Consider the following 286,554-nt stretch of genomic DNA (forward strand, 5'->3'; position numbering starts at 1 on the left):
TTATTTCAATAATGGCTGAAAACTCTCCTAACCTGGGAAAGGAAATAGACACCCACGTCCAGGAAGCAGAGAGGGTTCCAAACAAGACGAACCCAAAGAGACCCACAGCAAGACGCAAGTCAGAGAGACATTCTTGAAGGGAGCACAAGAAACCGAGTTACATACACAGGAAACCCTGTAAGACCATCATCTGATTTCTCATCAGCAGCTTTACAGGCCAGAAGGGACTGGCAGGACCTCTTTGAAGAATTCTTCCCTTTGTTGAATGGACTCTGCTAACTCTCCCTTGGGGCAGACTCCAGAAGAGCCAGGTGTGTGGTAAGTTGAAGAACCCCAGCTGCCCCAGGGCTTATACTGGAAAACAAAAGTCTATTTCCTGATATTTGGGCCATACTCTGGAAAATCCCGAGAAGTCTCCCCGCCTCAGGATCATCTTGCCAAGATGGAAGAGAGCCCAGTTCCAGGCACACTGGACCAATAATTGGAAAAGGAGAACTACAGCAAAAACTCTATGAGCAGACACTGTTTTCATACAACAGCAAAGTTCTTGACCTATTTTTAAAAAGAGAGATCATAAAAAGTACTGAGGAAGCTTGCAACCTAGAATAATTTACCCAGCAAGGAATTAGAGGAGAAATAGTTTCCCAGACAAGAAAAACTAAAGGACTGCATCACCACCATTAAGCCAGCTTTTTAAGAAACATTAAAGGGTCTTCTTTAACTAGAAAAGGAAAAGTCATAACCAGAAATAAGAAAATATGAAAAAGATAAAAACCTCCCACATAAAGCCAAATATTCAATAAATACAGCAAGTCACACATTAAGAAGCTACTACAAAGTTTAAAAGAAAACAGTATCAAACTCAACTCAAACTACAATAAGTACTTAGGAGATATAAAACACAAAGAGATATAAAATACGACATCAATAACATTAAGCATGTATGGGAGAGTAAAAATGTAGTCCTTAGAGAATATATTTGAACTTAAGTGTCAATCAGCTTAAAATAGAGTGCTATAAAGAATGATACATGTAAACCTCATGATAACCACAAACCAGTAATTAGCAGTTTTTGACACAACTGGTTTTCTATTCTTTGGAGATACCCCAAGATTCTCCTAAAGCAGTGAGGGTTCAATATTTACTAAGCAAAGAGGCAGCTCTCAGGAAATGATTTAGATGAGCCTAAGAATGTATACAGAATAATAGCTTGTCTCCCCGCCCCCCAAGGGCCATTTCATTTCTCAGCTTTTTCTCTAAACCACCAGGTCCAGGCATTTCCCACCAGGCCCCACGTCCCCCTCCAGCCTTGTGCCCCCCTCCATCTCGAAAACATCTAAACCGATGCACATATGGTTCACGCTGAAGGGTTTTTGTTGTTGTTTTGTTTGTTTTATTTAAAAGCCTGTAGTGTTGAAGCTCCAAAATTTGGAAGGTCATTCTCCATTGCTTCCGCCAGGCCTGGCGGTGAGCACCTGGCAGCCTGAGCCGCTCTTCACGTGTAAGGCAGAGGAACCAGCTTTTCCACAGATCATTCTGTGGCATTTGTGGAAAAGGCAAGTGTGAGCGGCAGTTCCAGTTCAAAGGTTCAGAGGGCGCACAGCTGCTAGGTGGCCGGTTCCATTTAGTCATGAGTCTGGCCCATGAAGTCACTGCGGTGGGGAGAGATAAAGCAGCCCCACCTCTCTGGCAAACGGGGCAGAAAAAAGAAAAAGGAAAGTCCACAAAGGAAGTGAAATCAGGAAGAAGCAGGCATGCCTTGTGCGGTCCATACAGCGAGTGCTCTTCTCATAGTGGTCTCCCCAGGGGCCCCCTCTTTCCTGCAGAGGCCAATGTGCCTTCCTTATAGGCCAGGGCCACAGAGCACCATGCCCAGGGGGCCTCGGGCACCAGGGGACCCTGCAGCTCTGGCAGACCTTCTCAGGAAACTGAAGAATCTGAAAAAGGGGTGAGCTGAGAAAGGCTAAAGTTTACATCCAAATCAATGGTGCAGACAATTAACAGGCAAATACACAAACCCTGCAGAAAGCTAGAAAAGAAGAGATTTTTTTTTTAAATGTACAAAACACCTTTCCAGAGAGAACAGAGTCCCAGGGCCCCAAAGGCACTGCCAGTTGATTTTAGCAAAAGCATCCACCCTGGGGAAACAGTGCAACGGGAGCCTCTATCAACCTGAGAAGTCGACCCAAGTCCTTGCTTCCAGAAGCCACTCAAACCCCTGACCCATACCTGGGGTACCTCCTGGGTTCAGTGGGTTTCTAGTCCAGCCTGGCCGAGACCAAGTTCAAATACAGTCCCTGACAGTGAGCTTTTTCACCCAACCTAATCACTATTCATTTAAATTACCACAGTGATATTTTAAAATTAGATTTCTAAGACCAACAATGTAAGAACCATGACAGGGCAGAGAAACACACGGAGGATGTTACTAACCAAAGGCTGCCTTTTTCCTTCAGAGATGTTATTTTATATGTACCTACATACACACATAGATTTTTCCCTGATAGTCAAAAGCCTCTGTGAACTAGCCATGCCTAATTCTCTTGAACCCTTTTTTAAAAAAGAAAAGGAACCACAAATGTGTGCACTTCTGCTATGGCTGACCAGCTCTGAGCATTTTCACTTTGAACTTTCACACAGCCATTCCCATCACAAGGCCAGACCGACCAATCCCAAAAGACTACCAAAGGGTTACACATCTAGAATGCCATAGATCCAGGAGAGCAGAATGTTGGAAATCCTAGATACGCAGATAATTATCCTTCAGGCTCTTTGGGGTTCTTGATAACTTCTGATCTCTTTACTTTTGTCAATAGTTGCTTCCAAATTAATATTTTTTCATTCAATATGTTTCTACCCTTTGCTCCTTAGCAGGGCAAAAGCCCTCGTGAGGAGGAAGAAAAGGTAACTTTTTCAAGGGGTGTCCAGAGGGTGGTAGAGATGATTCTGCGGTGATATTCTGAGCAGTCGTTCAACACACACAAATGTGCCAGAGTTTCATAAATAATGTTTGTTTTGGCTTCAACACCTCAGACAAAATGCTTCCAGATCCTTCACACCCAGGCACAGCTGACCAACTTTCCACAGGATGCCAACACACTGGAAAACAGGTTTTACCTAAAAGAAAAGGAAGAGTAAGTTCAGTGCCTTCCTGCAGAGCCCCAGACCCATTCTGAGCCCTTCCTAGCAGTCTCCATCCTTCAGATCACACTCCCCAACCACAGGACCTTTGAATGTGCTGCTGTCTGGAAGGTGAGCTCCACTCCCCCAGGTAAGTACTTCCCTTCCCTCAGATCCCAGCTCAGGATCCTTTCTTAGTTCCCCCCACACACCCCCTAGACCACAGCCTCTTTTCTTCTTGTATCCCTCCTTCCTAGTACTTCTACAGGTGTTTACACCAGAGCTCAGCAAAAGATGTAAAAATCCACAGAATAAATATTTTTTACTCAACCCACTGCTGTGAGGCAAAAACAGCCACAGACAGCATTGGGTGTGGCTGTGTTTCAATAAAACTTTACTCTATAGACACTGAAATTTGAATTGCATATCATTTTTACATGTTGTGAAATGTTATTCTTCTTTTGAATCTTTTTCAACCATCAAAAATATAAAAATCCTTCTTGGTTTGTGAGCAGGCTGTGAGCTGGATTTGGCCCCCCAAGCTGCAGTTTGCTGACCCCTGATTTATGTAATTACCTGATTCATGTCTGTCTCTTGCTTAGTCTAGAAGCTCCTTGCAGGCAAGACCCTTGTCTGAGCTCACTCATCTTTAAAATCTAATCAAGTCATGGCCGGTGTGGCTCAGTGGTTGAGCGCCATCCCGTGCACCAAAAGGTTGCCGGTTCGATTCCCAGTCAAGGCACATGCCCAGGTTGCGGGCTTGATCCTCAGTGGGAGATATGTAGGAGGCAGCCAATCAATGTTTCTATCACTCACTCCCTCTCTCTCTAAAATCAATAAAAACATATTTTTAAAAAATCTAATCCATGAGGAGCAGTCAATCTGGGCACCTGCGAATGCCCATGGAGGTCACTGGCTCTTAGGGCTCTCCACAAGGATGTGACCCCATCCCAAGTCTGAGTGGGGTGGCTGGCTGCCCTTCAGACCCTCTGGTGTGACTGACTCAGGGAGTTCCTGGGACTGTGGACACAGGGACAGGTGAGGAGGCTGGCTGTAAAGTCCCAGGTCTCTTCATTGCATCTGTCTCCCTGCGGTTCTTCCCTGAGGAAGGTCCTGGGGTGCAGAGATGCACAACTGCAGCTCGCCTGTTGATACCTACTTTCGCTCAAACCCACTTCTTCCTGCAATACTCTCACTCCTTCCGGCACCCTAACCCATTCTGAGCTGGCTTCCTGGGCCTTTCAAACCTACCACAGGCATCACCTCCTCTGGGAAGAGCTTCCTGCCCTGGAGAGGTGCCCCTCCCGGCTGCTCACAGCACCCTGTTCTTTCCTCCCTGCGGCACTTACCAGGTCTTCCTATAGGTGTCAGTGCTCCTGGCTGTCTCCCTGTCAACAGCACAAGCTCCTGGAGGGCAGAGCCAGGCTCACCCATCCTGCGCTCACAGTGAATGGAGTTTGCAGGCTCAAGAGCTAGACACATGACGAAGGTAACAAGCAGAGATTTCTAAGAGGATGCTCTCAGCCCCTGTGTCTCCCCTGTGTCTCCCCTGTGTCAACAGCCAAACTGCTGGTGACACTCCTGCATCATCATTAAGGGAAACCAGCAAGAATGTCAATGCTGCCACTGTCCCTGCCCTCCCTGGAAACCCCGTGGGAAGTGAAGGCATGCTTAGATGCCATGCCCATGCTTCTGCCTTTCAGATTTCGAACTGTCTTGTACAATGACAACAGGTTATCACCATCCCAGAGAAGGAGAGGGACATGTCCCAACCTGTCCCTGTCCTTTTCTATAAGAAGCTAGTCTGTTGGTAGAAAGTCCTCAGCATGAGAGCCCCTGTCTCAGCCCCTGTCCAGCGCCCTGGCAGCTGACCTCGTGGTGCGACAGGCAAGGATGTGGCCTGAAGAGGGCACAGGGACCACGGGAATAAGTGACGAGAAGCTGAGAGAGGAAACAAGGCCCCGGCTGTGAGTGCCCCTGAGATGGACAGACGTGAGGACCACACGCACTATAGGAGCCCTCCGCAGTCCCACTGTATTCACCCAGGACACCAAATGTGGGGGAAAAACTGAAAAATGCAGCTGGCTTCTACAACAGCACTGCCAGTTAGGATTATTTGTGCTGGTTTTTCCTCTCTCTTTTCTTGACAGATTCTTAGGCAGCACTATAAACTGCGTGTGTATCGGCAACAACCTGACTAAGTCAGATTCACTTCATAGTAAATTTTCATTACCACACAAACTTCCTGTTCTCACAGGCTCACTCCTTACAGACATGAAACTCAAATAGTTTTAAGATGCACGATACCAAAGCTGAGACCTGCCCCCCAAGTGCCAACATTGCTTTTCAAAGGAACAAAAATGTCTTATGCGATGCCGCTTTTAACACATGAGCTCAGCATTCTGCAAGAAAGAGGCCTGGCAGAGCTCTATTCAGACTGGTTTGGGGGTGCCCCTGATGCTGTTTCCGGCCCAGGTCCAGTGCTCTAGCATCTGTGGGGAGCCTACGGGTCACCATGCACCCTCTGCTTCCTTCCAGGCCTTAGAAGCTCACAGCATCCATTGCCTCTACACCGCCCACATGCTGATCCTCCAAAGAGCTTCGTTCCCCATCCCCAGAAGATGAGGAAGCATGGGGTGGGCACAGGGGCCCAGCCACTCAAAAGTCCCTGCCCTAAATGTGCTTAGCAGCTGACTTCGGGTGTTCCTGGGGACCCTGAGCTCCAGGCCTCAGTCTAGCAATAAGCAAGTCAGGTTTTTTTTCTCCTACTTCCAGCTTAATCTCCAGGGTCCCCTGCTGCAAATAGCCACCAAGTGCCCTTTGTTCCAAAGACAAGATGCCAGGCACAGCCTCCGGTGTTGCAACAGAAATCTTATCAGTTTCTAATTAAATTCCCACAGGCAGCTCTATCCATAAGAGGGTGGGAGGCAGGCAATTCTAGAACACAAACCGGCACCCCCACAGGCCACATTTTTTTCCAAACCTAAGAAGCAAAGAACAGGGGGCTCCCTCTTGGGGAAGGCAGGGCTGGCAGGAGTAGAGTGTTCTCCAAGCACCATACCTTGGGGCAACGTTTGTCACAGCTGCCGGTGCCACCTACCAAATGGGAGGGAGAGCGGCATCTGCCTTGCCTTAGGGGATGCCCAGAGGGTGTCACAAAGTCTCCTATAATAAACCAGGCATGCAGATAGACCCGAAACATCAGCCACAACTGCATGGGAGGCCAAGCAAGCTCAAAACACATGCAACCAGGATTCAATCACCTTTTGAAACATGGAACCATTTCAAAGCCCCAGGGTTCTCTGTACTCCATTTAGCCACCATTTCCTCTCTTTTAATTCTACTTTTTAGGTACAGAGTTGGAATCACATTTCTACAGCCTGCCCCCCCCCCCAGCACACACACACACACCTGGCCCTACACATTGGAGGTCTTATCTCATGGATTATAACAGCCTAGGGGATGGGAGCCCTACACATTGGAGGTCTTATCTCATGGATTATAACAGCTCAGGTGATGGGAGCCCTACACATTGGAGGTCTTATCTCATGGATTATAACAGCCCGGGAGATGGGAGCTTAAACAGCCTCGCCCTGCCTGCCTTTTCTCCATTTCCTGCCTGGCTGAGGCGAGCCGGATCTAAGTCACGAGATGTTGTCAGAACTACACATGTGTAACAGTAAGAGCCAAGTTACTGCCTGACTGCCCTGGCACCAAAAACATGCTTTTACTCTTTGCACTCACTCATGAAATGACCCAAGGTTACGATCCAGCCACATCCGATTTAAATGTACTGTTTCCTAGAGAAAAAGACAAAGACTTATGAACAGATTATCACGTGTAGACGAGAAGTTCTCAAAAACACTAAACCAAACATAAAATTGCCCCTAAAATTCTTGTTCTTTTCAAACGTATTGACCCGAAAAGTTGTTTGTGAGACACCGTTCAGGTGAAAAATGTTCCAAAACAGCCTGTGATACAAGGTCCTATTTCTGTAAAAAGGAAAATTCCACATAAGTACTCACACACACTCTAGTGGTTACTGTGAGCAGTGAGAATATAGGTGATTTCACATCCCCGTCGTCTAATCTGTAACTTCTAAACCACACACTACACCTGTAGTCAAGAAAGCCTCTAAACGGTCCCTCTAAATGTTCAGTTGTCTTTGAGCCTGAGGACTAGAGCAGTCTTGTGTCTTCAAGATTCACTCCAAGTTCACTCCCATTCCAATATTATTTCAACCACGAACAGCAAAAAACTTCTAATGGGAGCTACTTGAAGTCCAGTTCTGTTCAACAAACAGGGAGGCAGGCTGGTGCCCGGATGCTAAGGAAAGCCTGCGGGAGGCAGCTGAGGTAGATCAAGTTACAGAACAAACACCCCAGGAAAGAAGGCTGAAAATGTATGAGCTGAATATTCAATAGAAGTTAGACAAAAAGAAAACACACCCAAAGAAAGCTTAAGGAAGAGAAGAAATCAATTGAAAATGGCAATATAATAGAGAGGATCAAAGAAGCCAAAGTTTGGTCTTTGTACAGACGAATAAAATCAAACTCCCAGCAAGCTGGGTCAAGAAAAAGGGGAGAGGGCAAACAAAATCAATATTGAGGATAAAAGGGGCCATGTTGAGAACAAGATAATGTTTAGGACACTGTATTTGAAAACTTAGATGAAATGAACAAAATCCCAGAAAAATACAACCCATCAAAACTGACCCAAGAAAAAATAAAGACTAAATAGTCCTATAACTGTTCAAAGAACTGAGCATCGATAGTTTTTTAAATCTTTGCACAACAAAAGTATCAGGCTATTCCTAGCCAGTTTGGGCAAAATGTACTAAACATTCAGGAAACAAATCATTCTAATCTGATACAGACTATTTCAGAGAAAAGTAAAATAACTTGCACATTTCCAACTTGCTTCACGAGGTTAATCAAACTTCTACCAAAGCCTGACAAGGATATTACCAAGTAGGAAAATGACAAACCAATCTCAGTGACTAAGAGAAACAAGAAGGTCCTAATCAAAACATCAGCAACCTGAATACTGCTTTCATTTAGCAGACTGTAGACTCTAATAAAAAATATAAGTTGTGGCCCGGCCAGGCGTGGCTCAGTGGTTGAGCGCTGACCTAGGATCCAGGAGATTGCGGTTCGATTCCCGGTCAGGGCACATGCCTGGGTTGCGGGCTAGCAGCCAATCAATGATGACTCTCTCATAATTGATGTTTCAACTCACTCTATCCCTCTCCCTTCCTCTTTCTGAAATCAATAAAGATATATTAAAATACATATATATAAGTTGTGAAATATAAAAAATAACTGCAAAGTGAATGCAGCAATGCATAAAATGATAGCATGGCCATGACCACACTCATTTTATCTCAGGAATGCAAAGCTAGTTTAATATTACAAAAATGAATAAATATAATTTCACCACCTGAACAGAGTAAAGGAAAAAGTATGATCTTCTCATAGAGCTAGAAAAGGCAATTAACAAAATCTGACATTAGCAAACTGGGAATACAGGGGAACTTCCTGATTAAAAAAAAAAATTCCACAAAACCCTATAGCAAACATGACTCTTCATGGTCAATACTGAAAGCATACCCTATAAGATCAGGAATGGGACAGCATGCCTATTATCACCACTTCCATTTAACAATAACTTAAAGGCCAAAAAATGAGTACAGAAAAAGAGAGAGAGAGACAGAGACAGAGACAGAGAGAGACAGAGAGAAAGAAAATGTTGAAGGACTTGGAGGGGGGTGGTTCTCTTACTAGTTTCAGATGATATATCTACACCGAGTACCAAAAAAATTCCCATTTATAGTACTAGAATTAATAAGAATTTAGTGAAGTTGCTGGATTTTTATTTTAAGAAATCAACTGCATTGTTAGACATCATGAGCAAAAGGTTAGAAAATGGTGTGGTTTTTTTTTTAATATAACTTTATTGACTTCAGAGAGAGGAAGGGAGAGGGAGAGAGAGAGAAACATCAATGATGAGAGAGTCATGGATCGGCTGCCTCCTGCATGCCCCCGAGTGGGGATCGAGCCCACAACCAGGCATGTGCCCTGACCGGGAATCGAACCCCGATCGCCTGGATCCTAGGTCGATGCTCAACCACTGAGCCACGTCCAGCTGGGCAGAAAATGGTATTTTTTCAAAAGATATCAAACACAAGCCTCGGGTCATGTGACAAGGGCTTACAGAGGAAACTGTCTTTGAAGCTCTCCTCAAAGTAACAGCAGAGAGAAGTTGGCAGCCTTGGAAGCAGAAATCCAGGCGTGGAAACTGATCCTGCAGGACACAGGGGTTCATGATGACGGATAACCCGGGGCTGAAGACGAATACTGGTGATTTTGCTGGGTCCTGGGTTTCTGCCCAGAATGGTGCCTCTGTGACTAAGTGCCGCATGTGGGAGACCCTGCCCTACTGTGTCACAGAGACGGAGTGCCTGCTGCAATGAGGGTGCTGCAGAGGTGCTGAGGCCTGTGCGACTGAGCAGCGAGCAGAGCTGCTCTTTCGGAATCGGAAGCATCGCCTGTCCCCTCCCCGCCCCCCAGGCAGTCAGTCCCCTCCCCGGCCTCTGGAGGTGAGGTCACTACCTGTACTTGATGTCGAACACTGTGGAGTCCTCGTCCTCGTCGTCCTCCTCATTCAACGGTGCCATTTCCACCCGCTCGGCCGGGGTGGTAATGATGTCATACTTGCGGGTCTTCTTCAGCCTCCTTCCCGACCTGCAAGAGAAGCACATTCCTGAGAGCTCCACAGTCACCCTGCAGGAAGCCACACCGCGTCCCCGGCTGGGCCCGGGGAGCCTGGCCAACACCCGGCCCCTGTGCTTGCAGCCCTGGGGCCTGGGGCACACCCCCGACCTCGGGGACCCTTGCGGTCCTCACCCACGAGACAGATGGTGACGTCGGCCCTGAGCACCGTGAAACCCAGTAACCAAGATAAATAATAATACCCAAATTTAATATTTTTAAAAGGCAAACTTAATGCAAAGAAAATTCATGATGAACAAAAGATCAAAATGTTCAATGATGCCGGGCCGGCGGGGCTCAGCGGCTGAGCACCGACCTGGGAACCAGGAGGTCGAGGTTCGATTCCCGGTCAGGGCACAGGCCCGGGTTGCAGGCTCCATCCCAAAGAAGGCAGCCGATCACTGACTCTCATCATTGATGTTTCTCTCTCCCTCTCCCTCTGGAATCAATAAAGACTTTTTTTTTTAAATGTTCAATGAGGAGAGGATCCAGCCCTGCACTTGCATGGGCATGACGCACCCTTGTCCCCTCCTCCCCCTTCCCCTCCCCTGTCTTGTTGTGTTGAATGGTCACTGCTCCAAGCACAGCTGGCACAGTTGGCATTAAGAACACTGCCCTATCGGCCAACCAGATAGGATTTGGGTCAGAGTCTGGCCACTTTTTACCTGCGTGGTCATGGGCAAGTGAGTTAGTCTCCCTAAGCCTCACTCTCCTCATAAATAAAATGGGGTAAGAATAACATTTGTCCCTCACAGGCGAGGGGGGATTAAATGAGATGATGCATGTAACAAGCCTATACACGGGAGGCTCTCAGCACAACCGGCTGTGAGTAAATATAATACACAAATAGAAGTGTTATAGCGTCTCTTGTATGACCAGGACTTGTAAAAATGAGTCAATATTGTATCCATCATGAGGATTTACGAGGATACTGAGTTATAACACTAAGCTTTTGCCTCTGAAGTAATAGAGGACCACGGTGGGCCCAGGGAAAGTGCTGACAAGGCCTTCTGTCTCTAGCGTCAGTCTCTGCGCGAAGGATGCAACATTTATCAGGCAACGGCTGAACGCTCACGAGGCCACTGGGAACACTGCTATTATTATGACTACTGGTGCTCTTTGCATTTATTTCTCCACTATTCTGAACTCTTTCCCAGATGTCTGTCTTCTCTGGTGTCCCTCCTTTTTAAGTATATTTGCTCCTGTCTATGAGAAACCAGCCAACCCCCCAAAATCACAAATGGGGCCCTGAAGAATCAGGTTCTCAAAACATTCTTCCTGCAGTAAGCCGCTCCCGATGGAGGCCACGCCAAAGACACATGTGACAGCTCTGTCCTCGGCACACAGAAACTCTGTAAGTTCGCCAAACAATGAAAACACAAGTTCACTTTCAAAGTTTCCTAGCAACATCACCTTGCTCATCTTACCTGCCGAGTATGATTTTCCAAAAATACAACTTAAGGAAATTTTATTTACAGATACTGACACTGGGAGATAGGAAGAAACCAGCTACAGAGCCTGACGGTCCCTAAGTCTCATCACAGAACAACCTGTCCTCCCTGCTTTGATCACGGGGGCGGGGGGGGGGGGGTAGACTGCTTGGATTTTGAACATGGGATGAAGCACGATGCCAGTGCCAAGCCTGGTGGCAGGAGATAAGAGGGCACAGCCAGTCGCCTCCCCAGTGGCCCTGGGACAATGGTATTTTGGAAGCAGGCTTTGTGCAGGGCTGGAATTGGTCCCACATTCTCACCATCAACAGATTCTTGGTTTTTCTATACCTCCCCACAAAGGAAAAAAATAAATCTTTGCATCCTGCCATAGATGACTTAAAATCTCCAACCAATTCCATCTCCAATCCTGGATGGGGGACATTTAAACCCAGAAATGACTCCAAATGTCACAGGCAGCCCCAGACAAAGCCATAAGGAAAACCACCCATCCCTGTGACCTCGAGACTGGGGTCAAGCTCCCCATCTACACAGACCTACACACCACACCTTTCTCAGGAAAACAGCCTGTATCTCCACCCAGATGATCCGTGGCTGCTCTGAGGGAGCACCTGGCTTTGCAAAGGGGCCCGACTTGCCCTTCTGCTGACCATGCTATGTGCCTGAACAATCGTGAGATCTGAACAATCGTGTCAGAAAAGATGGCCCATGAAACCAAGGACTTAAAAAGCCCCTTGTGGACACCCAAAGAGAGAGAGAAGCCAAGTTTCAAATCCCCTATGAAGCCAGCCCTCCCTGATAACTACCAAGCCACTCTTTTCTTACCAGAGCCAGTCTGGGCCGGGTTTTCTGTCACACGCAACCTAAAGAAACCTAACTAAGGCAGACACAGCATGAGCTGGAGCCACCGCGGTAACAATAAACACCATCTTGGGCCTTTTCCACATTTTATTAGTAAACCTCCACATATAAGCATAATTTTCCCATTTCCTCAGACCCTCTAAAACCCTCAAACTCTCCCTTGCTCTAGAAACAAAGAAGCATACTTAAAAATGCCTCAGTGACAATATAAACATTTTTGCTTAGGACTGCCTGGGAACAGGTTTTTCCAAGAAGACAAACATCTTGGTGGCTCCCTTCACAGGGCTGCTTATGAACACAGTGAACACACCAGCCTGAGGAAATGGCAAAGGCTACACGGCTATCTGAGTCTCTCCGGGGGACAGAGTCAGCCTTGTGGACAGAGCCCTCACCTCCCTCAGAGATGCACCTCAAGGAAGAAGCACCTGGTTCTAGAAAGAGCCCAGGTGTAAAGTCCGACTTGGGTTCCAAACCCAGTGTTTCTACACACAGGCCTGTTTCCTCAGCTGTACATGGGTGTGGGTGGTGGGGCGACTGAGGAGGAGAGCAGCTTTCAAAACCTAGTGGGCATAATTCCTGTAGAAGAAATAGGAGACTCAGGAAACAAAGAAGGGATAAGTCGCTGCTGGCCCATTCTCAAGAGCATGACCCCCTTGCCACAATTTTCCTTTCCTGGAACAAGGGCTCATTGAACCAGGGGCCTCAACAAGGTAATGGCAAGTGGTGGTTTAAGTGTCTGAGCTGCCCTTCACAGGAACAGGCAAGACCAGGGAGGGACGTTCTAGAAGACACAAAGGATCCTTCCAAACTGGAGCCAAAACACGCATTTCTAACAAGACAGAGAAGTTCAAAATTCTTTTACTCTGAAATGCAATCTTCAAGCCAGGGGTGTTGTTTACTCAAAGGCCCTTTCAGCAGCTGGCCAGCAGCGGGTTCCCAGTGAACACTGGCAGGCAGGGTTTATGCAAACAGAGGCGAGGGAGCGGCACTCAGCTGAGCAACTTGGAGAGGCCTTCCTTCCTTTCCCTCCCCACAAACAGAAACAAAGCAAAACAAGCGCATGGGGTTAGTTTGTGGCTGGAAGGTCAATTCGGGGGTGTGGTGGTCAGATTCAAAGATTGGGGTTCAGATCTCAACCCTGCAATTCCTTTGTCTCAGTTTTTCTGGGCAACTCACCCACCCCCTCCCCCTACCTAACAGGGCTCCAGACAAGCTTTCCTTAGAACAGGTGTTTGAGAGCCTTGCAGATGCACCCAGCAGGGTTACCACACCTTACCCCTGTCCTGGGGCTGTCCCCTCCCCACCATGCTGGGGCCCCTCTGTTCCAGTATCAGCCCCAGTCAAGTGAAATGATTCAAAGCACAAAGTCAAAAGCTCCAATGGCCCAGAGCCCCATAAGCACACAGAACCAGTGGAGTAGGCCTGCTATGACAGTAACATTAGAACAAACACGGTGACTGTTTGGCCACTTGGCAGCCAAACTCTGTCTCTGAGTCAGGGAGATACAGAGAGTGGTGCTCACAAAGCCAAAGGTGGGACAGCAGCTCCACAGCTTCCACACATTACTGTCACGTGGAACAGAGGCCCAGCGTTTCCAGATCTTTCCACTTGTCAAGAGAAGCTGGAGAGTCCCAATTACTAAGCATTCTCAGCTACCTCAGTTGTTAAAATCACTGTGCGGATCAAAACAAAATAATAAAAACTTATCTGTGGGCCATCACTTTGCAACCTCTGACTCAGTTTCCTGGCCATGGTGTTATCTGTCGTAAGTGCCAAGCACGAGTGACACTGACTATTCGGCTAAAAGCCATGAGCCCAGATCAATGGAATGATGCATAAGTTCAGCCAAGGTCTTCCTTGTATCTGTTCTCCAGCAGTTTGGTCACAGTTACAAGGTACCTGCCACTATTTATACAACCTACGTGCTTCTCTCCCTTCTTGGGCACTGTTCCTTCAGGATTAGCAAAGTGGTACCATGTTGATTGACCTCAACACCTGTGTCCAGCACACAGCACACAGTGTGTCCAGTGCGGCTGAGGCTTCATATAGGATCACACAACATGGGCCAGGCAACCGCAAAAAGCTCAGTTCTAATTTTCAGGGCTTTTCTCCATAACACTACAGTGTTTCGCCTCCACCTGCTCCCCACCCTTGTTTCTGTGTCCCTCTCAATGCCTGAGGAACAGACCCAACTCTCATTCTTCTAGGATAAAATAATCACACCCCAGGTCTGACCTGTTTGAGGAGCCACATAAAATATGGCAACAGCAATGCCCCAAGACCTGTTCCTCCAGCTCTCAAGTGTGTTTGCAAAGGGCTAGGTCCACTTTGGTTTTATGTGAGGTGCCAGCTGAGGATAGCGAGACTTGGAGCGAGGAAGGCAGCCTCTAGGGGCAGCTCCATTGGTTCAAGGGCAGCAGGCAGATGGCCAAGAAGGACTCTATGGTAGACCCTGGGGACCCAACACAGCCTGGAAGCATGTGCTCTAATTAGTGATGGAAAACAACATCCAGAAAGGTGCAGTGGCCCTGGCCAGTTTGGCTCAGTGGTTAGAGCGTCAGCCTATGGACTGAAGGGTCCCCGGTTCTTATTACAAATGTCAATACACAGACAACGGAAAATCTGGGGATTCCAGGCTAAGCAGGAAAGTTTTCATTCCTTTCAAAGACCTGGCTAAGTAAAATAACTGGGCTTCCGTGCTTCCAACATCTGCAGGACATGGTGCCATGCATCTTTGCCACTGATACACATGCAACAGCTGGGCAGTGTCAGATCAGCTAGAATTCGTCTTCCTCTCCATCCCCCAGGAAGCACCAAAACAAACCCTCCTTTCAGATCAGAGCTTTTGAAATAAGAGGTGGCTGGGCATACAGCCAACAGAGATCTGGGAGAAATGTGGCCTGAGCAGGAGAGCTGGGAGACTCGCCAAGACGGGGAAAGGTTCCCCAAGAGGAAAGGAAAGTTGTGGTTTCAGGTGGTAGTTTCTGACTTGTCTCCACCTTCTTTGTATGACACCAGAAAGTAAAGTTCAGTCCCCTCAGAGCTCAGTGGGCTAAGTCAGACCTAAGGGAGCACACAGGGCCAAAGGTGCTGAGAACAGCGACCACTGGCCTATGTGTTATCCCTGAATCCATGCTACCCCGCAGACGCCCCAACACCAAAAATTGGAGGAATCGAAGTTTTCTACTTTCTAGACACAGCCTCTTGGTTGATTCCCTTCCAGCTCTCAGAAACATGTCACAAACGACATGTGGGGTGAGGGGATGGCTTCACTGTGAACTGGGCAGAGCTGCACGTACAGAACACACACATACGCACATGCACTCTCACCAGAGGGCACTCTGCCTTCAAACTGCTGTCCCCTCCTTTCAATTTTGTCTCATCTTAAAACACTTTCCTTAATGATTAAAACACATGAAAAAGTTATAAATTGTTCTGCAGATGGGGAAATCCTATGGATTAATTCATATGGGAAGAGAAGAGACGGCTACCCAACCTCAATAAAAAATGGGGAAACACAAAACAAAGCAATGAAATACCAAATCATACTCATTTGGTTTGAAAACTTTAGCAAGCCTGATAATACTAAGAAGTGTTGGATATGATAGGAGGACCTGAGAACCCACAGGTACTGCAGATGGGAGGCTAAACTGGTATATACTCAAGGGTATCAAGTATGTGTACCCCGGGACCTAGAAATCCCACTCGTAGGAGTACCCCCCCCAGATGCTCTTATACAGGTCCTCAGGAAGACACATCCAAGGACGCAGCAAGGAGCTGAGTGTACAGAGAGAGAGAAATAACGAATACATGTCCATTTTAAGGAAATTCAGACAATGTAGAAATATATCATGCATAATAAAGATGTAATAAATAATCTACACATTCACATGTACACATACATACACACAGATTTCTTTGCCCATTCACATATATAATTTATTTAAACGAGCTCATACTAAACGTGTTTTATAACCTGTTCCACTTGGCAATATACAGCAACACCATCATTTTTAACAGGTATACAGTAGTCCAGTGTAAGGATTACCATAATTTCTTTAACCAGTGCCCAGTTGTTGGATACTTAGGTTATTTAAATCTTCTGCCATCAAACACAACTGCTCTGAATTTCACGGCCCATGCATCTTGGCTTCTTCTCCTATTTAATAAATTTAGAAGCAAAGACTATGTATCACAGTTAACAATGTGTGTGCCTTAGGAATGGAATTGCCTGGTTAAAGATGTTTTTTCCACTGCAATAAACACTCTTTGCTTCTAATTTTAACAGTTTCCTTGGATCTACATTATTTTCTGTTGTCTGGCCAAGTGACTCCTTCAGGGAAAACAGACAAATGGGCTAGGATTGCCACTTCATAAACGATGATACTATACTCTTCCTCCCTTATCTACATTGTTAAGAAAATGAAGGGCCCCCATTCAAACCAATTCCTACCTCACAGGTTTGGGACATGAGCCATGCATCTAGTCAAGGAGGACATTTTGAGAAGCATCGGCAATGTAAACTACTTAGAAGCTCAACATTCATTTGCTAAAAATATCTTTATTAGATGCCAGCCTGTGCCTGGAGCAACAGTAGGTGTTAGAGAGACACAAATGATTAAAGTCCTGCCCTGCTCTTGGAAGCCCTCAGCCTCTTATGGAAAAGGGACATGTTCAGGGACACTCTTGATTCCACGTAGGAAAATCCAAAACTCCAGTGTCTCTGGGAGCAATGGGGGGGCCCTGGCAGGAGACACTTCTCCCAGGAGGTAATGCAGGAGGGCAAAGAGCAAGGAAATGGCAGTGTGGTAAAGGGAACTCCAGGCAGAGGGGCAGATGGGGCAGAACATGCAGGTCCCAGGCTACAGGCCACCTCTGGAGAACCTGGAAGTCCAGAAGGGCTGGGACAGCGGACAGAGCCCAAAACCAGGACTCAAGAGGGAGGCAAGGCCCTGGTCATGAAGAGTCAGCTTGCCCACATGCTAAGAAGAGGGGGATGGCAGGAGCAGGGACAAGGTTGGAAGGAGAAGCACCAGCCTGAAGGCAATTGCTGCTTCTGTCTTTGTTCAGAGACAAAGTAGGGGTTCAGGGCAGCCAGAAGCGCCGGCAGGTAGAGAAGCTTCTGTGGGTGAAAGGACTGTGGGCACAGGTGAGAGCATCAGAGTGACCGGGGACGGAAAGGCAGGAGTGTCACTGCCTGCCTAGAAGCCGAGAGAGGCAGCAGGTGAGAAAGATGCCGGGCCAAGGCAGCAGGCCTTTGGGAACCCAGGGGACTGAGCCTGCAGAGGGCCGTGGGAAGGGGGAAAGGTCACAGTGCAGACCACCCAGCAGTGGGACGGGGCACTGGCGCTGCCTCGCCCACAGGCTTGTAGAGTGTTCTGAATCGAACAGATGGCTCACTCCGTACCCTGAGATACAACTTTCTCCTCTGCCAAGGAGCACATGGGGACTGTGTGCCACCAGGCCCTTCCCTGCTGTAAATGCCGTAAGTTCCTGTCCACATCAGACAGCGGGGTGGCAGCTGTCCGCCTGGAAACTCACCCCAAGACCGCCTTCCCAGGAAGAGAAGGCAGGTCACGTCCATAACTGCTTCTCTATGAAGTCAGAACCTTCTCTCAACACTCTGAACCCAAGCCTATGAGGACTCCTCCCTGCTGGGCCTGAGTGCTGCGCTCCCCGTCAAATCCGTGGCTCGGGGCCCCCACATCTGGTCGCATGCTGCTTGCTTTTCTCCCCCACCCCTGTAATAAGGAGCAGACTGGCAAATAGTTCAAATACCTTCTTTAAAAGCGCACCGCCTTATGGGCTCGGCTGCCTATTTTGAGCTAAATGTCTCTAGGCATCAACGTTCACTCCAACTAAACAATCGGGGAACCAGTAAAGGGTAATGGAGGGTCGCTGAATGCCAGGCCAGGGAGGAGCATGGAGACAGCGGGCCTTCTCTGCATATGGGGGCTGGACACTAAGCCCAGCCGCCCCGCACAGCATGAGAAGGGTGTATGGAAGCTGAACAAGGCTGGGGCTGCGGGAGGCCAGAAATGAAGGCCATGGCCTCACTTGGACGCCCAGGAAACCTCCACAGAGGAAGAAGCCTGGGAGCTGGGCCAGTGGCTGCGTGCAGCGTTGGCAGGTGTGAAGCAGGAATGGCCCGCCCGGGAGTGGAAAAGCACGAGCCGGCGTGGTGGAGTGTAAGGAAAGGAGCAAGCGACGGAGACGAGGCCCGGGAGGGCTGATAGCCGCAAGGTGCGCTGGCGTCAGCTGGTAGGGCCCCGGATGCCATGCCCGGTAATGGCTAGAGGGAGCCACTGAGGCTTGTCGGCAGAGAGGCATGGGCAGTGGGAAGGCCGGAGTGAAGAAGGGGACAATTCAGTTTCCACATGAAGGGGACCAGCACCGTGGGGTACAACATGGCCTGAGCCAGGGCACAGGATGGTGGGGTGGGTGGGGGACCACAGTTCCCCCTTCTCCGTTTTCTTAGGTGCACTGGCATTTAATCCTACAGACCCAAAGTCACACCACAACAGCAAACCTACAAATAACTCCCCACCCTGCCCTTCCAGGTCTGGTTTCTGCTCCTGCGGGTGAAAATGTTTCCCTGGGAAGAGCAAGCCCCTGGCCCCAAACCTCCAACAGCTGATCAAACACCGAAGCACACTGTGTACACTTGGAAGGGGAGGGAATGGCAGTGAGTAATGACACATGCACACACACACACCCCGACATTACCCAGCAACCCGCCTGAGTAACAACACATTTGGTTCCTTTCCTACAAAGACAGGATTTCGCAGGCATCAGGGGGAAATATCCAGCTTGCATCCATGCAGCCCTCTCCATCTCCCTACTCCAGGGACCCGGGCATCCTTCCCAATTTCCCAGACACTTTCTCGCTGAACTGGAGCAACCTACAAAAGCTTCTCCAAGACCCCTTATTCCCCTGGAATCTTCACTGGGCCAACTCAGTCAAGCAGGAGAATACCAGTAGAATTATCTCTGTCCCCACACTAACAGGAAGTACTGAGGCCACCAGGAGTCACCGAGCATCCTGGTCACAAAGCCCCCCACCAACCGGAGTCCTGCGGACATTCCCACATGCTGGACACTGCTGCTTTTGGAAGCACAAGGAAGCAAAAGAAAAAAGGCAGGCTGGGGATTAGGGGCCTCAGAGGACGGGAGGGAGGGCAACAAGCTAGGTGAGGCTGAAGTCAGATGGGCCCAGGTTCAAATTCTACCTCCACCGCTGAGTTTACTTGGATAAGCCACTGTGCCTAAGGGAAAATTTTTTCATCTGTGAAATGGGTATAAAAATAAATCCCGGATAAGGTTATCAAAATTCGGAGCGCTACGGTTTAATGTTAGGCATTCACAGAGAGTTGAAAGGAATTCAGTATTTATTTTATATGAACATAGTTAAAAGGGGAGGAAATTCCTAGAACGTTACCAGGAAAACCAGGCGAGCGCACGGCCGCGGGCAGCGTAGGGAGCGGGCGGACGGAGCGCACGGAGGCGCCGGTGCGGCCCTGGCGAGGGGGCCGCGCACTCGGGGCACCTGCGCGCGGGGGGCGCGCGGGGGGCGCGCGGTAACGGCCGGCGGGCGGTGCCGGTGGGCCCGCGGGGGAAGGGAAGGGAAGGGGCGAGCGCACCCACCTGAAGACGCGCAGCAGCAGGCAGGCGATGAGCAAGGCGGTGAAGGCGCACGTCACGATCACGGCCGCCTTCAGCGTGGGCAGGTCGCGAAGCAGGCTGGAGATGCGGGTCACCAGGGCGCTGCCGCTGCTGTTGGAGCTGCCGCCGCCGCCCGCCGCCTCCGCAGCCCCGGGCCGGGTGGTGTTCGCAGGCCCCGGGCCGGGCGGCGGGCGCTCGGGCGGCGCCGCGGCGGGCTGGGCACGGCTGGCGCGGGCGGCCGGCGCGGCCAGGAGCGCGAGCAGCAGCAGCAGCAGCGGCAGCGGCGGCGCGGCGCGCATGGTGCGGGCGGCGCGGGGGGCAGGGCGCGCGGCTGAGCCCGTCCCGCACCCGCGCCAGGCCTGCACCGCGGCTCCCGCGGAGGACACGGCTGCGCGCTGATTGGCAGGAAACTGCGGCGCCCGGAAGAGCCCGCCGCCGCCACCACCACGTTGCACCGAGTCATTCGACGGGCCGCGGCGCCACGGGGGCGGGGCAGGCCACCGGCGGACTGCGTGCGGGCTGCGCCCCGCTCACCCGCGGCCGAAGCCACCCCGAGGGCCTAGGACCCCTTGAAGGAGAGTAACGGCCAGGCTCATCCGTGTGCAGCCCTGTGCGGCAGTGTCCGTTTTATTTCATTTAATCCTACAACTGTTTCAGGAGACAAGTATTTCTATTTTTCTCATTTATTAGTTGACTTAGGACCCAGAGAGCCAGCTCACAGCAACCCAGATGGTGCCGGACTAAGAATCCAAGACTGTGGGACCTGGAGGTAACCCCCCAGCTCACAGATGGGAAAACTGAAGCCTCTGGAGTGAATTGGGTTGCGCCATGGCCTGTGCACTGCATGTATTTCAGTATCTTCCCAATTGCCCTCTTTCTGTCAAAAAGAGTTTCTTATCTCATGGCTTCAATTATTCATCTTGCACCTCTGCTTATGAACCAGACTGGGATGTGCATTGCCGCATTCATAACTTCGCTGTGGACAGCAGTTGGGGGATTAATAGTCTCCCTCCCTGGCTCAACTTTCAGACCCCAGGAAATAACTGGTATCCTGACTCTGACTTGCAAGCTAAATGATGCTTAAGTGAAGGTCCTAGTGTGAGGCCCAAAGGTGGGATCTGACAGAGAGCACCGAGTGCTGTCTGGATCACTAGAAATTATGTTCACTGAGGACCTCAGGTTCCACCTTTCACCCTGGGGATGGGTTGACAGGAAACTCTCCAGTGGTGGGTAAACAGGTAAACACACATGACAAGGACTCTGTGACCTTAAACAGCTGGCTCCTGGATCTGCTAGAGAAAGAGACAGATAAAGATAGTAGGGTGTAATGGTTGGCTATAACTGCCTAATAAATTACCCCAAAATGTCACAGCTCAAAACAGCATACATATATTATCTCACAGTGTTTGGGTCAGCCATCTGAGCATAGCTTAGCTGTGCCCTCTGCTTTAGGGTCTCTCATAAGAGTGCAATCAAGGTGCCAACTGGGGCTGGGGTCTCACCTGAAGATGAGTGGGAACTGAGTGGGGAAGGACCTGCTACCAAGCCCAATAGGTTGTTGGTTGTTGGTCAGATTCAGCTGTCCACACGCTGTTGGACTGGGGGCCTCAGTTCCCCACCCGCTGTTGCCTACAGGCCGCCCTCAGTTCCTTACCATCTATGTTTTTCTGACATGGCAGCTTGCCTCATCTGAAGGCAAAAGAGAGTCTGCTAGCAAGACAGAAGTCATTATCTTATGAAACCCAATCACAGAAGTGACATTCCAACACCTTTGCTATACAAATGTCCCCCAAAAATGTATACATACTTTAACAGCTGACAGCTCAATTTGATGTTTCTTTCTTTCCAGATTTACTCCATTTGAATTAATAATTATTCAAAGTGTGTATATATTTTGGGGGGACACCCTGTATATTCTTTTGTTTAGAAATAAGTCACAGATCTTGTCCATACTCAAGGGGAGGGATTTCAAAAGGGTGTGAATATCAGGAAGAGGGGATTCTTCGGGCCATCTAAGAAGGATGGTGGCTACTATATGTGCAACATCTTAATTTCATGAAATGGACAATAGGGTATCAGAAGTCATCACCCAGGAAGTGCTACCTGAAATGCACGTTCACTATTCGCACATGCTCCAGTGGTGAGAAATTTGGACAGATCACATGAAAATACCACTTCATGGCATGTCAGAAGGGTTGCTTTGGTACAGAGCCAGCATTATCATGTCATCATGATAGAATTTATAAAAGAAATTCCTAATGAACCACCTCTGAAGTCCATGATTATGAGGACTGGCCTCTAAGGAGTAAATCTGTCATATCGCAGGTTCATATTTTTGTCCTTACCAGAAATTCTTATGTGGTAGAGCAAAGAGGTACTAGTTTGAGTGCCATTCAGTCAAGATGAGAGGTCTGACCACTGAGTGGCCTTGGCCAAGGCTTAACCACCAAACTCAAGTTGTTTTTTAATGTCTAAAGTGAGGACAGTCATACTTAGCTCAGAAAGGTCACTGGAAGCAGCCATAAGAAGGGAGAAAATATTAGTACCCTAACCCTTCTTTTGCTACAATTCATGGATCAACATAGATTTGTTTGACTATGTAACAATGACTTAACATCATGAACATAGAAAGCACGAAGGTTAAATATTTTTAGAAAAGTGAAACTTCAGAATCTTTCATTTTGCCTGATTATCTGCTCTGCAAATCATCACAACAAAGGACTTACTTACAAAAGGCCCTTAAATTAGAGTTCCTTAAACATTTTGATTCAATCAACCATAAACATGACATTTTTAAACATGGAACATGGATGACAAACAGACAACGCTGGCTGATTTCAGAAAAAGAGAGTTTATTGGAAGCATGTTGGGTTGCTCCTAGAATCAACTGTCAGTTCTAAAAGTGTGGCCTGTGGGCTCCTGGGGTCCCTGAGACCCTTTCAGGAAACCTGCAAAGTCAAAACTAATTCCATAATAACACTGAGATGTGATTTAACATTTTCACTGAGTTAACATTTGCACTGATGTTGCTAAAGCTATGGTGATGAAACCTGATGGTCCCCTAGCAGAAACCAGGACAAGCGATACTCAGAGTAATTGGATTCTTCACAACCATGCGCTATAGGGAAGAAAGAAAAAAAAAAAAGCCAGTTTTACTTTAGAATGTCATCGATCTATCCATGAAATTATTTAAATCTTGACCCTTGAGAACAGATCATTTTAATATTTTATGTGATGAAATGTAAGTATGAATAAATCACTTCTGCTGCACACTGAAGCATGATGATTGTCTCAAGAAAAAGCATGTGGGAAAACTGAACTTGCCACTCTCTTCCTGGAACACCATTTTTAATCAGAAGAGTGCCTGACAAACTTCAGACCTGGTCTTTGGCAGCCATTTTCTTAAAAATGAACAAGATGAGCCTGTCATTTCAACGATAACAACTAACGGTACTGGAGCCAATGATAAAAATTCAAACCTTCAGGTGAAAATTTGAATTTTTAGACAACTTGTCAATGATGCTTTCTGCCATGAGCTGGACTACTTCCCAATACTTCACGACTTTTCTGATGAGCTTGGTGGTGTTACTAAAAAGTGTGGGGTTTGGCTGTTGTATAATGAAATATGTCAAAATTTGGAAGAGCTACATAAATCAACAAACCAATTTCCCCAAATGGCCAATGCACAATGTGACAAAATCATTCAAAGTGCAAGATAAACCCATGGATTTAGATGGAATAGAGTAGAAAAATTCATTGGTATGGTTCCAGATTTCACACTGCAACTAATCTTTAAGAAACTACTACTTTAGAGGACATACAGGTGGCCAAGAAACATATGGAAAAATGCTCAATTATCAGAGAGATGCAAATTAAAAAGACAATGAGGTCATTTTACCTCATTACCTGCCAGAATGGCTACCATCAATAAGCCAACAAACGACAAGTGCTGGCAAGGGTGTGCAGAAAAGGGAACCCTCGAGCACTGTTGGTGGGAATGCAGACTGGTGCAGCCACTATGGAAAGCAATATGGAGTTTACTCAAAAAATTAAAAGTGGAACTGCCATTTGACCCAGTGATCCCATTTCTAGGAATATATCCTAAGGAACCCGAAACACCAATCAGAAAGAATATATGCACCCCTATGTTCATGGCAGCACAATTTACAGTAACTAAGATCTGGAAGCAGCCCAAGTGCCCATCAGTAGATGAGTGGATAAAAAGCTGTGGCACATTTACACTGTGGAATACTATGCAGCTGTAAAAAAGAAGGACTTCTTACGGTTTGGGACAGCATGGAGGGACCTGTAAAGTATTGTGCTAAGCAAAATAAGCCAGTCACAGAAATACAAGTATCACATGATGTCATTATACATGGAATCTAATGAACAAAATAAAATGACAAACAAAATAGATCCAGAGACATTGAAGCATACAACAGATTGATGTATTTCAGAGGGAAGGTGGGGATGGGTGGGAAGGTGGGGAGAGATTAACCAAAGAACTTGTTTGCATATATGCATAACCCAGGGACACAGACAACAGGGGAAGGCCTGGGGAGGGGTGGGAACGGGGCAAGGGCTCAAAGGGAGAAGGGGAAGGGGACCCTTGTAATTCTTTCAACAATAAAGATAATTTTTAAAAAAAAGAAACTACTACTTTAAAGTTTTGGTGAGGCATCAAAGAAGAATGCCCATATTATGTGAAAAGGCTCTTAAAATCTCCTCCCTCTTGTAACTGCATATCTGGGTGAGGCTGGACTTTTTTCACATTCTTCAACCAAAACAACAAATCGACACGAATTTAATGCAAAGGCAGACGTCCTCACATCCAGCTGTCTTCTACTAACCCAGACATTAAACAGATTTGCAAAAACTGTTAAACAGTGCCACTCCTCTCTCATTTTTTGAAAAAAACGTAGTTTTTAATAGTATGTCATTGATGTTAACATGTTAATGTGTCTATTATTTTGTTTTTAAATGAATTAAATATTTTAAAGATTTCTGCATTTTAAATTTCTAGGGCAGTAAACATCAATTAGGTATAACACACATAAATGAAAGCTCTCTGAGGTTCTTCTTCCAACCATGGAATAAAAACCACCTCTTACTCTGACTGGTCCATCTTGAGTGACAGCCCACCAGGGGAATGTCATGCATGGATTTGACTGGGCCCACCTTGGAGCTAGGGTTTGGGCAGCCCCCTGAAGAAAATTAAAGTAGAGGGAAGGATCTGTTATAGAAAAGAAGAATTGGGTGTTGCATTGGCTACAATTCCCATTCCAACAAGCAAGAAAAAGGCAGCTGAGTCTGGCTAGGCTTCTAGAACCAAAGCCAAAATGAGACCCAGGAAGGACCCAACTTGGAAGCTATTAACCAGCAGCACTGTCCAGCAGACATTCTGCTGGCCCCACCATCACCACTGCCTCCTGTCACTGCACTGCAGGTGCCACTGCCATCACCTGTTGGAAGAGTGAACTTCTAAACCACCCTTGAATTGCATAACTTGCTTGAAACTCAGTCTCCAGCTGAGAAGAGAGGGAGAATTAAAGGGGCAAAGTCACCCCAACCTAACTTGGGAGAGTGACCAGCCCTCCAATGTGCCTGAGTTGAGAGGGTTCCCAGGATGCAGGACTTTCTGAAAACAAGGCTTGTCCCAGGCACACCAGGAAGAGTGGGTCCCCTTGCCAAGCCATCCGTGCTCAGCTGGGTAGCCTCCGGCTCCTGTCCGTCCTCAGCCTGCATGCACCCCTCTCCCATGCGTCCCAGCTGCTAGGCTTTCATAACTGCTAGTGTCTATGGCTTGCTCATGCACTTGTCTCATTTAACCCTCCACACAGGCCCATGGAGAAAACGGAAGTAGCACCATGAAGACACTGAGGCTTAGAGATGTTAAGTATCTTGCATACAAACACTTCCATAAAACCAGCCCAAACTTCGAATTTATGAAGGGTCTCCCTACACTGCTTTCTGAAGTCTGCCAGAGAGAGGGGAGGGAGCAAGGGAGGGAGGAGCGGAGGGAGGGAGGGAGGGAGGGCATGAGTGAGAGGGGAGACTTGAGCATCCTTCAAGAACATCCTGCATCTCAGCATCAGCCCCTTCCAAAGGATGCAGCCCCACCTCAGCATCAGCCCCTTCCAAAGGATGCACCCCATCTCAGCATCAGCCCCTTCCAAAGGATGCACCCCATCTCAGCATCAGCCCCTTCCAAAGGATGCACCCCATCTCAGCATCAGCCCCTTCCAAAGGATGCAGCCCCATCTCAGCATCAGCCCCTTCCAACGGATGCAGCCCCACCTCAGCATCAGCCCCTTCCAACGGATGCAGCCCCACCTCAGCATCAGCCCCTTCTAAAGGATGCAGCCCCACCTCAGCATCAGCCCCTTCCAAAGGATGCAGCCCCATCTCAGCATCAGCCCCTTCTAAAGGATGCAGCCCCACCTCAGCATCAGCCCCTTCTAAAGGATGCAGCCCCATCTCAGCATCAGCCCCTTCTAAAGGATGCAGCCCCATCTCAGCATCAGCCCCTTCTAAAGGATGCAGCCCCATCTCAGCATCAGCCCCTTCTAAAGGATGCAGCCCCATCTCAGCATCAGCCCCTTCTAAAGGATGCAGCCCCACCTCAGCATCAGCCCCTTCCAAAGGATGTACCCCATCTCAGCATCAGCCCCTTCCAAAGGATGCAGCCCCACCTCAGCATCAGCCCCTTCCAAAGGATGCACCCCATCTCAGCATCAGCCCCTTCCAAAGGATGCAGCCCCACCTCAGCATCAGCCCCTTCCAAAGGATGCACCCCATCTCAGCATCAGCCCCTTCCAAAGGATGCACCCCATCTCAGCATCAGCCCCTTCCAAAGGATGCAGCCCCACCTCAGCATCAGCCCCTTCCAAAGGATGCAGCCCCATCTCAGCATCAGCCCCTTCCAAAGGATGCAGCCCCATCTCAGCATCAGCCCCTTCCAAAGGATGCACCCCATCTCAGCATCAGCCCCTTCCAAAGGATGCACCCCATCTCAGCATCAGCCCCTTCTAAAGGATGCAGCCCCACCTCAGCATCAGGCCCTTCTAAAGGATGCAGCCCCACCTCAGCATCAGCCCCTTCCAAAGGATGCACCCCATCTCAGCATCAGCCCCTTCCAAAGGATGCACCCCATCTCAGCATCAGCCCCTTCCAAAGGATGCACCCCATCTCAGCATCAGCCCCTTCCAAAGGATGCAGCCCCACCTCAGCATCAGCCCCTTCCAAAGAATGCAGCCCCATCTCAGCATCAGCCCCTTCCAACGGATGCAGCCCCACCTCAGTATCAGCCCCTTCCAAAGGATGCAGCCCCATCTCAGCATCAGCCCCTTCCAAAGGATGCAGCACCATCTCAGCATCAGCCCCTTCCAACGGATGCACCCCACCTCAGCATCAGCCCCTTCCAAAGGATGCACCCCATCTCAGCATCAGCCCCTTCTAAAGGATGCAGCCCCATCCTCAACTTGCTCCCATCAGGGTTCCTGGGGAGCTGACAGAGTACCAGCTGCAGCTCATTTTACTCCCTGCTAAAAATTCGGGTATTGTCATATGATATTCATGCCTATTTTTATAAATAATTCATCTTTCTTTGCACAGGAGTAAAATAGCCTGAAGCTAGAACATTTAAAAGGAACGTTGGTGCCTGATTCATAAAATAATAATGTGCCGGTTTGCCAGGCAATTTGTGAAAGTCCCAGAGCTAAAATACACCGAGTTCTAGGTCTATTTTTAGCCTGGAAAAGGCCTCTCAATGTCTTTCTCAGTTCACACTTGATAAAGGGCAGTGTTATGCTTTCTCTGAAACTGGGCTTTCCCAAATCAGTTACATTCACACAGGGAACTCTAAAAGATAACTTGGCAAATGAGCGTATTTACGAAATCCAGGCCCCTAGTACACAAATGCTTTTTTTAACTCGACAAAAATAAATGATAAACAAAAGAATGATGGAGTCTGCTCAAGCACGGCTGTGGGAAACAGGCCCACAGATTGTTAACGTTCATGTGACACTTCCCCAAGCCTGGCAGCGAGGTTTCTTTTACAGAAGGACAGCAATTCAGGAGATGGAAAGGCTTAAAAACAATTGTTAGCCCAGCCGGCCTGGCTCAGTGGTTGAGTATCAATCGATAAACTAGGAGGTCCCAGTGCGATTCCCGGTCAGGGCACATGCCCAGGTTGCAGGCTCCTCGATCCCCAGCAGCGGGTATGCAGGAGGCAGCCCATCAATGACTCTCACCATTGATGTTTCTCTCTCTCTCTCCTTCTCCCTTCCTCTCTCTGAAATCCATAAAAACATTTTTTTAAAAAAATTTTAAAACAATTGTTAGACAATAAGATTTGGGCCTTGGTGTTATTATGGATCCCCCGTCCCCCCAATATCACGCAATACTCTTTTTGAAATCTTTATTTCATCACCTGTGATGATTTTTAAGGTATTCTGATTGCTCTTGTGAGCTTATCTCCAAAAGGATGCACAGCAAACTCATAACATTGGGTCCACATAACACAGGGGACCAACCAATCTGCTAGGGACTGTTTTTCCCAGGTCATGGGCCTTTTAGGTCTAAACCGGAAAGTCCCATGGAAACCAGGACCCACTGGTCACCGTAGCTATAGGGAGGGACTCGGATTTCTGGGGTGAGGCAGGGGCAGAGGATACTGACTAGACCCTTTCACATATTTGAATATTGAACCATGTGAATTTATTACCTTCTCAAAAAATTAGGTTAAAAATGTTCTGCCAATATGAGATGAGAAGACCACTTACATTAGTAGGTCCCTAAGGATGGCAAACAATAGTTTATTCGACCTGAACAAAAATAACGTCATTACATTTAAGTTCTGCTGTGTTTATCATTCCATTTGTTCCTGAAATATATCCTCCAAGCACCTTGACAACTATTTAACAAAAGAACTAAAAATTTTGCCAAGTTCTTTAACACTCATTCTCACAACACTGGAAGGTAACTGGGGCTCAGGCTGTTGGTGCAGATCAACAAGTGAGAAAAAGGAGACCTTATGAGGTTATCCGACCTGCCCAGGGTTGGACGTGCGTGTGTGACGGGCCTTCCCCTGGCCGGGCCTCCCCCCTGGCCGGGCCTCTCTGTTGCTGGCCGCCATCACATCTGGTTAGTATTGTCCACTCATGGAAACAGCGGGCTGTTGCCAAAGAGAAACATTTCTATCAAGTTTCTCAAATGTCCCCTAGGAGAGCCCACCAACAATGAGGGCTGATACAATAGTGACTGACGGAGCCCTCCCAGCCTATCACACAGCAGCAGAAAGTGCCACCCACGGAGCAAATTTTGGGGGCTTTTCATAGGACACAAAGTCCTCCAGTGCATCACGGGAGGAGGGCCCCCACCTCTGAGCTAAGGGTGGCCCATCTGTCGAGTTCCTTTTTGTCTAATACCCATCAAAGTCACAGTCATTCTTTTTCTTCTCAAATGAAGACTTTGAGAGGCCAAGGCCAGCTGGGCAGAACTAAACAGGCTACAGACTTCTTTCTCCAGCAAAGCCAAGGGAGAGGATGGGGGCAGTTCACCCTCCGATGGCTGTTTGTAAAATAAATAGCAACTGAGGCAGACTCCAGCCTTCCTGATGAAAACACACCAGCTGTCATCCCTGAGTGTTTCCATGGGGGTCTGCAGTGCCAAGAGGAGTCATCCCAAGTCCCAAGACATCCCCTCCCTGCCTGTCCCACCGTGATTCCCACAATTGGTGTCAGCAGCCTCTCAGAAAAGACCTGAGTTAGATTTTGCATTTGCACAAATTCACGTGTGAATTCCCAGGCAGAGCTTTTTGAAGGACTGAGACAGGGATAAGTTCTGAGATGGCCGCAGGTGACACCTTCTCTCCCTTCCCCAGCGTGAATTCCAAACCTCCTGCCTCTGTGGATGCCTGCTGACCCCACTCCAGACCCTTCTATGTCTACATCCCTCCCTAGTCCCCCTTCCTTGCTCTGCTTCGGTCTCAGGGATGTTCCTGGCACATATCAAGTAATCAGTGGGCCTCACATCTTACTGGTGGTGTCATCCTTCTTTCCCGGCCTCAGGTCTCACCTGTATGTGATAACATCCTCCCAGCTGTCCCCTTAGACTCCATCCAGACTCCTCCCCTCAGGAAAATCCCCACCCCGCTATCCTAACCAGAGTGCTCTTTTCACCCCAGCCCACGGCAGCTGTCCCAGTTCACCCAGAACTGAGGAGTTGCTCAAAATGAGGGACAACTTTTACTGCTGAAACCAGAGCATCCTGGGCACCAGGGGTACTTGGTCACCTAACGGCACTGGGCACATTGTTTTGGAATTAACTGTCTTGCTGGCAAGACTGCAAAGCAGAAATTTTGCCTTGCTCATGTTCACATTCCCAACCTCTAACTTTCAATAAGTATTTGCTACATGTGTTCACTGAGATAGCTATTAATTGGGGCAGTGGAAGAGCTAAAGGCCCTGGTTCAAAAGCCGTTCCCCTTCCTGCAAGACCTTGGGCAAATTATCACTTTCATTTACATATTTATTTGTTTGCCTCCGAATGATTTCAGGCAAATTTCTTGGTTTTGCCCAAGCCTCTGTTTCCTCATTTGTAAACTGGAGATAATAGTATCCACTTCATAGAGATGTTGTGAAAATTAAGTGGATGTAAAGTAGTTACCATAACACCTGGCATATAACAAGCTTTCCATGAAGGTTAGATGCTAATATTACTTGCTATTATTATTTAAAGAGCACAGTGCATTCAATAAGGATTTGTTCCCTTCCCCCATAAAATAAATTACTACTGGTGGCCTTAGATGTAGTTATACCATAGAGAAAGCTTCCCTTAAAGCAGTGGTCGGCCACCTTGGCTACATATTAGAATCCCCAAGGGAACTTTTACAAAGACTGATATCCAGACCCTGATCAATTAATTCAAACCTCCAGAGATGGGTCATGCACCGGCTCCTTAAAGAGCTCCCCTGGTGATTCTAATAGGCAACCTGGGCGAGAACCTCTGCCTTAGGGCACTGGCTTAGCTGCTCTTCAACTCTCAATTGCTGCACGGAGTCTTTCCAAACAGTGAACCCTAATTTAGCTACTGTCAACATCAGGGGCTTCATTTCCTTTGTCCCTCTTCCTCCCTTTGTCTTCAGGGCAACTGGAGAATTCTAAACCCTTGCAGGCTGGTACTCTCCCTCCTAAAGCCCTTGCTGCTCCCTTCCCTTCAGGATCTTCATGGCCTGATGCTCTCACAGGAACTTGGAGAAATGAAAAACAGGTCACTCCCCTCCTCTGTGTCTTCCCTAAGGGGGCAGATGGTTTCATTTTCCAGACGTTTCTCAAACTGGGCAAAAAGGAAAACTTTTTGTGTGTTCAATTTGCTGGTCACCTGACTAGTATACATTATTTGGTCACGCCTTTATGAGAGACCTACTGCAAGGTTTGGGCGCCTAGGGTTGTGTTTCGTGACATAAAGGCAGCGCATATATACAGATTTTTGAAGTAGTCTGAATAAAGGGACCTCGGGGGAAAGTGAGTCCTCTCACGGCCCAAGGCAGTAGAAGCAAAACAGACCCCAAGAGACCAGCAAGTAACCATCAGATTTCAATTAACTGCAGAAACAGATGCAGCGTGTAGATCCTGTCTTAGAATAGTTTGCAACAGTTCATCGGCAGCAAACTGTAAGACGCAGGACATGAAGATACAAATTTTTCAACTGCAAACAACCCATAAGGTTTCATTTTTCTCATGTATCCAGAGGTGGGTGATGGCTGGCACTGGTTCAGCAGCTCTAGGGTGTTAGGGGCTGAGGTCTCTAGTTGGGGGGTGGGGACCTCCTGTAGTCCCAAGATGGCCACTGCTGTTGACTAGCCGTCGGGCTCAAATTCCTGGCTGGAAGTAGGAGGAAGGGGGCGGGGGGGCCGGGGCAATAGGACAAGCCTCACATCCAGTCATCTGCCCCCTCAAGGCACATAGCAGAAGCCCCTCGATGTCTGCATCTCCTTCCTCCCCACTCTCCTGATCCTCTACATGGCTCTGGCCCATCTACACTCTTTCTAAGCTTAGTCATGACTCCACTTGCTAAATTTAACAGGCATTTTTCATTCCTCGTCTTCCCTGACCTCTGTCTCTCAGTGGAGCGAGATTCCCTTCTTGAAATACATTCTTCCCATGGCCTCCATTTACAGGAGAGACAGAAGGCAGAGAAACATGTTAACACCATAGGATCCAATCAGTGAAATCCAAACTGGAAAACTCTGTGACGATAATGATCTGATCTTCAAAGAATAAATTCTAGGAATGGAGGACAGGCCCATAGGTGAAAAGAGATTTAGAAGCCATACCAACCAATCCCAGAGTATGTCTTATTTAAATCTCAATTCAAACAAATAAAAAATTATGAGACAATTTGGTAAATTTGAACACTGAATAGTTGATGATATTAAGTGATTACTCCTAATTTTTCAGGATTAAAATAGAATATGATTATATATTTAAAATTTTTTAATGTTTTTATTGATTTTAGAGAGGAAGAGAGAGAAACAGGCATGTCCCCTAACCTGTAATCAAACCAGCTACCTTCTGGTGCATGGGATGCCACTCAACCAACTGAGCCACACTGGCCGGGCCGATTATGTATTTTAAATGAAGAGTACTTATATTTTAGATGTGCCTACTAAAATAGTTATTGATGAAATAGTATGATGCGAGGACTTATCCCAAAGTAATCTGTGAAGAGTAGGAATGGGTGGAGGCATAGATTAAATGAAATTGACCTTCCCTCTACATTAGACTTAAAGCGATGGGTACCTTAGAGCTCATGATACTATTGCACTTTTAAAATGTTCCAAATTTTGGCATAATTTTGTGAGTGAAAAAAAAGAATGAAACAGGATATCTATCATGCTATTTATGTAAATTTAAAATATAAACACACAAAAATACAAATAAGAGAACACACATCAAATATAATAGAATGGTTGCCATTAGGAAGATTGGGAAATAGACATAGAGAATTAGATAATGGGGTATAAAAATAAGTGAAACAAGAAAGGGACATTTCACTGACCAACAATGAGGTGTTATAAACTCAGTCCTCTGCCTCTGAGGTCAAAACAACATCCTTTCACACAGCTGTGAAAATCAAATATGTCGGCACTATTCCTGGCACAGCATAGGGTTTTTTGTGTTTTTTTTAAATATGTTTTTACTGATTTCAGAGAGAGGAAGGGAGAAGAGAGAGACATAGAAATATCAATGATGAGAGTCACTGATCGGCTGCCTCCTGCATGCCCCTGACTGGGAATCAAATCATGACCTCCTAGATCCTAGGTCAATGCTCAACCGCTGAGCCACGCCGGCGGGGCAGCATAGGTTCTTTGTAAATGTTCATTTCCCTCCATTCCCTTAACGTCCCACCATATCCCGGCCCTGCTAAGAAATAAAAGTGATCTAACAAGTCAATTCACTTTAAGACACTAAGAACTGATAACTTCATCCTCTTGTCTCCTCAGCAGAGGCTATCCAGAGGGGGCAAGTCTTCAAAAATGAGTCTCTAATAAGTGAAATTTCTGAATTCTGGGAGAATTTTTATTACCTTAGTGCAGAGCCCTAAAGCAACAGGGCCAACAGGGTGCATTGCAAGGTGACTGCTGGAGGGCTCGGACCTGCCGCCAGCCCACAGCTCTTCAAGGTGGCGTTCTGAGTTTGTTTCCGTCTCCCTTCTTCTAAATTGAACATATCAACACTAAAAAGCACACCACCTGCTAGCTCAGCCCCACAATTAAAAGAGCTCCCGGTTTCAGCTTGATCTTAAATGAGCATCAAAGTGAAATATTTATGTTCTGAGCTTGGCTCTCCCAGCTAGCTGGAAAGATTTCCACTCCATGCCCAGCACCACCACCGGCGGGAGCCAACCTCTACCGCTGCCCCCTCTCAGCCTCTATGGCCCTAGCTGCCATGTTCCGTCCAAGCAACACATGCACTTTTAATTCAAAATCACGTTCTGGGTGACTGGCTCACTGGGAAACATTCGGAGGTTGCCAATGACTCACCCAATAAATTTGAGGCCCCGCAATTGACTTTAAGTCAGTGGCGCCTGACAGCTGCTCAGTGGCTGAAGGTGAAAAGCAGCAGAATTTGGCGTTGGTTTCTAACAGCGAAAAGCTCCTGGGCCATCTCATAGGAGCTGTTGGAGCGAGAAGCAATCAATTAGCAGTATTTCTGGCTGCAGCCTGGCTCCAAAAGGTCAAAGTTAAGATCAACTGTAAGCAGAGGGAAGGACATTTCACCATCTGAATACAGAAAAGCCCAGGCAATCATGTCCACACCCTTATCTAGCGTAGTCTACATGTCCATCACCATGCTGGAAGACGCGAGAGTCGCGCTAAGACTTCTACCTTCAAATTTTAATAATCTTGTGAGAAATATAGAAAATGATACAAAACAATTTGAGACAGTATGACTAAGTAGCCATATAACTAGCTGGCATTCATCTCTGTCTGGAATAACTTTTCCTGCAACTTTTCATAGGCCTAAATTCTACATGTGCTCAAATGCCACTACCCACAAGGATCCTTCTCTGGCAACTTATCTTGGTACTCACTTTTCTGTCTGACCCCTCCAAGGTAGCAGCCTGGGACCCCCTGGCCTCCTGCTCAGGGACAGGAGCCAGGCCTACTCTCCACTGATCCCTCCTATGTTAGACAAGATGAGAGAGGAGTCAAGAGATGAGGGTGCCTCCATGCTGGGATGGGAGCTGGGTAAAATCCTCTCTCCAGCTCGATTCTTGAATCCAGTGCTGTTTTGAGCAGATGCCCTGTGCACATCATCAGGAGCAAGTGCCTAACAAAATCATCCGGGGTCAAAGGCAAGAAGCTTCGCCTTCTGCTGCCAGACGCAGGCTACACCCCAAGTCGTTAATCCCCATTCCAGAATGGTAGGATCAGACTGCTGCATACGGACTGCTCAGCCACATCTGTATCCTGGGAACAATGTCGAAACTTGGCCGCTCAGAGGTCTGATATCTGTCACAAACCTTCCCTGGCTCACTCTTCTCTCCCCTCGTCCCAGGCCTTCCGAGCAAGCAAATGAGGGCTTTCAGCTGTAAATGACTGAGTTAGCTAACCAAATGACCAGAAAAGGGTGGAAGCAAACAAAACCAAAGCTAAAATTTGAATTTAGCTGCAAGAATTGTACAGCAGGGAATGTAGGTAGATGAGAAGAAAATTAAAGCAGACATTTTTCCTGTATATCAGGTTCTGTGTTAGCTAAAAAGGAGGCTTACACTCTTGGGTGTGGCATTGTCTCTAGAGACAGGAAATGCTGAGAGTCAAGACAGCCCAGCGCGGATGCATGACACAGACCAGCCCGGGGAGTTGAGTGCGGGAGGCAAATCTGGGGAAGAATCTAAGAAGGATATTAGAACCATACCCCACTGCTCCAGAAAGCTTAATCCAGAAAAATACTGCAGTGGCAGCTGGTTGCCAGCTCTTTTACATCAGAGATGGCAAACTCAGATGCCTCCAGAGTTCGAGACCCGATAAAACAACCGGTAGCGAGATGGGAAGGGCTGGCGAGCCCCTTGTAACTCATTGGCTCCATCTGGTTTAACAACAGCGCATGTGCTCAGCACCTCCCGATTTTCTGGATTATTCCTTGAAATTTCCCATTGTTTCACTGTTGGCTGAAGTTTAGGGGGGGAAAAAACCTGTGAGGGCCAAACAAAACACAGCAGCAGGCCAGGTACAGCCTGCAATCTACCAATCTGTGGCCTTGATTTTGTGATTCGCTCTTAGGAGGTGGGGTGTGAAGAGAGGAGGCTGGGAGGGGTGTTTATTTGTTTGTTTGTTTGCTTGGTCTGACTTTTTCCTATTTGGAAAGATCAAGCTCTGAAAATGTTTCTTTTTCACAGCCCCCAGGGTCTAGAGACTTCAAAACAAAGAAACCGCCACATTGGGCATTCCGGCTCTTTCTCCACCCTGCCCCAGGATCCAGCAGATACGAAGCTAAGTCCTAATATTTGAAGAGGCTGGGTTTCTCCTTTCCCCTTCAGGTTGCTGCCAACTCACTGTCCTGTCTTCAGTTTTCGAAACACTCTGGTGATTTTGTTTACTGCCATTTCCATATGTCTGAGCTACATTGGGTGGGAGGAGGGGGAGTAAATACTGAGGCTTCATTTTACTGTGAAAAGATGTTACCCTGTGTCAGGAAACAAGATGAAAACCAAACACGCCTAGAGATTCCTGAAAAGAAAGCAGATTCCTTTCAGCCTCAGAGCCCAGGCAGTGCTGTGCAGAGTTCCTGCTGTCTTCAGAGTTGGTCTGCCATGGCCACCTGTTCAAGCGCCAGGGAGCCAGCCCAGGGTAGCTGCGCCTTCTCAAGGAGACACTTCAAACAGGCACCATATTCTGCAGGGATCGCCTGGCACTAATGAGCCAGCTCCCACAGCACCCGGACTCCCAGGGGCAAGAGAACTTCCCAGTAGCACCCTGAAGCATGATGACTGCATTGCCATCCTTGAGATGAAAAGAGCTCAGCTCAGAAGGGCGAGGGCAGCAGGCAGTTGCTGCATCCCCTGACCAGTCAGAGAGGGGTGGACACTCAGAAACTCAGGGGCTAAGAATAAAAACGCTGACAGGTCGGCCATCAGAATGCAGAAGGATGCTGAGAAAATGTCCTCAAAGCCTCTCTCCCAGTGCACTTTGATCAGCTCAGCCAAGATCCCCATGGATCCAGCCCCACTTCCTAAGGAGCTGTGCCGAGCACTCAGGCCCCAATTGTCTATCTCTTTTGTGGGTCTCCATCAAGGCCACTCAAGCCACAATTTTCAGTAAGCTTACAGCAAAAGTGTCTCTCTTCACAGTAGCTCAAACAGAAAGCAGAGGGTTTTCCAGGCGTCCTGCTGCTCTCCAGGACTCCTGTGCCAGTTTCCTCTCCCCCAGGTCCACGGAGCAAGAGACTGAATAGGCGCTGGGGCTATAACAAACCCCAACCAAGCTGTACCCAGGGGAAATGAGAAGGGCAGGGCCTCATAGGAAAGGCCATCAGGGAGTTAAGGGGTTTCTTTCAGGGACTCTGGGGCTTTGAGAAAGGAAAGAACAAGAGATTCCCACCTACAACCCCTGCCCAATCACCTGGGGGCTGACTGTCCCCTAAATTAGAAAGCCTTGCTCCTGGGATGATCTCCAGAAAAATAAGACAGCCCTTCAGAGGATGAGTTACCTTAATACTCCAGGAAAGGAAGACATCAAAGAGGAAACAAGCAAAGTATCCTACTCTTCTATAGGTCTTCCCAAATTCTGGAAGTTTTGCCAGAATCGTAGAGATGAGTGTTTATAATGAGAAAAGTATCAAAGTCATGACAAGTAATCATACCTCACATTTATAGAGTGTCCAGTGCTGTTCTAAGTCCTTTAGATGTCTGAGCTCTTTGTATACCTGCAGCATCCTACGTGGTAGGTACTTCCACGGCTCCCAAATTGCTAATGAGGAAACTGGAGCACAGAGAGGTTAAGTGACTTGCCCATGGTCACACAGCTAATAAGTGGCAGAGCTGGGATTTGAACCTAGACTATCCAAGCCTGTACGTACCGCTGCCTCTTGCAACTCGATGCTATAAATAATAATAACAAAGACATATTTTTGTTTAGCACCCATCAAACGCAGGTCCCAGACATAGAGTGGTGAGCAAGTGACACCCAGAACCTGATCTCACAGTTCTTTCCTCCAGCAGCAGACAGATCAAGTGAACTGCTCCTAAAATTAAATCTGTAAGGGCAGTGGTAAATGCTATAAACAAAGAGGCACAGAGGTCATCACTCTCTGAAATAAATATTACTTCCTTCATTTTACAAATAAGAAAACTGAGATTTCAGAGTAAAATGCAATATAGCAAAAAGAATACACAGAACTTAACATTTTATTTACTTTTGAGTAGCTACTCAATATATCTGTATCATTTGACATTCAAAAGATACTAAAGGGTATATGGAAAATGTGTCCTTCACCCCCCTTGACCCCAGCCCCCCAGCTCCCCTCTCAGAGGCAATCAATGTGGGGTCTCCTATTTCTTGGGTTTCCTGCCAGAGACATGCATGTCATCCAATACACACGCATTTTCTTTCCGTACACAAGTTACGGCACAATGAACAAACGCACTGTTCTGCTCCTTGGGTTTTTTTCTCTAACAAATCAGTTCACACAGCTTCCTCACCTTCTCAGGCCTGCACAGCATTTCATGGAAGGGATGTCGAACTCCTTTGTGAGCCACTCTCCTACTGATGGTCATTTAGGCCATTTCCAAACTAGCACGAACAGTGACGCAGGGACCCACTAAGTAGCCAGGCCATTTCTCACACATGCGAGTGTGTCTGCATAACCTCCCAGAAGTGAAATTACTGGGTGCGTGGCCTTGTGCATTTGTAATTTTGACAGATAATAACCATACTGTCCACCCCTGGGATGTCCCCAATTTGCACTCACCCAGCAGTGAGTGGGCGTGCCTGTTTCACCAAACCCCAGCACAGGGAAAACATGTTGCTTAGAGAATCAAATGACCCAGGGCCCCTCCATCCCTCACCCACTGTGGGCCAACCGCAGGCCTCTCAACCTCTGATCCCCATGGACCTCATGGGAAAAGTGGGCTTAGTAGTGCCCCCCCCACATGTGTTCCTGAGGCATCCAACACACAGTCCTTTGGAGCCAAGGTGGGAGGTACTGGAGCTGCCGAGGAGAGCCTAACAAGAGATGTCCCCAAGGTCAACACCAAAGAAGGCCACCTGCACAGAGCCAGGGGCTACACAGGATACCTCACAGCAGACACCAGTAAAACAGCTCAGCCTCTGCAGCCAGACAGCCCACTGCACAAGCTGCGTGACCTCAGGCAAGCTGCTTACTTTCTTCTAGGGAACACCTAGGAGTCCACTGTTTAAAGTATCGATGCAATCTGCTTCCAGACTCCATCCTGGTGGGGGACAGAATATGCAAGATCCTCAGCAACCAGTTTTGCATCCTAGCTCATTTCTGCAAGAAATTTAAAGAAGATCACTGTCACAGCCAGGGTGTGGTGGCACCCAAGACAAATTCAGGGAAGTTATAGAGCTTGGGACAGAATCTCAGTTGACAGCTGGTGGCTGGAAATGGGTCGAAAGTTTGTAAAACAAACTTAAACACCAAGGCAGAATGTAAGAGAGAGGTGAGAGGAAAAGAGTAGTGCCAATGACGTGGTGTCCACTGACCGTGCCTTGCCTGTAACTGTGGACTCGAGCTCTGGCTGGCTGCCAACTGCCAGTGTCATCTGTGCTGGGGGGCTCTCTCAGAGCTGCAGGCACTCGAGGAATCAGTGCCCACCAGCTTTCTACCAACCACTGACAATTGTAGAAAAAATACCCCAGCTCCCTCACCCCTTGGGTAAGATAATTCTCTATCATAGCCCACACTTCCCAGGGGATCAAGCTCCAGCTGCCCAGGGGGGAGCTGGCTTTGTAACACCCCCTGCCCGTGTCTTATTTCCCCCAGCTCCTTACAGTATGTCTCAGGATCTGTTTCTGGGGAAACCCAAACTAAACAACTAGGCACCTCTGTGTGCCAGGCCCTGAGCTAGAGGCTTTACATACACTGTGCATATCTGGGATGGCATCTATCAAGAAAGGACTGCCCACGCACACGGGGAAAGGCCAGGCCTCTGTTTCAACACAAAGGTTCATGATGACAAAGGGAACCATGAGCCAACTCTGAGGCCCAGGCAGGTGAGCAGAATGCGACTGAGCAGATCTTTTCAGGTCATGCATTCTCCGCCAAGGAAACAAGGCCAATGGAGGGAGAACCAGGTCTCCAAGCCTGCAAGTGGAGGCCCATTGTCTGGGGCCATGAGCCCTTGCAGAGGACACGCCCCCTGAAGAAATCATTTGCCTGCAGTGGATGGTGCTTAGTCTGCCCCACTTTTGCAACTCTGCCCCTTGCTCCATGGTTGGCCTGAATTCACCACCACAGGTCAGGGAAGGAAAAAGGAAAAGAGGCCTCTTCACCTCTTTCAGGAAAGGCAGGAGTGAACTCTAGGTAAGTTCAGAAGCTGGATCTTGAGCATTGCAAGCACAGAGAAGGCACAGAAAAGCACTGCCTGAGCCCCGAGCTACAATTGCTGCTGTCCTGCTAAGCAGCAGGAAAGCAGGCCATGCTGTGTGGCTTCTTTCAACAAAGCCCCCATGCCCCAGTGAGGTTTATTTCATTTAGGGCAGTAGGAAATTTTTGGGTTATTATTAACCGCAAATGAAGGTTTGTGTTTCATTTAACTGCCCCACTTAACAAAAGACGCTCTGCTTTTGTAAATTAAAGAATTATTTTTAAGTGTTAGAGGTCACTGGGTAACCTTGAGTAAGGCCTTAAACGTGCTCAGGTTTTGGTGACCAATCTGTAAACTTAATAGGCTTGGTTTTTGTTTTGTTTTTATCCTAATCTGAGGATATTTCTTCCATTGCTTTTCAGAGAGAGAGGAAGGGGCGGGGAGAGACATGGATTCATTGCCTCCCATACTCACCCTGATCGGGGCCGGGGATCGAGCCTGCAACCGAGGTACATGCCCTTGGCCAGAATCAAACCCAAGACCCTTCCATCCAGGGGCCGACGCTCTAACCACTGAGCCACACCGGCCAGGGCAACTTAACAGACTTGGGCAAATAACCCCGAAGGCTTTATCTATCTTAGCAGTCTGATTCAGTTCACCTCGTTCCCTTCCCTCCACAGGGTTTCTTCAAAATTCACATCTCCCAAATACATTACGTGGAAAAAGCAAGATATAAAACAGTATTATAAAATACTGTCTTTAGTTTTAAAAACAAGGTGGGCATAGGAATGTGTCTCTGACTTTGTATATGCATCAGAAACTAGAACTGGGTCTTAGAAAGTACTTACCTGTGGGAGGAGGGGACAGGTACCGAGCAGGTGGGGTAACTTTTAGTTGCATATTTGTCCACATAGTGACTGTGTTATCTATTCAAATAATTAAACCAAAAGAAAATGAAACAAATCAAAAGAATCCACATCTTTATTTTATCTGTTCTTTCTAACCTTCAGGGTCTTTGGATATTGTAGGGGAGCCAACTCAGGATCCCCTCAAGTAGCCCACAGAGGATCCCATCCATAGACTAAGTAAAGTTCAAAAAGGACAGCAAAATCTTCTCTCTGCCATCCATGAAAAAACATCCCCTCTATCAGTTCCATATGCTAGGGCCTCGGGCATCATCCAAGGTCTTCTCCTGGCTGAGGTAACACCAGTCATCACCTAGGAGGAAGTTCGTGGGTACTGGCCATGGTCAGCCTGGCATTATGAAGGCTTTAAAAAGCATACTCAAAAAATGTGATAGGAAAATTCATCCTTGAGGTTTATGGACAACAAAATCTGCAGTCTCTTTTATGGATGCTTTTCATGTTCTCTGCTGAGTGGTGAACAGCTGACCCGGGGAAAAGGTGGGGTTGAGCATCTTCCTGAATGGAAAGAAGAGCTGGTCACACTATCTCCCCAGAAGGGGTCTCCCAGGCCCACTCCTGGGCCCCTCTGAATGGTTGAGGAACCTTCTACTGCAGCTCTCACCCCCGAGAAGAATTTCTTTGCAGCCTCACCACTTCTGGCAGTTCCTGGTACCATCCAAGCTCTCATCATCAGCCCCGGCCTCTGCCCTTCCTGCTGGGCCAGCCGGGCCCTTCCCTTCCGTGTTCCTGCCCCGTCAGCTCAAGCCTCCTCAGCGAGCCGGCCTGTTTCTGCTGCTCTCTGATTGCCCTGCGCAGATACTATCTCTTCCTTTAGGGACTGTTCCTGCACAGTAAACAAATCTCGTGCCAAAGATCCAAAAGCAATCATCCTGCAAAGTTATCACCGGCTCCTTGAAAGGAAAAGCGGCCCACGTCCTGCCCTGGCCCCTCTGTCCTCCCAAGCTTCCTGGCTTCTCGGTGAACTTGTAGCACTACTTCAAAATGCTTCTTGCTTGGTTCAAATTGCAAAGGATGAACACATTTTTTTTATTTACTTTTATTTCATTTATTGTTGACAGTATTACAGATGTCCCCCATCCTCCCCCCTTTGCCCCTCTCCACCCAGCCCCAAGGAAGAACACATTTAATGAAGTTCAAGACGACCGGTTTCCTCCAGGCATCGCTCCATGTTTTCAGTAACAATGACACTTTGCCTCTTTATGAAGCCCAAGGGCACCAGTCTTTCAAAGAGGAAGCTGAGCTGGGCAGATGGACAGTCCGAGTATCATCCATGTGTCCTAATCAGAGTTTCCTAACAGGCAGGACCCTGGCATGTCTGTCACCCTCTGGAAGAATGGGTGTGGGCCAAGAGCCTTGAATGATTCCCAAGGACCCAGAGTAATGCTGGTGACACTCGTCTGTTCTGACTGACACTTGGGTTATCAGCTGAGTGAACTCCTAAGACAGTCTTAGACTCTGGCATATCAACCTAAGCACCTCCCTGGTTAAACTGCTTTATGCACTGGGCTTTGTGCATGGCTACTGGTTTTGAGCATTCGCTGCATGCCAACAACTATGCTGAGAGCTTTATAGGTCTACCTTGAGGATTCCTCCAACCACCCTACATGAAGGAGTTATCCCACTGGGGGCTCAGGGTGGCTGTGACTCACCATGGCCAGCACATGAAAGTGCTGTGACTCTCACTCAGGCTGCACACACTAGACCCCAAACCCCTAATCACCAGGTCATGCTGTACAAGCTGTCAACAGACTATTTACTCTATGGCTTAAAAAATAAGTAAAAACCAATTGTTCAAGGAAATGCAAATCAAAACCACAATAAGAGACCATGTCACTCCCATTAGGATAGCTATTGAAAAAAGAAAAAAATAACAGAAAATAAAAGGTACTTTGAGGATGTGCAGAAATAGGGGCCCGCGTGCACTGCTTCAGAGAACGGAAAAGGCCATCCTTTCCACTAGACACAAATCCGTCTCCACTTTGGCTCTCTGACGCCATCTTGTGTTACTTTTGAAGCAGCCACATTATTTTGGGGCTTTGTTTTGTTTTTTACCTCTTATAAACATTATTTTCTTTTAAGAACTTTTTTATTTTACAGAGAAAGAAAGAGGGAAAGAGAGAGAAACATCGACTTGTTGTTCCACTCATTCATGCATTGGCTAGCTGACTCCTGTATGTGCCCTGACCAGATATCAAACCCGAAACCCTGGCGTGGGACAACGGGATGACACTCCAACCAACTGAGCTCCTCGGCCAGGGCCTGATAACATTCTTATTTTTTTAAATGTTTTCATTGATTCTGAGAGAGAGAGGACGGGAGAGGGAGAGAGAGAGAGAAACATCAATAAGAGAGAAACAGCAGGGATCGAGCCTGCAACCTGGGCAATTGGCCTGACTGGGAATTTAACCGGTGACCTCCTGGTACACGGGTCAACGCTCAACCACTGCGACACACCAGCCGGGCTATTTTTTAAGGAACAAAACGGTTTTCAAAGTTTTACTGTAGAAGAATTTCTACAAAATGCTATACTAATATAATAAGAATATTCTACAAGAAAAGCAACTTAACCCATTGTTCTAGCAGCCAGGGGCCTTGGCTTTTTCCTGAACATATTCATAAATATTCCAAAAATAACCTGAAGTGTCAAAGTTGGTTTTATACATCTTGCCTTTAGCACTGCCTTTGACAGAGAAACTATCTGTGAGATAAAAAAGGAAGATATGTTTCGTGTTTAAAGTTTTATCAGACTCAGAAGAGGAACAGTGCACGTAAAGTATGTTAAAAGCCAGTCTTTACCTGCTGTCTTAACACGTCGCAAGCGGGCATGACATAAACAGTTCCAAAGAGAACTGCCTTGTTAATACAAATGTAAATGCAGTCCAGCGACACCCCATATTGCTAATGACTGAATCTATGCCTATAGATCTACTGCTCTATGGGGGTGGCTTATGTTGCTAAAGCCAAAATTATCTCAAAAGGGAAGAAGAGGGAATAAATTACCCGTAATTGTGAAGGGCAATCAATCATCTCGTTCGTCTAGTAAATCTAGTATCAGGATTCTAAGCACCAGCACCTCAGACATTTTCATCAAACCTTTCTTGTTCTTATGAAATTGCAAACAAATCTTTCCTCACTCCTCACAGAAATAAAGAAATGGAAGCTGCTTCTGGAAAATTATACCTCAGGTTATGCGTGTCATTGAAAGGGCTTTAAAATATCTGCTCTACTCACAGGAGGCCTTGAACTGAAGGGAGACTTGCAGGATTCAGACTCGGGCATTGTTCTGGAAATCCAGTCCCTTTTTCCACTGACCAACTCCACGTAGAGCCTGCGGGAGTACAGACAAAACAGAAGAGGACCTTGGGAAAGGAAAGGAAGCTGGGCCTTTCACATCTGCAGCCAATGTCTATGTCAAAGGATTAATTTTAAATGGCAATCCTTACAGCTCGAAGTAGAAAAAGTCTCAGAAGTAAAACATAACACTTACCTAGTGAGAAGCAAAGCAAATGAAGGCCTCATTTTTTTAAAAATTTTTTTCTTTAAATATGTATCACGTTTCCCCCAAATACACATGGTGTCATTTCTGAAGTAAAGGAGTCAGGCTTCGAGGTCAGAGAGCCTAGAGTGTAAAGCCTGCCTGTGTCGCTGCCTGTGTGATTTGAACAGCTTCAGCAGCAACTCTGGGCTCCTAGGCCCTCATTGAGGTTAATGATACCTGCCTCAGGGGATTGAAATGAGTACATGTGATGCACCCTAAGACAGAGCCTGGCCCAATCAGGTGTTCAGTAAATGGCGGGTGCCATCTTCATGATGATGATGATGACAACGACAATCCTACTGTTACACTCCTAAACCACTATCCTCCCAGACACAAACCTGCCCCCTCTTCTAACCGGCAGTCACATTCACTAATAACAATAGCTAACATCCAGTGAGCACTTACTACGTGCCAGGTACGCACATTAAGTTATCTTACTTAATTCACTGTACCTGTGAATTAAGTAAAATAATTTCCTTTCCTGTAAAGAAAGGAAAGGTTCAGAGAGGTTGGGTAATGTACTAGTCAGGGTAAGCTAACTGCTATCACAAATAACACTAAAACCTCAGTGACTCAACACAGTGAAGGCCTACCTGTCCTCCATGCCCTTGATGGTCACTAAACCCCACTGACCTCTGTGTGACCTTGTCCCTTAACTTTGCCAGGAAAATGAGACTCCTCAGTTCATATGGTGAAGCTGGTGGCCCTGCAGATCCCAGAGGCTCTTAATGACTGTTCCAGAAAGGAGCAAGCTGTTGCCTGGCCACCACCCCCGACTGTCCTCTTTGAAGCACAGCTAACTTCTGCACTAATAAGAGAAGATGAGCAGGGACCTGGGTCTGTTATAAGGTTCCAGGGTTGGCTGAGCCCTACATGCACACACAGAAATATCACTAGGAAAGGGGTAGGAATTATGGGGAAAATAGGCCCTAGAGACAACTTGTGGAAGTGACCAAAGAGATCAGGAGACCAACCATCCCTTACAGACAAGATGACCATGGCCTGCACAGGTCTGACTCACTGGCGATGGAAATGAAAGTGCATTGGGCAGCGTCATCAGGGAGTTCTCAACAGACTGCTGAATGTTCTGCATGTCTCTCCATGTCAGTAAAGGATTGAGGAGGACATTGAACTATTAGCCACAGCACAGAACATCAGAATTACTTTCAAGGATGCCTCCACCAGGGCCTCCCTGCAGTGGGATCAAAGACCCATTGATTATCAGCAATAAATGTAGTACTGCAAATGGTTCCCAAACCTGGCTGCTTGACTATGAGTGCATGAAACCCAAGCATACAAACATTGTTTCCTATCGTATATTTTTTAATGAAAATATATAGATGTTCAATTCAATCTCCCCATAGGTTAGTTATTTGGGGCTAGCCCAAGTATTGATATGTTGAAATGCTGCCCAAATCCTAAAATCTGATTACATAAATGAACAATCCCTTTCTTAGGTTTCATATGCTTACACTCTAGTACTAGTTTTTCAACCTTTATTTTTGAAGCACTAAACTAACTATATTATCAAGGAAGAGGTTAGCAGTATCCCAAATTGAAGAAAATTTGAAACAGTGGAGCTTCTGTGGCTGGACGTGATGAGGCTGGAGGCCAGCCTGTGCAGCGTCCTCCTTCCCTGCAGGTATCCTCGGGGGACTCAGGGCTCCACCGGACACAGTATGCTCAAAATTAATGTGCATTTTCAAGATCCAACACCAGAGGGCCCAAGGCTGAGCCTTGGCTGAACGCTAGGTTAATTTTTCTCTATGTGCCCAGGATGACAAAGATTCCTGTTGCAAACTACATTTTTAAAGAGCCCAAGAGCCCATTTGCAGATCACAATGTTTAACTCTTTTGAAAATGTAGGCCTTCATTAGCGCAAAAGCTGCAATGTGTCCTGGGAAATTTAGGAACGCCATACTTCAGTCAGATCAGGCTTCTGCAAACCTCACACCAGAAAACAGCTAAAAAAATGTTCCATAAGAAGGTCATACACTTGGGCCTTAATGAGAGACAAAGCATAAATAAGCTTAGAAAACAATAAAAAACATAATACAATAATTATATTACATCTTTAAACAATGAAACCATCTCATCAAGCCTAAATTAATTTAAAGGTCAACAAAGCATAATTTATGGAGGCTCATAAAACTGCATTATGTAAATAATGATTACATCAATATCCCCTTCCCTTTTTCTCTATCTCTACCTATTAACTCTATTAACACTAGAACATCGTGTAGTTTATGTAACAAGTTTAAAAGGTCCCATGCTCTCCTGAGGCTGTATCTCTGATAAAAATAACCCAAACCCACAGGCCCCTAATTCACCAACATGTTACCAGACTCTGCAGTGTTGTGTCCTAGGATATCAGCACGGCAAGAGAGGAATGATGGGAAAGACTCTACGGGAATCAAGAGAAAGAGCCCGAGGTAAAATACACCCGTTTCCGAGTATGGCTGGGAACTGCCCTGGACATACGTTTTCAGTACTAGGGAGCTGAGCAATATGAGTCCCTAGGGAGAAAGGGACCCTGATTCATTAAGCGTCACCTATTCCAGGGCCTGGAATATAGATGTGAGCAAACACACACAAATTCCTGCCTTCATAAAACTTCTTGTGAGGGAAGACAGTCAATTAACAAGTTGGTTGTGAGCAGTATGGAGATCAAGTACATCAGCAGAGATGGAAAGAGACTGTAAGAGTAGGTAGGGGTGTAAGAATTTATGAGTTTAAATAGGATGGGGAAGCCTGTTCCAGGAAGAGAGAAGGGAAGGGGGAAAGGCCCAGAGGCAAAAGCAAAGATTAGGAAGAGGGTCAGTTTGGCGAGAACAGAGAGATGAAAATGGAAAATAATTGGACACCATGTCAGAGAGAAAAGATAAGAGTGGAGGTGGGCACACTGGAGGGCAACACAGATGGCTGCAAGGATGTGGGCTTTTATTCTGAGGGAGATGGGCTGCCAGTGGCTTGTAAGGAAAGAAGAGCATCATTAGACTTCATAGGATTACTCTCGCTACCAGCTTGAGACTAGGCTGAAGGAGACAAGGGTACAGGAAAGCATATTATAGCCCTGGCCCAGCGTCTCAGTTGGATGGAGCGTCATCCCATAGCCAAAAGGCTGTGGGTTCAATTCCCGGTCAGGGCAGATATCTGGGTTGCGGGTATGTTCCCTGGTCAGGGCTCATACAGGAGGCAGCCAATGGATGTTTCTCTCTCACATCGATGTTTCTCTCTCTCTCTCTCCCTTTCCTCTCTCTCTAAAATCATTAAAAAAAAAAAAAAAAAAAAAGGTACGTTACAAAAATACAGCCAAGAAATAATATTAGCTTGGTAATAGCACAACTTTTATCAGTCTATTCCTCTCGATGAGCACAATGATAATTTCACGATTTTTTATAAAATACAGCTGTTTGAAGACACTATAGAGTGACCAGAAGCAGACAGAAAAAGAAGAGGCATGAAGCAATGTCTATTACATTTTGAGCAAAAATGTTGTAATCAAATATTTTAAAATCTAGTCAAAAGGTTTTTCATGTGTAAAGGCAACAGAAAATTATTCTCAGATGTCCAAGGACTGGAAAACATATCCTGCACATTGCTTTTAGAAAAAATTACTTGAAGACATACTAAGGCCAAATGAAAGAAAAGTCAAAATTAAGAACTCAGAAACAGGGAATTTGTAGTATAAGAGGATTTGTGTAATGCTTCAACTTGGGCAAGGGAAGACATATACATTAGAATTTCATTTCTTTTAATTTATAGTTGACCAACACTATGAGAGACTGTGGTATGCATCCCACCCATAGCCCACTCCTAGGGTGGGAGGGGAGAGTAGAAGGCATAGAATCTCTACAGAGATAGAGGGATTGAAGAAACTGTCCATGTTACTTGGGTACTGGACTCAAAGGTCTTTCCTGCCTCTATTGGGCACCAAACTCACTGATCCCATTGGATTGTGTCCTATCTGATGGAATCTGGAGCTTTGGGCAAGGCTTGGCCCTGCATCTTATACTGATCTGTTCCTATTCTGTAGCTGCTCCTTCCCATTGTTCCGTGCTTCACCCTGCAACACATACAAATCTCCCACATTTGATTAACTTAAAACAGTATCTATGTTGTCCTGCCCCAACACTTTCTAACAATAGCTAAACTTTTTACAAAGAGTCACTGAAATCGAGTTGTGATGAGGAATCATGCAATGGCCAATTTTATTACAAAATAACTTGGAAATTTATGTTCTTGTTGAGGGAAGAAAAAATTGTGCTTCAATATATGGCAGACAATCAACAATAATTACCTGGTGGGCATGTATTACATTTATAACAGGAGAAAAAAAACTGTACTAGGAAAGAGGCTGAGGATGTGAAAATGTAGTTTGGGGAAGAGCCAGGCCACATCCAAAGTTAGCATCCCTCTCTGATAACCAGATCCTGCAAAGGGACACCAGACCAAGGGCAGGGGCCACTCGGCTTCTCCACACCCATTTTACAGATGGAGGAACCAAGGCCCAGAGAAATTCAATTTGACTCAATTCACTTCCACATCCTTTTTTTTTTAATGGGTCTACCATGAATAAAGAAATCGAGGAGAGGAGGTAAAGTGCTTGTTATGTATCGACAGAAGGTCAACAGCAGTCTAGTGCTAGGTCACAGTGCCTATGTCATTCACCTGGCTTCATCTCATCCTGAAGGCCTCTATCATCTCACAGCGTCACAAGAAGGGTGGGTACCATGCAGTGAGATATTTTGAGAGAGAAGAGACTATAGTCACATAACTTTTATTACATATATTATTATAATCATTCTATTTTATTATTATTGTTAATCTCTTATTGTGCCTAATTTATAAATTAAAATTTCTCATAGGTATGTATGTATGTATAGGAAAACAAACAGTATATGTAGAGTTGAGTACCATACAAGATTTCAGGCATCTACCGCGGGGGTCTCAGAATGTATCCCCCAAGACCACTCTAATAGGTATCAAATATAGAATTTACTATATTCTATATAAAGCATTATTATGAACACTTAAAATATATTAAGCTTCTAATCTACACAAAAGCCAAAGGAGATTAGTACTATTATGCCCATTTTAGAGACAAGGAAAATAAAGCACAGAGAAGCAAATTCCCAAAGTCACACAAGCTATTGGCAGAGCTGGAATTTGAATGTAGACAGTCTGGCTCCAGAGCCTTTGCTCTTATCCATTATGCTATACTGTCAAATTTAAAGATAAATGACAAAGTGGAAGAAAAAAATATTTAAAACTCCTATCACACAGTGCTAATCTCCCTACTATTTTAAGAGCTCCCCCTAAGAAAAAGGCGAACAACCCAATAGAAAAATAGGCAAAGCATATGAAAAGCTAGTTCACTACAATTAAATACGTATAAGAAAAATGCAGGTTTAGTCCCAGCGAGATACCATGTCTCACCTATCAGGTTGGCAAAAGCCCAAAAGTTGGGGAAACAGCCTCACATACATTCCTGGGGGAATACAATAAATATGAGATCTATGGACAGCAATTTAAAATGACAAATCCATATACCCAGTAATTCTATCTAGAAATCATCCTACAGATAACTCACATGTGCAAAACGGCATGAATGTAAGGCTAGTCAATGCCACCTTTGTGACAGCAAAGTCCTGAAACAAGCTTAAAGGCCATCAGTAGGGACTGTTTGAACACATTTGGCACATCCATATAAGGGAGGCTCTGCACTTTTAAAAGACTGAGAAAGCGCTTTATGGGTTGATACAATTTCAAGATATATTAAGGAAAAAAGAAAGGTGCATAGTGTGTATTATAAATTATTCTTTTGTGTATGTCATATATTCTTTTGTGTGAAAAAAAAGGAAAGGAATATATCTTGTATCAACTTGAACAGGCATACAAAATACCTTTGGGGCAAGACAGCAAGTGGGTAGATGGCGGGTAGGACAGGAAGAAGAACTTCCCCAAAGAGCTTTTGCATTTTTGAGGCTGAACCACATATTTCTATAACTTATTTCTAAATTTTAACAAATAATTTTTAAAGGAAAGGGAAAAAGAAAGACCTTTTAGAGGAGGGGTTAATTTAGGACTCTCTGGCTCCAAGATGACAACAGTAATGAGATAGACTCTCCATGAACCCATCAGGGCTAAGAATACAAAAGGGATGTCAGATATCCCCAAGGGCACTAGGATTCTTTCATTCAGACCCAGTCATACAGTTCCCATTGCCTTTCCCCATTATGCTCCTGAGGCTCATTCAGAGCTAAGATTCATGCACCAGTGACATCTGGTAACATAGGTAACCGTGGGCAACCGGGCTTCTCACATGGTTGTCATAGCAACTGTGATGTTCCTACAATTGGGTTTTCATCCTGAAGTAATTATCAGGCCTTGTGGTGGGCTCCTCCACATTTGCAGTTATTTACATCGGTGACAATTATGAATGAGCCTAAATTAGATGCAATTTCAAGTGAACTATTAAAGAGAGGCTGTGAATTAAGTCAGATTTACATATCCTTCCATCAAGACTGGCAAATCTCTTGAGTTGTATGCCTGGTGCAGTTCAGGGATGGTGTGACACCTGCACTGCAGCCATCAAAAGCCACTGGATGGCCAAAAACCTGCCAAAAAACCAAGATGGGCAGTCCCTTCTCTACCCGCCTTACATCCCTCTCCTACCATAAGTAGTGGGAGCAGACGCAGCAGGATCTTGGTTTCAACCCAAGAGGTCCTCAAATAAGGTCATTTCATTCAACGCCATTTCATTATATCATTGATAAGATGCTGTAGGAACTTAACTCGTTTATATCAATTAGCCTTGGGAAAATTGATTTCTCTATCGTATATCATCCTGCTTAAAGTCGCAGAAACTATAGACAATGTTAAGTGAGCACTTACTGTATATAGAATAAAGCTTTCTGACTTATCAGCACTTTGTAAAGCCCATAGTCATACATAATTAGTCCCACTTTACACTGGAGAAACCTCAAGCTGCCCAGAGTATCTCCACTGGAAAGTGATGGCACCAGGATTCATAACCACGTCTCAGAGCTTCTTCCCCTTCTGCCACCTCACTCGAGGACCGAGGATGAAATTTTTCTTTGTGTTTGGAAAATGACACTGAGATTCATGAAGTCCATGTGCCTTCATGTCAGGACATTAGAAAGGACTTGTAGGATTTGGGTTTGTTAGTTGCTTTTAGGGAGAATTCAAGGAAGCAGGGCTTTGCTCTGGATTAGATGCTGTCAGGAAGCCTGCACTTGAACAGCCTCTGAGAAGAACAATGTATAAAGTCCAGGCTTTGTACTTAAATTCATTTGAGTGGGGCTTTCTCAGGTCACTCTCTGAGTACTGTACAGATCTGATAACTATACTGCTGCTAAGATTAGGTTATTAAAAAATCCCAGGGTGGTCAAAGAATTAGACCCATGGTTAACGTTTACTGAGAGTCAAGAGAATTAACCAACCAAGTAAGTTAACTTAGGTATTCCTTACTCATGGATTGATTCCCTTCTGTGCCAGGAGCATAATGAGAGATCTTGCTAACTAAAGACCCTCAGTGAGAATGGGCCCATGGGTATAATAACTTCAGTCACCGCTAGATGGCAATAACGGCGCTAAGTAATTGGTTATTAAGATGGGTCCTTCTCAGAACTGAGCACCATTTCTGTTACACAGTCCCCGTCCGTGGACCTCATGGTCTAGGTAATGAAATGGACAGACACATACCAATAAAATATCATGTCTTAGTAAGTTCTTTGAGCGTGCACAAGGGAGGATCCATCTGCTGGGGAGAGGGAAAGTCCTGAGAAAGAGATGAGCAAAATATGAAGGATCCAAGGTCCAAGAATAAAAAGGAGTTGGGAGGTGATGGGTGGGAAAGGAGAGCTCAGAGGGAAGAGCCTGTTGAAGGCTCCAGGTGAATGGGAGGCAAGTGTCTGGAGCCCAAAGAGTAGGGACCAGCAGCCTCAGGAGCCTTGTTCATTTGGTGGTTTGGGTCTATACCTAAAGCCCAATAGGGGGTCACTGAGGGGCTTTTACCCTTCCAGGGGAGAGAGCTGGTAGCTAGGTTTGATTTGCATTGATAAGGCCAGATTTACATTTTGAGAGTCAAATGGGTCTCCTCTGGGGATCCACTGAAGAGAGCCAAGTGGAGGCAGGGAGACCAGTTAGAGAACTATCACTGGAATCAATGGAGGAAGAATGTGTCTAGGATCAGGGCAGGGACAATGGAGATGAAGGGAAAAGACTGAGCAAAAGGGGAAAAAAAGTACCAGTACTCACTGGCTAGGGGGTGACACAGGCAAGGGGAGTGCCCCAGAGGGCTCCCAAGTATCTGCTCAGCCAGGACAGCAGATGGAAGGGAAACTGAAGGGGAAGAGGGACCTTAAATGGTGATTGGGTAGCTGAGAAAGTCATGAACTGTTTTTTACACAAGCTCGCTTTGAAGGGTTTTGAGATCTCCAGGTGGAAATGCCCAGAAGGTAGAGGGACATTTGAGTCTACAGCTTGAACACATAAGCATGTCTGTCGGCTGGGCAGGGGTGAGACCAGCAGTCCGCGAGGACGGGAGAGAGAAGCAAGGCCACCCGGAGGGGGGGGGGGTAGCCTGGGCCCCGGAATTCAGCAACTGATGACCTCCAGACGCCTAAAGAGGCCTTAGGAATCTAACCAGGGACAGAGGTCACGGGAGATAGAGACAAAGCAAGGTTTCCAGAGAATCAAAGCATCAAAAGAACAAAAACTGGGAGATAATAGGATTAGAAGAAACCACTGAATCCGTTCCCTTCCTGCCAATTGCCCTCCCTTCTCTCACGGCTGCCTTCCGTGCCCCCATCGCTTCACCCGCCTTGTAAACACTCCGGCCCAGAAACCTGGGCGCCAGCGTTCCTGGCACCTTATCACCCAACTGCCTCTGACTTGGATCTTTTGCAGAGAGGAACGTGGCGTCGTAGGTCAGCTGCTCTGAAGGAGGATTTTTGACATTTCAGACATTCCCCTTGTCCATTCCCGTTTCAGTAAAGGCAAATTCAACTTGACTCCTCTTTTTTTCTTTTAATGGAGGTAACAGACCTGGGTCCTGGGTCCCAATCCCAGCCCCCACCTGTATAGACTGAGAGCCTTGGGCAATTATTTACCTCTCTAAACTCTGGCTTCCCTAACTTTAAAATAGGGTTGCTCTGCAACTCTCATATAAATAGAGAAAAAAAGATAAAAGCAAATGTGATCAAATGTTAACGGGGGGCTCTAAGGCGTGTGCATTTCCAAGGGCCCCGGCTGCTGCACATGTGCAGGGTCACTTGAGGCCTAGTGGGAGCCCCGACGCCCGAGATTCCGCGTAGGCTCTGCCACCGGAGCAGATCCCTCTCTGGGCTTTTAATAAACGCAACTTGCACCTCACAGGCTGCTGTGCAGGCTTAAGACGATAAGCCACGTGCACGGGCAGCCGGCCCAGCGCCGGGGCCGCAGTCCCCTGACTGAAACGCAGGCCTGACACAGCGACACCACGTACCAACAGCCCGCGCAGCGAGCGCGAGGCGGCCCACGTTGAAACTGCGCGGAGAGATACGGCGACTCACACTGAGCACAGCGGCCAACGCTGGCGCGCGGGGCGGCGCGCGGCGGGGCGGGCCGAGCACGGCGCCGGCGACCAACAGCGGGGCGGGGACGGCAGCGGGGCGCCGACGTGCGGCCGGCCGGGAGGGAAATGGCGGAAGGGCGGGCGGGGCCGGAAGCGACCGGCCGCCAGGGGGCAGCCGCGCGTCTGCAGGCCGCGGCCGGCTGGAACCGGTCTGGCCGGAAGTTGGGGCGGGGCCTGGGCTTCCGCAGCGACGCGTCACGTGGCAGGCCGGGAGGAAAACAACAAGATGGCGGCGCAGCGGCCAGGGTGCGGTTCGCCCGGCGCCCCTGGGGCCGGGGGTCGCTTAAAGGGCGGCGACCGGGGGCAGGGCGGGACGAGCCGGATGGCGCGTTGGAGACGTGCTAGGCCGTCTCACACGCTAGGCTGTCTGTTGGAAGCCACGCGGCTGGTCCTGGGTCGAGAAGCAGACAGCCGCACGTGCCAGGCGGACCGGGCCCTGGGCACCCCCGAGGGTCCCCCAGAAGCCGCTGGCCTGCTCCTCGGTGCCCATTGTTTGCTGCGCCTCGCTCACTATAAGCAGGACGGCAGAAACGCCTTTCTCTGGGCGTTTTCTTGCTGAGGGAGAGAGACGGTGCTGCAGATCTTGCAGGGCGCAGCCTAGTTGGATTCAACTGCATTCTCCTCTTTTCGCAGCAATTTTGCTTACCGTTTCCTGCCTCTGTCCAGAGGGTTAGAACATCCTCCCTCCCTGGTGGGGAACGACCCTGAGTGAGCTCTAGGCCTTCCAGGAGCTTCCCCGCCCTGCCCAGTGTTGCTGGAACTGGTTTGTGCACAGGAGCTGCTCTGGGGACAAAGGAGGTGTGACAGAGCCCGAAGTTCTGTTATTTTATAGCACCACCTGGGCTGGCTTTTCAGAAAAGAAAATGTAGATGTTGGTGGCTGTGTATTCTGTAACGTAGTGCGTTAGTGTGCAGGGCACTTAGATGGAGGCCCGAGGCTTCCCCTTCGAGTCCGTGCGCCCAGCCCTTCAGTCTCCGCCCGGTTAATTTTCATTCCTCATCGCCGTTTTACTTTTAGTGAGTTTGGGACGTAAAAGAGCCAGTGTGGGTAAAAATAGCACATGCCATTCGGCTTGCGATGGTATATTTAGCATAAAGGAGACATTTGTCCTTGGTTTTATTTATAAGTTTGTCCACTTAGAGTTGGGATCCAGATTCTCATTGTGAGACTACTGGAAAGGCTCTGACATGATGTGCCTTGGTTCGTTTATTCTTGTAATAAAACTTGCTTCCCAAAGGTTTGTGAGGTTTAATTAATAAAAATTTCAGAATTTAATAATGGCCCCGAATAACTATGTCCTACAGGAAAGATTACTTTCTTTATGAAGGAGGGATTCCTTATGGTTTCCTCAGTCGGCTAGGGATTTTAACATTTGTACTCTAACCAAAACTGCATTGCTATTGACAGGTTAGAAAGGGTATGATGTGATCAGGAGGTGGGGGAAAGGGTCAAGGCTTTCACTTTAAGGCCCAAGCAGAGGTCTGAGAGAATTTCCCTTCAGCCACTCCATTTTGTATCCACCCCCTCAGAGGTTTCACTTCAAACGCCATCATTTGGCAAAGAAAGACTGGACTAAATTTAAAAGGATCCCTTAACCTGGAGGATAAGAACCCCTTCCCTCAGCCTGGGAAAAGAATGCAGCATGCTGCTTAGCAATTCCTCAAAAGGAGGCTGCTTCATAGTGTCCCTATATTTTGCAGGATTACCCCCCTTTTTGTCTCCTTTTGTGCACAGGATTCAGATAGAAAATTGGGCATTTATTTTTTGCAAATGCAATAAAGAGACAAGCACAAGAATTAGAAAGCATCCTCAGACCTTAGGTTGTGGTTGTTTGCCTCCAGTTTCATTATCACTGCCTTTTGATAAAAGAAAATGTAGTTTAAATTTTCAAATATTTTATTATAGCAAATTTGATTTCTTGAACTAGAAAAACAGTAAAGAAAGGTAAAATGACTTATAATTCAGGTACTGCCCTTGCAGGCATAGATTTCAGTTTGTTTTGGGGGAGACTGTGGTGTGTACAATTTGGTACCTTCCTTACTGACCTTTTAAAAATACATTGTTTTAGTTCCTATTATGTAAAGCAAATTATGCTCAACAGAAAACATAAATACAAGAAAAAAGTCACCCAGAATGCCACTACCAAGAAATAACCAATATTTAACAAATTGTGTTTGTCTTAAAATAATACTATATCTAGTTTTGCAACACAATTTATATTTAGCCACATATAATGTACATTTTCTTATGTCAAATAAGAGTACTTCTGTGTGAAAAGCTTTTTGCATATTTTTGTAAAATAAGGTTATAATGAATCTGACTATTTTAAGGTTCATTGATACATATTTGACTCCCCAAATTGTTGGGTTAATGGCGTTCCCTCCAGAGTCTTCTAATTACTGTGCGTCAGCATTCCACCTGAATTCAAATCCCACCTCTTCTATATTGATTATCCCCACTCATCTACACTTACTCTTTTAAGTTATAAATCATATATTGCTTGTGTGCTGTTTTTGATAAGGGTATGTGTCTAATAAGTACCACACATGAATGTCTAACTTCAAGTAAAATATTTAAAAGGAATTATTTTACTGTCAACCTATTACAATATAGAATCTGCTTTTCCTTTTAATTAGTTCATTTCTTTGTAAAGATGTCATTCAAAAGAAACAAATTGCTGAAGTTTTTTTCCAATGTGCAGCAAATACACAAACTTTGAAGTTCCCCCAAAGTATCTAATGTGAATGAATGTTATTTATTTAGGCTAAAGACCTCTAAACACATATTAACGTGCTGTCATTTTATTAGCTATTTTCAATTGTTTTACTGTGGATACACTACTAGATCCTTTACAGTGACAGGAAAGACAGCTCTGTTCAAAGCAAGGTGGCCAAGTAGTTCTGAGTTTTCTCTATATTAGTGTAATGATGCTTGGATACTCCTTACCAGGAAACCATTGCACAGTCTGATCTAAAATTAAACTCTCTTTCCCACAATCCTTCCTTTGCTGTCTAAAAATGATTTAGTTCTACCAAAAAGCAAAGAGGGATAAAACAAATTCATGAATAATGGGAAATACTTAGAATAAGATACATTCGACGAGAAAGAACACAGTTCAAAAACATTTATTTGAGAGGATTTGATGCATTAAAAGCTACCATATATGGCAATCATTTTTCTCTAATAGGTCTTCCTTTTGGTCACAAACCCCAGCGCAGAGGCTTATCTCTGGGAGTATAGTGTTTGATGCCAGTTATGAAACAGTTTAAATCTACAGATGCACAGCAATACACAACACACAATTTTTTTATTAGCTATGTCAGCACTGTGCATCTGAGATTAAAATCAGTTACCAGAGATTGAATGATTCACTGTGAGCCTTTGGAGACAGCTCTAGATTTGTTTTGTCGTTTAGATTTCAGAGCTGATACGCAAGACATCAAGTGAATGGATATTTTAAATTTAGTTCTTTTAAGGGTCAATTGACTTTGATCAGCTTTTGGAAGCTATATAGCTCTTAGAAACCTGTCTCCTAGAAGCTAAAGTGTAAAATCTGCTACTGATATAAATGAAGGGGGGGAGCATGGCAGGAGGAGGAAGACAAATTTTTTCTCAATATTTAAAAATTAATTGAAAGGAAAAGATCTTGTAAATTTGCCCCTTAACTCAGCTCTGCCAGAAATAAACGGGCAATCTTGGTCACTTCATGTCCTAGACAATAGGCCCCAGAGTCTTGGCTGCTATTTTTGCAAGCTGGAAGCACCTTCCAGTAGGGCCAGGGCTCTCCAGGCCTGTGCCTCACTATCTTCTAGTCTCCCCCCACTTTCCCTCTCTCCCCGAATCAAATAGCCCCGAAGGCCTGCTCCCCATCCTTTCAAGGCTCCATGGAGCAGAGGTTAAGAACTGGGGCACAGGACTCAGAGGAAGCCAGACTAGGGTTCCAGATCCATCATTTACAAACTGTGTGACCCTCGGGCAGGTCAACATCTTTGGGCCTCAGTTTCCATTCCCCAAATTGGGGATATTTCTTAGGATAGATTGATGGACACTACATACTGTCTGTAATAGCAAAAGATTGTAAAATCCTACATGTCCAATAGAACACTAGTATAAAAATGTTTGATTGATCCCTACAATGAAATGCTATGGAACTATTAAAAAGAAATGAGTAGCCCAGCTGGTATGGCTCAGCGGCTGAGCATCAATCTAGGATCCAGGAGATCACGGTTTGATTCCCAGTCAGGGCACGTGCCCAGGGGTTTGGGCTCAATCCCCAGTCGGGGGCGTGCAAGAGGCAGCCACTCAATGACTCATTGGTGTTTCTCTCTCCCCCCCCCTCTCTTCCTCTCTCTGAAATAAAGATGAATTAAGAAAAAAAGAAAGAAATGAGCAGCTCTCTAGTGATTTCCAAAATATATTACGTTGAAAAGTCAAGATAAGAAAAGCTGAGTAGATGATGCCTTCATTTGTGTGAAAAGAGAAAGGAATAATATATTTATATTATGTTAGTGCAATGGTGGTGGTTGCCAAAGGTCTGGGTGAGAAGGCATTTCCTTTTCACCGTGTACTTTTCTGTTCTGTTGGGAAAATGTCTAACCACTTGCATAAAGTATTAAATTTCTTTAAATTAACAACAGGACCCCACCTTAATTCCAGAATCTCTTCATTTGGGAAGCCTGAGCTGGCCCTTTGCCTCCCTTCCCAGGGAGTTTCACCCTCCTCAGACTCCCTGATTCACCACAGTGTTTACCTCTGTTACTTTGTACTTTACAGCACTCATCCCACTGTATCGAATGTAGCTGTCCCCATAACTGGTTTCCCTAGAAAAGCACCTAGAAGATAGGATCAGTATTGTGTTCATTTTTATGTTCCAAGGATACAGCACAAAATAACACACACACACTTTAAAAAAAAAAAAAAGAATGAATTGTGCCCTAGCTGGTCTGGCTCAGTGGTTAGAGCATCAGCCCGAGGACTGAAGGGTCCCTGGTGATTCCAGCCAAGGGCAGGCTGGATCCCTGGCCCCCGACAGATCGAATGTGGGAGGCAACCAATTGGTGTGTCTCTCACATTGATGTTTCTCTCTCTCTCCCACTCTCTCTGAAAGAAAAAAAATATCCTTGGGTGAAGATTAAAAAAAAGAATGAATTGGAAACGTCACCTAGCAGAGTCTCTCCCACCACTGCCCTGGTCCTATTCTGGTTGCCCCCAGGAGAGTCTGAGCTCAGCAGACTCAGCACTATAATCTGTCCCCATCCTGTACTATCAGATAGCCTCATCAAATCCTCTTATAGTTCGTGCTACACCTGACTTTTCACTGTTTTTCTAGTTGCTGTTGGTTTGCCCTATTTTGTGTGCTTTTTAAAAAATCCACAATGCCCTCACACTCCTTGCCTTTGCACATGTAGTTCCCTCTGCTATTGTCCTTTCCTATTTCACCAGCTAAGTCTCCTGCATTCAAAGTCACTTCCTCTTTGAAGCCTTCCTGTTTTTCCCCTGCCTTAGTCAGATACACTTAACTTGATGTTCCCATGGCTCTCTGATCAAATTTGTGATCTATCATTTATTGCAATTTTACATGTTAGTCTACCTGACAAAAATAAGTGCTCTGCATAGAAGGGGATTTTTTTACCTTGTTTATCTCACTCTTTCCAGAATTTATGCCTGGCACATAGCAGGCACTCAATAAATAATTGTTGCGTGAATGGGTTAATGAACAAGTTAATAGTAAGTGCTCGTGATACTATTTTGGTGGGTTGCACATAGCGGTCATCTGTTACTTATTTGGGGCAACACACCTGTATGCTGTGTCATATTCATATCTTGGCCTGGCACCTTGAACTGGAAGCTTTTCGTGGTGTTTACCACTCTCATGCATGCAAAGAAACCTAATTACAAAAGCCCTCCTTAAGGCCCTTAAAGTACAATTATCATATTTAACAAGTAAAAACACAGTTAAATTTCTGATAAATAATATTTTAGTGAAATAACGTCCCAAATATTACTTATACTAAAAATTATTGTTTATCTGAAATCCTAATTTGTCTGGGTGTCCTGTATTTTATCTGACACCTTACCTCAAAGACTAAGATTTCCAAACCCTGTCTTCCTGCACTGAGACCCAAGAATTCTCGGAGGATTTTATGAACTATGCAATTTTATCATCTTTATTAAATAAATAGGCAACACAAAATCTCCCAACTCTGCTTACTAATATTTTTACACATAAGCACTTTGTTTTCTTCCACAAATCTTTTATTATATTTTAACCATCTATAGGTTAGAGCCTAACTTATAGTAATTTAGCCTCTTAGCCACTTAGCAGGAGAATTGGATCTGAGAGGGAAAATCTAGGTGGCTCCATCTGAATTCTCTATACTGTATACAGCACTTTCTTTCCATCTTTACTCTGCAGAGATTATCCCCAGGCACAGTAGGGCTCCTCTCGTCCACCGAAACCCTGCAAAGCTCTTTGGGCTGTAAAATGCCACTTCCCTGTGGAGGAAAGGGGACAGTCACAGTACCCAGCGCTAGCACCTGCACTCGCCTAGCTCAGCAGCCATTATGTATTATTACAAATTAGGCTTTCTACAAGACTTTTAAAAGTTGAAAACCTTATCTGATCTTAAAAGGGGGCATTTTGAGGTTTCAGTTTCTTAGCTCTGATAAATGATCTCATAGGCCAAAAATGCAGGCACCAACTGCAACTGCACATATTTTTGTTTCAAAGGCACAGTCCCCCGTGACATTAAATCTGCAGGTTCAAAGTGGATGACAACTCTTCACAACATTCCTTTTTTGTTACTTGTAATTAGTTTTCCCTGTGATTCTAGAAAATAAGATAATATCACAAATGCCATCCCATCTGTGCCATCCAAACTTGAAAATTACACGCTAAACACTGTCCTGGGTGTCTAAACTCCTGCAATCAAAGCCCTGCGTTCTGAAAAATGCAAAACTGGACGTCAGAAATTGCTAAAAAGCGGCAATTGGAATGTGAGAGAAATGTAATGAGACTTACACATAGCCCAGAAACCTGGTGAAAATGGCTCAGTGGGAGGTGGAAAATCAATTTACCTGGGCCCTGGTAAGACTGGAGCCTCGCCTCCGGGTGTCAGGACCATCCACTGAGACTCCCAGGCCGAGTCTGCACTCGGAGCCCGAGGCCAGGGAGGGGAAGGGTGGCCTGATGGCAGTTCACAAAAACAAAAAGAAACTGCCACCGAGCCAACCATCTTTGATCTTCAGAAATGCACTGAAGAGACAGTGTGTCAACAGCTTTGTTCCGGGAAGGCCGGGATTTCTTTTCCGAGCAGCTGCCTGCAGGCAGTTCCTGGCGAGGGCGACCGCTGCGGCCGCGAGCGCAGTGCAAAGGCCCTGGATGTTTACGTGCAAAACCCAGGAGAATCGTGTTATTTCTTCCTTCAGAAAAGTAAGATAGCAATCAGCTACCGCTCACCTTGCAAATCACAAAAGCTTCTAAGGTGAAGAGAAGTTCTTTGACGACTAAGCAGCAGGAGAAATCTCAGAGATTATCCTACGGTGTAAACTGATCTATTAAGAGAAGACAGATCTGATGAATGCTGGACCCATCCTGTGGCCTCTTACACACGCTCGTCCTGTGTTTTTTGGTTTGTTGATTTTTAGTACGTTATAATTTGTCAGTTCATCTGTCAAAAATGAGTTTTCATTGCTGCAGAGCACGATCATTTTATACCTGTGCATAGTCAATGTGACTTCATGAAGTTTCTTTTGTCCCACCCCGTGTGCTTAGCAGAGTTGATATTTCAGGGCTTTGGTCTTATGTCTTGATAATGAGGAAACCTATTCATTCCAACACATTTGCCAAATAACAGACTAGGCGTGCCTTGGGAATTGACTTCGAGCTGAAGTTTATTTCCTCTCCGAAGGTAAAATGGAGACACCGCTTCCCATTTCAGCTTAACAGGGTGAGGAGGGCGGGGGCTCGGCGCAGGAAATGTGCCGGCGCCTTTAAGAGGCGCCTCTGTACTTTTCCACCGCCCTCGCCAGCCCCGCCCACGCGGCTGCCAGCCTGCAGGGCCTGGCGGACTGCGGCTGCGCGGCGGGCGTGCGCATCTCGTTGCCTGGATACCGCCCCCTCCGCCCCCGGCGCTCGCAGCCCTTTTGTTTCCAAGATGGCTCCCCCGTCCTGTCTCCAAGCGCCAGGAACAAAGCCGGTTGAGCGCCCTTGAGCTCAGCAGAAAGCCCAGAGTTGTATGGCCGGCTTTAAGAATGTCCAGTGTCAATATTTATTTACTTCATAACCTTACAAAAGTGGTTTTAGTTAGGTTGTCTGGGCGGGAGAAGCACCAGGGAGTGCCCCAGGGTGTGCCAGCCACGGCCTCGGCCTTCCCGTGGCAGAGCTTTTGGCTTCAAAGGTGACGCCTTCACTTCTTTTGATAAGAATTCCGGCTTTTCCTGTTTAAATAGCTCCGGAGGAAGTCTTTGGAGATTAAAACTGGACTATCAACCATATAATTATGTGGAGCGCAGTTAGGTAATGGCACCGGGCAGTCCTCTGCCCTTGACAAATACCTGTTGGGTTTCCTACTTTTCTTTTTCTGGAAAGGTTGGTTTATGCCCAGGTTGGTCTTACGGTACCATATTAATTATTGTAAGGCTGTGAACTCCTCCGGGCACAGGCACTATGTTTGCCTCATCTTTGTGCCCCGGTCGTGCCTCTGCCTACAGCATGTGGCTGTCTGTCTGATACACAGGGCGGGGGGGCTTCTCACTCCGCCTGGCGCCCAGCGGCGGGGCGCAGGCCCCCTTCTCTGCCACGTCCTAGGCGGAGAAACCGGGGCGCCTGGGCCTTAGGCGAGCGCCAGAAGCGCAGCGAGCGGCGGGGGAGCCGCGGTTCACGCCCGCAGTCGGGCCCGGCGTCGGTAGGTGCCCGGCCCCGAGGGCGCGGGCCTGCGCCCCTCCGCCGCTCCCGGGAGGCGGTGAGAGCCTCTCCCCGGAGCACCTTGGGCTTTGTTACGAACACACTCCTCACGTTTGCATCAGCCCCGGCCTTAGGTGCTGAGCGTACTCGGAGCCGACCTTCATGGCAGGCGTTGGGGAAATAACTAAAAATCGACTGCCAACCTAAAAGACCTCTCCACGAAAGTGGAACAGAAAGAAAACAGTTCTGTTATCCAATAGGCATGAAACCAAAATATGATGTGCATCTGAGGCAACTCATCCCCTGAGAAACTGCAAAGGCACATAGCTGAGCAGGCCGACCCCGTTACATACCTGTTCTCACGATAAACAAGCGGTCCTCAGGTAGGAGGACCTCGCTGCACCATTTGTCACACGTAGTTCATTCTGAATTCACCTTGGTAATTGGTAGCTGGTTAATCTGTTAGCTAATTAGTTTATCTGAAGGAAAGATAAGCTTGTATTTTTATAACAGGAGGAAAGTGTATAATTTAGAACCGAAGTTAGAGTCCTACTGTCCCAGAGAAACTGGGAAATAGGGATGTTATCTTCCTTGGTGGTGACATTTCAAAGAGATGGCTCCCAGGTCATTGAGAAAGACATCCCTGGGTTCTAAAGCTGTTAAGAGGCTTATTTAGGTTTTGAAAAGGTTTACATACTTCTCAAAGGGGCATAGAAGAAATTTACATCACAAATTTTCTAAAGTAAATGCTGAAAGGAAGGGAGGGGCTGTCTCCCCCTTTCCCTACTGGGGAGATCTGTTTATTTAGATTTGTGTTTACTCTGACACAGGATACAGAAACAACTCAGGCCAGCTCTTTCATCAGAGTCCGCTTGCGTCTAAATTTTTACCTCATTGGCCCCCCACCCTTTCCACAGCCAAATAGTAGGACGCCAGAAGTGTATTACCAAATGCCCAGGGTTACCCTTTCTATTCTGATTCAAATTCTTCCTGGTTTCTTTGAAATTACATCTAATTCCTAGCAGATGCGGAGTGAACCAGCGTGCTGCACCGGACGGTGAGAATATGTGTCAGAACTGCCAAAGGGACCACTGGCTTTGATGGTCTTTTGAGTTCAGTCTTCAATCTTCCTTCCTCCCTTTTCATTGCACAGCCTTGGAGATGCCTGGCAGGGAGGACCTCTTCCTTCCACTGTCCTCCTGACTGTCAAACACCTTAGCTTCTTTGACAAAAGGCTTGGCCTGCTGGTGGCCTCTGTGATTCAGCCTGGACCACCTTCCTCTAGTTTTTACTTGCTTGGCTCAACTAGCTAGACAGCTCAGCTAAACTTTCCTTCTAGATCCTTCCCTGACCTTTCTCCCTTATCACCCGCCTCATTCTGATTTGGTTTTCCCTGGGCTTCCAGGCCACTTGGTCATTTCCCCTATTACGACACTCACAACTCATGTTTAAAGTACTAGTTCATAAATTTCTTGAGAGCAAAGGTTAAAAAAATCTTTGTGTTCCCAGCACCTTACATCGGGGTCTCTAGATGAGCAGATCTGAGATCTCAAACTGGTGATCTACAGGCCTCATCCAGTTCACCAACCTATTTTGTTTGGCTTTTTAAAAAAAATTGTTTTAAATATCAGGTCCCTTTTTAAAATCTGGATTTACATAAAAATCGGGGTCATTGACTTCTCTTGAAAAATTAAGACATGCCCCCCACCCCACCTGTTTCCACCTGGCAGCAGGTGCCTGATGCAGAGATGGGCCACTTACATGGGATAGGACCTCTCACTTCACTGCAGACTCTGCTACTCCCTACTGCTTCCCATTGAGACTAAGTATGTATGAGGTGTGATTATATTGAGTGCGCTGTTTTACTTGGAGTCAGATAGCTCTCAGTACTGAAGGAGAGAAAGCAAGGCTAAAGCACCTTTCAAGAATAATTCCTGTTATTCTTGGTGAGCCCTTCTTTTTTGTGGTTTTTTAAATAATATATCTTTATTGGTTTCAAAGAGGAAGGGAGAGGGAGAGAGAGAAACTTCCATGATGAGAGAGTCATTGATCGGCTGCCTCCTACAGGCCTCCCACTGGGGATCGAGCCCGCAACCTGGGCATGTGCCCTGACCAGGAATCAAATTGCGATCTCCTGGATCCCAGGTCTATGCTCAACTGCTGAGCCATGCTGGCTGGGCTACATAGTTTTTAATTCCAGAGATTTACTTAATAGAACTTTTGTTTCAAGGAGGGATTTTAAGTTATTTCCTTCTAAAATCTGGTAGCTTAGAGCTACATTGGTTGAACACGTATCCTATCTGGTTTAGTGGAACAGAGAATCTTTCTAAACACCTTGGGTGTTCAGTGTCCTTTAATGGCACCACTGAGTGTGGAGTGATAACACGGAGTCAAGGCCAAGTGTTCCTTTCTGCTCCAAACATGCCATGACATCATCACATATAACTCACGTCATCTGTCCCCTTCTTGCCTGGGATTTTAAATCGTTACTGTTTTGCCAGGCCACATTAGTCCTTTCCAAAGTGCAGAACTGTGATTGGGGTGGGATCAGTTAGGAAAAGCCTCCTAGTTGATTCTGACATACCCTTCCCCTCAGAACCCCCAGTTTGCCTTTTAGGCCCACTGACAAACACGTGAAGGGCATACAACAGGCTTATCAAGGGGAAAGGTGTCAGAGAATTTTACGTTCATTGAACTCAGGGTGGAAGAGTTCTGTACACTGGGAGAAAAAACAGCCGTGCAAATTGCATTTACTTTGGACTTGAGAAAAGCAGAGTGAACTCACCACCCACTAGAAAGAACCTAAAGCAGAACCAGAGTCCTGAGACCTGTATTTTGATGAAAAGACACAGCGGGGATGAGGGGAAGGTGGCTCTTCTGATGAGAAAATTCAGGGCTGTCACTTAATCTGATAACACTCTGCTGTGTGCCACCCCCATTCGAGTTACGGCCTAGGTCCTCAGTCTACACAGGCCTTTTTCCTTTCCAATTTATTTATTTTTTCCACATATTCCTTTTGCAATATTTTCCTTTAAACACCTAAAAACGTAGGTAAATAGAAGGAGGCCAAAGAAACATGAGTTAAACATGTGTTGCATATGACACACGTGCAGACAGGAAAATGTGTCATCTGGCTCTCAAGCTTTGAGATACATTTATGAAACACATTGTTTTTTGTTTTTATAATCCTCACCTGAGGATATTTTTTCCACTGCTTTTCAGAGAGAGTGGAAGGGAGAGAGAGAGAAACATTGATGTGAGAGAGACACATCGATGGTGGCCTCCTGCATATGCCCCGACTGGGGCCCGGGATTAAGCCTGCAACTGAGGTACGTGCCCTTGGCTGGAATCAAACCCAGGACCCTTCAGTCCTTGGATGAAGGCTCTAACCACTCAGCCATACTGGCCAGGGCTAATAGCTGCGCTAGAAACAGGAGTATGGAAGATACATACAGACTGCAATGCATACATGTCTTACATTTAGCTGTGGGAAATGATCAGCCAAATTTCCATTTCTACAAATCGTAACAAAATCTAGGATCATATCCAGGCCAACCACAGGTTTAGGCAGCATAGGGGTTCAGCTAAGTTTGCTTCGTTTTATAGGACAGGCACACAGCTGTGACTGAAAGGACCCCTGGCTTTAGGCCTCTTTCTGTTTGCAGACAGTAAATTTAAATCCTTTGTCCCCACAGACCAACTTAGCCCAGTAACCTTGGCTCCAGTTGCCGCAGAAGCAACACACTCCCCAGATTTCCAGTTCTATATTCAGTGTTCAAAAATTGGTCATGTTGAAAGGGGAAGAACAATTTTACTTTGCCTCTGTTATTGACACCAAGAAGCACTCCTCAGACTGTTCAGAGGGGAAACAATGAGTCATTCATGCTGCAGGCCCAGGTGGTGCATGAATTCCAGGCAGAGGCTGCCGAGTTAACCCGTGAAGGCCCCCTTTCCCAGCTGAGGCTCCCTGCAGCCTCTGGGGGAAGTCCGGCAGAGCAGAGCAGGCCTGTGCTGGAGACGAAGGTGAAATCCTGTAAGGAAGGCAGTGCCTCTGCAGGGCCAGTCCCCAGGGGCCTCTGAGCTGTTTGTCACCGTGTGATTGGCTCCAGGAGAGGGGTGGAGAAGTGAAAACACTGCCCAGGATATATTTAGTTGAAGTGCAGCTGGGCAGGCGTTTAAACAAGGGAGCTTTTGTCCTCGGGCTGAAGTGTTTTTCCTAACTCCACAAGGGCGAAAAACCTAAGCCACATTCAGACACCCCCCTCCCCGCCATTTCTCCTTTTGGGGAAAATTTAGAATTTTCCGGGATTTGTTCTATAAGAAGAAACTGAGCAGCTTTGATGCAGCGTTGACACAAAAATTGAAAGCACACATCCTCACTGGAAGACACAATTAAGAAATTCAGATCACTTCTTAACACATTGCTCTCTTATAATTTTCTGTTGGGTCAAGTTGGAAGTTGGGTATTTTCAAACATCTTTAGTTGGACAAATTTATGGAGTTAAAAACATAATTAAGTTTTATAAGCTGACAGAACGCTGTTTCACCTGAGTTGATTCACATTTTCCAGTAATGAAAGGTTTACTTCTGCTCTGGTGGGCACAGCTTCTTTGCAACAGATTACTGATGAGCCATGTAATGGCTCCTGTTCACCTCCTCCTCGGGAAACCGCAGAGAACTGCCACCTTGCTACAAGGCCTCACAGCCGCTATGTAAATGCTGTATATTAGGGGCACGCTGTCTACTATAAGGAAGTAGCACAGGAAATCATTCACATGAAAAGCCTGTTTGAAGTTATGAATCAAGGGCAAAAACTTCTGGACAAGAAGTCCATGGCTTGACTAATACTAGAAAACCAGGCTCTGTGAGTCAGGGTTCTCTAGAGAACCCAGTAGGATGGATAGATGGGTGGATGGGTGGATGGGCGAACAGATAGAATTATTTTAAGGAGTTGGCTCAGTTGATTATGGAGGCTGTCAAACCCAAAATCTTCAGAGTGAATGAGAGACTGGTGCATGAATTCTGAAGGTCATGTGTGGCAGAATTCCCTCTCGCTCAGGGGAGGTCATTCTTGGTACTATTCAACCCTTCAACTGACTGGATGAGGCCCACCCAATACTATGGAGGGCAATCTGCTTTACTCAAAGTTTGGTAATTGAAAGGTTAATCTAATCTCAAAATACCCTTACAAAATGTTCAGAATAATGCTTACCCATATATCTGTGCACTGTGGCCCTGCCAAATGGACGCATAAAGTTAACCGTCACACAGGCTAACACACCCATTTTAGAAAATTCACTTGTTAAATGACAAGGTTGTTTACCAGGCTGAAGATGTTATGATGGTTTAAAAATGGATATGATTGCTGCTTTCAGGGATCTCTCTCTCTCTCTTTCCATCTCCTCCTTTTCTTTTCTCCCTCTCCTCTCTTGGGAGGCTTGCCCTGGGAACCCAGGCCACATGGAGAACCGTGTGTGAGGATTCCAGACAATAGCCCGCAGCCAACACCAACATCATTCACTACACATGTAAGTGAACCAGCCCTCAGGAGCTGTCATCCCAGCCTTCAGTCTTCCAGCTGTGCCCAGATGAGGTAGAGCAAATGTGCCCTGTCTCAATTTCTGACCCATAGAAACCATAAGAGGTTAACAAATAAAGATTAATGCTATTTTAAGCTACTAAATTTGGGGGGAATTTGTTCCACAGTAATAGATCACTAGCATGGTAAGATTACAGTTAACTTTATAAGGAACTACCAAACTATTTTCCAAAGCGATCTAACCATCTGCACTCTGAGCAGCAGTGCAAGAGGGTTCTAGAAGCCTCATCCTTACTAACACTTGATATCTAGCATCAAGTCTTTCAAGTCCTGGCCCTTTAAGTGGGCATGGAGTTGCTTCTCATTGTGGTGTTGATTTGCATTTTCCTGATGATGCCACACCTACTTTTGATCAGAAATATTACTACCCAACTTAGAAAATAAAACAACCTTATTTACTGTGATATTTCACAGGCATGTGTCATAACACTGTCTCATCCCTGCCCCTGACATTTCCAATTTGTTTTTAAAATAATTGCTACCAAAATGAGTGTATAGTTAATAATTATCCACACTGAGAATTATCAAGTCAGTTTACAAGCCCTGGAAGACTGAGGGATAAAAGCTGTCTATCCTAAGATGTGGGATGCTACTACACCATCGCCTGTTATTAATTGGTATTAATATTACTGTTTACTGAGAAACACTTCGTGCCAGGTGTCTTACACATAGAAGATCAGTTACCACATCACTACTACCAGGTACATACTAGTCCTGAGGAAGAGCGCGCTTCAAGAGCTGAAGAAGCTTGGCTGTGGCCACACAACTTCATTTGAACCCAATATCATTTTCTTTGATTCCAAATAGGTTTTTGCTCACTTCTTTCTAATTTTATTTTATATGTTTTTTATTGATTTCAGAGAGAGGAAGGGAGAGGAGGAGAGAGACAGAAACATCAATGATGAGAGAAAATCATTGATCGGCTGCCTCCTGCACGCCCCCTACTGGGGATCGAGCCCACAACCCGGGCATGTGCCCTGACCGGGAATTGAACAGGTGACCTCCTGGTCCAGAGCTCAATGCTCAACCACTGAGCCACGCCGGCCTGGCACTTCTATCTGATTTTATACCAAAATGGAACAAAACATTTTGGTCTAAAGTAACCAGTGGAAAACATTCTAGAATGGGAGTTGGTAGGCTGGGTTTTAACTCCTGACTCTGCCACTAATCAATAGTGTCTCCTTGGGCAAGTCCCTTTCTAGACCACAGTTCATTATTAAACATAAAAAGTTTGGTGAAGACCTTATCCAGCTCAAATATTGCTATACACACGGCACAATTCTAAGCATTTTACACGTGTTAACTTATTTATAGCTCATAAAAGCCCTATGATATAGGTACTCTTATTATGCCCATTTAACAGATGAATAGACTGAGGCACAGAGATTAAACCACCTTCCCAGAGTCTCAAAACTAGTAAAATGGTACAGCTACGATTTAAATGCAGGCAGTCTGGCTCCAGAATCCATGATCTCACTAAGCTAGGCAACATTTACTGAAAGCCTGATTTTAGCAACAACTTTATGACATCATTAGTAGCAGTATTCCCTCCCCATACCCACCTTCGCTCCTACTTTTTGAATGAAAAAGACTGAGGCTTAGGAAATTTATCATGACCCAAGTCCCACCCATAGCCAGTCAATGGTGGAGCCAGGATGGGAAGCCCAGGCAGCTTGTCATCAAAATCTAGGGCCCACTGTCCCCAGGTATCAGAGTCCTAGGGAGTGTGAGGTCACAGCTTGCTAACCCCCAGAGAATGTTGCCAAAGGGCCCCCTGGAAACACCCACACTGACCTGATGTGGCCATACCATCTACTCCAAACTCTAACCTGTGCCATGTTTCCTTCCTTCTTTTCCTTCCCTCTTACTAAACCAGGCGCCTGGAAATCTGAAATTAGGGCTGTTAATGCCCAAGGGAACCTGCTCTGGGGCACCAGTGGTGGGGCTCCCAGAACAGATACTGCAGAAAGCTGGTGGGGTCTCCCCAGCAGGTCCTTAATATCTGATGTCAGCTGGTCTCCAACCCTCCAGGTCCAATGTTGAATTAAGTACCTGGGACTCTCATGTCAGTCAAGAGAGGGAGCTTGGGCAGCCCGAACACTATGGTTCTGCTGCTGTTGCTTTGAGAGTCTGGTTTTATTTCTACTTTTTCTAGGTAAGTAATTTTTTGATAGAAAATACACACGTAAGTCAAATAACACAAAAAGCATATTTTATCTAGTGATTATGATTCTTTCATCTTACCCCTGCCCCAGTCTCCATCCCCTGAGACAATCTCTGTACTTCCAGCCAAAGATGCAAAGATATTCTTGCATATATAACCGGAGAGATATGTATTTTTAACCACACAAATGGGCACCCACCATGTAGCCTGGAAATTATCCCTTGTCAATACCTAAAGCACTCTCTTGCTTTCTAAAGGGGCTGCATGCATTTCTGGTGTAGGGCTGAGTCATAATTTATCTAACCATCCCCTACGATGTCTGATTAGGCTGTTTCAAACCAGGAGCTCTGACAAGGCATCATAATGAATCTGCGTGTGTTTTGCTGCAGCTTTGGGTAGGCCCCTCTGAGATCTCTTATGTCACCGGTGTGGGGGAGGGAGGGAGCAGAGTTTATGGCAGGCCAGCAAGGCATAGATTACTGCAGGCGTTTCCTCCATAGGGCTGCAGTCAGAAGAGAATTCATATGGCTACGTGGAAAACAGCTTAAAAAAAAAAAAAAAAAAAAAAGCATCCACAGGGTAGCTGAAGTCTGGTATCTTCAGCAATAGAAACACACCGCAAGCTTTTCCAAATACACCTGGGCAAATATGCGGCTGTCATCTTTCCCGAGGGACCTGCAGTCTCAGGGGCTGGGCTGGTTCTGACTCATGCAGCTGGAAGCGCTGCTTATAGTTCAGGGCACTGCAGACCACAGATAGGAAACGCACTGGAGGGGTTCTCCAAGGTTACCTACCTATGGCTGTTTCTCTTGGGAAAAGATCTGGGCAACTTAATTCAGCTCAGTTCTCATATTCTCAATGCTCTTAGTGAAGCTAGTGGTTCCTTGTAGAAAACCTGACAGCTGAATGTCTGCCTCTGCCTGGCTTTGTCTGAACCCGCCTCGCTTGACCACCGGCCCTGGCTCCTGCCTGGGCCCCTAATGAAATCCCTCCCAAGAGAGATGCCAACACTGAGACCCCTCTCTCCCCCCAAATGCACTCTGCTGGGATGGAAGAGAAACCTTTTTTATACTGAGGCCATTGTTCCAGCCCTCTTATAACCAAAATTGCTTGAAAGTGGCAAATAGCAAGTCACTGATTTCCCCCCATATTTTAATGTGAAAATTCCCAAACATACAGAAAAGTAGAAAGAATTAGGCAGTGAACACTCACCTGTTTACCACTCAGATTCTACAATGAACATTTTTCTAGATTTCCTTTCCATGTATTACTTCATCTCTCTAAGCCACTGATGTTTGAGGCTTTTTAAAAACCTGGCTTAAATATTCTACTCCTTTGTTTTTAATCTTCCCCTGAGGATATTATGCTAAGTGAACCAAGCCAAATACAAAGACAAGTACCTTATGATTCCACTTATGGGAGGCACAGCGACTAGTCAAATTCAGACAGATGGGGAGTTGTTTAAGGGGGTACAGTTCCAGCCCTGAAAGATGATCTGGAGATGGATGGTGGTAATGGTTGCACCGAACTGTACATGTAAAACTGGTTAGGATGGTAAATTTTATGCGTATTTTACCACAGTTAAAGATAATTAAAAATCAGTTATTTGCTTTATGATGGTGGTTTTGTCTCATTTTCCCCTTAGCCAGTTAAGAGGACAATATTTTCACTTTTAATAAGATCCAGAGACGGGCTAGGACAGAGGCAGGCCATGACAAGGACAAAGTGTGAGGCTTGAGGCTGGAAGTTAGGGGGCTTGGACGCAGCTGTGGCCCAGAGGCGATTTCCATGGAATCCCTGACTGGCCTTCCCCACAGTGAAAGGACACAGTCGTTTTGGGGATCACGTGACTGAAGCGGGTTTGGAATGACTAGTCGCCTAGGAGAGTCTGGGACTATAGTCGTGTGCTCTTCTCTAATGGCTAGTGATGTTGAACATACTTTCATGTGCTTATCGGTCAGTCACTGTATTTCTTCTTTGGAGCTTCCCCTGACTTGGTGAGGCATTATTGAGAATAACCTTCTTTATTTAAAGTTAACTGTAAATGTTTATCACATCTACAAACTACCTTCAACATCTAGACTAGTGTTTGACCAAACAACCGGGCACCATAACCTAGCCAAGCTGACACACGAAATTAACCTTCACATTGATCTTCTCATGGGATTGAGTTTCTTTCCTATATCACATATCCGGGGAAGCACCTAGTCTTCTTTTCATTTCACTGTCCCTCTCAGCCCATGCTTCCAGGATCCTGAAAGCTTGTCTGAGTGTGCAGTCTACTAAGTTTTTATTAAATATAAGGTTTTGATAGTATTTGTTTGTGAGCAGTCATTGCCAGCATGTTTTTGTGGCTGGTTCACTGGCTACACAAATCAAGTGCTCCAAAAGTTGGACTGCAGTGAATTCCATTCTAGGAATTAGGACTACGTCATGCATGGCTTTGACAATATGCTTACTGGAGTTTCAGGTCTAACAGGTCATGTGGTAAGAGGAGCTGTTGAGTGTACAGTTGAACACCCACGGGCTGGGGTGTTTTTGGAGGCCTGGGCTAAAACATCAGCTCCGTCCCTATTAGTCCTGGAAAAATAAGGGCCTGGCAAAGGGAGGCTGGAGGCATTAGTTGGCCAGGGTGCCCCTAAATCAGGGGAAGACGATGGAGCCAGCTGTGCGTACCTGCAATGGCAACTAGCAGGAAGAGAGGAGGGAGCTATGATATCCTGGCAAAGGGGATGCAACCACTTGGGCAGCTGCTGCTGAGATGGCAAAGAAGCAGAGCCCGTGAGCGAGGATCAGGGATTGCAGTGAGAACCAAGGACTTCCCATCAACAGCACTGATGGTAGAGTAAGGGGACACTTCTGCTCCCGATGCTTGTCTGAACAGCAAGAGTAAAACTGGACCTGCTTCCCTCTCAGCCTACGCAGTAGGACAAGCCAACCCGTGGTCTCTTGGAGACCCACAGCCTTGGAAGTAAGAGCAGCCACAATCGCCCTTCCTAAGAAATGAAAAGTCTGCGGTCCAGAGAAGGGAGATCTCCCACGCAATGCCACGTAGTTACTTGTTAAGATAAATGTACTTACAAGTGTTATGGGTGGGATTGTGTTCCCCCCTAAATTCACATGTTGAAATCCTAACCCAGTCCCTCAGAATGTGATCTTATTTGGAAACAGGGCTGTTGCAGATGTAATTAGTTAAGATGAGGTCATACTGGAGTAGGGTGGGCCTCTAACCCAATATGACTGGTGTCCTTATAAAAAGAGGAAACTTGGACACAGACACTGCACACAGGGAGAAAGCCATGCAAAGATGATGACAGAGAGCAGGGTGATGCTTCTTTTAGCCAAGAAACACCAAACACTGCCAGCAACGACCAGAAGTTAGGAGAGAAGCAATGATTCTGTCCATTGCTTCAGATTCTTCCTGACAGTCCTCACAAGGAACCAACCCTGCCAACATCTTGATATCAAACTTCTAAACTGCACAACTGTGAGAGAATAAATTTTTGTTGTTAAGTCGCCTGGTATGTGGTGCCTTGTTAGAGCAGCCCTGGGAAACTAACACAACGTGGAAGTATATATTACTTTTCTTGTAAATAAAAAAATATATATATCTTTATTGATTTCAGAGAGAGGAAAGGAGAGGGAGAGAAACATCAATGATGAGAGAGTCATTGATCAGCTGCCTCCTGCACGCCTCCCACCGGGGATCGAGCCCGCAACCTGGGCATGTGCCCTGACTGGGAATCGAACCGTGATCTCCTGGATCCTAGGTCGATGCTCAACTGCTGAGCCACAGCAGGCTGGGCAACCTTTGGGGTTTTTGATAATCTTTTATGACAAAGGTCTCAGAGAGTTTCCTTTTTCATCTCACTTATTAAGTTACTGCGAGGCACGATATAAATGTGAGGGCCATTCATACCTTCCCTCTCCCCATGAATCAAATGCATGTCCTTACAGATGGGAGACAACATCTCCTTAGATTGAGCCTTTGGAGTGACCCTAGGTTCTTCCCAATCATGGTAGCACTTTCTCCTTACGGAGCCAGGGGGACACACTTGCATCCTCAGCACTGTTATAAATCCCACCAGCTCGGTGTGTGTGCCCTTCTGACGCTTCATGCTAGCGTTCCTTCTAAAGCTTTTCCTCCTGGGCCCAGAGCTGCTGATTCTCAGCGCCACACTCTCAGCCCTACTGGGAAGCTGCTCACCCCCACCCCCAACTTCTATTCTACTTCCTCCTCAGGTATTTAAATCCCTACCCTCTGCTGTCAGCAACCAACAGCAAACAGGTCTTTCTGGTCTCCAAGGCACTCTCCTACTTCCTCTTTAGAGATACATTCAGCTGCAGATCATGTTCACCAGGACCACACTCGTGGTCTGTATCTGTAATATTTACAAGGAAATACCTGAACAGACAGAACATGAGAGCTCTTCATTTGTTCGACGAGATGGAGGAAAAGGAAGGGTTAAAGGGCCCCTTAAGTAGCTTTCTTTCCTAAGTTTTATGTTATATAACAGTGGGGTAGAAAGTTAATGGTGCTAAAGCAAATCCCTTTCCTATTATTAATTTAAATAAATAGACTGAACTGGAGACTTCTGGGGAAGAAAGGGTTAACATTGCAGCCCTGTAGTAAAACCTTGCCTGCTGAGTTTAATTCTTACCCAACCTTGCAGTTTTTCCTTCCAACCTTCAGGCTTCCCCTTGCCTCCTGTGTCTCCTCCCTGAGCAACAATCTGCCCTGTAGCACTGCCGTTCTTTCCTTGACTTATCTCATTTCTGAGCACACTGGAAAATATTAGCTCCTAGAGTTCTGCCCTTGTCTTTGTTTTTTCCAGGGTTTTAAACCATGTCCAAAGGAGGAGCTGGCTAATGCCATGGACTTCACCCTTAAATGCAGTGATGTCACACATGCTCTCTGGCCTCCAAGCCTGAGGCTGCAGGTGACGGACACCGATTTCCCTACTTGGGAAATTGTTAAATGCTGCACTCAATATGAAGTACAGCTTGTCTCCCACAGCTCTGGAGCAAAGCTGATTATCTATCATACAGTTTGATGGTTTTATCTCCCTGTCTCAGGCTAGCTTTACATTGATGCTTCTTCTGTTCTTATCCCCATTTGAATAGCTGCTCTGTCAACATATAACTTTAAAAAGTATGACTTTTCAAAAGCATGGTGTAGTAGGACTGATAGCAAACAGCCCTGCTACTCCCTACAAAGAATCTACCTCTGCTGATCCAGGTCCTTACAGCTCAGGTAAGTTCCCTTCTCCAAGAAACTCCCTCAGGCAATTCCCTTACCCACTCTGATCTTTCCCACTTCTGCACGTCACGGAGTCTTTATTATTTAGCCCCAATTAGATACTTGATCATCTTATGCTCTGTATCAGCCACGATCATTTAAAAAATGCCAACCCTGCCACCCAACTTAGAGGGAGAGTCTCAAGGTCAAGATTGTTGGCACCTATTCGTGTTGTATTCTCAGTAGGGGCTGCCTTGGAGGCCAGGGAAGGAAAGCAGCAAGGGTTGAGGGGCTCTGACATCAAGGTAAAAGGCTAGAGCACCTGCCTAGCCTCAAAGTGTCCAAAGTCTAACTGGGCGGATAAGCACGAGACCATCATCTTTAATTGTGAGCTCCATGAACCTGCTCTGGTGAGAACTCAGAAGAGAGATTTATTGAAAGAATATGAGGACGCACACATGACCAAAGGGAAGCCTTGAGGGCCAGATTCCAAAACGACAAGAACTTGGAGGCTTGGGGACTTTGTTGAGAATGTTATTTCTGGAATGAATCAATCACAGTGCTTCCCAGTCTTTTTAATTTCTCTGCTCAAGATTCAACTGAGAGGGAGCTCCACTCCCACCATGGCAGAGTAAGTGCCTAACAGACTGGCCCCACCACAGATAACTGCCGATGATATAAAAAATGCAAAAGACAACTATGCAATGTCTCTGGAGGACCAAAAGTAGGGAAATTTTGAAAGGGAGTCAAAATTTGGAGGAAGAGCCCGGCCGGCGTGGCTCAGTGGTTGAGCACTGACCTAGGATCCAGGAGATGGCGGTTCGATTCCCGGTCAGGGCACATGCAACCCGGGTTGCGGGCTTGATCCCCAGCAGGGGGCGTGCAGGGAGCAGCCAATCAATGACTCTCATCATTGATGTTTCTGTCTCTCTCTCTCCCTCTCCCTCTCCCTTCCTCTCTCTGAAATCAATAAAGACATATTTAAAAAAAAATTTGGAGAAAGAAAGTGACTCAAGGTGAGTTTCCTTTGGGGGTGGAGGTTGGCCTGAGTAAAGGCTATAGTCACTGTGTGGCATAAGGTGTCTTCAAATCTAGTAGAACGCTGCCATCTTTCTGGTCTAGCAACCAGAGGACATACGTCCCAGGGCGACTACGGCCATCAGGAAATGAAGGAGGAATCTCAGAGCAGAGAAAACCAGAAAAGATGAGAGCCATCACTTTTAACTGTAGAGGAAGTTCAGGAGGGGATGGCCAAGTGCAGGTTGGGTCCCAAAGCTGATGATGCCAAGGCCTTGGGCTTTGCTTGTGACTATACTGTTTCTACCCAACCTAGTAAGGAGAAAAAAACACATAAAGGAATCATTCTACTGCACACTAAAATGGTAAGAACTCAAGTGAAATACCAAGGAGTTCTCAGGATGGAGATACTGAGAATTCTGTATTCTGGTTGGCTAGTTAGGGACTATTGCATAGCATGCCAGCATGCCAGAGACTCTATCAGAGTGCCAGGGGCAAGATCTATTTTTGACCACCAGCATACAGGGTGTGTCCTACTTTTAAGGAGTTGTAATAAATAGAAACCTATATTTATATTAAAAGTACATTAAGTTATGATGAATTACTTTGGCTACATCATGTCGAAGCTCATTCCATATCAAGTTCTTCTAATCTACTCAATGGAATTTGATTTACAGTTGGAGGGCATTCTGATGGCCTGTTGGGTAGGTTTTTAAAAAATTTATCTTTATTGTTGAAATGTTGGGTAGTTTTAATGCAGCAAATCTTCAACCAGCTGTTATTTGAACATTGATAACTGTGCAGTGGTGAGCAAAGTCTAAGTCAAAGTCTCTGCCTCCAGTAAAGCCACGTGGAGTCTACTTAGGGACATGTGATCTATATACCAACAAATATTAACTTATGATAAGAGCCAACTGAATACTGGATAACATAGTCATTAAGTCATAAAAATTCCAAGGAAGGGACACAATCACTTTGAAAGAGAGAAAAGAACAGTTTGTATGAACTGGCACCTACTAGGAGATGTGCAAGTACTAATAAGAGCTACAAGAGATGAGTAGTCAGTATGAGGGAAACACGAGACAGACGGTCAGATTTTTAGGGGAGCAGGTGTCCTGATGACATGGCTTTAAAAGAACTAGACCAGTGTGTCTGATAATGAACATGCCTTGATTCTGCAATCTTTCAACCAACAGATAAAATACAAGCACACTCAAAATTCATCTTAGTAGTGTTTCTTATAATAAAACCTGGAATGTCTCTGGAAGTACACTTGGAAAACTACATTAACTGCTTTCAGAGAGGGGTGCTGAATGGGTGTGAGAGGTTTTTTTTTGCTGTACACCCTTTGAATTTTGAATCATGCTAACTATTTAAAAATTTTTTATTAAATCAAAGGATAAAATACATGTTGCTGAACAAAATAAATGAAATAGGAACAAATGGTTTAAGAGCACTACCATTGTCACAGGATGCTCCATCACAAAACAAGCAAACAAGAAACTCATGCAATTTTTAAACAGGCTTATTAGGCATAATTGACACATGCTAGGTTGCACATATTTAAAATGTAGAATTTGATATGTTTTGACATGCATTTACATCTGTGAAACCATAGCACAGTAAAGATAACGGACATATTCATTACTTTTTTAGAGAGAGAGGAAGGGAGAGGGAGAGAGGGATAGAAACATCAATGATGAGAGAGTCATTGAGCGGCTGCCTCCTGCATGTCCCCACTGGGGATTGAGCCTGCAACCCGGGCATGTGCCCTGACCGGGAATCAAACCGGTGACCTCCTGGTTCATAGGTCGACGCTCAAACCAGTGAGACACACCGGCCAGGCTATATTCATTAGTTTTGAAAGTTTCCCCATGCCCTTTGAAATCACTACCTTTCCCCCCTTCCCAGGCAACCAAAGTATTAGTCATTTAATTTTATATAAATGGAATAATAAAATTATGTACTTTTTTGTCTGGCTTCTATCACTCAAGCAAAATTATTTTCGAGATTCATCCATGTTGCATATATCAATAGCTCATTTGTTAAAAACTGTTGTGTAGTATTCCAATTTATAGATGAACCACTTGGGTAAATTCCTAGGAGCAGAGTCATAGCCTAAGAATGTTTAAGTGTACCAGAAACTACCAAACTTTTCCAAGTGGCCATACCATTTTGTATTTTCATCAACAAAGTGTGAGTGAGAGTTTTAGTTGCTTCATATCCTCACCACCTAGCAGGGTTCTTTTCATTCTGAACTTTCTAGATGTGTGTGGTGATACCCAGCTACGGTTTTAATTTGGATTTCCCCAATGACTAATGATATTGAGCATCTTTTCATGTGCTTATGTGCCATCTGTATATTTTCCTTAGTGAACTGCCTCTGAAATTTTTGCCCATTAAAAAAAACCCTGAGTTGTTTATTATTATTGAATGTTCGGAGTTCATTACATATTCTGGATACAAGTCCTGTGTCAGATGTGTGGTTTGCAAATATTTTGTCTCAATCTGTGGCTTGTTTTTTCTTAACAATTTCAAAGAAGAGACATTTAAAAAAAAAAGTCTATTGATTTCAGAGAAAGGAAGGGAGAGGGAGAGAGAGAGAGAGAAACATCAATGATGAGAGAGTCATTGATTGGCTGCCTCCTGCACGCCCCCCACCAGGGATCGAGCCCACAACCGGGCATGTGCCCTGACCACGAATCACACCGAGATCTCTGGGATCATAGGTTGATGCTCAACTGCTGAGCCATGCCGGCAGGGCAAGAAGAGACTTTTAAATATTTATGAAGTCAAGATCTTAATTTTTTCTTCAATGGCTCATGTTCTCTTCTCTCTGGTACTCTGCCCTGCTATCTCCAGCCACCTTGCCTTCTCTAGACTCCCAGTTCCATCTCCTCAATTCAGGGAGATTGCTAGACTTTGCCTGAGTTACAACACCCCCTCCCCCCCAAAAAAAACCCCAGACCAAAACAACAAAACAAAACTGAAGCTTGGAAACACAGTCCAGGAAGTAAGCTGGGGTAACAGCAGTGTTTACCTCATTTGTTTCCTGTACTCAAGAATCACAGTCATTACCTCACGTCTCATGTCTTAAAAACCCTTGTTTCTTGCATTTGGTCTGTTTTTGCTTTGTTTCATGTGGACTTGTAAATCTCGTTCCTGATACTACATCTTGGCTGGGAAGCACAAGTTCCCTTACAACTCCTTTTGAAATTAAACAAAATTAGTTTCTGAGGAAAACGGAAAGAGCATTTCCAATGAAAGGTATTCTAGTTGAAAACAGTCTGGCTTCAAAATGGAAATCTGAGTTCAGGTGCTAAGGCCAAACATGAGAAAAGATGCACTCCTACCTTGAAGTGCTTAAATGGCTTGCAAGGGGTCTGTGAACTTCCAAAATTATATGAAGACTGTATACGTGGAATGAACATTTTTCTGCGATGTCTAAAGATTACATTAGAACTCAAAGGCTTGGATAATGCAAAAATGATTATTTACCACTACTCTAAGAAAATCAAACTTCAAATTATATAGGGATTTAAGTTAACATTTCCTTCTGAGTTTATGACTTAAAAAAAAAGAAAGAAAATCTATGTTTAGTGCAGTTTGGGAATGGAGCAAAATTAGCTGCATGCATACCATCTGCCATCTTCTCTTGAAACTGTGTGCAGATACACACAGAGCTGCCTCCTTTGTGTCCTTCCTGCTTGAACTTAAATGTCACTTCCTCAGAGAGGCCTTCCCTGACCATTCAACTGAAATTAGGCTCCCATCATCATAACACTTATCACTACCTGGTATTTTTTAATTTGTGGACTTCTGACTTCTGCCGCATTAGAATGTAAGCTCCATGAGAACAGGGACCCCAGTCCATGCAGTATCCCCCGATTCCATCACTGTGCTTGGAGATAACATTTTGTGTATCAAAGGAGCTTCAATCCTGTTTGTGATGTAACCTGGGAAAAAGAAAGAAAGAAAGAAAGATTGCCACTTGTGAAGGAGCAGGGCATACGCAGAAATCAGACAGCCTGTGTGTTAAGTCATGCAGAGTATGAGCAGCAAGCGAAGCTGCAAAGAGCAGGAGCAGAGCTGCAGGGATCTGTGAAGGCCTGTATTTGAAAATGTGTCTCTGACTTGAGTCAAGGTCATCCTGGGTTTTCGCTGAGCCTCTATGATGAGCTGGGTTGACTCTCTGAGGGAGACACCTCAGGCAAAGTGGACACAAAGGAAGGGAAAGGAGAAAAATAGACCCACTGGCATCTCTGCCTCGTCTTTAATTACTACGGAGGACAGGAGGGCATCAACAGGGGACAGAGCTGGGGAGCTGCCGGGAAGCAGGGAGCAGGTGGGAAGCCCTGTTTTGCAGCATGTGAGGCCATGTCACGTGGGGAATGGAAAGTGCTCCCCCACTGTATGTACCAGGAATCCTTATCATCAAGCAGGGACATTTCAGGTGCCAGTCACATCCCTGGAAGTACTCAGTGTTGCGTGACCTTTATTTTGTACAGAAAAAAAAAAAAAGTTCAAGGTGTTTATTGTGACAAATGCAGTTGACACAGACGATTAAAAAGTGAAAAAAAGTTACCTTCCTCTCCAATACTGTCAGCTTTCAGTTCAGCAGATTATTTGAGTTAGTTTTTCCCCCTTTCATTAAAAAACGGTAATATATTCACATAGTTCAAAATTCAAGTGTCACAAAGGGGTATAAAGTGAAAAGCGCTCTTAGACCCACTGCTATTTTCCACCTTCCTCTGAGGTCTCCTTGGAGATGACCAGTGTAAACAGATCCTTGTAGACTTCCAGAAATATTCTCTTGGACACAATGAAATGGGACTAGAAGTACTCAGAGCACATGCAGAGGCTTTTCCACTAAGTGAGCCAAGGCTAAGGGCTCTGCTCTTCATTTTCACCGGTAAAGAAACAGCAGTAATAGGAGCCAGCAGGATTGGGGGAGGGAGGGATCTCCTCTCCCTTCACTGGCAGATCGCTTAGCTGGAGAAGGAACTGTGGAGGGCATAGCATGTGGTCTGCCAGGTGTCAGGTGCTTTTAATCTGGGGCAAAGCTAGTCTAGCTTTAAAGAGTGATGACTAAAGACACGGAATAGAAATGGCAAAAGAAGTCATGGCTGTCATGTGTGATGGAGAATAGAGTTTCAATGTGGCAGATAAGGGCCTTTTCTGAAGAGGTCCTTGTGTGGGGTGTAAGCATGGGAAAAGAAAGCTGTTTTATGTAAGCTACCCACGGTGTATGTTTATTAAGGGGGCATCACTCCACAGGGGTCCACAATCAAAGAAGGAACAAAACAAGAGAGCTAGATGGTTCCCAGGTGGCATGCCAGCATGGGGCCCAGGTCTGGGAAGTCAGTTAGAAAGGACCTGACACTGCCCATTAGAGGGAGGCCCAATTCTGAAGGTGGAAGATTTCGAAGAAGTAGGGGAGGAAGGAGCTGGCAAGTCACACAACAGAACATCCAACTGAACCGATCTGGCAAGGGGACTGTCTTCCAAAAGAAACTGGGAGAGGCAGAAGGGAACGGGTCTGCAGCCTGACCTCCTGGGCTCAATCCTGGTTCCAATGCTTCTTAGCAGTGTGAACCTGGGCAAATGAAACTCCTTGTGTGGCAGTTTCCTAACAGCGATAATACACAGAGATAATAATCCTCTCTCATGGGGGTGTTGTGTGATCAACCGAGTTACTCTCCAGCGAGGGCTTGGAACAGCGCCTGGCACAGAGCTAACTCCATGCTTTTCAGCCATTACTACTTTTAAGAAAGGCCTGTTCAGGCCTGTTTCGCTGACACAGGAGTGCTTGGTGATAAATCTGGAAAAGCAGAATCATAGATGGATTTCAGGTAGTGGTAGGAGGGAAAAAAAGGGAGTTAACAATAGCGCAGCAAGAACACACCAGAAAGAATGAGGTAGAAGGGTTGAGGGTGGGGCTGTCTCAGGGAAAACAGCCTCCTGGCTGGCCTACTTGCCCCCTAAGGTGCCAGGGAACGACCCTTGGCAATACACGGAGAACGTTTAATTTCAGTTAAAGCAGCATTCCTTTGTGTGCCCGCGGGTCATATTGCTAAGGAGGCTGGAGGGAACCTAAGATCTGTGAGTCGGGAGCGCTGGGTGCCAGTCCTGGCTCTGCCCCGAGCAGCTGAGGCCCTATGGAGCCAAGTCCATGAACGACTGAGCCATTTTTTAAAAAGGGGCCCTAACTAGCTGCTAGGCCCCAGGGGTACTCGACACTTGGATTCTAAGCCAGGAGCAGGGTCTCAAGAGAACTGAAGCTACTCACCCAGCCTCACGACCCCGCCCCTCAAAAAACTGTCGGGACTGAGAGCATCTGGGGCTCTTTCCCTTTTCTCCAGGCCTCCTGCCCAAAGGAGCACGACCTCCAGGCGCTGGCAGCGGGACAGACCCATCTCTCCTCCCTTCCCATTCAGTTCGGGGAAGTTTAGCTTTTCAGTTATGCCTGTGGTCGGCCCAGAGGTGCTTCCAAAGAGGTAACGAAAGAAGGGAGATTTGCTGAAGGGAAACGCACTTTGTTCTGACAGACTGGGGTGGCGCAGGCTCTAACCACCCGTTTAACAAACGCCGCCCTGGAGGGTGGAATCCGGCCCGACCAGGGCTGTGAGGTGCTGCTTCACGAAGGACCGGGGGCCCTGGGCGCCCTGGGGGGCTGCCCGCTGCACACGGGCAACAGGCAGCTCACGGAGAGGCGCCCCAGCCGGTACCTGGCTGAGGGGCAAACCCACAGGCTCGGGGTCCGTGACCCGGGGGAGGCCCTGGCTGTTTGGAAGGGAGATCTTGAGTTCTACCGCCGAGGAGATATGGCTGCTTCCCCTGGGACTAGGAACCTGCGTCCTGTCTGCTCGTCACCCTGTCAGTCATTTTTCCATTGGAAAAAAAAAAAAAAAAAAGGCAAAAACCTGAATTCAGAAGCACCGAATCCTGGGCCTTTTCCACAGGCGAAGCCCTTACCTCCAGGACACTGTAATAGTAATCCTGGCCTGGATACCGCGCTAGGGACCCCCCCAAGTCAGTCCTGAGGGGTCCGCACTGCGGGGTGCAGAGCAACAGCTTCAAACCAAAGGTTTTCGTTACCAGCCAATCGCTGGCGCGGGCCCCTTCCAGAAAACCATAAACCCCTACGGGGAGTGAGTGACACTGAGACAAGCCTATGGGCATGGAGAAAGCTGAAGGGGTGGGGTCAGAACTACCCAATAGCATCGAAGCAGTTGTTGTTAAGAGGAAGGGAGACGCCTGCGAGCGTGCGTGCGTGCGGCCGCTCCGGGGGAGGCGTGCCAGGAAGAGTGCAGAGCCAATGGCCGCGGTGGGCGGGCGGCTGCGCGCGTGCGCGCTGCGATCTGGGGCTGCGGGCGGGAGGCGGGAGGCGGGAGGCGGGAGCGTGGAGGAGGGGATCGGGCAGGAACGCCGCGGAGCTGCTGCCGCCGCCGCAGCCGCCGCCGCAGCGAAGAGGCCATGTTGTGTGGTGTGTGGTGTGTAGGGCGGGGGGAGGAGGAGGAGGGAGTAAAGCCGAGAGAGGAGACGGGAGAGAGACACCACACACACACGGCACAAGATGGCCGGAGAGGCAGCAGCACCCCGAGCTGTCAGGCGTTCCGCCGCGGCCGCGGGACCCGCCGGCTGTCGGGGAGCTGCGCCCGGGCGGCCCGCAGGCCCGCTGGGGCGAAGCGACCGCGGCTGAGACGAGATCGGCCGCGCGCCGGGGTCGGATCCCGCGGCAGAGGCGCCTGGAGCGGCCGGGCCCACAACGCCGAAAGCGCCGCTGCGGCAGCGGCCGCGGAGGGTCCCCGGGGCTTCGGCGGTTTGGCCCGGCGCGGGCGAGAGGCCCGGCGCGGGAATGGTGTGCGGGCGTCCTCGAGGTGCCGGCAGCTGCGCCCGGACCCGGTAAGTGTCTCCCCGGCCCCTTTTATTGTCCTTTGTCCTTGGGAGGGAAAGCAAAATGTCCTTGAACACGCGAGCAGGAGGGGGTGGCGGGCTGGGCCTCTCCGGCCGGCTCCCCGAAAGCCCTGCCGGCGTCGTAGGCTGGCCCCCCGAGCGGGAAGCGCCTCGGCGCCGCGGGGCCCGGGGCCGGGGGTCGCGGGGGGCCCTGCTGCAGACCCTGCGGTGGGCGGGGGCGGCCCCGCGGCCGGGACCGGCCCCGCGGGAAAGGGGCGGCGGCGGCGGGTAACCGCTGGCGGGAGCCCGAAGGGGACCGCGCTGGGAGAGCCCCTTTCTGTTCGGGTGAGTTATTTTGATATTTAAGGTAAAGAAAAAAAAAAACAAAAACCTTTTCAGGTTCTCCTTCGGGGGAGCTTTGTAACCCCTTTCCGGTAAGGTGGGAACTCATCTTGACGGTCGAGTTTAAAAGAACAATGGAACCCTGGCTACGTTTAAAGAAAAATAAAACTTGTTTTTTTTTTCTTCTGGGTGTTGGCTCTTAACTCTTTCAAAGCCGATTTTGAGAACGGCTGCAGCGTTAACGGATGAGAAAGGGACTTGCTGCTTATTAAAACCCCGATGACGTTAAGGTTGTCTTTTAAAATGCAAGTTGGAGGAGGAGTGCGCCTGGCATTTCAAAAATCGGGAAGACAAGTTTACTATAACGTCAAGGCTGTTTAATGGAAACATTTTAATTGTGGTGCTAGACGATGACGTTTGTTAATACAGTTTAATCTGCCGAGTTTATTTGACATTCTACTATTTGAGTAATGATTAAATGCGCTGTTTGGGTACTTCTTAAAAGGTCATAAGGAGCCGTTATCTGTAACTTATCCCACCTGAACGTTAGAACGTACTTGAGGCAGTGCCTAGACTTAAAAAGTTTAAGTTCATCATTTTATTATTTTTAAAAATAATCTACCTTACCACAAGACATGGTCGACAGAACTTTTACAAAGGAATATTTTGACACCAAATCTCTTTGTGAAGTTACTTTCTCGCAGTGTAAATATTAAAGTAGGATTGCTCTCGGTCATGGACGAAGAAGAGGAGCCATGTTTGTTGCATTTGTTGCATGCATGAAAATCTAGATATTCTTCAAACGGAACAGTATTTTAGTATATATTGGTTTCCAGAAATTTTGCAGAGCTCTCTGTGAATTTGAAAAAATGTTTGAGAGGGAATTTAAGTTTTTTGGTTTGAACAAACCACAAGTGCAAAAAACCTTTGTGTATTTTAGAATATATTTGTCTTCATTCTGCGGTAGCTCTTGTATGTTGTAAAGGTGCAGATTTGCCTAAAAATATTGTTGGGCAAATTTACCAAGTACTTATAAGATGACTTATAAGATGAAAGATATTGCTGTAATCGACCGCGTTTCTGAGGGTATTTTTGTCAGTAAAATTGTTTTATTTCCGTGTAGCATTCATATAGTGTTACATGTTACATCAGTTGCGCATATCTTGATTTTATAGACTCTGTTGTTTAGGTACCAGTTCTGTTTTTTCAAATTGACATTTTTGGAAATTTTTGAACATTGAAAGTGGTTTTAAATGAATATTCTGAATCTGGTATTTCAGAATCCTCTCTGAATAGTGAAATGCAAAATAATTGCTGGCAGTTTAACCTCATAAGATCTTTTTACATGAGTAAGGGGGGAAGGGAGAGGCTGAAAGTGTTCAAGACCCCGGTTTGAAATTGAGTAAATGTCATAGACACAGTACATGTTTGAAACTTGCTCAAAAGACAAAGCTCATATCCCACTTGGTGAGATCAAATAACTTGTAGTTTAAAAATGTAAAAGTAACCAGTGGCCATTTTAACTTAACTGATTTCTCCTGGAAGAGTTAATTTTCAGTTACTCATAATTTAAAAAGGTATTTTTAGATGGTAAAGGAACTGTTAAGATTTCAGTCTTTAAAAATGGTGAACTTTTCCTTTGTATTTTTTGTCGTTCCTGTCTTCAAAAGGAGGAAGATAAAACAAGGTCATAATCTTATATCTGTCCCAGGATGTAAATCTTTTGTATTTTTTATTTCAATGCCTTAATCGCAAGTATTAGTCCACGCAACCAAAAGATGAGGAAAACAAAGACTGATAGATGTTAAGATAAGAAATAACTGCAGCCTAAAATGGACAGGTAGTGTGTGGATGAGCTGTCTCCTACGTTTAGCCATAGATTGTGTCTTTGGAGTATTTTTTCCTCATTGTTTCATCATCCTGAAACTTCAGGCCAAGAAATGTTTAAAAATCAAAACACTGATATCATTTTCCTTTTTTTTTAAAGGTAACTTACAAGATTAAAATTAAATTTGGTTGACGATGGTTCTGAACAAATACAGCTCTTTTATTTGAGGTAAGACTGGGTAAATTTTTATTATTTTGACATAAAAATAAGCTTATTAGGTTTTGTTTTTGTTCTTTGATAATTTATATTTCCAGTAAGTAGTGATTATGAATATGAGTAAATATCTAAATAATTTACAAAGCCTTCGAATCTTTTGATAGAAGGTATACGTGCACAGCTGTTATAACTCAATGTGCCTTTTGAATAGTTTAAAATACTAAAGGTTCTTTACGCCTTTGTTTAATTTTGGGAACAAGAAAAGGCTGATTACATTTTTAGGAAAACCATGAACCAGAGATACCCTTTTTCTTTCTAGCTAATACACTGTGCAAACAGTTCTAATCTTTTAAATATGTAAATAAATAAATTTATTGGAAAATTTGAGCTAGTTACTATTCCTAATAGAATTTAGGGAAGAACATTTTAAAAATCAGGTTTTGCGAGCATCCATTTTAGTTTTTCTTTTATATAATAAAAAGTTTTAAAATAGTTGTTCCTACTTGCTGTTGGTTGTTGCATCAATAAATTGTTTAGAATATTTTTTTCCCCCCAAAAGATAAACCATTTCGAAGACTCGAGACCGTGGAGTTTTATCTTTGAGGATAAAGGAAATCTTTGCGAAAATCTGTATTTTACATAGCAAGTAAGTAAATGTTCTTACCCACTATCTGAAATTTAATATCTACCACCATTTGCGTAGAAAAATATCAGTAAAGTCTGTCAAAAACATAAAGACTGTTTGAAAAAGAGATAGGAAAAAGCCCATCAAACTCCATTTCTTTTTATCCAAGCACTTTTGTATTGATAAGGAAATAGTTGATACATGTAGTTTCTATCAGAACAGGAAAATGGTGCTTCAGGGTTATGGTTAAATCAGTAGTTGAGTCATCAAAATTTATCTTTACGATATGAAGTATACATTCTTTTTGGTGATACTGATCAGGTTTTAGAAATGACTTAGAATTTTGCATTTGCAGATTTTAGGATTCTTGAAAGAGCTATATTTCAAAAACGAAATAGAAACTTTCACATTCTAGTTGTTACCTAATGGTTTTAATAGTCACTTTTCCCATTTTTATGAGTTTTCAAACAGATACAAAAACAAGTTATTTTATAGAAAACTAGAATAATGAATCTAAAGAGACCCCCATAGCTTAGTAATTATTTTTAAGTCATAAAAGGAAGAAGTAATATTCACTGTGCTTCCAGCAATTTTACATCTTAAAACTAGCTATGAGAGTGAAAAAAATTATGTCCACTGACAATTTTCAGAAAATATTCTTTATTCATAAGTTAATACTGAACCTGAAAATTAACGTCAAGCTGATATTAGTAAGCATTTGCCATAGAAAGTATGTAATAATAGGTATCTTAGGGAATTTTAACAGTTGCCAAACAACCATTAATTAACATAAGGGCAAGTTTACCTTTGTCCTTGAAATTTATGTGGAAAATCTTTTTATCTCTTGGTGTTTGCGTATTCTGTTGATTCAAATAGGTGATAAAGGTAATATTTTTATTACCTTTAATTTTTCCTTTTCAGTCCTTTGTAATTTGATCAAATTTGTGTTTGTAGTGTGCAAAAGAAACCGGAATGTTAGACCTTTATAGTGTTTTTAAAGATACAACACACAAAATATTTAAAACATCTTTTATCCGAAGGTTTCTTAACATAAATGTCAATGTTAGAGTTTCCTCTGTGCAAATTATTGGATATTAGATTGTCATTCAGAGGTGGTTGGGCACTTAGAAAAATTGAGAATTGGGTTTGTCAAGACACAAACGTATGTGAAGTGTAACGTAAGCTTAAGTATAAATTGGCAATAAATTTGTAATGGCCTACCAAAGTGTAATTTAACCCATAAAATAAAAATGAATAATTGAAGGTTAGAAATGTAAATGAAGATTTTTATCTTTTTAAAAATTTAGTATTAATAATTATAGAAAAATTAAATAATGTAGTAACTTCTACATTAGTCTTCCAAACTAATGGAATACAACTATCCTTTTATCACCAGCAAGATAAGGTATTATAATAGGTCACATTTTAAAAGATCTTCATGTACTTCAACCTTCATGATAGTGCTGGTATTCATTGTTTTGATATTTGCAGCTTGAGCCAAGCTTGTATAATGGGCAATAATAATTTTGATGGACAAAAATAGTGAACACATGAAGACAAATATAAATGTAGAACTATTTTAAATTACTGTGTTTCATGAGGAAAGTAAATTATTTAATTTACTGCTATTTTCTGCTGAGAGGATCAAAGTGGTAAATGCTTAAATATTTTCTATTAATTTAGCATTTTGAGCTAATTTTTGAGTCATAAAAAAAATCACCCGATCAAGTTGGTGATTAGATTGGCTTGCATTTGTTGTCATGGTAATAATAACTGTTTAAAAATTACCTTAAGTTCCACAGAAATGAAAGAAGCCATGCTCATAGTTTATCACAAGGTTTTTGTTAACCATGACATGACACTTAGGTGGCTAGATTGTGAAATAGGTAATTTTGAATAGAAATTTTTTTTCAAGTTTATTTTACTGTTGTTTCGTTTCTTAATTATTAAAACACTGGGACTGGGACAACCAATTAATTTATTTTTTCTCCTCTCAGTTTTAATTCTTTGCTGAGAGGTATAAGGGGAAAGAGATAATTTGCGGACATCTCCATCTCCCGCATTAGGGAGAGGTAGGTGTGTGATGGAGTGGAAAATACAACAGATTCAGCAGTCAAGAGACCCAGCTTCTAATGTAAATTAGCCCTGTGATCTTGACATTTTGTTCAGTGTACACCGTAGTCTCCTACTTAGTATAAAGTATTTGGAGTTTCCAATTTTTTAAGATACCTTTTAGCTCTTAAATTCTGCTAATAAAAGATACAGTAAGGAGTGTCTAATTCTCTTATAAAAACTGGAGAATAGGTTTTGTAATTTTTGCATCACAAATCATGTAATTCTGTGGTGAAACTATTTGAATAACAGGACCTGGGCAATCCTGTAGCCGACATTCTTAATTTTAGGCATTTCCAGATAGCAATAAATAGTATTTATGAAGACATTGGAAAATTGATCTTAAAAAACAGCTAGGGTGTTGTCTTTAAACAATTGAGATTTAGAATGTGGTAATAAAAGCATTATTTAGAGTTTTAAAAACAATTATTTGATTAAATATGTTTAAGCTTTAGGCCCTGGTTGGGTGGCATAATTAGCTAGAGCACTATTCTAGTAGCCAAGGTGTTGGGCTTGGTCTCCCCATCATGGCACATACAAGAAGCAACCAATGAGTGCATAAATAAGGGGAACAACAAATCTGTGTTTTTCTCTCTTTCTCTTTCTGTCCCCCTTCTTCCTCCCCCCTCCCTCTTTCTCTATAATAAAAATAACAAAGTTTATTGTGTCTAATGAAACATTTGCAGCTGACCTTCGATCATAAGTGATACAGTTCACATGCCTTGCATAATTTCCTTTAAGAAATATCTATACTTCAAACATAGATATCCTTGTTTTTACCAGCTATCTTCCCTTTCCAGATCTATTGTATTAATTCAAAATTTTAAGTTTCACATTGAGTGTTATTTCTGAGTATGATTAACCATTACAATTTAAATTCAAGGATATTATAAACGTTATAGATAAATGTGACTTGATTTTTTTTTTTTTTACATAACATTTAAGTGGCGTTTTCCTACAACAATTTGATAATTTTGATTTAAACCTTGTGTAAAGCTAGATAGTTTTGTATTTTGAAAAACAATCCTTTACTTTTAAAACTAAATCATTTACCTGGGATGGAATATTTCCCAGACAAAGAATTATACCTTTAATGTGTACTATGTAGTAATCATAATCATTTTAATTTAGATTATGCTAGATATTTTGCCTAACTTGAATGGTTTGTGAATTGTTGTGTGGCAAAGTTTTGTAATGACTTATCACTACCTTATTTTTGTGGAAGATTTTCTTTATTTTATAGTGTTCTCAGGTTTTATTCTTAATGTTAAAAATTGTTTTAATGATTTTAAAAGGTGGCAAAATCAAATGCTTTAAGAAAAGCACAAATGGACTAATGATGATAATACAAGATTTGACTAAAACCGTCTTTGCCTTTTATTATAAAAGGCCCGGACATCAAAATGGTTATTTACATGGCAACTATAATTTCATATTACATGAGAATCTACAATACTTCAAAATATTAAAGATAGGTAGAAACGAGCAAAATTATTAGCTTTTATAGTCTGCTTAAGCTCATTTCAGCTTCTTCCCCCTTCAAAGGAAGGCAAAGTACTACTTGGTCAAATTTTGGGAAGGAGCCAGTATGGTAGGTTACATCCATATTAGCACAAAGTGAGATCCAAGTCCTTTTCTGAATTTGGTAGATGCTAAACCCAGAGGTACATAATTGTATTGGTAGGTAGCTTTTTTTATAAGTACGTTATCAGACCACTGTGACATTTCTTTCACCAATATTCCTTAAGTCAACTCCACCCTTTTCTTAGGGGTTATATCAGTTTAATTTACTTGGTTGATTTAAAATTTGTCTTTATTCCAAAAATCGTCTCTTCCTTATAAGGTCCGATTCAATTGGAAGCTTAAAAATAAATAATGCCATGTTTCTTATAAATTGCTTTGTTCCCTTTTGGGAGGATATTTTGGCACCTTCCTCTTAGAGGTAATGTTGAAGCAGATTTTTGCTGTATTGACTATGATTAGTCAAGATGACTAAAGGGATTTAGATTTGGTAAGAATATCAGGAACTTGCTTTATAATTTGAAATTTCGAAACCTTAGCATGGAAAAGCATTTGGATAGCTTAAATCCTAAACTGTTCTTTTGCTTTCTAAAAATTCTTAAATAGCTGTACTTTAATATTGAACTTTTAAATGGAGCTTTTTTGGTAGCTCAACATGCTGTATTATAATCATACTTTGGAGCAGGAGTGACTGAAAAAACTACGTATTTCAGAAGATATTTTAGATACAAGAAACAACTCTTCTATGTTTAGTTTATGTATTTCAGTCGTAACTAGTGAAAGTATGAATTTGATATTTTTGTCATCAGGTACGTATTTTAGAAAGGGTTAGTGTTTGAGTTAAGTAGATCAGTACAATTAGTAAAAAATAGCCTGAAATGCTGGTTAAGGATTCCTTTCTAACACTTTATCTTAGAACAGTGATAATACAGAATATGATAATGTGAAATAATATGATAATATATAAAGTGAGAAAACATGACCTTGCAGGTAGGTAATGGAAGTTGTCCTTTAGAAGTTTTAAAGGTAGATTAGATGAAAGACCAGAAGATAAAATTATTTTGTACTTGAAGGAGTGATGTTGGCTTTGCTAATACCTATTAGATCTTCCTAGGGAGCTCAGATTGTGACCTTATTTGTTGGAGTTCTTGGGGACTGAAGTTTAGACTTATTCCTGTGTTTTTATAGTAACTTATGCTACAGGTGAGCCTCCTGTACAGCCAAATTAAAGATCTTCTGGGGTAGAACTTTTTTATTTTCTTCTTGGACTGTATTGTTCATAAATACATATATGTCTTGGTCTTCTCGCGAGTGATCAAGATTTTTGTGAATAAATAATGGCATATTAATACTGTTGTGATTTTTTTTTTTCTATGCATAAAATTATATTCTTTTTGTTTTCTGCAGAAATGTGATTCCTGAGACTGAATCTCTAAAGGGCCTGTACAACGTAATAGATGTTGGTGGAAGCATTTAGTAAGTTTTATTCAATTTACATGTTTTATCTGTTTTTAATTTTAAATATGACTTTGGAAATTTTGAGTACCTGAGTCAGAATTGTAAAAATACATAGGGATTTAGTGAAGTTCAAAGCAGCACAAAAATACAAAAAATCCCAAGATGGTTAGATGTGTGTGAAGTTTATTATTTAAATTTTGCTTATTATTCTAACCGATCATTTTCTACTTCACTTAAATTGAGGCAAGACATACAATACAGAGAAACCAACATTTCAACATGTTTCTAACACTGCTTTAGATCTGGGTGTTGGTAAACTCCCTTGAATTTTTGTAAATAAAGTTTTATTGGAACATAGCTGTGCTCTTTCATTTATACATTGTCTATGTCTGCTTTCCCACTACAACTGCAGAGTTGAGAATAGTAGTAGCTAATGACCACAAACCCTAAAATATTTACTGTCTTGTCCTATAAGGAAAGCTTGTGTACCTTTGTTCTAGATCCATCTCGATTGTCAAGTTTACCCTACCTATTTAGAAGTCCATAGCCCTTGGGTTGTCTTTTGGTAATAGAACATAATTTTTAATGGATTTCATTGTAGTAATTCTAATAAATTAAGTAATTCTGAAATTTCCTTTTTTGAAAGCGTATCAGACATTTCTTCTCACACGGGGGTTATGCTTTGATATAAGAAGACTTGGTTATAATTACTGTGGAAGAGTTTTCCTAACTCCCAGCCTGAGAAATAGTGGGAAAAGAGCTAGGGGTAAGGCTGTATAAAGCAAAAGGATTTTTTACCGACAGCATTTTAGGTATGATGATTGCATACTAGCTGTTTCTTAAATACACTTTGAATCACCTATGGGAGATTCTAGATGATTTTGCTTCTAGTTACTACTTCAACTTCCATTGTATAAAAGGGCTATTAAGGCCTGCAAAATAGTAAATTTTTGTGTGTTTTTTGAGAGGGTGTGGTGAGTCCAGAGATGAAAACTTTCCTAATGTATAGCAGTTATTGACCTTGTCTTACCATATTTTAAAGAGATTAATCCCTTGGCAAATATATAGTGTCTTAAACATTATCAACTAGTGTTTTGGGTCTAATATAAAAACAAAGTGAAACTCATTATTGAAACATTAGTTTCAATGCTTTAAATAGTAATTTTTTCAGTGTGCCTGAAAGCTAAAACTTGGACTCAGTATAAATTAAAACTGACAAGAAACTACAACTTGCAATCTCTTAAGCAGGTGTAGTCAACTTTCAAACTAACAGGGGCAGTGGGGAAGATTCGATTTGATTGCAAAACCTTTAAATAAGATAACTCAGATACCATAATTGATCAACAGTTGGCTGGTCTTTCTCAGATCATTGTGTAGTTTATTTTTATGCCCACTTTGTTAAGACCCAGACTTGTTAATATTTTGTAATCCTGTAGAGGACTTGCCTTCTTCTTGGGTGGTAAGACAAAAAGATGTGAATTTTCTATTAAATGTTTTCAAATTAAAGACCAGTACAAGGAATATTGAAATCCAGCCATAGCACCAAGAACAAAACTTTAATTACATGATGGGAAAGATCAATTTCTGCCCCGGATTGTAATTTTATATTCATCTTTTCCTTTGGTTTTCCAATAAGTGTTCCAGTTTTAAGAGGATTTAATAAATTGTGGCATTATTGTAGCCCCCGTTTTTAAAATTAAGAATCATTGATCACTCATTTGTCCTTGCATTTCTCCCTGTACCCCACATTTTTGTTGCTATTAGAAACTGGGGCTTTGTTGGGATGTAGAGGTAAGGAGATTGCTTCTTTTGGGGGAGTACCTCTTAAACTCATTTCTCTAATGAGCCATTTGCTTGCATTTCAGCTAATAATGCTTTATTTTACAATGACTCAGTGTTTTGGGGACAAATTTATTGAATCTGAATTTAAAGAGAAGACCTCCTTGCTCAATTTTATGTTAATTTCTGGATGTGTACAATATTTGGAAATTTTAAGAGGTAGCAGTTACTTCCTACTTCTTAACATAGTAGCGTTTACCTTTGCTTGTGGGATTTACTTTACAACAAGCAGTTTTCCATAAAACGAAGGCATAAACTAGTGAACATCATAGTGGAAAAGTCAAACTTTCCATAGTATGAGCGTAAAGCTTAGCTCATGAGACACACGAAAGATGTGGGCCTGTTTGATGATGGAATTCTAGATCAAACCGTCATCTCTTCAGCAGGTCTGCCGCCATTCACAAGTTACTGGAGAGGGAGTAGTAGTAGGGCTTTGAGATGTAAATCCTACTCAGTTTTTTTGTACTGATGTTATTTTAGTACAAGACTAAATTCTCCTTTTAAAGCAAAAGGTGTGTTTTGTCTTGAAATAATTGGCTCCATGATTCTATGGATTCTTCTGAGTTTCATTATTGGAATATAAATTATTTGAATTTAGTAAAGTTGATTTGTAGGCCCCCAAGTACTGTGGTTCTTGTGGTATATCAGTAATAGCTAACATTTATTGAGGTCTTTCTATATGCCAGGCAATATAAATGTACTATCTCATTTAAGCCTCACTACTGCCACATGAGGTAGGTACTGCTATTACTATTTCACAGATGAAGAACTGGATTTTGTTACCAAGAATATTTCTAAGCTCACAGAATTCATGCCTACTCTTTTCAATTTTTTAACATAACTTTGCTCATTAGCAATTTTAGGTTTTGTAAGAATTTGGAATTCCATGAAAATGAATGGCTTACTCCTAAATCCCCTACTCTTTTCAGTGCTTTGATGCTTGACTGAGCACTTTTACCTTTAACAAGATTCTCACTTTTGGCTTTTGATTGACTTTACAGGCATGCAGATTGATGACAGTTTTTAATGTTATAGAGGTGTCTCCTTTCTCTTCTAGCATTCTTTTTTTCACCACCTCCCTTTTTTTTTTACCATCTTAAATATATAACAGTATATGTAATTGAATGACCAATATATTAGTATTTTCTAACCTTTATTTTTACCACACAAACTAGTGACTTTATTGAGTAATTTTGGAAAGATTTTAAATGTCATTAGTGTTTTTTTAAAATTAAATAAGGGTTTAAAAAGGAAATTTCATATTAAGTCCTAGGTAAATTTTACCTCTTGTTCTGTGGCAGAAGAATATAGAGCATTGATTTTTCATTTCATGTACTAATTGAATAAATTGCATCTATAGACATTGAAATGATTGTAACTTGTTATCAATTCTTTAGTTTCATGTTCATCATAATAGTATTTACTTCCCCAACTTCATTTAGAGCTTGATTTTGCATTGAAACAATAGAGATTGGGAAAAATTGGTTCATAATTAACTCTGCAAGAGGAATGATGGTATTTTTATTTTTATAGTTCTATGTAGAAGTATATATTCCTTAATTTAAAGGAAGGAACAATTCAGATGGAAGATGTTTTAATAATGTGGGGAACAAATAAGTATAGTTCTCCTTTCAGGCTGGAGAGAAATCGGCAAAATAATTAAAGAGAAATATCTTTTGTTTGTTACTGATTTCGTGGCACTCATTTTCAGTCATTTTTAAAAATATGAGTGGTAGTGTTTCTTGGTTAACCAAATAGTTTATTAAGTAGATTTTTTTTATTGTATGTAGTAGACAGCAAGTCCTAATTATAGTTTAGGAAACAAGGTAATGAGCAAAAATGCCTTTACATTTAATAACCTTAGTCAGTCACCCAGACTTTATCACTCTAAATTTAGTTTGAGAGCTGCAAAATTTACAGAGAAGACCAGGGCTAAAACTTATTTTTGCAATTATGTTGATCCTGATGAATCAGGATTATTAAAGGCAAAATCACCTGGCTTCCCACTTATCCCTTTAATTCAAATTATCTAAGTAATGTATTTGTCATTCTATGAGGAGCATTTGATCTTTTTGCAGTGGGAGTATTTTATTTGTTTATAATTTGCATCTGATAGCACTTAATGGCAAATACCAAATAAGCCAAGCTGATACTTTGCCTTTTTCATCATTTTTTTTTTCTAGTGGCCACGTATTTCCTGCATTCTCAGTTATGTAGCTAAAGATGGTGGCATCTTGATTCTATTTGCGTTATCTAAGCAAAATTAACATCTGTTGGACTGGAGAGCTATGCTATGATGGATCCACTGCTTTTGCTCTTTTTTTTAATCCCTAAAGATTCTTTTACATCATTAGGTTAGTTGAAACTTGGGAAGTTTTCTTCTTTGAGATTTAAAATCCATAGTGTTGCTATAATTTAGCTTTCCAGGATGTTTGAATTTGAATTTTTGTCTTCTCGCATACAGTATCACATTTAACTAGTAAAAATGTATTCTCTTTACTGCTACTTCTTTTTATGGTCACCTGTGTGTCTGTGAAAACTTAGTTACTGTGTACAGTCTTTGATTCTCTCATTGACAAGTTGTGTGTGTAGTACATACAACTTTAAGAGTTGCATAGTTTAAAGCTGTTGCAAAATTAAAACTTTGTGTATGGTAAGAGTATCTTCAAAGTGGGTGGGTGTTCTCTGAAGGAATAAGATTATTGGTATTCCAATGGCGTTTTTTTCTTTTAATGTTTTCATCAAGCACCCAGTCAGCTTGAAGAGTCTCAAATGGATCCTACCACTGAGAAATCAAGATGGCAGTCCACTATGGGGAGTAGAGGAAAATGGATTAATACCAGAGTGCTGAGATAATACACGACCAAGACAGGGCTCTTTAATCATGGATTTCATGAAATGAGCGAAGACAGTAGGTTTCTTATCCAACACAAATGGACTGGATTTGACTTTCTAAAGACTTTTTATATCATTAAAACAAGTCCAGTTTTGACATTCGGAGATGAAAGATGACACGTTAACAGAGATGACAGTTTATATGTCTGGAATTTTTTTCAGTTTGATTTGTATGACTATGACCTTGTGAAATGTTAACTTTAATAAAATTTCTAACATTTTAAAAATTCCTCAGTTTGGGCTTTTTTTTTGAGCTGAAGATTCATTACATTAAATGTTCAGTTATCGCCGTAAATAACACTTTGGCCTTTACAGCTGCCCAGCAGTGAAGTGTTCTGAATAAAGCTGGTAAAATGGCAATGGTGTGCTGGAAAATATGTTACTTCATTGATTAAGGTTTTTCTCCACAAAGGTGTGGGGATTTACTTGTGCTTTAAGAGATGGTTGTTTGGTTGACATGCCGTTTTATGCTTTCTTAAAACGTCTTGCAAAATAACCAACCAATAGGTAATAGTAGAATCTTTAACTTGCCACATGATTTTAATGAACTCTTAAAACAAAATGCATTTTGCCTAAAAATTCAGAATGAGTGATACAGCATTTTTCTGAGTTCTGTCTGTGTTGATGGAAAGGTCTTTTTCACCTGTGCTGCTTAATATTGAAAATAAAACATCTTGCAATAGAATATTCATTTATCTGAACAAAACTGATGCCTGTTACTGTGTTTAGTTAATGTTAGGAGGAGAAGTGTTTGATTTATCAGGGAAGTGTCCTGTAGGATATTCATTAAATGCCTTAAAATTTTGGTGGCAATATTGTCTATAATATACTTTATATAAATATAAAATAGGGATATTCTGCATTTTTTTAATTCTCTACATTTAGGAATTTAGAATAAATGAATCATGCCATGTGCACAGATGACATACTTGATTTCCAGTTGAAAACTGGCATTTTATTTATTGGTAATCAACTGACACTAAGTTTATAAGTGTGTGTTTTATTTTGCTGGACCAAATTAATAATATTTTCCCATTCAGGAAAAGTTCAGCTTGATGTGTTTTTTCGTTTTCTTTTTGTGAGAAATAGTTAATCATACTGTGATTTTTGATTAATGTCAAATACTATATAGCACACACATCCATGATCAGTACATGTACAGTATGTGTTCTCATGATTTAGTCAAAGTAGTTGGTTTATATATACCAAAAGTGGAATTTTGGATTTGGATTTTGGTACAAAATTATCTTTTGTAGAAAGTATGGAATTGAAACTGGGTTTTGGTTATGGATTTTACGTTTACCTAGATGCAACTTGTTGCTTTTGTTGGGTATAAATCGGAAGTGGATATCCTCAGTGAGGAAAGGACATTTGTTCTGGAAGATTATAATGTTGAATAGGGAAAGTTTATTTGATTCTTTTTTGCATGTCTGAATGTTTTCTTGGGTGCTTTCTGAGAGAGAAAGGGTTGAATAATTTGTTTTTGGCATTAGTATTAATTTTGTTTCCATAGATCTTACGGTTTTGATATTTAGAATTTGCCGTGACACTACTTTGATAAATTGCTGTCAGATGTGATCGATTGTTATTAACTTAACCATTGTCGAAATTTGAACATACTTAGAGATTGATTTGAAATACAAGGGAAGAGTTGGGGATATATGTTGTGTTGGTTTTGAAGGTTGAGTTTCTTGGATTCGTTATTTGAAGGAGGCTATGGTAGTTTCATATTCTTGAATTTAATAACTTTGTTTTGCAAGAGTCAATATGGGAAGTAAATATATTGTGATTATGAGTTTTTTGGGGGGTAAAGTTTGCAAGGTTATATAATGGGTTAAAGAATTTTGTGAAAATACAAAGAAAAACCGAAATTCTCAAATAAAAACTAGTTGCATTAATTTTTTGCTCTAATGCAACTGAACACTAGGGAGGCGCTCTTGAGTTTTACCCCTTCTAGTTGGGAGATGGAAAATTCCCCCTAAAATTTGTCTTTAGATAATTTTTAGGGTTCACAAAGGAGGCAAAACTTGAATTTAATTTATGACATCGAGATTTTGCTTTTACTTAGAAACCATTTTACCCAGGGTGGGGTTAATTTTTCAAAAGATTAGTAGGAAAATGAGCTTAAAATTCTCTAAGAATGATCCATTTTTCAAAATGGCTTTATAAAACACCACTTCCTGTCCAGAGAGGAAGTTATTTAGCCCAAGGACTGAAATATTTAGCAGATCTTTAGACAAAAGGAACAAATTACATTTCTCTCTGGCTTAAAAAGGGTGCTTGAGCCAGAGGGGGTTAAGAAGCCCTCCCCCTTCCCCCTGATGGGGTGGTCTGGAGGGGCAGGGCGGGTGGGGGTGGGGGTCCTCAGCTCCCTGGGATGGGAGATGTTGCTTTTTTTTGGTGGCGATGAAGGGGTGGGTCTATGGTACATCACCTGAGTTGTGGGGTAAATGTAGAGAGTGTCAATCAAAGGCAGAGCTCTCAGAGCTGGGAAGGAGGCTCTAGATGGCGGCTGTGCCTTAGAGAGAGCGCGCTCTGCTCCCTGCTTTCGCCTCACTTTACGCAACTTTCCCTAACTTTCGGGCCGCCTCAGGGGGCCCCCGCAGCCCCCTGCCTCTCCTAGTGGCTTGCTGGGGTCGATTCGAACCTTTTTGAGGGAGAAAAGCAGCTTTGGGGAGCTTTCTTTTCGTGCCTTGCTGGAAAGAAGCAGCCGTACTGAGAGCCCAGGTCGTTGTTTTTTCCAGCTTAGAAGCCATGGCGCACCTCCATTTTTGTGCGCTCTCCTAATGAGGTTTTTTCCTCCCGTACCCCTCTTGGTATTAATTGTTGCTTTATTTTTTTTTGACCAGTTAACATATTTGAGGGTTCTTTTATTTATTTTTCGTTTTTTAACGGAGAATTTTGTTTTTATTTTTAATTATTTGGGATCTGATATTTCTACTACTAGATAGGACTCTTGCTTTGGACCTACTACATGGATCAGGTAAGTTCATGATCGTTAGTGATAATTTTAAAGGTTTATATGTTAAAGTTCGCTTTATTTTCTGTAAATATGAGAAATTACTGGATGACGCAATAAGATACAGAGATTGTTATTTGTATCCAGTGTGTTACTTTGAGAAACTTTCCTTATTGATAGAGATGATTCCCCCTGTTCGGTGTATCCTGTTGTTGTTGTTTTTTTAAGGTAAAAATAGAATTATTTTGTTTGTCGGTGCTTACCGCTGTTGTATTCTAACAATATCGTTACACGGACAGGACTTTGTTCCTGGTAATAAAACCTTCGATAGAAGCTGGGACCTTACCTTTCTTTCAACTTTTGACAGTAAATACCTGGGCACAGGACTTCAAAGCAAACACAGATTCCCCCTCCCCCTTAATATTTAAGAATTAAAAGATGATGAGAAGGAAGGACAAAAGCCAAGAGGAGGACAGTTCGCCACACAGCAATGCATCGAGGTATGAGCTATCAACTTACTTCCTTTTCCCTTTTTTCTGGGGAAACCTCAGCTTACATTGTTTACCTTGACAGGCAGGGGTAGCTGTCTGTGTTATTTTAAGTATTTTACTAATTTGGATTCGTTTTTTAAAGCGTGACCTTGAGATTGCTAATATGCCACACCCTAATTTTTTGGTAGCAATTTATGAAAGTTGAGTTGACTTAAGGCCTCTTACAGCAGTCTAAAGGTAAGGTACCTTTATTCAAGGGGGCCTTTTTTATAAACGACAGTTTTTCTGTCAATAAATTTCAGGTTTTAGGTTTTTGTGCTGTAGAAAAATGACCTTGTCGGTTTAGCCATTGCTGCATTGCACCATTTTACATGCAAGGCAAATTTTTTCTTTGAAGAAACTAGGATACCCAAACTTGTAACTGAACGCCATAGAGGAGCCTCGTGGTAGTAAATTATAGTAAATAGACATTTGAGAAAGTTATATGAATGAAAAAATGTACATTTTAAAACGAAATTGCAAAAAGGACCCTTTGACTGATGCCTCTCAGTTTGTATTTTTATTTGATTCTATATTTCTTTTAATATCTTAGTTATTTTAAGACATTTTGATATGATTTATCAAAACCTTTAGTCGATGGTTACTGTTCCTGCATTTATGAAATTAAACCTGTGATCCCAGAAATCTAGGAGTGCCCTTACTATACTCGTGCTTTGTGTTTGTTACTGAGATTAAAACTGTATATTTTACATGTAAAATATTTTAAGGTTTACATTTGTATGCTTATATTCAGACAATGCTTTCTGGCTGGTAGGTGTAGTGTATTATCCTGGCACCTTAGTTGTAGCTGCTTTACATTTATTGATTTATTTCGACAGTGTCTCCTGGAATGCTTTATCTCCTGAAGCTTACAAATGTACTGCTCCAACCATGACTTGTTTCACGTTTGTTCGGAGTACCTTATTAGTGACTAAGTAATAAAGCCTCTGAGATGTTTTGTTGTATGATCTGTATATTAATTTTAAAAGTACATGAATGCATTTTTTGATGTGTGCTTGTAAATTGTCACGTTAAGAATTTTAAATCATGTAGTTAACAAGGATGTGATTGATATTTTTCTTTCCACTTTTGCTTTTATTTTATAATTTTATATAAAGTACTGTCAGGTTAGTGAGTATGAAAGTTTTTAACATGGTTCATTACAAATGTTTAGTTTTATTTGTTTCATTAGACTTCAGATATTTTGACCCTTGCTTTAAAAATACCTTTCCACATTCTTTTGCAAATTGAGTTGTCACATAGCTTGGACTGCTGTCTTTTGAACTGAAATGCCCTTGTAATTACCTAGGTTAGATTTAGGACAGAAAACTCCTCTACTAATCCTACCGTGATTTTTCCGAAAAGTAGTAGCAATTTGAAGAAATAGGAGTCCCCACACATATTTGACAAATCACTAAAAATTCAGTACCTACAGTTGGTGCTCCCTTGAGTGTGATTTGCGTAGCCTCACCTGGGTTTTGGCTTTCTTGTGCAAGGCTTGTGGTTAGTGATCAAACTCTGCTTTCTAATTAAAAAAATCAGGCGGTGTTGCTGGTCTTTCAGTGATTTGCTTCACCTGGAAATCTCCCTTGACGTTGTCGTGCATTTGCCTGCTGCCAGGGGGGTGCTCGAGGAGCATGCACCGTACTTTTGCCAAGAACAGTTTGATGCGTGTACCTGCTGAATGTCTAGAGGTCCTGGGGAGGCTCCTTGACGAGACCGTGGAGTTTTAAACTTACTTGAATTACAGATTTTACATGTACCTGAATTACGGTGAGCCTAAATGGAATGCCTTAACACATGTGCATAATTATGACATCACTTCCTTTTAAAATTGTGAAGCTAAGGGATAGGGGTGTTTCATTGTAGTGCAGATCGCTGTTGTTTTAGCGAGCGGCAGTGGGGAGGCTGCCCCTAACTGGCGCCGGGCCCTGACCCCGTCGCGCCCCGTTAAGGACCCGTTTCCGTGTCGCGAAGCCTGGCGCCCGGCGCCCTGCGGCCGGGCAGGAGCCTCAGGGCCGCCCCTGGCCGGAGAGTTTCCTGGGCCTCCGAGGGCCGAGCGCACGCGTCCTCCTCTTGGAACTAGTGCAGCGCTTACCAGTCATTATGTAACTTACTCTTTCGAAGTTAATATTTAAGCGTCATGTTGTACTTTGTATAGCACGACTTCTGAAGAGTAAAAAGTTCACTTTCGAAAATAAGATTTTAACTATTTGGTACCTGTGAAAGTTTCTGAGTGCTGAAAACAAAGTTGCCGAGGTGGCCCTGCGTCGAAGCGCGCGCCACGCGCGTACCTGAGCAGCGTCCACCTGGGGTAGGGTCGGGCCTGCCCGGCCGGCGCCGGCGGCCGTGCGCGGAGCTCTCGTCCAGGGCCCGCCGCCCCCGCAGTTCATCTTCAGAACTGAAACTGTTTATTAACTTTATCTCCAGTCCGTCTGCCTTTGAACCAGATTTATTGTGATAACCTGGGGTGCGGTGCAAATCACCTGCTCTTTAATCAGCTTTTTAGTAGTTATTCTAAAACCCAGGGGGTGTTTAGAAATGGTAAATGCAGTTGCTTGTGGGCTGTAAAAGTCAGTTTTTTAAGTGGCAGCCATTTTATGACACTGATAATTCTTACGGATCCCGAGTTTTGAGGAGACTGAAAATAAAGCGAGTTGAAACCTGAAATACCAAAACCTCTTCCTCTCCCCCCTCTGCTTTTTTGGTCCTTTGGTGCTAAAAGAAAAGGCACCGGGGTACTTAGCGCTGACAGCAGCCCCGGGAGCCCCTGGCATCTTGGTGCGGGTCCAGCTCAGTCACAAAATGGCTGTTCCTTTGTGCCGCAGCGCTGACAGACATACTGCATTGCACTGTGTACTCGCCAAACAGCAGGAAGTTGCCGTGCGAGTTCAAAGGCCGGCCGGCGCCGGCGCCGGCAGCCGATTGGCTGAGTGCACGCCTGGTAACAGCAGGTCAACAGCGTCGGCCCCGCCTCGTGACGTCAGGCGTTGCGCCGCCGACGCGAGGACGCGATGACGTTGGGCTGCGTGCGCAGCCGCGAGGGAACGGGAAGGGCGGGGCGCGCTGGCCGGGACTTTCCGGTGGGCGGTCGCTTCCCCGAAGATCGCGCCGCGGGCGGCCCCCGCTCTCCGCGGCCCACACCCTGCGGCGCGAATTCCTGCGCCCTTCCCCGCGAGCGTCTTCCGCGTTCCGGGGCCGCTCCCGCTGTGGAGAAAGTAAGAGGCCCGCGCGGGGCCTGCGGGGAAACCCCCGGCGTCGCACCAGGGTCGCTTCCTTCCCGCTCCCCTCGCGGGCCGCCGCCTTCCCCTCCCCGTCCCCGCTGAGTGTAACTTTGTTCCCGTGGACCGGACCCATTTCGCTGTCCGGGAGGCGTTTTTATTTAAGTTGAAACGTGTTAGCAGGGATGAGAGCTGTTCTAACACACGGCTCTTAAACAAAGGGGCCATTCTGTGAACTTGTCCCCGTGCGTTTCTGGGCACCACACATTTTCTGAATTGGCATTTGATGGAAAAAAGCGCAGGTCATTGTGGGCAAAGCGATTTATTTTCCAGATACAGTTAAGTAGAAAATACGTTAGGAATTTTCACTGAACTGTGAACGTGAGGTTAACTTCAAGGATAGACTAGGGCATTAGGCACCCATTACTGTGCAAACAGGTGCTGGAAAACACTCCTTTAAAGTTAATTAAGCACGTGCTAAAAAAAGTGACTCCCAATATTTAGCTGGTAGTAGGTCACTTGGCAAAATCTTGGGAAACATCTCAAAATTCCCATTCAGGACATTTTAATTCTGCCCCAGTAAACGTGAAACTGCTGTGGGGATGGCTGGTGGTCTGCTGTGTGTGGGGACTCATGCAAGGGTTTCTGGTTAAAAAAATCATTTACCTACCAAGACATTATAAAGGCCCTTCTGAGTGTAGGGAGAGGTATTTACCTGGGCGTATATTAAGTTTCTGAATAAAGTTTATAAAAGGTAAAATTCGTTATAGTTGGTTTTTTAGGTTCTCATAGTTTTGGCACTTGAATTCTTTGGGTAGATTATGGAAACTTCAGGTGAACCTGGGTTTTCAGTTTGTTTTATATAGATTTGCTCACCAAAGGTTCTGTAAGTGATTTTTAAAATTTTATGGTAAATTATAACACATTTAGCAGCCTTAGAGACAAATACTGTAAAACTTGATCATTAACTGGTGTTTCCAACCTCTTAAAAGTGCATGTAAAGCAAGAACAACAAAGGTTTTTGTTTTTTTTAATCGTTTATTGAGATTTAATTGTTGTATTAACACTTTTGTATTTGCTAAATTCCTTTTCATATTTCCTTTTGTTCCTAAAAGTGGGACAGAATTAAGTAGCATTGCAGTCATGTTCCAGGATCTAAACGACTCTGCTGAAGATGTTTTGCCCTAAAGTAGATGTCATGACTATGTGAGTGAAAATACCTCTGATACAGCGATTTAGCTACAAACTGTCTGCGTGCTGCTTGAGCCAATTACCTATTTAAAGACCCCGAGTGAGAGCCATTCATTGAACCCTCTCTGTGTTTTCCTCCTGTGACCATAAGTGGGAAAGTGTTGATTAATCTTTCTCCCTCTCTCTCTCTTGGATTCTTGCTTCGACAGTCTGCACTTTTCAATTGATACTTGGCTCTTTGGAGATTAACATTTTTTGCAAGATTAAGTCATTACAGAAAGGTGGGCAAACTATTTGATCAGGAATTTTACTTGTAAAAGTTTTAGCAGGTTATTGCCTGAGAACTGAACCTGGAAGTTTAGCTGCATTCTACCTGGCAGTGTCTGAAACACAATTTCACAATTAGTGTCTCCCCCACCCCCCAAATCCCCTCACGTTTGTGATGCATCTTGAGGCCACCTGTGTCTTTCCAAACTCCAGTCATTTCTTCCATAGAATGGAGCACAATAAACTTGTTCCTGGCATAAAAACTGAGTGGCTGCTCTGTGTGACATCTAGTAAATTTTTTTTTTTTTAGGTCTTTTTTTCTGAAAAATTCAGAATTCAGTTGGCATTCTTGAAGGAGGGGGTCACTTTAGCAATGAAATACTGTTGCTTCATTGTTTCCTCTCTTTGTTTTATTAATTAGCCACAGGCCACCTAGGTGAGTATTGTTTTTTTTTTTTTTTTTAAACACCTAAGTTATTTTGTATACAAATATAAGTAACTATGTTGACTTATGTTGACTTCTGCTGGGTGCTTGTTATAGCTGAGCCATTTCCTCCTGCATCCCAGCCTGACCGGATGTCCAAAGTCAAATTTATGCCTCGGCAAAACTGACTCATCAAATGTTGATTTGGGTTGGAACACATTGTTTGTATGTCTGTGAGGACCTTTCCCCCATTCAGTCTATACATGAATTCATAGGGCAAGTCAAAAGGCTCCTCCTATACTGTCTGCCTTTGAGTGCAGTGCATGAGGTGGGCGACAGGGCATTGCTTTATGAAATGAACCCTGGAGAACCGAGGCGAATGGAAGCCATCCATGCTACATTTCTAAAACAGTTCCAATTTAGCCCTTTATTAACATGTTTGGTTAGGAGTGACCTTTTTCGGTATTTCAATGACATCTTCTGGACTTGATTTCACACTGAAAAGCATTTCAGTTCCTTTTTCTGGAGAGACCCTGTAGTTGGGGGATTATGTTATCACCCTGGTCTGCAGGGGTGAATGTTATAGAAGAGCCCTGGGTAAGGCATCATTCTAAGGATAGTCCTGATTTTATACTTTGGATTCAGTTCTCGTGAGTTGTTCTGTCACTTGTGGTGTGTTTAACTGTTCCCTCAGTGCCTGGTGAGAGCTGTGTACATAACAGGCACCTGTGTAGTGTGTACTTTAGTACTGAAAACTTTCCCCCCAATTTAGGCCAGTGAAGTACTCAGTGCTAGGCTTGCAATTTGCTCTTTTCTAAAATGCAGGTGATAATCTTCTTCAGGTTATGCAGATTAAACATCATGCCTGTAAAGTGCTTAGTAGAGAGCTTGGTACATTGAAAGTGCTCCATAAATGTAAGCTGTTAGTGATGTCATTTTATTAGTGTTTCATCTTGTATTAGCGTTTTGCACTTTCTAAGAGCCTTTATAAGAGGCCAGGTTGTCCCTGAGGGCCATAATTGGTGTCTTGGTCTCCCACAAGGGTTATGCCAGTTAGGAGAGGGGTTAAGATGATTTTTGGAGGCAACTCCCCTTTTAGTTAACTGAAACTCTCCTAGAGTTTTTTTCTGAGAACACCAGCCTTTTGAAGGGAGCCTCTGATTCTTTCTAGACTAGAGCAGCCTCTTGAGTCAGTCCTACTCTTGGCACTCACTAGCAGATGCCCCCCCCCCCCACTGGAGCTAGTAATTACCGTCCTGGCTTACCTGCCTCATTCCCCTGCCCAGGCTGTACAGGAGCCAGTAGTGACTACCAAGGTGCAGTGCTGTTTGGGTATAAATGTTTATATTGGCTGTAGCTTGCTTTTAGTAATCAGTGTTCACCTGAGCACTGGATATTTGATTTCGCATAAAGTCTGAAGTCCAGTTCATTGTTAGAACTGTGTTGAGATTTGTGTTTTTGGTTTCCTCTACTTCCTTCATTTCCTTTATAGTTAATGAGTCACTTGTGTTAAAACACACACACACACACACACACACACACACGCACAGACAACGGGCCCCAAACAGAATCACTTGTGTGAAAGCCCCACACCAGCAAAGCAAGACCTAATGCCTAACCAGTTACACTTTGAACCTTCCCAGGAATGTGACTTTTAGCCAGCCAACCTGGAATTTCCTGGTCAGCATTAGGAGGCAGTCTGCTGATGGGCCCCTTCAGTTCCCCTTTGCAGAGGGCCTTGCCTGAAACAATGGGTTTCCTACTAATAATTTTCTTTTCCTGCCTTCTTTATGCTACCTGATTCCTGAATTGTTCAGTCAAGCCAATTAGATCTTTAAATTTTACTTGGTTGAATTTTCATTTAACTATTGAATTCTTTTTTGTTTTAATACCAGACCTTGAAGAGTTTGTGAAAATACCAATGGCTCAGCCCCTGGGAGTGAGTTAGGGTTAAAGCTCTCCACGCGTTTCAAATTCGCGTGCGTTTCCATCCCTTCGCATGTGTCTCCATGTGTTTGCATCTTCTGATGCAGCACTTCTTGTTCCTGTGTTGTTTTCTAACCCTTCCGTCTTTCCATTGCGTGCCCCAGTTTCTCAGTTCCTTTTTTAGGGCAGTTTTAAGAGCAGCTTGAGTTTGGAGGTCTGTGTGCCAGCGGGAAGAGGAAGTTTCTGCACTGCATCCTGCCACATCCAGCAGTAACAACCTTTAAAATGTGTATGCGTTAAGTTCTGGTGCTACCTCCTCTTTTTTAGAGACCTCCAAAAGCTTGGATTCCAGAATGGCCTTTGAATTCAGTACAGCCCTTTTGGAACTCCCTTCCCCTCTAGCTGATCAAGGTCACTTTCTAAAACCTGGGCTGTATTGGTGGGTGTGGCTACGCTGTGGAGCAGTGAGAGTGGTTGGTCACTGTTGGTGGATCGTGAACTGTAACCAGCATTAAAAGAAATAAGAGAACAGAATATGAAAATGAACTTCAGGGTTTTGCATTTTGTTGGGTTATTGCTTTTTAAAAAAATTTCTTCTAAAAAATATATTTTTATTGATTTCAGAGAGAGGAACGGGGAGAGAGATATAGACATCAATGATGAGAGAAAATCATCGATTAGTTGCCTCCTGCATGCCCCCCCACCGATTGGTTGCCTCCTGCACCACCCCCCCCCCACCAGGGATCGTACCCACAACCCGGGCATGTGCCCTGACTGGGAATCGAACCCTGACTTCCAGGTCCATAGGTTGACCCTCAAGTACTGAGCCACGCTGCCTGGGCTGTTGGGTTATTTCTTAATTCCAGCAGTGCCTGTAATGGCAGAAACCTTTCCTTTTGGGGGGGACGGTAGCAGGTGGTGAACAGTTTATAGAAAAACGCCACAGTAGATTTACATTTTATTGAGTGCTGACTGTGTCAGGCACCTTTTAAGGGATTTTTAATGCAGTTTTTATTCATTGTGGGGTCAGTGTAGCAGAATTGCTTAGTGACCTCCTTAGGGGGGTAACCAGCTGTCCAAATAACTGTCCCCAGTGCTCTTTCTTTGCAGGTCTGGGTGGTCCTCACTGAGCTCTGTACCCTGACCATTCTCTTCCTTCCATTGACTTGTATACTTAACAAGAGTTTGTAGCCACTTCTGAAATTTGTTTATTCTGATTGTGCGTGTGTTTGTCGTGCGTTTCCGTTAAATACCAAACCAACAGATGAGGTGAGTGTGAGGGATGTTTCAGTGAAACTAAGTTGATTGCTTTGGAAAGACTGAGTAATAGCTATTATTAAAGCGCCCACTATGCGTGGGCCTGGGACTTGTTGAGGCCTCTATCTGTGCTAATTTGAGGAATGCTCACAAGTCTGTGAGGTATGATCATCATTCCTGTTCTGTGGATGAGAAAACTGAGGCACAAGGTGGAAAAAATGGTGGGATTGGAGTCAAACACAGGCAGTTGGGCTCCACTTAAACATTTTGTCAAAAGTTGCTGTCAAATTAGAGGGACAAGAGGAAGCTACATAGGAGATTGTGGAACACAGTGAAAATCTACAATAATTCTGTACTTTGCTTATCTTAAAATTCACTGTAAAGAAACCAGAAACTTGAAATCACTGCATTGTGTGATTGATGCCAGAAAACGGTGCTGCTCAAAAGGCCATATGTTTTCGTTGGAGGTGGTTCCCGTGGGGTAGTTTGAGAATCAGCATGGGAGTGGTGTGAGGAGAGGTGGGTGGGCAGGAGTGTCCCTGAGACCTCAGGAGAACTTGGTCCTTGCGCAGTTTGACTCCCCTTGGTGAAGACTGGACTTTGCCTGTAATTTGTTTTGTTCTAAACTTCCTTTGCAGATAAAGCTTTGCATCAGAATCACTTAAAAAAACCAGTGCAGCCCTAGCTGGTTTGGCTTAGTGCTTAGAGCACAACCTGGTCGGGGTGCCTGGGGCAACCAATCAATGTGTTCCACTCTCTCCCTCTGACGGGACTTGACCTTTACCCCTGGAACTGTAAGCAGCATTTTTGTTGTCTGTGTGCCTTTTTCTGGGAGGAGGGTCTATAGTTTTACCAGTGTCAGAGTAACTTCCAGAAGAACTTTCAGACCTGGGAAGGTCTGCTCCTGAGTAGTGGGCAGTTCTGCAATGTTGAAACAGCTCTTTTTTGAGAAATTCAGCAAAGTGCAAAGAGTACAATTAACGTTTTAAGCAAGTTAGAAAGAGTTGACCCCTTCTCCCTACTCACTTTCATGAACTTGGCATATAAAACGTTAAAACATGCACGGTTTACGTACTGTGTTTAAAAAACAATAGTTTTGAAGTCGTCGTGTTGATATTTCTAGATCTAATTCCTCCCTAGCCTGTGGTGGTTCATTGCATAGTATGAATATTCTGCATTTTATTTTTACATTTTCATACGTGAACATTTTGATTTTTTTTTCTTTTTTTTGATCTTAGGGGGCAGAGCTCTCAGCAATTTTATACATCCCGCCCCCTGCACAAGTTTGATACTTGGTCTAGGTTATATACCCACAGGTTCAATTGCATGATTCATAGCGATATTTTGAGGTTTACTAGATAGTGTCGGGGTGCTTTGCAAAGCTCCTACTGACTCCTTTTCAACAGTGGTGCATGGGTACCATTTTCCCTGCTTTCTCACCATCGTTTAGTATTATCAGACTTTTTCTGCAGAGCAAATGAGTGTGAAATAATCTCTTGTGATACGTACTTCCCATATTACTGGTGAGGTTTAACTACCTTCTCATAAATTCATTGGCCATTTCCCTTCTGTAGCTGCGTGCCCATTTCCTTTGCCCAGTTTGCCTGGTTTTCTTTGGTATATAATTCTTCATATGTTGTATGTATAGTCTTTTTGTTGTGTATACATTGAAATTTCTTTTCTCTGTTCCTTGTCTTTTAACCTTGCTTGTAATGTTGTGCTTTAGTCTTCAGAATCCTAGGCCTTGAGCCAGAGGTGCAGGAGGTCTTGAAGGTCTTTGACATAGAAGCGATTAGAAGGACTTGTTCTGCCGCAGCGCCGGGCGGCTGAGTAATAACCTGTGGAACTGCAGAATGTGTGAGTGGCTCGGTGGGGTAGCGTTGCCAGCTAGAGGCTACGTCCTGTGGACTCCATAACCCAGGCTGGGGGTGGGGATGCTGACACCGTACACACGCACCTGGGCTTGGGCGCCGTCTCTGCCGTAAAATGAGGATAGTTTGTGGTGTTTGTTGTAAGGATTCGAAGAGAATTTTTGCATGTGTCTGATGCATGAGTGCTCCAGAGGCATTAGCCACTCTGTCATTGATGGCGCTTAGCCTGGAATAAGTTTTATGGGATCCCAGTGTAGCTGGCTTTGTGTTTTTACCAGATTTTGCTTTCACAAGCAACAAAAACTTGCTCTGCCAAGCAGCTCAGCCATTTTGTCAAGTTCAGGGAAACAAACTCTCCAAGTGCTGAGATGGCAGCTGCTGGGCGGGAGCCACAGGCTTGCTGAGAAGTGACTGCTGCCCTGCTGCCCTCTTGCGGCCGCGCGGGGAGTGGTGGTCAGAAAGGGAACAATAGCCATTAATGCAGCTTGCTCTCCCAGCCTGTTGGTAAAACATTAATCATCCCGTTTTCCCAGCTTTAGACAAGACTTTTGAAGAGATACTGAATTTGTTTTGTTCACAAGTGTTAGACTTGTTTTCATAAGCGTTCATTTTTCTATTAGAATCTGAAGTCCCAGGTTTGACTTAAGGCCCTTTCGTTTATTTCTCTATTGTATTTCTCCCGTGCACACTGTTCGGTCAAGATCATGAACTTTGTTTCTGATTTAGATTTTAAGTAACTTTTAGATAATGTCCTTTATATTTTTAAATTTTTGTTTTTCAATTACAGTTTACATTTCGTATTATTTTGTATTACTTTCATGTTCAGACACTTATTTTTCATGAGGATTCTGTATATATGGTGGGTGATTCCTGAAAATCCCATTTTTGATTGCCTTATAACTATTCACGCCATTGGAAATCAGGTAATTTTACTACTTTATTGTTTAGGTGAAAGCCTAAAGGATTGCTCACCAAGTAACTTGATTTGACCCTTTTTTGTGAGAGTCTGGTGGACTTTGCCCATCTCCTACTCTAAATCAGTAATGCAAACTACAGTTTAGCATTACTAGTATTTGGTGTTATAATTAGGTATTAATAGCAAATCTGCATAATATTTCAAGAAATGTCCTGTTCTTTGAGGGACTAATTAGGCCATTAGTGCCTTAAATGTGAAGGTATTTATAGCTTAAAAAAAAAAAAGTCTTCTGTTTCAGGATGTGCTAAAAAGTGAGAGCCTTCGGAGCACGGGGGTTGAAGCTCAGATCGCAATCACACTACCTGTTTTCAGTTCCCAGGGGTAGTAACTGCTATGGCAGAGATGTTATGACAAAGTATTATGGAAGTCCCTAGTAGGCACCAAGCTTAGGATTGAAGAGCACAAAGGAGGTTTTCTTCCTACAGAAGGTAATACCCGAGGCTTCAAGAATCAGAGGTGCACTTAGTTTGACGCATAACCAAAGGTTGGAGGTGAGCAGCACCAGGCTTACTCTGTGTCCTGCAAGTACTTGGGTGAAGGGACGGAACAGTTAAGTGATGAGTCTCCAGCCATCAGCTGCGTTTCACCGGACGTGCTGAGATTGGATATTGTCAGTGACCATGGCCAAGGTGGCTGGGAGGAGGTGTGGGCCCCACGAGCTTATTGATCTTTCAGGTCTCTCCAGTGACTCAGCTGTTTAGACAGTGTAAATGCAACTTCTAGGTATATGCCTTGCACCCCTTTCAAGTAGACATCCTTCCTAAATCTTACAAGGAAATTTCTGGAGCTGCCTCTGTACCTTTCTGTGAGCACATGGCAGAGGCCCAACTGTTGTTAATAAATTCCAGCTAGTGCCATGAATTGCGTGGTGCTGACTCACCAGCAGGTGCCTCCTGGGGGGAACCTAGTGTTAGAAGGGGAACCTGAGCGTGGATGTGAAATTCTAATGTTTGGGTAGGGCTTTGGCATTTATAGAGTGCTGCTTTCATAACTGTCGTTTGATGCTCTCGTGACCTATAATGTCCCAGAGGACAGCACAGGTTAATGATGGCACAAGCCTGAGATGAGCCTGGATGAGACCCAAGCCGTGGATGCCAGATTCTGCACTCTAACTGTACTATCCAGCCCTCCTCTTGCTTTCCTTTTGCCTTCCTCTTGCCTGGTGACCACCTTCTCATTGGTCACAGGTGGTGAGTGGGTGACTTCAGATGCCCCAGAACGAGCGACTAGTCAGTTTTCACTGTGTAGTGGACCAAGGAGTCAGTAAGTATAAGGTGGCCTTGACCGTGCTGAGTCGCTGGTACAGGGAAGCGTGGCTGGTTTGCAACACAGCATGATAGGGATGAGATTTATTTTCTGAGTCTCCAAGGTTTCGTGCCCCTGTTGTAAAATAGAATGTGCTCTTTAGAGCTAGGCTTGGGGTGGAATCCCTGCCCTACTGGGGAGTAACCAAAATCATATATATATAAAGCACTTAGAGTAACGTCTGGTACCTGTTAGATGATCATGCAATTAATGTGGTTTTTCACTTCTCTCTTTCCCAAGGTAGAGCTCCCCACACCCCCATTTGTTGTCATTGCTACTAATCTTAACAGGCCCCAGGGTGCCTGCCTTAGGTTGCCTCCCTGAGGGGTGTTTGGAATGAGGAAGCTGTGGGGAAGTGGGGTAGACAGGAGCAGTCTGCACTGGGTTAGGCCTTCACCTTAGATCAGAATGTTCTTTTTATTTCTTTTGTTCTGTTAGGTCCTCCGGGTCTGGGGCTCACTGCTGGAGGTTCCCAGGCAGGACCTCTGGGGTTAATGTGTATGTTTTATGGAGCTGCCCAGTCGAGTTTGATTAGCACTGTTGTTGAGGATACTGATTGGAAAATTACAGCCAGATTGCAGTCTTACTTTTGGGGTAACCATGCCTTGGTTTGATTGTGTCCTGTGTTGCATTGTTTTGTTTTTGTCTTGAGGAGGGAGGGATGATATTAAACAAATAAACTTAGTGGATTCCGACAGATTGACCTGTTTTCAAATCCTACCTCTGTCACCTGAGAGAGTTACTTAAGTACTTCGGAGCTTCAGCTTTTTTTTCATCTGAATAAAGGAGAAAATAATACTCCCCTTCTGAGTTTTTGTAAGAGAAGCTAATTTACATAAGTTAGTTGGTATGTGGCATCATATAAACACTCAGGAAATGGTAGCTAATAGGGATGTTAGAATGATAGTAATGATATTACTTGCAATATAAGAACATAAAAGCAAGTTTGGAAATTTTGGTCTTGTATTGCCAGAATTACTACATACTCATTTTACCACTGTGACTTTTTTTTTTTTTTTAACTGATTTGTGTGGCAGTTGTTAGATCTTTTTAAATTTTTTTTTTTTTAAGTCATTCAGCATCTGAAGAAGCTTCAGGTTCAGACTCAGGCAGCCAGTCGGAGAGCGAGCAGGGCAGCGACCCAGGAAGCGGACATGGCAGTGAGTCCAACAGCAGCTCTGAATCTTCAGAGAGCCCGTCGGAATCCGAGAGTGAATCGGCGGGTTCCAAATCCCAGCCAGTCCTTCCAGAAGCCAAAGAGAAGCCAGCCTCTAAGAAGGAACGGATAGCCGACGTGAAGAAGGTATCTCCTTTGCTGTACCCTATGAATTGGCTGCCAGCTGCGACCAGCTAGCAGACCTTTATTTCCCAAGGAACACTCATTAACGTTGATAAGGAAACCTCAGCCACCTTTTTTAATAATATAGTCTCTGGATGTGAATGGGGACTGCTTTCTGCTCTACTAGTTGATCATAGGCTATAAAGGAAATAATTACATAAACCGTAAAATTATAGGGCAAGAAGACAAATCTCTCTAATTTTGGTTTTTAACATTTTAAAAGGTGGTTAAAATTTTTTTATACACCATCCTGAAAAATACCAGAGAGTCATTGACAGATGACTGTGAAATGCAGTTGTAAAGTGTAGGACACAGTCCAAGAGGAATGAAAGAGAAATCATTACTTCTCAGAAGAAAAGTTCTCTGTACCCGGGCAGCGTAGGTAACAGTCTTTGCTTAACATGGAAGAGTCTTCCAGCAAAGGATGCAAAAAGTCAAGAATTGAGTTGCATAGCATTTGATCCTCGGTGCCCAAACTTTAGGATGCATTCCTGTTGGGGAAAATTTAATGACTTGGTTTCATTAATCATAAGAATGTAGCTTATCTTTTAAAATCCATTTTGAGAGAATTTGGTAATTTCCCAGGGACCATGTGTTTACATGAAGGGCGAGGGACAAAAGTGATTCACATGTACGAATATTGCTTTTAGAAACTTAAAAAGAAAATCTCTTAATGAAATTAAAAGCTTTATGCTGTCAGTTTTTACTCTACTGAGCTACAAATCTGCACCTTTGCACTCAGATTTTCATAGCAGTGCAAATGATTTTAAGTCACCTGCAAGTTCTACAGACTAGCTACAGCAAACCTAACGTGAAGGAAACAACAATTGCTGGGAATTCTTGAGACAGTATTGGGATTAACTATGTTATTTCAGTTCTTCCATTCCCAGCATAACCATTGCTTAATGGTAAGTGACCCTTAGGAGATGGTGGGAGGCTGGGAATGCCTGTGGCAGTGTTAGGGACAGGCAAGTGAGAGTTGTCCTTGCTAATTGACTCATCACTAGAGACGTGACCTTCAGACCCTCGAGTGCTGTGCCTGTTGCCTGCTCGTGTGTTGGGTGGGCATTTCACAAGAGACAGTTCAAGTGGTGAGTTATTTCATTCACAAAAAATGCATGTGAGAGGGCCCCTGGGAAATCTTGCTCTGAGTGTCATTAAGCTCAGAAACTTCCCACCCAGACTTGTGGCGGAAGGCCTGGCCTGGCCATCTTCAGAGCCCGACGCCTTAGCCTGGTTTCCTATGCACACCTAGACCAGCTGCTCTTTTCCAGGGACCGCGTGTTTGTGTGAAGCTTAAGGGACAAAAGTGAGCCTGGATGTAACTTCCGTCTGCACAGTGGCGAGTCCTTTATTTGTAGAGATGAAGCCACAGAAACGATGTGTTTAAAATGTGACTGAAATGGGGGTGATGGTCTAGCTTTCACATCTGTTAACTATAAGACCTCATATTTAGCTTCAGTAAAAAAGACAGAGGGGAACCAAGAAGGGAAATCACTACCAAGACTGACTGGATTTCAAGGTAGAGGTACAGCACCAGGCAGAAAGAGTAAAATATGCTTTTAAAGTTAAGGTGATCAGTTCTAAAAAGTTAATAAAGTTAACACATGGATGGACATCCCAGCCAGTTAGAAAGCTTGGATTGTGACTTTAATGATGAATTATTCTAAAAGGAGAGCTTCTGAAAAAGATTCTTTGTCTCCTGCGTACACGTCCTTTTCAGGGGGTAGCTTTCTCATTGAGCCTTGAATTAGAAATCATTAGTCCTCAGAAGGGCCAAGGTGATTCTTAGGACGGATGCATTACAGTATAGACTGTAATCAAGTCCCAACAGTGGAGCCTGAATATCTAATATTTTTAAGTGATAAAACTAGTTGATGTAGTGACTCTAACTAACTTGGCCTCCGCCCTCGTTAATAAAAGCTCCCTAAATTCCTGTGTGGAATAATTTCTCAGTTCTAGCAGAGGTTCAGAATGGGGTGGGGTAGGGTGGGCAGGTAGGACTAGAGAAAAGCTCTTGGTGTGCTCCCTCGCTGCCAGGCTTGCTCAGCGTTTGGCGTTTGCTGCCTCTTTCGCCCAGATTTCCTCCCACTTGGTTATTCTGATGCCTTCCGGTTGGACCTTTATCTTCCGACTCTCAGATTCTAAGGCCGTTATGGGTTTTTCGCCTTCGGAGACTGAAGACACTGGATTGCATGATTGTGTTGGCTTCTAGTTCTAAAATGCCTGTTCCTGGCCCAGCTCCCTTGTTTTCTTTGGAGGCCTTATTTTTTTCTGTAGCTGACTCAGCATTATTATTTTTTTTAAAGGCACTGTTGATAACGTCCTCCGTCAGCTTGATGACATTTTTTTCTGGGTCGTCTTTCATCAAGTTTGTCTTTTTCGAGGCCCACTTCACATATTTCCCGAGTCTCGGCCAGTGGCATTCTCCTCTTTCCTCACCTTCGAAATAATTTCATGGCTTTAGCTGTCATCTGTGTTTTGATGACAAACCCCCATTTCTCATCTTGGCTGTCAGGTGTCTCTTTTTACATGTTTAACCCTGGTTAGACATTTCCACTGCCGTCTTCTACAGTTCGTTCGAATTCATTCTGCCTCTGTGATTGATTCTATTAAAAGAGCAGTTGTCTGTTGGCTGGAGAGTGAGATTGGGCGCTAGACTCTATTAGAGGCTGAGGAAGGAGGGGGCCTCGGATATTTTTCCTATACATTTGTTGGCTGCAGTCTTTTTATAAGATGGTGCTAAAATACATTGTGAAGAAAGTTTTCTCTTCAGCTAATCCCTCCTTTGAACTTTACATTTTTGGTCACTGGTGAGGATCATTATTGAAGATAGTTCTTTAAAGCAAAGGGCTACTTACTGCTCAGAGGATAACATTAGGTGTGTTAGGGTGGTGGCTGTGATGCTCATTCTGAGGATTTCCAACTAAATGTTGTAAATACCCAGTCTGTATGTATCTGGCTTGTTACACGTTCTGTGGAATTTAAAGAAATATATAAATGCTTTGATTTATTTTAATTTTTGTTGTTTTTTTTTAAATGTCTTTATTGATTTTAGAGAGAGGGAGGGAGAGGGAAGGAGAGAGAAACATCATTGATGAGTCATTGATTGGCTGCCTCCTATGCGCCCCCCTGCTGGGGATGGAGCCCGAAACCTGGGCATGTGCCCTGACCTGGAATCGAACCAAGATCTTCTGGATCATAGGTTGATGCTCACCCGCTGAGCCATGCCATCTGGGCCCTGAAGTTTTAAAAAATATGTTTTTATTGATTTCAGAGAGGAAGGGAGAGGCGGGAGGGAGAGAGGTAGAAACATCAATGATGAGAGAGTCATTGATTGGCAGCCTCCTGCACGCCCCCCACTGGGATCGAGCCTGCAGCCTGGGCTTGTGTCCTGATCGGGAATCGAACCTCCTCCTGGCTCATAGGTCGATGCTCAACCACTGAGCCTTGTCGGTTGGTGCAATGCCCTGATTCTTATTTAATTAGACTTGGTGGGGCCTTGCTTGCCTTTTGAGTTTCTCAGATGGGTCAATATGCAGTCAAAGCTGAAATGGAAAACATTAGGGGCTTAAAATTCATCAGGAAATAATTTGTCTTTGGCGGAAGCAAATGTTCTCCTGCCATGTTATTCAACTGTAAGTTTATATTTTAATGATGGGCGCACAGTGTACCATTTAATTTACTAGCCATTGGCAACGCAGAGACATTGCTAACCGTCAGTGTGTGCTGGGATAATATGCCGTACTCTTTTTAAAGATGGCAGTTCATTGTCTCATAATCAAAATGAACAAATCAGCCCTTTTGATACTTAGTTACATAAATGCTCTTAAATGAAAATACATGTTCCAGTAATGAAAATAGTAAATGGGGGTCAAAGAAAAAAGACTCATGCCTGGTCTGTTAATTTTACAGATGTGGGAAGAGTATCCTGATGTTTATGGGGTTAGGCGGTCAAACCGAAGCAGACAAGAACCATCACGATTTAATATTAAGGAGGAGGTAAGAAAAAGAAATGCTTTAAGGGGATGTATTGAAACTCCTCGTCTTACCTCATCCTTTCCGACTCTGGTATGTATTACCATTGACAAGACAACGTCAGGATGGGAGTTCAGTGGCTCGAATGTGAGCTCTCTCAGCCGAGTACGGCAAGAAAGCCACATGTGGCTGTTCAAAAAGGAAACTTACCAGAAAGAGCATGTCATAGTGATGCTTCAGGACAGTGTTGGGCATTTTACAGAACCAGCCTCAGTTTTTCTTTTTGTTTTTGTTTTTGCTTCTCATAGTGAAATTGACTGTAGCAAGATGTTTACTTTTTAAAAATATCTAGTTTCTAAATCTCATAGATTTTATTTCAGTGAGTAACTTGCCTGATAAACAAATATAGTAATGGAGGTAGCTTCAGGTTTATTTCTGAGAAAAAAGAGAATTGACTTGACATAAGGAATGTATTTTATCTGATTTCTTTACGTTTGGTTTCCGAGCTCACTTTTAGTGTGCAGTATTAAAATATTTCACACATATTTACTCTGTGGTCTAATTGTGAGAGATTTGGTGATTTTTAAATCAGTTTACTGGATTCTGTGGTTTCTGTAGAATCAGCCTTTTCTCTGTTTGTGTGATATTTTTGTGGATTCTTACCTCTATGTTAGGTTTATAGATTACATTCCAAAGAGATGCTTTTTTTGTCTCAGTGAAATGTCCTCTCTCTTTGCTGTTCTTAACTATGTATCATCCTTCTGCTGAAAGCTAAGTGTTGATAGCCAAAGGTTAGTGAGTTGGGGTGGGTTTTAATAAATTTATTTAAAAAATCGAATTGACCGTAACATTCGCTTTGCCTTTATGGTTTTATTTTGAGTGAACCTCTTAGCTGGCTACCTTAGCTTTCTTTTCCCATAGCATCTAGGACTGGGCTACTGAGCCCTGTGTTATAACCACTCACATAGTTGTGGAAACCTTTCTCTTTTGTATATAAATTAACACGTTCTCTAGGGTATAAGACTAAGAGCAGTCGGGGTAGTTTGCCATGTTGCTTAATTTTGGAGAACAAGCTGTTCAGAGATGTCTCTGACTATAAACTTTTTTTGGCTGCTGGCTGTTAGCAGAGCTCTGTGACTTTGTGACTGAACATACTCTTTGATGAGTCTAAAATGAATAGATCTCTAGTCACCACCTCTAATGGCACACTGAACGTTGTGGCATTTACATGGGACATTCTAGATCTGCACTGCCCAGTATGGTCGCCATTAGACACATGATGTTTAAAATGTATATTAGCTAAAATTGAGTAAAATGAAGAGTTCCATTTCTCAAGAGCCACACTCAAGGGCCTCAGGAGCCACAGGTGGCTGCTGGCTGCGACATTTGGTAGGAACAGTGCAGCTTCAGAACATTGCCATCATCCCAGAAAATTTGTACTACGCTTTTGTAAGAGTCAAGCTGAGAGAAATAGTTCTTGGCATTAAAAATAATTCAGTAACGACACATAGAGATTACTTTTCACAGCAAAAGGAGAGTGAGCATCACCAAACAAACGCTGAGGTTTCTCTCTGTGTAGACGCTCATATTGAATGATATTGTTATATTGAGTAGATTGTTGAGCCAGGGCATAGTGTTGACCCTAAGAACTGTGAATTAAAGTCTGTAATCATTTTTCCCCCCTCACACACTGAAGGCAAGTAGCGGGTCTGAGAGTGGGAGCCCAAAAAGAAGAGGCCAGAGGCAGCTGAAAAAACAGTAAGTCTTCTCTGGGGGAAATGACTTAACCTGGTAGTTTGTAATGTGTCAGCGTTTCTGGGACTGCCTTCGTTGTGTCTCCAGTCTGCCCCAGGTCCCAGAGTCCGCTTCTGTATCTTACTATCTTGGGTCACTGTCCAGCTTGGCCTGCTGCAGCAGCAGCACTCAAAGCCCAAGATTCTCAGTGTTCAACACGCAAGTAAGTATTTCACACGTGCTTGCGCTCCTTTTCGGGGGCACACCCCACACCGTAGCCCATCCAGTTCGTCCAATTAGCCCAAGTATTTTTTTTCTTAAAAATGTGCACAAATACCAAATACGCAGGTATTTGGTGTTCTGTTCTAGTCGAGCAGGGGACACATTTAGGTTTGCCGTGCTTCATTTCCATTTGTTCTTTGTGTTGGCATGGCGAAATTATATTGGTTGGACACCCATTTTAGAAAGAAATTTCACATTGGTGTTTCCATATAATTTCAACATTACAGTTCATAAGCCAGAACACTTTAATTCTTGGGCTTAATGTAATGTGAAATTCCTTTGTAACGTAGATCATGTACTCGTTATTTTAACATTTATTTTAGTAATTCTACTTAAGGTGAAAAGATATTTAATGTATTTGCTTTTAGATTATTTCTCAAAAAAAAATCTTTTGGAGAGGGTGTGGCTCCCTTTGATAGTCTGGATCCTATAGCCCGTCTCTTTAGAAAAATGTAGATATTCAAAACTGCACACAGATTTAGGGGGTTCTTATGGTACACAGTTGTCCATGGCGCCCCTATTAAGAGCCCCAGTTATATATTCTCTTTTCTAAAATATTAGTAATCTCAAGTAAGTGTTTAGCCTAAGGCAAAATGATTTGAGTTTTTAAAATCCATTTCCTCCTTTCCAATATAGAGGAATGCTTATTCTGCCGAGGTGTCAGAATTATTAGAAAGTATACTAAGTCAGGTGTTTCATATGGGTCTGCTCAGATCACACACAGCTTTCATTTATGTTCTAGATTTCAAGTTGGAGAAATAGTAACTGTGTGCAAGCCTGCACTTCTTGGGGTCTCAGAAGGCTTTTGTTCTACCTCAGTCCCATGGTCTGCTTAGGAGATTCTCTTCTCAGCTCCCTGGTCTCAAGGCCTTCTGGGGCCTTTGGAGAAGCCCACGGCTATGCTTGTCCCTCCACCACCTGCTACGTTTGTTGGTCTCTTGCCTGGGATCCAAATGGTGGTGCTTGAAAACCTCAACTGCCCATTTCAGCGGCCTTACCCCAGGGTGCAGAAGCCCGCATTTTTTTAGCCATTGTACAACTATCAGTCTTCCTCTTTTGTTGAGCAGCTCCTATACTTATTTTCCCTCTCCTGCCAATCCTCAGGGCTCTCAAAGTTGGCAACTTTCAGAGGCCTTCAAGGACCTGTCTTTCCCCAGAGTAGAGCCTCGTAGTTCTGTAGGGGTGTGTGTCTGCAGTGCCTCAGGAACTCCCCAGGAGCTGTATGTCTGGGCACTGGGCTGGCCTCACTTTCTTCCATCCTCTGGGGAGCTCTTCTCCTGAAGGGGCTTAATTAGTAAGATTACTTGGAGGTCCCACAGCTGCTAAGACTCTAGTTGTAAGGCACCATGATCGGAGCAAGTGGGACCAAACCTAGCGCGTGAACACGTGAATTTCAGAGTTGAGAGAGACTCACTCAGAGGGAGGGAAATTTGGAAATATCAGCACAGGGAAATGCTATTCTGAAGCCCTGCATATTGGACCTGGGATTTTAAAGATTTTTTTAAAGGAGCTATTTTTTTAAACTACTTTTTTTAGGAATTAATTTCAAACTTTAGAAAAGTTGTGACAATAAAAGCACAGAGAATGCCTGTGTACTTGACCCAGCTTTCCTGTTGGTGACCATTTTTGCCTCACTTTTTTATTGTCTCGGGTGCTCTTTTTACATATACACATACACCATATTTTTCCTGAATCGTTTAAAACCTGCACCATGGCCTTTGACCTTTAAATACCTAAGTGTGTATTTCCTAAGAAGTAAGGATATTGTCTTTCACTCCTGTCCAGTTAATTCATAGGTCCATTTATGTCATTTGACCCACTAATGTCTTTTCTAACATTTTCACACCTACACTGCAAGATCCATTCTGTGATTAGATGTCGTGTTAGTTGTCAGGTTTCTTTTGAGCACTTTCACAGGCTGTCCTTTTATGACATTGACATTTTTGAAGAATGCCGCCTTACAAGGGACTAACTCCCTGGAGTCGAGGTGTGAATTAGCATTTTAAAAGCCTAATGTCCCTGCCCAGTGCCTCTGCAGGGGTGGGAAGTCATCCTGTAACTAACTCATCACTCTTTTCACCTCAGGTACAAAGTGACTTAATATTGCCGATCCGAACTTACTTTTTTTGCCCTGTTCTTGAAAATTAAAACAAAGTTTAAAACAATGTATTATTCAATGTCAGATTACACATACATACAAAACAGCCTATTGTTCAGACCCTCCCAGAATGAATTAGCCTGGCTGTACTTTTTCCTGGTTCTTTGGTTTTCAGGGTTATGGGTGAGGGGCTGGGGGTTTGACATGTAGCCAAACAACTTGTTTTCCAGGGGCTTTCGTTTCCTTCTCAAGGAGGAGGCCTTTCGACCAGTTGACTTGCTAAGTTTTTGTACATTCTTGTATTGGTAGATTCTGAGTTCTCCTGGTTGTCCATAAGTCTATAAATCTGCAGTTTAACTGGAAATCTCGAGCCTCAGCATCCGTTCTCTCAGTGGTCACTGCCATTTTAGTCTTCTAAGGTGCAGATGTAGACCCTGTGGGGTTATGTAAATTACAGCTAGTACTTGCCTGAGGATTTTTCTCATCTGCTCTACCATCGCTTAGGTCTAATTGTTCATGTTCTGTCAAGCTTGTGTCCTTCAAGCGACTTCTCTGCAGTTTGGCTGTGTGAGCCCCTTTGAGAGGGCCAGCTGCTCTGGACTTGGTCCTGGGGAGACTGCGGCCTCATGTGCCGATCTCCCAGCTGCGGGAGACATCTTCCTGTCATCTTCGCTGGCCATCACTTCTATTCCTTGGATTCTTTAGCAGACATATATTGTCCAGGCTCTGGGGAAAGGGAAGAAGACAGGTACCCAGAGTGTAGTTAGGCATGAGGAGGTCTTTATTTTAAAGAGAGACTGAAGGATTAGGCTATGCAAATAGGCCTTAGTGTCTTAACTTGTGTGCTTCCCAGAGCACCCTACCAGCCTGACTGGTAGACTGACATGGCTCATTCCTTACCTAGTGAAGGAGTGTCTCTTGCTTGCCTGCCTTTGAGCTGAGCTCTGGTACAAAGATGCACAAAAATGGCTCTGCCCCAGGGACTCAGCTACGGATAGGGAAGTGGGTATGAAACACAAGTGGCACTAGAACCCAAGTAATGGACATAAAAAACAAAAATGCTCTACTGCCTTTTCATGGAAGGCTTGAAAACAATTTTTTCCCTAAAGTTGACACAAATTCCGGCCTTGGGTGGCTCCTGTACCTTTCAGGGAGCTTCTCAGGAACCCGCAGATCAGCCACCTTCTTATAGCAAGCTTCCACAATTGCTCTGAGCTATTCTCTTATGAGAATGTTGATTTGACTTTGCAGTTCTGCAGTAGTTGTCTTCAGCATAACCTCATTTCCATACAAAGACCAAGAGGCACAGTGGTAATTGTTTCCTTTGCAAAGAAACCCCAGAAAACTTGCGTTTAAGGTTTTTGTTTTTTCCCTAGACATTTCATGCCCAGTAGCTATTATATATTCCTTCTTCCCTACAGGGGAGACATGAACTAAGTCCCTCTGTATCTTGTTTGGTTTCAAAGTAAATTTGAAACACTGGGGAAGTAGGACACCTAACGGGTACAGCTCTTTTCACGCCTTCTAAGATCTCAAGGAGCAAAGGAACCTTCCATATCTAGTTATTATTAAAAAACTACATTTTTGGTTGAACAAATAATTTAGTAGGTGGTAGGTTTATCATTGAAAAATAATTCTAGGGAGTGTTTCCTCAAATATATTCTAACACTGTTAAAATGTCCAATATGAGAGTTCTCAGAGAAGTCTCTCTCTGGTTTCGGTATCATCTGTGAATTTGTTAAAATTAAAAATTCAGACCTCACTTAGACCTACTGAATCAGAAACTGGCTGGGGCCAGAAATCTGTTTTAACAGGCCCGTTAGGTGGCTCTGGTTGATGCTAACATTTGAGAACCACTGATTGAGTGAGTATATATTATGACTTCAATGTGGTCAATGACAGTAGTCAAATCAAAATAGAATATGAGACATTTAACAGCATTTCTTCCCCCAAAAAATTGTTTCAAAAATACATCTTTAGTTTACATTTCCATTTATTTTGTTACGAGAGATAAAATAGGAATAGATATCACACAAGCATAATTTAAAGGGAGCTAGAAGAAACCTCTTCAGCATGAGAGCTAAGATATACATGTTCTGCCTTTTGGATAATTAGGTCAAAATTGTTGTCAGAATCTTCAAGATTAACAATCTGGGAGGATCTTTTAGGGAAAAAAAACCATTCTGCTTTGCTTTTGATCACAGAGAAAAATGGAAACAGGAGCCCTCAGAAGATGAGCAGGAACAAAGTACTGGTGCAGAGAGTGAACCAGAGCAAAAAAAAGGGAAAGCCAGGAGGCCTGTCCCCAGAAGGTGCAGTGTTTCCCCGACAGCTCTGCCTCTGGTGGAGCTCCATTTGTGCTAGATGGAGGTTAACCTGTGCTAGAAAGAGCCTTAACTGGTGGGACACAGTGTGTTATGACTGGGTTTCCCACATCTGTGGTTTGCTTCTTCCCAGCCTGCATCATTAGCAAGTGATCTGATGACTGGGCTGCTTTTGTCGATCATGGATGTTGACATCATATGTAGCTTAGAGTGACTCTCACTGATTCTTACCCCATGCAGATTAGTTACGTGGGAAGGATGTATCTTCTCTTTAAAAAAGCTCCTTGTAATATTTGACTCCTGGACAAGTTCTTTTGGAGGGAACCAATTCTTAAGTTTAAAACACAGATTGTCTGGTGCAAGTGTACTTCACTGTTTATTACCTTGTTTTTGTAATCTCCATAACATTAAACAGAGAATCTAGTTGTCGGAAGGGGTAGTACGCCGAGGTGGCAGGAAAGTGGTACTTTTTGATCAGTTGGATGGCAACATAAGGTACTGGTGTTGGTGGGAGAAAGGTAGGAGGTAGAGAGGAATATTTACCTCCTTGCAGTATGGTTGAGGGTGGGGTTGGCAAGCGATTGCCTTTGGGCTAGATCCCACTCACTACCTTGTTTTGTACGGCCTGCCAGCCAAGAACAGCTTTATCGATGGATGTTTATAGTTTGACGAGGTTCCCAGTTAAGTGAAATGTCATCCTTTGAAAAAGAATGCTATTCTTCTCATTAGATATATATCACAAAAATATACTAGGTAGTTATGGTTTTATTTGGAATTTTGTCACTAAAAATATGTGAAAATTTATTTTCTTACTGTATAAGTACCTATGTAGTGGCCTCAGTTTTGCTTCTTGTCTGGAAAGCCAAAAACATTTACCCTCTGGCTATTTACAGCAAAATGTTTTCCTACCCCTGGCTTGGGACACTGTACTTGTCCCCCCCCCCCCCCCCCGCAGGGAAATTCATCAACTGAGTTTTGTCTCCTTTCATCTGAGTTGAAGCACTCCAGTCTGTCTTCTAGATTTTACCCATCATTTATTGAGCCCTCAGTCTTGAATCCTCTGTGTAGCATGGTTATGGTAGGTCCCAGAGAAAGAGATAGGTGTGATGGTGAGTTTTCAACTTCATTTTCTCCTTTCACCTTTTTACCACTGCTAGAGTGGCAATTTGGGGATTTCCTTGTGTGAGGTCCTAGATGATGGCGCTCAGCCCTGGCTGGGCGTGGGCAGAGGGCCATGTCCTCAGTCTGTTTCATCGGCCTGTGGCAGGGCAGTCTCTCAGGTGGTCTTCCAAGTACATTCTATGCACATGTCAGAAAAATGTATGTGTAGTTATTTCCTGTCCTTTCCCCTTTTATACAGATCATACATTTCATTTACCTTGTGTGTTTTTCTTTCATGATCTTGGAAATCTTTCTATATTAGTACATGGAAAACTCCCCCCTTTTTTAAATGGCTCCATAGTATCCTGTTTATTGAACTAGTTCCCAGTGAATGAGCACTTACAGTTTTTCTGATCATTTGTTACTGCAAATAATGCTTCAGTGAATACCTTAATATGCCTGTACCGGTGTGTATGTGTAAGATCAATTCCCAGAAGTGAAATTGTTGTATTAGTAAGTTTGAGAGATATTTCCAAATTACCCACCAAAGAGATGCACCAGCAACATGCTATGAGTGTAATTTTATGTCGCATGATCCTGAGGCACAGTGGAGAACCATTGCCTCGGAACCCACTGTATCTCCTATAAATCCTTGAAGACTGTCAGCATTAGGTTCATGTTCATGTTGAAAATGCAGATTTCTAGTGAATTAGAATCTCAGAGAAAGAGACCCAGGAATACACATTCCTAACGTCCCCTGGTTAATCCTACATATGAACCCCTGCTCTGGGAAATAAATTATACAGATTTGAAGTAAACACCAAATGATAGAGTAAAACTGCTATCTTCTCATTTTAGAACAGTGCCCAAACCTCGTGTTAAAAAGCAACCGAAAGCTCAGCGTGGAAAGAAAAAAAAGCAGGAGTCTTCTGATGATGATGATGAAGACGATGAAGCTCCCAAAAGGCAGACTCGTCGAAGAGCAGCTAAAAATGTTAGGTAGGTGACGCCCCAGAAGGTTTTCATTAGTGTGAGGGCGATAGTTTGAATATTTTGGACTTCCTTCTGAGCCCTGGATTATGCATCTGGTAGGCAAAAAATAATGGCCTGTTTCTTGTGGAGCTATTTGGAAATCTAGTCTGTGTTCGTGCAAAAAGAGTGCTGTTGGTCAACGGGAATGTGGAAAGAGTACCATTGGCTCATTTCAAGCCTTCATTCCCATTGAAAGCTGCTTCAGGTTCATGGCCTGTTGAGGCAGCTTAGTGATGTCACCTTGAGTTCATAACATCCTTTCTTAAGAAAGATGTTTGGGTGCTTTCTTGCTTCTGAATTGCTCTTTGAATCAGAAAAATTCTTCTAAAGTTCAGCTTGTATATTGGTATTTGGGTATCATAATTTTATCAAGCTTACTAATAGGGTATGAAGCATTGACAGAAAACAGAATAAAATACAACAACAGTATTTTACTTTACCTGAATCTAAGGCATTTAATTTTTTTGAAAGAGGACATGCATTTATTTTTGGTCTAAGTCCTGGAGATATTAATGGCCTGTCCAGTGCATCCAGCTAATGCCAAAGCAAGGGCTGGGCTTTGAGTTGCTGATGTGGAGCTTTGTCCTACAGCTGCGCTGCGCCTGGCACTGTGCTTTTCTCCTTGTGTGGCTCCAACCCACTTGCTGTTAATACGTGGTGGGAGGTTACATCTGAATATTCTGTTACTAGGAAGAATATTTGGTGAAGTTCTGAACAGCTTCAAAGTACTTAGATTTCATATTCTTGTTATCGGGAGACAAAATATAGGCTTAAAACATTTAATCTTAGAATCTTAGTCTTTTGCCTGACAGTTTCCCCCCCACTCGTTATACATTTTCTGTGTAGTCGTTTCCTTGTTTATATAGTAACGATCTCACTAAAAAATGAACGCAGGTGTTTCCTTGCAGTTTTCTGTACCTTGCTTACACAAGTCACTGTAAATATAGTCTGTTTTTGTTTTGAAAGGGGAGTTAGCCTTCCTGGAGTTATTTATGAACATGCATTAATACATTAAGTAGGAAAAAGATGAACTCAGAGCTCACTCTATCTGCAGCTGATCTGTAAAATGGTGTGTTGGAGCCACCATGGTGAGGCTCCTTATCCTAATGACGTTACGCGTGGCAGTGTTATGTTCTGGAAAGGTAGTTTCTCATTTATTCAGCATTGTTTCTCTGCAGTTACAAAGAAGATGATGACTTCGAGACTGACTCAGACGATCTCATTGAGATGACTGGCGAAGGAGTTGATGACCAGCAGGATAATAGTGAAACCATCGAAAAGGTCTTAGATTCAAGGTTGGGGAAGAAAGGAGGTATGTGCCTTTGGCAAGCAAATTACTGGTGTGTTTTTTTTCATGTTTTTATTGATTTCAAAGAGGGAGAGGGAGAGGGAAAGGAAGAGATAGAATAGAAACATCAATGATGAGAGAGTCGTCATTGATCGACTGCCTCCTGCACCACCACCCCCCCCCCGACTGGAGATCGAGCCTGCATCCCGGGCATGCTTCCTGACTGTGTGACCTCCTGGTTCATAGGTTGACACTTAACCACTGTGCCACACCGGCCGGGCGCAAATTACTTTTTATATCTGCTCACTTAAGGCCCACATTTTACATATTTCAACTCTGAAACGATGCACTTCAGTCATTGCCCATATTTGTTGTGAAATGTAGAAGTTTTTCGGACCTCATCATGTTTCAGAGCTGAGAATAGAGGGATGTGTTAATATGTTTTTGAGGTTTTAAAGTTAAGCTAGTAAAGAATGTGTTACAGTGTTAAAAAGCAGCAGCAATGTAGTAGAGGTTCTTGCTTATTGACATTAACCAAATATGCCTTTAGTTGTTTCTGAATCTCCTTGTGAAAAGTATGAAACTGGTTAAATGCATATTTGGACCATAATGAAGATTTTTTAAATTTTCAAACTGAAATAATAACTCAGTTTCTTTAAAGTAATCTTTCTATATAGGAAATATCAAGATAATACCTATTCATTTTTCTCTGTCTCTTTTTTTTTTCATCCAGCCTCAGTTGAGGTTAAGAGAGTTAACAGAGAACTTTGGGTAGATGGTTAATTACTGGAGATATTTTTATTTTCTTACTTAATTCTTCATATTCTTGGAGGGACAGATTTGTTTTCTAGTTAGTAGGGAGTCGAACTTAAGGATTGTTGCTCTTCCATTTTTATTGTGTTTGGATGCAAGGATTTCTCAGATTTCACTAGCAAGTTTTGGAATATGTTTTAAAGCATAAAAATTGGGTTTGCATTTTAAAAATATTTGAAATGATTGATTTTATCCTGTATTTGCGAATTTTTGCTGCTTTCAAGTGAAAGGATTTTGGTGCTTCCTTCAAAAAGAGATTCTTTTCTTTAGACAGCTGCATCCTTGGGAAACTTCAGTGTGTGGTTTCATGTGCTTTCTAAAGTTTGTTAAAACCGAATCATTTTGCAGCCACTGGAGCGTCTACCACTGTATACGCAATTGAAGCAAATGGAGACCCAGGTGGCGACTTTGAGCCAGGAAGGGATGAGGGCGAGGCACAGTACCTCATCAAGTGGAAGGGCTGGTCCTATATCCACAGCACCTGGGAGAGCGAGGAGTCCCTGCAGCAGCAGAAAGTGAAGGGCCTAAAAAAACTCGAGAACTTCAAGAAGAAAGAAGATGAAATCAAGCAATGGTACGTTTTCCATAGTGGCTTAAAGAAATGCATTTGCAGCCTGCGGGACAGGAGGCTTCGATGTACATGGACGTCAGACCCGCCAGTGTCATGGGGTCAGGTTATTTTGTGTCAGGAATTGGAACAGATGAGTTCTCATTCACTTTGTTTTTGTTTTTTAAATATGTCTTGACTGATTTCAGAGAGAGGAAGAGAGAGAAACATGAATGATGAGAGAGTTGTCATTGATCAGCCGCCTCCTACACGCCCCCAACTGGGGATTGAGCCCGCAACCCAGGCATGTGCCCTGACCGGGAATCAAACCTCAATCTCCTGAATCCTAGATCGATGCTTAGCTGCTGAGTCATGCCGGCCAGGGCTCATTCCTGTTTTTTTATTGTGCAAAATACGCTACTTCACTAAATCATGTATTTTTCCTCAGATCCAAAAATAAAAAATATCCCTAAGATAGGAGTAGCTTATAAAGCATAGAAATTTAAAGTTCACAGAAGTATGGTGATACCAAATTTCAGGCGGCGGCTGCTGTCCTTTCAAAGAGCTTTGGTGCTAAAAATAACTAGTGTTCCAAAAAAGCCACATTTAATCACCCCTAAAGTCCATTATATATTTAAAAAGGCAGGTTATCTTTTAAACCTGGAAGACAGTTCTGTTGTCTCTGGTCTGTTTAGATATATGAATTTATCCCATGACATTACAGAAATTTGTTACAAAATAGTCATTTTTAGGTTTCCTCGTAAATAGACCACATCCAAGAGGGGAACCTAAGGTGTTCAGAGTTTTCTAAAAGTGGATGTTTTTTGTAAAATCTCTGGCCTAGTTACTAGAGCAGTAAAGGGGCAGTACTTCCAGGTGGAAGTAAAGACCAGATGTCCTTTCCTGCCTCTGACTTTGCTTTGATGGATGCGTATGGATTCCCCAAATTAATGAGTTTGTGCTTTGTCTGTCTGTATGCTGTCCAGGTTGGGGAAGGTTTCCCCTGAAGATGTGGAGTATTTCAACTGCCAACAAGAGCTGGCCTCGGAGTTGAACAAACAGTATCAGATAGTAGAGAGAGTAATAGGTAAGAACATGGAAACTTCCTTTAGCCGTGTTGGGAGGAATAGCTGATGTTTGGGGTGGAAAACAAGAGCTTAGTTTGATATTCTTAGTCATCTAAGTGGAGAGTATTGTGAAGAATGTAGCATATGTGAGCCTGGCGTTCAGGACCCTGGGCTAGAGATCTAGATTTGAGAATTTATCGGTACTATATGGATAGTAGTTAAAGCCTAAGATTTAATGAGATCATTAGAAATGGTATACATGGTGAGAATGGGAAGGCCGAGAGCATTTTAGCTTTTGGAAGTCAGAAAGAAGCCAGAGACTGGGAAAGGACAGCCAGTAAGATGGGAGAGGAGAGAGGGTGGTGCACTGACAGGCATGTGATTTGCACAGCTTGGGAAGGAGGCAGTGCTGCTGGTCAGTACAGTGCAGACTGGGACTTGGTCCTTGAATCTGCGATAGGTTGTGGCACTGGCGAAATGGACCCATGGAGTGGTGGGGTCACTTCAAGAGAGAATGGGGACAGTGAGTAAAATCAGCTCTCCTTGGAGTTTTGTTGTAAAGAGGAACAGAGAAATGGAGAAGTAGCTAGACAGGGCCATGAGAACATGATGGGTCTTTTTCTTTTTAAGATGCAAGATAGTTTATTGATATTTTTCCCTGTCGGACATAAAGTGTCATTCCATTCTTGATTATAGTGATAACTTTTTTCTCTCATTGTCCATTTGTTTAGCTATGAAGACAAGCAAATCTACACTGGGTCAGACAGATTTCCCAGGTAAGTAAGAGATCTTGTTTATGACTGTTTAGCATTTACAAGCAGTTCATGTTTTGCAGTGTTTACAGTTTAGCCACACGGTGTTTTCATTGATTATACGTAAAACAGAATGTTGTTCCTTTCTGTTAACGCTGACCTGTATTTTTTTATGCATGCAATAGCTCACAGTCGGAAGCCAGCGCCTTCCAATGAACCCGAGTATCTATGCAAGTGGATGGGCCTGCCCTACTCAGAGTGCAGCTGGGAAGACGAAGCCTTGATTGGAAAGAAGTTCCAGGGCTGCATCGACAGCTTTCATAGTCGCAACAACTCTAAAACCATCCCAACGAGAGAGTGCAAGGTGGGGTGGGGCTGGCTTTCATTCCTTAGGGGGAAGATGTGTTGACACAAAGGGCTGGTCAGTCAGATACTGGGAAGATCAAATGTTACAAAACTAAATAAAGCAAATTCACTGAAAACATTCTGGAGGCAGTCTGGTTTTGGGACCCTGGACCATGATGAAAGGCTTGTGGTGGGTTGGGGAGTCAGAAGGAAATTGGCATTTTTATGCTTTGGTGCCAAGCACGTAAATTGTGGCTAGCATTTTAACATAGGAGCAGGAAGGAATTTTTTTCTCATGCGGGCTTTGTTAAATTTTGTTTCTCAGGCCCTGAAGCAGAGACCACGATTTGTGGCTTTGAAGAAACAGCCGGCGTATTTGGGAGGGGAGAACCTGGAGCTCCGAGACTATCAGCTCGAAGGCCTCAATTGGCTCGCTCATTCCTGGTGCAAGTAGGTAGAAAAAGATGCTTGGCATTTTTACTGTCTTTGGCTTCTTTATTGTTAGAGGCAAAGAATTACTTCTTCCTACTGTAGATTGTAGAAATTTAAAAATTATGTCATTGAGAGAAGTCCCTTCTGAGAGTTTTTTTACATACATATAATACCATATTAATCTGAAGCCAAGTACAGTCAGTTTTTTGGATTCGCAGATTCAACCAATTTTGGGTTGAAGATAATTCTGGGGGGGAAAGTTTGGTGAAAATTAACCATTTCCTCCCACTAGGGTGGAGAGACGAGAGAAATATGAAGGAAATTACTCAGGAATACTCTGTGTACTTTCTTCCTAAATTAAAAATTTAATCTCTCCTTGGTGAATTAAGTGTCTTGCTTTTCTCTTTTTAATTCTTACTCGAGGATATGTCTTTGTTGTTTTTATTGATTTTAGAGAGAGGAAAAGAGAGAGAGAAACATTGTTGTGAGAGAGAAGCATCAAGCAGTTGCCTCCCATTTGCACCTGGCCTGGGGTTGAACCCGCTGCCTAAGTATGTGTGTGCCCTGACCAGGAATGGAGCCGCAGCCTTTCCTTGTACAGGGATGCCAGGCTTTTGGTGCATGGGATGACGCTCTAACCAGCTGGGCTGGTGCCTTGTTTTTCTAATCCGTTACATTGTCTTTAACTTGTATGTATCACTTCCAGCGCTCCCTGGGTCACTCATTAAGCCTGTATTATATATGTGTAAACCTTCAGTGGCCTGATTTGCAGGACACTTTGAACATTTTTGACCTGTGTCAAACATGTATTCCTAATTTCCTGCCAAACGGGCTATTTTCTGTTTTTTGAAAATACTTTTCCTAACTCTGACCATTTTGTCAAAAAAAATTGTTTTAAATGTATTTCTTTAAAAAAAATTTTTTTTCCTATTGATTTTAGAGAAATGAAGGAAGAGGGAGAGAGAGACATCAATGATCCGCTGTCTACTGCATGCCTCCTGCTGGGGATTGAGTCCCCAACCTTGGCATGTGCTCTGACTGGGAATCAAGCCACAATCTCCTGGATCATAGGTCGATGCTCAACTGCTGAGCCACACTGGCTGGGCAGATTTTTTTCTTATATCTGTACAATTCTTTTCCTATTGGTATCCTGTCGAAATCCAACATATCTCCTAAAGCAGCGTTTCTCAAAGTGTGGTCCCAGGAATACACCTGCATGAGAATATGCAGAAGTGCTTATTCTTACATGCAGAAGTGTTAAGATGCAGATTCCTGAGTGAGTCCTTTCCTAGAAACTGATTCAGGTGTGGGATTAAGAAATCCTTTCCTTCTGTTGACTGTTGTGTATTTATTTAGAACGAGCTGTATGCACAGCAGTATGTAGTCTGGGGAGCACTGCGTGTAGCATTAAACAACCCAGAGGCAAGCAGCAGGTTGGGTGGGTAATTTGAGCCAAGGCACATGACTGTCAGGCTCTAGGGATCAGCAGCAGTGGGACTGGCCAGTCTGCTCTGCTTTCTGTGTTGGAAGCCAAGGTCATGTGCTTATGTACACCTACCTCTTCTGTTCCAGGGATAGCTGGACAAGACCACAATGCAAGGTCAAGAATATAGTATGAACAGGCGTTCGTAGTAGTCCGAGTCGTGATCATGCCTAGATCACTCGTTAATTCTGTTTGTGGCTTCTACATACTTTCTTATGTAGGAGACTTAATTGTAGGCGAGAGGAAATTCATTGAGCCACACAATGAAATGCCTTGCTTGAGGACGTTGTGGGGCATCGGTGTCCTTGCTCTTTGTGCACATACTGTTTTTTGTGTGACCTCATGATTTTATTTTTCTTTTCCCTACAGAAGCAACAGCGTAATCCTTGCTGATGAAATGGGCCTGGGGAAGACCATCCAGACAATATCATTCCTTTCCTACCTGTTCCACCAGCACCAGCTGTATGGCCCCTTTCTTATAGTCGTCCCTTTGTCCACCCTCACCTCATGGCAGAGGGAGTTTGAAATCTGGGCACCAGAGATTAACGTAGTGGTTTACATAGGTGACCTGATGAGCAGAAATACGGTGTGTAAACAAAAAGAACTGCAATAGAATCTGTGTTATAAATGTATTTTGGAAATTGACCTAAAGCCATTATAGTTTTTAGTAAAATTATGATTCTGACACTGCTGTGTCCCTGATATTGGGAGATAATATGTCTCAAAAAAAAATGCAACTGTAAAACGCTTATATTTAATGAAAATACATGAAGGAGAATCTCTTAGTTGGACTACAGTATTAAGTTTTTCTTCTCTCTGTCCTCTGTATTTCCAAGACCACTTTATTTGTGAAGGAATATAAGGAGTTAATATTTTGTAGAATGTTAATATGCTGTTTGAGCTGAGAGATATTACTGAACATAATCGAGTTCTTAGAGTGTGTTTTCCAACCTTTTAAAATGGTGAGGTTGCAACTGTACTTGAAAAGAATTTAAAAATTAAAATAACTTTAATGTATTAAAGTTATAATGAAGAAATAAAAGGAAAGGACAAGGAGCCATTCCAAGGCAGCAGAGGTGACATCTGCCTGTAATCAAACCTGAGCACCGGAAACTTAGTTTTTCTTGAGAATCACTAACTTTTTTTTAAAAAGCTCCTGTTAATGTGCCAGGCCCTGTGCTGGTTGCTTTATGTATGTTGCCCGTAATCCTCATGATAGTCTTCAGAGTAGATCATGTTCTTTCCAACCAACGGTTGGAGACACTGACTCAGAGAGGTGAACACTTGTCCCCAGGCCAGCTAGAATGTGGGGTTGGGGCAGAGATGTACTGGGTCCCATACCTTTGCTCTTTCCCCTGTTCGTTAAACTGTTTCTGGGGGATTGCTTCTAATGAGAGCAAGCCATCAGGAACCCGAAAACCTTTGAGAGAGCTGTTACAATCACATATTATCATGCTCATTCAAATTTATTTTCAGTAAATATTTTCATTGTCTAGCCTAAACCCTGGCAGATTTCATTGCCCTTATGTTCAGTTTCTAAGCATAGTTTTTAGTTTTGTCCATTTTGGTAACCATTACAAAAGAAAAGGAACGACTTCCTAGGGGATGCGAAAGGGCTTGAAACCCTGCATTCAGTAGTTGTTGTCGCACCTGGGAAGCTTTCTTAGTGGTCTTCAGTGTCCTTTATTTTGTTTTTCTTCCCACTTGCTGGTAATCGCCTCATGTACTCCTTGTCCTGTGGTCCGTCCTCTGACTCGACCACCAAACTGCAGGAGCCTTGTCACAGGCCATTGTGCTGTGGGTGTCCAGTCACACCTCAGTGTGAATGTGTTAGCTTTTGTGCCTTCACATTGACGTTATTTTCGTTCCTATTAAATTATATTCTCATTCAGCTCCCTTTCCTTTTTCTTGGGTGCACATCTGTCAGCTCTGATTAATGAGGTTTCTGACCTAGCTGGGGGTTGGCATTTGTTTTACTTGTTGATAAAATTATTGCCCTGCCCAGAGAATGGTCAAATTCTAGTACCTTAAGAAAGCTCTCATTTTGGAGTTTAATTGCTGATGAAATGCATTTTTGGGGTCCGTTGTATTGAGGCTGGACGGGTGAAGGGAAATGACAATTTATTTGAATTCTGGCGGTAAAGTTTTTCCTGCTCAGTGATAGATCTTTTAATTCTATTACTGCTTTATATGTTGATTAGGCCATTTTAGAATGTATAAAGTATTAAATTCTACAGATCTTTTTGTTGCATCTGTCGTAAGACTTACTGGTCAAGTAGAAATTGTATCTTAATTACCATTCTCTTTTATAGATACGAGAATATGAATGGATTCATTCTCAGACCAAAAGGCTCAAGTTCAATGCACTTATAACAACATATGAGATCCTTTTGAAAGATAAGGTGTGTAATTGGTCCTAAAGGGCTACATTTTGTAATGTGACTTGTCCATATGGTGGGGTGTGTACCTCCCACTTGCTGTGTTAAAAGAAGCAGACAAATCCACAAAGGATATCAAGGTTAGGCAAAACAAAACAGAAACTTACAGTAGAAGGAGACCTTGAGTTGCCTAGTCCAGTTGAATTACACAGGGCGAAGGGGTGTTGAGGCCCGTAACCCCTGAGATCCAAGTGCCATCCCACCGTGGTTCAGGCATTTCTCCCGAACGGGTGGGATGGTCTCCGAGGACGACCGACCAATGAGGCTCTTTAAATGACCTCCTTTCTACAGTTAGTAAATAGTGTATGTGGCAGGTGATCCCATTGGTGACAGTAAGTGTAAAGAAGTGCTTGATGTTTCTGTGCTTCAAGGTTGGGCTGGAGAACAGGGCGAGGAGAACCTTAATTAAGGAGAGACTGCAAAGCCCTGCGTTTGGGTTTTTGTTTGTGGCTTTTTTGCGTGTGGTTTTGCCCAGCATCCTGAGTTCTGCGTTCTTGCTCTGGGCGCAGCAGTTCCTGGCCTACGGTCCTCTGTGCCTTTTGGAAGAGGGCGCTCTTGGAGTAGACGTCCACCGGGAGACCGCCGAGTAAACGAGTCCTCAAGTGCTTCAGTCCGCGAGTGAATGTTTCTGTGTGTGCCTGTGTGATGGTATTTGTACAGAGATAATTAACACTTGCAAGTACTTTTGGGTTCCCTTCTGACCTGGTGGCTCGTTCTGTTTTGTTTTTACTTTAGACTGTGCTGGGCAGTATTAACTGGGCCTTTCTGGGAGTGGACGAAGCCCATCGGTTGAAGAATGATGACTCTTTATTGTATAAAACTCTGATTGATTTCAAGTCCAACCATAGGCTCCTGATTACGGGGACCCCTCTTCAGAATTCCCTCAAAGAGCTCTGGTCCTTGCTGCACTTTATTATGCCGGAGAAGTAAGCTCCTTCCTGTGTATTTCAAAACATGCTACAATGTCGGAAATGCCAATGCTTTTTAACTTTTTTCAGTAGACCTTAGGGGAAACGGATGGCATGTTTTGGGGAAAGCGAAGCATTAACTGAGGCAGGAAGAGACGAACTAAAATGTCCGTATTACACGAGAGAAGGCACAGAAAGCAGCCTGTTAAGGAGGAGAGCAGATTGTCTACCAAACATTTGAATCGGTTACTACTTTGGGGAAATAATTAGTAGATAGGAAACATCAGCCCATCTCACTTTTGTTGTAAGGCAGTCAGTAAAATTGAAATCTGCAAGGTACACAGTCTGACAAGTGTTACAAAATCCTTAAACCCAAACCTTTGCTAACAGAAGCATCACCTTGAGGTCTTACTCAAATCTTTAACTTAATAAAAATTTGTGGGATGTGTGTTTTGAGAAGATTTTTGTGGAAGAGACGGTGTGCACATTTCATAAAAGTTAAAGTTGTCCAGCGGTGTTTGATGATACTTAATATGAAATCTAAACTCGTTGCCCTAATTTGGAGGACCCCGCTCAAGCCTGGCCCCTTGGCAGTACTGACTCATCCTGTAGTGCTTTCTGCGTCACTCGTTCTGCCCCAGCCATTGGGGCCACTTTTCCTTTCCTTTCCCCTGCCATGCCATTGCCGTTCCTGTGGAATGTTTTTTCTCATCTTCCTGTGGCCAATCACTTCTTAATATTTTTGCCTCAGTTTATGTGACCACTTCCTTGTAGTGGTTTCCTCAGATGACCTAACCTAAAGTTGCCTATTAGACATGCTTATTGTCCCTACCCTGTTTTATTTTCTATATGGCACCCCTCCCCCCCATTTATTTCCTCGTTCAGCTCATGTCATTAAAATTCTGAAAAGATGCGAGTGCCTACTATGTGCCATAAACTGGTCAAGGCATTTTGGGTAGCCTGATGACCAACATAGAAATGGTCCCTTTCCCCATTTGTTAACTTTTAAAACAACATTTTGAGATACAACGTACATACTATAAGGCGTACCACTGTAAGTATAAAATTCATTATTTTTTAGTAAATTTGTAGAGTCGTGCAACCATCACCGTAATCTAGTTTTTGCATATTTTTTCATGCAAAAAAGTTCCCTCTTGCTTGTTTGTTAATGCAAACTCTGCTTTTGCCTCTAGCCTTAGGCATTTGCTAACCTGCTTTCCCCTCTAGTGATTTACCTTTTCTAGAAATTCCGTATAAATAGAAGTTTAATAAGTGCACTTCTGTTTTTGGTTCCTTTCATTTAGCGTAGCAGTTTTGAGATTCTCAGGAGCTATTCTCTTATTGTGACTAACACTCGATTGTATGCCCAGTCAGTTACCAGTAAATGGACATTTGCATTGCTTTAGTGCCGGGCTGTTGTGTCTTTGTGTGGACACACGTTTTATTTATCTTGGTTAGATGTTTAGGAGTGGACTTGCTGGATTGTGTGGAAAGTATATGGTTCTTAAGGAACAACCAGGCTGTTTTCCAAAGTGACGGTACTATTTACATTCCCATCAGAAATGTTTGAATTTGCTAGTTTCTCTGTATCATCGCTGATACTTGCATTGTCAGTCTTCTGGATTCTACCCATCTGGTGGGTGTGTAGGGGTATCTCATTGTCGCTTTGACTCGCATTTCTATAATAACTAATAATGCTAAACATCATTTTATGTGTGCATTAGCCATTTGTGTATCTTTTGTAAACTGTCTTTTCAGATTTTTTGCCCATTTTATTGGATTGTCTGTCTTCTGAGTTGAACAGATTTTTAATTTCTTTTTCTTTATTTTTAAATATTCTAGATGCAAATGCTTTATTAGTATATGGTTTGCAAATATTTGTCCCTGTCTGTGGCTTGTCTTTCCATTTTCTAAATGTTGCCTTTTGAAGAGCAAAAGAGGAGGGTCTCTTCCTAGTTTTTGAGAGTTCTTGCAATGAATGAGTGCTGGATTTTGTCTCATGCTCTTTTTCCGCGTATGTTGAGATGACGGTGTGGTTTTTGTTCTAGATTCTGTCAGTATGTGGTACATTCTGTTAGCTACGTTTCAGATGTTAAGCCAGCCTTTCATTCCCGGGGTAAAGCTGCCTTGATCCTGATGTTTAACCCTTTTCTGTATCGTTGGATCCAGTTTGTTGATATTTTGTTAGATTTTTGCATCTGTGTTTTTGAGGGATATTAGACTCTAGGTTTTTTGTTGTTTGTTTTGTATGTTTTCTTTGTGCATGTGTCTGACTGGCTTTGGTATCAGGATCATTGAATGAATTGGAAAGTGTTCCCTCTTCTATTTTCTGAAAGAGTTTGTTAACATTGGTGTTATTTCTTCTTTTAATATTCGATAGGTTTCCTTTGTGAGAAATTTTTTAATGACTAATTCAGTATCTAGTTATAGGTCTCTTCAGGTTTTCTGTTTCTTAGTTTTGTTAATTTGTGTCTTTGTAAGAATTTGTCCATTTCATCTAAAGTGTCTCATTACAGTGTTTCCTTATAATCCTTTTAATTTTTGAAGGATCAGTAGTGCTCTAAGTAATTTTTTTATTGCAGTAATTTGTGTCTTGTCTCTCTTTCTCGGTCATTTTTAGATAAAGGTTTAACAATTTGGGGGATGTTTCTAAGGCTGATGTTGACCCACCTGGCAGTTCTGATGCAATGCTTGGCCATTTATGAGTCAGAAATGGCAGCTGACTCCATTGATGCCACTGTGCCTGGTGGCAGTGCTGGCATTTGCTGGCTGTGACTTACCGGAGAGCAGATGCTCGAGTCTTCCGTAGCCCTAGGTGACGCTGGGTCACTTGAGTTGGTTATTTTGGCTTCAGCAGAGCAGGGCCACCTGGTGCCCAAGAGCAGACCATGGGGCGGTGACTAAGCTTCCCGTCGTGGCCTCAGTTAATGGTTCGCTCTTACCTGCCGAGGGTGTCTGCACCCAGAACTAGGCCAGTTCTTCCAAGTGGGTGTCCCATTGGCAAGACAAAGCACATTTTTCTAATCCTTGTAAAACAAATTTTCTTTTTTTTTTTTTTGAAGGAAATTTGATCATAATGTCCAAATCTGGATTTTTGCCACAAATCCTTTAGTGAACCAGAGATGGTCGAGTTAACATTTAAATATGAGAAACTTCTTTCTAAAGTTTGGGCAAAACTATTATGGGTGACAAGTTTTTAAATTCCTTAATAAAATGTACGTGCCCAAGTTTCACTAGTATTAAATTTTTATCACTTGTCGTGTTCATGTCTGAGGGCCATAGTCTTATTTATTTTTGTTACAGTCAGTTAACTTTTAATGAACAGTGAAGATTATTGATGGAAATTATGTAAATTTTGCCTTTGAGCAGTGACAGCTCTAATACTGCCGCTAATTCTTTTACTTCTGAATTTTATTTTCCCAAGAACTTCCAGCTTATTAAAAGATAGTTATGATGATTTTTTTCTGCATATTTCATACAGGAACTTACTAGATTTGTATATATATATTAATTGCTATACTAATGATATACAGAAATTTGGTGCACTCTAGGTGCAGCTCAGAATTGGGAACCTGGGACCCAGTGTAGACTGATGAGATTAATTCAGTTGGTTTTCTCCTCTTGGATTCAAGAGCTAGTAACTGATAAAACTTATCTTTCCTTATAGGGAAGGTTCATTTTTTTTTAAAGATTTTTTTCCTTTTTTCATTTTCTTTTAAAAGAAATTTTTGTTGGCTAAATGCTTTTTTCTTCTGTGTAACTAAGTAACACTCTACTGTTTCATCCCCAGGTTTGAGTTCTGGGAAGATTTTGAGGAAGACCATGGGAAAGGGAGAGAGAACGGCTACCAGAGTCTCCATAAGGTGCTAGAGCCTTTCCTTCTCCGGAGAGTCAAAAAAGATGTGGAGAAGTCCCTGCCTGCCAAAGTGGAACAGATTCTCAGGGTAGAGATGTCGGCCCTTCAGAAACAGTATTACAAGTAAGCTGTGGGCTAGGTGAGGCCTGGGTGGGGGTAAGGTCAGTACCTTTAAGCCACAAGTGGGTAATGGACAATCAGCTGTTTGCTTCAGTGACGCCTCAACGCAGATTTAAAAAAAAATGTTTTTATTGATTTCAGAGAGAGGAAGTGGGAGAGAGAGATAAAAAAGTCAGTGATGAGAGAGTCATGGATCGGCTGCCTCCTGCATGCCCCCTACTGGGGATCCATCCTGAAATCCAGGCACGTGCCCTGACCCGGAATCGAACCACAATTTCCTGGTTCCTAGGTCGGTGCTCAGCCACTGAGCCACACCAGCCAGGCCTCAACACAGATTTAAATAGCAATTTCTTTATGTTCAGAGGACTGTAAATCGTGGTAACGTAATGTACAGTGTGGTGACTATAGTTAGTTAGAGTAGATTAAATCCTTACCACAAGAAGGAAAAAAATTTGTAACTATGGTGACAGATGTTAACTTATTGTGATGATCATTTCCCAATATATACAAATACTGAGTCGTAGTGTGTACACTTGATAATGTTATATGTCAGTTATCCCTCAATTAAAAAAAAAAGCATAATAACAATACTGTTGCCATGCCCGAAAGCAATCAATAATTAATACTTTCACAATGTCCAGTAAGTGTTTCTTGGATCTCATAAATATGTGCACACATGAACACACACACACACACACACACACACTCACACTCACTCTTGTTTGCATTGGGATCTGAGTAAGCACCATACATTGTGATTGGTTGGCATGTCCCTTAAGTTTATTTTAACACCCCCCCCCCCCCCCCCGTCCTTTGAGTGAAGAAACTGAATCTTGTATGGATTTTGCTGATTCCAGTGCTGTGGCTCCATTTAATATTTTACTCTGTACAGTTTGTGTCCTGGGCACTCAAGACGAGTGTAGAGGGTTCATTAGACTCAGATTCAGTGTCAGTATTTCATAGAATACCCCAACTCTCTGTTTGAATCTGTTAATAGCATTGTCATCTGTAACTTGCAGATGGATCCTGACCCGGAACTACAAGGCTCTTGCCAAGGGAACAAGAGGCAGCACGTCTGGTTTCCTGAATATTGTGATGGAGCTGAAAAAATGCTGCAACCACTGCTACCTGATTAAACCCCCCGAGGAAAATGAGAGAGAGAATGGACAGGAGGTGCTTCTGGTGCGTGCTCACCGTGCTCGGAATACTTTCTAAAAGGCAGTTTACTTTCTGTAGATGTGTGTGTTTTTTTTTAATAATCACCCGAAGCTGTTTGGTCCATTGCTTTTCAAAGAGAGTAGAAGGGAAAGACACACTGATTGATTGTCTCCCACATATGCCCCCATCAGGGCCCAGGATCGAACCTACAGCTAAGGTACATGCCCTTGGCTGGAATCGAGCCTTCGGCCTGCAGGCCGACACTAACCACTGAGCCAAACTGGCTAGGGCTCTGTAGGTGCTTTTTTATCAAAGTGACGAAAGCATCAAAAGAGGCTTTAAAAACACGTGAGAGCAGGCCCATAGCCAGGAACAATCTGAAAGTATTGTGTCATTGATAACAGGTAAAGAGCATTTCAGGAATTTGTCAGCCAGGTGTAGAAGGCTTCCGAAAGCTTAACTATGATTTTAAAAATATGAACTCCTAGAGATTAAGGGCAGGTTGGAGTATTTTGAACATTGGAATGTCTTTTCAATTTCCAGTCCCTGATCAGGAGCAGCGGGAAGCTGATACTGTTAGATAAACTGTTGACCAGACTCCGAGAAAGAGGGAACAGGGTCCTCATCTTCTCCCAGATGGTGAGGATGCTGGACATCCTGGCCGAGTACCTGACCATCAAGCACTACCCTTTCCAGGTGAGGGTGCTCAGTGATTGGACTCTCCCTCTGCCCCTCCCTTCCTCTGGGCTCTGTACTGTGTTTGCTCAATTATCCTAAAGTAGAAAGCAAGAGTTTTCTTGCTTGAAATAGACCGAGCTTACGGTTCCAGGAGGGCCTTAATTTTCACTTCCATGCCTTCAGGCCAACCCTGTAATGAAAATGCTCTTTCATGGGGGGTGCGAGGGTGGGGATGAGAGGGAAGAAAACTGGGAAGTCTCTTGTTTTTCTCAAGTGGTGATTGTGAGGGGAAGAAATATGAACATAGCTTTAAAGAGAAGTGCTTTATATGTACAGGTAATTAATTTTCACTTTTAATTTCACATGTGCTTTATGATGACATTTTTGACTTAGAACTGACATGTACTCTAATAAAAGCACTGTATGTGCCAGTAAATGCTGGAGGTGCTGTTTTGTTTCATCTTTTATAATCCTCATCTAAGGATATTTTTCCCATTGCTTTTCAGAGAGAGTGGGAGGGAGGGAGGAGGGGGGAATCATCGATGTGAGAGACACATCGATTGGTTGCCTGCAACTGAAGTACATGCCTTTGGCTGGAATCCAACCTGGGACCCTTCAGTCCCCGGGCCAAGGCTCTAACCACCGAGACAGACTGACCAGGGCACCGGAGGTGCTTTTGAAGGTGCAATTTGGCAGCTTGAACTTTGCTCTGATTTTAGAGTGCAGTTTTTGGATAAGCTGGGATATAGGGTCAACTTAATTTTTAACATTTTCAGTGTTATGGCAAAGTGTTTTCCAAACAAAATGATGAAAATAACCTTTGGTTTGTGTAACGCTTAATAACTGGGCAATTTTAGCTACATTAGTTAAGAAGCAGCATTTTTCTGCAGGACCTGATAATTCGGTGACCAGGGACAGGAACTGATTATTAGGTGGCCAGCGGTAGTATATTCTCATCTCTTCAGAACCACAGACGTGAAAGTGAGCAAAGCCTTGAAACACAGCTTGGGTTGCTGCCTTTTCCGTTACAGGTCCTGGCAGCCATTCTGATCCTTGGATAAGCCCAGATAGCCCTTTGATTCAGAGCTTCTGACCTTGAGTTTGTAACAGGAGAGCTTAGGGCAGTGGAGTATGTGGCTTAAGCACAGCCCCAGGCAGCGCAGCCAGTGCATTCCAGCTATTTTTACCCAGAGGGTGTCGTGCCGATAAAGGTTGCAGGTCTGGTATTCTGTTTCAAGCGCAGCTGATCCTCCTACCTTATGAACTCCTCGTGCTTTATTTTCACAGCGTTTGGATGGTTCCATCAAGGGAGAGATCCGAAAACAGGCCCTGGACCACTTCAATGCGGATGGTTCTGAGGTACAGCGCACACGGCTTTGTTATTGGGGCAGCTTGGGCTCAGTATCAAGGGCAAAGCCTTTCTGGCTTAAACATTCAGTTCCAGGAACAATTCACGGTGCAAGTCTCCTGTCATGAGAAAGGAATGAGAAATCTCTAATGTGAAAGATGTGTCTTAATTTCACTATCACTCCAGGAAAGCATATGTATGCTCTTGTTTACCTCCCCTGGGGTGGATTAATGACAGAGCAGTTCTAATGTCAACTGAGTTTTCTCTGATGACTTCCAGATACCAAGTTTATGGGCCTAGGAGAGCAGCCAGGCAAACGGGGAGGTCTGGCCAGTAGGGAGATTTTGACATATATGTTAATATGAGCGGCTCTGGTCTGTACTTTACTGCTGACTTTGAGTCTTGAAAAGTACACTTGCCATGCCTCAAATCTGTTGGACCCTGGTACAGTGTGGCTTAATGTTTTGAATTTGGCTAACGGCAGCTTCAGTTAAGTGTCCAGCTTGAATGTGGCATCATGAGTATTTCACCTTTTAGACAGACAGAAGAGCCACTTAGGAGAAGGTGGAAGCCGTGGTAACGTCTTGGTTTCTGCCCATCAGGTGTTACGGACCGTGGGATTGGAGACAAGTGGGGAGGAGAGGTTTAGCGTAGGTAGAGGGCAAGGAGGCTGTGGAGAGATCCAGAGTTGACCGAGACACGTCCTGCAGAGAACGGCAGAACTTCTCAAGTCTGGGCCACTGCTTCGTATAAATAGAACAGACTTGACTGCTTTCTGAAGAGCTTGACACACTCTTAATGTCTGTCTCTCACCCCAGAATGGTGTGCCTTCCGCCCCCAGCCTTGCACATAGTCCTAGTTAAAGTGCAGCATTCTGGCAGCTTCTCCAGCCCCAAATTTTAGTTCTTGAGCTTTGGGCTCTAATCTGTTTAGAACCAAGGCTCTGACGAGTTACAGAGAAGAGGGTTTGGATTGCTAAAACATTGATAATGATCTGATTTCCATTCCTCCTCTCTCCTCCCTGTTGCGTCAGCTATAAAATCATGGTAATTCCGGTAATCCCAGTACCTACTTCATAATGCTGCTGTGAGCATTGAATGATAGTCACCCCATAGCGCTGAGCATGTTGCCTGGCATGTACAAAGCACTCAATGAATGTTAGCCAGCCTGTTAATCAGTGCTGTGTGTCCCCTGCTCGAAGTTTAAAAAACGGTATGAGTCAAATGTCTCATATTGCCCTTTCTCAGAAAAAAGCTAACATTGCTTTTTAAATAGTTCTCAATTGACCCTACTGCCCCATGGCTACATACAGAGTACAGGTTCTCTACCATTTTCTGAAAATTTGAATCTTTGTAAGTTAAAAAATTAAGTGCTTGGTCATTGGGGGAAAATATATGCACATTTAGAAAGTTTAGAAGATGGTGGAGACTACAAAGTAAAAAAAAGTCCAGAATGCCCATCTCAGAACCCCTGAGACAACTTGCTGTTTGTGCATATCGTTTGGGTGTATTTCCATTCATACCAAGTGGAACCATTCATTTCTTTATCTGTCTACCTGATTGGGACCATGTTGCCACCTCTCATTCAAAATTATACTCTGAGCATTTCCACCATATCATTAAAGATTAAAAAAAGCCCTTTAATTTCTAGTATTTACTCATGCCTGCACCATTATTTATTTGGTCATTTTGTTGTTGGATATTTAGGTCAGGATATGAGCATTTAAAAAAAGATTTTGATGCATTTCGCTAATTTATTTTTCCCAAACAATTGCTGTTCATAGTGTTTATGTATGAATATTTCCATTTTTACCTCACCCTTAGCTTCATTGAATTTCATCATTTTTAATCTTTGCCAGTTTGATAATAGACACAAATAACATCTTATTATAATTCATACTATCTTTGGTAAAGTGTGACATTGAAAATGGCTTATATGATCAATCACACCCTGGATTTTAAGTTTTAGGCATTTCATTCTAAAGTGTCCTGTCTCCGTGTAGGCTTCTTTAGAGTATGGTGTCGCTGGGCATTTCTACTAAGGATCACGGAGTATGTGTGTCAACACATCTGTTAGTTCTTTATTGGACTTGTTTAACGTTCTTGTGGGGCAGCTCTCTCCGTTCTTATTTCTACGGCACAATGTTGGCCAAGGTGACTCTTCGTTAGAGTGTGCAGACCTTGTCACTCATCTATGTATGTACATTGAATGTACTCATTTATCTAAATGTAGCTCAGAACTGCCAGTGCTGTGAGTGCCACTACTGTACCAGGAAGTGTTTATCAGTCTTTGACATGTGTGATCACTTTCCCTGAAAACAGAAATCTAACTTCTGCTCTGGCTCATGTAGTTTGCCTCCTGCCCGTACTTTTCTGAGCACTTGGATGCAGGCGAGTGTCCCATGCCTGCTGGTCTCTATTGTCATTGCTGTGAGAGCTGGATTATGTCAGCGCCAGGGTTTCCCCACACACGGCCCTGCAGCCACAGCTGCCCTGGTTTTCTCTGCACAAGTTCTGAGGAGATACAGGCTGCTGGCCTCTCCAGGTCCATCGTGGGGTCTCTGAGTACAATGTTTCTGTTCCTCCCCAGCCTGACAAATGGAGGGGCCTTTACAGAATGCAGGTTCCCTGTTTATCCTGCCTGCCTCTCGTGGCCTCATCCGCCTTTCCTTGGAGAATCTGTGTCTAGGCCACGTGCTGGAATGAGCCCCCCGATGAAGTTTGTCTGGTTTTTGTTAGCGCTTGTCTGCTAGTTTTAGCCAGGTGGGGACACGAATTCTTTCTCTGCTGTTGCCTTATCAGATCCTACTTGACTCCTTAGTTCACTGCACTGACTCTTCCCTCTTAACCAAATGAAAATTCGCTCTGCCATCAAGCCCCTGACATTCTGTAGCCTCCATGAAGTGTGTCTATCACATCTCACTTTTCTTCGCACCTGCAGGGGTTTCCAGGTGTCAGGGCTTATTGGACTGTGAAACTGTTTCTGAGAAGGCCACTGCATAAAGTAGTGTGTTGCATTGTGTACAGGACTTCTGTTTCCTGCTCTCAACACGGGCTGGTGGCCTGGGCATCAACTTGGCTTCAGCGGACACCGTTGTGATCTTTGACTCTGACTGGAACCCCCAGAACGACTTGCAGGCACAAGCCCGAGCCCATAGAATTGGTCAGAAGAAGCAGGTCAGTGGGGAGAGGCTCCTGGGGATGGCTTGGGGAGGAGGGAGAGGTTAATCAGGCCTTTTGGGGTGTTTTGTAAGATGCTTTTTCCTGTTTAGCTTCATTTCCCAAGGGGAGGTGTCTGCTTGTTAATTAGTGCAGAGAAGCTGTCTTTGGGGCTGAGATGAGCCTATTATGGATCTATTCTCTCTCGCTGTTTAAAAAGTGCTTTACCAGTAACTTTCTTGTTTAAGAAAGGTAGATAATAAACAGACCCAGAACCGAACATTTTCCTTTTTAATATTGAAAAGTTGGTAAATATTCTAACATTGTTCAAGATGGTCTACTTTTGTTACATGTGACTAATCCCAGCTCTGAGGTATGTTGGGAAAATACACGCTTACTTCCTTTGTATGTGAATCTCAAAGTTAGCACTACTGGGGGTAATGGAAGATCCAGTGTTGGTGAAATGGATTATTATGTAGTAAGATTTTTGTTATTAGAACAAGGCTATATAAAAATTCCTCAAAGGCAGTTTTATTTAAGAATGTAACCTGCTGCAGATAGTAAAAATATTGCATCTACTTAAGCTGTCTGCGTGGATGGGTGCCTCACAGTCCATTATGGTACTAGAGAGCTGATCTTCTCTCATTTCCCCTCCTGCTTTTAGACAGAGGTAACCTTTTTTGTGTGTGATCAGGCATACCCACGACATTGCCTTTTCCTGCAGGTAAATATTTACCGCTTGGTTACAAAGGGGACTGTGGAGGAAGAGATCATAGAACGGGCCAAAAAGAAGATGGTATTGGACCATCTGGTGATTCAGCGCATGGACACCACTGGCCGGACGGTCCTGGAAAACAACTCGGGAAGGTCCAAGTAAGTGCCAGCTGGTGGAGAGGCAGCAGCATCGACCTGACTTCACATCCACACTTGGTACAATTTACTCTTCTAATAGGATTTTGTGCAACAGACATTAGGCCTTCAATTACCTGGAAAAGGCCAAGCTGAGACTGCAAGGAAATAGCTTTTTCATTTTATTTTGTTGTTCCTATTTATTATTTTATTTGTTTATCAGCCCTCCGCTTACTTGCACTCACTTGAGCTTGCTTGCTCTCTCTCCCCTCCCCCCCTTCCCCCCTCCCGGTCCTCCTTCCCCCCTCTCTCCTACCCCTCTCTTGCCTTGTGCATTTGGCTCTACGTGTGACGTGTGACGTGTGACGCAGCAGCAATAGCAGCTGTGTGCTCTCCATTGGGCTTTCATCCTGACACAGCGTTGCCTTGTACTTTTCAGCAGTGCAAATCCACCAGAGTGCATTAGCTGCTGTTTTCTTACTATTGATAAAAATGTTTATGGAGAGATGGTTATTTTTCCTATTGGAACAGAAGGAAGTTGCTCAGGTTTTGATTGGCTTTGTTTGGAAGCACAGCTATTAAAGAATTTACATTTTGACTGCATGGTCAAGTGTGTTCTGTGGTGGTCTTGTAGCTTTGTTACTGGTAGAGTCAAGTGAGCTCTTTCTAAATAGGATATTTCCAGATAATTTTCCATTAGAGAGCAACTGAGGTAGAAGCAGCTTGGCTCTTTTATTTTGCCCCACAGGTGAGGAGGTTGAGAATTCTTGGCAAACGGTACCTTTCTGCGTCCAAGGACTAAGAGAGAACTCTCTTCTGATTCATTTTGCTAATTACCCGCCTCTCTTAACCACGTGATAGATGAGCCAGCAGGGAAAGAATTGATTTTCTAGTCTTCTGTGGGGTCAGGTTTACCACCAGACTCATCCTGTGGATAAAACATGAACTATTTGAGAGCATTTTTCTTATGACAGATTGTATATTTTCACCAGTAATTCGACCCCCAAACAGAGGGTAGATATGTAGTAGAGCTTCCTTGACATTCCTAAGAGATTACAACTGCGTTTTACTTTTACAGTTCCAATCCCTTTAATAAAGAAGAGCTGACAGCTATTTTGAAATTTGGAGCAGAGGATCTTTTCAAAGAACTTGAAGGGGAGGAGTCGGAGCCTCAGGTAATTAACAATGAGGAAAAAACGGTTTTGACAGGTATCGTTTGTGAGATAAATTTTTGTGGAAGCAGATCCTGAGTCTGTTACAAGCTTCTCTCAAGCAGCAATTATTGGAAGGATGTAGGTCTTTTTGTTTTTTCTAATAAAGTGCAAAGCTCTTACTAAATTGAATTGGAAAGAGTGAGAAAAGAGCATTTGCGGATTCTGTCTTTTGTCTTTTTTATTCCAATTTCATTTCTTATAATTTCTGAAGTTTCACCTTATTTGTATAACTAATAGTTTGAAATGTTAGATGTAAATGACATGAAGTCGAGACTGTAAAAGGAAATTAAAAATGGAATATCAGAGAAGCGAGCTGGTTTATTTGCACCAAACGTTGTCAGTGTGGGCTGACCCCTGTTGCCTTTTCACCATGGCTGTGTCGCTGTTCATCTCTTAGGAAATGGACATAGATGAGATCCTGCGCTTGGCTGAAACCAGAGAAAACGAGGTGTCCACAAGTGCGACAGATGAGCTGCTTTCACAATTTAAGGTATAAAAATCCCGTGGGAGAACGTCCTTAGCGTTGATTCACTGACAGATGATAACTGATGCCTGCTAGTACTTTCCGGGTGCCGGGTGCTCTGCTTGCCCCTCTACATAAGTTGATTTGTGTCCTCGGCACCATTCTTGAGTGCCAGTCAGGTTCCTAGTGCAGAATCTGTGGTCCTCCCCACGCAAGTAACCGCTCAAGTGCTCCATCCTGCCCAGTCGGGGCTGGGGGAAGGAAGCCTGTGAAGAGGGCTGAGGGTGTGGTGTCAGGTGGCGAGGTGGTGACCCAGGTGGTGTGGAGCTTGGGGGTGTGTGTGTGTAGCGCTTGTGGGAGAGAGAATAGAATCATGACAGTGCACAGGCGTAAAAACAGAAGGTGACGGGAAGCTCTTTGATGACCTGGCGGGATTTTTTTAAGGGTGATTACAGGGTGGTCAGTGGCATCTGATATAACAGAAAATTAAGTGAGATCAGGACTGAGTGCCGAAGCTGGGCACCAACGTTGAGCTATTGAAAAGCTAGTGAAGGGGAGAGCAAGGGTAATTTATGTGAAGAGGGTCAAGCAAAGCAAGGTTGGTTTTTTAAGATGTTCCCGTGTTTCTAGGTTGAGGAGGGAATGTGGGAATAGCGAGCCGTTGGAGGTTCTCAGGAAAGGAGCAGCATTTGATGGCGCCTTTCCTTGGAGGGGACTGGAAGGGGTAACATCAAAAGCACTGGTGGAGGAGTTGGCCTTCAAAGGAACAGGGAAAGTACCCTTCAGGGAGAGGAGATGTGGGAGTCCCATTGGCGACCTTAATTACCGGGAAAATAGATGAGTTTGCTGAGAGGTGGGAAGGATTTGGTCCAGCCCGGGTGGGACCGGGGGTTGCTGGAGGAACTTGATAGTGAGCAGAGCTGAATTTAGAAAATAGCGCTTCATGTTGGAGCCAGTCAACAGGGTCATATGACTTTCCCTAGCAGTCCTTGAGGTCGGAGAAATTGGATCAGTTGGTAATCCCAAGGTGGGAGGCTGGCTTGCGAGGCATGGGAGAGTGTAAGTGGCAAAGGCTGCCCGGTTTCCAGTGAGAGCGTGGTAGAAAGGCCTGACCTCGGCTGGTGTCCTGCAGGTTAGAGAGCAGGTGACAGTAGTGGTGAAGTGTGGTAGACCCATTAGGATTGAGCGGGAGCTGGGTGAGCCGTTGGGAAGAAGCAGCACGTAACGTGTCAAGGTCGGCCACAGGTAGATGTCCCGGTGGAGGAACAGGGAAGGAGGGGAGAGGGTGGGTCAACGTGCTCTAGGGTCATTGTTCGTGTGTCTGAGCACGGCGGGGAATTACTAGTGTTTCCGTTGCTCCCACTTCTGTGGCTACTGCTCCCTTCTCAAACGGAAGGAATCGCCCTGGTGCTGTCTTGGTCAGAATATCATGAGTCTTAAGTCACATTACTGGTGACACTTGCCTTTCTGAGACCCTTCTGGCAATTATGTTTCAGTGCCTGGCCAGTGATTTGGTTAAATCAGGAGTCTGCTTACTCTGCTTGTTCTGGAGGGCTTCACCGAATCGATTTCATTTTCTGAATCCTTTTTTTCATTACCCTGTTTTAACATGTTGGAAACAAATGTTTTTTGAGATAATTTGAGATTTCCATTTTCTGAAGTAGTAATAACCAGCATCTGTGTAAATGTACACTTGTATAGTACATCATGTGTATTAACATATATTTCAGCTAAACTTGTAACACCTTGTGTGTCTGTGTGTTTCCCTGTTTTTCGGTAAAATTCCTGAGTGAACTAGAGAACTTGGCAAGTTGATTTCTGTGGGGTACGCGAGAGGTTGGTAGGAAATCGAGTCTGGTTATGTGATATCACAGGACTCCCCTGTGACTCCTAGCACCTCACTTAGATTAAAAACACTGTGCGAGTTGGGGTTTCGGTCGATGGTATTTGACATCTCCATCTGCATTTAGGTTGCCAACTTCGCCACAATGGAAGACGACGAAGAGCTGGAAGAGCGCCCTCACAGGGACTGGGACGAGATCATTCCAGAGGATCAAAGGAGGAGGGTCGAGGAGGAGGAGCGGCAGAAGGAGCTGGAAGAAATTTACATGCTGCCTCGAATTCGGAGCTCGACTAAAAAGGTGACCAAGTGAGACGAAAGATGTGAGCCTCCTCCTCAGGCTCTGACGGCTGCAGGGGTGCTGGTTGTTCAAGGAAGGAGCCTGGCGTTGCTGCCTGACTGGGGGCGGGGATCCCGGGCAGAGTCCTGGGAGACGCAGCTGAGGACCAGGGGAAATGCCCAGGGCTCACGGGCATGCGGGAGGCATCTCGCCTCTGCTCACTGGCTTGGAGAGGTGGCTGAATGGGGTTGGAGTTTTAAGAGATTATAGAACTGTACTTCACAGTTTACAAGCCACCCCAGTCACTGTCACATTTGATTTTTGCAATAACATCGAAGAAGGTAGTTACTACCCAGTTTGTTGGAGATAACAGACCCAAGTTTCTCCAAGATCTGAGTGAATCATTATTAGCTAGTAGTAGCTACTTCACTGAGGACTCACTGTGCGCCGGACAAGGCTGGTGCACTTACCCTTAGAGACTCTAATTCTTATGACAACCCTGATTATAGGCACTGTTGTCCCTACTTTATAAATAGCAAACAAAGGCACCAAGAAGTAACTTGTCCAATGAAGTGAACATAACCTACAATCCAAATACTTCTGTTTGTTTGCTTCTGAGGGTACACAGTTCACACTTCTCTGGAGGTGTGACTGTCCCTGTCAGACCTGCTTTCATTATGTGACATTTTCCTCCTCCTCAAAGAAAAAGGAACTTGTCTGATGCGACGAGAAGTTCTGAGTCCCAAAGATTGAAGAGGGGCTGGTCTTAGTCCTTTGACCTCTTGCTCCTGGCACTGGTGACAATGTGACTTTGCCATTTCAGGCCCAGACAAACGACAGTGACTCTGACACCGAGTCTAAGAGGCAGGCCCAGAGGTCCTCTGCCTCTGAGAGCGAGACGGACGACTCCGACGATGACAAGAAGCCAAAGCGCAGAGGGCGCCCTCGGAGTGTGCGGAAGGACCTCGTGGAAGGATTTACGGACGCGGAGATCCGTAGGTGAGTGGAGGCCCTGCTCTTACTCGCTGGGCCTTGTTTGGAAGGGATGCTGTCAGGTTGGCGCTTAAGACAGGGAGGGCAGGAGACACCGAGCCACACACCATTCCAGAAATGCTCCTGCATCTCCATACTATTTTGATGTAAAATCCCAAATGTCATATTATTTCAGATGTAAACTATTTCAGTGTATATTAAGGAGAAATGTAGAGCTGAGGCATGATCCTCAGGTTCACTTCACATGTAACACTGTCCTAATCCTGAACCCACGCTGTTCCTTTCACATTGTTTCTTAGCTCTTGTCACATTCATTCCCCTTCTCTTCAATTGCCATGCCCTCCCTCCAGTTTTCTGCCCCATAGTATCTCTCCTTGGACTCTTCCCTAACCAGATTACTTTAGTGACTAGCGTGCCACATCCCAGTGAGGCTCTTGATGTGTTGTGACATCTTGTGCTTTATCACCGGTGCTAGTGGTTAGCTGCAGGGAGGGGAGCAGGTGGTGCACAGACTGGCGGACAGCTTGGTTTAGGGTGGAGACTTGTAGAGGGTAGGTTGGAGTTTTGGTTGGAGATGAGGTTGGACAGAAGTCAGCACAATTCCCAAAACAGTTTTGCCTGAGAAGCTTGAAATCATATATTTATTTTTCTTCACCTCATTCCCAGAAATATTTGAGACAGTCCTAAAAATCATATAGTTGTGTTATTGACCAGAAAATGATGGAAGATACTGCAGCATGAAATGGAAAGTAACAGTAGTGGACTGAACAGACCAGTTAACTACTTGGGGATTTTGATTTCCAGGGTTGTGGTGGTTGCAAAGGCATTCAGCATCCAAAGACCTGTTGTAAGGATTGTGTCCAGCCTATTTTTGACAGTTTACATGGCTTATATTTAACACAGGATGTGTTTGCACCAGCATAGCTAAGGTCTCTGTTTTTCACTGTGTTTTATTGCTCATCTCCCTCAGGTTCATCAAGGCGTATAAGAAGTTTGGGCTCCCTCTTGAACGGTAAGCTTAGCAATAGTTCCTTATCTGCCTGTCTTGCGCTTTCATGATGTGGCGGCTTCTTTTTTTGGTGCTGTTTCCATTTAAGGCCTGGCTCCTTTTGACAGCCTGATTTTTAGACATTAATATATTCATACACCCCATATGACTTAGAGATCAACAAAACAGATCGTAGAAGTAACTCTTTCTGGGAACATTGTGATGAATGAAAGTCGGCTGGAGAAAGGAAAGTGAGCACCAAAGAAGCAGACCTAGGGCCATATTGTTCTCGGGCACTAACCTGCTACTGTTGTTAGACAGCCCATTTAATTAACAGAGAGCTGAGCCCTTGTCTTCTGAGATTACTTTATGGACTGTTCCAAGGCACAGTTCTTTAGGATGGAAAGGGAGTGATTTAGCCTCTGTCAGTGTCACAGGGTTCTTGCTGATAGAGGAATGTAGAGCAGAGTGTCCTTGCAGGAGCAGACTTGTGCGAGACCCAGTGGTATTTCACTTAACAGTAGGAAACTGGGCACCAGGCCCTGAAGTGACCTGTATTTGTCTGTCCCCAGGCTGGAGTGCATAGCGCGCGACGCGGAGCTCGTAGATAAGTCGGTGGCAGATCTGAAGCGCCTTGGTGAACTGATTCACAACAGCTGCGTGTCGGCCATGCAGGAGTATGAGGAGCAGCTCAAGGAGAACGCCGGCGAGGGTAAGTCAGCTGTCCGGCCAGGCCTCGGGAGCGTGGGCCTGCGCCCCATGCACCCCGAGCGTCCTGAGTATCCCGAGTCCTTTGAGCTGCGTGTTCTCTTCTGCCTTTTCGTGAGTTCAGCGTTGTAAGATTTCCAAAGATTTCCTCGCAAGGGACGTTGATTTGTAGGAGGTGCAGCGAGCGTGATGAACAAGATGAGTGTTTTCTTTTTATGTTGTTACGGAAACTTTAGCTGGTTGGACGTAGAGACCGGAATGGGCAAAGCTAGGCACGTCAGTATTTTGACTATGAAAGAGGAGGTCAGAGACCAAAAGTATCAGTAATGGTCTTAGATGTACATGTGCGTGCTTTTTGTTGTGACAGACTTAAAGGGGTTAGAGAATTCATTGGTGTAAAATACTGGATGACTGTTGTAAACATTTCTGTTACGCTGAGATTTTCATAGCACTAGAATGTTTTGTAATTGAATTTGACCTATAGTTTTTCTCTTACACACCAGAAAGTGTTTGAGCTCTGATATCCTTATGGTTAAAGGACCCCCTCATAGTGGAACCTCAAACAAAAAGACGAGGGTGTTGTCATTGCAGTTCCTTGGTGCCAGTTCCTCCATTCTCTTGTCCCCTTTCACTGCTCACTGGTGGCTCTTTCAGCTGCGGTCAGTGTTCTGGCCCTGGCGGTAGCCAGTTTATGTGGAATCCGAGTTCTGCTGAGTCTTAGCTGTAAGACCCAAGACAAATGGTAACCTTTCAGCAGTCTCATTTGGAAAACGGCATAATAGTACCTGCCTCGGAGGGCTGGATGAGACCTTGAGCGATTCCGTACATGTAAAGTGCTCAGCTTAGGGTCCAGCCTGCAGCATCAGCTGCTATCATTAAGTAAAGAAGTATTTGTGCTTTGGGATTTTCTTCTCAGGGATATTATTGAAGTAATAAATTTAAAAAATATCTTAAACACAGTAAACATTTTTTTAGATGTAATTTCTTTTTTGTAAAAGAAGCTTCAGTTACTTGAGTGATTTGGACAATGACCCGAATATGTTTTGTAGCACCCAGAAGAAATTCAGAAGTGAACCTTAAGTTCACAGTGGTTTTCTCTACTCCCAGGATATAAAGGAATTCACTATAACTTTTCCCCCCCTTGTACTTAAGCGTGATTTCATTTACTTTTATATTTCTGATACACTTGGAGTTTTTCCTGGTGTATCCAGTTTTATTTTTTCTATGTGGCTACTGTATGTCTCACCACCATTCATTAAAATGGTTCCTCTTTCCTGCACTGCCCGATTATATTAAGAGCTTCCTAATCTGTTATGGTGATACAGTATTTGTGTCCCGTTAATGGACATTCAGCTTCACAGTGTTGTAAATAATCCTGCTGCATGTATCCCATTTTACGCCATCCCGTCCCACCAGCACTGAATGAGAATGCCTGTTTTCTCTTAGTCTCATCAACATAGTATTTTCAATTTTATTTTTCCCAGCCTGCTAGGGTAAAAGCAGCATGTGTATGTACTTAATTTGCATTTCTCCTGTCACGAGTGAGGTTGAGTATCTTTCGTATGTTTAGGAACCTCTAGAATTGCCTTTTTTTTGAGAATTGTGTCTTTATCCTTTGTCTATTTTTTTCATTGTTGTCCAGGAATCTGAGACCCAGACAAGTTAATAACTAAAAGTGAGAGGGGAGAAGGGAGGGTTTGTGCAGATTTGGGAATAAATTCCAGATTTCTGATTTTCAGAGCAGGGCCTTTCCCTTTACCATCTTCTGTTCCAGCTCCCTTCAGTGCTGCTGGGCATAGCATTTGAAGTGAAATCCTCGTGGATACAAAAGAATCCCTAAGTGACTGTGATTGTGGTGCCATTTCATCGATTTACATGTTTCAAATAAAACTAGACCTTCTCTCATATTCTGAGTCCCTTTCCTCTCACAGACAAGTGTTGTTCGTGGATTTCAACTTGGGCCCTGGTTAGAGTGGACTCGGTTTTATTTTTACTTCTGGGATTGTTTTAATTGGAAATGAAGGTTAAGGTAACTTTTCTGTGGCATCTTTAGCTCAGTAGAGATCACCTTTAGAACACTTTTTGAAAAATCCTGTTAATGGAATAGTTTGAAAAGCAAAAGGAAAATCTCTAGCACTAATTCCTTCAGAATCTTCTTTTGTTAATTTTATTAATTTTAGAACTGAAGTATAAAACAAACAGGAAGATTAAGATATAATTGTAAACATAAATGGATAAAAAAGTTCTAAATTGAGACAGTCTTTTTCCCTTATGGGTTGTATCTTTGGTTAACAATAGGGCAGAGGGAGAGAGCATTCAGGGTTTGATAACGTGTCTTCTGTGAAACTTCAGCAAATTCTAATTTAACTAATGTGAAATCACTCTTCTTTAGGGAAGGGACCAGGGAAAAAGAGAGGCCCAACAATCAAGATATCTGGGGTTCAGGTGAATGTGAAGTCCATTATCCAACACGAAGAAGAGTTTGAGATGCTGCATAAATCCATCCCCTTGGACCCAGAAGAAAAAAAAAAGTAAGTGTGTTACATGCGTGCTCTGGGGTGGTCGTGCCAGAGGAAAATAGACTTGAGGTTACAGTTACGTGTAGTTATGGAGTGTTTTCATTGTCATTTCTTTAATGAGATCTTTTTAAAAAAAAAAAATGTTTTATTGATTTTTTAGATGGAGGGAGAGAGAGATAGAAACATCAATGATGAGAGAGTCATTGATCGGCTGCCTCCTGCACACCCCCTCCTGGGGATTCCGGAGCCCGCAACCCAGGCATGTGCCCTGACCAGGAATCGAACTGTGTGTGACCTCCTGGGTCATGGGTTGATGCTCAACCACTGAGCCACACTGGCTGGCCTGTTGTTTCTTTAACATAGTAGAATACTTTGCCCGTGTTCTTTTGTGTTCATTTCCAAATCAGAAAGGCCCCTCTGACTTTCCCGTTTTTGAAATCCCTGTAGATACTGCTTAACCTGTCGTGTCAAAGCTGCGCATTTCGATGTCGAGTGGGGCGTGGAGGACGATTCGCGCCTCCTGCTGGGGATTTATGAGCATGGCTATGGAAACTGGGAGCTAATTAAAACAGATCCAGAGCTAAAGTTAACTGACAAAGTAAGTAACTCTGTGATGCTGGAGATTTCTAGATGACTTGTTGCATAATATTTTATATCAATTATGTATTTTTAACTTTTCGGGGGTGGGTGGGGATCAACTTGGAAATTAGTACAATAGCAAATTCCTGGGATTTCTTTATCCTTGGAAATGTTACCGTCTTTAGTGGACTGTGACACCATGTCATAGATGAAGGTGATAGTCAGGTAAAAGTTTTGGGAAATTACAGGAGAAATCTTACGAGGTCTCATTGCAACAAATACCAGGGTAAGATGGTTAATAGATCATCGCTCGGCCTTAGTTGTTGCCCCTTTGTCTGTAATTGTATTTGAAACAACCGTATTTCAGTCCTATACGCAAAGAAGGAATGAGCCACCTTGGTGTTTTTTGCAATGAAACTAAATGTTGGCCGTACTCCTCCCACAGATCGAGCCTCCCACCCTATCGGTTGCAAAGCGGGCTACCAGGTAGTAAGGCCGTGCTCAGAGCTGTAAGCAGGGAAAGCTGGCTCACTGGCTCAAATTTCAGTAGGATGTGCTCCACGTGGTGCTCCTGGCAGGGCTTTTCCTGGCACATCAAACACTGCTCATCCCACACGCAATGTCCTAAGAGGGTGACAGCACCCTGCCATAAGCACTGAGACCAAATCCATTCTGGCCTGAGAGGTCTAACCGTGGTAGCAGGGACAGATCCTGTCCGGGCATAGCTCAGTGCTCTCCGGCAATGCTCTAAGAAGCATTTTCAATCTAAAACGAAGCTTTAACCTAGCTCCAGGGATTCCCTGCTCCTGGAAGGAGGAAATCCACGACGGCTGGGATGTTCTAGCAGATGAAGCCAACAAGCCCCTCCTACCTGAGTTGTTCTACCCTGTTAACAGCACAGGTAGGAGCCAGTGGGAGAGCTGGATTTCTCCATCCCATTTTGTAAAACGAGAACGGCTCATAAGGGATTTTCAGTGACTGGGAGCCATGGACATGAGATAGGAGCTGAGGCTGTGTCTGTATTTGGGGCGGGTGGGGAGGGAAAGGACTGCTCAGTTCTTTGTTGTCTCCGTGTATCCTGATCCACTAACCGGGACGTGGGTGGTGGCGGGTGCTTCTCTTCCTTTCCTGTTGAAGATTCTGCCTGTGGAGTCAGATAAAAAGCCTCAGGGGAAGCAGCTGCAGACCCGAGCGGACTATTTGCTGAAGCTGCTCAGGAAGAGCCTGGAGAAGAAGGGGACCGTGCCGGGCGGGGAAGCGGTGAGTGTGGCTGCTGGCTGCGCGTCCTTCGGGCCCTGAGGCCCAGCCCACAGGTCAGGGAGGAGAGGTGCCCGCTGCGGTCATGGCCCAGAACTGCAGCTTCCCTAGTCACATGCTGTTTTTGAGGCTTGAGTCGTGATGGCTGGTTGGTGATACTAGCAGTGTTCACTTAATTGCTGACCTAAGCATCTTGGCAACTTGCTTCCAACATGGCCTCAAAATAGTCTTCCACACTCTCCGGGCCACATGGTCTGGACTTAAAGCTGCTGTTGCTGCTGCCTGAGTTTTGGGACATCATTCCCAGTAACTGTCTGAGTGCCACTGGCTTTGCCCATTGTTACAGCTCACTCCGGGCTACTTGCAATAACGGGCCTGGGGTAAAACGGATAGTCGGAGTCAGCGGGGCTTCAGTTCTGACCCCCTTACCTGCTCTGTGAAAAGTGCTGAGAGCTGCTGACGAGCTCATGTGAGCTGTAGCTCCTTTTATTTTCCCACCTTGCCATTTCAGTCGAGGCCTAGAAAGGTGGCAGTCACAGTTAGGAGATGTGATGAGCCGCATCCGGTGCTAGCAGCCTGTGTGTGTGGGTGTGTGTTCCCTACGTACCCTTGGAGCGATGCCATTCATATTAATTCCCCTGTTTATAAACAAAATGAGTTTCAGAGGAAGAAGTTATCCCAATCCCATACCTCATCCCTTTCATGCAATCAGATCACATAAGTATGCCGCTCTCCAGGTGATATGTTGAGTGACACTGTAAGTTACGCTCTGGGAGACAGGTCAGACCATTGATGCGCGTGAGATCTGATTGAGTAGAGAAACACTGTTTCCTTATTTTTAGATACCACATGCTTCTGTTTTTTTTAATGTCACCATTATTGTCTTTTACATACTGTCTTTATTTGTATTTTTGTGAACATAAGGTGTTTCTCCTTCATTTGGATTACACCTTCAGGATGAATTCCAAAACACAGGATCCGTAGGTTCGAGGCTGTGGGCGTTTTGCGCGCGCAGGGCATGCAGCCCTCCCTCCCAGGAGCGTCGATTGCGCTCCTTTGAATCTCCTTGTTTGAGTTATGTGGCTGCTGCGTGTCAGAGGCGTCGTGTTGTTTGACCCTGCTTTTCAGGGACTTGGTTTGTAGTGTTACCGTCATTTGCTCTCCCTTTTCCAGGCCAAACTGAAGAAGCGGAAGCCGCGCGTAAAGAAGGAGAACCAAGTGCCAAGGCTGAAGGAGGAGCACGGGCTTGACTTCTCACCCCCCAGGCACTCGGACAACCCGTCCGAGGAGGGCGAGGTCAAGGTGTGAGGCTGCGTTCAGTGCAGGGCTGTCATTTAAGCTCCGCTTACTGGGCCAGTTGGTTTAAAATGCTTCAGAACCGGTTTGGCTTGCATGTGGAGGAGACAAAGTAGAACGTATATGTCTCTGCCTAGCCTGAGAGGAACGGAGCTCTTTTAAGTCGGGCATTGCACATTCACAGGAAATGGAAGTAAATGGAGAGCACCGAGGGTGTTCAGTGCTAAATACCCACTGACAGCCTCCTTGTTCGGAAGGATAGGGACTGGTGGGGACCTAACCGGGGAGCTCACGTATGGGGACAGCCGCAACACAGTACAATTAGTTGTTGGGCCAAACAAAACTCATCTGTGGGTCAGGTCTGGGCCGAGGCCTGTCACTTTGTAACCTCTGGTTAAGCCAAGTGGAAAGGAAACCAGCTCCCTTCAGTGTGTTGTTTCCGTGAGTGACAGCTTCATGGGATTTTATCTTGCTGCTCTTCGAGTGTAACTGGGCTTTGAGATCAGCTCCAAGGGGATCAGCAGTGGGTGCAGGAAGAGCAGGGATTTGAATTCAGACCTTAGCAGCCTCACCGGCTCCTAGCTGACAGCCCGTAGCCTCTGGTCCTCAGTTTTGTCTTTCTGTGAAATGGGAACAGGAATGCCAGTGTCCAAGGGTTGCTGTGAGGATCAGGGAGAAGATCGAAGTGAAGTCCCCGTGGGCCTAACTGGCTGTCCCCAGGCTTTGGGGCTACATCAGGCTCTGTGGCTGCCACTTGGGAGCATGCCCCTTGGTGCAGATGCTGGGATGGGCCGGGGCTGGCGCCTTTCTCCGGGAAGTAAATGGGTCGGTGTGGCCCCCATGGCCTTGCCTCAAAGCCCCGTTTGCCTTCTAGGATGATGGCTTAGAAAAAAGCCCGATGAAGAAGAAGCAGAAGAAGAAGGAGAACAAAGAGAACAAGGAGAAGCAGCTGAGCTCCAGGAAGGATAGAGGGGACGGTGACAAGGACAGGAGGCGGCCCAGAGAGAAAAAAGAGAAGGTACCTGTTGCTACACCGAGGGCCGCCCCCGCCTCCCCTCCAGGGTTCAGGAACTCAGGACCGGTCAGGGCCTGAGCCGTCACCTCTTTAGGGGTACCTCCGAGAAGGCAGGCGGGGCGGGCGCCGTCGGGTGCGGCCCGCACCCCTCCCTGCAGAGGGGAGCGTGCGCAGTGGGGCTGTTCTTTCATGTCCAAGGCCCTTGCACCTTTGTTACGTATTTCAGAGGGGATGTTGGAGTGAGAGGACAGGTGAGGGGAGTCTGAGTTTACAGGTAACTCCTTGAGATAACGTTCTCACATTCCTGATAGACAAGCACAATCCACAGATGAATTTGAGTCTTTGAAGGGTTTAGGATTCAAACCAACACCACCAAGAGTTAAGCATTTGGAATAGAATCGGGTGGAAAGCCCTGCTGTTACATAACCTTCCCTTCTGGGTTTTTATGAAGCTCATTCCAAACCACAGGATTCTGGTACAGTGTTGCATGTATGCTCGCTGCCCTCTAATGAAAGTGCTTCACAGTTAGTCCCAATCATTGTTAAAACATACAAATAAACGTTGTACTTCTGTGTAGTCATAACTCTAGATTGCTTGCTGAGTACCTTTGGAACTTTTGTCTTAAGCATATGAGAACAAATATAAAATAAATATCAGAGCAGACTGTTTGAGAAGCCTTTTCTCCCCACTTAGCAGTGTCTCACAGACAGTTTCCAAATGAATCAATAACATGTTAATAACATTTTTTAGAAAAGGCACCTCTGGAGGCACAAACGCAAAGATACCTGTCACAGGATGGTTTATAATGTTAGAAATTTGGAAATAGTTTCAATCTGGGAGACGTAAACTGCTTCCAAGCTATTATAACCACACAGAATCTTCTTATCCTTTAAAAAATGTGAAATATTTAAAAAGTAGAAGAATAATGATTTAACAAACACCGATGTATCCACTACCTAGATATTATAGCTTCTTTTACTACGTATTATATAGTCACAAACAAAGCATAGTATTGTTTTATGTTTTTAAGTGTTCGTACGTGATGCCATTTGTATATATATTTATCTATGTATGTCTCCACTTCTCTGCAACTTTTCATGGAGAAATGATATTTATCTGCTTGGATTTATGCAGATTTCAATAATTTACAGTATTTCCGTTAATAAAAATTCTAAATCAAAGTGTATATTCGTTTATAAGCTGTTAATAAAAATTGCCACATAGTACTGCACCAGATTCTTCCAGTTTACAGTCTTAGCTTCTTGATGACGTTTTTGTGCATTTTATGGCTGAGGAAGCAGAAGCCAAAAGAGCATCGATAAATCTAAAGTTAAAATTGGGTCCAGAAAAAAAAAAATTGGGTCAGTTTGGAGACAGAAATGGGGATGGTGTGATTAGGCCGTGAATCATGTAGGTTTGGCTCCATGGTGTCCTGGAGGACTTTGTTTTACCTTTTTTATGGACTGAGGCTGTCATACTTACCTGCTGTAGTGATGTTGACATAGGTACGAAGTCCAAATTGCAAGACAGGATTGCACAAGTGACACTGACTCCTTGTGACTCTCTTTTAAAAGCCTAAAGGTGGTGATGCCAAATCAAGTAAATGCAAGCGGACTCAGGGCCCTGTGCACATCACGGCAGGGAGTGAGCCTGTCCCCATCGGCGAGGATGAGGGCGACGATCTGGACCAGGAGACGTTCAGCATCGTAAGTCCCGACATCGATTCGGTGCCTGAAGCTCTGTCAAATCTGCATTTTTTTACAGCTCAGAATATAGAGTTGGAGCCCATGCTATCCCTTGCTCTACACCATGCAGTTTTCCCTCGTTGCCTCCCCAGAAGTGACCATGATTCTAAATCCGATGATCGTTCTTACAGGGGACTTTAGAGTTTTACTGCTTATGTCTCTAAAGACAATCATAAACAGCCCGGCATTGTTTATAGGCTTTCTGTGTATTTTCTCCACAATGATTCTGTCACATAGGTAATTACCTCCATTTTACATATTAAAAAATATGGGGGAGCCCGGCTTGCATGGCTCAGTGGTTGAAGTTCGATTCCCGGTCAGGGCACATGCCCGGGTTGTGGGCTCGATCCTCAGTAGGGGCCATGCAGGAGGCAGCTGATCAATGACTCTCTCATCATTGATGCTTTTATCTCTCTCTCCCTCTCCCTTCCTCTCTCTGAAATCAGTAAAAACATAAAGATACAAAGAAGTAATAAGGTGGAGAGAGTTAAACTGGAACTTGTCCTGTGCCACAGAGTCATGATGTGGAGAGGCGATGTGACCTGGGCAGTTTGGCGGGAGAGTCTGGGTCCCAACCATTCCACACAGTCTCCGTGTGTCCATAACAGCATAGCTTGCTTTCTGCATTTAAAAGTGTTATGTAAATGCCACACTCACAGGTATTCTGTAACTTGCTTTTTTCTCCCTTTGCTCTGTTTTACAATTTCCACAACTTTGTTTTCTCCTATTGACAAACGTTGGGGTTTTCTCAGATGTTTGCCACTACGTGTACCTGTGGTGAAAGGGTGGATATTTTCTTGCTCACTGTGTACGAGATGCTCTAGAGCGCACAGCTTGAGCTGGAGCGCCGGGTGTTGCGTTGGGCATGCACGTCCAGCACTATATTAGATGGGGTAGAATTTCTCTTCATGGCCATTGCAGAGGTTTGTGCTCCCAGCAGGAACTCCTCGTGAGTTCAGATTGCTTTCCTGGGCTCAGAAATACTTGGTCATTTCTGACTTCTTAATTTTTGCCACTGTCCGAGGTATGAAATACCTCTGTTGTGATCATTTACTTTGCTCTTTGTTGGGCACTCATGTTTCCAGTGAATTGCCTGTTCCTGTTCTTTGCCTATTTGGGGTAATTTTATCTTCCCCTCCTGTTCTATAGGAATTCCTTGTACATTCATGATACTAGTCTTTTTATCTGTTAGTCCTTACAAGTGTCTTCTAGTTTGTGGTATTTTAAAAATGTTGTCCTTTTTCTAAATTGAAGTACGACACTGAAAAACAGACAGGTTGTGCGTGCGTATGTATAGCTGTGGGAATTGCCACAAAGCAATGGAAGGTGCTGGGCTGGACGCTCATTGTTCGGAAGTGTCGTGATCATGTCACATGCCTTGTTCATTGTACTACCAGATACTCAATGGCTGACAGCCACGTCCTATAGGTTTTGTGATAATTTCCTCCTAAGTTCTTAGTTTTATCTTTATGGAACTCCTTGTTTTTGGATATTGGCCTTGGAAGTAGTCCCTGTTGCTGTCTTTGGATGGATTGCTAATCCTCAGCTGGCTTTTCTCATTGATCTGTTTCCTGCTGTTCATGTCAGACCCTTCCTCAAATGGCTTTGCAGTCCTAGGTGGTCTGCTCCTATTTAAGAGTGGGGACTACCCCTCTGATTGGGGGCTGAGCGTGTGGGCGGGGCTTGATGGACCGAGAGAGTGCACTGCGAGGTGATCAGCTGGGCAGCCTCCCTGGGAAACTTCCAGGGGATTGTCAGCATCATTTGTTCTTCCTCTTGGGTGATCACAGTTTATGGAGGAAAATCTCTTATCTCCTGACCGGAAGGTGAAGGCCTGACTTTCTTCCTTCTGGAATTTGAGAGGCAGAAGACGGCCGTGGCCTATCCTGTATGTGTCTGTTCATACAGTTCTGTTCCCAGTGCCGTAACCTTGCCCTTAGCTGTGGTCGCACAACCAGCTCAGAGACCTTTCTTTCATTCCGGCAGAGAATAGACGTCCCTATGTTTTATTGGGCACTGCTGGAGACCTGAGTATCTATTATGAGTCTGAGTATCTGTTATTCTTAGGCTGTTTAAAAATGTAGTCCTTATTTTGAGCCCTCACCGCTACTTCCAGAGACATATCTCTGGCCTTCGGGGGATTTTGCCATGTGAAGGAGGCCGTTCTTAGCTCTCTTGTCACTTCCCTTGCTGCCACTATTTTGTTGCTAGTCTCTCTCATTTTCCCTGTCTTTGTGGGCTTAGCTCTTAAGACAGCCCTTTCCTGTCACTTTTAGCGGGCTTGGGTATGGGAGAAAAAGATTCTTGTGTTCAGTTCACCATCTTTATATGGAACCACTTCCCTTAGTTTTTCAAAAGCCTTAAGAATTTATAAATATATTATCCTGCACTTTGATCTAGTTTGTGATGGGAAGTTTTCAGGCTGGGTCTCTAATTTTGCTTCTCATTTGATCTTCACAAAGACCTTATGGGATCCTCAAGCTCCTCTGGCAGATGAGGAGACAGGGTGGCCTTTTCAGAGGCGTCCGAAGGTGTCCAAGGTCATGGCTCTAAGTAGTGGTGCTGGACGTGCACCTTGGGTGTTCCTGACTCTGACATCACTACTTGTTCCGCTGGCTTTGCCGCCTCTCCCCTAGTGATTACAGGGCACCAGGGTGGGCTGTGCATGCTCAGGGAATTTAGGGCGCAGTAAGCAAAGGGGGGAGGCTTTTACTTGTGTGGATGTTTTATGTCTCTACCCTCTTGACCTGTTTCAGTGTAAGGAGAGGATGAGGCCCGTGAAAAAGGCACTGAAACAGCTGGACAAACCCGACAAGGGGCTCAATGTGCAAGAGCAGCTGGAGCACACCCGGAACTGCCTGCTTAAGATCGGAGACCGAATAGCTGAGTGCCTTAAAGCTTACTCAGACCAGGAGCACATCAAACTGTGGAGGAGGTAACCCATCTGCTCCTCCGGTTGCCTGGCTTGATTTGATAGAGGGCATGTGTGTTTTGTGTTTGCCTTGTAAAAGGTGACATGTCCACCTAATGAAACATTTTTTCCCCCACCAAAAGCCATCTTTTGGAAACATATCTGTAGGCTTCAGTTGTACTTTCCCGAAATGGGCCATTCCACTGAGACCCATTTTCTGAATGGGTTGGATGATGTTAATTTAATAGAGGGAGACAGACCGGCTTGGCTGGCCTGTTCTTAGAATAAAGATTCAGCCTTGCCCGGCCGGGCATGGCTCAGCGGTTGAGCGTCGACCTAGGATCCAGGTGATCAGGGTTCGATTCCTGGTCAGGGCACATGCCCGGGTTGTGGGCTCGATCAATGACTCTCTCATCGTTTCTATCTCTCTCTCCCTCTCCTTTCCTCTCCCTGAAGTCAATAAAGATATATTTAAAAAAAAAAAAAGATTCAGCCTTCAAGTGAAGGGATAGAGATCATCTAGTTTTATTACTTGACCCATCTGAGGTTGATATTCAAATATAATAACTAATTGGTTAGTTTTCTGCTAATACAGGAAGGGAAACAGGTTAAAGTCACCAAACTATGATAATTAAATGACTCGAGCAGTAATTTGATTGACACAGTTAATGCAGAACTTTAGTTTGTAAGTCATTGTGACTTACATATATTCATTCCCTTTTGAGATTATAAGAAAACACAACAAATTCTCAAAGACAACTGCAACGTTAATCTCTCCATGGTCCACAGTTACTGTGACCTCATATACTTTATGGTTAACGGAATTATCTTTGTGTCAGATGCCCAATATCGGTGGGTTGGTTTGAAAAAAATGGTTTTAATAAAACCTTCTGTTGTGACACTATCCATAGAATGCTTCATGCTCATAAAAATTTTAAGTTTTAAAATGTCACCCTTCCCTTTTACACTGTTACCAACCTCCTGTCCCTAGCCATTGGCTTTCTTTTAATCCAACTCAGTCCCTATTGGACGGTAACAAAAGGTCATCCTAGTCCATAGAGCCTTAGGCTGGGCTCCTGCTGTGCATCAGAGCCTGTCTGTGCAAATGCACCGGGCACTGTGGTCCCGGCTGGCAGTGGTCCATAGGAAGGTCCCTGCTCACTCCTGAGAAACTGTCCATTGTGAAGTGGTCACTGCAAGACTGCGTATAGTGGGAGTTCCTAGAAGGAGGAAGCGTGTGCAAAAGAGGTGGGCGCACCTGAACCCGCTATAGAAAAGCAGAGTGGATTTAGGCGAAGAGCCAGCAAAGGCTCAGAGTGGGCCAGTGAGGGGACTAGGAGGTTTGTAGGTTTTAAAGGCAGTTTGTTAAGATGACTGAAGTCCTGTTATAGAAGGCCTGAGAAAGGTAAATGGCTTCCTATGTGATGCAGCAGGTGTACGAGTTCGGGAGCCAGCGCCGTGCTCTGTGAGTGTCAGAGCCTGGGGGTGAAACTTGCTCCCTAGAAAGTGTGAGCCTGTGAGGCTCCTTTTGCGGCTCACCGGGGGTGTCTGTGCCTCCTGTTCTAGACGCCTGTTCATCAGTCCCTCCCCTGTTGACAGGAATGCCCTGCTGGGCTCAGTACAGTAGAATTCGGAGGGGAGGAGCCCCTCAGAGTTTTAAGGAAGAAAGAACAGGCCTTGTTGGCATCTGGAAGGAAAGAAGGGTCAGCCATGCAGAGATGCCCTACTGTATGTGGGTCCCAATCTGGGAGATGGTGGTGACGATGAGCTGCACAGCAGGGTCCAGGGGTGCGGAAGGTGGAGGAAGGCTAGGACCAAGTGCTGGTGCCAGTGCAGTAAACAGAGAGATTTTAGCTGGTCTCCACCTCAAATGCTGTTGACAATAGCACGTAATGACGTGTGATTGAGGGAAAGACCTATAACTTTCTGTTACTTGATTTCTACACTTGGAGAGTTTTGCCCAGTAACAGTTGATAGCTTCCATCAATCAAAGAAGAATAAAAAGTTATTTTTTAAATTCTATCATTCACCAGAACTGTGTTTTTCCTTTTTCTTTAAAGGAACCTATGGATTTTTGTTTCCAAGTTTACAGAATTCGATGCTCGAAAACTGCATAAGTTATACAAGATGGCTCATAAGAAAAGATCTCAAGAGGAGGAGGTAAAATATAAATATGCTCCCAACTCATTCAAACAGATAAACCCCCAGTTCCAGAGGAAAACCCCTGACCTGCTGTTTCCCCGGGGTAGTGATCAGAGAATCATGGGTTGTTGGTGTTAGAGGGGTTGCTGGGTCTCTGCCCTTACTTTACAGATAGAGGCGTGGGTCCAGGATGGGTAGGAGCCCCCCAAGGCCATCCTGCCTTGCCCCGTGCACCCTTTCTCCGTGGTAGCTGTGTAGTTTCTTGGCGCAACCCCCCAGGAGTTAACCTGAAGCCCCCATGGGAAAAAGCCAATACATTTAAACTAAATTCTTGGCTCTTTTAAACAGTTTTGAATTCTGATGAGGGGTTATTACCCTGTGTTCTGTCCTGGACTCAGTTATTCAACAAGCCTTTTCTTTCATATGCATATCTCATCGTTACTTACAAATGTGGCTCCCGAGGGGTGACAGGATTGTGGGTAGAAAATACCTTTTCTGTTCTTTCCTGGCCATGTGAACTTGGTGTCCTTCCAGCTTCTGTCTATAGGGTCCCAGCTGCTCACGTGCAGGAGCAAGACCTGAGAAGGTGCCCAGAAGTTGCTTCCCCTTTGGGAGGGGCCGGGCACAGCAGTGACTTGGCCCATGTGCCCGGCAGTGTTTCCTCCCCTTTGGGGGGAGGGCGGGCACAGCTGTGATTTGGCCCATGTGCAGGGCAGCGTTCCCTGGCAGACGTGCCCATGTGCTCGCACGGCCTGCGGGCCGGTCTGGGAGGTTTGCTGCCTCCTCTACTCTGTCCTCCTGCCGTGTCCTCAGCACCTGGAACAACCCTAGCACAGGGCAGGTGCTCAGAAGGACTTCGTACATGAACGCGTCCTGTGCCTGGCACTGTCGAGCTGGGGAGCAGTACCCTGAAATGACTACTTGTTTAATTTTCATGGAAGAATATGCTCCATAGCAGTGAATGTGGCGGGGATACATGAACGTTGCTGAACGTTAGCGTGAATCTTAAGCATTGTAAGAAGCCTTTGAGAGAACAGTCAGGAAAGGCCGCAGGAAGGAGTAGTTGGGAAGGAGTTGGGATGAGCATTGGAAGTTGGACATGGTGTAAAGGGCGTCATTAGTGTGGGTTTCAGACATCAGTGTAACCATAGCAGTGACCACACAGTGCGCTATACAGTGTCACAGCCTCTCTGGAGGATGGTTCAGGAAGACTTGCACATACAGTTTTCCTTGTAAGAATTCAGTTTAAGGAGATAATTAAGGATGTAAATATGTTTGTAGTGGAAGTGACTGAACCTTCAACAGTAAGAAATAGATTAAATCACAATACGTCCATATTGGGGACTTATTCAATCATAATTATAAAATTGTGGAAATAAGCATTCCCATGAGATTTTCGCAATATATTAAGAGAAAATATTACCAGGTAATATTTTGGTTTAATATATGTATATATATATTAAAAAAGTCATAAAATGGCTTAGGCCCGGAGCAGATTATTTACATAATTTCCTTGTTGGTGAGATTTTAAGTCACTTTACACTTCTTTATTACTGGATTTTCTGATGTCTTGGTATCAGATATTTTGCTTGTGTGTAAAGTGGTATTATTCACACATTTAGATGTTTAGCCTGATGACTTTGGGATAGGAACTGGTTTTCACTGGACCAGTCGGGGGCTGTCTTTCCTAGTTAGTCTAAGCGGTGGTCCTGGTTTCACGTGGGAGAGGAATCCCTTGAGAGCGCCGAGAGCCTGGGCACCTGTCTGTGGCCCTCGCGGTGACATCCAGCAGCCTGTGCACATGTTCTTGCAGGTGCTTGTCAGTGCAGGTGGCCTAGTAGGTTAGGGCAGCAGGTGGCGCTCCAAGGGAGCTCGATGGAGCTGGCGAGATAGTTTAGGACAGAAGGTAGTAAACGGCAGGTCAGAACCTAGGGGACAGGAGGGAAGTGTTTGAATTGAAGGTGATGACCTTGGTACCAGTCCTGGGAATCAGCCTGGGATCTTGAGCCTCTGGTTTCCTTTTACTCCGTAGGAGCAGAAGAAGAAAGGTGACCTGATGGGTGGGAAGAAGCCGTTTCGCCCAGAGGCCTCTGGTTCAAGCCGGGATTCCTTGACGTCTCAGCCGCATGCCCCGCACAGCCTTCACCCGCAGAAGTCTCACTTGCCTTCCTCCCACGGCCCACAGGTGCATGGACACCCGAGAGACAACTACAACCACCCCAACAAGAGGCACTTCAGTAATGCAGGTAGGTCACTGACTGGACTTGTTAGAATTGGGGACAAAAGGAGAATCATTTTTTTCCCCAGAGGTGGCAGCTGGACCTCTGTGCTTTACCCTTAGCCATCACTTCATTGTCTTTTCTGAGCGAGAGGAAGCATGAAAGAAAAATCCAAAAGGATGTGCGGCCCTGGGTACTGTTGCTCAGTGGTTAGTATGCTGGCTGCAGACTGAAGGGTCCCGGGTTCGACTCTGACCAAGGGCACAGACCTCGGTTGCAGGCTCGATCCCCAGCCCTGGTTGGAGCATGTGCGGGAGGCAACCAATCAATGTCTTTTTCACATCGATGCTTCTCTCTTGCTCTCCCTCCCCCTTCCACTCTCTCTGAAAAGCGTCGCTGCTAGGGAATGTAAATTAAAGCAGCAATAAGCTAATAACTCGTTCAGATCAGCAAAAATTAAAATGTGATACATACACCAGTTGCTGAGTGTAAATTGCTACATTCTTTCCAGAAAATAATCTGAAATATCTAACTACATAGGCTCTGCTTCCAGGAGCCTGTCCTGTAGTGATAAAAACACCCAGGTCTCAGGACTATTCCAGCCTTATAATGGCAAAAACCGGGAAATAACTTGAGTGTCTGTTAATAGGGGAAAGGTTAGATGAATAATAGGACGTTTGTACTCTGATAATAATTATTATTAGTTAGAAAGAATGAGTTGGCTTTACAGATTAAAAAATGGAGGGAAAAAAGTAGCAGCTCACATAACAAAGTTAACCATTTTAAATGACCAATTTAGTGCCATTTAGTACATTCATAATGTTGTGCAGCCACCACTTTTATCTAGTTCCAGAACATTTCCATTACCCCAAATGGAAATCACATGGCTACTGAGTTTCTCCCCATTTCCCCTCCTCTCAGCCCCTGTAGTCACCAATCTGTATTCTCTCTCCCTGAATTTACATATTCTGGATGCATTCTTATAAATGGAAATGTACAACATGTATCTGAATTCTTTCACTTGGTGCAATATTTTCAAGGTTCATCCATGTTGTAACTTGTCAACACTTCATTCCTGGCTGAATGTTCCATTGTGTGGATGCGCCACGTTTTGTTTATCCATTCATCAGTTCATGGGCATTTGGTTTTGTCTCTACTTTTAAAAAAAAAAAATATCTTTATTGATTTCAGAGAGAGGAAGGGAGAGGAAGAGGGAGAGAGAGAAACATCAATGATGAGAGAGTCATTGATCGGCTGCCTCCTGCCCGCCCCCGACTAGGGATTGAGCTCACAACCTGGGCATGTGCCCTGACCAGGAATCGAGCCATTACCGCCTGGATCCTAGGTCGACGCTCAACCACTGAGCCACGTCGGCTGGGCTTGTCTCTACTTTCTGGCTGTTGCAAATAATACTGCTGTGAGAAATTGTGTGCGAGTAGTTGAGTGCCTATTTTCAGTTCTTTTAGGTGTTTATCTAGGAGTAGAACTGATGGGTCGTTTGGTAATTCTGTGTTAAACTTAAGGAACCGCCAAACTATTTTCCATAGTAAGTTTTTGAATCCTGCGTTTGTGTAAGCAGAGAAAAAGATGTGACAGCATCCCCATGATAGCCGTTTCTCTGCTGGTACCTGTTTCTCCAGCAGTTGTCCTCAGCCCAGGAAAAGCCTGAATCCGCAGCCTCTTGCCTGAGCTCAGAATCACACATTTCCCCATGGCTGCCAGGGTCAGCCCACCCCTCCCTGCAATTTTCTGCTCTTCGGAATCTTACTCCTAGTCCTGATTGCCTTGGCTGCTCTTTGATGTCTTTAAGCAGGTGTTTTTTTTTATCTGGCCTTTCTTAGTATTCTTGGCAGCGTGTAATGCCTGCTGCAAGCTACCCAAAACTGTGTGGAAGCAGAAGTTTGACATCTTCTGATCTTAAAAATCTAAATAGCTCCTGACTAGTTGATCTCTATTTTATTGAGTGGGGGGAAAGGTAATGACTCTTCAGGGTGGTTGGGAAATGTTTCCATGTGCTTATTATATTGGGTGTACTGACTTTCCTGGGATTGTGCTGGTTTTGTGTTACTTGTGTGATGTCACAGGTTTTATATTGGTCATCCTTTGAAAGAACTCCTGTTACTAAGCTAACCCTGAATTCTTCACCCATCTCCTTAGTAGCTCAGTACTTCTCCCCGATGACCTACCTCATGGAGGTTCCAGAGGAATCACTGTGTGATTTCTCCAGAAATGAATTGGACTTGGCTTGGGGTTAAGCATTTGCACTGTCCCACAGGCGTTGGCCCCTTTTTAAATCTTACTTTCTGTTTGGCTTAAAGCCATCTTCAGGTGTTCCTTTCACATTGTGCAGGTTTCTCAGTTTGTTGTTGTTTGTTAATGCTTTGGTAGAAGAGCTGAAGTTTTTTCTTCCCTGGCCTCACCCACTTGGCCTCACTGGATCAGCAGTGAATTTAAGTCTCTGGGTGACTGTACGTTATTTTAATGGCATATGTTTCTAAGCTGTGTAGTTTCCTTGATGGTGTTACTCTTTGGCTCTGTAGCAGAATGCTAGAAGACCAGCAAAATGAGTAGAGACATTTATTTGGCGGCATGTCTTTGGTCTTCACGTAGTTGCAGACAGAAGGTTGGATTTCCCGTGAAGCCACTAGTTCCTTCTGGTTAAGTCTCTGTGCTAGTTTCCCTGGGTTGCCGTAACAAAGGACCACAAACTGCTGGCTTAATACAGAGAAATGTATCATCTCACAGTTCTGGAGGCCAGACCCTGAAATCAAGGTGTCAGCAGGTTGGTCCCTTCTGGAGGCTCTGAGGGAGAACCTGTTCCCTGCCTCTGTCCTGGCTCGCGGTGGCTGCCAGCCACTCTCGGCACCCTTGACTGGTGACTGTTTCACCCAATCTCTGCCTCCATCTCCACATCCCTTCCTCTGGGTGTCTCTTTGTCCCAGATCTCCCTCTGCCTTTCCCCAAAAAGGGTACCTGTCATTGGATTTAGGGCCCAACCTGAGTTCAAGATGATGTCATCGCGAAATCCTTAGTTACATCTGCAAAGGAGTTACATCACAAAGAGAAAGGTGGCGAATTTTCTTTTGTCTTAAAATTCAGGGGAAGGAATGTAAGGACTCATTGCTGGTATATTACCAGCAACAGAAAGGAGGAAATTTAACATCTGTTTATAACACATGCCAGCCCTTCGGTTAAGCGTTAGTGGAAGTGAAACATAGTCATTCCTTGCAGTCACGAGACCATGCTTTCTTCTGTAGATCGAGGCGACTGGCAGAGGGAAAGGAAGTTTAGCTACGGTGGCGGCAACAGCAATCCGCCATGGGGGAGCGACAGGCACCATCAGTATGAGCAGCACTGGTACAAGGACCATCACTATGGGGACCGGCGACACATGGACAGCCACCGTTCTGGGAGCTACCGACCCAACAACCTGTCCAGAAAGAGACCCTATGACCAGTACAGCAGTGACCGAGACCATCGGGGGCACAGAGATTATTACGACAGGTATGCAGAAGGCCCTGTGACTCCAGGAGCTGGCCTCTGCCAGGAGCTTTACTGTTTATGGGGGAGAGACAAGCGACATGTGTATGAATGTATTTTTCAGAGGCACTGAGCAAACAATGTATTTATAATGCATTTATCTCATCATGTGTGCAGATGTGGTCATGCCATCGCAGCATTCTCGCAGTGTTGGGAGAAGCATGCTGTGGGCAGCTGGCACTGTGCTGGTTGGATGGTCAGTGGTAGGGACTTTTTATTTATTTATAAATACATCTTTATTGATTTCAGAGAGAGGGAGAGGAAGAGATAGAGAAACATCAATGATGAGAGAGTCGTCACTGATTGGCTGCCTCCTGCACGCCCCCTACTGGGGATCTAGCCGGCAACCTGGGCATGTGCCCTGACCAGGAATTGAACTGCGATCTCCTGGATCCTAGGTCGATGCTCAACCACTGAGCCACACCCGCCAGGCGATAGTAGGGACTATCTAGTTTTCCTAAAGGCTGAGGAAGAGGTGAGGCTGCTGATTCTTGGTGTGGGCCCTGAGAGTCAGCTAAGCAGAGCAGTCCCACCCAGGAAAGGACATCCAGAAGGTTAACGGATTGGATAGTTGGGAGGCCTGGAATGCCAGGTTGTAGGTTTTAAGTTTTATTCCCTGGCTCATAAGGAGCTTATTGGTTCTCTAGTTTCCTCACATCTACACTCTGAACAGTGTTCACTGAGCTCTCAAGGGGGAACCCTCTGCAGAGCTCCGAACTGCTCTGTGCCAAGCTCGGCATCCATCCTGCAAACTCCAGCTGCCTTGGTTCTGCTTCCACCTCAGGCTGTCAGCTCAGGAAGTGTGCTGGCTTCTCCTGGTCTCCGCTTCCCTGTGCCGAGGAACTGCTGAAGGCAGTGAGCGGGGTGGCTACGGGCTCATCTCATTAGTTTCCCTTTTCTCAGGAATCACTCCTTTTTGTTGCCTTAATCTGACATGATGCCTTGAAACCCTGTATCATGTACATTTTGCCTCTTCTGGTTGTTTCAGGCAGGAGGGTAAAGCTATTCCCTGTTCCTCGACTTTGACTGGAACCCAAAGTCACAATCCCTTTATCTTTCTCTCTTTATTGAGGTGAAGGTCACGTAGATAAATTAGCTCTTTTAACGTGAGCAGTTCAGTGACATTTAGTACATTCACAGTGTTGTGCGACCACCGCCTCTAGCACGGCCACAGCACCTTCATCCCCCAGAGAAACCCTGTCACCACTAAACAGCTGCTCTCCATTCTGCCTCTCCCCAGCTCCTGGCAGTTGCCAGCATGCATTCTGTTTTTGTGGGTTTACCTATCCGGGATACTTTGCATAAATGGAGTCCTACAAAATGTGGCCTTTTGTCACTGCTGCCTTTGAGCATTTAGTGTAATGTGTTTAGAGGCGCATCCACATTGGAGCGCATGCTAGCCTTCCTTTCTTTTTATGGCTGAGTAATATTCCATTGCACGTAGGGTTTTTTTAATATAGCCATCCTAGTGGCTGTGAAGAGTGGTCTCATTTTGGTTTTGATTGGCATTTCTCTAATAATTCATGTTCATTAAGGACATTGAGCATCTCTTCATGTGCTTTGGAGAGTTGTTTACCGAAGTCTTCTACCAATTTTTGAATTGGATTGTGTGTATTTTTGTTGGCTTGTATCAATTCTCTTTTGCTAGGATAACAAACAATTTACCATGGTCCTAAGTAAATTTAATATTCTTTGAATTGGGCCAGTTTTTAAAAAATACTGGTTTTTAGAGAGGAAGGGAGAGGGAGAGAAACATTGATGTGAGAGTGAAACATTGACCGGCTGCCTCCCGCATGCCCCCAAATGGGGCCCTGACCGGGAATCAGACCGGCAACCTTTTGGTGCACGAGACTACACCTAACCAATGGAGCCATACAAGCCAGGGCCCAATTTTTAAAATAGCTAATCCTTCACCTATTGTGAATATTTAGGTTGATTGTGGCTTTTGCTGTTGCTTATAAGTTACAGAATAATTTCTGTGGCTTTTTCTCCTGGGCTAGGTCAAGGAACCTGAAAATGTGTGTAGATCTCCAGCTTTCCTGCAGGGAGTGTGAGTGTCCAAAGCGATCAATGATTCAAGTGTTACTCGCTTCATGGCAGCTTTGATGAGGCTCATGTCACCTCAAAGGATGTGTTTTGCTAATAAGTATAAAGTTGTCCTTTGTGGCTACTTTTGTTTTCGTTGCGTTTTGATTCCTGGTAATGTTAGCACTTGCTGGGGGACCTCTGGAAGTGTCCTTGGATCTGAGAGCATGAGGAAGAGGAAGGGATTCCGGCCAACATCTCCCAGCTAATCATCGCATCTCTGTTTCAGGCACCACCATGACTCCAAGCGGAGGAGATCTGATGAATTCAGGCCTCAGAATTACCACCAGCAGGATTTCCGACGAATGTCTGATCACCGGGCCCCTATGGGCTACCACGGCCAGGGACCCTCAGACCATTACCGCTCTTTCCACACAGACAAATTGGGGGAATACAAACAGCCCCTGCCCCCGCTGCACACCGCAGTCTCAGATCCTCGCTCGCCCCCTTCTCAGAAATCTCCCCATGATTCCAAGTCGCCCCTGGATCACAGGTCTCCCTTGGAGAGATCACTAGAACAGAAAAACAACCCAGATTATAACTGGAATGTTCGGAAAACATAAAGGACAGCTGGGGAAAAAAGGGAGAGCAAATCATTAAGCACCTGGATGTTTTTGGTCTGATCCCACGGGAGCCAGTTACCTAGACCAGTGAGTGGAGTTTCTGGACACGCTGCTGCTGTCGCTCATCGGCTGAGGGGCGCCTCCAGGAGTGGGGGCTTCTGTTCAGTCCAGCCTTGGTTTGGTCACCACTCCTGCCCTCTGGCACCCCATCCGTTCCCGCCTGGCTCTGGCTCCCACTCTGATGGGTGCTGGGAGGAAGAGGTGACTTTTTTGTACCAGTTCCCGCGCTGTGTTTCCCCAATGAGGGGAGAAGGGATCTCAGTCATGAATGTTTCATTGCCAGGGTCACTGTGCCCAGGACCTTAGTGCGGTGGTCAGAGGAGGAACGTATATGTGAAGGCTGTGGGACCTGCTGGACAGTGCGTGGTGTGGTTCATGATGGCGTGACGATGCTGCTGACGGGGAGTGGGTCGTGGGGACAAGTGGGTGGGGTCTTGCATCAGGACTTGAAGGGGGGAGCAGGTACACCCCTCAAATGTGTTCTTGGGAGATGTCATACCCTGGGTCTCATTATGTTATACCTATGTTGCGGGGGGTGGGGGGACAGAGAGGGGAACAGCTCACAATGGCCCCTTCCCTACAAACACTAATTTTTCCTATGCTGTTTGTACATTTCAAAGGTGTGGGCCTCCTGAGTGGGCCTCCTGCGCCTGCTGTGCTGGGGAGGGTTGGGTCTGCCCGGCTGCCCTGGGGTACTGTGAGTCAGGTGGGAGTCGGCGTGGCTCTGATGTGCTTGGGAGGGGGCAGGGTGGGGGGAGCGTGGCTGGAAACTGGAGTCCCTGGTAGATTTCTGATTCCTGGGTAAGAAGTAAAACTCCAGGGCCTGGAGAGGAGGGGGAAGCAGAGGCAGGCATCACATGGGGGTGCCGGTGCAGGTGGGGAGAAGGTTCCCCAGGTAGGTTTGGCAGTGCCAGCAGGTAGGGGGAGCTTTCAGTGTTGTACCAGGTCAGCATTTGCCGGTTGCGTTTTAGTTCCCTTTGCACAGCATAAAGAAGCAGGAGACAGAGTGACATCTCCTAACACTCGGGGGGGGGGGGGGGTAAATGGATGAAAAGTGAGTTCTCACCATGGTGAACAGGCTTCCACTGTTACCATTAGGAGTGAACTCAGTTTCTTGTAGAATGAGATCAGCTAAAATATAAACCCAAGTAATTTTTTTCGCACATTAGGAAGCATCTGAGGACAGGAAGGCTCAGCTCGGTGAGGGGAGTCGGGACTGGGAGGCTAGGTGGTCACGTCAGTTAAGCAGGCTTCTCTCATTTGACTGATCCTGGGCCCTCTGTTTCATTCATTTTAGATAGCTTGCCAGTATTGTTAGCGTGTCCCGAGGCCTGTCTGGGCGGAGACAGAATAACTGACTTGAACACAGTGTTGTTTCCGGTGTATGTCCAGGCCCAGAGCTGGTGAAAACCCTTCCACTGGGCGCACACAGCATTCACCTCCCGAGACTGACCTGTGGGCACTTCATAAAATCATTGTCACCTACTTGCCTGGTACCCTGGGCAGCACCATTGATGCCTTTGCTAACAAACCCCCAAGCGGCATCCCCCTAGGGAAGCAGGTGTGGCTTTGGTGGCCGCTGCTCCCTGCTGCACAGAGCACCCCAGGGCTGGCCAGTGTGGAGCCCCAGGGAGAGTCTGGGTCATCACAGCACGTGCTGGGAGGTCAGTGAGCCCACCACCTCCTCATGTACCTCCCCTTGGTACTTAGGGTTCTTCACCCCAAGTGCGTACCATGCAAACCCAGAAGGCCCTGGTTACAGCCTGCCCACGGGGACAGGCTGTGAGTGCTCAGTGGGAGAAGGTAGGTCAGGTCTCTGCTTTGGCCACCGCAAGTCCAGCTTCTTGCTGACAGTACTAACACTACCCCCTGTGTGGGTTGCCCAGAGCAGAGAGGAAGGTGGGGCTGGCTTGCCAGGTCCCGAGTGATGGCGATGGGTGGGGAGTGGATGAGCCCGGCGTCTTCCCCTGTGGAAGCTGGGTCAGGTCACGTCCTCTGGGAGGCTCAGTGTTTCCTTTTACTACAAAGAGGCCGATTGGAGGCACTGCATTTCAGTACTCATCCGGGTATTTTGCTGTTGATCGGAGATGTGAGTTATTCCCAAAGATGTCGCATCATGAGGAAATCCTTTTGTTTGCATTCAGGACTGTGAGTGCCATATTTAGCAAAAGGCAGTATCAGCCAAATCAGTGTTAAATTGATTAGCAAATTGCAGTATCCCCATAAAAGCGCCTACTTCAGGTGTTGAAGTGTATTTGAAGCGTGCGTTGGGAGAGGGAGGTGCTTCCTCATTGACCTGTCAGTATGAATAAACGCTGTATGCTTAGATTAAAAACCAAATTTGCACAGGTAGAAATTCTCACTGGTGTATGGGAGGAGCTTCCCCAGGAGTGGCCTGTGAGGATGGGCTTGCAATGGAGCTTCGCTTTGAAAGATGCAGTAACTGGGTAGAAATAGCAGGATTGAGGAAGAGAGGAGTTGGCCTCACCTGAAACCCCCAGCATAAGCGAGGATTAACATGGCCTCCTGGCGCCCTGGAAAAGGGCATGCGAACCCCAAACTCGCCATGGCTGTCTTTCAGGACCGGCCAGCCTCCCTGCGGAGCCCCACCTGATGCCCCGGGCCCCCCTCCTATCATTCCCTCAGCCCTTCACGGGAAACCAGAACACTTCTCACATCGCTGCAGACGTGCTCGCCTGGTGTCTGAACGTGTGGTGCAAACAATTTAGTTACGAATCCACGTGGTGATGCTGAAATCCAGACCAAAATCACTCGGCAGCAGGAGTGCTGGCCCAGGGCCCGGCCCCGGGCTCCTCCGGCTGTCGGGGGGCTGCGCGTCGGGCAGGGAGAGCCAGGCCAAAGGTCCAGGCTGCGCTAGTCCATCTGTGCCCCTCTCGTTAGGGGACAGGTGGTTTTTTCTTTATTGTAAAATTGTGGACTTTTAAAACCTGTTGACTAAACAGTAATTAATTTATATTTGTGAAAATGCCACTGTCCTCGTGATTTCTGATGTAAATAATGTTGTTTATATAGTATGTATTAAATTTTCCTACATTGTAAAACTGCTGTGCTTTTGAATCTTGTATATTAGAAAGTGGTATAAAGGGTTTTTAGAATGGGAAGGACACAGTGCCTTGCTTTGGCGTGAACTGTGACTGGATACACCTGGTCTCCCCTCCTTGGGCTCTGGGTCATCCAGATCGTTGGACAGCCTGTGAACTGGAGCCTTTTAAAGCTGTATTTTTTCCCTGCACAGCACCAGTTGTTGGGTCCAGGACCTTACACCACAGGTTTCTACGGTTTTCCCTGAGTAGCTGTTGCTGAGGTTGACAGTCCCCCAGAGCAGCTCTAGTCTGGAACCCATGTCCCCGCAATTGGATGAGATGACCTGGAGGAGCTGCAGGTGACCTGGAAGGGGCCCTGAAAACCTGTGCCCATCCACACCAGGGCCCCGCCACCCCGTCCATCCCTAGGAAATAAAAACACTGTGTCTGCCAGCCTGCAGCCTTGAGGGTAATTTAACAGTTGGGTTATATATTCTCGAAGGGAGAGAAAGCATTTTATAATGGAAACACTGACACGAATGTTAACTCGAGCAATTTGGCACAGGGCAGGCCCGGCTCTGGCGAGGCCCAGACAGAGGGAGGGTGGCACAGGCAAGTGGGCGGAGGTCCCGTCTGAATAGGGGCTGGAGAAGTCCACCAGACCCCAGGGGTCGTTCTGATACCTCAGTGACTTTGAAACGGAGCTGGAATCTCTCTGCAGCTCTTCATTCTTGGCATGTCCTGGAGGCTCGGCACAGGGGCCTTGCTCAGTGTGACCTGTGCTTGGAGAGCCGGGGTTTACTGCACGTAGTTCTTAAGTTAAAGACTCGAAGAGTCGAGGGTCCTTCCTGCCGATAACCTCACAGCCATGTTGCAGTTCACAGCTCAGCTGGGACAACTTCGGGAAACTTTGAACAAGTGCCGCAATAATCAGCTTATGATTTACAATAGCAACGGAGCCGCTCAACTCACTGCTGCCAAAGCGCCTGCCTTTTACTGGAAGAAGCAGGCCCCAGCCCCTCCCTCCTCCCTGGCGGGGCCTCGCACGTCTGGCATGGAGGCAAGTCCTCAATTAGTGCCAACAGAAAGGTCATCTAATGAAACAAGGCCCTGCCGTGTGCCAGACCAGCCTGGGCTCCGATTCCAACCTGCGGCTCTTAAAGGAGCAGGGCCAGGCTGGTCCTAAGCAAAGCCCAGGGCCCACCCTCTTTATCCTGGTGGGCCCTGCCCCCTGAGGCTGGTGGATCCTACCCCAGGCTGGACGCCGGGATTTCCTGCATGGTTCTGTGGCCTTGTGACCTGGTCTTATGTGGGAACATGGACAAGTCCGGGACCTATGGGCTTCTCACCTTAAAGACAGAATATCAGCTTCTCAGGGCAGCTGCCTGTGAGGGTTCCCACATGGTATCTTTATTTCTTTTGTGACCTAAGATGGAACTGTTGTTAAAGCTCAGTTAACAAAGGTCCGTTCTCACTGACCACAGGCACCAAGGTGGCCTTCAGGGGCCGGGATGGTCCGAAGGGGCTGGGCAGGAGAGCCAGTCGGTGGTCCCCATTGGGTCCTTCCCTGTATGTGGTTGGGCAGATGGCTTTGTCATCATTGGCAAACAAAGGAGGCAGCTTCTAGGGTTAATGTTTTTAAGTGAGAGCTCAGACATGAAAAGAAAGGGCTTCTAGACCCTAAGGGCCACCAGGAGAGTGAGAGTCCTCCTCAGTGCGGGGCTGAGAGGGGTGGGATCGAGGAGGGGAGCTTGGGAATGGGGGACTGAACTTGCTGGCCTGGAGGGCGGGCCCGTTTGGCATTGTGCCCAAGCAGCCTTCACCCCAGAGCTAGTGAGACCCTCAGAGGTACTCTAGGGCAGATTAAACCCCAGGAGGGAGGCCTATCCTGAACCTTCCAGGAGCTGAGGACAGGGGACGTACAGCTGGGACCAAACAGAAATGTTTTTCCCTTGACCGAGACCTTGAGCCTCTACTGTGGGCTGGGCCCTGTTCTAGGAGCTGGGGACACAGGCGGAACCCGGACGAGGCCCTCTGGGCTGAGGATTGCAGAGGCAGACCCAGGACAAGCAAACAAGGATGCGTCAGGTAAGAGAAGGGCCAGGGAAAGGAGGTGGAGGAGGTGGGTGCAGGGGCAGGGTGCTGGTGGCTGCAGGAGGACTGTGGGAGGGCCTGGCCTGGGAGGTGGGCAGACCTGGGAATGGACCAGCTGGCATTCTGTCCCTCTGGACAGGCTGTGGTGGGGTGAGTGAAGTCACCGAGGTGACACGTGGCGGGCTCAGCACCCATCACTGTCACAGGACGGTGTTGGGACACCCTGATGCTGGTTGGGGACCACCCCTGCCACCCAGGGCGGGGCCTGCGCTGTGCTTGGGGATTAGCAGCTCCCATTCCCTGAGGGCCAGAGTGGATGTGGTTCTAGAACTGTCCAGCAGAGGGCAGAAGATGCCCACAAATGGCCTGCCTGGCCACCCCGCTCAGCCCTCATTCCTGCGCCCAGTGGGCCGCTCCCCTTGGCTGCAGAGTCTCTGCAGAAAGTGGCACAGGACAGGGGAGAGGAGAGGGGTAGAGGCCACAAGGACAGGCCAGGGTGCAGTGCTGACCAGCCATGTCCCAGCCTCCTTAGGGCCTCAGCCAGCCAGGAAACTGGGCTCTGTGCCCCCCGGGGCTGAAGGGCAGCCCCTCCTTCACGGTCTCCTGCAGCCCGCGATGCACAGGCTTCTGCTCCTTCTGGGTCCAGCCTCTCCTCCCTCCCGCTTGTGTGGCAGCGGGGGACCATCCTGAGCCACAAGGCCCTGACCTCACCGCTGCTCCCCACGAGCCTCGCCTTAACTCTGATTCCTGGCAAACTGCTCTTGCAACCTAGATACTTGAGCCAGATCTCTGCCCTCGGGCTGCTGCCCTCCTCCCCCTCCTGTCACCTCCGGCTGCCTGCTGAATCTTACTCAGTGTCACGATGCAGTTCAAGGCTGGTTTCCTCTGAGCAGCCACCTTGGACCCTGCTGTTCCGGTTCCCTTCCTGTCTGTCCCTTCCCTGTGCCCATAGAGGCCATCGGAGCCCCCGGAACACTCTGATGCCCCCACATTGCCCCAGCCATCCCCCCAGCAGACCGGGGTACCCTCCTATTGTCATGTCTTGTAGCAGCCTTCCCGAGCACCCCTGCAGTGGGCCATCCACCTCCACCTCGGTCCCTTCTCAAGTTCTCTCACTCCCCAAACCCTGCCTGCTCCGCCTTCATATTAAACCCAAAGCCGACCATTTGTGTCATCTCCAGCATGGCCACTGGCACCCCACATCTGACCGTGTCGCAGTCTCAGAGTCACTCTCCTGACGGTCCTGCTCTTAGCTTGCTTTCTACAGCAGCTGGCCCGAATCCTTTAAAACCTGTCAGGCACACCCATTGCTCCCGTGTTCAAAGCCTGCAGGTGGCTGCTCATGGCAACTGCAATAAGATGCTAAGTTTACCCTGCTGGCGAGGCCTGCCTGGCGCTGGCCTCTCTGTGGACCTTGGTGTATCTGCTCACTGTCACCCAGTCCCATCGCTCTCTGCTGCCCCCAGGCCCTTGGAACGCACTCTTTTCTGTGTAGAATGCTCACCCCAGATCTTGGCATGTCTGGCTCCCCAAGTTCATGCAGTGAGTGAATCAGACGTCCCCCCTGGGCCCACCAGAGGTGAAAGCTTGTCCCACTCTCCCCCAATCCAGGGTGCCTCTCTCTCTGAACCTCTGACTCCCTTTGTCACTATGGGACATTCGATGATATAACCATGTTTATTGGCTTGTCTCCGCCAAGAGAATGCGAGGTCATCTGCTGCACTCCCCCAGCGCAAGTGATCACGAAAGAGGGGTCAACTGAAAAACCGCACACACACAATGCAGAGCGAGGGGACCGCCGTTTTCGGAGGCCTCTCTTTGCCGCACCAGGGCCCAGGTGCCAGGCAGTTTATGAGCATTAGCTCATTGGGTTTCTAGAATGACCTTGGGAGGTAGGTACTCATAATTCCATTCTACAAATACAGAATCTAGGGCTCAGAAAACCCAAGGCGGTCAGACCACACAGCTAGCGACAGGCCGAGCCAGTTTGGACGCCAAGTCTTCCTGCCACCCAAGACCACCCCCTGTTCACGCTGCTCCCTGGCATCGCTCTGATGAACCCCACTCCGGTCCCCATGTTCTAATCCTTTTCAGCCTAGGGGTTGCCCCCCTTCTTACGAACGCCCCTCATTTGTTTGTTTTCCATAGCCCTTTCTCTCCCGTGTCCTCCTCTTAAATTCTGGTTCGCCAACCAAGGTCTCCAAGATTCCTGCCACACACCAGGGAGAGGGGATGGAGGGGCCTGCTCCTGTCTGCAAATGCGTTTACCGCGGGCTCACTGGCCGCAAGTACCCTGGGCTGGCACCCGAATCCTGCTCCCACCCCGCCCGCCGTGCAAGGCCCAGCAGCTCCTTGGGAACCATTTAGCTAAGGACTCTGTTCCACAGTCACACGACATGCAAATTTCCATGTTCACGAGGGCAGCTGGTAGCAAGGTACTTGGAAAGGATTCCAGCTTAAATGGAGGGTCCTGAACGAATTCCAAACCAAGGATATTTCTGGCAAGAAATGTAGCATTTTCATCTGAGGCCGAACAAGGGTTTTTAAAAAAAATCCTGTGCCCTGGCTTCTCGATCATCTGTTCTGTGCTGGCCAAGTGCCCACGGCTCTGCCACCTCGGTGGTGCCCCCCCCCCCAAATTACTTCCTAATGTTAATACTGGGGCGAGAGGCCCATCGGTACTGACAGTTTGGGCAACTGGGTGAGACGCGTGGGTACATTCCTGCCTTGTTTCGTCCCTTCCAGGCTGGTTCCTTCCTCCTAAAGCCCAGACTGCCAGTTTCTCTCTGAAGTGGAAGAGGTGGGTTCTAGAAAGTTCCTCCCTACTTTTAGCCTTCCTCTTCAGGTTGGAGCCGGTGTGCATGCTCACCCTGGATTCCTCCCGTCCTTCCACAGTGTGCCCGTGTGCCCATGAGACCCGTTCCAGCTCCATCAGAGCCAGGGGACCTGGACCCCTTCATTCCCCAAAGCAGCTCATCGTAGGATAAAAAGTAATTTTAGAGAAGCAGGGGCTTCGGTTGGTAAGTTGCTACATCCTTTGCACCCCCACGCACACACGCTAGCTGCCCCCACACACTGTCAGGACACTGTAAGGGGACACCCACCACCAAAGTCACTTCTCCACCCACTAAAGGAACCCGTCTGTTCAGAAAACAAACTCCAACACGTAGTCCAAAGGAAAATAACAAAACAAAAAAACCCCAACTTTACTTGCATTTAGCCTTCAATAAATAATTTACAGGATGTACACGCGGTGACGCTCCGCACAGGTCGCAGACACAAGGACGCAGTGAGGGGTCCCCACTTCCAAGCACAACGCGAGAGCAAACACAACCAAAATAAAGTGCTTCACTTTTTCCTTCCAACGTAGGGGCTGCCTAAAACCCAGCCGGGCCTTGCCCCTCCCACCGCCCGCCTGCCGGGGTTTGGCAGAGAGGGGACCTCTGGGAGGGGGAGGCGGGGACAGGCCCGCAGCCTCCTGGGCCAGTGTATGAGAGGTCCCTGGGGACAGCAGAGGGGCTGTGGATGCCGGCGGGCGGGCAGGGGGGACGGTGAGGGGCTGTGGGGCGTCTGGGAGGATGGCCCTCCGGGGCCTGGCAGCACCTTTGGGAGAGGAGCCCAGCCCGGTGTGGGTCCCTGGGGTTCTCTGGAGCAGCAGCAGGGGCGGGACTGGTCTGGGGCCCGTTGGATTGGCAGCCTGCGCTCCCAGCGGCAGGTCTGTCCTGGCTGTGTGGCCCTGGGCTTCAGGGAAGGGACCCGGCCGGGGAGACCCTGCCAGGGCTGCTCGGGGCTGCTCGGCCCGCTAAAGCCCGCTCCTCTCCCAGCCGCAGGCCTGGGCGGACAGGGTGGGGGGCAGGGCCGTGGGGGCAGCTGGGGGAGAGCAGAGGATCAGGGCAGGCCAGCTGGCCCTATCCACCGGTCTCCTGCCCACACCCTGCGGCCCAAGCCCCCCTGCCCAGGGGCATCTGCCATCTGCTGGAGAGGAAGGAACGCAAGTCAAAGGGTAGTTCTCTGTGTAGACATTTAGAAACTCAACTCGACTTCCTACGGCACCGTGGGGAGGGGGGACAGTGGGTGAAGGGGCCAGAGAAGGGCATCCAAGCCCACGAGTGGCGTCGCTCAGAGCAAGTGCCCACACGCACTGTCCCCAGCTGGGGGCTCTCGAGGCAGGGGCCTGGGGTGCCCCGAGGCCCCCCGGGAAAGGAGGCCCCGCCGGCTCAGTGTGTGCGAGTGTGCTCGTGTAAGAGTGTGCGCGTAGGCGGGCGGGCGGGGCAGCAGTCGCGGCCGTTCAGTGCATTGCGGGGGGTGGGACGAGCTGACTGTGACCTTTCCCAGTGTCGCTGGGGTGGGGGGCTGCAGCCCGAGGGGCTCGGCTTTGCACATTCACACTGCGGGGCGGGGCGCAGGGGAGCAGCTCTCCCCGTCTCACGTCACAGCACCAGTCAGTCACCACAACCTTGTCCAGGGCCCTGGGGGGGGGGGCGAGGGGCCGCCCCACGCCCCCAGCCCTTGCCAGCAGACAGCCCGAGGCAGCTCTGAGGTAACCGTCCCCCAGCTCACCGGCCAGCCGCTGCCTTCGCTTCTGACCCCTGCAGCGACTGAGGGGCCACTGGGAAGCCACCGGCCCTTCTGCAGCCGCAGGCCGGCTCGGCGACGGGCAGCCAGTCGCCTTGCTCCCGTCCTACGCCGCACAGGGGAGCAGGGCGAGGAGCAGGAGGCTGCCCAGGAGGAGCCGAGGGGCTGGGGACAGCCCTGCAGCGGCCGCCCGGCCGGGGGGCTCCCGCGTCCGCTCGTACAGGTGCAGCTTGTCCTTGTTGGAGTGGAGCATCTTGACGTCCTCCAGGGCGTAGTAGGCGGCCAGCGTGAAGTTCACGTCCCCCGTGGTGAGCAGGTCGAAGACACAGGCCTGGTAGTAAAGGTCCTCCACGGGCAGCCTCTCCTTGCACTTGGCCACGGCCGTCTCGTACGGGAAGGTGTCGGGGGCGGCGGGCGCGGGGCTGGCGACCTGGGGCCTGCGGGCGCCCGGGCCCTCGGGGGCGCGGAAGGCCTGGAAGTCGATCTGCTGGTTGAGGGGACAGCCCCGCAGGCAGAGGTAGAGGCCCTGGCTGTCCCTGTCCTCCACCGCATTGACCACCTCCTCCGGCATGCGCACGGCGAAAGTCAGGTAGCGGCCCACCTGGCGGACCACGATGGTGGTGCCGATGTACTTGGCCTGGATCTCGACGTGCTGGCCCGACACCTTCTCCGTGATCTTCAGGCTGTTGGCCCCGTGCTTGTCCCCGCCGTTCTTGGAGCCATCGGCAAAGGCGGCCGGGAGCTCATCCATCTCGGCCTGGTACACCTTCTGGTCCACGCACTCCTGGAAGTTCTTGAAGATGATGGTGAGCTGGGGGGAGGCAGGCGGAGACGGGGTGAGGTGGAGCTGGCGACGGCGGGGGGAGGCCCAGCCCTAAGGAGGGACAGAGGCGCGCCCCCCCCCCCCCCCCCCCCGGTGCCCCGACAGTCCCTTCCCATTTTGGCCCCAGTTCAGCAGCACCTGCGCTATCAGGCACCTAATATTTTTCTTTAAAACAACTTACACATTTTTTTACTTAAAAAATTGACTTAGAATAGGAACTTTAGATCATTACCCTAGAAAACCCCCCAGCTCATTTACCCTATAGAAAGATGAGCCATAAAAAGAAAAGCATAGCTAATTTAAAGTAAAAAGTCCTCTCATCATTGATGTTTCTGTCTCTCTCTCTCTCTCTCTCCTTTCCTCTCTCTGAAATCAATAAAGATATATTTAAAAAAAAATAAAATAAAATAAAAAGTCATTATCCACTGTAATAGGCTGAATAATGGCCCTCAGGATATCAGCCCTCATCCCTGCAACCTGTGACTGTGACCTTACAGGGCAAACTGCTTTGCAAGCGGGACTAGGTCAAGGACTCAGAGGTGGAGAAGTTATCCTGGGTTACATGGGTGGGCCCCAAATGCAATCACAAGTATCTTCATGAGGTGGGAGCAGAAGAGACCTGACCATAGAGGGCTACGTCCCCATGGAGGCAGAGACTCGAGCGATGAGGCCGCAAGCCGAGGAATGCTGGCGGCCACCAGAGGCTGGAAGAGACAATGAACGAATTGTCCCCTGGAGCCTCCAGAGGGCCCACCCTGCTGACACCTTGATATTACCCCTGTGAGACTGGTTCCACACTTCTCACCTCCAGAAGCATCAAAGGTCTGTTTGTGTGAACCACTGAGTCTGCGGTTTTGTTACAGCAGCGATAGGAAACTAACCACCGTCTAACACCATGTGTCACGCTGCCAGTGGACCTCCAGCAGGATCCCCTAAAAAGGACCGCAAACCATGGGCTGAACCTAACAGGAGGTGGAGTAGAAGAGACTGATGCTCGAAGATAGAATGAAGGGACAAAATCCACGCAGGAAGGAGGAGGCCAGCAGAGGCCACCTGGGCTGCCCTCTGGGGTCACTCAGCCAGGACTTGGAGGGGAGCAGGAGGCCGAGGGAGAGGAGGAAGGTGCAGGTTTGCAAAAAGATGAGGTCTCCAGGCCGAACGAGAAACCCTGGGCAGGGCCATAGCATCAAGAGCCTGTATCGGGGTCAGGGCTGGGCTGAGCCCCTGGTCAGCTGTGTGAGTCACTGTCCTCCCGAGAACCAAGGACACAGGCACACTCGCTGCACCAGTATCCCGGGCACCCCATCTGTTACTTCCAGTCCTGCGGGACACTGCACAGGAGGGTGACGTTACCTCTTGATTTACAGATAAGGAAACTTGGGCTCAGAGATCTAAAGTGACCTGCCCAAGGTCACACAGCCAACAAGCAGCAGAGCTGGGATTAGTCTCTTGGTTTCCAGCCCCTGGGCTTTTTCGGCCACAAGCCCACAGGGTGGGAGGCCTGGGAGAGGATGGGAGACAGCCCGGGGAGTGAGGGTGAGTCCCCTCCCGCCATCATCCTGGCAGAGACGCCTGGCTGCTCCTTCCTCTCTAATCCTAACTAGGAGGACCGTATGGGCTGGAGACAAGTGAAACTGGGAAAGAACCACAGCCTGTCCCGTTCCTGCTCCCAGGGTCAGCTGGTGCCTCTAAGGTCACTGTCCCCCAGGACCAAGGGCACCTGGAGCTCTGCTGTCTACATGGGACACAAGGACAAGCTGGGGCTCTGTGGGGTGCTGCGGATGCTAAAGGTGGCCACAGCCTCTCCATCCCGCTTGGGGCCCTCAGCATCGGACCCTATGAAGCTGCCGCGACTCTACCATCCCTGTCCTATGAAATACGGCGACTTCATATGGTTCCACCTCCTGCTGCTTCCTTCTCTGCATCCAAGGCTTCTGCCCCGACTGGAGGCCGCCTGCAGGGGGCCGGGAGGTGGGCCAGCCAGGGTGGTCTGGGCACTGGGTGGTCCTGTTTTGGAGGAGGGGGCTCAGGATGAGGGACTCTGGTGTCCCTGCCTTGTGTGCAGGGCCACACAGACACTGTGAGGGGCGGGGGGCTGCCTTCCAAGTGCCATCCGTCTCCCTGGAACAGGAAAGGCTGGTTTGCTGTAACTGCCATCGCTCGTGGAGACAGGCTCCTGGAAGGCTGACAGGCTGCTTGGCTCTTCCCGGCACCAGTGCCAGGGACTCAACCACAAGTAACAGCATGAAGGGGGCCTGTCGAAAGCCGGGCGGCTCGCTGCCAACAGGGCCACGGGCGGGGCTGCCACTCCTGTCTCTGCTGCCCCCTTCCCTCCCCAGAGGGGCCTGAGCCCTCCCCACCGTGCTGGGTGCAGGGCAGAGCCCGGGCTTCATCAACAACTGTTTATGGGGCGCCCCTGGTACTAGCAGCTGTATCCACACGGAGTGAAACAGGCCAAGACCCCTGTCCTCATGGAGCTCACGTTTGGGGGGGTCACAGACCAAGAGGATGAGTTATGCAGAGTGACAGAGTGGTAAGTGCGATGAGGACCAGTGAGCGGGAGGGGATGGGAGGCAGAGACACAAGTACCTCTGCTCCCCAAGCCTCAGTTTCCTCACCTGCAAAATGGGGTGCTACTAGTACAGCTAGAGGCAGTCCCATGGGGGTGGGAAGTTGGCTAAAATGTCAGCCCAGGCTTTGATTATGCACAAGGATGGCCCCAGCTGGACAATGCTATTATCATGGGAAATGAGCAAAGGCCCCCAGGGCGGGACACCACACTGGATGGGGTCCAGTGAGCAGGAGAGTCAGGCAGTTCGCTGGAGGCTGCAGGCCGCACCCACTCCCGTCCTTGGCGGCACCTGGGTGCGAGGACTCGCAGGCCTTCCCCAGTGCTCTGGTCAGAGCCCTCAGCATCCCGCTACCCAGCAGCATCTCCATCATTAGCCTGGAAGCTGTGGGAGGGAGGCCACCTCCAGCCCGGAGGCTGGTACAGAAGGGCTGTTCAGTAGACGTTTGCTGAATGAATGAAAGACCCAACACACACACCTGAGCAAAGGGAGGCCTATGAGAGCAGGCAGGGGCGGGCCACAGGTGCTGGAAACCAGCCAGGATGCTTCTACCTGGGGACCACATGGCCCCGGTCTGCCCTGACACCCAAGACTGGTGTGGCACAAACGCTGACCCTGTCACTGCTGGGCCTCTAGCAGGGCCTGTGCTGCCTCTTGCTGACGGGGACAGAGGAGAAAGCCACTGAGCTCTCAGCCTGCTGCAAAGATCAAGGTGGCCCTATGTCACAGCAGAAAGGGGCTGGGTGGGTCCAGCTCTGCTCCAGGGCCCCCTATCCTTCTGGAAACTGACACAGGAAGGGAGGTGCTCCCATCCCTACCGGGGCAGGTCTGCAGCCACAGTGCCCAGCAGTGAGCCTGCAACAGAGCTGCCAGTGGAAAAATGCAGCCAAGTCAGTGCACAGAGCACAAGAATGAATGATTAATCCATTTGGTTTTCGGACAGCATCGCTGGGCTCAGGGCCCCAGTGTGTGTCAGCAGAGCTGAGGGCGGTATTGGGGGTTCTAAGTCCAGGCACCTTTCCCCAGCCTGCAGGCTCCAGTCATATGTGCCTAATGGCTCTTGCTCCACTGTGCCACCCCCCAGTCACTGGGGGCAGCAGCCCTGCCCGGCTGGTCACTAACCCCAATTCCTCCCTCGGTTCTGTTATCATATTTGGTGCTTATACCACCCTGGCTTAGGAAGGGCAGGTTCCTCCCTACGTGCCCGACAGGATGGGACATGAAGGCGGGGTCCCCTCCCAGAGTGTGTTTGCTGCTGGATTTAGAAGCTGCGGCCATAGGCTCCCAGCATTCGTTTATCTTGGCTCTAGAGTGGGAGGTGGGTAGGTGAAGGGACTGCAGAGAAGGCAGAGGGAGTCCTGACGTGGGCCCCTCAGTCTGTGGGGGCCTGGGAGGGGGCCAGGGCAGACAGAGCGCTGGCCACAGTTCTGTCACCAGTAGGCTTCCAGGCCTGGTGCCGAGGGCCTGTGAGTGCAACCGAAGGGCAAAGACCCAGTTGCTTCCCACCCAGCAGCTGGTCTCAGAAAGAGACCCCCTGTGGGTGTACAAGGGCCACTGGCACAGAGGGAAGTGGCAGGAATTTTCCTGGCTGCCAGGTCACCTCACTGTCCTCTGGGACATGGTGGAATGGGAGGGAACAGAGACACCCTTGTGGGCCATCCTGGCACCCTTGCAACAAGCTCCTCCCAGGAAAACAGACCCACTGCCAACCTGGAAACCCTGGGGGCTCTGGTGGGCCCAGCCCTGGGAGGCAGAGGGGTGCCCATCGCCTGGACTCTGAGCGCCCACCAGCCTCCCTCTGGCTGAGTCTGAATGTGAGGTCACAGGAGACCCTCTGCAGTGAGTGTGGGGGGTGACCCTGGGGTGGACGGGGCTGTCCCATTGCCTGGGCCATGGGTGTGCACATGCTGCATACAAACCCATGCTTGTGTACACACGCACACGACAGAAACCAGGCTTCCTCCAGTATGTACCCTTACCATGTCCAGTGCCTTTGCAAAAGGCCTTTTATGTGAGCCAGGCCATGCTACCCCCACCGATTAAACAAACCATATGTGTGTGTGGGGGAGAGAGAGATGGTTTCTGACCCCAGAAAGCTGGTCTCACAAACCCCAAGTGGCCGCGTCCAGCAGTTTGAGAAACACCACGCTCCAGGCAACGTTAAGAATCCAGAACATTCCTTTCCAGAGACTCTGCTCATTTACTGAATATCGGAGCGTGGTGGGTGCAGGAGGCCGCGGTCGGAGGGGGCTGCGTGTGGCCCCGTGGCAGCCGCGCTTACCTTGCTGGTGGCCGTGGCGGCGGAGCCGGGTAGCACCGGCGTGTTGGTGACCTGGACGTTCAGGTAATTATTGTCGATGAGCGGCCAGGCGCCCTGCACCTTGCAGGTCTGGAAGCGGTCTGTGAAAGTCCTGAGGTGCGGGTCCCCGAAGAGGCCGCAGTGCGTGTAGTTGGGCGCCGCCGCGTGCCTGTGGAAGCTCCGCTCGTAGTGGCAGGTCTCGGGGCTGTCGGCGCGCTCCTGGGGGTCCCCCGGCGGCGGCGGCGGCGAGCGCAGGCGCGGCTGCGACGTGGGGCCATCCCGGGAGCAGTTGTGCTGGCTCATGAGGTCCTCGATGCCATGGACGGCCGAGTGGTAGGCCAGGTCGCCGCGGCAGGTGCGGGCCGTGCGCCGCGTGCACAGGGCGTAGGTGCGCAGGGCCGCGCAGAACTCGGGCGCGTCGTCCGCGGCCGGCGCGGGGCCGCCCGCCGTCGCGCTCCAGAACTCCGAGTTGCACTTGAGGATCTTGCACGGGGACGTGGCTGCGGAGACAGGGGGACGCGCCCTCAGCGTGGGCCACGCGCCGGGGACCCCATGCGGGAGGCACCGCCGCGCTCACAGGCGGTGGAACACACCCGCCCGCAGGATGCGCGCTCCTTGCGTGTCCAGATCGCGCGCGCTGCTGCCAATAACCCCAAGTGGCCAGGCGCGCAGCCCCCCCAGCGCCCAGCCTGCGGGGAGGAATGGTCAGTGTTTCCGGGCAGCAGGGCTGTGGGAGCAGGCAGGCCCCGCCCCCGGGCCATTGACATCTGTTAACATTTTCACAGCCATCTCCCAAGGATTTGGCCAAAGCGACAGGAATCTGGCAGGGAATTCAGCCCCAGCGTTCAGCGTGTGTCTCCGGCTTTGCCGCTGTGTGACCTTGTGCAAATTACTTAACTTCTCTGGGCCTCGCTATACTCCTCTGGAAAAGGGTGACCGTATCCATCCTGGGAGGTTGCTAAAAGTGTTAAAGGACTTAACAAAGGCACCAGCATTTAGCGGAAGCTCGGTGGGTGTTGGCTGGTAGGATTACTGCGTCAGCCCTGGCCACAGAGGGCCTGGTTCTGGTCCCCTCGTCTGCACAGCTCCATCCCTCGCTATCCTGCTGGGGAGAGCCCACTGAGAAGCCACTGAGAGTGATAACTTTGGATTTGCCTCAATGCATGGTTTTTTTTTTTTTTCAAGTCACTCAAGCTTTGAGACCTCCGTGATAGCTACAAATGACACGCCCGAGAACCATGGTTTTAACGCCTGATTTCCCGGATGTCCCCAGCTGCTTAAAACCTTCAGCCCTAGGAGCTTAAGAGGAAGCCCAAGAACCAGTCTAGCTGTAGGTCAGGGTGGGGGCATGGCTCGCAAGAGAGTGACAATCTCGGACTGGGACTGATGGCTCCCATTCTCTGCTGCCACCTCTCCAGGTGGTGACACAGCTCTTCAGGGCCTGTCTGCCTAAAGTGGACATGAGTAGGGCTGTCATTTCCTGGGGGTCTTGGGGAAGGGCGTCAGGGAGGCCAGGACTGGATGGCCCCCACGGTGGTGAGATGAGGGGCCCCCTAACCCCTAGCTGCTCCTGTACACTCCACTAAATCACGGGCCAAAGGCCTCCCCAGGTCAGGGCCCGGAATGTAACCTGGCCCAGCATCAAACGAAAAATCTCTCAGCTGCGGCGTCACCTGCCAAAGAGACCCCAGAGGGGCTGATTTGTACGCTCAGTATCTTTAATAAAAACGCATGAGACCTGAATTCCAGGCAGTAAACCTTGGCCTTTTCTGATGTGGGTGTCCAAGACGCAGGGAGAGGAAAGTCTGAGAGTTTGAAACGGATCTTAATGCAACTAGTGCAGCAGGAAGATGGAAGCAGCTTTGCAGGGTGAGCCACCCTGGTGCCTCTAGGGTGACAGAAGGCAGCCAGCTGTCTCATTCCCGCCCGGGGCCTGCGGATGGCAAAGGGGCCCCTTTCTGCCACCTCTCAATGGATCCAAGACAGCCAATAAGGTCAGAGCCAGACTGAAAGAACCTGATTGGAAATACAACATTCTCCTGAGCTTCTCTTTCCATCTTGGCCACTGTGTCTTTGGGCAAGGACAGAAGGACTCTGGGAGCCTCTGCTAACTCTCATACCCAGGGGTGCTTTGTTGTGACCCAGGCCTCTTGAGACAAGACTTTCAGGATTAGCTACAGGGGGACAAACGGGAAAATCCAGAGGCTGCAAGGACAGTGGGACAAAGGGTGGGACACAGGCAATGCCTAAACTCAAGTCTCCAGACTTATTGGGGGTGGAGTGAACTCTGGGCAACCATCAGACCCATTTGCTTCTGAATTGTGCAGTGAGGGCCAGGGCTCACTTTGTGACCAGCCTCCACGTCGGCTTCTCAAGGTGCGCCACTGAGTTTTAGAGCCTGGGGCCAGAGGTCACTGGTTTCTACCTCCAGCCAGTTTCCATGGCAGGAAATCTCCCTGTGGCTCTCCTGCCTGGTGGACACCTGGCCTTTTCTGCCACTGAACTCTTCCAGGGCAGGTCTCCTGCTCCCAATGCTCCAGCTGTGGGCCCACATCTGCCTCCCAGGGACTCTCACAGGCCGTGATCCTTCTGTAGAGCCACACAGAAGGCTCGAATGTCGTCATCTTGTGTATACTGAAGACAGCCCCTCAGCTTCCCTGTCCCATCTTCCTTGGCCTCACCCTCTGGCCACTCGCTCTGTGGGCTTGGCCCAACTGTCTGTGTCATCCACGACACCCCACTCAACAGCTGCCCGTATGTGCAACATTTCGCATTTGGGGGAGATGGGCTCCAGACTGCCTCCCTCGTGGACTGAGACACAGCAGAGAGAGAAATCACCGCCACACAGCTTGCCTGGCTTGATTACTGCCCTTTAAATAGCAACCAGCGCCTCTCGGAGACAGAAAGGGGGAGGCAGGGAGCTCGGAGTGCCAGCTGCACCCAGCCCGGCAGGATGAAAATATTTACGCACCACAGAGGCATTAGCTGCTTTCAGAGACCTCCTTTGAACTGTTAATCAAGCCCGATCTTTCAGAATAATAGCCCGATTATTACCGCCTTGTTTGCATGACAAAGAAGCTCAATAAAACTTATTTCGCCGTTCGCAGAGGGGGTGTGAGGGACGGGCCCTGAGAAAGGAGCCTTAGGAAGGCGGTGAGCCGCTCCGTAGCCTGAACCCACGAGTAAAGACAATGCAATTTGCCACCAAGAAAAGCCCAATAGACCAATAAATTACCCGCGTGCAAAGGGATTAAATCGGGTTTCAGATGCCGAGTAGGAGGGGTGGGGTGAGCCAGGGAACAGAGAAAACTGCCTCTTCTTAAAGGGGTAAGGCTCACTTTGGCCAAGCTGGGGGTGCCTGACTCTGTGGCTTGCGTGGGAACTTGCGTGACTCGCTGAAAGTTCTGGAAGCAGCCCTGTGCCAGGCACTGTGCCTCATGCTGTTCCCAGAACAAGTCCCAGTGAGCCCCTGTGCTCAGGTAGAGTGAGCCAAGGAAACTTCCAGAATGCAGAGCAAACACATTTTGTCTGAATCTAAAATGCAGCAAAGATGGAAGAAAGGAGGCTTGAGAGGGGAGCGGGGAAGAAGCATTTCGGTCAAGTCTGGAAGGTCAGTGGGATTTGATGGGTGACACCCAGAGAAGGTCCCGGAAACCCAAGGGGCCTCCTGCAGAGCTGGGGCTGGCCAGGGGGTCCCTGCTGGTTGGTAAGCGTGCAGCCAGGAGTTTGGGGCCAGACACAAAGGCCTTGAGTACCAGCTGTGCCCCTTATAAAGGGAAGGTCGCTCGGCTTCACCCTGCTTCCCTGTTAGGTGGGGCTGGGAGTCTGCAAAACCCTTTTCCCGGCAGCAGGCTCCCTGTTAGATTCCGCCACTAGGCGGCACTAGACGAAGGAGGGAAAGCTGGAGACCACCCTGGTTTACCTTCTGTCCTCAGGCTGCTTCTATTACTACTGGACAGTGCCCCCCCCCCAGGGTCACTGGTGCCAATCCGACCTACTGAGACCCCCCCAGGCAGGGGGCCCTCCTCAGAGACCTGGGCCCCCAAGCCTCTCTTCCCTTTGTCCCCCCAGCCCCAGGGGGGGGAAATCACTTCCTGCCACTCTGTGTGCCTCAGTGATACCTCGTGGCTTTTTCACTCATTCCCCCCACACCCATTTACCGTCCGCTAAGTTAAGATTCCTCTGTGGACATGCCCCGTGCGCTTTTTCTCCTGACTGGACCCTGCAATGCCAGCCTCAGGACTTCAGATAAGATCCAGTTGATCACGGGGCCCCTGGGTAATTTTCAGTAAGTACATGGCACGATCAGAACACTATTTTAGGACACGGTGTAACTTAAGAGGCGATGGCTCCAATTGGGACAGAAGCAGGCAGAGCTTAAAAGATAATTCACTGCACAGCCTCTGTGCAAAGGCCACGCTGAAGGCCCAGTCCCATGCCTTGTCCCCTGTCCTCACTGCCCACCCGCCCTGGGCAGCGCTGACACTGAGGCTCCTCTCTTAGCAACGAGCCGAGGGTGGGTCTTGAAGGAGGTGGGAAAGGGACACTAGCAAGGAAGGGCGACCTGCATCACCCGCATGGGACCCAGCAGCAGCAGGAGCGACGGGCCATTCTCCACCCTCTCCTGTCCCTTAGTTCTGAATCTAGGAGGGGACAGCCAACAGATCTAGGGCCAATATTTGGTAAACTCTGCCCTGGGCAGTATTCTGGAGTGTCCTTCTGGGTAGATGCCTGAGGCTGCCTGTCTGTGTCACTCCTGCAGGAATTTCACTCCATCATCCTGACGCAAACATGCAGGTGTTTGGCATGAGACACCGAGAGGAACACGCCCAGGTGACGGGTTGGACTTTTCGCCAGGTACAGCAGACACTACCTTACTTAACCTGCAAGCAGACAGGATTGATTACCTTTCTGAAAAGGCACTTCTCCCCAGGCCAGCCTAAGAATGTCCTAGGGGACTGACCTGGCCCTGACTCCACCCCTTGAAGGCACTGGGCATTTTCTGGGGCTTCCTCCAGGAACCGGCCTACTGGAGAAACACTGAGCGAGGCAAGAGGAATTTTCTCGGAGAATCTCAAGTGAGCCAGGAAGGGGAGGAGGGTGGGTTGGGGAGCTGGGGGTTAACTCCCTGCCAAGTGTGGGCAGAGGTGGCTGAATGCCACTCAGCGAGCTGAAGCAGTAGGCACTGCCCCCCAGCCGCACCCAGCCAGGGCTGCTCTGCCCCAGCCTCCACTCATGCCAAGTTGTTGCAAGAAACCACGCCGAGTGCCAAGGAAGAGGGCACAGCTCAGCTCTCAAATTGCATGCCCTCCCCCAGCTCCCACTGGGGCCACACGGGGCCAGATTAACAGCAAACAGGACCGCCAGGCCGGGCACAGGATTCCGCTCCATACCATTCTGGCTTAGGGCAGAGAGTCAGCTACTGGGGTGCCACCAGGAGGGTGGTTATGGGCAAAGAAAGACATCACTTTTCAGATATAATTGAAGCTTGCAGGTGAGCAATTTGGTCTTTCTGCTTTGAGGCGAGGCATAACCCTTTTCCCCGAGTCTAGGGCTAGCTCGAGAGCTGCTAATTTTCCACCCTGGCTCTGCCTCCAGCAACCCTGGGCTCATCTGCTTGGCCACTCCAGGTCAACACTCATTTGAAGTGGCTTTTGTCCCTCACCACCCTCCGCAGGCAGGCAGGCAGGCCTTCCTTCTCCACCCTCTCCCTGCAGGGGGAGGGCAGATGCAGGCCAGCTGGGCATGTGCCCGGGGTGCACACACGGGTGTGAGCCTGCGATCCTGGGACATCCTGCAGCACGGGGAGCAATAATGGGCTCCTTTCTGCTGGGGCCTGGGCGCAGAGGGATGGGTGACTTTAACGGGCGTCTCGGAATTCTGACTGCTCGGCCGAACCGGCGCATGGGATGACTTAAATAAGCAAACCCCAAAAGACATAATCTGACTCAGGAAAATGTGCACAGTGACAGCCCTGCCAGCTGGTTTCCCTGACCTACGGCTGGGTGGCATCCTTTCTGGATTGCTCAGCCAGAGATGGAAAAGGGGCAGAGGGGAGCCCTGGGAGGAGGCAAGAATGCCAGACCCGTGGAAAACGGGCTCCGAGAGAGACAGTCCCATCTCTGTAAGGACGCAGACACATCTGCACACAGCAGAGGGCCTTGGTCTCCCCAGGCCTTCGTTTCCCCACCGAGGACTAACATTTTAAAAACAGCTGCAGTTTAAGAATAAAGGGGGGAAAAAAAATGAAGAAAAAAAGAAAGGCTGCAGGGTAATAATTCTTCGAACAGCCGTATCTACACTTGGGTGTGCACCAGAACCCCCCGGAGGGCCTGTTAAAGTCCAGACTGCGGGGTCCCACCCCAGAGTATCTGCTGCAGCAGGTCTGGGGTGGGCCCAGAACTTGTATTTCTAACAAGTTCCCAGGGGAGACAGATGGGGCTGGTCCAGGGACCACACTTTGAGAACCACCATGCTGGAGTATAACATCCATATGTGGCCATAGGAAGCGCGCCAACATGTCGAGAACATATGCCTTGGATGGGCTTCTCTTAGAAATCTGTTCTCAGGAGTCCCAATGGTTTCAAAGTTTTAAAAGCGGGCAGGACCTGTGGAAGACTGTTCTGAGGCCTTTTCTGCCCTTGTCCCCCCCAGCTAGACATGGCCACTCTGTCCATCCGATAAAGGCACAGCATCGGCCAAGCAGACACCCTCACAGCCCGAGGGACACCGCAGAGCCCCCTTCCCTTTACCTGATTCCGGCCTTGCCCAGTCCAGGGCCCCCACTGTCCCCCGAGTTAGGAGCACAGTAGGTGTGCCACAAGCGTGGAATGAGTGCATGTAAACACTCTCGAATGACACAAACCCTCTCAGTCTAGCAGAAGTTAAGGCATCTTTCTTCACATAACTACGTCCAATTTCATTTGCACTCCCCTGGGCTTGCTCCTGGCAGTCGGTCAAGCTGACTAGCACCGAACAAACCTATGCTTTCAGGCGGCTGCTGCGGCCACAGTCCACCTGTTTTTGGTGGGAGAGGCCATGGCACAGGGGTCCCCGAATGTCCCCGTGCCTCACCTTTGCCAGAGATTCCTTTTCTTCTCTAATGTGCGCCCCGGTCTCCCCCAGACCTGCAGCCCCTCTAGCGATGCATGAACCAGATGGTCCATCGCTTTGTTGTGGAAATGGCCCGTTTCATCTCTTCCTTAAGGAACTGTCTTCTGACCCAGGTTTCTCGAGCACACAACTTTTCGGAGCCTGAGTTTGGGGATCGTAAAAAGCTCAGTTTTCAGTAAGGTGGGCAATTTTGACTAAATGCAGCTGTTAAGGCCTCAAATTAGAAGGAACATTAGCCAGTTGGCATGACAGTGCTGCAGCTATCTGCTCCATCTGCCAGGTTTGAGTTACCAGCCTGGAAGCCAAAAAGAAATGGGCTTCTTGGAAACAAAAGTGATGGAATTTGGGCTGTGAATTACATAACCCACCAGCTTTCCCCAGACTATGGGGGATACTTTAAAGATTTAAAGATGGAGAAATGAAATAAAAAAACAAAAACACCACCAGTAGCCCTCGCAGCTCCCTCCTGCCTCTGAGCACCTCCGTCAGCCCTTCCTTTCTCCCTCTCTGGCCCAAGAAGTTAACAAGCGCTGCCACTTTAAGAGCAGGAAGGTGCTGTTTTAAGGGCCGCTAAGCCCCCCTTCTCAATTTCAGCTTGGAGCTGAGATCACATCCCCCACAGCAGCCAAGGGACAAAAGCCATTTATCAACCCATCTGATAAAACTTCCAGTGGGCTGGATCTTTATCTAGACCAAACTGAGATGCACACTCACGGCAAACTCCTGCTCTGCAACAGGGGACCAAACTTCTTTCTAAAGGAGAGGGTCATTTTTAATTTAATTTAATTTTTTTAGTTCTTGGGAGGGAACCAAATCAGCCTTTCAGCCAGATCCCTCTGTGGATGGAGAAACTGCCTTTAAGAAAAGGGGAGGGTAGGACTCCTTGCTGCTTGAGGTTTTCATTTTCCCGGGTGGGAGAGGGCACGAGAGGTCCAAGGGCTCCCCCCTTGGCCTTGCCAGGGCCTCCCCAGTGGCATCCAGGGGTGCGAGCAGGTTAGGGCTCCCTGGGGCGCCCTGGGGCTGCAGCTGCTGAGTGTGAACTGGGCGGGCCGGCCCCGGGGGCGCGGGAGACGCCCGGAGCAGGGCGGGGGCGGCGAGGTAAACTGATCCCCGGCCCCTCGCGCAGCCTGCACGGTCCCCCGGCCCGGAGCCTCAGCAGCAGCCTGGACGGCCCCGTTCTGCCAGTTCCCGAATCCCAGTTGGCTGAAGAGCAAAACAAAACAACCCAATCCCAGCCTCACTCAAGTCCTTTCTTGCAAAGCGCCGCGGCGCGGGGGCCGCGCATCCGCGTCGGTCCGCGGAGCGAGACCAGCTCGCGTTTTCTGCAAGAAGACACCTCCGGGCCTCGCAACACAATAGCAACCGCCGGGGGGCTCCGCCTCGCACCCGGGGCCCTCCGGCCCGTGCCGCTGGGTCGATCTGTATTTTTAGCACGAGAAAAAAACGGGTGTAAAGGGTTTAACTGGCGTTTCCCAGCTGTGGCTAGCATATGGCAAAAATGAAATAAAGTTTTATGAAACATTATAAAGAAAACAGAGCAGGGATTTAAGTTTCGTGCCTTCCCCCTCCCCCCGAAAGGGGGGAAAAAAAAAAAAAGTCAAGAAACTGGAGCGTTTGGGAACGAACAAATGCTTCTCTGTGGAGTTGGTCTCCCTTCCCCCAACAAAAACAAGAGGTCCGGGCTCGGAGGAATTTGAAAGCAGCGATCTGCCAAAAACATTGTGAAAAACTGTGGGGGATTCATTGGAAACAGATGGGCTTTTTCAGCTTTAATTCTGAAATTCTCTCCCTTTCTGACACAATAAAAACAAACAGGGGGCGACGCGGGGTGTTATCAAACAGGAATCCGGGCTGGTTTGAGCCCGGTCCTGGGCTCCCCGCGCGGGGCCGAGACCGGGTCCCGCAGGAGAGGGCGCGGGGGACTCGGCCAGGACCTCAGGGGCGCCCCCGGGCCACCCCTGGGCGCCAGGCAGGTTTGCAAACTGGCGGGTGAGCAGCCAGGGAAAGCGCCCCTGCCCCGACGCCGTGCCTCCCCTGCTCCCCTCCTCAGGGCCTCCAAGGGGCGCGTCCCCGGTCCCCCCTTTCTCGGCAGGAGGAGGCGCCTCCGGCCCAAGCGACCTTCGCGTCCGGCTCCTTTGCAATGCAGCCCGAGTAGGGTCCCCCCCCCACCCCGGGTCCCCAAAGGCATCCGTGCGCCTTCGGCGGGGCGTGGGAGAAACAAAGACCCGTGGGCACCGGAGGCCGGACCCCCGGGGGGCGCCACCGAACTTCGGTCCGAGTCGCTGGGAGGCGCGGCCCAGGGCTGCGAGGAGGCCCGGCCGCCGCTGTCCCGCGCCCGGGGCGGTGCCTTACCTGCGGGGAAGCTGCAGAGCAGGAAGGCGAGCGTCGGCCAGAATCCCAGGGCTGGTCGTCCTGCCCCTCTCCCCATACCCATCCATCCAGCTCGGCCTGTTACCACTAGCCTCTCCCTGGAAGAAGAGTTTGAAAGGAGAGCAGAAGATCAATCGCGCTGCGGAGAAAGGGCAGCCTCGCTCCGCCGGCGGGAGCTGCGAGCCGGCGGCTCGGTCCCCCTCGGCCGCGGGCGCCGGGCGCGCCCCCTCCCCGCGCCGCGCCCCGCCCTCGCCATCCATCACGCGGCCGCTCCAATGTGGGCCCGGCCCCGCCGCCCCCGCGCCGCCGCCCGCCCCCTCTCGCTCGGGTTTCAGCGCCGCCCGCGAGGGGTGGGGACGCGGGGCGGGGCCGAGGCGGCCGGGCCGCGGGGACCTCGGGGGCCCCGAGACACAGGGCGCGCCGGCCAGCCCTGCGCAACGCGAGGACGGCAGCGCGCTCCCGACTTCCCCCCGAAACATCCGACCCAAGTGGCGGGACAAACCCCAGGTCCCCTTTCCAGCTACACTGCCGTCCCGCAGTCGCTCGTGCCTCTCACTCGGACGAGTCCCCCGCGCACGAGGCTGCAGGTCCGCTCCCCAGCTGTCTGGGGTTTGGCGGGACGGCCACGAGCGCACCTCGAGGCCCGTCTGCGCGGCCCCGGGCCACCCACCCCGCCCCGGCTCGGCGGCCTGCAGCGTCCCCTCCAAGCTCCGCGCCGCTTCCCGACGACTTGCCCGGGCTGCTCGCCGGCGCCGGGGGCCTGCGCGCCCGTCGGAGGCAAGACCGCCGCCCCCCTGGAGGAGGTGCGGCCGCGGCGGTGCCCGCGTTCCTTAGGGCCCTGCCACCAAGGCGGCTCTTGGGAGGGCATCGGGGTGATGACTTCCTTTCGCTACCAGGAAAATGCCTCCTCCTCAGGGTTCCCTAAGCCCTGCAGCTCTTCTGCGCTGCTCTGGGGGTATTTAAGAGACTGGCAGCTTCCCCTGAGAAACATCTTTTGGATGCAATACAAATAAGCCAGAGCAAGTGTTTTTAGTCAAACCAATTCCTCCCTTGGCCCCCTCACCTCACTTCCAAGCCTACTCATCTGGTTCTTTGGAAAAGAATTCTGAGTTTTGATCCAATTTAGATGTTTCTCTTAAGCACTATCACAGTCCTCACTTGCTGGAGGCCACACAGGCTGCAGGGCTCTGCCTGCCAGGAGGGGAGTCTCGCTCTGGAGCAGCAAGCTCTGGGCAAGGGAAACAAGCCTGACTGTGGAGACAGAAGCCAAAGCAGTAATACCTCTGAATCTGGCTTCTACGAAACAGGTAAGAGGGCACTGAGGCCTCAGCCAGCTGTGCCATGGGGCGAAAGGAAGTGCTGTCCCCTTAGGACTAACGGCCACTGCGCACCTGCCTGACAGTTGGGTTGCCACCACATTTCCCTCTGATATTTAGGCCTGTCTAGCAGGCTCTGTCCAATGATCACTCCCCGGCACTGAGCCTCATCTGAAGCCCTGGTGTGCAGAATGCTCTAGTTTGCCCGGTGACATCCAGGTCTCAAATGGCATTCGTCTCAAGGTTGGCCCATCCTTGGGCCAGACCCGACAATGCATTCTTCAGGACCCAGGGCCGCCCTGGCACACAGGTAGGCACAGAACCAGCCTGCACAGAGGCATCTTCCAGGGCCACCAGGTACCATAATTTGCTGGATCCTGCCTTTCACAAGTAAGCCTAAAGCTCTCCCCCCCCAAATGAGAGAGAAGGGACCCATTAGTATTCCCACCAGGAAACCCCCACTGCTGCAGCATCTCCAGGTCGGGAACACAGCAGAGAAGCCCTGTGGCTTCAAAAGACCCGAGAGCAGCCCCTTCCGGCCCTGCCCTGGCCCAAGACTGGCCCTTTGACAGCAAGACTTCTGGTCGCTACACCTCAGTTTCTTCTTTAGTAAGGGGTGGGCTGATAATACAATGGGGGGCACGGGGCCAGGGAGCTCCCCAGCATTCCCACTAGGGGACTGATTGATTGGAGAGGAGAAACAGTTATGGCAGAAGCAAATAATCTGGGAAAGGTAATGCCAAGGGCTCTTTTTCTCATGAGGAGAAATGTGTGAGGCTGACTTTGGACATCACGAAAGTGGAGATTTGGCCTTTGCACAGTTTAGACTATCAGGAGAAGCCCAGCCCCGTTAGAGCAGCACCGGGTTGTGTTGACCTAGAGGAACCTGTCTACACCGGCCAAACCAACCAGCCTGTTGACAACTCCCCAACTCTTTGCAAGAATAAGAAATTCTTGAAACGCTGGGTTTTGGAACTCAGCACTTCATTTGCCAAAGAAACTCAAAGTGTAGTTGACTTCAGACAAACAGCTCCTGTTAGAGTCTGACCACTTACGCACCCTCCCCAAGGCTGCAGCCTGGGCCTCCTGGTAAATGCCTTCTGAACGCTTGGTCCTGTGGGCCTTTAGCAAACAAACATTTTGCAAAGACCCCCTCCAGGATCCCTTTTGTGGCTGTAAACATACCGGACAGAGTCCGTTTTCTTGTAATTTGGATTATGTTCGCCTAAACGCATTAACCGAGGCTGGCCCCTGCAAAAGCTTAATAGGCACTTTCTTGCTAACGCCTAAGCTTGTCCTGTGGTTAATCACCATTTGTTTGCCATCTCTCTGCAGGCCTGGAACCAGCTGAGCATTCTCTCCTTCAGATGAAATATGAACATTTAAACGAAGTCTGGGAGCACCAGTGGTCCCTGGGGATCCCCACTGTTTATAATTCTTCATCCAGAAAAGTACCTGTTTATCCTATTTTTTTGGTTTCCTGTCTCTAAGGACAATTCCGATCTGTGGCGATTTCCCCCACACTCTGGAACAACTTACTATCATAAATGACCCTGGGGGTGGAACTTTGTCAGAAGGAATTTTGGAAGTCTAAACATAATTCATCCTGGGTTTCTCCCTTGTTTCCAGGCCTGTTTCTACCTCCTCAAAGAATGCTAGCAGATTGGTCTGGTTTCACGGTCTTTTTTCAAGTGCATTATGCTTTGTCCACTTAATTGGGACTTTAAAAAGTGCGTGGTGATATTACTTTTTAGTATATATTCCACCAAAGTGACTATTAAATATGACTCCTCCTAGATGGCTGGGCTCCCTCTGTGGGCAGGGGGCAGAGTGTACGCCCTTGGGCGCAGGCCTGGTATGGAAGGGTAAGTTGCCCTTTTTGGCCACTAGGTATCACTGCCACCTTTAATTACCACTGTCCTTTCCCTCCAGATGGTCCCCGGATAGATAGAAGCACATATTAACTCAATCAGTCAACAATCAAGCTATCTAACTACCTATCATTTTACCAAAAACCATTAGCAACCTCCTGCCTGCTCCCTCACCAGTGGGTATTTCCTACTTTATTCCCTTTCTCGGTTAAACAGTTCTCCGTGGCAGGACCTAAGCAGTCACAGGAGAACTGAGTTCAGCAGCCAAAGGGGATGCCCAGAGGTATGTACAGACAGAATTAAGTATAAAATAGTCCATACGAGCGACGCCAAATGCCGTTAAACAGCTACATTCTCTTTGGGACTTCAGTTCCCATTCCCATCTAAAGACACTAATCCGGTTCCTTCCCATTTGGAAGTCAGGCAACGCCCAGTTACCCCAAATTCCATTGCAGAGGGCAAGGAACCTGCCAGAAGGTACCCTGCTGACTTGGTAGCAGGTCTGGGTGACTCTCAGATGTCACGCCACCTGGAGTGAGCTCACCAATTCCTCCCCAGGCGCGGGGAGTATTTGGTCTTCTCTCTGCCTCTGTCAGCCCTGCTCCATCCATGTGCTTGTTCCTTTTGCTCTGATCTGAAGCAAGGACTCCCCTCTCATTCCCCCAGCCTCAGCCCAGCCTGGGTTGGAGCCCTCCTGGTGACCTGAAACAGTTCCTGGGGTTGCATGTCCCTGATATTTGGATTTAAGACCCCGCCTCCATCTTTTCACACCTCTCCTTCTTGACCTTGGACTTTCTCAGTAAGCACCTGGAGCAGCCACATTTTCTCTTTTGGTACATCGCCCATTTCTCCCTACTGGGATTATAAACTAGTGTTTAACTGGAGTTTCCTAGATGGAAATCTCCTGCTCTTACTTTCCTCTCGAGCCTCTTGTCTGAGCCTCTGAAGCATGCCTACTGTCTGGCCTCCAAGTTTGCAAAGTCTTCCAGAAGTCTACAAAGCCACGCACGGAAGCAACAGCAGTTTGAATTGCTGAATTGTCATCTGCGTTGAGATGGAGATTTCTAGACGTTGCAGTGGATATGGAGAGAGAGACATGGGTTATGGGGTGGCTCTGCCACTAGCTCCATGGCCCCTGGGTGTCCTGTGCTATCTCTAGACCCTCAGCTTCCCAATCTGCAGATTCATGGCCTGGCTGCCTGGGGGGGGGGGGGGGGGCTGGCTCTAGGGATCCCATATCCCTAGGGATCCAGTGAACTGGTGTTGGCTGTAAGGCTAACTGGCCTTGCCCACACCTGACTCTGAGGAGCCTCAGTGTAACATTTTTAAGTCCATCAAGTGAATATGTTGCTGAACAAGAGGGAAATGTTATTTGAAGAGACATTTTGTGCTTTAGCATCAGCGTAAAATTCTCCAGTAACAATCCCCAGCAATGCTTCTGCACCCCTGAAACCACACCTTGAAGAAACAGGTAGCAACCTCTTGCTCGAGAGCAGCTTTTGGGTACCCGCGTCAAGACGCACCAGGTTCCCGTCACGGAGAACAGACAGCCCAGTGTTTACCTCTCCCCATTCCAGTAAGTTCTCGGGAGAAGAACCAGCTTGGAACCATTTACGCACCAAAAGGCAAGTGTTTGAACTGACAGCAGGGCTGTGCGTCTCTCCCAACCAGCAGAAGCCCGGAGCGTTTGGATTAATGAACAGTTTGGTGCCAAGCGCAAATACCGTAGACACTTAGCAATAGGAACAGATAACCAAGTTATTAATCAAGTTCAGAATTGTTTAGAATGGCTGATGGAAAGCTGAAGGAAAGAAGATCCCCGGCTGATGGGAGGCGGGGCAGCGTGCCAACCCAGAGGCAACAAATGTGCCAAACTGAGGTGACCCCCCCCCTTGCAGATTTGTTGGAGCCCTAGGGGATTTCTGCACCTTTCCACCAAGAGGCAAGACAACATGCTGGCCCAGACCACGCAGCCCGGACAGAGGCTCTGGACCCGTAAAACAGGGACACGAGGTCCCTCAGAGGGCTCTTGTGGGGATCAAAGGAGCTAATACAATAACAGGCCACTTAGTGCAGATGCTCGGCGTAGAGAAAGTGTTGACGAGCAGTTGCCAATGTTAGTTTTATATCACGGATAGGAACCATCTTTTGGATTATAAGAGACTATCTACCACACACCCGATTCTGCTGGAGCCTCTGTGTGTGTGGAAACGAGGGGGGAAATATGCAGAACTCCCCAAGGACTCCTAGATAAACTTGACTTCTGGTGGGTTTTAAGGGCATTATCAGTTATACTCAAGTTCTGACCTCCCATTAGGAGAAAAAGTCACCCATGTAGCTGTAGAGTGGCCACAACTATGTAATGGGCACAGCCATCTAGTTCATAAATGAGGACACTGAGACTCAGGGAGGTTAAGCGACTTATCCAAAGTCACCAAGAATATACATGGCAGAGAGATGCTCAAATCCAGGCCTTGTGATGCTAAGTTCAGTGGTTTTCCCACCAAGGCAGAGCTGCGTCAAATAATATGCTTTGCATGTATAATGATGGATTATGCATTAGAAATGGGAATATGTTTAGCCCGGCCGGTGTGGCTCAGTGGTTGAGCACCAACCTCTCAACCAGGAGGTCGCGGTTCGATTCCCGGGCAGGACACATGCCCGGGTTTCAGGCTCCATCCCCAGCAGGGGGCGCGCAGGAGGCAGCCCATCGATGACCCTCTCTCATCATTGATGCTTCCCTCTCTCTCTCTCCCGTCCCCTTTCTGAAATCAATAATCAAAATAAAAATAAAAAAACATTAAAAAAGAAATGGGAATATGTTTAGAGATATACCATTTTCCAGAAACAAAAACATATGAACATTTTAAGAAAAGTTTCCCTTGACAATTTCCCTCATCCCCCTAAAACTTTAGTAAGTTGAAATAGTTATAGAGTTTATTTTTCTTTCTTTTGGATGCTAAATGGTATTTTTAGGCCAACTTTTCCTATAGTACTTACCTAGACTTAATAGCCTTTGAGTGACCGGTAAGTACTGCGCACCAAGGTGTTTAGGTAAACCCATCTGGAGCATCCATTCACCGCAGCCCATTCAGACCACAAGCCATTCAGGGCATGTCTCAAATCCAAAGCCAGGTGGGCTTCTGCCTCTAGACATTGGTCACTGACCCTGAGAGAAAGCGCTTGGGCACCCTCTTGGCTTGGCTTGGCTTTGCCCTCACTAGCTCTTGGGCTCAGAGGGCAATGTGTTCCCTATCAGGTCCAAAGCTAATAGTCACCAACAGCATTCATATGCTCGTGAAGAAATCAGACACCTACCTGGACTTTGGGGATCTCCTTTCTCAAAATTCTCTCAACTGAGAAACATAAAAGTAGCGTAAAACCCTCGCAGCATGGAAGAGACTGGCATCTGGCCTTCTCTTACCATATGATCTTGAGAGACCCAGGGTGCAGAACCAAGCTAGCTTCAGGATAGTAAGGGAGGCATTTTGAAGTCAGCGTGTTGAAATCTAAATATCAGGCTATTTTATCTGCACTGGCTGATGTAAAACAACATTAACTCCCATGTATCCTTCTTTCAGGGCAAAGTGACCTGCAAGGGGTGATGACCAGGTCTGGACCTGGCAGGGGATGCCATCGGGAACCTCAACATGTCTCCAGGTGAGCCTGGCCTTGTAGGCATCCTTAATTTTTTTCCACTGCTCTGTTCACGTTGCTCCTTCCTAGCTCTATGGCTTAAGGGAAGGGAGGCCCACACCGAGCTCGTGTTCGGTCAAAATAAAAAAAGAAATGCCTGTCGTTTGAATAGGTCTGGACACCAGACAGGTGGGAAAGCCTGGACCTCCCTTCTCCAGGTTAAACTTAGGTTGTTTGTTGAATGAATAAACAATGGTGGTGTTTGAAAAGCAAAGCCATCTCCTAAAGATCCACAGTAATACCGCAGACACCTGTAAGTTATTTGAACTTCCCTTTGGGATTATAAGTCAAGTTCTAGAACAATGCTCTTGAAGGAGTAGTGCCTTTTCATTTCACAACAGACTCCAATGAGCCTGCACTGGCTTCTGATGATACGTTTGTTTATGCTCACTTGGGAATATCCCTCTCCTTTCCCTGGACGGCAGACTTCTGGGCAGATCGGTGACCATACTTCCTAAGCTGTGACCAAATTTGGGGACCATACATGGTAAAAGCGTGGCTCAAAAAACTCCCTGTCCCATTGTGAGAAACGCTCAGTACCTACTCATTGTATCTTGCATCTGCTCGGCTAAGAATTCCCGTGTCTGAACCCACCTGGGTGGCGGGACAGTCACAGTAAAGGGCCGTCGTAAGTAGGAGCTGCTCACGCCTCGGTCTGTGGTGCTGCGCACACTGCTGGGCGGCAGCGAGCTGGACAGACGTTTCTCAGCAAAGGTCAGAGAAGCCCTCCTTGAAAAAATGCCAGGTTATTGCAAGACACCCCCCCCTTTTTTTGGTCACAAATCTGGTTATTAAATAAACACCTGGAAATGGGGAGACAGTTTGAGACGCGCGGGCAGTGAGGAGACAAGCCACCCACCCTTCTTCATGCCTGTCCAGGGTAGGCCCCTGTCTGTCGCCTGCGAAGGAAGAATGGGAGCAGGGCTAGTGAGGAAAGGAGGCTGGGACCTCCCTTACCACCACCGCAGCTCGGGGGACCTCACTGGGGCAGGGTCTTCTCCGCAAGCAGGACATGACACTAACCTACAAGGACCAACGGCCCTGTCAGAACAGGGAGAGCCCGGCTCACTGCTAATACCATCGGGCCTGGAAGGTGGCAGCAGAATCCAGCCCCCGAGAATGTGGGCGCCCCACCCAGGGCCTCCGTGGGCTCTGCTGGCCATCCAGCAAAGTCTGCCCCATTGTCAACTGGAGATCATGTCCCTTATGAAGGGGGCTTGCCTGTCACCCGCCGTGGCAGTGGTTGGTGGAGTAGGAAACCTCTTCTTTGTACATGTAAAAAATTGCCGTTTTTTTACTCTGCACAGCTCCCGCACAGGTTGGTAAGAGAGCCTTTCCGAGGTCTCCTTCAGCCGCCCTTCAGGGCCAAGCCAGTCTCCTTTCCGGGGATCGGGGTGGAGAGTCGCCCGAAAACCACTCGCCCGTGATGCAGGGGAGAAGAGCAAGGTTCCTGCACAGATTTTCCAGATTTCTGCCACAGTTGCCCAAAGGACAGGCTTCCCCTTACCAGCGGGTAACAGTTTATATTTCTGCTAAAGCCAGATGGAGAAGGCGATGCATCTCCTGGAGGCGACAGCCTGCCACTCGCCGCGACCTGCAGTTCTGTCCCTTGAGCTCGGAGGCTGGGGCTCCGAGCCACAGTAGACACCGGGGGAACTACTCCCCCTTGGAGGCCAGCTGGGGCCCCTCACCTGCCCCGAGATGCCCATTGCAGAGAAAGCTCACATTTCCTCTAGATGGCGCGATTTCCCCGAATTCGTCCCCAAGACACCCAATTTATAAAATAAATACAATCCAACGCCTTCCGAAACCACGCCACCGAATAGCATCTGGAAGGCTCCCAGGAAAACCTCAACTTGGGGGAAGTGATTCTGCCTCCCAGCAGGTCCAATGCAATTGCACGGACAGGCCCTCGGCCTGCAGACACCTGTCCCCGGCCCCAGCTGGTTCCCTGGGGTGAGCCACGGCGGGAGCTAGGCGCGGAGTCGCGCGGTGCCCGGCCCGCAGGGCCCGACCCTCCCCTTAGGGACGCCGGGGCCACTCGGGGATCCCATTGCTTAGCACGCGAGCCGAGTCCGCGCTGTCCCGCCACCTGCGCTGCAGGCAAAGGACCGCGGGGGCCCGAGCCCGGACCGCGCGCTGCGCCGATGCCCCCGGACGCAGCTCCGCTCTGCTGCGGGCTGAGGGCGCGGGCGAGGGGCAGGAGGGCGCCGGGCCAGGGGCAGGAGGGAGCGGGAGAGGGGCAGGAGGGAGCCGGGCGAGGGGCAGGAGGGAGCGGGCGAGGGGCGGAGGGCGCCGGGCGAGGGGCAGGAGGGAGCGGGCGAGGGGCAGGAAGGAGCGGGCGAGGGGCAGGAGGGAGCCGGCGAAGGGCAGGAGCGAGCGGGCGAGGGGCAGGAGGGAGCCCGGCGAGGGGCAGGAGCGAGCGGGCGAGGGGCAGGAGGGAGCCGGGCGAGGGGCAGGAGGGAGCCGGGCGAGGGGCAGGAGGGAGCCCGGCGAGGGGCAGGAGGGAGCGGGCGAGGGGCAGGAGGGAGCCGGGCGAGGGGCAGGAGGGAGCCCGGCGAGGGGCAGGAGGGAGCGGGCGAGGGGCAGGAGGGAGCCGGGCCAGGGGCAGGAGGGAGCGGGCGAGGGGCAGGAGGCAGCGGGCGAGCCAGCTGGGGGTTTTCGGCGGGGCAGCCCGGGGGCCGGCTCCGTTCCAGGCTCCCGGGGGCGGCGGTCGAGCACGAGAAAGGGAGCCCCCAGCGCGCACACTGTGGAGACGTTTGCCGGGCCGTCCAACCGCGCGCGCTGCCGGCTGCCGCTGCCTTTTAGGAAAAACGAGCAAATACCAAACCACAAAAACTTTGCTGCCGCCAAAGGGGAAAGCGATGGAGGCGCAGCGAAGCTCCAAATGTGGGCAAGACCGGAGCAAGACGAGGCGCGGGGCTGGGAGGGCCCTGCCCGCGCCGTGGCCCCGGCGAGCGCCGGCGGCGCCTGGAGGCGGCCGCAGCCGGGTCCACCGCGGTCCCGGCCCGCGCTTACCTTGGCGGCTGCATGAGCCCCTGCGGCCCGCGGGGGGTGGCGTGGCGGGGCTGCAGGCGAGGAGTGGGTGCGGGGGAGCCGCTGGTCCGCCCCGGAGCACGGAGGGAGGGGCTCGGCAGGCGCGGGTCCCCGCCGCCCCGGGCGGCTCAGCAGCGGCCCGGGACGCGCCGCCTGCGCCCGGGCTGCATGCCTGCGAGCGCCTGGAGGAGCCGGCGCGGGAGCGAGCGGCTAGTGCGTGCCCAGCCCGGCGGCTCGGGCGGCGCATCCGCGCTCGGAGACGACTGCAGAGTCGGAGGGCTCGGGCCACCCCCTCGCTCGCCCGGCCCCCGCCCGCCGCCGCGGAGCTCGGCGTCGCGAGGTTCGTTTGTGCGCACAGGGGAGGGGGCGGGCCGGCGCCCCGGGCGCGGGCGGGGGGCGAGCTCGCGCGGAGGAGGAGGAGGTGTGGGTTCGGGTTGCCCCGCCCCGCCCCGCCGCAGCCGCGCCCTCCCGCATCTGCACGCGCTGGGTGGCTGAGTGGGGGGGGCGCGCATCGGGAAAAGTCAAGTCTGTGTCAAAGGCACGGGCTGGGGCGCGCGAGCTAGTGCAGCGACCCCCGAGAGGCCCCACCTTTCCCGGACGCCGTGGAGAGCCCGTCTTCTGCCCTCCGTTCCAGGGTGGTCGAGGGGGCGTTACTGCGAGGTCTCCCCCAGAGAAGCGCCGCCGCTCTCTGCGGAGACGCACCTTTGTTCTACGAAGACCTGATTTTTAAGAATCTTATTTTTTAAAGTTTATGCCTATGTATGACATGTGTCACACACGAATGCGTTCTCGCGCGCGGTTTCCCCCAACGCGGACTGGTGTGCGTGAAGAGCAGAGCCCCGCGCGTCCCGCCCCCTCGCAGCCGCTCCCGAGGTGACCTCGGGTCACGGTGAGCTCGGCTGCGGCTCTTCCCCGCCCCCGCTCTGCACTTCTGCGCGCACGTGCCCGGATTGCAAGTGGGTTCTCACCGGCGTTTGGAAACAATGTGTCACCACGCAGCGCAGGCGAGAACGCCGCCGCCCCAGCCGCCGCCAGTCCCCGGGAAAGGCCCTCGCGGGGGAGCGCGGAGCCCCCGGAGGCCGTGTGCAAACGAGGGACCCCAGCCGGGCGCGCAGGCAGCTTGGGCACCGACTCACGCCCAGATCAGCAGCTCAGGGCTGGAGAGATTTGCCGGTGCGTTTCCGACAGGACTGTCCTGTGACCTTCGGTTCCTACAGACAACAAACGGCCTTGCATTTCCATACGATGGAAACGCTTTGGATCTGAAAATGAGAAGACATCCGCAGTAAAGCATGATCGCTATTGACGCTCGTGGTCTCGAGGGAGCCTGCATCTTGTCGGCCGGGGCATATTGAGAGAATCTACAGCTGGGATAGAAATAAATTCATGGAATTTGGCAGGAAGGGATTGGGGGTTCGGATGGGTGGTGTCTACAATTAGTTCTGACCTTGTGCCAGACGCTGGGCAAACGGAGACACCACTGGGTGTCAGTTTCCCCATCTGTACACGGAGGAGTTGTACTAGATGTTGGGCGAGCGTGCGTGTGAGTGTGTGCTCCAGCCCTAATGTTTGGTGAATAACTGATTTCTCCCCTTACCCACCTTTCAGCTCAGCTCCATTATCTCGTCCTTGGGAAATGGCTCTCCTAACACCCCATGCTTTGCTTCCTAACACTGATCTCACTTTGCAATTACGCACTCACTAGGGTTACCCTGGGCCTCTCCCACCTGTCAGCAGCCAGGGGGGCAGGACCAGGGCTGTGTGGGGTCATTAGCGCATCCCCAGCACTTAGTACCGGGCCTGCTGGCATATAATAGGCACCCTGCAAGATTCTGGGATGACTATCACCCCGGTAATAGATTTCTTACTGCTCTTCCAAGTCGCTTGGCATTTTCAAAAGATCTGTAAGTGGAAACATCTCATTTTAAAATGACGCCTTTGGAAAGTACCCAGGAGGGTTTCCCATCTTGGGGGACAAACTGCCCACTGTCTAGATGAGAACAGACAATCCTCAGCTCAGCCACAGGCTGTGCAGGCGGCAGGCCAGCAGCTATTTACCTTGATGAGCGTAAGCTCCTGTAGAGAAGACAATGAATATTAATGCTGCTCATTAAGTACTTGATTAAGTTGGCACCATGCACAGGCCGTCGCAATACACAGATGAGCACTCAGAGTTAAATGAGGCCATGGGGTGTGTTTAGGGTGCAAATTAACAAAATGTACATGCTTTCAACTGACAGTCTAGGAACGTTCCTGATAGAAAGTGCCAGGGAATGAATACATGTCTTCTTTACTGCAAAGGGCCTGAATTCCTTAAAAAATGTGAACAGGAAATAGGCTAACCTGGGTTGAAGAGTTAAAAAAAGTAAGGTCATTAGGAAACAAGGGGTGGTGAGGGTCGGATGTCTAAGGCAGAGCAAGACTAATATCTCTATTGGCTTTTTCTTGCCCAATGCGCAATGTTGCCAAGGGAGAGGTTAGGACCTGGCCTCATACAGCCCTGGCCGGTGTGGCTCAGTTGTTAGAGCCTCGGCCGGCACACCGAAGGGTCAAGGGCACAGGTGGGAGGCAATCAAGCGATGTGTCTCTTGCATAGATGTTCCTCTCTCTCTCTCCCTCCCTCTCTCTCTCTCTCCCCCCTCCTCCCATACTCCTCCCTTCCACACTCTCTGAAAATCAATGGGAGAAATATCCTCAGGTGGGGATTAACACCACCACCAAAAAGTCTGGCCTCATATTTACAGAGGGAAACAGGAGAGCCGGGGTGTCCGCCCCTTCGTGGCCATTCTTTGCTTTTCTCTTTTGTGAGTGATCGCCCGCCTGCCCCTGGAGAAGCCTTTAGCTTATGGGGAGAACTTGAGTCTACCGAGAGGGGGCTGTGCTGGTGGGGGGCTGTCCTTTGCATCTTTGCATTAAGAACAGCAAGAAGCTGACCTACTGTCTTAAAGCCAGACACAAGCCATACTCACTGTTCCCAAGCTGTGGGTGACACCTTTCTGGAAATGAAGAAACAGTTACCACTGAGGGACGCTGCTTCCCACACTCCTGCAGCAGCCCCGGTGTGGTGCCGACCTTTCCTCTCCTTTTACTCACATCCCTTGGCCTTGATGTCACCCTGTGTCACCCAGGAGAGCTGCCACAGGCTTAGGGGAGTCAGTACAACAAAGTCCACGAGGAAGGTTTTTGGAGTCAGAGGAATGAGCGTGAATCCTGGTGCCCGAGTTGTGTCTCAGTCTCAGCTTCCCTGTTGTAAACAGGAAAACCAGACTGTGTTCAGACTGCTGGAGCTGACATTTACCAAACCGAAGCTGTTTTTACTTTCATCGCCAGGGATTACAGAGGAGCTCACCTGATTACAAAGGAACTAAAAAGAGGACTCCCTGGGATTAGCACAATTTGCTCAGGCGTCCAGTTTCCTGTTCCCCAAACTTGGTCTATCTTTAGAATCAGCCGAGGTTCTTGTTAAAAGTACACTCCAGAGCCAGTGAAACAAAATCTCACAAGGTAAAACCTGGACATATGTTTTTTAAAAAGCTACATGGTTGGGACAGATATTTTCACATCCATATTCACAGCGGCATTATTTATAATAGACAAAAGGTGGAGGCAGCCAGGCCATTTGCGGGTGGATGAATGGAAGGAAGGGCAGAGTGTGGTCCATACACACAGTGGAATATTATTCAGCCTTGAAAAAGGAGATTCCTGCACATGCTACAACATAGATGGACCTTGAGGACAGACATTACACTAAGTGAAATAAACAGTCACAAAAAGACACATGCTGTATGCTTCCACTTACATGAAGTTCCCAGAGCAGTCAGATTTATGGAAGCAGAAAGCAGAATGCTGGTTGCCAGGGGCCGGGGGAAGGAAGAACAGGGCCTTAATGTCTAGTGGGGACAGACTTTCCACCTGGGGAGATGAAGTGGCCCTGGAGATGGATGGTGGCGATGGTTGCACAAAAGCACGAATGCATTTAATGCCGCTGAACTGTACAGGTTAAAATGATTAAAATGGTAAATTCTATGGTATGTGTATTTTACCACACACACACAAATCTTCACAGGCTTTGCTTTGGGTACTTTGCCATTCCGAATGCTCATCCTCTGTTCTTTAACCCCTACCTTAACCTGCACCCCTTTCACCATCCCAAGGCATCCGTTTAGACAGGGATGTGGCAAGACCTGGGAAGGACCCATCATGCCCCGAAGGACAAGGGAGCGGGAGTGGGAGGTGGAAGGCTTCAGCTAGAAGAGCTGGTGGAGGGGCTTCCTCTCGAGCCATAAGACCCCTCTCTGCTGCCTTCCCATCCTGTGCACCAGCCAGTGTCACCTTGGAGTGTGAAGACAGGGATGCCCTGCTCTGGAGGAGGCGACCCCATCCGTAGTGATGTGGCCCAGCCTTCTCTTCATCACAGAGCTGCCACCTCTGGCATCAAGTGTCCAGGACAAGCAGCCTCCCGGGATATCTCATTCTCACCTCCTTGGAGCATTAGGGGAAACTGGAGCCTGGAGCCTTCCTCCTGGGAGACGAGGTAGAGTGGCCTGGGAGTTCAAAGGTCAAGCAGGAAAGAAGGGCAGATTCCCGGGGAATCTGCTACTGCCTGGGGTCAGAGCCACATTTTCCCTGCAGGTTTCTCACTTCTCCCGGCTAGAAACGTTACCCTTGAATTACGATAGTGGTTAAACACTTTTAAATAATTAATCCTTCTTTCGAATCGGTGTTCTCTGCCTGCTCACGCTTTTCTGGTTGCTTTTGCTTTTCTCTTTTTAATTCAAAAGAGGTATATTAACAATTTATGAGCACCCACGTGGTCACCCCCCCATGCTTATACACAGAGGCGGAGGCAGCCTCTCCTTCACTCTCCAAGTCAAAACCCACACCAGCGAGGTTAGAGCTTCCAGCATCAGGCTGTCTCTTTCCTGCTCCTTTTGGAACCGAAATGAGGGCCAGATCTATGTATAGAGGTTTGGCCTGAATCAAGCTCAAGAGCTTTTCATTCTGTTCAACAGCTTTGACAGGCGCTGGGTCCCAGCAGACTCGAAATAGAGCAATAATACATTCTGTGACAAAGAGCACCGGGGGAGAGAAATTAGGAAATGGAAAATGAAATGCTATTTTTTATTCCAAAGACGGGAAGCAGGAGGCAGAGCTGGTGGAGGAACATTTGGAGTCCTTCTTAGAAAAGTAGCCGACCCTGGAAAAATGGGAAGGAAAGCGGGCCTGGACCAGGTATAGGGGATGCTTGAGGCGGGCAGATAAAGGACATTCTGAAGAAAGCAGGAGAGTAGCCACACGTACAGAATGGCCCCTTTGCCTGACCAATGTGGCTCAGTGGTTGAGGTCGACCTATGAACCAAGAGGTCACGGTTCGACTCCGGGTCAGGGCACAGGCCCGGGTTGCAGGCTCCTTGATCCCCAGCAGGGGGCGTACAGGAGGCAGCCGATCAATGACTCTCAGCATTGATGTTTCTCTCTCTCTCCCTCTCCCTTCCTCTCTTTGAAATCAATAAAAGCATATTTAAAAAAAAAAGAACACCCTCTTTTACAAAATGTCTGAGGGAAGAAAATGATAGATGGGATTGTCCTGAGAAGGGGAACAGAGGTGAGGGACAGGGTAGGCGGGAGATTCACTTTCTGAGTATGCTTCAGAGCCTTAGAAATTTCTGCCCTTTGCATGTATTACTTTTTAAGAAAAAACAGGAAACAAGTACATGGGTACACAAAGTGAGGGCAGATTTCAAGAGGCGTATTTGTGGTGGAGGAAAAGAAATTGGAAATACATAGATGGACAGAGGATGTTTTCCTGCTTCATAACTATTTTTATGTCTTACATACATGTAAAACCTGGTTCAATTAGGCTGCACCATACAAAATGATTTTGCCTGCAGGTCTAAAAAGGTAGAATATCGACAATCTCACATGGTTTATCCTAGGGTGTTTTTTAAAATTTTATTTTTATTTTTTTAATATTTATTTATTTATTTATTTATTTATTTATTTATTATCTTTATTGTTGAAAGTATTACAAATGTCCCCTTTTCCCCCCTTGATTCCCACCACCCGGCACCCCTTCACCGCCTTACTGTGTGTGTTCATAGGTTATGCGTATAGGCATATAAGTCCTTAGGTTAGTCTCTCCTCACCCACTCCCCCATCCCCGCCTTCCCTCTGAGATCCCTCAGTCTGCTCCATGCTTCTATGTCTCTGGATCTGTTTTGTTCATCAGTTTAACTTGTTCATTAGATTCCACATATGAGTGAGATCATGTGAGACTTGTCTTTCCCTGACTGTCTTGTTTTGTTTAGCATAATCCTCTCCAGGTCCCACCATGCTGTCTCCAAGGGTAAGGGATCCTTCTTTTCTACAGCTGCATAGTATCCCAGTATCCCATGGTGTAAATGTCCGAGAAGATGCTTGATATGATTTCAATATTGACTGTGTCCATGCGTTATGCATATATGCATATAACTTCTTTGGTTAATCTCTTCCCACCCTCCACCCCCTTCCCTCTTTCCTCTGAAATATGATCGCCTGTTGTATGCATCAATGTCTCTGGATCTATTTAGTTCGTCAGATTCTTTTGTTCAGTAGCTTCTTCTTAAAGAAGACCCTTCAACTTTTCCTGTAGTGCCGGTCTGGTGGTGATGAACTCCTTTAGCTTTTTCTTATCTGTGAAGATCTTTATCTGACCTTCAATTCTAAATGATAGCTTTGTTGGGTAATCTTGGTCGTAGTTCCATGTTTTTCATCACTTTGAATATTGCCACTCCCTTCTGCCCTGCAAGGTTTCTGTTGAGATATCAGCTGACAGTCTCATGGGTGCTCCCTTGTAGGTAACTAATTGCTTTTCTCTTGCTGCTTTTAAGATTCTCTCTTTGTCTTTAACCTTTGGCGTTTTAATTATGATGTGTCTTGCTGTGGGTCTCTTTGGGTTCCTCTTGTTTGGGACTCTCTGTGCTTCCTGGACTTGTAAGTCTATTTCTTTCCCCAGGTAGGAGAAATTTTCTGTAATTACTTTTTAAATAGGTTTTCAATTTCTTGCTCTCTTTCTGCCCCTTCTGGCTCCCCAATAATATGAATGTTGGGCTTCTTGAAGTTGTCCCAGACTCTTCTTATACTATTTTCATATTTCTGGATTCTTTTTTCTTTTTGCTCTTCTGGTTGGGTGTTTTTGTTTCTTCATGTTCCAAACTGCTGATTTGATTCTCAGTGTCCTCTACTCTATTGTTGATTCTCTGTAAATTATTCTTCATTTCAGTTCCTGTAGCCTTCATTTCAAATTGGTACTTTATTATGTTATCGATTTTCTCAGTTATTTCTCTAATAATATGCTTAAACATCCTTATAAACAAAATTCTGAACTCTGTATCTGTCAGCTTACTTGGATCTATTTCATTTAGTTCCTCTTCTAGAGATTTCTTCTGTTCTTTCCTTTGTGACATGTTTCTTTGCCTCCACATTTTGGCTGCTTCCATGTGTTTGTTTCTATGTATTAGGTAGAGCTGCTATGTCTCCTGGAGTTTGTAGAGTGGCTGTGTAGGTGTCCTGTAGGGTCCAATGGCTCAGCCTCCCCAGTCACTTGAGCTGGGCCTCCTAGGTGCTCCCCTGTGTGGGCTGTGTGCACTGTCCTGTTGTAGTTGAGCCTTGGTTGCTGTTGGCATCACTGGGAGGAACTGACCCCCAGGCCAACCAGCTGCAGCTACAGCCAAAGGGCTGCTGTGCTGGGGACACCCCTATGGAGCAGGATTTACTTCAGTGGAGCTTTGGTATTCACCAAGTGCGCCCCTTGAGTGTCACTCGTGGGTGTGGTAGGGTTGTAATCCAGCGTGGTTGAGTCCGACCACCAGGTGCACTGTCTCTGGGGCCTCGGGGGAGGTGCAAAGTCAGCCTGTGCCAGTGCCTTGCCCAGGGCCACCCAGCCTGAGCTACACAGCAAACCGTAGATGGCTGCTGCTTGTGCTGGGCTTGGAGGTGCCCAGGAGAGGCCAAGCCATGAACCAGTGCAGCTGCCGCTAGTGCCAGGCCTGGGGCCCCTTATCAAGCCGTATGGGGCCTGCTGCTGCCTGTTTGAGAGATTTTAGGAAAGTCCTAAGCATGAGGCTCCAGAGGCCACTTGCACAGAAAAGCCCCTGGAAATGGCCTGGATGAGCTGCAGGTGGGAGGGGCGGGGCCTCCGGGAATCACGGGGCGGGGCCAAAGGCGGGCTTCCGGCGCTGGCGATTCAAACATGGCGCCTGCCCGCCGGTTGTGCGCCGGGAGGACTCGCCTCAGGAGCCATGGCCTCCCCAGCCCTTCTGCCCGGGAGGAAGCTGCCCCTCCAGCTCTCACCTGATTTCAGGCAGGTCAGTTCCTCCCGAGTGTCTCAGGTCCCTTCAGGCTGCTGCCCGGCACTGGCCTCAGAGGGCGCGGGTCCGAGTGAGTCCGTGCCGGGCCCTTTGAGAGGAGCTGCTGGGGCTCCCGCAGTCTCCGCGACCCTCAGCCACAGTCCCCGCTGGTTTCACAGCCCAGAGTTGTGGGGACGTCTCTTCCCGGCCTGGAGCCCTGGGCTGGAGCCTGCTGTGGGGCTGGGACCCCCACTCCTCCAGGAAACCCCCACCGCCGAGATTCCCTCCCGGGTTTACCCCGAGGCGCCAGGTGTGGGCCCACGGCCGCGTCTCCGGGATCCAGCCCCGACCCGCCCGCGTCTCCCCCTCCTCCTGCTCTCGTGCTTCTCCAGTCCCCTGGTTGCGGGGCTTCTGTGCAGCCGGATCGCAGGAGGCCCTGAGTGACGGCGGTCCTGTATTTTCGTTGTGATTTTGATGCGGTCGAGGAGGCGGCGGGCGCAGCGGCTACCTCGCCGCCATCTTGTTTCGCAGTTGGGGTTTCTGTTGGGAGGCAGCAGATAACTCCTCTGGCTTATCTGAGCAGAGGAGAATTTACAGAGAGAATATTGGGGTACCCAGAGCCAGTGGGTGACTTAACGCCTCGAGCGTGTGCGGAATGCCGAGAAATACTCCATTGGCTTCCTCTGGGATTCGGCGTCGGGGCGCAGTCGGTGCGCAGAGAGAATGACCTGAGGTAATTTGCAGGGGAGGGAAAAGGATCGGGATGCGAGCTGTCTGAGTGTTAAAAAGAATCGCCGGCTAAACAAAGGCAGCGTCTAGATTCGTCTTTTCTTATCCAAACATGTTCCTTTCATTTATTATATTCTTTTACATCTGTTACTTTCTTTTTCTTGGTTTTTAAAAAAATTACATTTTGGGGGAGGAGTGTTTGGTGAAAGCAGCGGAACGGAAGGAGGTCTGGTGGAAACTCGAGTAGTTTTACATGAGTAATAATAATTATGATGATGATAGGTTTTCTGCCTCAGCCTTATGGGTGGGTAGTATTTGCAAATTAAACACACTATGAAATATTCAGCCCCTTGCCACCCCTCGGTTGCTTTGCTTAATCCCCCTGCGCGGCTCTCGGGCGAGCTCTCCCCTAATTAATTATTAAATTCCCATCGGCACAGTGTGCGCAGGGTAATGAAATTCCAGCAGTCCCCAGGAAGAGCTGAGCACCGCCTTTTGGAGAAGGCTCCTGGCTGTCCTGGCCTTGGCTCTTTCTTCTAGCCAAGGGTCCCTTCCCGTGTGTCTCTCCCAAGGACTCACTGAGGATTTGGCCAGTGACAGAAGCTGTCCCGACCTTCTGTAACCCAGGATCCCACGGTGCTGGTCTCAGCCCCATACCACCCACCGCTCAGCCACCGAGGAGCCACCAAGGAGCCACCATTTGGCTTTATAAGGAAGTTCTCAAACCCATCCTGGGCTTGCTTTATGGACGGCCCCTAAGGCTCATTGCTATTCCCCTATTACTTCACTTTTGGGTGCGTTTTTTCCATGTAGCAAAAGGTCATTTTTTCTCTAGTCGTTCAGCGAGGCGTTTGAAGGCCGTGAACCTTCCCTGCCTCTCTGAAAATGAGACCCAGAGCCCATGTCGAAGGGTGGGTGGGCATCTTGGGTGAAGGGGCAGAGTCGCCGTGGCAGACGACACGGATGGCTGGGTGCAGGGGCAGGCGAGGGCTCAGGTGTCGTTTGGGACCCCCCCAAAGTGGACTCACTCACCTGCAAACTGAGGTTTCTGAGACTCTGTTGTGGTTCCCTCAGGCTGCTCTGGCTGGAGCTTTGTTTCTGGGTAGAGTGTTTGTATTTAAAAACCAGCATTCAACTAGCCCATCTTGTGTTTAGATACACAGAAGGGAATTATTCATAAAATGGCTGATAGTTGAGATTTCTCGGGGTCGTGCCAGAGCATCTCAAGGTTTCCTGTACACACAGATCGCCTGGTGGTTTTGGTAACATGCAGATTCCGATTCAGGGAGCCTGAGATCCCACATTCCTGGGAAACTCCCAGATGTTGCTGATGCTGCTGATCATGGACCACACATTGAGTAACGAGAGGCTGGGAGACAAGAGCAAACTTGTAAATAGACAAGAAATCAGACTTACAAATGAAGGGGAAGATCCAACATGCTAAGCTCATGTGTACCATTTTTTTTTCTTTTTTAGCTTTTTAATTAAAGGCACGATTAGCAGGGATTAGAGAGAAGTCAGTGTTAAACTTTTTTCTTACTCTCATTATAATCATTTTTTCATTTCAACTAAGCCTGTGTTAAAATGTAGAAGTGGATTTTGAACCGAGTCTATTGTTGACCTGATGTAATTGTGAATCTGCTTTTTAACCAGCCGGTGTGACTTTTAGGTCATTTTATGGTCTCTCTCTCTCTCCATCAGTACAATGGGGATTATAAGACTCATGAAGGTTGCACAGTTGTGTCATTGGGTGTGGACCCTGGAATTGCTTTGATTTGGGTTCAAATTAGCTTTGCTACTTGAGAGTTTTGGTTTGTTTGTAATCTTCTCTTGGCCGTGTTCTGCTGGTCTGTAGTATAGGATGAAACTAGGACCTGTCTTAGAGGATTGTTGTGCGAGTGCAGTGGGGCCTGGCCATGGAAGGAATCGCAGAGGTGTAGCAGCCTGTGGAAACCCAGCCTTTCAGCTGGTCTAAGATGAAAACGCCTGCAAAGGGGCAGCGAGGGAAGGGTGGGTTAAAGGTTTGGAGCCAATTGTAATATTTCACATTCATGAAATGTTCACTATTGTACAAATGGGAGGCTCTGTGAGGCTCTTGAACCACAATCTGAAAGGGATCCTTGAAGAAAGTAGCTGAAAGTCTGATGGAAACAAAATAAATGCCAAACCAGACACAAATTTAAAAAAACAGTCTCTTTCCGTGAGGCTGATTGATCTGAATGGCCCATTGGTTGATCAAAACCACGAGGTTACCCGACTGTGAGCTGTGTGGGTGAAGGTATTACAGAGGAGCAAAAAGCTATGTCGAAGTGGCAGCCTTATTGCCGAGGGCCTCCGTTTCTGTGTTTGAATCCTCAGAGACTCCAGTTGTGCAGCAGAAACGGCAGTCAAAGGCAATACTCTGGGAAGTGCGCTGTTTCACCCATTTTCTACAAGGCAGGATGGCGCCCTGAGAGTGGGCAGGGCGTTGGAGCTGAGTTAGGTTGCTTTGCATGGGTTGACTGGATGTCCAGGGAGTGCGTCTGCACCTGAGTTTGCAAACCAGTAGCCTGTGGGCTGTGATCAGCTTGCAGATGTATTTGTTTGCAAATAAATATATTTTAAGAACTTTGTATTAGCTGCCAACATTAAAAATATTGGAGATTAAAGTCTAGATTTATTAAAGTCTAGATTACCAACTACAAAAATAAGATGAGTAATTCCTGGCCATGTTCTCATGTGGTAGCAACCTATTGGCTCTGAGTGAAAGATGGCCCATTAGGAGGACACACCTCTCAGGTGGGTGAGTCTCTGCCTGGACTGCTTCAGCCAGTCAGCCCCTGCTTGGCCTCTGTAGGCATTTTAGTTTGTGACCTGCTGTATTTTTGGCACCTCTGACTATAATTTATAGTCTAACCTTCTGTTTGAGTGCAGGGAAGCTATGTTCTGGATTTTTGCCTTCCCAATATCTTCATTCCCTTAAGGCCTTGTTACCTGTAGCTCATGAACAGTGAAAGTGACACCAGTCTTTTGATTTGACATCAGGAGATCTGGGGGTAGGTCTAGGTGTTGACAGTCTTTCCAAGTCTCAGCTCCTTTATTTACAAAATGGCAACTCATAATGATGAAATGGGCAGTAAGCGATAGGTCTTTTATGAACTCTAAACGGTGGTAGAGATACAGAGAATTATGTGGGAAGAATGACAGTGTTTTGCGTCCTGGCTGGTGAGGGAGATAGAACTGATGTAGGCAGTTATATAAAATCATATATTCTAGGGAGATGTTTGGGGGGGACAGATGCTCGATTCAGTCTCAAGGTAGGAGGCAATCAGATAGGCTTCATGGAGGAGGCGGCCAGCATGGCCAGATAATCTAATGCTCCTAATAACTAAAATGCACAGGCTTCCTGGGAGGGTATGTTAGGAAGTGATTCTAGAGCCATTGATTTCCCACTGGCTGTGGGGAAACAGGGCTCTAGCCAGCTTTCTGGATACCCCTTAAGTGTCCTGGTGGAAGCTGACCAGCTGAAGCTGGCTTGGGAAGTTCAAGCCTCCTTCGTTGTTGGTGAGAGAGAAAAATGAACATTTGGGAAAGAGGACCTCTATGAGGAACTTCGGGTAATTGGTTAGTGTGAGAGTCAAGACAGGGTTAAAAACAGGATTTTGGCCCTTTGCATCTGGAACCATCACTGTGCATTGATGACTGGAGAAAATAATGTAATCTGATTGTTCCATTGGGTCATTTCTGGGAATATGAAGACGTTTTTCCAAAACTGGAAGTTCGTGCACTGGGAGAGTATCTCAGTGCTCTGTCCTGCATCCTTCCTTGGCTTCCCTTCCCTGGCCCCCTGCTCTGTTCACAGCAGACACCAGTTCCCCCTGAAACTCAACTGACTCAGATGTGAGCCAGTTTTTCCCCCTTAGAACTGTATTAGGGTTGAAGATGCATTTGGCTGCTCAAGACAACCCCAGCCAGCCTCTCCTCTCTGCATTGCATTTGGCAAATGTCTTCTGCTGAAGGAATGCTGAGAATTTCCCTTTTCACCATGTCAGATCATCTGGCTTGGGCTGGCCCTTCCCCAAGAGCCCAATGGACACAGCTGGAGCAGGGTGGGGCCCAGGCGAATTGCTGAGCTGGGAGCGATGGCCTTCCCTTGGCTTGAAGGCCCCGGTGGAGCAGGGCTGACCAAGGCCAGTGTGTCCCATGGGGTGGGGGGAGGCGCCCAGCCTGAGGCACAAGTGGAAAGAGATGGGGCACAGAGAGCTCTGTGTCTCTGATCTAAGCTGTAATCCTGAGGTTATGACCTGTGAACTCCCCGGCAGCACCTGACTACTTGACTAGATCTCTAGGTCAAGGTGTCATTTCTTCAGGGATGGATCCAGGTTTTGGGTGGCCAGAAGTTCATATGATTTTTGGAGTCCTCTTTGAGAAAACAAAATTACAAGTACAGAATTAAGTACAGGGCCTTAGAAGGGATCCTTGCAAGGGAGGGGTCTTGGCACCTAAGCTATGTTAATTGTTCTGGTGAATCTGAAACATTTTGTTCTAACAGGACAAAATGCAGACATGAAGGCTGAGAAGACATTTTGGACTGGGCTTTGGTTAAATTTATGAACCTGCCATCACTGGGCCACCTGATAGTCAGGGGAGCCTTGACAGCCTGGAGAGGGGAGAAAGGAGGCCTGGAGGTTGTACACCTGGGGAAAGTCGGGGCGATCAGTCCAAAGTCAGCAGACAAGGCCAACCAAAATGCCAAGTGCAGGATACAATTCAGAGTTTCGATTTAAAAAATAAAAAAAAAAAAAAAAATCTTTATTGATTTCAGAGAGAGGAAGGGAGAGGAAGAGAGAGAGATAGAAACATCAATGATGAGAGAGTCATTGATCGGCTGCAGCCCACAACCCGGGCATGTGCCCTGACCGGGAATTGAACCCCGATCTCCTGGATCCTAGGTCGATGCTCAACCACTGAGCCATGCCTGGCTGGGCAGAGTTTCGATTTTTGTTTGCTGTGTTTTTGCACAATCATTTAGGGGTTGAGAGTTATCATTTCAGAGCCTCATGGACCTGGATTTAAGCATGGGCCAAATTGCCTCTCTTTGCCCCAGTGGCTAGATTATTTCTTCAGTGGAGGATACTGACTTCTAGAAGCATTCAGTTTCCAACCCTGAGTCTGCCCCTTCCCAGCTTTGAGCCTCACATTTCTTTATCTGCAAGGCTCATATGATACATGTTTTTGAAAAGTTGCGATGGTCAAAGTAACTGATACAGGTAAAGTTTTATTACTGTAATTTTATTTGATGTAATTCTTCAGAAACAAGATAGCATAGACACTAATTAGTAAGCATACACCATTTATACCCTTGATTTAATAGACATAGAAGGACCCCCTAAACAGAAGCAGTGTACGCTTTCCAGGCCCACATGGAACATTTCATAAACTGATGACATTCTAGGTCCCAAAGTCTCAAGTCCTAAGGATTCTGTTCCTTGCAACTGCCCTGTAGTCATGGGATAAGCCCACCTACATTGCTGAGCTCAGTTATTGCTCACACTCAATACCCACAGTTCTTGAAAACTTAATGTCAAATGAAAGCATTAAGCTGCATGATCTAACTTTAATGTCATACCAATTGTGTAAAATTTGAAAGGCAGTATTATTATCTTTTTGTGTGGATACATACTTAGATTAGTAAAAGCACAGAGACCGGGAAGGCAGGACTCACCCAACTAAGGGTGCTTCAGAAGTTACTTAAACGACATCAGAAATGTTGTGTTTAAAAAATCAAAAGGTCTGAAATAAATGCGGCAAATCTATATGTTAAATCTAGCCTGTGTTTATTTAGAGGACTGTCCAGTCCCTCATTTCATATTCCTTTATGTTTGAGATTATTAGAATTTCGAAAAGGGGGGCAGTGTTCAGATATCATTGGTATTCAGCAAATGTTAAGTTTTGTCCAGACAGGGTTTTTACTAAATGAGCTAATTAGCATTCAGTTAGCTGATGTGAGTGAAATTTCCAGGATGGGCTTTCATCTTCCTTCCCGGTCTTTGTGTCCTGGTCGAGCCTCTTACCTGTGAGGAGCATACGGCAGGACCAGGCTGGCTTTGGGGGTTGGGATGGCAGTGCAGTCTGCCCCCGTGGTCTGCTCCCCCACCATCGGGGAGGCTCCATAGGTACTGGAACCACCAGAGAGGTGGCACCGAGGCTGGGGAAACGTGGCCGATCCTCGTTTCCCTCCATCCAACAGGACAGCAGGACTCCCTGCTGCCCAGCCCTGCATGTCACACCTGCCTGGCAGGTCAGGGAGAGATGGCCATTCCTGGCTGCCCCTTTCCTCCATTACCTTGCTGTATTGCTCACTAATACCCACCCTGATCTCCTCTTAGGCTGTGGACTGTCTTACCTTTTCAGTATAATTAGCAAACCTATTATACAGTAAAAACACGGCTTGGTTTCCATGGTAATTTACGTGTTCTGTCTCATGATGCTTTCTAAGGAGCCTGTCTTAATCTCCACCAGCCCTATCACAGCTAGCCTCTGCCATATCTCATTGCAGGGAAAGTTCCCTTAAGAAAATATTGTTTTTCCTAATGCTCCTTTCACCAGGGCAAAAATCTCGATATATAGTGTTGTGACTAAAGTTAACAGTATTGTACTGTATACTTGAAATTTGCAAAGAGAGTAGATCTTGAATGTTCTTAAAACACACGCACGCACACACACACACACACACAGTGATAACTATGCGAGGTGATGGATTTGTTGACTGATGTTATTGTGGTAATCTTTTCACAATAACATATATTAAATCATTACATCGTACACTTTAAGTTTATACAGTTTTATTCATCAATTACAACTCCATATAGCTGGGAAAAAATTTGCATTTTGGAAACAAAGGCTTCTTGGGTTCAAATTCATTAATTTGCTTTTAATGCAGCCTGTAATTGAGAGTAACTCGTTTCTAATCGCAAGTTTTATTATCATCAGCGGATATTAAGCGCTTGGCATATGTGCTGTTAAGAAGCTTCAAGACACTTGGATGTGTGTCTGTGTGGCCACTCCATGGATACGTGCGGGGAAACCTTGAAGATGTGTTCGGAGACCTTTAAGAAATGCACGAGGGATTTCAGTGTCCTCAGATGCAGAGTTTGCAGATGGGCAAGCATCGAGAAATATCAGGTTGGTTGGAACAAATCATTTTGAGTCACACCCGGTGGGAGACATGCAGTGGGATGACCTCTTAATGAATTCAGACTTGCACCATCCAGCTGCGCCTATTACTATTGCAGTAATTTAAGGGAATTTGTTATGGGGTAACTTTGACTGATTGCAGTCAATAAGCAAGGAGCCTAGAATCCAATCTAAACTGCATGAGGGTCCTAGCTGGTCTTTCCAAGGCAGAAGGACTCCTCTCACTTAACCCTTTCTGTCCCTGGGCCATCTCCAGAACAGTCTTAAGAAATGCCTGCTGAAGAGTCCCCAGTGTGATCTGGCCTGGCACTGGGATGCATCTAGCAGGTTCTCTTCCCTGTTGCTACTCAAAGTGTGGTCCACAGCGTGGCTGCTTGAGTTTCAGCATCTTAATCATCTGGCCCTTGTTAGAAATATAAATTCTCACCCCTATCCCAGGCCTACTGAATCAGAAACTCTGGGATGGGGGCCCAGTAAGCTGGGTTCTAACAAGCCCTCCACATAGCTCTGGTGCACATACAAGTCTGAGAACCACTGGGCTCGGGCAAGACCAAGGGCTAAGATCATAACAGAGAGTGTAAGTAGAGTCCAGTTTCAGTATCTGTCATGCTTGCTTTATTGTGGACCACTAGAATTTTGAGTTGCAACTTACGTGTCTTCTCGATCCCCATGCCCAGCCCCCCCCATGTTCTAGCATCTTCTCCGCCTTAGCCCCCCCCACCCCTCTGGCTCCGATCCACAGCTCCTGCAAGCACAGCTCCCACTTCACACCCTGTGGGGAGAGTTCTGGTTCTGCACATATTGCAACTGCCAGAATTGACAGAAGTGACATTTATCATAAAACATGTATTTCATTTTATCACATCTGCCAAACAACCAATATGACATTTCTTCCAACCCCAAGCGGATCTAGGAATAGAGTGAGTTCAGCAAGTAGCATTCGAGAGCAGAGCGACATTTCTTGATTAGTCTGCGCTCTTGTGACAGAGGAGTGGCTCTTACTTTGATAATTGAATTAATAGCCAGCATTTCATCTATTAGCATTGAGAACTAATCAGTATTTAGAACTATCTCTCCCCAACACAAGCACAAGAGCCTTGGTTCACTTAAAAAAATTATATAAATACATATATTAGCTTTTTTTTGAGATAGAACTCACATACAATACGATTTACCCATTTCAAGTATACAATTCAATGATTTTCCCTATATTCCCAAAATGGTATATTATTTCGTGTAGTCACAATGGGTTTTAGTCTATTTTTATCTCCCCCAAAACAAACCCTGGGCCCTTTAGTCATCACCCCACAATTCCTCCTTCCCCCGGATAACTGAATCCATTTTCTCTCTCATTTCCCCCCCTTTCCTTTCCTCCCCTACCTCGTCCCCCAAGGTGGGGACCAGATTCCTGCCCTGAGTGGTGGTTGAGCAGTTTGAAGCCTTTGTCAGGCTCTGAGCTTAAGGAACAGGACTTACAAGGCAATTTTCCGAAACCCCCTCCCTCAGATGCTGTGGTGGCCTTGCCTGCGACACAGATTGTAGCACACGGACAGTGACCAGTGGTCCTCAGCTGCCTCCATCATAAAGAGAGATTTTCTTCCCAGAGACAGAAGAGTTTGCCCGTCGTTGGAACAAGGTAGGTCTACGACTCTCCTAGGCCGGGATTGAGAAGGAAACGGCGTCCTTCTCGATAAGCCAGCACTTCATTCAATGACCCAATGCCTTTGGGGGCAGCTGCCAGGCACTGGATGGGCCCCCCTCACCCTGCCTGGCGTCTCTAACTTTGTGGGAGAGTTTCCTGAGGCAGGGACCATTTCCCGGCTTGTGACCATTGCCCCAGGCCCAGCACTGTAGCCATCCAAGGGATTGGGTCCGAGCTGTGGCTCTGAAGAGACAGCCACATGGTCGAGTTGAACTCTCTCATGTCGCGGGCCTGGACTCGATGCTTAAACAGGTGCGGCGACTCCTCGGAGGCCACGGAGCGTGTGCAGGACCAGGGTCAGGGCCAGACTGTTGGTGGATGCCTTGCCCTCCTCCCAACGCTGGGGCCTCAGGTTCGAGGGCCACATCCTGGTATTTTTTCAGGTTGAGGATTACTTCCAGGCTGTAGATTACTTTGAAGCTCTAGATTACTTCCCAGTGAAAAGACCGTGGGGAATGAAGGCAGTCTTCACAGTAGGGAGCCGCCCACATTTCTGCATTTGAGAAGAGCAAACAGTAAACCATAAAATGTTCCCAGTTAAAGGAACAGAAAAAAAAGGCCTGTGAGACCAGCATTCCCTCCACTCATAAATACCAAGCAGTGTTCCTAGGTGATGAGAGAAAATGCAGGGGGGCAGAGGGAGTTTTCTGGAGCAACACTGGGCCTGCTGGGGTGGGGAAAGGGCTGGCACCACTTCTCTCCCCCTAAAGGGCAGGCTTCCCTGCTGCAAACTTTTGGGCACCTTTCTTTGGCTCATCAATCTAAATCACCCCGTGGGTTCTTGTCCACAGGGGTCTGGACAACAAAACCGGCTGCTTTCGGAGGTCAGTGTGAGGCCATCCCAGGAAAAAGGGGAACATTGTTGATGAGGCAGAAACTCTCCTTCCAGGCCTCAGTCAGAAGGGCTTTTCTAAATGCTGCTTAGATGCTGGGGATTCAGCTGGGGCTAAATCACGGAGCCCACATTTTTAATAAGGGGACTGACCCAGGAGTGAAGGGCTACAAGGCATAGGATGAGTGCAAAGTTAGGGGAAGATCTGAGATTGGACACAGAAAACTGAGTGATCAACACAGGGTGGGGAAAGGGGTCAGGCGGAGCAACCCCGAAGAGGGCTCTCTGGGGAACATGGGGAACAGACGGCCTCCCCAAGGCTGGAGGGAGGAAATACCTGGGGAGCTGTAGGCAGGTCTCTCTGACTGGAGCAGTGGGTCCATTCTGGAAGCAAAATTTACCCAGAAGGTCAGTGCTGGGCAGATCAGGGTTGGGTTTGCGTTTTAGAGAAGCCCACTCTGGCTACAGGGTGAAAAGCACATTGGAGACTAAACAAAGCGTCAGTTAGAAGGCTGCTTGAGCCCAGCCAAGGCTGCTGTGGGGATGGAGAGGAGTGAGTGGCAAAGAGCTAGCAAGCATTTAACAGCAACAGGCTTTGGCGGTGGCAGTTGCTTATGCAAGGAGTTGAGAATATTTCCATGAATGTGGCTTGAGGATATGGGTGGTTCAATAGACTGAGATGTGCTTAGATGACCAGGTTTTGGGGAAGATGCCGACTCTGGTTTTGCACATGTTGAGATAGAGGTGTCTGCAGGTCATCTGAGAGTGCCCTGAAGGCGGAGAGCTCCAGGCTGGGGATCGGAGACATTGTCACATTAGGCATAGATTCAGACACGGGAACATCAGCTTCTAAACAAATTAATTCCATATGGGTGAGATCGCACAGGGAGATGACAGATAAAGGGACACTGAGCCTGATTAGTCAACAGTGTTTGCATTTAAAGTTTCTCATGTCCAGTGTCCTGATGATGCCGAGAGAGAAACTGTCTTACTATAAGGGTCACCCCTTGGACCTGTGTGAGAACCTTGCTGTGATGCTTCGGGGCACCTGTGTCAGCAGGTCCCCAGTTTCTGCGGCAATGGAGGAAGGAAGGAAGGGAGGGAGGGTCCAGTTCTGTGTATTAAGTGTATCATAGTGGGTGCTTGGGAGGTGAATAAATACCTTATAAATATTAGGCCAGTGGAACCCAGATTATTTGAAACAAAAAATCTGTGCAGTGTGACGCTTAGGTTGGAACTGCACTTGCTCTGTGTGGAGTGGAGAGAGGGTTGTTAAACACTCAGGAGGAGGCATCGATGGGGTGTTGATATCCATAACCCAAGGAGCCAGCAGCGTGCCACCAATCAATAGCTTTTCTCCCCCGTGTCAGTGTCCCCGTCAGCTCTGCCTCAGAAGCTTTTACTCGGTGATGACAGGGCAGCCTGCAAACAGGGCCGCGCACCAGGCCCTGAAACGAGATACGTTTCAAGAATGTTGGCTCAGTGGTTAGGGCGTCGGCTCGCGGAATGAAGGGCCCTGGGTTCGATTTGGGTCCAGGGCACCGACCTCGGTTGCAGGCTCGATCCCCGGCCTTGGTCCAGGTGTGTGCGGAGTCAGCCCATCGACGTGTCTCTTGCACACTGATGTTTCCCTCCCTCCCTCCTTCCCTTCCACTCCCTCTGAAAAAGGAACGGAAAAAATATCCTTGGGTGAAAATTAAAATAAATAAAGAAATAAAACTATGGGAACCAAGCTCATACCTTTCAGATTAAAAAAAAAAAAAAGACTTGCTATTTGCTTTTGAGCGGAGTGTTTCATTTTCCTTTCCGTCATCAGAGGCGAATACTACGGAGTTCAGGACTGGAAGAGGTGGCATTGTTGACTGCAAGGGGATCGTGGGCACAGCTACCTTGCGACAGTGGCCCCTGGGGGTGGAAGGGCAGAGGATGTCCCCATACACACTGGTCCAGGAGGCGCGGTGCTGGGGACAGCGGGTGCTAAAGCTGCCTGGGAGAGGATCACCAGCTGTCCAACATCTATTCTACACGCTGCTCAATACCGATGGCAACTCCTTTCCTACTGCTTATACTTTCCCTGGAGTGTGCCCTCCACTCTCAGCCCTGATGCCTCTGGGATCGGCTCCCAGCCCAGACCTCTGCCTCCAGACATGCACCACCTGCAGTTTTGCAGCCCCACCTGTCTTCGGCCTGCTTGCCCCAGGTACCCAGGCACATCATTTTTACCTGATGGAGAGCGATTGATATCAGTGATTACGGAATGCTGTGAAAAATACTAAGGAGAGAGACATTTTTCCCCCTTACTGGCCAGGAAGGCTTCCTGGAGGAAGAAACACTGGTTTAAGGGGGAGCAGGGTTTGGTGGGTGAGGAAGGGGGGTGAGGTGGGATAGAGGTTACAGGAAAAGTCAGAGCCAAGAGCTCTCAAAGCAAGTGTGGCTGCCGCCCCCTGTTGTGGTCCACGGAGTTACCATCTGCGTGGCCACTGGGCGACCTGGCCCCGTGCTGTGGCTGGTTGAGTCTCCGGACATGCTCCTTCCCCACTGTCAGTCCCCTTTCTCCATCTCCTCAGTCACTTCTGCATGGTGATGGGGGTGGAGTGTGTGTGTGTGGGGGGGTAATGCAGCATTATTCCCATTTGCAGATGAAGAAACGGGGGCACCCAGGGGGTACCTAACGGTGTTCCCTCTGCCTTGAAGGTGCCTTGAATTGTTTTGAGGTAGGGAGAAAGGGTGGTGGTCATCTGTGCTTCCCCCAGTCTGGGACTTGGTGAGGCCAGTTCCCAGGGCTGAGGGGTTGCAGGGTGTCCCAAGGCTCAGCTGCTTGGAAACGGAGCCTGTGTGCAGAATTTAATAAGCAAGTTCTCCAGAGCCAGCTGGAGACAGGACCTTTCAAGAGATCTGGAAGGTCCATGAAGGGAGGTTTTATATCCCTGGGCAGCTCTAGGTGCATTTTCACCCAGTGGGCCCCAGAGGGGAGACTAGAGCAAACTATTTTTTTTGTCCTGACTGCTTGTGAAATTGAGAATATTTTTAGCAGATTTGAAAGCTTTGGAGACAAATCCCATTACTCAGTGCCCTGCTCATAGCAGGCACTCACTCAATAAACCTCTGTTGCATGTTGCTGAAATGTTACTCATTGCACAAATGCTCCTTGGGCGAATGTGCACATTAGGGGTTTGATGAAGATGTCAGCCAGCCTGACCGTAAAAAGTAATCTTTATGATGCCATAAAAAGGAACATGGACAATAGCTAGGATGTCATCCGTGAGCGTCATAAATATTCCCCTCAGTTCCCTTGCCCATCGGGAAACCACATCACGTGCGCTTTCAAAGCCAGTGGCCTGTTGCAACTTTATGTAAAAAATGCCAGCTTTTTATGGGAACTGATTGGGTTTGCAATTAACCAAAGTGCACAACCATCACGTGGACCTCGATTGATTTGTGGGGCATAGAGTGTGCTGCTTTAGAGAGTTACGAAAGACAGAGCGAGCAACCAGGGTTACAAGCTCTGCCAAACCCAGTCACTTTGGCTTCAGAACACTGCTGCATGCATTAGAAAAAGGGAGCCCGTCTCCGATAGTGTGGCTGCTGCGTTCAGTCAGTCAGCCGGTGCTTGCTGAACTCCCACCATGTGCCAGGCATTGTGGAGCTGAGAAGACAGAGGTCCTACCTCCAGGGGCTCACAGCCTAGACAGAGGCAGGCAATGACAAGGATGTGTCATCAGGGCTGTGAGAGAGGCATGCCCAGGTTACCAGGGGGGTCAGGGAGGGAGCAGCAAAACGTGAGTTGAGTGGGCAAGGAGAGGGTCAGGAAAATTGAGGGGATTCTAGAGGAGTGATGCAGAAAGCAGGGCAAGGGCCCCGGGGTCCGAGCAAAGGCATGGCCTTGTTGGAGGACTGGGGATGTCGGGGCTGGAGGAACAGCGAGACGAGCTGAGGCTGGACAGGCCTCCAGGGGCTAGAACAGGGTTTCTGTGCCTGTCAAGGAGTCTGCACGGGACCTTAACTCCTGCCTTATGGGGAAATCTAGTTGTAACTCTAACTTGGACAGACTGGTGGTTCAATTCTTTATAATACTACATGATACTTTCATTACTGCAGGGCAGTCTGAGCTGCTGAAAGCACACAGGGAATGCGGCCGTGTGCTGACGCGTTCCAGCAAAGTTAGGCTCGGCTGTTGCTAACCAAACCCGTCATTTCTGTGGCATTGTGAAGTCTAATCTTCCCCAAGCAGCTTCGAGAATGATCTCACCATTCTATTGCAAAGAACAGAGGGAGGGAAAATTGTGCCACTTCTCCCCAGGTCCTTTGCAATCGACTGTCACTTGGGCAGATGTGAGCTCTGGTGAGGGACCTGCTTGGGGCAGCCGTGGAGCTGAAAGCCTGAGGAGACAGTGCTTGGGGGTGAGGTGGCAGTCATGTACCTGAGTTTGCACAGGTCCACGTTATTTATCGATGAGACCAGCTATGGCCTGGCCCATCCGGCTGGATTTAGCATTAAGCAGCTAGCTCCAGGCCAGCCCCAGTAGGCAGGAATCCTAGAATACATGAGTTGGCCGGGCTACTAAGGCTCTTCAGAAGTTGATGATGCAGCTTAATGTAAAACATGGACAGATGTCTGATCCACGCTGGGCTGCCCCGGTGGAAAGAGGGTTATCCTCACACAGAACTGAAATCTGTCTCCCTGAGGCTGGAAATCCTCAACCCTTCTTCTGGCCTCTGCGAGATCACAGAATAAGCCTGTCCTTTCTCCAAGTATTTATAGTTACATGTTTTATGGAGTTGATGGTTACAAAGGACACTGCTTTAGGCCTGTGATGGTAAAGGCCCCCCAAATCCTCTCTAGGCAAAATGTCACAGCCTCCTTCAAACATTCCTTAAACTTTTCCTTTCCGTACAATCCACATTTTCAATCTTAATTTTGTTGTTGTTTATAGAATATCTGCTTGTTGTAGATATTTTTAAACTATACGAAGGAGAAACGCATAGCCTGTTGCCTCCCCGGCTAGACCCGCAGGACGTGCTGGTCCTGCAGCACTCAGGGGACTCTGAGTTGTTAGGGTGCAGCCCCGCTGAGCGCTGAGGTCTCGAATTCAGATTTTATCTTGCCTCCTCAAGCCGGCCCGGCTCTTACTCCTGTAGGCTCTCCCTCCCTTCTAACCACACTGGGATGGGAGCTTGGAAGGAGGGCGGCCTTCCTTTACTCACCTGCTGCTGCCTCCCTTCCTCACTGGCTGTGGGCTCCCTCTGTGGCGGGCACAGAGTGCTGGTGGTCTGGCGGGCACTCCGAGAGGTGTCGGGGACTGGGGCTCCCATGGCACTGTTCCCAGACGGGGGAGGCAAAGTTCGTTTTACCCCCTTGGCCAACTCTCCTCCAAACTCCGGCCTGTTCTCTTGCTGGGGACGGGGGTTGGGGTAGGGGGTAAGTCGGGGTGATCCTTGCTCAGTGGGCTGCCCTCTTGGGTGAGACACCGGTCCCCCTTGCAGATGTCATTCAGCCATAGGAAGTGCAAGCGTCTTTGCTGTGGCAAATGGCAGGGGTGTGTGCGGTCTACCCAGGGACCCCAGAAGCTGTCATTTCCTTTTGCTGTGCTGCTCAATTCAGCACGCTAGTATTTAATCAGGATTTAACTCTGTATCTTTAATTATTGTGAAATTAGTTTATTCACTTTTTGAGGTTTTGGTCTTAGTGCTCTGCTAGACTTATAAAATAAATTGGGTCGTACTCCGTCTTTTTCTGCACTCGGGAACAGTTTACACAGGGAGGGAATTATCTGTTCCGTGCACATGTGGAAGAACATGCTGTGACAGCAGGCTGACCCCAAAGCCTTTCTTAGGGAGGCGGTTCTTTGAAACAGGTTTGCTTTCTTTCCTGCTTGTTGATCACTGCAATTTTTTTTTTTTACTTCTCTTTGAGACAAATTTACCCATTTGTGTGTTCCCAAAAGACGATCTATTTCATTGAGGCTTTCAAATATGTGAGGTGGTAGCACTGTAATATTTTACAGTTTAACCCCTGCCCCACAAAACCTCTGTGTCTGTTCTTACGGGACAAGTTGGCTCGGCTGCAGTGCCCAGCAGTTCCAGCATTAGGCCAGGTGCTGCTGTGAGGGTTTCCTGGAGGCGTGATTCAAGCCTGCAGTTTACTCTAAGGAAGATTATTTTACGTAATCTGGGCGGGTCTGGTGGGATCAGTCGAAAGGCCTTAAGACCAGAGCTGAGGCTGCCCTGAAGTAGAAGAAATCCCGCCTGTGGATGGCAGCTTCAGCCTGGAGGGTCAGCCTGACGGTCCCGGTGGCCTGTCCTATGGGTCTCAGGCTTGCCGGGACAGCCCCCCCATCACATAAGCCAGTGCCTCACAGTAAGCCTCTCTCACCTTTAACTAAAACAAACGAGGCTCAATCCGTACTTCTGTTTGTAATGAGCTTCTGTTCTATACCATCAATGCTGGTCCAGTCCTCAAAATCAATTTTATATCCTATTGAAGGGGCACAAGTTGGAGTTTGAAAAAAATATGCAATGATAGTGAAATTTCGCCCACACCCCCCTCCCTGGGAGGCCCGGGTATTAGAAAAGACGCCTTTCTAAAAGGAATTCTTGAGGAAAAATGCACCCAGACTGTGCCTAATGGCCCTGCCCATGTAGCGGGCGCAGGGCTCTCTGCAGGGCAGCCTGCGGAGAAGAGTGGGCGTCACCCCCAGGGGAGTGGGCGGTGCCAGAGTCAGTAACCCTGGGGCCAGCCGAGCGGCGGGGAGAAAGGTAGATGTTTCTGGAGAACACAGCACGGAGGGATCACGCTGTTCCTTCTCAGGATCGAGAACAAGCCAAGAAAACCCTTGGCAGGAACCCAGGTGGGAGCAGCCTCACGGAGCCGTGGGACAAGGCTTTGGCAGTGGGAACTGTGTGGCTTTTGGTGGCAGGCTTCCCACAGAGAGAGTAACTCCAAAGGACCTCCCCTGCTGGTACATTAAATGAACCGCAGGCACCCAGAATGGATGATGACAGTCCTAGGAACACAAACGGGGAAAGAAGTCGGAGGGTGTTAGCTTACCGTGGCTCCATCTGAACCAACTGTGTTTTTTGTTTGTTTGTTTTTAATATATCTTTATTGATTTCAGAGAGAGGAAAGGAGAGGGGGGGAGAGAGAGAGAAACATCAATGATGAGAGTCATTGATCGGCTGCCTAGCTGGCAACCCGGGCATGTGCCCTGACCGGGAATCGAACCCTGATCGCCTGGATCCTAGGTTGACGCTCAACAGCTGAGCCACCCCGGGGGGCCCAAGTGTGTTTTGAAAAAATGACGGCCTGTCGGAGATGAGGAGTGTTGCTTCGCCTCCTGCTGTCCCTCCCGCAGGTCAGCTTTCCCGGGCTGTTTCATAAAGGGACCAGTTACTCAAAACTCCCAAGCTGTGCCTACTTGTGAGGAAGGAGTAGATGACATCATGAATGAACCAAGACGTGGGAGATTGTTGACTCACTTAATAGGAGGCAGTCATAAGTGGGAGCTTCTTTAAATCACACGTGTCTTTCTTAGGGAGCAATTTATTCATTTTATGTGTTGGCGAGCCAGGCAGCATGCATGGCACTGGGGCCGTGAAGCTGACCAAGAGGCGCCTATAAACTGCCCCAGAGGAGACAGGTGGGGAGACAGGGTCACACCTCAGTGACGTGACAGGTCTGGGGAGTGAGGCTCATGCTGCGGTGCAGGCTGGCCGGGCTGGGCGGGGAAGGTGTGAGATGGAGAGCACCTTCTGTGCGCCAGGCACTGTAGGAGGCACTGGGCCCTCAGCATGCAGGACAGAGCCGGAGCTTAGGATGCAGGTGGGGAGACTGGAGTTAATCAGTCACCCCAACAAGCAGAAACTGCCCTTGCCACGGGCACGCCCGGCCATGCTGCATGGTTAGCGTGTGCGTGCCACTGTGCCAAGCTCAGGTGTCCCGTGGGGTTCCCGTTCTGGAGTGCCCGCCACCCCCAGCTACTAACCTGGATCAGATATTATCCAAGGAAGTGACATTGCCCAGGTAGAGTCATCCCTCAGGTTCTCTATGACGTGGGTGTGAACCATTGTTTGGTTTAGAAGCACACACAGCACAGATCTTTTCCTCCGTGGCCCCTCCAAAGAGCTTTCTTGGCCCATTTTGTCTGAATCCTTGTAAGATTTTGCTTCCCAATCCCCCACCCTCTCTCGCTGTCCTATTTATAGCTTTCAGCTGTTGGCGGGTCTGCAGTGCAGGCCTTTAGGGAGACATATGCAGCTCAAGATGCCTGTGAGTTGTCTGAGAACACGGGCTGGGGTGCTGCAGGCGCGCAGGCCCGTCTCTGCCCTCGGAATTTATGGTGAACACTTGGATTCCGTGAGCCTGGGGTTTGTGATGGACAACAGTCCTGCGTTGTAACCCAGGGAGGCGGGAACGCACATTCCACTCAGGCCGGAATTGGCCAAAGCCAGCTTTTTGACTCGCAAATCTGTCAATAACTTTCTAGCAAAAATTAGAAATTGTGGTTTCAGTTACAAGTTGCCTTCGCTAAAGTAACTTAAAAACACACACACACACGGAGTGGGGTAGTTGGGACAAAAATATAAGTAAGGGTTTTGGGCAGAGGGTGTTTTCTGGATGGAAGATGCAGCTGAAAGTGGGTATTTAGCTGTGTCTGGTGAGAAATGCACCCAGAGGTCAAGGTTCGTGGAGGTGCAGACTGACGGATGCGTTGGCTGCCTTAGGTTTAAATCATCCACGCTAGGCCCACCCTGATCAGTGTAAATAATTCCAACTTGACCTCCGCATTGTTCCCAGGCCTTCAGAAAGCTGCACTTCCCAAAGGCTTTTCCAGCTCATTGTCAAGGCCTGAAATAAACCCCACTTGAGAAATTGCCTCCTTGGAAAAGCTGCTGGTGAAGTCCTTCCTTGTGAGGTCCTTCGTCCTCTGTTCTATCAGTTCAGTTTGGATCGTGATTTTCTTTGGCCTGTGAATGCAAAGATCCTGCTGTGGCTTCATCATTCAATTCAATTTTTTTATTTCGTGGAGGCTCAGACTAAAAAATGTGTTTCTGGTCTCAGTATCTTGGCCTGCGATGAGCCTGCAGGGCCGCCCTCCTCCCCTAAATTTGTCTCAGGCTTTAGCATGTCAGAGCTAGTTTTAGTCAAAGTCAGCAGAGCCCCAAACCTTCAGTCTGGGGGAGTGGGTGGGGAGGGTTGACTCCTTTACCTGACTCTGAGCTTGTGCACAGAGCAGGCCGGTCCGTGGAGAGACCTAGGCGAAGTGCCCAGAAGTCAAAATACTGTATCCGAAAGCCACATGGAAATGAATCTGTGTCAACTGGGAGCGGAGAAGTGGTAACTTGTCAGCAGTCCTGTGCAGCCCTGGTGTGAACTAGACAGGCACTGATGGCTTCCTCTTCAGTGCTCTTTGCTCATGGCTAAGTTTTCAGCCCCAAGAGCCACCATTAGGTGTGCACGTATTTCTCTCCCTGCCGGCTTGTGTGGGCTTCGGAGGGCAGGGTCTGTGTTTTAGGCCAGTTCCCAGTCTTCAGGCTGTGAGTGAGGCATAGTGGGCATTGACATGGTTATCAAATGCGTTATAATGGTTGATTTCATTAACTCTACCAGGCTGAGAGATGCCCAGGTAACCGGTAAATCATTATTTCTGAGTGTGTCTGTGAGGATGTTTCCAGAAAAGACTAGCATTAGAATTGGTAGATGAGTCATGGGTAGGTGCCCAGTGCAGGTGGGCGCCATCTGGTCACTGAAGCTCGGAATAGAGAGAAAGGCAGAGAAAGGCGGAGGAAGGTGGACTTGCTCTCTCCCCGTGGGCCGGGCCCTCCACCCTCTCCAGCCCGTACACACTGGCCCTCCTGGTTCTTTGGCCTTCGGACTTGGACCAGAACCTACAGCACTGGCCCCCTGATTCCTGCACCTTTGAACTCTGACTGAATTACCCCACTGACTTCCCTGGTTCTCCAGCTTGCACACAGCAGCGCATAGGACTTCTCAGCCTCCATAATGGTGTGAGCCAGAGATTTTCAAATGCTGTGCAGCAAGATTTTTTAAAAAAAATACTTTAAAAAATTATATATCTTTTACTGATTTCAGAGAGAGGAAGGGAGAGGGAGAGAGATAGAAACATCAATGATGAGAGAGTCGTCACTGATCGGCTACCTCCAGCACGCCCCCAATTAGGGATCAAGCCCAAGATTTTTTTTAAACCTGCAATACCTGACTATTTAGTCAGAGGCACTGACCTCTTTTTCCTTAGATTGTGAAATAAAAAAATGACATCCACCAACACAATAGCCATCCAGTGTGAATGAATCAAAGTGATATCTATCTTTTTTGTTAGACTGGCAAAAAATACAATTTTTGGTGTGCTGCAGAATTTTAGTAATTACTTAATGTGTGGCATAAAATGAAAAAGGTTGGAAATTGCTGGTGTGAGCCAGTTCCTATAATATCTATGTATCTATCTATGTATCCATCTATATGTCCACCTCTGTATCTATCTGTGTATCCATCCATCCATCCAGCCACATATCTTTCTATCTTTTTAAAAATAGTAGCTTTATTGAGATATAATTCACAGAAATTTACTATAAAATTATCCTTTTATACCATAACATTTCCCCCTTTAAAGTGTGCAATCCAGTGATTTTTATTATATTAACATTCTTTATTATTTTTAGGAAAAGGAACAGATAGGTTCAATTTGATTCTGGAAACCGAAGCATCAGTTTAAGAAAGATTTTTTTTTTATTTTTTGTTGAGGTAAAACACACACAACACTTACATTTTAGCCAGTTTTAAATGTACATGAGGAAGATTTTAAAAGTCTTATTACATGCCCCAAAGTGTGCAGGCAGGCCAGGGAAACAAATGAGGCGAGAGGTACCCAGCAAGAAAGCAGTGATTCCCACAGCGTCTGAGCGGAGAGACTAGTTTTCACGTTTTCAATACTTGGCAGATAGATCTGTGGTCCACGTACACATGGCTGGTCGCAGCCCAGGCCGCATGCACCTCTGCACATGAGCTCATCGAGGCCCAGACTGGCCTGCATCCTGGTCGACCAGCCAGGCCCAGGGGCCTTATGCTTGGATATCGTGGCAACTTCCAATTGCAACACAAGCTCCTAAATGCTCATTCTCAACGTGTGGACCAATTGAGACCGGCACTGGTCCATGACTCACACTTTAAGCCACACTTCACCAGTGGAAACTTCTAGAGAGTCAGACCCCTTCTCGTTTTCTTCTTAATTCTCTTTGTTACACACAGATTCTTTTCTCCCAGAGAAGCCCCAAGTGCCTGAGTCACCTCCTGGGCTCAGCTGTGGCCTCTGAGTTTCCCAGCGAGTCCCGAATCCTGCTGACAGGTGGTTTGGGGCTGGAGCTGGCGGGTAGCCACGAGCCTGCTTTTCTGCAGGACCAGGCTCTGCTGCGTAGCCACACGTGGTCTCGGCTCCGGTTTCCTGGTCCCGGTGGATACTCACGGATTCTCAGACACTCAGCAGCCTGGGGACCAGGGGACATAGCAGAGCTGGGAGCCTCCAGGCCAGGCTCCCAGGCACTTGTTCAAGAGAGGGCAGTAGCTAGGTGAGGACAGTTCCCAAACACAAAATCGTAATAATAGCCGAGTACTGGAAAACCTTTATTGAGATGTAGCAGTCAAACCACATAGTTGTTAAACAACCATAACTATGTCTTAAATAATCAGTTCAGCTGGTCTCTATTTAACATAATAGCTGCCTATTAAACCTAAATTAAGTACAGAGTTAAATGTCTCTAGGACACAAAAACCCCAAAATGACTGCCAAACCCAGAACGAAACCTCGAGCTGGAACGAGCTGGGAAACGTGTCTGCCTGGTCTGGGTGTGCTCCGTCTGGGCAAAGCAGGAGGTCCATCCCACTGCCCAGCCGTCTGCGCTTGAAGAACAGTATTTCCCAGGGTCGGGGTGGGGTGAAGGACGGGCTTTGCAATACGGTTCAGTCCTGATTATGTCTCACAAATGCTTTAGTTTCATAGACATTCTCAAATATGCCAGAAATGTAGAAACGCCTCCAAGAAGCACTGTGAGGTCTTTATGGCCTCGAATATGCGGGAATGATTGTTAGCTCTCTGCCTCTCCTTCCCTACTCCCTTGCTAGAGACAGACGGCTCCTGCTCCCCTGCTGGGGCCACAGTGAGAGCCTTCCAGCCCCCCAGCCGCCTTCCCATCCATCCATCCATCCATCCATCCATCCATCCATCCATCCATCCATCCACCCACTCATCATTTATTCATTCACCCACTCACAAAATACTGACTCTGCACCTATTATCTGCTAAGCACTCAAGTAGCAAAGCAGTGGAAGCCAGCAGAGACCCCTGGGGCTTATGGTTTGGTGGGAGTGGCAGCCATTGATCACCACATCCACTCTGCCAACTTCATGCCACCACCTTTACCACCACCATCGGCATTTCCTGGACCCTGGTCATATGCCAGATACCATACTGAAGGCTTCATGTTGGTCTAATCCTCACAACACTTCCACAGTAGGAATTATTAGTCCTGTTTTACAGTGGAGGGAATCTGAGGCTCAGAGAAGTTAAGTAATTTGCTCAAGGTCACACTGTAGAAAGCTATAGAGTCCAGATTCGAACCCAGGCCTGCATATTCTCCTAATGGACAAGGTGCGATGGTTTGGAAAGCCGCGCTGTGGACACGAGGCACATGCTGGGGCTGCTTCTAGTAAAACTGGTCTGAGAGACTCCTTGTGGCTGTGACCAAGCCTGACAATCTGTTCTTCCTTCTTTTTTCTGACTTCCTTTCACACATTCCGGATCATATGGCTTTTCAGGTCCGACAAATAAAACTGTTTTATGTCCCCTCTTTTCTGAGCTTGGGATGTTACTGTTTGCACACAGTCAGGGAAGCAGATGGAGCCTGATAGAAATCCCAGATGATAACTCAGACTCCAAAACTGCGAAAACACCCACATAGCATAAACACCTCTGAGCATGTAAGAGAGACACGGAGAGAGAAAGAAACAGATAGAAATACAGAGATGCAGACAGGGACAGAGACACACAGAGATAGAGAGAGAGAGAAATAGAGATACAGAGACAGAAACACAGACAGACTATATATATATATGTATATGTATATATGTATGTATATATATATATATATATATCTATATATATATATATATATGAGAGAGAGGCAAAGAGAAGTAGACAGAGACAGTGAGAGAAAGAGGGAGAAACAGAGACACACAGAGACACACAGAGGCAGAGACGGACGGGTAATGAGACAGAGAGAACATCGGTTGATACCATTCACAGTTTATACTTTGGGGTTGAGTTTTCCCGGGACCACCCCTGGGCCTTCAGTCACCGAGCTGATGAATTCTCAATAGTTCTGGAAAGAATACGATGAAAATATGTGACCCACTTAGCCGAACGTCTGGCATCAAGTGCCCAAGGGTAGCCATCCATCACCTCTTTTTGCCATTCCTCACTCGGATTTATAAATTAATCTATATTTCTCATTAAAAATAGGATCTTAGTGTTCAGTACAAAGTGTAACAATGGGGTTTTGTTAAAAAACAGGGATCCAGGACATAGAGGTCGACGTGCAATGACACGGGGCCTTCTTTCCCGGGCGCTGGGAGTGGCAGGGCACACGTGAGCATGAGTGAGAGGTCCCCGGCGCCTTTTCTTGTGGTGGCTCAGCCCTAAGGGGTGGGGCAGGGAGGCAGCTGGCATCAGGGAGAGCCCACCAGATGCTGGGCCTTTCCACTGGCCCTGCCACCTCATCTTAACAGGAGCCAAAGGGGGAAGCTGTCCTGTCCCCACCTCCCTTATGTAGTAAGTGTCCCCTTCCAGAGGAGGAAGGGGAGGGGCAGGTAAGAAATGACAGCACAGGATTTGAACCCAGGACTCTGGGCTCAAAATCACTTAATGGTTTCACATCACCTGGTTCCCTCAGCAGGGCAGGAGCCCCGGACAGGCAAGAGACTTTTCCTAAAGTAAAAATAGCGAGAAATGAGATTGCTGCCACCCAAACACACAGCCACGAGGACGCAGTTTCCTTTGACCATACTCCAGGCCACGTTTCTCTGCCGGCTGGGACAGGACACCACAGGCGTCTGCCTCTGACTGGCCCGGCCACTGCCCGGCAGAGACAGGACACATACCTGTGGTCCGGGGCCTCCCTCACTCCCCAAGAAATGCCATTTACAGATGGGGAAGACGGAGCCACTGTGAGAAGACAGGAAGGAGAAAAGTCAACAGACACATGGTAGGCATCCTGGGAGGTAGGGTCACAGCCCGGGGAGAGAAAATAGGCCTCACCACGGGTCAGGGCGTAAACACAGAGGCCCGGAGGCCTGGCTGGCTGGAAGGAGCCACGCTGGGCTAGGTGCGGAGCTCTGCCATGTGTGCGGTGGCTTCCGAGGAAGCCTGGCTGCTGGGGGCCGGGATTCTGAGCTGAAAGAAAACAGGAGAGTGAACCTTCCTCTCCTGAGCCCCCGAGGCTCTTCCTGCGCAGGCCTCCCCCTGGTCCTGGTCCAGACACAGGCCGCAGCCTGGGGCCAGCACAGAGCTGTCACGTGGTCAGGGAGGAACATTCTGGCCAGGAGTGACCCAAGGAAGAGATTCATGGGGTCCTGGCAGACGCAGGGGAGCGCCTTGAACTGTCTGCCCGCTCTGCCTTTTCTAGTTAAAAACAGTGCTACTGACCTGATGCTTTGAGTTGCTTGTCTGGGTGTGGAGATGGCTTCCAACGGCCTTTCCCGCAGCCTTGGGACAGGCTAGTTGTCCACCAAACAGCTAGTGCCTGCTCTGTTCAAAAAGGCGATGGCAGGGTAAAGCCAGGCCCCTCAATTAGCCCGGTTGTATAGGGGCAGGTCTTCAGCAGCTCTACAGATCTGCTGCTCCCCGCGAAAGCCGTCATCTGGGTTCATCTGCCATTTCATCTAAGGGCCAAGGGCCGGGCTCACGCAGCCTCTGTTTTTCACTTGTCACTCAGTTGGCCCAGTCAGGGCCAGTTCACTTGTTCATTCGTTCGTTCATTCGTTCATCACATAGATATTTATTAGTGACTTTTGTGCACTGGGCCCTTCAGCCATGTGCTGGGTGTTGGACAGACAGTGGTCACAGGCTGGACTCAGCTCCTTGTTTCATGTGTCTTTGTCCTTGCTCTGTGGAGGGCCGTCTGCCTCCTGTCCGGGTGCTCGGGCCGGGACAATTCCTGGGGAGCGGCAAGCAGGCCAGGAAGCCTGCCCAGAGCCCGTGCCCCCAGGCCGCAGAGCCCTGCGAGGTCAGCAGGAGAGAGGGTCGCCGTGGGCGCTCGCGAGGGAGCTGTGGACGGAAAGGCGGGTCTGGGCTGGTTGCTGTTAGCAGCGCCCAGGCTTTTACTCCTGCTTCAGTCTTAGTGATGCTGTAACAGAAACAGCATGATGCCTGCTAATAGTCAGTGTCTAGGGGAAGGAGCTGTGTTTTTTCTCTTTTCTCCTTTTTTAAAAATGCTAACCTGAGGATATTTTTTCCATTGCTTTTTTCAGAGACCGAGGAAAGGGGAGGGGAGAGAGAGAGAGCGAGAGAAACATTGATGTGAGAGAGATACATCAGTTGGTTCCCTCCTGTTCATGCATCCACCGGGGCTGGGGACTGAGCCTGCAACCGAGGTACGTGCCCTTGGCCCGAATTGAACCCGGAACCCTTCAGTCTGTGGGCTGGAGCTCTAACCACTGCGCAAAGCAGCTAGGCCTTTTTTTTGGGTCTGTCTATGTGCTGGAGGGAGGGCGCTGAGTCCTGTCACATCTCCCTGCAGGGCTATTTCTGGCAGGGCCAGTTGTCTTCAGGTAAAAGGTCTCCTTGTTTCGCTCACGCTTGTCTAATCCACTGTTGGCTGTTAGTGGGTGTACAGGGCAAAATCAGGTAGGAGTTCAGAGCGCAGGCCCCGGCTGCCTTCTGTCCAGGTTCGGGTTTCAACCCTGCACTCGCTCGTGGTGGAAGCTTGGGCAGTTTCCTTACTTCCTTTTGCCTCAGTCTCCTCATGTCTAAGATGGGAACGCTCATGGCCCCTGTCTCATGGGCCGCTGTGAGAATTAGATGGGTTAACGCACATTAAGTACTTGGGAGAGTACCCCGACTGGGCCAGTAGCTCAATGAGTCAGCTCTTTTTAAATTATCTTTGAGAAGAAAAGGCCTTTATGAGCTGTCTTGTTGGCACTCCATCCTTCCGAAAGCCCACCTCTTATAAAGCAAAATGTGCCATGTAATAGCTTCCATGGTCAATACATACATTCTTATTTCTCACCAAAGTCGTGGCTTAAAAAAGCCCTTAGGGGGAAATGGAGGGCAGTGAGCACTACATATGCTATGAACTTCCTCTGCCTCAGTGGGTCCTAGAGGTGATTTTGCCCTTCCCCTGCCCCGGGACAGTGGCAACATCTGGAGCTATTTGGGGTTGTCACAGCTGGTGAGCACTGGGGATGCTACTGGCATCTGGTGGGTAGCTCCCAAGGGTGCTGCTAAGCATCCTAAAGTGCACAGGACAGCCCCCCAACAAAGAGCTCTCTGATCCCAGATGTCAGTAGTCCTGCAGCTGAGAAGCTGCCACCCAAACAGGAGTCTTCAAAGTGGGAAAGATGTGAGCGTGAGACTCTGCGAGACGGATCCGCCTCCTGCCTCCACATGTGTTAGCCGTGCGGCCGGAGGAGCTCCCAAACCCGTGGGCACTGTGTTACCCACACGAAGGCCTGTGGATTAATAAAGGCTGCTTTGAAGGGTAACTGTAAGTTATTTAGCTAATGCACATAAAATGCCAAACCCAGTGCCCAGCACATGGTAAATACTCAAGAAATATGGATTCCTCGTTCCTGCCTGCAATGGAAAACGATTTCGCAGCCTCCCTTCAGCCTCCCCCACGGGCAGGAAGATTCCCGGTGTGTGCACCCTGCCACCGTTGGGCTCGTTTTTCAACCCTCTAATCATTCTCCCGGTGCTCCACTGAATTCTGTCCAGTTTTCTCAAGCCCTTCTGTTGGGGAACTAGACTCAGGCTCCCCAGGGTCAAGGAGTGGGAAGACACTTGCAGAATTCCTACGCTGATACCACCCTTGACACGCACATGTGTGTGCCTTCTGAGTGGCACTCGCATCCTGCTGACACTTTGCAGTCGGCCAGCCCCTCTGGCCTGTCATCTGCCTCTTTAGATAGATGTGCATTCTTTCTAGTTGTACAAGTTCTCTGTCTCCCAGGTGTTTAGAATGAAGAATTATCAACGATAATTGATAAGGAGATAAAAAAAATTTTTTTAAAAGTTCAGGAGTTAAATATAAACAGGCGTGAGAAAGCTATAGTTTTAAAGAAGCACCTAGGGAGGCTTTTGATAGGAAATAGAAGGTAACTAAATGAAGACAGAATTTTGCCATAAGTTGAAGGGCAACCCTGGGAGTTACTCACCAGCCTCGATGGTGCCCTGGAGAAGTGGCGTGACGGCGAAGCGAGAGCGCCAGCCAGCCATCTGCACTCGTGGCCAGTCTGTCCTTGGCCATCCACAGTGTGGAGCCTGCGGGCCTCGCTCCCCGGCAGGAAGCAGCAGGAGAGGCCAGTCACCAGCGCCCGGGCTCTGCAATCATATAGACCTTGATGTGGTCCTGGCTTTACCATGTACTGCAGTGAGCGACCACGGGAAGATGACCTTCCTCAGGACTCCGATTCTGCGAGAGTAAAGCTGTCAGATGGGCAAAAGCAATGATACTTCTTCCTAGGAGTGTATTGTTAAGCGATGCATATAAGACATTGAACACAGGGCTGGACACATCTTAAGTGCTCAGGAAATGTTACTGATGAAGATGATCAGATGTTTGCCTCCGTAGAAATGTCTGCTCTGGTTGTCCGGTCTGGTTATAGATGCAGATGTGCAGGACTGCATGTCCACGAAAAGCTAAAACACATAGATATATTTGTGCATGTACACATACATGTGCACATACACACATATATATGAATGCACATATCTGTTAACTTGTCTTGCACTGCAGTTATGTCCTGGAGCTGGCTTATGTGCATCTCTTCCCACCTCTGGGCTCAGTGCTATCATGTTGGCAGCTTGGCCATAGTGGGAATATTTTATCATGTGGGAATTGGCAAATTTCCTCAGAGAGCCAATTTACCAGCACATCACTGTGTGCACGTACCTTGCATCTCCAATTAGACCGAGTTCCTTCAGGCTCAGGATGTGCTGTGCTCCCGCTTTGATCCCCGCAGGGCCTGCACGTGTCTTTTGTGCAGCAGGCTTCAAAGGATGGTGAGAGTCCTCGGAACTAGGGTATGGGATGAAAGCAAAGGAGAGGGGGTCGCAGAAGTGGACTTGACAAAAGGGAAAGAGAAAGTCGTTTCAGAAAAGCTGGTAGGTAAGTAGCTAGGCAGGGGCCGAAGGATCAATAGAGGGAGTGTTTGGATGGATGAATGACTTGGTGGCAGGAGAGAAGGAACCTAAAAATAAAAAATCCAGAGAGAAAATGAAATTTAGGGCAAGAGTGCATTCCACATGATTTCAGACCACTGCCGGTTGCAAATTTTTTGAGTTCCCTTCTTTTAGATGAGTAGCATTTGTTCACAGTGTTGAGAGAATTAAGCAATTGTTTATAAGAGCAAAATATTGGGATCAGTCTAATGTCCAGGAGTAGGGGAATTGTAAAGTAAATAGGATCCATGTGCTCTATAGAAATTTTGGAAAGTTAGAAGAAATGCAAGTAAGAAAGTAAACAATGCTATTAATCCCACCACCATTCCAGAGATAATATTAACATTTTCTTGTTTATATGTCCAGTTTTCTTATGCACATGAAAACGTGGAATCCTCTACATTTGTTTTAACATATTGTACTTGTTTTACATATATTGTAAACATATTTACATGTTATTAATCTCTATACATTTCTTAGTGCACAATATTACGTGTACATACCAACATTTATTGACTCAGTCCCCTCATTGTTGAACATTTCTGTGTGTTTTTTAAAAGTGCAGCAATGCACATCCTTCTAGATAAATATTTGCAGAAGTCTATGGTTATTTTCTGTAGAATAGATGAGTGAAAGTTTGCAGAGACTCTCCTCCTCCTGTAATCCCCAAAGGATGTCCAGAGAAAGTCATACAAAATTATGATCCTGCCAGCAACAAGGGCTGTGATTTAATGTAAGCATCGCTTAACCTTGGTGGTGGTTTTGGAGAAGAAACATGACTTAAATTCAATGCAGTGCTCCCCAGAGCTGGCCGGTCATCTGAATGGTCTGGGGTGCATATTTAGATCAGATTCTTGCACCTGTCCCTGGAAATTTTGATTCACTAGGTACGGTGCTGGGCCAGGGAATCTGTATTTTTAACAAGCTTCAAGGTGATCCTAATGGTTAACTGAGTTGAAGCATTGAGCAACTGAAGAGCCTGGGGGAATTGTTGGGGTAGATGCCAGGGTGCCAGGTGTTTCCCAGGAGGGCAGGTAGTGATGGTGAGAACAGAAAAAGAGCATTTTGAAAGTAACACTGACCGCTTTGAAGACATGAAGAGCAAAAGTACAAGCTCTCAGTGAGGACTGGAGATTTGGAGCACGTGAGGCCCGGGCACCTCCCTTTGCCTGCCTGGTCCCCAGCGTTTGTGTAAACTGGAACGGTTGAACCCCCCAGGGACTCTTCACACTGGGGGAGCCCAAAGCCGCAGTGTTGGAGGGGGTGGCTGAGTACGTGGAAATCCAGGCTCTGCCCCGGCCCACCATCCCCCAGCGCCCCCAACACTACCTACTTTATACTGGGGTCCTACTTAAAATTTTTTTTGGAGAAATATATGCTGCTGGAAATAGTTTGAAAATCTCCAGGCTAGATGACCTTTCAGTTCTGAAGGCCATAAAATCTTGTGAACCAACCCTGGCTGGTTTGGCTCAGTGGTTAGATGTTGACATGTGTCCTGGGTTGGATTCTGGCCACGGGCATGTACCTCGGTTTCAGGCTCGATCCCCGGCCTGGGTCAGGACACGTGCGGGAGGCAACCAATTGACGTGTCTCTCTCACTTCGGTGTTTCTCTCTCTTTCTCTTTCCCTCTCTCCCTCCCTCTCTCCCTTGCGTGCTCACTGAAAAGCAATGGAAAAAATATTCTTAGGTTGAGGGTTAAAAAAAAATAAAAAATCTTGTGAACTAAGGCCAGGGGGAGGAGGAAGAGTCTAGAACATGGGTCGAATGGGTTAGAAGAGTAACCCAGAATGGACATTTTAGACCTCATTTTAATTTGGGGCTGACCCTTTGGGTTGTGGTCGTAGCTCCCAGTTTCCACCTGAGAATCAGCGTATTGCCTGAGTCAACTCTGAGTGACCTCCGGGGAAAATTTCAACTGCCTTCCCATCAGGTTCTTATGTTAAATTTGCTAGGGGACGTCCCTTCCTTCACAGGAACCCGAAACGCAGAGAAATCATGGTGGCTCCTCTGCTAACACTTTGGCCACGTCTGGCTGTTCTAAAGTTTTTCAACAATAGAGGACGTTTGACCTCCTTCAGGCCCCCTTTCAAGCTGGGAATTTAAGGTGTTCTGCTGAATGCTGAGCTAACAAAGCTTCGGCTAACTTGCTGCTTTGATCTCTGAGAATTCATAGGAGCAAGAAGGGAGCAGATGAGCCAGGGCCCTGGAGGAATTAGCTGTGAAAACCTGGCCAGGCTTTGTTGGACAGGGAAGCTGGGGTGGGGTGTCGGGTATCTGGGGAACAGATGTGAACCTGACTTGATCTTCTGCAGCTGCAGACAGAGGTTTGCCAGAGGTGAACACAGTTCCCGCAGAGGCCGAAAGCCCTGTCGGTGCAGCCCCCAGTGGTCTTTCCTCCCACCCGAGCTGGAGTTAGGGCAGGGCTTTTGCAATTTGACTCCAGCGACTGTGAAACAGGTTGGATGGGGAAAGAGCTCCTTTTGAGAAGCCAGCAGTTGGTGGGTTTCATCACTGTTATTATATTCATTTCTAAACATCCCAGAGAGGTGATGGAAGGACAAAACCAGCCTTCCTCAGCGACCTTTTACTGCTTTGTGATCGCAGTTAAAATGATGGGCAGGGCAAGGTGGGGCTGGGTCAGAAAATGAGCTGTTTTCTCTGGAGCAGCGTATCCCTGAGTTTGTTCTGGGGAATGTCAGTCCCAAGAGATGCTTCAAAAGGTTCACAATCAAATAGGTTTGGGAAGTCCTGAGCGCTGTTTTCCTCTGGAGACTCCAAGCACACATTGGAACCCTCAAGGCTCTGACATGTCCTGCAACCAAAAATACTCTGACTTTATTGAGCCCCAGACTTCTCAAATGTAATTAACCAGGAAATCATGATATTTTTTTTTGTGAATCAATAATCTTTTTTGATTCACCCACTAATAAGGGAATCACACTTCTTGAAGGCTGGTCTATGGATTGGGGAAACAGAGAGCTTCACTTGGCACTGGCAGAGTGGGCGTTCCTGAAGCCTCTCCTTTTGTCCTTAATGGCACCAACCACTTGGGATTTCTTTCTTAGGAGCCCACTCGTCTGAGTTATTCTTGGTAGATTAGCTCTGCTTTCACTTTCATTTGGAGAAAAGAATTGAAAAGCTGAGACAAGGTTGAGTCAAATTTCTACATAGAGGAAAATGTTTTAAGACTTGGAATGAGGCTCTTTCTAATTTCCAGCCCACATGTCTCTCTACTGAAGGAGCCAGAAGTGGCCAGAATGTGGCATCCTTTTGGTCACAGTAAATGTTTCAGGAATGGGTACTTGACCCATAAGCCGATCAGGTTGCAGTAGAGCTCATCTTAGGACTTTTGATTGAGCAACATGTATATGAGTATTTTAAAAAAAATTTATTGATTTCAGAAAGAAGATGGAAGAGGGAGAGAGAGAGAAACATCAATGATGAGAGTCATTGATCCTCTGCCTCCTGCAAGCCCCCTGCTGGGGATGGAGCCTGCAGCCCGGGCATGTGCCCTGACTGAGAATTGAACCCCAGTCTACTGGCTCATAGGTCGATGCTCAGCCACTGAGCCACACTGGCCGGGCATAAAGGAGTATTGCTTTTCCCACCGCACTGAGAGCTGTGAGATTGTGAGCCTGAGGCTTCCAGCTTGAACTCAGAACCCGGAGCTGATACCCTCGAGCATGCCTAGAGCCTCTAGGACCTGAATTCCAGCTTCTGTACCAAAAGCAATGCTCGAAAGCTGCATCTGACCTAGTTCAGCTTGCCTGGAAATCTCTGGTTAGGCCCTTTGAGTTTGAAAAATTGGATGCTTCATGAGTGATGGCTCCAGAAGGCTTAATCCAGACCTGGGCTCCCCGTGGACGCTCAGTGAGAACCTGCCGAGGGATGCGTGATGGCACCCATCAGGTTCGATTTTGCGGTTTGAAACAGCTTTGACAGAGATGCCCAGGACATCGTCCTTGACTGGGTTTTTATTGGAGTCCAGGAGTCAGGCAGTGACGCTGTTTGGTCCCCTGCAGCCTGGACAGGCAGCTCCCTAAGCAGTCCTCACAGGCCACACTCCCAGTGAGCCCCAGGCAAACAATGGTGAGGGGGCCGCCCCCTTTCCATACACGTTTCCCGGGCCTAGGCACCCCCAGGCTCCTGGCCAAGGCCTGTGCTTTCAGCGGGGCAGAGGAGAGCCGCGTGCTGGGTTTCCTGAGACTCCCCGCTGGCCTGGGCAGAATTACGGTCTGTTCGGAGAAAAGGCTTGTACTTAAGAGCCTCGTGCAGCTCATCTCTACAATAGTTGATCATCTCTACAATAGTTCCTCCGACGCTCTTGGCAGGGTGGCCTCTGACTACCTTTTCACATGACAGTCGTTGTCAGTGCTGCGTCCTACAGAGGAAGTCGCAAATAGGATTCAGCCTCTCTTCTGGGTTTGGTTGCATCACCGGTAGATTAGAAAAGTTTCTTTTACTTCGCTGCTCATTACTGGAAATGTCGTCTTTTCTAACACGCGCAGTAAACGCTGTAAATTTCCTCTAAGCGTTGCTTTTGCTGCGTTCCAGGAGTTTCGATGAGCCGCGCTGTCCCTTGACGGCTGCTTTTAATAGGTCCTCCTCTTTGGTTTCCTGCCATTCCTTTATGCTTCGCGGAGGTTGTCCTGCTTGAGATGGGTTGCGATTTCTGGGTCGGAAGCTTAGTGGCTTTGAACAAACCTGGAAAATTCCAGCTCGTGATTTTCTCATGAAATATTACCTTTTCCCCATTTGCTCTGACATTTCTTTCTGGTATTCTGATTTAAATATTTGTTAAACCTCCTACTCTATCTGCCATGTCTCTTAATGTTAGCTTCACATTTTTCAAACATGTTTCTCGCTGTTGCTTTATGGATAATTTATTTGTATCTTTCCATCCACTAATTTTCCATTTGGCTGGGTCTCGTTTTCTGATGATGATTTAATTTCGGTTGCCGTGGTTTTCACTTCTAGAAGTTCTGTTTGGCTCTCTTTCAGTTATGCTTACTCATTTTAAGTCTTTTATTTGTTGTTTGTATTTCAGTTTCTCTTTTATTTTTTTAAGTATAAAACTTATATTCTGTGTCCGACAATTCCATTATCTACAATATTAGTCTGATTCAGCTACTGTGTCTGCTGACACTCATGTGATGCATAGTTTCTCTGTGTCTTTTGTTATGTTTGGCTGCAAACGGCTCACTTTCCTTGGAACATACGCATGTAATTTAAAATTTTCTAGTAGCCGTGTTAAAAAAGTACAAAGGAATAAGTGAAATTAATTTTGATAATATACTTTATTTAACTCAATATCTCAAAAATATTATTTTAACATGTAGTTAATATAAAGATGATTAATGAGATATTTATATTATTTTTTACGAAGTCTGTGAAATCCAGTATGCATTCCACACTTCCAGCATTTCTCCATTTAGAAATTAACTTTACCAGAAACACTTGATCTGTATTAAGAGCTCACAAAATTTACAGTTGAGAGAGTAGTAGATTCATATACCCATAGATTCAAGCCTACTGAAATCTTTTCCAATTATTAAATTGTTTATCAGTCTTTAGATTTAGTAAAATAAAATAGAAAATTTAGTTCCTCAATAGCACTGGCTGTATTTCAGATGCTTAAATGCTACATATGGCTACTGGCTACTGTACTGAACAGTGTAGCCTTAGGATGGATAGAATTTGCTTTAGACATGCAGGGTAAGGCATGTTTTCCAGGGCCCTGTCTTTGGCCAATATTGAGGTACAGTCGTACAGATCAGAGCTGCAGGTCTCAGATCTGGGGATCTGTTAACAATTTCATATCTGGGTTCTCTTGGGTTAGTGAAAATGAATTTCTGCAGGTGGGGTCTGGGCGTGGCTATTTTTTAAAACCTTCTAGATGATTCTAATAGAACCTCCCAACTGGATGGTCTGGAGGATGAATTTGCGGCTGACTCATTGCATTATGATGCTTCCTATTGGCTGAGCAACCTATGGACACATGGGCAGGAATAAATTGGGATAGAGGCGCCTGGTACTGTTTTTTAAACTCCTCTCTCAGGACTACAAATTTTTAAAACATAGATTTTGTTGGTATTCTTACCAAGTGTGAAAATACATCAATAAGTTTTCAGTTGCTTTGTTATTTTAGAAATATAAAGTTCTTAGCCTTTTAGTTAGCATTGAGCTCATGTGTTCTTATGGCTCTTCCCAGGTGCACACTGTTGCCATTTTATTTTAAAAAATGTTTAGGGAAGCTTTCGGGGCTGTGCTCACGCATTTACCTGTACGATCCCCTTGAGATCTTGCGCCCCACGATTAGCACAGCTGCTTGGTGCCAACCTGTATTGACATGATGGTCATCACTCGGTCACGACTCACCGCAGTTGATCGGCCTAATTGGTTTTAGCAGCACATCTGACCTAACGTGGGTGACGTCACCGAGGCTGAGCTAGCTTGGGTGAATTTCATGAAGATCTTTTGATTCCATGCCTGAATTTTCCAACGAGCTGTTTACATACCCGTCCTAGCCTTCAGGGTTGGGCATTTGTCTTGCTTTATTAATTCTGCTTATTTCCAGAAACCCGATAATATTTTTTCATTTCACTCAGTCGAGCAACAAAAGTTTATGGCGCAGCTATCCGACAGCAGGCGCTGTGTTAACTTTGGCAATTAGGCTTCATTGTTTTGTTTTTTCCAATTCTCACCTGAGGATATTTTTTCCATTGCTTTTCAGAGAGAGTGGAAGGGGGAGACACAGAGACAGTGGAAGGGGGAGACACAGAGACAGAGAGAGAGAAACACCGATATGAGGGAGACACATCGATTGGTTGCCTCCCGCACACACCCTGACCAGGGCTGAAAATGGAGCCTGCAAGCAGGGTATGTGCCCTTGGCCGGATTCGAACCTGGGACCCTTCAGTCCACAGTCTGACGCTCTAACCACTGGGCCACACCCGCTAGGGCTAGGCTCCATCTTGTGTGCCAAACAAACAAATAAGCAAGAAGCACATAAACAAGCAAACATACAAGCAGACACTTTTCCGTACCTATGGCCCTTTAAGTATGATTTATTATAACTAAGACTAAAATTTGTAAATATCATGTAATAAGAAGAATAATGATGAAAGCCGCTTGTAGAATACTCCCAGTAAGGCGGATGCTGTTCTGGACCGTTTCGTTCCTCGTTTGCTTGAGCCCTGCAGCATCTCCGGGGAGTGGCAGCATTATGGCCCTTACAGGTCCTGAGAGGAGGACTGGGGTCACTTGATTTGGATCAGCTCGAAGACACTCTCAGACGTGCAGTGGTCTGCACTTGCCCTTCAGTTTCCACCCCTTTTCTGTGGCAGCTGCGGGTTGTTTGGTGGTGTTTTCCAGTTGTTCACATCTTTCAGCATCTCCAGGGAACATCTGGGTTGCTGGATCTCTCAGGAAAAACTCTTGGGGGTGACTTGACTTTGAGTCTCTTTGTGGAATTTATGCCTCATGTTTGGTTGAGCACAATGGTTTGGTTTAATGAGGCCTGTTTCAGTTTGCCCACAGACACCCCTTCTCTTCCCCTGGCCAGGGAGAAAGAGGCAGATGTCAGCTGCTTTGCTTGTGGGCGGCTCAGGGCCTGAAGGCACCGTTCCCTGTGGGTATGTGTATAGTTTTATCTTGATTTGAGCCAATTTCCCTGCCTGTGCCTGGGCCCTGAGCATGGTAGAAGCTCCAAGGCTGTAGGACCAGGCTGACACGAGCTCAGTTCTAGCTCTTGGAGCCTGCAGGTGACACAGCCACATGTAGGTTTATTCCTGTCTGTCCTACGTATATATTTGAGATTCTCAGAGGGACAAAAGATAATGGATGGGTGGATCTGGGGCTGCCATGTTGAGCTGGAAGCCTCCCAGTCCAGTTTATATTCCCTGTGTGCACCCCGATGGGATTGAACCCACACCTAGGTATGTGCTCTGACTGGGAATCTAACCTGCAACCTTTCTGGTTTATGAGATGATGCTGGGGCTTGGCTCTCATATTTTTTATTTACAGCCTGTTTCATGGTTTTCTTGTCGCTACTTCAGTTTCTATGTGGAAAGGGCTGGGCACAAATTGATAAGTACCCCAAACAAACGTAAAAATGTTGACAGTGGCAATCTGAAAAAACCGCCTGCCACATCAGTGCCCCTTTTCTAGAGGGGGAGGGGAGGGGAGGGGCAGGAGGAGGAATTCTTCGAGGATGCTGATACTGATGACAGCAGTGAGTCACAGCCGTGGAGCCAGCCCCCTCCTCAGCACCTCCCTGCTAATAAGAGCCAGCGAGATAAGATACAAACAAGTTGGAGCACTTACGTTGGCAGATGGGGTCCCAATGTGTTCCGATGTGTGGACAGAGCCCTTGGTGACAGTGGCTTCAGCCAGCTCACCTTGTTATCTTTTGGATTGCATTTTGTCTAGAGGAATCGGCCTTATCAAGCCCAGAGTAAACAGTGGCCCTTCTCTGCCAACCAGCCCACGCACGTTCATCTTGAGCCTGGGACCCACCCCTGACTGAACACGTGGGGTCAGCTGTGCCACGCACCACAGGGCTGCCCTCTTCGGAGCGTCCGTTTCTGCCTGTTTCGCCATCTGTATGTGCCTCCTTGGGCAAGCTTTGGCCTGCTTTGACCCCTTGCTTCTCAAAACTGTTTATAAACTAACTGCCTCAGAGGTGGGCCCTGGGCAACGGCTTGGCAGGAGACAGAGACAAGCCTGAGCTGGTCTAGAAAGAAGAGAGGGGCAGAGTGCAGAAGTCCAAGGGCAAGCTCTCGGAAGCGTTTGCTGAACGAAGGGGAAGAATGCCGACCTTCCACAACCCCAGGGTGTCAGCAGGCGTAAACAAGGACATTTCTGGGTGACTTTTTGGGTTCCTTTCCCAAGAAGTAGGAGAAAGTCTCCAAAGTGAAAACATAATTTAATCTTAAATGGTTTATGTTTCTACTGACCTCTTTCTTATGGCAACCTGTAGGGTCCACACCTGAGAAGAGCTGATTAATTCAGGGCTTTTCGGTGAGTTGTGGCTAGTAGGATAGTTGGAAATGGCCACAGAGTGAAAGCCCATTGCTCTGCAAACCTCCCTCTTAGTGTCTTCAAATGCCTTCTGTGTCCCTACATCAGATAAGGCCACGGGTAGAAATGCAGCGAGCCATAGTGACACTGGTACTTACCACATCACTTGTTCCTGTATTTTATTTTATTATTTTATTCTATTATTATTTTTAGTCCTTTGGTTTTAATCAAAAGCCCAGACTGTGCTTCACTATGCTTTCCGCTCCTTCCCCATCCCTTGTTTTCTGTCCATCTGAGGAGACATTTAAAATCAGGCTCCAGATCTTGGAGAAAGTTTGTTTATACTTGGCAAGTTGTTGCTTCCTGTGTCTAAGACAAAAGGAAAGGAAGCTTTAGAATTTCATACAGTGTCCAGGGAGGATCACTGGATGTCAAGTAGCTATTTCCTCACACCCTGTGAGTGAGTTAAAGGTAGAAGAATTAGAAATACACAGATTAAATTTCACTGAAAACCCACATGCATTGGGAAAATATGCCGAGGGCCAGCGCTGACTTGGGTTCAAAAAAGAATTCAGCCTATTGAGTGAAGATGGAAAAGTCCAGAGGCAACTGGGGGTACTTGCACATTCTTGGGTGCCTGTCTTTCCTGGGATGAGCAAAGTCAGGTCGTGTTAGAAAAGGAATTGTCTGGAAACAGACCAGGAAGACTTGGAGACAGCGGCGCTGGCCCTGGCCTCCCAGACACTGAGCGAGGGAGAGGGAGCCCGTCTGGGAGCACGCTGGTCACACTGGCAGGACTACCTCTAGGGCAGGCGCCTTCTTCCAAGTGTCCAGCCTGGTGCCATGAAATAGTTGAGGATCGGAGCCAGCCCACTGTTGTTCTAGGATCTCAGAGAGTCCTGGCGGCCCTACCATCTGTGTGGAGCCCAAGCCAGGAGCCTGGCAGTTGGCCTCCATGCCTCCCTCTCCTCATCCTTTCCCATCCCAGCAGCTATTGTTCAGTTGCTTGTACGTACAAGCGTCCCGGGAGTCCCAGGCCCCGGCTTTCTCACTGCCACTCCTGTGGCTCAGGTCACCATCATCTCTGACCAGGTGGCTGGTCTCCCGTCACCAGCCTCGCTCACCTCCAGCACATTTCCCACAAGGCTCGCGTCAGCTCCTAGCATCACAGCTCGGACCCCCTTCCGACGTTGCTTAGATGCTTGCAAATCTCTAACTTGATGTGTGATCTGGCCCCTGCCCGCTTTTATATCTCTGGGCAGCCTGTGCCTCACCCCATCCCCAATATGTTCCAGTCATTTTGAACTACTTTTGCCACTCACTAGTTGGGGGATCTTGGGAAAGTCAGTTAACCTCCCTGTGCCTCAGTTTCCTCATTTGTAAAAGGGAGCTAATAGCAACACCTGTTTGGGATTGTTGCAGATAAAATAAATTAATATGGGCTCTGTGTGCTGATCTGAGCCAGCCACCTTCTCTTACATCTTTGTCTGCAGAGAATTTGCACCTTGAACTTACACTCATTTTCTCTGGCTCACTCCTGTGGGTCCTGAGACCCTTGAGATCTCAGCTAAACTGTCAAGTCCGTGATAGCTGATTAGCACTCTGAAACCGCCATCCCCGTTAGGCCAGGGTTCCCTTCCATGTGCTTTTATAGCCTAGTGGTCACCACTCTGGAGGAAGGGCCACAGCGGGCATTGTGTCCTAATCGTCTACATCCCAGTCTATCCCTACACCAGACTGAAAGCCCTTTGAGGGCAGGGACTGTTTCTCGGGGACCTTGAAGCTGCTTGGTAAATAAATATTGACTGAAAGGAAGAGCAGACTTGGCCCACAGGGAGAGACTATGCCAGCGCCCAGGCGGATGAGTGTAGACCATGGGTGGTCATATTTCTTTTTACAAATTCATAAATGGTTACTCCCTCTCTCCCCCTTTCTCTTTTTAATTTTCACCTGAGGATATATTTTTAGAGGGAGAGAGAGAGAGAAACATTGATGTGAGAGAAATATTGATCGGTTGCCCCCCATACACAGCGTGACTGAGAACTGAACCCACAACCTAGGTATGTGTCCTCACCTGGAATTGAACCCGCAACCTTTTGGTGCACAGGACGGTGTTGCAACCACCTGAGGGCGGGTTTTTCTCTCTTAAAGAACCAAAGGAATAACAAGTTTTCCAAGGCAGCACTTGGCCAAAGCCATTTTGGCATCTGGAGATGCCCCTGGTTCTGGAACTCAGAGGGACTTCAGACTTCAGGTTGCTGGACTGATGATTAGATTTGCTCTTTTGCTCTTGCCCGTTACCCCCCTTCCTGCCCATTACCCCCCTTCCTGCCCATTTCTTGCCTCGGCTGGTGTTCGTCCAACACACTCCAACTTCCGCTAGACTGCCCTGGCTCCGGACTCTCCACTTGGCCCAGTTTCTCCTGGGCATTGAGAGCAGCTGGGAAAATGTGCTCTGCCTTTAGGGCTTCTGCGGTTGTGACTGGACACAGGGTGGTGTCCCGGGGAGGAGGCGGCTTCTGCTGCCCTGGGCCAGCTGTGGCAGCACACTTGACATGGCTGAAGGATTCCGTCATTCCAGTTGGCCGTGGCTCATTGAAATGTGTGGGCTTGCGGGGGACTGATATTTCCAGATCTGTGCTGCTCATGAGACCATGGAAACAGATTATGGTGGGTCCTTTCCAAGAGGTCTGATTTGTCCATAGTCGCATGAGTTGGAAAGGAGAGGAGGGTGGGGTGTGTAAGGCAGAGAGATGCTTCCCAGAAGTTTGTACCTGGATCTTCCTTTTGGGAACATATGTTTTCTCATCCTGTAGGAAGTAAAAGAAAAAAACCCATTTTGTCATTTGTACATGCTGTAAAAATTGAATGTAAGAATTTTAAAGCATTTTTTTCTATCTAGTAAGTGATGCATCCTGTTTAATTTGCTTTAAATTAATTATGTTAGAAAAGCATGATTCATCAACAAGTACATTCACAAATTACATAGTTTATCATACTCAGTTGACAGACACAATTTTAAAATGCAGATGGAAATTTAATTATGTATTAGCATTGAGAATAGGCAAGACTACTTTTGTGACCTCATGTTTGGAACTCCTGCATTTTGACTTAAAAAAATTAACTGGTTAATTGGTGTGAATTTTGAGTTTTATTTCTAAGGGTTGACATAAAAGAGGAAAATAGGCCACTTGCCATTATTTCTCCAAAGTATCCCATTGCAAACTGGACAGCTTTATTCCCAGTAAAGGGAAAAGCTAATTGGATATAATTCTCATCATTGCTTCCTCACTGTAACATTGGCTTCGGAGTGTTGAAGAGCTGTTAGGATTTTTGACTAGATAAATGAAATTTAGAGGTTAGGCTCAGAAAAGTCCAGGAGTGAGCTGACAAAATTGTGATTTTTAAAAATTTTTATTTTTAAAAAGGTCTTTGTGTAGAAGGCGGCTTCTAAGATGGTTCATTCCCCTGGAGTGTGGGCTGGACCTAGTGACTTACTCCTAATGAAGAAAGAGCTGAGGTGTCACTCCCAAGGTTAGGTTGTGACTTCTCTTTTGCTCTCTCTCTTCCTCTCTTTTCGCACTTGCTCACGCCGATGCAGCTACCGCCATGTTGGGAGGAAGCCTTCACGTCTTCCCTACGGGGCAGCCAGCAGCTAACAGCTGGTGCAGAGTTGAGCGGGGCCCTCAGTCCAATAGCCCATGAAAAGCTGAATCCTGTCAATAACCACAGAGTGAGCTTAAAAGTGGATTCCTCCCCAGCGGAGCCTTGAAATATCTGCACCCCAGTCAGCAGCTTGTCTGCAGCCCATGAGACATCCTGAGCCAGAGGACTCAGCTAAGCTGTGCCCAGATTCCTGACTCAGAAATGATGTGAGATAATGAGTGTTTTTGTTCTAATCCACTAAGGTTTGGGGTAATTTGTTATGCTGCAATAGATAATTAATATACCTTGTTGCTTCCTTGTTGAATTTTGACACCACTGTTCATGGCGCTTCCTGTTGGTACACATTGAGAGGTGTCAGGGTGTAAACGGCATAATATCAGATGTGGAGAGATGGGGCTCCTATTACTCTGTTTCTGACCTTTTCCCTTCAGAAAAGTGAACTGCCTTGGCCATAGTGCTCCTCCTTCCCTTTATGCCAACCCCTGCATTATAGTACAGTCCCAGACAAAGACAGGAGGGAGAGAGGGGGGGAGAGAAAGAGAGGGGTGTGTGGGGAGGGTGATATGGTTGAGAATGGAAGAGAGATACAAGTTTTCTGGCCCTACCTACATGTTAAAAAATGCATATGTGGACTGGACTTCTATTAAGCACGTACTGCGTCCCCCTTACTGTGCAAAGCAGTTCCTCATGTTTCATCTCATTGTATCCTCACAGCAGCGCTGCAAGTGCATGCAGTTGTTTCCATTTTACAAATTAGGAATGCAGAGCTCAAGGAGGTAAAGGGATTTACCCAAGGTCATTGTGGTGGAGACTGGAATTTTGGTGTCCAGCCTAAAAAATGTATGGGTGCAGAAGTCCAGGGAATATCCTTGGGAAATAACTTCATTCAAACCATTGCCATCTCAGCCTGGCAACCCCCCCTCCCCCATTGAAATTTAATTTGTTGCTCCAGAGTGCATCAGTTGGAGGGCAAATAAAGCCAATAGCTGGGTTCTCCCACAATTGGCTCTGGAGGCCCACTCCTCTGAGCAGGTGCTTACAGATGGGGTGGAGCCTGAACATCTGGCAAGCATTAGCTGGTGGGCAGGGCATGCTATTACACAGCCCTGATGCACTGGGCCTGCTGCATTTTAATAAACCATCCAAGGAAGCAAGATTCCTGGCATTTTGTTGGCAGTAAGGGCCAGGAAGAAGTAGAAAAATTTCTATCATCATGATGGATTAGGTTATTTTCATCTTGTATGAAGTCACTCACAGCTGAAAAGTTGGACAAGATAGCTCTTGATTAAATGAAAATTGGGCTGAGGTGCACATAAATTACGTGTGGAGGAGCGGAAGAATCAGTCTCGTAATGGTTTACCTGGTTGAGAAGCTTTTCTACCTTGTAGGTGTGTTAATAGCTACATGGTTGACATGTTTCCGAGAATGTTTGGAGACTGAGTTTGGGCATCAACTTCTTTGGTTATTGCCATTTTCCTCTGCAGGTTGTACTGCTTTGTTTTGTGCTTATTAATCCATTTGTCCTGTCTCCAACTCATCCACACCTAAGGGTCCAATCTGTATACCTTATGGTTTGTTTCTCCGGCCTGTCACCCTTGAATTGCCACCCTCACCCTCACCCTCACCCTCGCCATCTCCCTCACCCGTCCTTCCCTCATTCCCAGACATACATGAAGTGCACAGCCCCCTCCCCCAGCAAATAAGCTAGCTAATCAAAGTGAGAGGACATGCTCAGGTGGAGCCGATTATATTCTTTGTCCTGGGAATTTGAATTTAGGAAGGAACCATAGTAAACAATGCATTTCATAAGATATTCCTGGTTCTCCTTCTGAACACATGGTAGGACTGCACCTCTTGGCTCCATTGTGGTTGGATATGAGCCTTTGAATAGTTCTGAGAAAGAATTATGAGCAGGAGTGACATGGCTTATTTCAGGGACACACAAGAAATCTTTTCCTCCTTGGTATGCCAGCCTGCCAGGGCCCCGTGATAGCTCCGATGAGCAGAGCCCTGCCAACACATCATGGACTATGAAATAAGTGAGAAAGAGAACTTTGCTGTTTTAAAACCACTGAGATGGGATTGTGTGTTACTGCAGCCAAGTCTGGTTTATACTGACTAATATACAGGGAGAGAGAAAAAGTACAGGTAAGCAAGGAAAGAAAGAGTGATCAGAGAGAGAGTTTGTATGTGGGAACCCCAAAGAGGGCCTCTCGCCATAATAGTGCACTCAAGTTATATTTTGATGTGTTGTTTCTCAGGAAAAATGCCGTTTTGTTTTATAGGTGCTTCTTGTTGAAGACCAGGGAAGAGATGGAAGATGCTAAGGGCTGAGAGGTACCCTCCCAGGGTGGAAGTAGGAATGATGGTCTTTTCAGCCGTGGCCCCTTTGTAGCTGGTAAGATGATGCTGGGACTCGGTCAGGGAGGAGGGAGAGGAATGGAGAGAGCAAAGGAGACAGGGGCGCTGAGGCCAGCAGATGCCTGACAGACACTGACTTTGACACTCTAGGTACCAAGAGAAAAGCAAGGCAAAGCAAGGAGGCATTTTGGCTTGTCCACCAGCTTCTGAGCATGTCTGTGACTGGCCGCCAGGGACAGGGTACCACCAGGCGACCTTCATAACCAACCCAGGGCATCTAGAAGCAGAGTAAGTTTTTCAAGTGTATAAACCTTTCTAGCTTTCATTCTAACCTTATTGAATGCTTTTGAGGGGCTGGGGTGAAGTGAAGACGTATTTGGACCTATGCTCAGGCTACTCACAGCTTCTAAAGTTTACAGGAAAGTCTTAGTCTATTTTTTTTTTTAATGCCCATAGTCTGGGCTCAAAAAGAACCTGCCATCTCTTGCAGCCTGGGCGCTGCTCTTGTAACCATGTCCTGAAGGTGATAACAGCAGCGTGATCCTCAATTACAGTGGCTGTTTGGGGGATCTGGCTATTTTCTTTCCCTGGAGCTGCAGTGTGAAATTGGATAATATTTGGTGTTGGCCCTTTAGTTGCCTTTAATAATTTGAGTCATTTGTGGAGTCTCCTGATGTTAGACGCCACGTCTGTCCCAAGTCTCTGTCCCCTGCTCGCCTCACAGGGACTTACCGCTATTGCGTAAGAGCTGTGCTGTCTCTCTTAACTTTAGACATCAAATAGCGCCTCTCCCACAGCCCTCCACTTGCTGTGTCCCCCCCTTTCTCTGCCTTCATGCCACTAACATTACTTACACACGTGTCGTGTAGAAAGCCGCGTGCAGGGGAGGAGATGGTGCCGGAAGACAAGAGAAAGGAAAGCCTTCCCCTCCTCCATTCAGTGCTCCTTAGTGTAGAAACACTTGACTGAAAGCTGCCAACAAGCAAAGGTGGCAGGGGAGAGGGCGGGCGGTGGGGACAACCAACTGCCACACACGAGGTAGAAACAAGGTAGGAAGATGGCCGGCGACGGGATATGGAAAGGGGGAAAAATTCCTAGGGCTGGGTCGGGGGAGACCGACCTGGATGCGGTCGGCTGGGGTGAACCTCAGGGAAGCAGGAGTGGGCTGGAGGGAATTTTCCACACTTAACAACAGTCCCTCTTGTGAGGGGTGAACTTGGGATTAGCTGGTCTGGTGCCAGGACTCCGGACTTGGCAGTGGCTGGCAAGGAAAAGGAAAGACTGATGACAGAATTTAAGTGGGGAGTTCTTAGTCTTGGCTGAACATTAGAATATCTTGGGGACATTTAAAAAAATTCCTGGGCTCTCCCTAGGCCCGTGCTTCTTGAACTCTCTAGTGTGCATGACCATTGTCTGGGATTCTTGTTGAAATACAGATTCTGAAGAATTATGTCCCAGGTGGCTCTAAAATCCTGTATGTGTGACAAGCTCTCCAGAGATGCTGTAGCTGCTGGCTTGAGGGTCTAGGACAATTAAGTCACAATCTCTTGGCGGCGAATCTCAGCCAAGGATGTTTTGAAAAAACTCCGCATGTCTTTAGGGTTAAGACCCATTGCCTTAGAGCCTAATGAAGGGTGGGCGGCAGGCTCCTGGGGGCCACCATGGCGAAAGTTCTCCCCACAGCGAGAGTGTGGCAGGTGGCTGGATAGGATCACCCCCTGTGTGGAAGTAGGCGGATCTCTAAGCTTGCTTGGGGGGGTCACAGGTAACTCATCGCAGCAGGTGGCGTCGGTCTCTGGGGGGAAGGGGGATGGTCACTGCGAATTCAGAGCCCTCTCTGCTAAGTCCACGTGGAGAACTTCTGAAGCCAGCAAGTCTCTTAGTGGTGGGACACCAAGTCCCAAAGCTCCCCCGACTCTGGGTCCTCCTGGTTGCTCTGGTTCTGTTAGAGATGGCCCCAAGGGGTATTCGGGGGGACTTCAAAGACTTCTCTTTTATCCTCAGAATGGCTCAGTCATGCCTTGGTCCAATGTGTCAAATGGTTTTTACCTCCTGGAAGAAGAAATCATATGTAGGACTGTCCCCCTAGAACTCAGACTCAAAGCATAAGGAAAGCCAAACACTTTGGGAGGCCTCGGCGGCCTCGGCACAGAAGACGAAGCCGGCATGGCTGGGTGGGGGGCAGCTTGCAGCCCATCTAATGCCCACCTGACTTCTTCAGCGCATCGCCCATTTCTAGGATGGTATTTGCTTTATAAACTTATCATTCTTCTTCTCGTAGCAATTTAAACAACTGCCTGGAATATTATTCCTTTAATTTGCTGCATGGGCCTAATGCGGTTCCTCTGGAAGCCAGGGTTTACCTCCCTCTCCACCATGTCCTCGGGCCCCTCCAATTCACTCTGACTTTGACTGCTCTGTGACTTTGGATAATAGGCCATTATTCTAGGAATTACCATTATATTTTATTAATAAGAGCCAGAAGAATTTATAGCAGTGAAATGCTGGGAGACGTTCCCCACGGAGCCGTCATCTCTCGTGTACAATGTGACCCCATTGGCTGGCCCACGTGATGGATGAAGACAGCGCATGTCCCCTCCCTGCCTCCCTCCCTGCCTCCCTCAGCAGCCAGGCGAGCACCATCCAGACCCTGGCTCAGGGCCTGCCTGAGGGGACATGTGCAGGAATGGAGTGTGACGTGGAGGTCTCACTAAGAGTGAGACCTGCAGGTGGGGTCAGAGTCAAAATTCCAAGCATGGGCAATGCACGTCCTCACAGTATTTTTCATTGTCTCCCTGATGATTAAAGAAATACTTGCTTGTCACAATAGACATTTGGGAAGTACCGAACAGTAAAGAGTTGCAGAAGTGTACATTTAGAGGCGACCACAGCAACGCTCACATTTCTGCATATTTCCCTCTCATTTTATATTACTGTGCAGTTTTTTCCTTGGTATAATTAAGTTCTTTCTATCTACATAATTCTATATACTGTTTTGCTCCCAATGGCACTGCACTTCTCCAAATTGTTAAACTCTTCTTAAATATCACTCGGGCGGCTGCATTAATGTACCATCATATAATTAAATCGTGGTTTACTGACCGCTCTGCGTATTTGCCACTTATCAGGAGGGACCCGTTTCCCAAGGCGGACGCCCCTAAAGCATTGTACTTGGGGAAATCCCATCAGACACTCGGGCCATACTTCAGCTCCTCCCTTTGCTAGATCTGTGGCCAAATCCCCCTTGTAGTCATGGGGGAAAAAGGGGACCATTATAATTAGCAATGCAGAGTTGCTGTATCATTGATATAAGAGCATTGCTGTAAAGCATTCAGCCCATAGCAAGTGCTCTTTAAATCAGCTTAAACCAGTTGCGCCAGAATTTCAAGTGTCTTTGCATTTAGTGTTCCCTCTATTTGGAATACTTTTTCCCTAGAAATCTATATAAAAATCTGCTTTGTTTCTTTATTAGAAATGCTTCTCACAACACCCAGTCAAGGGAGGTAACACCCTGTTTTCCTTCTACTTTGTTCCTTGTATAACCCTTATTACTGGTCAGCTCATTGTAGAGCCATCTGGCTGCGGCCTATCTCCCCACTCTGACCTCAAGGGTTTCGAGTGCTTGGCTTACTGCCGTATCCCCACCATCTAGAGCTCCACCTGACACATAGCAGTTGCTCAATAAACAGATTCATGAGCAAATACGGTGCGTGGACACTGGGCATGGAAACGCAAAGGCCGGGCCTCATGCTAGCCTGCTCTCGGGGGATGACTCTGGACTCCGTGTTTCCGACCCTCCTCTGGAGATTGATGCCCCCTGAAGTTTGAGACTCGCTTTCTTGAACCATAGTTCTTTCTCTCCCCCATTTCTTTATTAAAACAATGCTCACACAATCTGACTTCACTGATTGCCATAGGTTGAACGCCTTGATGTGTTTCCTACTCGGCTAATTTGCTCAAGATCACAATGTCAAGAAAGCCGTCTTGTTTCTTTGGGTGGCGAACGAAATGCCTGTGGCTTGCTTGGGGGTGTTACTCTGTGTGTCCACGATGCTTTGACTATACACAGGGGAGACAATGAAGCAATATTTCGTGTATTTTGTGCAAAGTGCTCCTCTTTTCTCCACTTTGCTCTCCCTCCCTCCCTGTGCAGCCCCTTCCCCAACCTTACCCTTGACAACCACGCTGCTCTGGAGTCACTGTCTTCAGCTGTCAGAAGGGCTAAGACCCAGGGCCCCTGGGGTGGACCGGGTTGGGCTTGAATGGGAGGTATGGTGCCCAGCAGTGGGAGGGTCTGGCCTGGAGCCAGGAGGACCCAGGTTCTCTTTTTTTCTCCCACCCTTCACAGCCCCATTGCCTTTGCCTGCGTTTGTAAAATGGGTCCATCGAGAGAATGTTCCTCAGAGGCTGTCCTGCGGCTTGAGCAAGATAAAGTAATTAAAAGGCTTACCTCGCTCGTGTTCGCTCATCTGAACTGTACAACGAAAGAGAGAGAGTTCTGTTTTCAAAAACTGGTGACGCTAATTCCTCTCCTTTCGTCTTCTGGAACAATCCATCAGGGAGGCCGCGTTGTCTCCGTGACTCCGCATCCTGCAGACGCGTGTTGGGCCTTTCTTTGTGATAAGCATTGTGCCGGGTGCCGGGGGTCAATGATGACACTATACCTCGATTCTTGTCATGGGACATCTTAGGAATTTTAATACGACGCGTAATAAAGGTCTGTTTCTGTGGTCATAGGCTTGGGCGTAGAGTTAAACCTTACCGTTTTCGGCTAAGGGGGGGAAGGGCCAATCTGAACGACAGCACATTTCAGAATAATCAGTCTCATACTTCACGCATTATAGGAAACTCGATAAATGCAGATTTGAATTAAATTGAATTTAATCTTCCTTAAATACACACTGTAGTTGAAACTAGGTTAACAAGTGTTATCTAATAAAGAGATCCTTGGTGAGAACCCTTTAAGAATGACTATAATTAGTGATTGTTTATCATTGTCAGTTTAAATCCTGGGGTATTCCTGAAGTACTTAGAGGTGCTTAGAATGTGTTTGCCCTCTTAAGAGGCTTTAAAAACATTTTCTCTACAATCTTGTTGACACGGTTAATTAACAGTTAGAACAATAGACACAAACGCTCTCTTCCATGGTTGTGTTGGGGTAAACCTCAGTCACAGTACAATCCTTTCCCAAATTCTGATGTGTAAAATGCAGACGAGTAAGTTTATGTGGTCTTACCTCTCGCTAATAATGAGCTAAAAAAAATTTTTTTAAAATTTTCAGATTTCTCAATGTATTTCATGGAACTGCTTTTACTTGTAATGTCTCTGACCTGGCCGTCTCAGTCCTGAAATGAACCATTAACTAAGGGGCCAGGAGGGTTTTTTGCAGCCACTGATCCTGACAAGGAAGTCAGTATGAGCCTCAGATCTGTGGACTGGAGTTTCAAAATATAAACAAATCTCCTAGGCTGAAAATATTAATTATTTGGGTGGAACCAGCGGTAAATGAGGGAAAACCTGTGCCTTTTGTTTTCACATACCCAAATGTGCATTAAAGATATATGCACAGGTTTGTTCGCGACAGTTTGTTGAAATACGCTGAAGAGAGGAAGGAAGAGTAGAGAAAAGGGGATTTTAGGTGGACTGCGGGTTGTCTGAAAGTTTGGCTCTGGGAATCTTCTGGAAATCTCCAGGGCTTCAGGAGTAGTGGAAAGGGGAGGGGGAGCTGTGGCCGGCCCGTTTCTCTCCAGACAGAATTTCATGCTTGTCTCCTTTCTGGACACGAGTCAGGTGTGCCGGGCTTGGGGTGGGCCCGCCAGGCCCCTTTGCCACTTGGCTGCCAATCTGTTTGGAACCTTTGCCAGCCCCCTGGGGAGACTGAGCTTTGCCACAGCTGGACTTGCTCTGTCAGGAGGGTGGTGGGAAGGAAGGAGGCCCTTCTTAGAGCCCAGGACGAGCACCCGATTCTAACGATATGAATGTAACTCTTGTATAACGCTTTAAAAAAAGAAAAAGAAAAAAGATAGTTATTAGATTGAAGATGGATTTGAGTTGACCTTGACTTTCCTCTGTCACTCAGCACACCCAATGGCTGGAAGGTACTACAGGGGAGCCTGGGCAGTGGTCCTGAAGTGTGGTCCCCAGACCTGCAGCAACAGCATCATCAGGGAACTTGACAGAAATGCAAAGCCCCAGGCCCCTCCCCTGACCCTGAGGCCCAGCAATCTGTGCTTAATAGCCCTCCCGGTGACGCTGATGAACTGGACACTTGCAAACCTCTGGATGCCCAGAGCACTGACGTCTGGGTGGCAGTGTTCCCTAGATTAGAGCCTCAGGTCCTCATGCACAAGGTGGAGGTGGCGCTGGCCACTCCTTCACTCAACAAATATGTGCTGCACACAGAGGATGTGCTGCACCTGGGGACATACGAGTGAAACAGAAGGGACCCGAGCGCAGGGTGGCTAAAGTCTGGTGGGGGAAACAGACGTTGAGTTCAGAACAGGGCCGCCCCACCCAGTCTGGGGCTTGGAGAAGCTTCCCCGAGGCAGCGATGTCTGGACTGTCAGCTGAAGGGTGAGCAGCTGCAGGGGAAGAGGGGCACGGCGGACGGGCCGGGGGCCCAGGCAGGAGGAAGCCCATCCACGAAGGCCCCTGACCGGGCGGCAAGAACACACAACCCCACTGCTGATTCCACTTTCCTACCACTCACAGTGAGCTCAGTACATCCAGAGCCAAACTCGGGGTTGGTTAAGGAAACAACGGTTCCCAAATTTGTCTGCACCCTGGAATCACCTTAAAACATACGATGCCAAGGCTATATCTCTAGAGACTGTGGTTTAGTTAAATTTGCAAAACACCCCAGGTGATTCTAGTGGACGAGTTTGGGAACCACTGAACTAGTGGTTCACGAGTACATGGAGCACAGAAGGGGGAGAGGCCAGAATAGGAGGCGTGGGGCAGGTTGGGGGTCGGGTGAAAGTCTTTCTCCTAAGTGCATGGGGGAGGGGGCAGGTCCCTTGCAGAGCTGTGCAGCGGGGGATGACCCAGGAAGATCCGTCCTTGGAAAAGATCATGCGGGTGGCTGGGTAGGAAATGAATTGGGGGAGGGGGTTATGGTCAGTTGGAGAAGGAACGGGGGAGATAATGACAGATAAGAGGTGGGGACCTGTCTCAGCACAGAGGACGGGGGAGGGAGATGGGAATTCCTGATGGCCCTTGATTTCCGACTTGCAGATGCGCAAAGACTGGCAGAGGGCCAGGTGTGGGCGAGACCCCGAGTTTGGCTCTGGATGTATTGAGCTCACTGTGAGTGGTAGGAAAGTGGAATCAGCAGTGGGGTTGTGTGTCCTGCGTAGCAAGAAGGCTGAGGTAGTGGGCCTAGGGCTGGAGTGGTGGCTCCAAAGTGCCTTTAGAAATTTAAACTCCTTGCGCCTTTTTGCTCCTCCTCCTCTGTGTTTGTGATTTTTCGGCCACAGGTGGTCACTGCCCACCCCAGCCCCAGCTTCCCAGCCCCGTTCAGAAAGAAGCAGGGAGGGGAAAGTGCATGTGCACGTGTGTGTGCGTGTGTGTATGCATGTGCACGTGTGTGTGTGTGCGTGTAGGGAATGGGAAACTCTATCAGGCTCACTTCCCTCTTACCTGGAATCTGTCTGTCTGCTTGGTAAGGAATACAGCTCTCTGGCCACCCCGCTGCCCCCAGTTTCTTTGCTAGGGCCCTGGGTAATTCTCCGCTGCCCACACTGTCTAGGGGGTAAACCCAGTGTCACCACAAATGCCTCCCCAGGCCCGTGCACTGGCATCTGGTGGCTGACGCCTGGGGTAGGTGAGGACAGTGCATCTCGGTGGCAGGTTTGACCCTGTTGCTGTGGGCCCCCTGGGGTGCAAGCCACTGGTAACCCCTTTTGCGCAGCCTCTGGAATCCCCTGGCTTTGCCACGCCTCCCGAAGGGGCCTTGTCTGCAGGGTTTTGATGAGCAGCTCTTTCCCATCATTAGGAAAGACATTAAATTAGGCTGGCTGATTGCCAGGGAGATGCTGGCCCTTCCAGACCAGAGAGGAGAGGGCTGCTCTCTCTTCAAGTTGTCAATCTCGTCTTTTTCTGGGAGCACAGAACCAACTTTTAAAATGAGAACAAAACACAAACAGACAAAAACAGCGAACACGCTGAGCTGGCCACCGATGCCCAGAAGGGGACAGGGAGTGGGGGCCGGCTCATAAAGAGCGCTTTTGTCCACTCAGTGCTTTTAACACTTTAGATTGGAACAAAAAAAGAGTTTTCTTTCTAAGCATCAAACTCTAAATGGGCCTTGAGAATTACAGAGGAATTTCTCTGCCTGTCATTGTGCTGACGCCGGATCCGGCAGGCTTAAGGCCCTGAAGAATTTCAAGCTGATGTGTCCGACGCATCCTGGGCCTGAGACAAAGCGGAGGGCGCCGGGAGTTCATTAGGACCCTGTCCTCACGCGCAGGTGGGCGCCGAGCCTGGGCTGCTTCTGTGGAGCTGGAGGTCGGCCTGTGTGAGCACATGTCCAGCCTCCGCTGGTCGCCAGCCCCATCCCACACAATGGTCCCTCTGTGTGCAGGTTTAGGCCTTTGCCCTGGTTCTTACTTTTTCCCTTGCTTGGTGACGGCTCTGACAAGTGGCCTGGCTTTCATTTGCCCCTTATTGGAGGGCTCAGCCCTAACCCTCCCGGCCCCTGTCTGGTGGCCGGGCTGCTTCTCAAGTCAGGTGGGCTTCAGGCTGAAGGCTGCTGCCTCCCGGAGCGGGGGACCAGGGACGGGCCCACACTGCGCCCCTCAGGCCGCTGCTCTCATCCTGGCTGCACAGGATTCTCAGTTGGGAGAAATTAAAAAGAGCCCTAGTGGGTTTGGCTCAGTGGCTAGAGCGTCGGCCTGTGGATTGAAGATTCCGGTCAAGGGCACGTACCTCGGTTGCAGGCTCGATCCCTCGGCCCCTGTTGGGGTGCATGTTGGAGGCAACCAAACATTGATGTTTCTCTCTCTCTCTCCCTCTCTCTCTCTCTCACTCTCTCTCTCTTCCAGCCTCTCTGAAAAGTAATGGAAAAATATCCTTGCGTGGGGATTAAAAGAAAAAAATTAAAAAAAAAAAAAAAAAAGAAATATAAGGGCTAGGGAGCCGGGTGTCTGTGATTTTTGAAAGCTCCCCTGTTGATACGATCTGCTCCCCTGTTTGAGAACCACCGCCTTAGATTAGCAGTAAACAGCTTATTTACTTGAGAGTCATACAGATAAAATGAAAGTATTTCATGGGAAGGCTTTTTAAAAACTGTTAAAAATACAGATAGGTTTTGTTCCCATGGGGTCATTTGTTCGGCAACCAGTGCTAAGCGATTGTCCAGCCCAGCTCTAAAGGTACAGAGGGCGGTGGGTTCTGGTGCTGCCATCCTGGCAGGTCCCAGCCCTGGCCAGTGGGGGCTCAATGTCCATGCCATTCGGGGGACACTCGCCTCCTCTCCTCTCTGGGGGGCACTGTTGCAGTCTTTCACCCAGCCCCCCTCTACTGTGTGTGAACTGAAGGCAGGGGATAGATGCTTCTGGAACCTGGGCGGCCTTGAGCTCAAGGTCCCACCTTCCTCAGCTGACAGGCAGTGGCTCCGGGTTAATGAGCCTTGACCAGTCTGATTCATTCCTCTTTGCTGTGAGGCCGCAACCCCCGGCCAAGGAAGGCTGAGCAGAGTCTAACAGTGGGTACATTTTATTGATGCTTAGATTGGTTGTCTAAACTCACTGTCGTGAAGGGCTGGGAGAGACAACTTCACTGAGCCTTCCAGTGCTGAGGCCCAATTAGTCAGAAACTTGCTCGCCAGTGGGCACCTCGGCCAGTCCCTTTCTAAAGGACCAGAATCTTGGGACTGTGGGGTTGCCTGTGGCTCTGGAAGCGATGGGGTCAGGTCCCTGGGGTGCCTCCGAACACCCCTTCCATTCTTGATTTACGAAATGCCCCCTGGCCAGTGCTTTCCTGCTCCAGCTTTTGTCAGCGGGGCTGAGGAATTCACTCCCTTCTCCCTTCCTCAGGCCCCAATGTCAGTATTACTTTTGGAGTCTGTGTAGGGGGTCTCTCAGTGCCTTTTTTCTAGCTTTCATATTTTAGTCTTTATTCCAGGTCATTTATTTTCAATATAGATATAAATACTACAAGTTGGGATGATTATAAAATCTGGCCTTGCAAGAACGACTCAGCTAGGCCCAGGCAGAGGCTGGACGTTTTAAAATGGAAGGTGAGATATAAGAACTGATGTATTCTCAGATGGGAAATAGAGGCACCCGAGGGGAAGGTGTGTGAACCAAGACCCCACAGCCAGCGTGTGAGAGACCCCTTTCCAGCCCTGCGGCCCTTTCTCTCCCCCCCACGCCGAGGGCCTGCCATTCGGCGTAGCAGCTCACCTCCTCACAGCAACCTGAACAGTCGACTGAACTCGGGTTTGAACTGTGTGGCTCAATTGAAAAAAATCTGCATATAAGATGGACCTGCACAGTTCAAACTCATGTTGTTCAAAGGGCAAGTGTACACTGCACTAAAAACTCCCGTCACTTGTGATGATTGCATGACATTGGCCATGGCCCAGCTCAGAGAGGCTGGTGGCCTGGTCCTGGATGGCCAAGCAAGAGCTGGCGCTGTCCAGCATACTGGGGCCTCTTCTGTGCCTGGTGCTTATAATGAACTCAGTCCCTCCGCCTCACCACCAGCGAGGAGGGCGACTGTATTATCCCTGCGTTTCGGACACAGTCTGGCTCTGACAAATGTTCTCAGCTTCTGCGCAGTGCTCCCTCCGAGTCAGGCCAGTGGGTGTCCCAGAGCTCGGTCTGTTGTGAGAGCAATTTTGGGTCCCAGGGCAGTGCTAGGACAGGGAAAACCACATGCAACTCACTTTCCCAATGACGTCCCACCAAATGTAGGTGCACTGTGTTGGGTGCAAAGTAATCGTTTCTGTCAGACGGGGACTAGTTAGCTGAGAGAGGAAACCACCTTCCCCGTTCAGTTCTCCCTGCAGGAGGCTTGGCCTTTTAATCCTGCCCTACCCAGTGATTTAGGGAAATAGGAGCAATGATGACAACCAAAGTCAGTTGGATCTGCAGGGAGAGTCCTAGGAGGCAAACTATAATTATCTCAATTAGACTCTGAGAGGGGTTTGCGTTTTACAGCCTCGTGCTCCCTGCCACGGGAAGCAGGGCTGCTGATGTCTCTTTCTGCTGAGGGCTGGCCTGCAGCGAAGGGCCTCGTGGCTGATACCCAGGTGGTTCCTAAAACTGCATCTGCCAAGTCCTACTGAGGGAGTTCATTGGGTCTCAGAATGGGGACTCTGGGGAGGGGTCTTCTGGAAACATCTGAGAGTCCCTCCCCATGTCTATGAAGGAAGTGTTTAGGCTTTCTCCTAAGTGGCCTTCCCACCAAGAGGCAAATAGCCCTTATGTATTCTCAGACCTTAAATTTATCACTCATTCAACTTTCCCATGAGGTTCTTTTATTTTTCTCACATGGTGGCAAATTCCTACAAAGTGATTTTTTAAACGATTTTTATGTTCCTTCACAAGAGTTTCTGCTGCCTCGGGGCCAGAGGAGGGAGACCCACGCACAGCCCCAGGGCAGCTGGGCAGCCTCACCAGATAAATGGCTCCGTCCTGCTCACAAGCCTCCCACAGGCCTCACTCCAAACAGGCACCTCGGTGAAGTTAAAAACACCGACCAGAAACGGGGTTGAATGTGGACGTCACGGTCAGACAGGCTGTATTTAAGTCTAGGCTTTGCCTTGTTGCGTGTGTAGCCCTATGCTAGTTACCTGTCCGCCAGAAGGCGTGAACTGTGAACCGCCCTGCGGCATGAAGACTTGCCCGAATGCCGCGCTAAGGAGCTTCAGCCTGGCTTCCACCTGCACTAGGCTGTCCCTAAAAGTGACTTCAGCCCCACGCTGAGTTTTTGCTCAAGAAAGCATGCAAAGCTAAAAATGTGCAGTCTCAACTCGCTTCGCCAAACCATTTGCAGCAATTCTCCTCTCACTCCCCTTCTGTAATTTCCCATCTCATAAACTACCTCGTTTCCTTTTTCTTACTCTTTTTGCACTTTCCAATAGATGTTTTGTTGTTGTTTCCTCTCTGTTCTCCTTAAAAAAACCTCAGTTACCTTTTCTTAGCTGGAGTTGAGCTCCGTTTATGCCGGGGTCTCTCTCCTCTGTGGCAGTAGGCTGAATAAAATCTGCCTTTAGCACATGTCCGGCATGGTTTTCCTTTGACAAGGGCTCAGCTTTCTGACCTGTACAATGGAGATGGGACTGTTCCTTCTTGTCTGTGACTATACTGACTGTCACATGTCCTGGGCCCGAGGATTGTCTCCTCTCGGAAAACCACGTTTGTGACGTGCAAATATCAATGGTGTACCGAGTGGCAAGTGTCTCGCAGAGAGTGCACACCACAGTGCAGAAAAGGGGTGAGCGTGGTTACGTCAAAGTTAAGGACCTCTGCCTGGTCAGGCCACCCGCTGGCAGACCTGGGCTGCGCAAGGAAACCCTCAAGGGAACGGGGGAGAGGGCGCGTGATGGAGAACAGGCCATTTTCAGAAGAAGAATCTTTCCCCCTCCTGATGTAACAACCCACTAACTATCATTAGTAGTCAGTTGTGTGAAAACGGGACAGCAACGAGGTGTCCCTGTGTGTCTGTATCTTTGCAGGGGGCACCCAAGGCCGTGAGACTGGAGAGCAAGCAGACCGAGTGTGCGCATGCCTTGGGGCCGGCCTGCACCCAGGGTCCCGACAGAGGTGCTCGTGGCAGGGTTATTTTTAGTGGCAGGGAGCCCCCTTCAAGCATGAAGACGGGCTGGCGTGGTGCCGCCGAGACAGTGCCACCGCGAGGCAGCTGGGTCCCAAGGGCACAAGGCAAACGGAAACCTTCAACAGCGTGCAGATACACGCGGCTCTTACGGAGCGTGCACGGAAGGCTATGTTAACCGGCATAAAATAGTTGCCTGTGGGCAGGGAGGCGGCACGTGGGAGTGAGGACTGGAGCAGAAACGGAATAATAAACGGTGAGTGGAAGATCGCGTGGGCCAGTGATCGTGTTTCATGGGCTGAGTGAGATGCTTTCAGTTCACCTGAGGGTAAAATAAATAAGCAAGCCTAAGAGGCCATTATTTTGAGGAAAAGGGTTACCTTTTGTTTGTTCCGTGCTTTATTGGGGCCTGGTAGGACACCACCTGTGCTTAAATAATAAAGGCTTTTAATAGTAATCTCTCATAAAGTTTATGGCGTTTTCAGAGCTCTTGCCCATAGGTGGACCCATGTGAGTGTTATGACAACTACATAAATATAGTTGGATAGTGGAGATATTTTTAGAAAATGAGATTGAGGCTCAAGTGGGTAAAATGACTCGCCCGGAGCCACACATCTGGGAAGTGACAACGCCGTGAGTCAGCCCTGGGAACCTTGACCCTTACCCAGGGCCTCCGGTCCCCAGGGAGTATCGCTGTGTCAAACGCAATAATCTTCGCTTCTTGAAGGAAATAAGGATTTTTAAATGTCGCTTGGCTGGGATTTTTTTCTCTCACATGCACTTTCCTGTTTCTACTGATTTCTTTTCATTTAGAATTTTTTTTTCCCCTTGTTGTTGAGGGAGAAATTTTCTTACTCATTAGACATCCTAAATCAAAGGTGGTTCGCTAACCAGCATGGTGTAGTAGTCTTCACAGAGCCGCTAGGAAATGTTATTAATTTAGAAATATCTTTATTTTTTCTTTTTTCAAAAGTAATTTACGGTCCAGGTACCCTCCTTTATCCTACCACCCAGAGACTACCGCTGCTAAGAGTTTAACTTAAATTCTCCTAGATCTTTTTCCCCAAGAAATTGTTTTTTGTTTGTTTGTTTGTTTGTTTTCCTGCAGGGAGGAAAGGAAGTAATATCTGTAACTGGGCTAGAGTCTTGGCGATGGTGATTCTGAGACGATGGGCCGGTTTAGCCAAGTTGGCGGGTGGCCTCCTGAGGTTAGAGATTCAGAAATAGTTGACTTTGCCTTCACAAAGCAACTTTACATTTTTAGACACAGTTGGGCCCTATGGACCGGAAGCTGAATTCCCTGGAGGGGAGGGCTCTCAGCATCTTAGGCACATGTGAAGCCAGAGCAGTGGGCGGAGGGGTGCTTCGAGTTTGCCTGAAAGAGAATTCCAGTCTCCTGAGTTGTTATAAATTTAGCTCCGCTTCTAAGAACCATTCCCATCAAAGAGAGATCTCTGGTTGCTGTCGAATTGGCTTCCCAGTGGGATTTCCGGTGTGTAACTAGGCACAGTCGTTTCTAGGCCCTGGGAGAACAGACTTTAAGATCTCCCCTATTCTGACGACTTGATGATTGGTGACTTATGTGGTATTACGAACATCTGTTGGTTTGGGAGTCTGCCTGCCAAGCATTCACAGCCCATTTTTTCTGGTGTCCATACCCCATTTCTCTTCTGGTTTACCACCTGAGCTGGGTTGAATAGTACCCCCCCTCCCCCCAAACTGATGTTCACTTGGAAACTCACAATGTGACTTGATTTGGAAATAGGGTCTTTGCAGATGTGATTAGTTAAGATGAGGTCATGCTGAGTTAGGGTGGGCCCTAAATCTAATGATGGGTGTCATTGTAAGAAGGCCATGCGAAGGCACACAGAACAATCAGAGAGAAGACAGTGGAGGCAGAGACTGGAGTGATACGCTTACAAGTGAAAGAGCACCAAGGATTGCGGTGACCCCCAGCAGCTAGGAGAGAGGCAGGGGACAGGTTCTCCCTCGGAGCCTCCGGAAGGAGAACCAACCCCGCTGACACCTCGATTTTGGACTTCTGGCCTCCAGAACTGTGAGATGGTAAATTTCTGCTGCCCAAGCCACCCAGTTTGGGGACCCTTCCTCTGAGAGCCCTAGGAGGTGAATGCAGCACTTCAAAGTGATCGGGTGGCGCTCCATCGGTGCCTCCAGATGACATGTCTCTCAGGACTGAGCAGGTCCTAGCAGTTCACCCAGGGACAGGCACATCCCTGCATCCAGGCCAGTAAGGATCATCCCTGAGGCTTTTTCTGGCTTGTTCGAGAGGGAGAGTCTTTTTTTTTTTCTTCTGTCAGATCTGTCCAGTTTCCTCCTGGAACTCCTGGAGGAAATTTTTGCCACTACATGCAGAGCCTGACCAAGAGGGAAGCCAGTGCTGAGGAAAGCAGAGCAAAGAAATAAAGACAAGTTCCTGACAATATCTCTTGAGTACCTAGATCCAGCTATGCCTGAACCCCACTGGACTTTCCTTTTAAGCCAGTGTGAGTTGGGGCTCTTGTCACTGGTAACGGAAGGATCCTGGCTAATAAGTGTGACTTAGAGACAAGCATTCGTGCTCATGATCATTGAATGACTTCCCCCAGAAACCCCTAGTGAACCCTGCTGGTCTGTAGTTGCATTTTCTCTAGGAAGATAGGAAAGTGGGAAACTAATGTGGGAAAAGGAAACTAACATTTCTTGGGTCCTCCTGTATGCTAAGTCCTGGGCTAAGCACTTTAAAGACTTCTTTCTTTTTTGTTTTTTAACTTCCTAACAACACAACCTTTTTCTAAGTCTTGTTGCCCATAAGTTACAGAGGCATTTCTGAAACTCAGCGAGCCATTCAGGACTGTTTGATTTTAAAACCCATGCTGTCACATGGCCTCTCAGCAGTAATAATGCCACTGGGCCCCAATCCCTGCCTGAACATCCTTTCGGGATCTTTCTCTTGCTGTGCAGGAGGCACAGCCTGCAGGGGAGCTCTAGCCCCTCCCCGCAGGAGCTCAGTCCATCTTGCAGATGAGAAACCAGGCTCGGAGAGTGCAAGACCTTTCTCAGTGCCATGCAGCCGGGAGTGGGATGGGGGTGGGGGAAGTGTTCAAACCTGGGTGTGCTGAGTCTTCACTATTCAAAGTGTGGTCTGTGGTCCGAAGCCTAGGCATCAATTGGGGGCTTGTTAGAAGTGCAGAATCTCAGCACCGCTGCTGACCCAACTCTGCATTAGAATGAGACCCCTCATCCCTACCCTGCAGCCATGATAATTCAGAGCACTGAACTCTCCAGGGTGGCCCTAAAGGCGGGGCCACTCACATGCTGAGTGCCCAGCAGGGCCAGGCTCCCCCATACAAGCTGGCCTGCATTATGCAAAAGAAAAAAGTCTGGTCCTGTGCCTGAGCTTAACTGACTGAGGGACCAGCCCCTCTCCATGGGGCTGGGAGAGTAGAGGCTTCTGCCGCTGAGCTGAACACCCTTTATCTGCCGCTGCAGGGCTCACCCAGCCCACCTCGGGCCTGTGGCCTCACCACCTGGGCCCAGCTGGAGGGCCAGCTGCTTTCTCACCAGCGATTCTGCCGGATAGCTTCCCACAGCAGCCCTGCGGATTCCTTGCTAAGCTGCTCTGGGAACAAAGGGCTCGCAGAAGGCCCACAGTGCTTTTTGGAGGGAGGGATAAAAGTGAGAGCCACATCTGCCACAAGGAACGTGGGAACAGCTCTTTGCCAGGAGAGCTGAGGGAAATACCCCGTCACTGGCTGGCTTGGAGACTCTGTGTCCCAAGCCCTCTTCCTGACCCTGGGGTCAGTAGCTGCTGTTCATGGAAGGCTGTTGCTTGTCGGAGCATCACACTTTGAGATGTGGGGTAAGGGCTGAACACACATCTGTGCGGCCCTGAAGTTATTTACCTTTATTTCCCTGTTTGTGAACTCTCTTCCTGGGGGGAGAACAGCTAAGCACAGCTATGCAGAGGCTCAGAGGCATGAAGCCACATGGCTGTTGTGTGAGACTTAGGGTTAGCTGTTTAAAAGAGAAAACTAAATAAGTGACTTAAATTAAATGAAGGCTTCTCTCTCATAAACAAGTCCGAAAGCAGGCAATCCAGAGCTGGTACGGAGGCAACTTCTCTCTCTGCTTTGGTCATCCTTGGCATGTGACGTCTATCCTCAAGGTGACAAGATAGCTGCTGGAGCTCCAGCCAGGATGTCTGTGTTCCAAGCAGAGAGAAGGGAGAGGAGAAAGGGGCAAAAGGTTATGCCCTCCAACTGAATCAGCTTCCTGGAAAGAGACTTCTCAGTTTCTGCCTGGATTCAAGGGAGGCAGTAGAACACAGTCCTTTAGCTGAGCCCATTGCTGCCTGAGTCAATCTCAAGGTCTGCTGTTAAGGAGGAAGCAGAGAATGGATACTGGGGAGCCCACCATGCTATGCTTGGAGGGACGTCAAGTTCTGGTTCCTGGTCCTGCCCGAGCCGAAGGTGCCAGAGGGCATGTGGTAGGAGACACACGGTGCGGACTTGCCCGGAGGCCCCGGTTCAGGGCACGGGAGGGCACTGGGCGATCCTCGCGCCTGCCGTGGGGAGAGGAAGTTCAGAGAAGCCGTGCTGCTTGGACTGAGCCTTAAGTGTGAACCTGCCTGGCAGAGTCCGGGAGCGGGAGTGCCCCAGTGTCCTTGCCCCCGCCCCCCAGTCCCACTTGACTCCCCCTCTTTCCTTCTCGTCGGGCTTCTCTCTTGCAGAGTCTGCAGCGTTTGGGCAGGAAGAAGGGGGAGAGGGCTTAGAAAGGCACAGGAGCAGCGAAAGGAGATGCTACAACTACAGGGGCTTTTCCGAAGTGTGGTTTTAGTGCAGCAGCCCCATGGATTCTGCTTCAGAAAGGGTTCCCCAGCGAGCCGACTTTGGGAAATGCAGCCTACTCTTGCCTTCGCGGGCATTCACAGTGAGCACTAGTAGGTGAGGCCCCGAGGACGGCCACCTAGCAACCTCTTTTGCAAATACATCTGACCCCTGGACCCTGTGTGTGTCCCGTGGCACCTGCTAGCTCCCCAGCAGCACCGCTTTGGGGGCAACGCTGAACTAAGATGGTGTGAAGTCCTCCCAAATAAGCAGAGCTACCTCGAGAGGCCCCGTTGGGGATGGTGAGTCCGGTGTGTGTTCCCTGGTTTCTGACTGTACCCCGGCCACGGTGTGGAGGCCGCAGGAATCGGAGCTGGTATCGGGTGAGTCACGAGGGCCCTCACTTGGGACTTGACTATTAGACGTGACTCATGGCCATATGGAAACCTTATTAAGACCTACCTTCCTTTGGTCCCTAATCCTTTGTAATGCCCTGGTTTCATGATGTCACTTCAGGGGAATTAAGCCCGGACAGCAGAATGATGTAATTAATCTAACTCGGCTTCAGTTCAAGTCTTCTCCTAGCGTGACATCTGACCATGTCAGTTTCACAGGGTGATGGTGGCAGGTGGCTGGGCACGTCCAGACGTGTGCACGCCTTTCGGGGAGGGAATTTGCTAGATGGGTTTCATTCCGGGTTTTATTCTAGTCTTTGGTGTTGAACATCTAGGGCTGCCTTGAAGACACACTTTTCCAACATTTCTTGGAGCAGCTGTGAACTCAGGGCCAGGACGGTGACTTCAGGCACCCAGGCCAGGCTGTTTGCTGGTCTTTTGAATTCCACAGCTGGTCATTTCTGTCTATAGCTAGTCTCTTTGAAAAGAGACCCCTGTACAGGAGAAAGTCCACGGATAATTTCTGACTGCCCCCAAACTTAACCATTAATAGCCTGCTGCTGACCAGAAGCCTTACTGATAACAGTCGATTAACACATATCTTGTACGTTATATATATTATATACTGTATTCTTACAATAGAGTAAGCCAGAGTAAAGAAAATATTAAGAAAATTATAAAGAGGAGAGAAGATACATCTACAGTATTTATTGGAAAAAATTTAGATATAAAGTGGACCCGGGCAGTTCAGACCTGTATTGCCTGGCGGCAGTGGGTGCCAGCTCAGCCTTAGGGATGGGCCTGAGAGGACAGCCCGGCTCTGACCCCCCCCTTAACCCCAAGCCCCCTTCCAGGTTCTGCTGCTCCTGTGGTCTGTTGTCAGGAGAACTTGGTTCCTTAAAGTTCTGAGACCCTTTCCAAGGACTAAGCAACTCCCTCCCCCGCCGGAAAGCACATTCACCAGACAGGGTTAGATTTTACTTTTTTGTTTGCAAAACCCCGAGTCCTTTCACTTTTCCCCTCCAAAGCGATGAAAAGGGCTCCGGCTGCCGGGACAAGTCCCAGGGGAGATGAAAGCCGCTTTCCTGAGGTTCAATTCTTCCAGAAACAATCTTCCTCTCCCCTCCTCCCCCACCCCTCCCCACCTTTCAATGCACCCAAGTGTATATTGTTTTTAAATGTCAAAGAAAAAAGGAAAGAGGAAAAGAGAGAGGGAGAGGAAACCCTTTTGCTCCCGAATGTCACATTCTGGGAAGGGGGAGGGGGAGAGAGCCAGTGGCAGAATTAAAGAGATGCAGATTTTTTTGTCCCCTTGCCCCAATTCGGGTCTCCGGCGCAGCCCCTTTGCCGCCTCCTTGCCCTCCCCCGCCCGCCCGGTCGCATTGAAATGGCAAATGCGGCGGTTTGCAGCTGAACAGGGGTCCCCGGTGGGAACGGCCTGCCCTTCTAACCTGCGGGTCCGAGCGGTTCCCTCCGGCCTCCTGTTTGCTGTCTCCCTTCTGCAGCCTTCACCAGCAGCTGCTGTTTGGGATGAAGGAGCCTGGGGGGGGGGGGATGCTTTCCACCTGGGGGGTGAAGGAGGTGAGCGGTGACACCCATGGCCCGTTCTTTTCCTCAAATTCCTTAGCCTCCAGGTGGCACAGAAAAGGATAGTTCCCCTGGGCCTCTTCATTCTCTGCCCTGGAAGGGAGGCGGGAGCGGTGCTCCTTGTGCCCAGGGCCTGGCTGGCTTGGTCGTCGCCCCTCCCCCAGGGCTTCTGGAGGTCAGGACACAGCAGAACAGCGACGTGCTTTATTGAAAATGCCTCGGTTAAGGCTGAATCGGTTGACAATACCCAGAGTTGGCGAGGGTGTGGGAAATGGGTGTTTTCCTGGCTGGGGGGCAGGGGGGTGCCGAGCTGGTCCAGCTGGTCCAGATGGGCTTTTGGAATAGAGATCAGCAACCAGAGAGAAAGTGCAAAGGACTGAGCCAGCAGTTTCACTTTGGGGGATTCCTAAGGAAATAGGCAGGCGAGTGAGCGAAGGTTATGCGCAAGGATGTTTGCCCCAGAAGTGGTCTTAATAAAGTATGAGTGGGACATCCTGATTTTTTCCTCACTAGAGTATTAAAAACCAAAACCAAAACAAGACATTGGCACACCATCTAGTGGAATAGTATAGAGTATTTAGGAGTGATCACATAAAACCTACAGAAATAGCAGGCTGTAAGACACTATGACTAGTGCTTTCTCTCTCTCTGTGTGTTTTTTTTTTACCCTAAGTTATATATGTAGAAAAAAATCTGGATGGTTAAACATCCAGATTTTTAAAAAATTCTTACCCAAGGATATATTTTTATTGATTTTAGAGTGAGAGGAAGGGGGGAGAGAGGGAGGGAGGGAGGGAGGGAGGGAGGGAGGGAGGGAGGGAGAAACATGGATCAGTTGCTTCCTATATGCACCCCGACCAGGACCGAACCCGCAGCGTCTTGGTGTACAGGATGACACTCCAACTGACTGAGCCACCCGGCCAGGGCCAGATGTTTCTGTCTGTGCGGTAGACTATTTATCATCTTTATAATTTCTGGTAGTTTCTGAGTTTTTGACATTCACAAGTATTCCTGTTACAATCAGGAAAAAAAATCAACAAAGTTATTTTTTAAAAAGTATAAGCTAACTTTTGCCCCTTAGGTACTCTGTCCCTATATTTTCTTTATGTTGCACAGATAAAATTCTCCTAGTAATTAAAATGCTCACATTATAATACAAAAGGAGAAATTCATTGTTTTTGGCACATCAGAAGCAAAGCAACTAATAACTAATAGGTTCCAGGACAGTGAAGTTTTATAGGTTTTTTTCCTCCGATCACATGTTGTTTAAACTTGGTGGTTCTTTAAGTAGACAATGGTTGTCATCTGTCCTGTGTTTCAAGCTATTACTCCCACCCACCCGCCTTCTCCCAGCCTACAGTTGGCCTTTCTACTGATTTGCTTTGCACAACACCTCCAACCCCACATCAAGGTACATCAATCAACCTAGTTTTAAGGAGACTGTCCTGGACACCCCAGGACAAGTGGACATCACTATAAAACATCCCTTCCTTTCACAGAGAGATTTCTGTAAGCCTCCCATCTCCCCCTCCCCAGCATCACCTCCCAAACGCATTAAAGCTATTAGTTAATGTGTGAATTTTGTGTGATTCTGCCCTTGGAGTCAAAGCGGAGTCTCTTTGCTTACATGCCCCATGTTAAGTAAGGTCTCGACTTTGGATACACTATATCATGAAGGTCAAAGGCCTGACTCTTGTTTTCCAAACAGAAACTGGTGTTCTTAGGAAACATGCTGCAGGATTCGCCTGCATTTCCAGTCTGTGCTTCCGTGGGAGTGGCTGGGGAGACAGGGAAAGAGACTTATATTCGCACTGCTTTGGAGGGTCGGAGGCATGGCTTGAATAAGCAAGTGGGCTCCTGTAACTCGCGTCTCTGCAGCTGGACAGAGGTGAAGGTGGTAAAACCAGAGTCCATTCGGGAACTATTGCAATAGGGGAAAAGAGATTTCAGTATGGAACTGGGCTCGGCTCTTAACTGCAACCTGGACAAGAGAGGATTTATAGTCGCTGAGCGGGGTGGGGGTGGAAAATTACTAAGAGCAAACGCCAGGGGAGAGGGGAATTCTTGCCAAACTTACCTAACAAGATTCTTGCTGAAGGCAGGCCAGGTGATCAGGCATCAGTGGGAAATGGGGGAATGAGGAATTTGATCAGATACCTAGAGGAACCAGAAATTGAGGGCGGGGGATTCTGGTGAAATCGATTTAGCAGGATTCGTGCTAGAACTGGGCAACGCAAAGGCAGAGATACAAAGTCTAGTGGGGAAGGAGTTTCAGAGGAGCCTGACCAGAGTTTTGGCCCAAGAGCAAGTCTGGCAGCCTTTCCAGCCTGGGCGTCTGTAGACTCACAGGTGACAGTGGGGGACAGGGCGACAGTGGGGAAAGGCAGGCTTGTGCTTACTTTTCAGCGGGGGTGGGTGTATTTGAGGCCGGGAGGCAGCTCAGGTGGCCCCAGCTGCTTGTGGCGCTCGGCTCTGCCCAGCTGCTGGCCGTCACTTGCACAGATCCGTGTGTACATGTGACTATCTCTTGGCCACCTTCTCCTCGCCGCGGGGATGTTCCCCAAGGCCCACGGGATGGAAAGATTAACCAAGGAAACCCTCTTCATCTCTTGCAAGGATGTCTATGGCTGCGACCCACTCAGGGCTCAGGGTGACCCAGGTCAGCAGCCTCCAGCGTGTCTTGCTCGTACCAGCCCCAGTGTCCGTGTGGTGATGCAGATCCAGGTCACTGTGGGAAGACGGAGCGG

At 47.1% G+C, this 286,554-nt stretch overlaps 3 protein-coding genes and 2 long non-coding RNA genes across 9 annotated transcripts; 2 read left to right on the forward strand and 3 right to left on the reverse strand.

Annotated features, from left to right (window-relative positions):
* Nucleotides 1-2,561: 2,561 nt before the first annotated feature.
* On the reverse strand, nucleotides 2,562-20,168 carry FAM174B (family with sequence similarity 174 member B; the record flags this gene model as incomplete). Of its 3 annotated transcripts, XM_081124701.1 has the most annotated exons (4): nucleotides 19,847-20,168; nucleotides 9,732-9,863; nucleotides 6,865-6,920; nucleotides 2,562-3,117 (listed from the first exon to the last, which is right to left on the reverse strand). In XM_081124701.1, the coding sequence occupies exons 1-3, from the start codon at nucleotides 20,161-20,163 to the stop codon at nucleotides 6,905-6,907; spliced, it is 465 nt and encodes a 154-aa protein (XP_080980827.1). In that variant the 5' UTR covers nucleotides 20,164-20,168. The 3 variants fall into 3 exon arrangements, with proteins under 3 accessions (XP_080980827.1, XP_080980828.1, XP_080980829.1); XM_081124702.1 differs by lacking the exon at nucleotides 6,865-6,920; XM_081124703.1 differs by lacking the exons at nucleotides 2,562-3,117; nucleotides 6,865-6,920 and having other exon boundaries at nucleotides 9,728-9,863.
* Nucleotides 20,169-41,272: 21,104 nt separating this feature from the next.
* On the reverse strand, nucleotides 41,273-84,035 carry LOC308550650. Of its 2 annotated transcripts, none has more exons than XR_013997939.1 (4): nucleotides 83,923-84,035; nucleotides 80,742-80,903; nucleotides 44,077-44,173; nucleotides 41,273-41,340 (listed from the first exon to the last, which is right to left on the reverse strand). It is a non-coding gene; the product is annotated as an uncharacterized lncRNA (long non-coding RNA). The 2 variants fall into 2 exon arrangements; XR_013997940.1 differs by having other exon boundaries at nucleotides 83,871-84,035.
* A 470-nt stretch (nucleotides 84,036-84,505) lies between these two features.
* Nucleotides 84,506-97,908, forward strand: LOC308550679. The gene is made up of 5 exons (XR_013997953.1): nucleotides 84,506-84,852; nucleotides 87,173-87,241; nucleotides 87,789-87,875; nucleotides 92,895-92,963; nucleotides 97,531-97,908. It is a non-coding gene; the product is annotated as an uncharacterized lncRNA (long non-coding RNA).
* A 2,250-nt stretch (nucleotides 97,909-100,158) lies between these two features.
* Nucleotides 100,159-180,209, forward strand: CHD2 (chromodomain helicase DNA binding protein 2). 2 transcript variants are annotated; one of them, XM_081124398.1, is made up of 38 exons: nucleotides 100,159-100,662; nucleotides 101,006-101,138; nucleotides 114,678-114,909; nucleotides 118,861-118,947; nucleotides 120,620-120,681; nucleotides 127,321-127,461; nucleotides 128,673-128,806; nucleotides 129,944-130,169; nucleotides 131,129-131,229; nucleotides 131,941-131,985; nucleotides 132,147-132,325; nucleotides 132,632-132,756; nucleotides 134,591-134,807; nucleotides 136,534-136,623; nucleotides 137,395-137,585; nucleotides 141,358-141,546; nucleotides 142,563-142,725; nucleotides 143,245-143,397; nucleotides 144,667-144,738; nucleotides 147,754-147,903; nucleotides 148,610-148,758; nucleotides 149,813-149,909; nucleotides 150,346-150,438; nucleotides 152,382-152,552; nucleotides 153,355-153,530; nucleotides 154,495-154,536; nucleotides 155,085-155,224; nucleotides 157,613-157,751; nucleotides 158,187-158,337; nucleotides 159,456-159,578; nucleotides 160,749-160,877; nucleotides 161,746-161,889; nucleotides 163,461-163,592; nucleotides 166,388-166,566; nucleotides 168,603-168,702; nucleotides 170,717-170,930; nucleotides 174,161-174,407; nucleotides 176,758-180,209. In XM_081124398.1, exons 2-38 carry the CDS (start codon nucleotides 101,077-101,079, stop codon nucleotides 177,089-177,091), a joined length of 5,379 nt encoding a protein of 1,792 aa, XP_080980524.1. In that variant the 5' UTR covers nucleotides 100,159-100,662; nucleotides 101,006-101,076; the 3' UTR covers nucleotides 177,092-180,209. The 2 variants fall into 2 exon arrangements, with proteins under 2 accessions (XP_080980524.1, XP_080980525.1); XM_081124399.1 differs by lacking the exon at nucleotides 118,861-118,947 and having other exon boundaries at nucleotides 100,163-100,662.
* Nucleotides 180,210-185,459: 5,250 nt separating this feature from the next.
* Nucleotides 185,460-212,063, reverse strand: RGMA (repulsive guidance molecule BMP co-receptor a). The gene is made up of 4 exons (XM_081124404.1): nucleotides 211,941-212,063; nucleotides 202,022-202,137; nucleotides 192,539-193,056; nucleotides 185,460-187,675 (listed from the first exon to the last, which is right to left on the reverse strand). Exons 1-4 carry the CDS (start codon nucleotides 211,952-211,954, stop codon nucleotides 186,971-186,973), a joined length of 1,353 nt encoding a protein of 450 aa, XP_080980530.1. The 5' UTR covers nucleotides 211,955-212,063; the 3' UTR covers nucleotides 185,460-186,970.
* Nucleotides 212,064-286,554: the final 74,491 nt, after the last annotated feature.

This window comes from Miniopterus schreibersii (assembly GCF_964146895.1).
Source record: "Miniopterus schreibersii genome assembly, chromosome: 22".
NCBI classification, from domain to species: Eukaryota; Metazoa; Chordata; class Mammalia; order Chiroptera; family Miniopteridae; genus Miniopterus; species Miniopterus schreibersii.

Bases quoted from the DNA above. Each gene is read 5' to 3' on its own strand.
- CHD2 (XM_081124398.1), top strand. From the start codon at position 101,077: ATGATGAGAAGGAAGGACAAAAGCCAAGAGGAGGACAGTTCGCCACAC. The intron at 142,726-143,244 runs GTGCGTGCTCAC...TTCAATTTCCAG, and splicing joins ATGGACAGGAGGTGCTTCTG to TCCCTGATCAGGAGCAGCGG. The intron at 159,579-160,748 runs GTGAGTGTGGCT...TCCCTTTTCCAG, and splicing joins CCGTGCCGGGCGGGGAAGCG to GCCAAACTGAAGAAGCGGAA.
- RGMA (XM_081124404.1), bottom strand. The intron at 193,057-202,021 runs GTAAGGCACCGC...CTGTCTCCGCAG, and splicing joins GCTCTGCAGCTTCCCCGCAG to CCACGTCCCCGTGCAAGATC. The intron at 187,676-192,538 runs GTAAGCGCGGCT...GCCTCCCCCCAG, and splicing joins CCGCCACGGCCACCAGCAAG to CTCACCATCATCTTCAAGAA.